At 46.2% G+C, this 253,006-nt stretch overlaps 3 protein-coding genes and 1 non-coding gene across 4 annotated transcripts; 2 read left to right on the forward strand and 2 right to left on the reverse strand.

Moving 5' to 3' along the window:
- The first annotated feature begins 2,447 nt into the window (after nucleotides 1–2,447).
- Slc28a1 (solute carrier family 28 member 1) lies at nucleotides 2,448–52,168 on the forward strand. Its single transcript, XM_036166621.1, has 18 exons — nucleotides 2,448–2,492; nucleotides 2,774–2,885; nucleotides 3,629–3,714; nucleotides 4,790–4,881; nucleotides 8,805–8,988; nucleotides 12,017–12,158; nucleotides 13,377–13,490; nucleotides 15,145–15,222; nucleotides 28,331–28,411; nucleotides 31,381–31,461; nucleotides 35,508–35,633; nucleotides 43,050–43,180; nucleotides 45,993–46,161; nucleotides 46,257–46,454; nucleotides 49,971–50,052; nucleotides 51,123–51,221; nucleotides 51,329–51,440; nucleotides 51,779–52,168. Exons 2-18 carry the CDS (start codon nucleotides 2,790–2,792, stop codon nucleotides 51,849–51,851), a joined length of 1,944 nt encoding a protein of 647 aa, XP_036022514.1. The 5' UTR covers nucleotides 2,448–2,492; nucleotides 2,774–2,789; the 3' UTR covers nucleotides 51,852–52,168.
- Nucleotides 52,169–91,346: 39,178 nt separating this feature from the next.
- On the forward strand, nucleotides 91,347–222,550 carry Pde8a (phosphodiesterase 8A). Its single transcript, XM_036185704.1, has 22 exons — nucleotides 91,347–92,159; nucleotides 168,408–168,464; nucleotides 170,178–170,368; nucleotides 177,126–177,182; nucleotides 177,991–178,045; nucleotides 180,760–180,848; nucleotides 186,049–186,127; nucleotides 187,427–187,564; nucleotides 192,592–192,680; nucleotides 194,515–194,566; nucleotides 194,649–194,691; nucleotides 200,873–200,950; nucleotides 203,475–203,545; nucleotides 203,798–203,959; nucleotides 205,854–205,902; nucleotides 206,089–206,224; nucleotides 207,803–208,001; nucleotides 212,477–212,694; nucleotides 214,292–214,421; nucleotides 215,831–215,998; nucleotides 220,893–221,022; nucleotides 221,460–222,550. Exons 1-22 carry the CDS (start codon nucleotides 91,980–91,982, stop codon nucleotides 221,564–221,566), a joined length of 2,478 nt encoding a protein of 825 aa, XP_036041597.1. The 5' UTR covers nucleotides 91,347–91,979; the 3' UTR covers nucleotides 221,567–222,550.
- On the reverse strand, nucleotides 105,473–105,545 carry Trnak-cuu. Its single transcript has one exon. It is a non-coding gene; the product is annotated as a tRNA-Lys (tRNA).
- Nucleotides 222,551–248,782: 26,232 nt separating the features above from the next.
- Nucleotides 248,783–251,810, reverse strand: Rps17 (ribosomal protein S17). The gene is made up of 5 exons (XM_036185715.1): nucleotides 251,731–251,810; nucleotides 251,351–251,502; nucleotides 250,782–250,887; nucleotides 249,944–250,009; nucleotides 248,783–248,905 (listed from the first exon to the last, which is right to left on the reverse strand). The coding sequence occupies exons 1-5, from the start codon at nucleotides 251,731–251,733 to the stop codon at nucleotides 248,825–248,827; spliced, it is 408 nt and encodes a 135-aa protein (XP_036041608.1). The 5' UTR covers nucleotides 251,734–251,810; the 3' UTR covers nucleotides 248,783–248,824.
- Between the last annotated feature and the right edge of the window lie 1,196 nt (nucleotides 251,811–253,006).

Raw genomic sequence — 253,006 nt, forward strand, 5'->3', positions numbered from 1 at the left:
ACTGCTGCCAGCCTGCCGCTGCCAGCCTGCCGCTGCCAGGCTCCCCGCCAAGCACTTGGTTTAATCCTCAGCCTTAGTTCCCACCCTCAGGAGTTCACAGATGAGGGAATATGTTAATTTAAGAGTCCAAGGTGAATCTAGATCTCTGGGCTCCAAGCTCAAGATTCATCTTGTGATGCGCATCAGGTGAAATAATTGTTTAGAGGCTAGGGCCCCTGGGGCTGCGGGGGAAGGCAGATCTGAAACAGCCTACTCACTGCTGGGTCAGTGCTCCTCTGGCCTGCTTCTGGACTCCAATAAGAAGAAAAGGCAGAGGAAAGGGGTGGGGGCATGACAGGAGCCACTGAAAAGGTCAGAGACACTAAAATGGATAAGATCCTTTTCCTTCATTGAGGCTGAGGCTCCCCGCTTCAGTATCAGCTCTGGCCCCATCCCAGTCTCGCTCAAGGTAAACATTCATTTTGTGACCAAAGGGGTCCAGCGCCCAAACAGTGGGTATTGGATCTCTGTCAGATAAGCAAGCTTTGAAGACCCTAGGGTAGTAAGATTTCCTTTTGAAAGATGAACAAAATGAAACAGTACACAGTTGGGGGGAAATAAGGAAAACCCCTGTTCTCTGTATATTTCTGTACATGCAGTGACCAGTGACTAGGATGACTGAAGGCCAGGTGCGGAGGTGCACATCTGTAATCCCAGTACTTGTGGTATGGAGGCAGGAGGATTGGGCATTTAAGGCCATCCTCAGCTACACACCAGGTTCAAAGCCAGCCTGGGTGAGATGAGACCCTATTCTTCCAACCAAATAGAAAAAGAAATTTTCCAAGAGCAGGGGGTATTCCTGACTCCAATCTCTTCTTTTCCAGATTTCCAAATTTCCAAAATAGCCAGTGTGCGCCTCTGTGTGAGGAGAATCTTTCGTGTATGTCATAAAGGATCATTAATCATTAAAGAGATGTTGCTAATTCTGTCTTGTAGGTTTAATGTTTAGTTTGAGGGCTGAAGACAAAAATGTTGTTCCTCTCCTCAACTCTGCAGGTGCTGCCTGGATGTTTAGAAAGGGGGAAGGGAAGGAGGAAGGGAGGGGGGAGGGAAGGAGGAAGGGAGGGGGGGAGGGAAGGAGGAAGGGAGGGGGGAGGGAAGGAGGAAGGGAGGGGGGAGGGAAGGAGGAGGGAAGGAGGAAGGGAAGGAGGAAGGGAGAGGGGAGGGAAAGAGGAAGGGAGGGAAGGAAGAAGGGAGGGGGAGGGAAGGAGGAAGGGAGAGGGGAGGGAAAGAGGAAGGGAGGGAGAGGGAAGGAGGAAGGGAGGGGGAGGGAAGGAGGAAGGGAGGGGGAGGGAAGGAGGAAGGGAGGGGGGAGGGAGGAAATGGTGTGATTTTGTTTGCTTTTGTGACTGTATGATGCTTAGACCTGAGCCGCCCCCATTTGTGACAGTGACATTGCTTTCTGAACCTTCCAGTTTCAGAAGATGAGTGCTCACTCATCCCTTGAGGAGAGCAGGCTGAGACACAGTGTGAAAACAAATCACCAGCTGCCTGACAGAGAGAGGAGCAGAGAGGGCGGGGACAACCAAGGTGGCTTCCTAGAGGAGGCGGCCAGAAGCTAGGCCGAGAAAAGGTCGGTGTGGGAAAGGGCAGGCGCCAACGGGACTGGCCTTGAGTGGACCTGGATCCCCCACCTCCTTTTCCCAAAACCGAGCTGGCATCCCTACCTCAGCTGTGGCCCTGAGCTCTGAGGAAGCCCAACCTACTCCAGCTCTGGACTCTGCCCAGGAATTTCCACAGAAGTGAACCGGCCAAAGCCCAAGCAGGTTGGACCCAGCCCTCCCCACAGCAACCTGTCCTTCTGTCAGTCCTGCCTGACATTGCCTGCCCACTACAAATACGTGAGTAGCACAGGGTCCTCTCCCTCTCTGCAGCTGTGCGCCGGTGTGTGGCCGGGCCGCAGGCAGGTCCCAGGCCCTTGAGGCATGCTGTGTGCCTGTGTGTGCCCCGGGCAGCAGGCAGTCCCAGAGGCCCTCGAGGCATGCTCCACAAGCTTTACTCCTTGAGTGATGTGCTTCCTGGGAGATCCACTTAGCCAGCTGCTGTGGACAACGCAGGATGCCCTTAAGGCTTAGAAAAGAGAGGGAAGCCCAGTAAGAAAGAGGGGACTTGGGAGTTCTTATTTTCAGACGAGCTAAAATCTGAAAGTAGCTTTGACTGAAAGGAAGTATGCTGGGCTTTGAATGGAAAAGTCCAGGGGGAGGGCTGGGGTCGGCTGCGTTTGGATCTAGGGGCTGGAGCCCTGTGTTCAAGATGGACGGCGTGAGCACTTCATTCACTGGCCATGATTTTCACCTGTTGTAGGAAGCGATGGACAGTGGTCTTTTCTGAACAGTGGCCATACCAAGTGCAGACATCACTCCTGCTTTTCCTTCCTGGTGACAAAGGGACAACTCACTACTTCTCCAGGAACACTCAGAGCTTGCAAGGACTTGCCTCTCAGAGGATCTGAAGTGAGGGCAGGAAGGGGTCTCTCTCTCTCTCTCTCTCTCTGGATCCTCTTGTTCTCACCTAGCCTTCCCTTCAGCTTTGGAGCCTTCCTGACCTTTTGTTTGTTTATTTGTTTTCCAAGACGACGTTTCTCTATGTAGCCCTAGCTGTCCTGGAACTCACTTTGTAGACCAGGCTGGCCTCGAACTCACAGAGATCCGCCTGCCTCTGCCTCCCAATTGCTGGGATTAAAGGCGTGTGCCATCACCGATGCTCAGCCCTTCCTGACTTCTTTGTCTTTCAGCTGAAAAGCCTGGCACATGGCAGACGACACACGGAGGCAAAGAGAGTCCGTCTCTCTCACACCTGTGGCCCACGGCCTGGAGAACCTGGGGGCTGAGTTCTTGGAAAGCATGGTCTGTCGGCTTCCCCCCCTAGCACCACAGCTCATGGGTGGGAGGGGCCTCGGTCTGCCTGCTTCCCCCATGCCGTCCTGCTCACCTCTGCTCACAGAGCGCCCCTCCCCCCCAAGCACAAAAAACATATCCTTTATTTCACCCCTTTAAAAGTGGGTCCTGAGTACCTACTGTGTGCTGCCTTGCCTGTCCTCACCTGAAAGGCCAGCAAAGGTCCCAGGAGGGAAGAACATTTGATCCACAAGAAGAGGAGAGAGGCAGATGATGGGGTGGGGTGTCCGAGGAAGCATCAGCATTCAAAGAACTTGCAATCTTGTCTTGGCTCCCCAAAGGCCAAGCTGAGGACCACATCTCCAACTGTGAAGCCTAATCTGACACCCTCCATTACCTGCCTTTCCTAACAAGGCTACCTCTCCTTTACTAATAACACATGGACAGTGAGGAAGAGGTGCCCTGGAGTCACATGGTGTGTGTGTGTGTGGATCTGCTGGAACCTTCCTTAGGTACTTCCATCTGGTCTCCAGGAAGCCACCGTATGTCTGTACATAGTAGGTGCCCAGTGCATGCTTTGCAGAATTTAATTAAGTAGCCCCCTATTTCCCATTCAGGAATCCAGTCTCTATCTCCACTCATGAGGTGCCTGTGTGTGCACAAGGCAGCCAGTGGCTTTCCTATCTCCTGCCCTTTAGCCACAGCTGTCTCTGGCGGGAAGACTGGCCCTGACTGCTCCCCGCTGGTTTTAGGAGGAAGGCAGGCTCCCATGCGGTACCTCAAGCCAGTCATCGGAGGGCAGAGGCAGCTGGAACAAAGCAGAGTCGAAGCCCAGATGGTAGGTGATCTTTGTGAGGGACTCGGGTCACAGGGAGAGGACGAAAGTCTGTCCAAAGGAAGTCCAGGGAAGGGAGTTCTGTAGACCTCTGCCTCAGGGGCGAGCCAGGCCTCGGCACCTGCTTGTAAACAGTCAGAATGTCATCCCAGTAGGAAGCCAATGTGTGCACGGGCTTCTCAGGCCCCCAACTGGCCAGGCCTCTCTGCCACCTCCCTCATTTGCCATTTAGTTGCTGAGCCACCTTGGGGGACTCCAAGGCTAGGTTTGTAACACTCCTGGCCTGGGCCAGACTTCCCACTTTATACGGACAGGAAGGGACCAATCTACAGGGTCTGGTGTGAGCCAAGAGGGTCCTGGCTGGCCAAATCCAGCTCTGGGCAGAGCAGGAAGGACATCCCAAGGACAGGGTGTGGCAGTGGGGAGATCCTCTAGCTTCTTGTGGGGGACTGGAGAAGATGCTTTGTTCCCCCAGGTGGGGAACTCTTGCAACAGCAGCAGAGGTTTGAATGTTATGAAGCAGCGAGGCGCTTGGCCAATGGGGCCCTAGGGGAGATTTGGGTAGCAGTCCTTCCTCCAGGGACAGGCAAGTGACCAGCTGACCAGAGGACTAGTGTCTATTCTGGACACCCGAGGCAGTGGGGTGGCCGACTGCATACTTTTGCATGTCTTGTCTCTTGAATTGTCAATAAATGTTCCTGTCCCAGGGGAACCAATTCAGAGCTGGGAAGCTCTCCATCTTGCTCACTGGGCAGGTGGAAGCAAGGAGGAGGTCGGACAGTCATGGTCGTGCTTTTCTGAATGCCTGTAAGCCTCTAGCTATGGGTTAGTTCCCTGTCACCCAAGAGCAGGGGTGGCCTTGCAGAGTGGTCTTGTAAATCTCAGCATGTGCAGAACCATTGGCTTGTGTCCTTTGACTGTGGCTGCTATTGAGCTTTGTGAGGTAGCAAGGCCAGCCTGGGCTTATCCCATCACTGCACTGGGAACATACCTGAGTAGCTTCTACCTGCGGGTTTGGGGCTCTCCAGTGGGGTAGAAGTTGGGGGCCACTTACGAACACTAGTGGTCCTCTCCTCAGGAGGAGCCTGCAGCTGACTGTGCGGGTGAGAAGCTTCTACAAGGAGCACAAGCAGCTGTCTGAGTGGGTCCTCACAGGCCTGCTCTGTACGGGTAAGTGGGGACCCACCCTGCCCCATTCCAGAGACAGCCACTGTCCCTCTAGTCTCCCCATCACAAAGCAGGCTCATTCACTCACCCCATCAGCCAATCAGGTTTGTTGAAGCACCAACTCGGCCAGCTCAAGAGAAGAGCTCAGGTCTCCATCAAACCTAACTGGATCCCATTCCCAACGAGCAACAGAGATGCCCAAATATGCTTACACAGCACAGTAAGCCACCTGGGAGGATGGTAACCTTCAGAGCTATGGTCTTGGACCAGCTAGGTACAGGGGAGGACAATGAGAGTTGAGACCCTCCCATACCCCACCCCTCAAAGTACAAAGGTCAGGGAGCAAAGGTGAAAACCGGCAGGGTGTGGGCTTTGATAGTCTAGTGCGGCTGAAGGGGGAAGTTTCTGAAGGCTGCCCAGCCCAAGTCTCCTGAGGCTGGAGGACTCTGAAGGGCCTGGTAATCGGGAGCGAGGGGGGCAGTTGATCTATTCAGGAACTTGGATTTGACCCTGAATCCAGAGATAGGCACGGCAGGATTTACACTGAGAATTGTCCAGATTGACATCATGCCCTGAGACAAAAATGGTTGCAGGACAGCCAGGGGATCCGAGGATCAAGGCAGTGATTGGTGCTTGCTGAACCTGGGAAGCGAGAGTGCGGGATGGAGGAGCTTCCTGCTTGGAGGACGGGGGTTGGGATAGAAATGGGACACACGATGGTTCCTTCCACAGAGCACAGGTGAAGGAGGTGGTCTCCACTGGGAGGGGGAAATCAAAACCATTTTCTAGGGGTAGAATTTCTAAGCCATGGGCAGATGAAGTCATTTCCAAAGGGCCTTTGCAGAGTGATTTGAGAAATGAGTTAGGGACGGAAAGTCTGCAACCAGCTACGTATAAGAGCTTGCAGAAGCCACGGGCTTCAAAGAGGGAAAGCCAACAGTATGTCTATAGAGGGTCAGGGATAAGGGCTGAGCAGTGTCCACTGATTTAGGGACAGGGATGTAAAGGTGGCTGTAGGGTAGTGGTGCATACCTCTAATTCTAACACTCGGAAAGCAGAAGCAGGCAGATCTCTGTGAGTTCGAGGCCAGCCTGGCCTACTCAGAGAGTTCTAAGTCAGTCAGAGTTACAGAGGTGAGACCCTGTAATAAAAAAACGGGGATGGATGAGGGGTCCAGTAGGGAAGAGAGTGAGTGCACATGACTAACTCTTTGCAGAAATATTTTTGTTTGTTTTTGAGACAAGAGTCTCACTTTGTAGCTTAGGCTGGCCTAAAGTTCACTGTATAGTGCAGGCTAGCCTTGAACTCATGGGATTCCTCCTGCCTTAGACTCCTGATTCCTGAAATCATAGGCATGAGACACCATTCCCTGCCAAGAGCAAGAAGGAAGTGTTAGGGGTCAGGGTGTGACCAAAGGTTGAAGACAGCTGTGTGTGTTCTTCTTCTTCTTCTTCTTCTTCTTCTTCTTCTTCTTCTTCTTCTTCTTCTTCTTCTTCTTCTTTTTTAAGACAGGGTTTCTCTGTGTAGCTTTTTTGCTCTGTGTAGCCCTGGCTGTCCTGGAACTCTCTCTGTAGACCAGGCTGGCCTTGATTAACTTCAAGTTTGTCATCTCTGGAGTGACCGGAGCTTGATTTCTGTGACTCCGGACTGTCCTTCAGAACCCTTTCTCCAGCAGGCCCTCACCACGACCATTCCTCAGTGTCCACTGACCTGTCCTCTACTTCTGCAACTGTCCTAGCTTCTCTCAGGGCAGGTGACTCTGGTGTCTCCTTTCTCCAGGGTGCACCCACCCTGGGCTCCCACCTGCCCACCTCACTGCACCACTGCAGGGCTTTTCTAGAGCGTCTGTGCTTGCTGTGGTGTGCAGCACTCCCGAGTTCTGCTACCCACAGGCCATACACAGCATTCCTCTCTGAAGGCCTGTGCTCTGTTGGGACTCCTCTCAGGAAGTAAGGCCTAGGGTCCCTCAGCTTGTCATGCCACAAACACCCTGAGCTTAGGCCAGTGTGTGAGGTCTATACCTCAATCTTCCGGCCCCGGCCCCAGGACCCTTGCTATGTCCTGCTGTAAGTAATGTGAGAGCCGGTGGCAGGGTAAGGTGAGACTCATATTTCCTTGAACTGCTTCACCTCACATTCTCCATTGGTGGCCAAGTCCTTTCTACTCTTCAAGAACCTTAGATTTTGAACCTCAAAAGCCAGGGAGAAGCATTTCCCCTCGGCTGTCTTCATGTTCCTTTTCTAAGGCAAACGCTCAGACTGGCTCAGTGGCCCACAGGAGAGCCAGGCCAGGGAACAGGAAACTGGAGGGGTAAACTGTTGTTGGTGAGGCTGGGGGATGGCTCCACCAGTACAGTGCTTGACACACAGCACAGGTCCCCAACATCCATGTGAAAACTCCATTATGAGTGTCCTCTTAGGTAGGAGATGTATTAGTAGTGTTGTGGGGTGTCCATCAGAGAAGACTGCTGAGACATGGGTTCAAGCCAATAGAACATTTTATTAGCCAGCCAGCGACTACCCGGGGTGTTCAAGATCCCAGTGTAGTCCCCAGCCTTTCTCAGGGTGAGCTTTTAAATGCAAAAACCATGTCCTGGGTCAGCACACTTCAGTTAACAAGAACAATGAGCCAGAAGCGAAACTACAGAAGCCAAAAAGCAAGGTTAGTACGTTCAGAGACTTTCCCAGAACTGTGGGCTTTGATAGATTAGATCTTTGTTTTCGTTTTGACAGGTGGTGCTGTCTATATGCTGAGTTTTATGGCCTGACATCATGGTGTCATTCCATCGTGAAGTCAGTTGTGCTAAGGTCTGGGGCCCTGTTACAGTGGAGTTCTTAATACTAAGGGCAGGCAGCATGGCAGGACTGGATGAGTGCAGGCCCAGGAGACAGAGTGGGGTTCCTTCTCTTAGAGCAGTGGTTCTCAACCTTCCCAATGCTGCGACCCTTTAATACAGTTCCTCATGTCGTGGTGACCCCCCCCACCATAAAATTATTTTCATTGCTACTTCATAACTGTAATTTTGCTACTGTCATGAATCATAACATAAATATCTGATATCTAGGATATTTATGACCCACAGGTTGAGAACCACAGTCTTAAAGGTTTCAAAGAGAGGAGGACAGTCATGTGCCAAGTAGTTAATGAGTAGTCAATAATATGTGCTTGTAGTCAGGTTGCCTGGGCAGCAGGGGAAGGTGGAAGCGATCCTCCTTAGTTACTGCAGGGTCACAGCAGGGGACTTATCAGGTTCCCAGAGTCAAGTAACCTGAGCCTGCTGAACTCTTAGAAATGAGGATTACAGACCCACAGACCTAGTAGGGTGCCTGCCATTTCTGTGAGAGCAGAGAGAGAAGGGGGCTGTGATGAGTGTGGCCTAAACCAGACCTAACAACCCTAGGCACAAGCAGGCACCCACACATACATAAACGCGCGCGCGTGCACACACACACACACACACACACACACACACACAAACGGGAGGGAGGGAGGGACGGGAGGGAGTGAAGGAGGAGAGAGAGAGATCATTGATTAACAGTGTAGGGTGGAGGCATGATCTGGAGTCTTAGAGTCACTGACTCACCCAGCCTGGTCCTCTAGACCTAGCATGGCTCAGCCAGGTGCACTGTTGAGGCCCATTATGTCGTTTCAGTTTCTCAGTCTCTGCCATCACTTTTATAACATGCAAAGGCCTTTTTTACACATTTTACCAGGGCCTCGGGCATGCTGGGCAAGCCTTCACCACTGAGCTGTGCCCCCAGTGCCCTAATAACCTTCTGACACAGTAGGGACAAGTGTTTTCACTTCTGGATGAGGAAAGCCAGGAGGAACTGGGTGACTTTCCTACCCCTAATGCTCCCTGGGCAGAGCCAGGGTTTAGAGCAGTGGTCTTCCCATGCTGAGCCGGCCAATGCCTTCTCCTGCAGCTTACATCGCCTTCCTGATCACCGCCTGCCTCCTGGACTTCCAGAGGGCCCTGGCGCTGCTGGTCATCACCTGTGTGGTTCTTGTCTTTCTGACCTACGATCTGCTGAAGAGGCTGCTGGGGCCCAGGCTCAGGAGGTGTGGGACGTTTCAAGGCCATTCTCGCCTGAGCCTCTGGCTGAAAAGGTGAGTGAGCCCTAGGCCTCTGGCCTCCTAGAGGAATGTGTCTCACCCTGCTTGTCCCCTGGAGCCCTCCCTGGGCAGAGGTGCTTGTTAGCTTCAAAAAGCATAGGCCAGCTCTGGCATTTTGCCAGTTTTTTGTGAGGGCTAAAGCCAGGCTGGTGAGAGTTTTCTATATTCAAGAACCTGGCCACTAAGCACAGAGGCCTTTCCATGATGTCTTATTAGGTGGATCACCTGGGGCTAGCTTATCAGCCAGCTGCAGAGATCACAGATGCCTGGGGACATCCCTGGAGCTCACTTCAACAGTTTAGGGCGGGCCATGTGCCAACACTTTAAATGAGCCCCCAGGGGATTCTGATATAATTAGCCATGTCTCTGAATAATAGTTTGGTGTTTGATCCCTGGAGTCCAAGGTAGAAGGAGAGAACTAACTCCCAAAAGCTGTCCTTTGACTTCCACATGCACGCACACACTTACACACACACACACACACACATACAAACACACACACACTTACACACACTCACACACACATATACAAACATACACACACTTACACACACATACACACACACATACAAACACACACACACATACAAACACACACACACATACAAACACACACACATACTCACATACACACACATACAAACACACACACTTACACATACACACACACATACTCACACATACACACACACCAATAATAAATAATTTTTAATAAAACATTATTTCAATAGTCCTAGAGCGTAAGAAGTGGCTCAGTGGTAGAAAACATTACCATTCTTGCAGAGGACCCTTGTTGAGTTCCCAGCACCCACACTGGATGTAACTCCAGCTCCAGGGGATCCACTACTCTGGCCTCAGCAGACACCTATATATTCATATGCCCCCACATAGATACACAATTAAAAATAAAACAAATCTTTTAAAAAGTTGGTTTTGGAAACCACAGAGATACCATCAAGAGGAGAGGGAAGTTAGGAAAAAGCGTATCAGATACCCTGCCACTCTTTTCTGTGGCTGTGACGAAATACTACAGACAGAGATATTTATAAAGAAGAAGGGTTGAGCCGGGCGGTGGTGGCGCATGCCTTTAATCCCAGCACTCGGGAGGCAGAGGCAGGCGGATCTTTGTGAGTTCGAGGCCAGCCTGGGCTACAGAGTGAGTTCCAGGAAAAGGTGCAAAGCTACACAGAGAAACCATGTCTCGAAAAACCAAAAGAGAGAGAGAGAGAGAGAGAGAGAGAGAGAGAGAGAGAGAAAAAAGAAAGGTTTACCTTGGCTCACAGTTCTGGAGTCTGAGCATTCCAAGAGGTTGGCACTGACATTTGTGTGGCCTTAGGCTTCAGCTCACAGCAGCAGAAGGATAAGCAAGAGCCCCTGGGAGAGCAGAAATAGCAGAGGCCAACCTTGATTCATACTAGCTGCCTGCTACCCACAGTAACTAATCCACAGCCGTGGAGGACAATTCACTCGTGTCCCCTACAACTAACCTGTCTCTGCAGGAGAGGACCTGATTATTTCTCAAAGGACTCTCCTTCCAGCACAGTGACCCTTAATTTCACCATGAAAAGCCAAACACGGTGGTGAGCACCCATAACCCCAGCACTTTGGAGCTGGAAGTGGGAGGATGGCAAGTGTGAGGCCAGCTTAGTCTATACATGACTCTGTCTCAAAACAAAACAGATTCAACATGGGTTTTGATGGGAAAAAACCACACCCAAACCATAGCATCCCTGCCTGGCCCACCCCAAACCCCATGCTTCTCACACACACAACGTGGCTTCCTGCCTCAACCGTTCAGAGTCTTTACTTGGTCTGACATGGACTGGAGAGGCCAGAGTCCAAAGTCTCACCCGAGGGTCAGGGCAGACTCCTTTTAGCTGTGAGCCTGTACATCAAAACAGTTTTGGTGCCTGCCCTGGATGTCACTCTGTAGAGCAGGCTGGCCTCGAACTCACAGAGACCCACCTGGCTCTGTCTCCTGAGTGCTGGGATTAAAGATGTGTTCTACCACCGCCCGGCAGGGCTTTAATTAAAAAAAAAACACAAAACAACAACAACAACAAAACCTATCTTATTATATTTGTTATTGTGTGCATGCGCATGATAGTTGTGGGTGGGCGTGGATGTATGTGGAGGTCAGAAGACAACTATCAGGAGTTGGTTTTCTCTTTCCACCATGGGGGGTGGAATTCAGGTCATCAGGATGGTATGGCAAGCGATTTTATCCACTGAACCATCTTGCCAGCTCAAGACCTTAAATCTTCAGATTCCAGAATTATTTTAACTCCTCCATGTGCTGCTTCCTGGGCAGCCTGGGGTGGTTGGACAACTCAGCCCCATGGCTTTGCTGGGCTCAGTCTACAGTGCTGTTCCCATGGGTTGGGATTGTACATCAATGCCTGTGCCTTTCCGAGGCTGACGTTGGATGTTGCTCATACATCCACTGTTCTGGGGCTGTCCAGGGTGGTCTTATTTCTGCCACAGGCCTCTACCCCCACATCCCCTAGACTGCTCCCAGCCTTCTTCGCAGTCTACTGGAAGAAGTCAGGTCCTATAGTTCTTGCATCCTGCGCATCTGCAGGAGCAGCACCATGTGGACCGCTGGAATTCAGCCAAAGATTGTTGTTTGTGCCTTCTACAGTGATGGCATATTAAACTGGAAATAGAGCAGTTGCCCAGAAAGAAAGCTCCAGAGAGCCACAGTGTTTCTCTGGCACATCTAGCTGAGTTCTGATTAGTGAATGCCTCTGATGAAACTATCCCAAAGACCCACCCAAAAGGATGGGAGGCAAATGGGTCTGGAATTGCTGAGAGCCAAGGAGAGGGTCTGTTCCCAACCATCAGAGTAAAGAACCTGTAACTCACAGGGCATTGTGTAGAGTACTAGGAAGAGTCACTCTTTCCCTGGGTCCCTAAGGGTGTGTGTGTATGTATGTATGTGTGTGTGTGTGTGTGTGTGTGTGTGTGTGTGTGTGTGTGAGATGCTAAGGCTGATGGCTTCTTACCTATCTCTCTCCTGTAGAGGTCTAGCCCTTGCTGCTGCCCTAGGCCTGATCTTGTGGCTATCTCTGGACACCTCCCAGCGGCCCGAGCAGCTGGTGTCCTTTGCAGGGATCTGTGTGTTCCTCACGCTCCTCTTCGCTGGCTCCAAGCATCACCGTGCCGTGAGTGTTCAGCTGGCTACCCAGGCTGGAAGCCAGTGGATGCTCTCTGTGGGCTGGGGCTGGGGCTGGGGGGAGATGGATGCTCCTGTTGGGAGAACACCTGAGGTTCAGCTGGGGAAGAGCAATGTGCACTGGGACAAGTTCCCTGTGCAGCTGCTGAGGGACATACTGGGCCTGGAGACCCTAAGTGGAAAGGTATCTAAGAAGTCCTTGAGTTCCCCAGGGAACAGGGGGCTTTCTGGGGAGGACTCCTGTTATATCTCCAAACTCACAGACCACTGGGGTTGTTTATTTCCTTAGTGACATGTTCCTTAGGTCTGTGAGCTCTGGAACCACCCCACCCCAGAAAATAGGGGACCTGAGAGCTTCCGGTTCTGTGGAAGAATCCCAGAGTATCCTGAAATCATTAGCTTACAATAGGGAATCCTGAGGTCTGCTTCCCAGACCCACAGCATCTCCTTGAAACATATTAGAAATGCTAAATCTTAGGCCTGACTTACCTATTGAGCTAGAAGCACTGGAGTGAGGCTGGCCCTCCAGGTGACTGATACACAGAGTGTCCTGTGCACGAGGGAAGTCCCTGCTGTACTGGGTGGATGGGCTCTTCTCTCACTGTCTCCATAGCTAAGCAACCATGCCCCAGAATCAGGACCCCTGTGCGCTTCAGAGCATGGCTGCACACGTGTCCGAGGGAGGGGTCTCAAGGAGTCATTCCGTGCTGAGTGGGAAAAGCAGCCCTAGGGCCTGGGCTCTCCTCTGTCACATGGTCCATCAAGAGACCTGAGATCAGGGGGCTGAGAGCCCATGGAGGGTAGATGGTGAGGGTCCAGGCAGACAGGAGTCATACACTGAGCTGGAGAGGAGCTGGGCCTGGGCAGGCTTATGTCTATATCCTAAGGCCATCATGGTCTGAGAATCGAATGCTGTGTCATGCTCGAGACCAGGCAAACAGCACAACAGTCTGCAGAAAACTGTACTATCCCTGTCTCCCAGCTGCCAAGAGCCTGGCCTAGTCTGAATCCGTCCGTGTGACTGTCAGCAGCAGGTCCAGGTCCAGTGCTGGGCTGGACCCAGGCAGCTGCAGGCAGGACAAAGCTCGCTCGTGGTGTCCTCCCCCTTTGACCCCCCCACTCTCCCCCCCTCCCCCCCCCCCCCCGCTGTGGACCTGTGAATCCCCCAAGCATCTCAGCTCACTAGGACCTTTCTCTTGGCTGGCAGGTGTCATGGCGGACTGTGTCCTGGGGCCTTGGGCTGCAGTTTGTGCTGGGTCTCTTTGTCATCAGAACAGAACCAGGATTTGTTGCTTTCCAGTGGCTGGGTGATCAGATCCAGGTGTGTATGTTGGACCCTGCTTCCGAAGAGTTGGGGAGAGGCCACTTGATTTAGGAGAACATAAGTGTGGAGGTTGCAGAGTTGGTTTGGGACCAGCAAAACTAGGGCCCCATAGCTGGGGTGAGGACCAGGGTGGGGGTGGGGTGGGATGGGCTGGCCAGGAGCTCACAGGAGCCACCAGCAAGGAACCCAGCCATTCTCATCCTTTCAGAGGCTGGGTCTGGTGTCCATGGATTCCCAGATGGTGAGGTTCTCAGGGTGTGCAGATGCCAGGTCATGTGACGTGCAGTGCTTTTCAGTGGCTTAGGATGTATATGAGTTCAAATTACTAACAACAAAAATTACCCACTTAGCACTTGGATTTAGAAAGAATGTTTATTGAAGTCATACTTGGTTTTGTTTTCTTTTTTTCAGTTGCCTTTATTTATTTATTTTTTTTTAGACAGGGTCTCATTATGTAGCCTTTGATGGTCTGGATCTCAGTCTGTAGACCAGGCTGGCTTCAAATTCACAAAGACCTGCCTACCTCTGCCTCCCAAGTGCTGGGATTAAAAGCATGCACCGCCATGCCAGGCTGATATCATCTGGTTTTTATTATTAAGAGTTGTTGCATGTAAAAACTCTTGGAGCTAACCTGGCTTAGTGTGTGTGTGTGTGTGTGTGTGTGTGTGTGTGTGTGTGTGTGTCTTCACGTGTATAGCTATAAGTGTACATGTATGTAAAGGTTGGAAGACAGTCTTAGGTGTTGTTCCGCAGGCAACATCTCTTTCTTTAGAGACAGGGTCTCCCACTGCCCTGGAGCTTGCCAAGTAGGAAGGCTGTGCAGAGATCCTGAGGGTCCCTGTGTCCACTTTCCCAGCACTGGAGTTCTAAGCACCCAGTCCCACACCTTGTTTTTTAAAACTATGGATTCTGGGGATCCAAACTTAGGTCTTTGTTCCATTGAGGCAGGCAGTGTCCCAACTGAGCTATCCCCTCAAATTTCAGGGCTTGATGTTTGCTTATTTTGCTTTTTGAGACAGTCTCACTGAATAGCCCAGGCTGGCCTTGAACACCTGGCAATCCCCCTGCCTCCATTTCCCCAGTGAGATTACAGGCATGAACTAGCTCTTGAAGTTATATATCTGTTTTGTTTTGACAGTGTCTCAGTGTAGTCAGGTCAATGTCAAACTCACCATGATAAACTACATGTAACAACGTTTACAGCTTTGACTCTCCCCCCCACTTTTTTTTGTTTTTTTGAGACAGGGTTTCTCTGTGTAGCTTTGCGCCTTTCCTGGAACTCACTCTGTAGCCCAGGCTGGCCTCGAACTCACTCTGTAGCCCAGGCTGGCCTCGAACTCACTCTGTAGCCCAGGCTGGCCTCGAACTCACAGAGATCCACCTGCTTCTACCTCCAGAGTGCTGAGATTAAAGGCATGAGCCACCACCTCTTGGCCAGCTTTGACTCTTGTAGGTCTTATTAAATTAAACACTGCTGTTGGAGGCTGTGCACAGGGACTGTGTCCCAGAGCTGGTACATCTTGAGGCAGGAAGGCCTGTGGCCATGGCGCCCTTCTTTCATCCGGGCTGGACCTACTCACTCCAGCCGGGCTTTCTGGCTGTGGCTGCCCCTCCTCCCTTCCGAGTCCCACTGTCTTTGTGTCTCCTCTAGGTCTTCCTGAGCTACACCGTGGCCGGCTCCAGCTTTGTCTTCGGGGAGGCTCTGGTCAAGGACGTCTTTGCCTTTCAGGTAAGTTGAGTCTTGCTCCAGCAGGGGTCTGAGCTCAGGTCCCAGCCGTGGGAGCCAGCTGAGCTCAGAGGAGTTGACCCCAGGCCCATGAGGGTTCCAGTGAACACAGGCTGGTCCCTAGGGTGCTAATGAAGCTGGAGCTCAGGGTGGGGAAGGACCCAGCAACCTGTTTGATGATATTTGTGCTGTATTTTGTTAAATGTGGGCAAGTCTGCTATTTCTGCATTATTTTTTGTAAACGCTAATCACAGAACTGCTAGAAAGCTGAGGTCAAGAAGTGGCCACTGAGAAACAGCTCCCAACTTGCTGCAGGGACACTGGTTCTGTAAATGCAGTTTCCTGTGAGACCCTCCTTCACAGCCAGCCTCCTCCTCAGAGGCCTCCCGGCTCTTATTCCAGTCATAGGCTGCAGCTCCCTCCCTCTCTCCTCCCTCTTCCTTCCCCCTCTTCTCTCTCTCTTCTGCTCTCTCAACATTTTATTGTACATCTACAGTCATGCAAAATATTACAGGAGAAATTAAAATTAAAGTTACCCTTCTGTTTTACAAACCCCATTGTCTCATGGCAGAGCCCAGGCCTGGTTCAAAACAGCTCAGGCCGGAGACACTGCTGTTCTGGATGGAGTTGTGATTATGTTTCTCTTCTTAACCTGGCCAAGCCTCTGAAATGCCTCGGTTAGTGAGTACTTGAGCACAGCCTCCCTTTAGTATAGTCTGCTTTACAGCCAAACTGTCTAGAGACCCTGAAGCTCACTCCAAACTTACACCGCATTTCCAAAAGCCAGGCAGAGTGAGTGACAGGCTGGCCCCAGTTTTCTGCCTCTGATGCCATAGTAACAGGGAGATGAAGCACTGTTGCCTGTCCAGCCACTAAACCCATGGAGGGGTTGCACAGACCATGTAGGCAGGTTCTGAAGCTTCGGCCTTTAATTCTTACCAGTTTTCCTTGGAGCTCAGTGGCCCTTTGAGAAAGATCCAGCCTGTCCAGAGTGTGAATGATGCCAGTACCACCAGGAAAGGTGTGCCAGGTTCCTAGAGACTGCCCAACCCTGGGCAGATTTGCCCTGGAGGGATCCATTGTGTGAGATATTGGGAAGGGTAGCCTTGGCCATGCCACAAGCTCACCTGAGTACCGCTCCCACAGGGTGTGAGGCCTGTTCTTCTCACATCTGCAAAACTGAGTAGGGGCACCCAAAGTTCCAGGGGAAGGAGGTGAAGATCCGCTGCAGGTCACTTCTCAAAGGCATCTCATGGTAGAGCCCTGACAGCTTCTTGGCTTCAAACAATATACAACAGCCCTACCTCCAGTGTGCGGGCTTCCGGTGCCGGAGGCAGATGCAGAGCCTGTGGGAGAGAACTTGTCACTAGGGACGCTGAGGGACACTGAGTGAGACCCCTAAAATGTGGAAGAGTTCCAGGACAAAGGGTTGGGAGGTCCTGGAGCCGGAAGCAGGAAGATGAAATAGTGTGGGCAAAGGCTTGAGGGGAAGCTTGGGGGGGGGGAACTGGGAGGAAGCTAGGGAGGAGCTGGGGGGAGCTGAGGGGAGCTGGGGGAAGCTGGGAGGAAGCTGAGGGGAAGCTGGGGGAACTGGGAGGAAGCTAGGGAGGAGCTGGGGGAACTGAGGGAAGCTGAGGGGAAGCTGGGAGGAAGCTGAGGGGAAACTGAGGGGAAGCTGGGGGAAGCTGGGGGAAACTGGGGGGAACTGGGAGGAGCTGAGGGGAGCTGAGGGGAGCTGAGGGGAAGCTGGGGGGAAGCTGGGAGGAAGCTGGGAGGAAGCTGGGAGGAAGCTGGGGGGAAGCTGGGGGGAAGCTGAGGGGAAGCTGAGGGGAAGCTGAGGGGAAGCTGGGGGGAAGCTGAGGGGAAGCTGAGGGGAAGCTGGGGGGGAAGCTGAGGGGAAGCTGGGAGGAAGCTGGGAGGAAGCTGGGAGGAAGCTGGGGGGAAGCTGGGAGGAAGCTGGGGGGAAGCTGGGGGGAAGCTGGGGGGAAGCTGGGGGGAAGCTGGGGGGAAGCTGGGGGGAAGCTGGGGGGAAGCTTCGGGAGAGCTGGGGGGAAGCTGAGAGGAAGATGGGGGAAGCTGGGGGGAAGCTGGGAGGAAGATGGGGGAAGCTGGGAGGAAGATGGGGGAAGCTGGGAAGAAGCTGGGGGAAGCTGGGAGGGGAACTGGGAGAAGCTGGGGGGAAGCTGGGAGGAAGTTGGGGGAAGCTGGGAGGAAGTTGGGGGGAAGCTGAAGGGAAGCTGGGAGGAAGTTGGGGGAAGCTGAAGGGAAGCTGGGGGGAAGCTGGGGGAAGCTGGGAGGAAGTTGGGGGGAAGCTGGGGGAAGCTGGGGGGAGCTGGGGGGAAGCACAGAGCCAGCCCCAGTTTGAGGCATGAAAAACGTCTCGAAGGGGACTAGAGATGGTCTGTGAGTTCAGTGGGACTCTGGCTTGAAGGGTCTTAATGCCAAGCTGAGGCATCTGGGATCTTCTGTTGAGACAGAGCCTGGATATAGTCCAAATTGGCCTCAAACTTGTGATCCTCCTGAGTTCTGGGATTACAGGCATGTGTTACCATGTGTGCCCGGCATCTGGGTTTTCTCCACGAGTTGAGGAACCGCTGAAGAGTTTTGAGCAATCCCGACTCCATCAATGGTTGGTTAACATGTCAACAGCAGATAGGAAAGACGGTAGGCACTATGCTAGTGTGTGTGCTGGGAAGAGGCCCAGCAAAGAAAATGTGTTATAGCCATGGGAAGCCAGGGTAGGGACAACAGACAGCTGTGTATCATTTATCTCTCGATTCCACGTTGCTGTCCCAAGAGTATTTACCATTTGAGGACAAGGCTTGTCTCACTTTGTATCCTCCATTCAGTCTTAAGCCTCACAAAGCCAAGCCCAGGGACTCCGTTGTTTGCTGAATGAATGAAGTAAATGAGTGATGAATCTGGAATGGTCCTGGGAAGTCCCTTTGTGCTCGCTAGGAATCCACGTCCCTGTGACTGTATGGCCCTGGAGTCATTTCCCTGTGGTCTAACACAAGGGCTGAACTACCTTTGTTTCTTTTTCCAGACAGGGTTTCCTATGTAGCTCTGGCTGTCCTGGAACTCTCTGAGGACCAGACTGGCCTTAAACTCACAAAGATCTGCCTGCCTTTGCCTCCTGAGTGCTGGGATAGGGTCTCACGTAGCCCAGGTTGGCCTTGACCTCATCACAGAGCTGAGTATGAACTTAAATTCATGATCCTTCTACTGTCCCTGGGAAGTGCTGGGCTTACAGGCATGCAACACCATGCCAGATTCAAGGACCCTTCTCTCCAGCTCCCACAGCAAGGCCCAAGGCCTCTAATCCCTCAAGGGCTGACCGCAGACTATGAAGCAATTCAGGGTCATTACAAACCACTTTGTCCCACTCAGTGCCGGATGTTCTAGTGGAAGAGAAGGAGAAAAGCTTGGGGGTTGGGGCAAGGGGAGAAAGTCCTAATAACTGCTACAACTTAGAGAAGATGTGGCCAGACTATTTAATTTCAGTCTCACGCTAATGCTTCAGAGAAAATACCATTATCCCCTTTATAGATGAGGGGCCTGAGGCTTAGACTGGCTGTCGCTTGTGCCAAGTCACTGGCCTGCTAGTTAAGAAAAGAGCCTCAGCCCAATGTGCTTGCTTTTTAGTTTCTGTGCCCTGGCATTAGAGCTCTTTTCTTTTATCTATTTATCTATCTATCTATTTAATTTTAAAGTTTTATTATTAAGAGAGTTTCTATTCATTTTACATACCAACCACAAATCCCTTCTCCTCCCTCTTCCCTCCCCCCAGCCTTCCTCCCCAAACCACCCCCCATTCCCACCTCCTCCAAGGCAAGGTCTCCCATGGGGAGTCAGCAGAGCCTGGAACATTCAGTTGAGGCAGGTCCAAGCCCCTCCCCCCTGCACCAAGTCTGCACAAAGGTGTCCCACCATAGGCACTGGGCTCCAAAGAGCCAGTTTATGCACCAGGGATGGATCCCCATCCCACTGCCTGGGGTCCCCCTAAACAGTTCAAGCTAAACAACTGTCTTGCCTATCAGAGGGCCTAGTCCAGTCCCACAGGGGTAGAGCCCTTTCCTTAGGTGGAAGGGGATCTGGGTCTCAGAACATCTGTTCTCCTCCTGGCTTATAAGAGATAGCATTCTTTGAGGTTGCTGGTTGAGCAGGACAAAACCCCCGCTCACACCTAGCTGGGGGGGGGGGCAGGGCTGCTTCTTGGCTCACGAACTAGAAGGGCAGGTGGACCAGGCAGAGGCCAGAACCAGGCCTCAAAACAGCTACGGTCTCACAGTCTCTTTTAGCCTCCAGGGTCAGCCTCATCTCTCACACTGTGTTTACCCCATCAACACCAGATGTTCGGTCTTCCAGCTAGCATGGACCCTGTCTTCCCTGCCAGCTGGATAGGTCCTGTGGCAAGGTTCTGATTGGGCTTGAACCAGTTACCCTGCATCCAGCATCTGGAGGAGCTGAGCTCTTGTGTTCTGAAGCTGGAGCCATGGGGCTAAAGCATTGATTGAATGGAAGTAACCCTTAGAAATGCATCCTCTAGCCGGCCAGTGGTGGCACACACCTTTGATCCCAGCACCCAGAAGCAGAGGCAGGTGGATCTCTGAGTTCAAGGCCAGCCTGGTCTAGGGAGTGAGTTCTAGGGCAGCCAGGGCTACATAGAGAAACCTTGTCTCAAAACACAAAACCAAAGGAGAAAAGTATCCTTTGGAGTATCTCCCAGGAGAGGCGGGCACTGGTAACCAAGGCAGCCAGCTAGCTCCCTGGAGGACCTATGATCGATTATATTTTCAGGGCCCCCTAGAGTCCCAAGCTTCTGTTAGGGGTCTAATACAGGATAAGAGCAATGAAGGCAGACGGCATCCCTGCCTGGGAAAAACAGCGATGGGCATGGAGCCTTTGCCTGGTTTTCCTCTGTAGTGTCTCACGGCTAACCTGGGACTGTATCTGGGAGTCTGGGCTGTACTTCCTGTTCAATGTTTAACTCTTTTGTTAATGAGTTGTATATGCAGAAAGGCAAGCTCCAACAGGCCTTAGGACACAGAAAAGATTAAATTTTATGATTGGAAAGTACAGGGACTTCAGGTCCTGCTGGATCCAGGTGCTCGGGGATCTATCTGCCTTGGTCCATCCTGGTTCTGATTTCCAGTTTTAACTATGAGGAGGCTACCTTGAGGTGGTGGCAAATATTTACCAGGCTGGTATCCAACAAGCTTTAGCAACATTAGAAAGGAGAAAGAAGGAAGTTGGGAGAAGGGAGGGAGAGAAGGAGAGAGACAGACAGACAGACAGAGGCTGATGGCACACATGAGACACAGTCAGGACACACCCCTGACCTCCCTTGTCATGCCAGGAGTCCAAGGCTGAGAGTGAAGAAGCTGGCTGTTGATGGACAGGAAAACCTCCTAAGGAAGGAAGGGGCTCCAGGCCAGCCAAGCGGCAGCCGGTTCTCGAAGGCTCCCTAGTCAGACTGTCAGTGTCCCTGGGATGGCTCTGTGTCCTCCCCTCTCTGGAAGAACACGCACACATCTCCCACGTGTCTCTCCTCCAATCACCCTTTAGAACTGTCAGAGCTAGGCAGGAGCCCCGTGGCCTTTGACTTCTCCCCTTTGACTTACAGAGGGTCTAGCCAAGCTCTGGTCCATAATCACTCAGGGAGGCAGGGTTGTCCTGGGCTAGACCTGTCACCGTGCTTCCAGTAACAAGAGTCAGCCCCTTCCTCACACTCTGAGATGACACCAGTAGTGGTGTGTTTTTCTTGTAAACCCAGGAGCACCCTTACTAACACTGGAAATGTGCTCATGCTAACAAAATATTTGAGGACTAGATATTCAGTGAGGGAAGGAGAAACACATGGCTCATCCCTGACCAGCCTCAGCAGTTTGTGGTCCAGTCCAAGAAATTTCCTGGACCCTGGGAGATCAGTCCTGCACATAAATTCCTCATCAGTATGTTAGCCAATGGCAACCTTAGCTAGGCCAGGACACAGGACGCAGATACACACACACACACACACACACACACACACACACACACACACACACACCCCTCCCTCCCTTTCAACATTGAGACTTGCCCTCAAGGTCGGGTCAGGTATTGAGCTCTTCCTGTGAAGAATCTCCCAAATCTAGTCTAAGTTTTTGGCCAGTGTCCACTCCAGAGACGCCTTCCCTGAGCGCCTGCAGATTTTTAGAAGCCAGGCTGTCTCCTGCTGGGACTTGGTCCACATGATCTTTTCTTCAGGAAGTAGAATCACCCTGGGACTTCTTCAGCCTGTAGCTTCTCCTGGGCCCAGAGTTCGGCACAGTCCACATGGTGTCCCGTCCTGGCTGTGTCTGCTAGATTAGTCACCCTCACCCCCCCCCCCCCTGCCCCCACCCCTGCCCCCACCCCTGCCTGGCTCCATCTCCCTTCTAGTAACTTTCCACCCAATCCCCCTGTACCCCCCTCCTCACATCCCCAGTTCCTGCTTTCTTGCTGGGTCTGGCTAACCCAAGATTACACTCCCTCTGCCTTTCACAATGGATGGCTCCAGCCTCTGGCTCAGGCCCCACCTACTCAGCTAAGAATTGTTCTTCAACTGCTCCCCCTGAGGAGCCCCTAAGGTGAAAGAGACTTTTTTTTTTTAATCTCCCCTGAGTTTGAGGGTATCTGCCTGAGGCAGACTCTAATCCCCTCAGGTAAACCGTACTATTTTCAGAGAAGCAGTGGGAAGAGAGCCAGGACTGAGTGGGAAGGGTTGAGAGAAAGACGTGGGATGGCCGAGGAAAGGCAGCCAGTTTGAACAGGTTTGATTTCCAGGCAGGATAAAGTTTGTTCCAAGGGTGTGGTACAGTGGAGACTCTGGAGCAATGGTCCTCAGAGTACGGGATGCTATGGTAGAAGACAGGGGGGAGTGCTCTAGAGCGCTCTTGCATAAGGGGAGCAGACTTCATTCATGAGGGCTATACTCATGACCCAATCTACACTCGTGACCCAATCACCTCCTTGGCCCTTTTCATCCTGAATCCTGGCTTTGGTTTTATCATGTGAATTGGGGAGACTCAGCCTATTGCAGGGACACAGAGAAGCAAACTTTCCCCAGGGCAAATGCCTCAGCCCTGCAGGACTTTGGCAACCTTCCTGGCAGCTAGGTTTCTGCCCATTCTCAATTGTGTGACCTTGGAAGGCAGCCCACACCTCAGAGCCTCGGTGTAGACGTTGGTCAGGTAGAGATGGTCACCACCATCTCAATTGCTTTGAGGGTCAATGAGCCACCATATATCAATGGACAGCTGGCTCATAGTAGAACTTCCCACCAGGACACAGCAGGAGCTATGTCCTTCCTTCATCCTTCCTCAGTACGGGTGTTACCCACTCTGCGCCTGCCATCCTAGGCACTGTTGGTCCAAAGGTGGCTTTGTGAGATCATCCTGGCCACAGGGACATTATTACATATCCTGCCTTAGAAAACTTGTGCCTACCCTCCCTCCCTCCCCTTCCCCTCCCTTCCCTCCCCTCCCCTTCCCCTCCCTTCCCTCCCCTCCCCTCCCTTCCCTTCCCTCCCCTCCCCTCCCTTCCCTCCCCTCCCCTCCCCTCCCCTCCCTTCCCTCCCTTCCCCTTCCCTTCCCTTTGTGCTTTTCTTCTATTATTTCTGGTGCAGGGGTGGGGGGTGGGGTGGGGCTGCTTGGCCTCCAACCAGGGCCTCAAACACTAGGCAAATGCTTCATCACTAAGCTACCCAACAGCCACCCCCTCTCCTCTCCCAATTCCCTCCCTCCATCGCCATTCACCACGTCATCCCAAAACGCAGCTTCCCCGTCACCGACAGTCCTCATCTGCACTTAGAACAAGCCTTCTGACACCCGCTCTGCCAATCCTGGACGTGTTTTCCTGGCTTGAGCCTGGGGCTGTAGCCAGCCGGTTGCCCTGGAGCCCCTCACATGGTCAATCACCCCAGCTGACTAGATAGTACACAGCTCTGGCTTCTGGGAGAGCAGAATGATGTCACCACCCTGGGCCGTGGATAGTTCCAGCTCCTTGCATTGATAAGGAGAAGCCATAGGGCAGGGATAGGGTTTCTGAACCAGTACCTAAGTTACCTGCTGTGTGACATCCCTAGCAGCAGGCATGCCCCAGTGGTAGTGGCGGAATGGAACAAGTCCAGAGAAGGCCAGGGATGTTGGTTGGGGGAGGGGAGGGGAACCTTCAGCCAGACCCTCTCTCATCCCCAGCCGGGCTTCGAGGAGAGCAGATCTTTGCTGCCACCTATGACTATCTGCTTGTTTTGAGAGAGAGTGCAAGACTCTCCCTTTTCAAAACACAAATCACCAGCTCCTGCTCTCCAGCCTTCCCTGCCAGCCTGGCCTCTGGGAAATGCTGTCTGTGCTAGCCATCCCTGAGCCTCTCGTCCCTTCCCAGTGTTACCTGGCTCCTGGTCTGTGTCCACACCCTCTCTCTCTGACACTGCTCACACCTACCTGGGGCTTACTTGCTAGATCCAGTCCATCTCAAGCCGCATCTTGCCAGAGTGCTGGGGCCTCCTTGTAGTGACTGGCCATGCCTGCTTTTGGCCACTCTAACTCAGGTTCCTTCTGGATGCTTTCATTTCCTCTCACCTTAGCGATGCAGACTCCAGGGTCCTGCTCTGCACACTTGAGCAGTTCTGTGAGTGGCTTTTGTTCTGATGCTTCGGCTGGACCTCATCATCCTTTTCTCTTTTAAAATAACTTTTAATTGATTAATTGATTGTGTGGGCAGGGGTGGGGGCACATATGTATGTGTGTGTGTGTGTGTGTGTGTGTGTGTGTGTGTGTGTGTATGCCACATGTGTATATGGAAGTCAGAGGACAACTTACGACGGTCAGTTCACTCCTTCCATGATGTGACTTTCCAGGGTAGATCTCAGGTTATCAGGCTTGATGGCAAGCCTTTGCTTGCTCAGCCATCTTGAAGGCCTCAGCTGCATTTCTTTCAGATCAATTCCCAAATCCAGTCCTGTAGCAGGCTTTTTCTTTTGGACCACCAACCAGCTTCCAAATCATGACACGGAGACTTCTTATTAGTTGTGAATGCTCAGCCTTAGCTTAGCTCATTTCTAGCTAGCTTTTTTTTTTTTAAGCTGAGGATCGAACCCAGGGTCTTGCGCTTGCTAGGCAAGTGCTCTACCACTGAGCTAAATCCCCAACCCCTAGCTAGCTCTTTTAACTTAACCTATTTCTCTCTGTGTTTTGCCTCCTGGCTTTTTACCTTTTCCTTTTGTATATCTTACTTTCCTGCTGGCTCTATGTCTGGCTGGCAGCTGCCTGGCTTCCAGCCCCAGGCATCTCCCTCATTCTCTCCTCTTTTCTTCCTCTTGTTCTTCTTTCTGGAGTCTTCCTCTTATTTATTCTCTGCCCGCCAGCCCTGCCTATCCCTCTCCTGCCTAGCTATTGGCCATTCAGCTCTTTATTAGACCAATCAGGTGCCTTAGGCAGGCAAGGTGAAACAAATGCAACACATCTTTACATAGTTAAATACATCCTTACATCGTTAAACAAATGTAACACATCCTTACATCTTTAAACAAATGTAACACACCTTTCCACAACATAAACAAATGTAACACATCTTTGCCTAGTTAAAGTACTATTCCACAGCACAGTCCCCATCCAGTATTACTGCTAGTGCACTGGATGCTTTTATCTAGTGGGATATTCCACTTGGAGATTCTGTGGACCTCTCAAACCCACCAAGTTCAAAACTAAATTGATGAGCCCCAGCTCTCCTCTGTCTTTGTACCCTCCTTGAAAAATGTCTGCCATTAGAGATGTTACAGGAACTTGGGCCAGGGACTGAGTGTGTGGCAGAGCCTGCATAAAGCCCTGGGCTGGATCCTCAGCACCCATAAAAGAAAAAGGAACAAAAAGAAAATAGAAACAGATGGGAAATTCAGAAATTAAAAAGAAAACAAAATTCCTGATGGCCCTGGCTTTTTTGGGAGTAGTGCCTTTTACTATTTTTTCCCCCTTTTAAAAAGAGGTATTCAGTGTGTGTATGGCTGGGTGGGTAGCTGTGTGGGAGCAGGTACACACATGCCAGAGTACCAGTGTTGAAGTCAGAAAACCATGTGTTGATTCTCCCTTCTACCAGTGGGTCCCAGGGACCCAACTCATGTGGCCAGGCTTTGTGACAAGTCTTGTTAGAGGGCCCAGCCTTAATATTATACATCCCAGGGGCTCAGGAGAGGGAACTACTAACGGCGAGGACTATTTTCAGGAAATAGAATCTCAGCACACTGAGCTCTATAGTCCACTTGCTTTAATTCCTCTGACATAATATCCTGTATACGCAGCTTCACTTCTGTTCTCGTGCCTAGCTCCTTTCTTGCCTGATTTCTCTCTATACTTATCTATTGATCCCTCTAAGTTCTATCTTAATTCTCTTGTCTTGATTCTGCCTCACCTAGGGCCTTTTCACCTTGTTCTTACCCAGCTAGGACTTCCCTATCTGGCCCTTCCTCATCTTTCATCTCGTTCCTCTAGTACTCTCTTCTAGTCCTTCAATCTAGTTCTTCCCCATCTCAGTTTGTTCCTCTCAAGGTCTTACCTATCTAGTTCTTCCATTCTCTTTTCTCTTCTCTGTCCCTTGTGCCCTGGAAGTCCTGGTATATAAAGCCAGGCTTCCAGGGTCAAACAGAGGGGTGATAAGAATCACATTGAGAGGCAATAACTGTTAATTATCATTTGCAAAGGGAAGTGACCAATGGGGAAATGAATTAACTAAAGGTTAAATTTGGGTAATATCTAAGAAGAGGGATCTTATGTGCTCAACTATAGTCTTAAACGTGATTAGTAGAAAATGTTAAGAATCTATAAGTTGCTAGGTCAATGGGAGAAAATAAAACTGTCTTCTTTTTTCCTGTGGCTCCTATCTGTCCAAGCTATCTGCTGTTTTTCTGCAGAGTGGGGGAAAGTGTGCTCAGTCGCTAGGCAACCTGTGTACAGCTAGATGCCTCTGGTGGTAGTTAAAGGGAGATCTGGAACTAGAGGTAAGATTTGGGAAAGGAGGAAGTTAAGCTTAATTGGCACATCCTTCAGGCCTTCTCAAACAGGTAGCCTGGATGCTTAAGTCTGTTCTTAGAGAGTACAGAGGTATCTCTGCTAAGGTACTTTCCTCCGTCTGGGGATGGATCTGGCCGGATGCTGCCAATGATGATAATTACAGGGAGTCTTGAACTGGGGTTCTGGCTGAGCATAGCTGTTAGTGCACAATGTTATCTAAATATTCCTAGAAGTGGTTAGGTAAGGAGTTAGAGGTCTATAAAGTTAGTAAGTCTGTAAGAAAGGAGGGTCCAAGCTGAATTGTGTAAAGCTATTACTTAACATCCACCTGACCTAGGTGGTGTCTCCTTGTGGAATTTACCTTAAATCAGGAGACTTTCATGTGGACTGTTATTACTGCTAGTCCTTGAAAGTGGCTAAGGGAGATATCTGATTTCAGAGGAAGCTTTTCCTGAGGCTGTTCTCCAAATACCTTGAATGTGTATGTCCAGAGAGTCCACACTGTTAGCCCTTCTAGGGGAAAAGTCAATTGGGAAAATTATGAAGGCACACATGATTTTCATAACAGAATACAGCTGATATATAACAAGCCAAGTAACACCAAAAGCTCCTTGGAATTTGGCTTCCTGTGGAGGAATTCCTTGATCCCTCCAGGTAGTGACTTTGCCATAACCAGCTGAGTTCTTATGATGATATATTCCTGTGGCCTGCAGCAGACAAGCACCCTTGCCTGCTGAGCCAGCTTGCTGGCTCCTTTTCATGTTTTAATATTCCACTTTTTGTTTTGTTTCGTTTTTCGAGACAGGGTTTCTTTGTGCAGCCTTGGCTGTCCTGGAACTAGCTCTGTAGACCAGGCTGGCCTCGAACTCAGAGATTTGTCAGCCTCTTCCTCCTGAGTGCTGGGATTAAAGGCATGCACCACCACAGAAACTTTCCCACTTTTTAGTGAGAGAGAATTACCATGTTATTAGCAACTCTGTAGGACTTTTGAACTATTTGAAAATGAAATACATGGATAAGAAATATGCCAATGGGAAGCAGGACCTAAGAGGCACATGTCCCCCCAGCCTGGACCTCAGCCACTTACTTTCAGATGTCCATTGTCACTGGTCACTTGCAAACCCTTTGGATGATGTCCCATGTCCACACAAACTTCTTGCCTTTCCCTCATGTACACATTAGATACCAACTGTAAGCCTCTCCTTTTCTCATTTAAAAGCCTGGTTTTTGTTTTTTAAGACAGGGTTTCTCTGTGCAGCCCTGGCTGTCCTGGAACTTGCTTTGACGACCAAGCTGGCCTTGAACTCACAGTGATCCTCCTGCCCCTACCTCCCAGCACTGGGTTTAAAGGCGTGTGCCACCACAACCAGCTTGGTAGCCTGCCTTGAGAATCCTCTCACCAGTTCCCACAGGGAGCTTTTGCTTACTCCCCTATTCTCTCGTTTTATTTTTAGCAGGAGCGTTGAGGGAGTGAGAAGGGCGTAGGAAAAGGGTATACACTCAAAACATGTGTGTAAGCTTCTCCAGAGGCTCCAGGAGATTTTGTGTTCTCATTTCCTGACATTTAGCTCACTGTATGTGGCCATGCTGTGGGCTACTAAATCAGCCCTCTGTCCAAAGACGTACAAGTTCTGCTACCACAAATGAGCCGGAGTTGGGGCTGGGAGATGGGCTCGGCAGTGAACAGCAGGCACTGTTCTTGCAGAAGACCCTGTGCCAGGCATTTCACAACCATCTCTAGCCCCGGGGCATCTGATGCCCTCTTTGGGCTTCTGCAGGCACCTGCCTGCATGTGCGCATACCATGTCCCTCCATCTATGTATAATTAAAACAATAAAATAAATCTTTAAAGCCACAATGAGGACAGTTCCCTCACTCTAGCCCTGAGTGTAGGGGACCCAATCAAGGCAGAGCCATAGACCAGAATTGAGCTTATGAAGAAGCAGACGAGTGCCAGACCTGAGCCTGCTCCTTTTACCCTTCACGACAATCCTAAGAAACAGGAGGAAAAGGCAGAGCCTCCCCCTACCCCCAGCCCAGCCCTGGCCCGCACTTCTAACCTGAGATCCTCTGTTTCCCGGCAGGTTCTGCCCATCATTGTCTTCTTCAGCTGTGTTATGTCGGTTCTGTACTATCTGGGCCTCATGCAGTGGGTGATCTTGAAGGTGAGTCCTCAGGCCTGTGCTGGGGTCTTCAGAGTCACCAGCTCTCAGGTTCACGCCCTCTAGAGTCCTGTCATCCCAGGATGCCTGGCCTTAGCGTCTAGACTCTCCCAGAATCCCATGACTCAAGGTCTACCTCCCTGCCCTAAAATTCCTTACTTTCTGGATCCATGCCTTCCCAGAATCCTCTGCTCCCAGGGTCCATACCCTCCCAGAGTCTCTTGTTCCTCAAGGCCATGCCTTCCCAGAATCCACTGCTCCCACACTTCACATTCTCTCCGAATCTATTGCTAATCAAACATCCCTTCAGAAGGTCTCCTGTCCCAATACTAGGGGGAAAATGGCATCAAAATTCAATGCAGTCTTTACGGGAGGAGGGTTGGGGTTCTATGAGGCAACACAAGCTTTAGGAGAAAAATTATACCAAAATGATCCTGAGAGATTATAACATCAGGCCACGCTGGCCAGACTTAGCTAATATAAATGTGCTTACTTAAAAAAAAAAAAAAAAAAAAAAATTACATTTATTTATTTGTTTATTGTGTGTGTGCACATGCACACATGTCAGGACGCACATGTGGAGGTCTGAAGACACATTGCAGGAGTTGGTTTTCTCCTTCTGGAATGTGGGACCTGGGGCTCAAACTCAGGTTGGTAGGTTTGGCAGCAAGCACCTTTACCTGCTGAGCCATCCTGGCAGCCCAAATGTGCTTAGGTTTGTGAAATCTTCTGCATAACATTAGGACGTCGGAAATAGCATTGTACAGCACTCAACAGCATCAGACCTGGCAAAAGATTCTGAGGATTTAGCCAGCAGAGTTCAGAATAAATCAGCACCTTTTGATGGCAGCAAGAATAAAAAGTGACCCATGGTTATGTCAAGAGCACACCCGGCAGAGGGAGAGGACTCTCCCTGGATCTGGAGAACCTGTCCAACCATGGCCTTGGACAAGCATAGGCCGCAGATTGCAAGGGCTTGAATCCACAGCCGACATGGCAGGGCTGGAGGGACAGAGAATGATAGGCCTGGACAAGAGGAAGGGAGGAGGGAAGGCTATTTCCAAACGCTTATGAAGAGAGGCTGAACAAGGGCAGGCTGAGAGGCGGCAGCAGTGCAGAAACATTCCAGGGAGGAACTTTCTAGAACAATGTGTCCCAAGCCCTTTCCACTGAACTCTAGACCCTGGCATGCTACCAGATGTTACTTGGAAACGGAAGTCCCCAGTGAAGCAGCTGAGGGGACTAGGCCAGATATTACGGTAAAAAAAAATTAATTTTGGGGGTTGAGGATTTAGCTCAGTGGTAGAGCACTTACTTGCCTAGCAAGTGCAAGGCCCTGGGTTCGATCCTCTGCTCAAAAAAGAAAAAAGAAAAAAATTTAATTTTTTAAAAAAGATTTATTTATTTATTATGTACACAGAAGAGGGCGCCAGATCTCATTACAGATGGTTGTGAGCCACCATGTGGGTACTGGGAATTGAACTCAGGACCTCTGGAAGAGCAGTCAGTGCTCTTAACCTCTGAGCCATCTCTCCAGCCTTTTTTTTTTTTTTTTTTTCTTTTGAGACAGGGTTTCTCTGTGTAGCTTTGCACCTTTCCTGGAGCTCGCTTTGGAGACCAGGCTGGTCTCGAACTCACAGGGATCCGCCTGCCTCTGCCTCTTGAGTGGTGCAATTAAAAATGTGTGCCACCAAGCCCCGCTGACAGTTTGTTTTTAATCACTTATCTGGAACTGGAAAGGTGGCTCAGCAGCTAGGAATACCTACTGTTCTTGCTGAGACTCTCGTTGGGTTTCCCGTAACTCCAGTTACAGGGGATCTGATACCTTTTACTCCAAGCTGCAGGTACCCGTACACACATACACATAAAACAGAAAATCCATATAGATAATATATATACAAACTTTATTTTGTGTGTATGTATGTGTGTTTTGTTTTGAGACAGGGTTTCTCTGTGTAGCTTTACGCCTTTCCTGGAACTCACTTGGTAGACCAGACTGGCCTCGAACTCACAGAGATCCGCCTGGCTCTGCCTCCCGAGTGCTGGGATTAAAGGCGAGCGCCACCACCGCCCGGCTGTATGTATGTATGTATGTATGTATGTATGTATGTATGTATGCCACAGTCTTGTGTAGCAGTCAGAGGACAGCTTGCAGAAGTCGGTTCTCTCTTTCCACTGTGTGGGCCCTGGGGATCAGATTAGGTCACCAGGCTTTGTGGCAAATGCCTTTACCTGATGAGCTAGTTGGCTGACCCTCCACCTGATTTTCTGAGATGAGATCTCTCACTGAACCTGGAGCTCACTGATTTGGCTAGACTGACTGGCCAGCAATTCCCAGGGATCCCCTGTCTCCATTTCACCAGCACTGGGATTACAGGTACATGCTTTTTACACCGGTGCTGGGAGTCTGTACATGACAGAGTGAGCCATCACCTCCGCGGGGGCCCCCCCCCCCCCCCCCGCCCCATCACTTCTTAACACTCCCCCAGTGCTAATGAAATTTCAACGTGAGTCTTGGAGAGGCCGTTCAAACTACAGCAGGGCCCTGGGCTGGAAAGAAGACTTCTAAGGTACCTTCACCCTGTAGTGCGAATTCTAATTGGTCTTAATAATAAAAACCCACAGTCAGATATCAAGGGTGAAAGTTGAAAGAACAGAGAAGCAGAGCAGCCAGCCACTAGAAAGACTGCTTGCCTGTAGGAATCCTCAGACTGCAAGGGGCTGAGCTGTCTCCTCCCACCTTATCACTTCGGCCCAGCCATGTCACTTCCTGTTTCCTCCTCCCAAGTGCTGGGATGAAAGGTGTGTGCCACCACTGCCTGCCCACTAGTGGCTAGCTCCACACTCTGATCTCCAGGCAGCTTTACTTGTGAGAGCACAAACAAAATATCACCACATCACTCCTCAACTCTTTCTGAGTCTGGGCTTGCTAATGCCACTCATGAGCACTTTTTTTTTTTTTTTCCTTCCAGATTGCCTGGCTGATGCAAGTCACCATGGGCACCACAGCCACTGAGACCCTGAGTGTGGCCGGAAACATCTTTGTGAGCCAGGTGGGTACTGCATCTACCCAAAACAGACTGGAATCGGGAGCAGGGATCCAATTTAATTCGAGGGAGAGCCCTGTGAACCTGTCCCCAGGGTCATCGAAGGCGGGCGGCTGCCCAGGGATGCTCAGTTTGGTGGCTGCATGCCAGGCCTGTGTCATGCCAAACCCAGACGTGGCCTGTTTGACACCTCTCCCACTACAGCCTAGGCTGTTGTCATCAGCTTAGAGACTCATAGGTATTAGATAGGGAAACTGAGGCCAGGAAGGTGTGAATGGTTTGGCCAAGACCCTCCAGGGGTAAGTGAAGACAACATTTAGGTTTGTTTGATTTCTAAGCTTCTTTCCACTGTATTATTTGTCTCGGCTTTCTTCTGTCTGAAATGTATTTTTCAAAATAACTATGGCTCTGAAGGCACTGGGCTTCTCGAGTCTCTTCAGGCCTTCCCGAAAAGGAAACTGTGCAAGTCAGGGAGTCCCTAAGAGACGATGCCCTTGTCAAGTGATTTCTTATTTCACTGGGTAGTTTAGAAGTTTTTTAGAAAATATCAGCCTATTTTTTGTTATGGTGCAAGCATGCTAATTTTATAGTTTGTATGCTTGGTGTTCTAGACAGATATGGTTGCAGATAAGTTGTTCCCAAAATAACCCCCCTCTGTCTCTGTCTGTCTGTCTGTCTGTCTGTATTTCACCCCGCTCCCTCTCTCTTGGCTTTTGTTTATTTTGTTTTGTTTTTCCTCTGTGTAGCCTTGGCTGTCTTGGAACTCACTCTGTAGACCAGGCTGGCCTCAAACTCAGAGATCCACCTGTCCCTGCCTCCTGAGTGCTGGGAGTAAAGGCCTTCAGCTACTGATCCTTTTGCCTCTACCTTTTTTTTTTTTTTTTTTTTTTTTTAATTTTAAGTAAAAGCAGTAAGTTTAATTAGTTAAAAACAAGTTTCTGGGTGGAGGTTTAGCATAAGATCACGTCTAGAAGCCAAGAACTGAACATGTGGGAGAAGCACACCAGATGTTCCCTGTACATATCCCAAGGTACCTTCAACTACTGAGCACGGCATCCTCTGTACAGCACCAGGTCAACTTCTAGCCAGTGTTGATACCTTAGAGATCAGCAGGGCGTGGAGTCCCCATCCATTCCTGCCCTAGAGGCACCTCCAGATCAGAGCAACCTGAGGTGCATGCCACACTGGAAGCCCAGGAGTGCCTCTACCTCTTGAGTGTTTGAATCACAGACGTGAACCACCACCTAAATCTCTTTAGGATGTTAAAACTGAGGCCCAAGAAGAGGAGGACCCCAAACTACAGAACGCTTTAGGAAAGCTTAAAGACACAGCCTGTTTCTGCTGAGAAAAGAACAGCAGCAGTGGGCGTAACTGGCTGCCATAAAAAGCTCCCAACGTATGTTAGTGTGTCTACGTTGTTGGTCCAATCTCCCTAGACCCCTGGCTCTTTGCCTCATTTCCATTAAAGCAGGGATGGAGTAAGAGTGTTAAAGGTTTGCTGACACCATTTCAGTCTATAGTCATGGCAGGCCTGGCCCACTACACAGTCCACACTCCCTCCCCAAGGTTTTATGGTAGCCTCGTGGCTGTCAATGCTTTTATGTGTCCTGATCTGGAGCCCCAAGCCCATTCTTCCTCCCTGAACTCTGGACTGGTGGTCTGACAGTTTCTTACCCCTGTGAGTCAATAATAACTCAGAGATGTCTCAAATTCACCAAACCGGACCTAGAGTCCCTCCCTTGGCACAGCTGCATCTTCTTAAGACTCCTAGAAAGCAATAACATCTTCCATGGGTTATTCAGACAACTCAGAGAGCAATCTTGCTTCCTCTGCTTCCCTTACTCTGCTCTACCCCTGCATCCTGCCAGGAGCCAAGTCCTTCAGCTCCGCCCCTGCATCCATCCATCCCTGGTCCTGCCCTTCTTCCTTGCTGGGAGCCATGCTACCAGTCTCCTGGACCACTGCCATCACTACCTGTTCTCCCCACTTCCATCCTCACTCCTACCATCCATCTTTAGACTTACAGCTGAGTGACCTGTCAAAAACATGTACGAGGAGCTGGGGGTGTGACTCAGTGGTAGAATGTGTGCTGAACATGGGCAAAACCCTAGAGGTTCTATCCTAGTCACACACACACACACACACACACACACACACACACACACACATGTAGTATGAATCTTAAAGAGTCTTATTAATAAAATCAAACCCGAGGCCAGTTATTGGGGTGAATGCTGGAAGATCAGAGAAGCAGAACAAGCCACAGCTATCTCACCTTGCTAGTTCCTCAGGTGATTCTGTTTCCTCAGGATGCAAGCTTCTGAATCCTCATCCCAATGGCTCTCAGCTTAACTGTGCTCGAAAGCCTGAATGCTTAACCAGCCGAATGCTTTACTCACTACACGCTTTTTTCTCCTTAGTTCCTGGTCCTCACGCCTTATATACCTTTTTCTTTCTGCCCCCACTCCCTGGGGTTAAAGGCGTGGGTCACCATGCTTAGCTGTTTCTAAAGAGGCCTTGAACTCAAGAGATCTGGCTAGCTCTGTCTCCCAAGTGCTGGGATTAAAGGTGTGTACCACCACCGCCCAACTTCTGTTAGGGCTTACTCTTCCCATTTTCTAGCCACCATCTCTGGCTCTGTTCTAGTGGCTGTCTGTTCTCTGACCCCAGATATGTTTATTTCGGGGAACACACAATATTTTAGGGAACACAATACCCAACACACACACACACACACACACACACACACACACACACACACACACACACACCACCTCATGCCATGCCCTACCCAAACAAGTGAACTTCTTCCCCCAGAGCCCATCTGCCCTCTTCTGCCTCCACATCAAACTAGTCCTCACACACAGCACTCTGACAGACATGTCTTCCTCCTCAGCACTCCTCAAACTTGGCCAAGCTGTTCCTGTCCCGAGGCCTTTGCTCTGCCTGGCTGCTGAGCCACAAGTCTGTAGCAGGCCCATTCCCATCTTGGCTAGCATTAACCCAATGCTACATCCTCAAAGAGGCCTTTGCCAATATTCCCTAACCATGAGGCCTTCTCTTAAATATCTTCATAGATTCTATCACCCTCTAAAACCATAGCATGTATCTCCCTGGCTCCCTATTCTTACCTCTCTCTCCTTCCTCTTGACCTCCCTGCCTCTTCCTGCTCCCAGGAAGAGTTCTTACCCTTCAGTGTGTTGTTTACTTTTCTTGTTCCTGTGATGAAATACCAACAGCAGCACCTTAAGGAGGAAAGGGATGCTTACTTTGGCTCACATTTTAGAGGTGCAGTCTATGTTGGCAGAGACGGCCTGCCAATGGGAGTGGGAGGCAGCCTCATGACGTGTCCGCAGTCAGAAGCTGAGGGAGATGCATGCTGGTGGTGCTCAGCTAACTTTCCACTTTGTATTCACACTGTGGGATGATGCCATCCACATTCAGGGTAGGTGGGTCATCCCTCTCAGTTAGACCTCTCCGAAAGCACCCTTACAGATGCACCAAAGGTGTGTTTCCATAGTGATTCTAAACCCAGTCACCTTGACAATGAAGATCAGCCGTCATCCTCCCATCTCCCTATCCTGCAGAACAGTACCAAGATGCCAGTGAGTCTGCAGCTGCACCAGACAAATGAAGAATGGCCCAGACTTGCCCACAGGTCCCAAAGCAAATGGCCATTGCATACCCAGCTCCTTTCTTGGTGGTACCTCCTGGCCTCATCAACAGTTCAGGCTTGCTTCCCCTTCTCTGCTCCCCTGGAAAGTGAGGATCCTTTCTGTCTCAAGTTGTAGGCAGTGAGGTAACCTGGGTGTGAGGCACATGGTATGTGTCAACACAGGGAGCATTGTGAAACACAGTGTGGTGTGGTGGTCCTTCCACAGAAGTTGCGGGGACATGAGGTCCAGAGAGACCCGGGTGAATAGGAACACACTTTTCCATTTCCTCCTCTGAGATTCTTCGTCACGCACCATGACCTCCGCTTCCAGGGCGAGGTGCGTGAGAACAGTGCCCAGTCACCCCAGCTCATTGTCTGCCATCTGTCTTGTTTGTAGACTGAAGCTCCTCTGCTGATCCGGCCCTACCTGGCAGACATGACACTCTCTGAAGTTCACGTTGTCATGACTGGAGGCTACGCCACGATTGCCGGCAGCCTCCTGGGCGCCTACATCTCCTTTGGGGTAGGTAGAACCTTCCACTGCTCCCCTATGCCAAAGCCCTGAGATTGCCTTTCTGGAAGCTCCGCATAGTCACAGCAGCCATGGGGTATCCCCTCTCTGTCTCAAAGCCCAGCTTTGCCTGAGCAAGGCAGGACTGCTGGGCTGAACCACTTGCTCAGGCTTCTCACATGCTGCTGGGGCAGGTTCCTAGAACTCCCTTCACTAAGCTGTATCAGGCACTAAGCTGGGCATGCTAATATCCCCCATTTTATAGATAAGCAAATTGAGGCTCAGAGAATAAATGAATGAATGGTTAAAGCCAGGATCTGAACCCAGATCTGTCTGACTCTGAAATGTGTGCTCACTTTCATAGTCTCTGGAGATCTGCCCTATCACCCTACACACACACACACACACACACACACACACACACACACACACACGTTTTTTTAAGGGGCGAAAGCCTTAGATATCAGGGAAATAAGAAAGCCACCAGCTAACCTTACCTCACCAGCTCTGTAGCTTCCAATGCAAGCTACTTCCTGTCTACCCATGCCTTGATTGCCTTGCTGTTCTGCCCTCTCATTGGCTCTTAGCTCAGCTACCTTACTTCTTTGTCATTGTCTGTCTGTACAGACCTCCAGGTCTCTATGGTTGGTATTGGGATTAAAGGTATATGTCACCACACTTGGCCCTGTTCCCTAGTATGGCCTTAAACACACAGAGACCCTGCCTGATAAGTGATTGGATTAAGGTCGAACACACATACTTTTTTTTTTTTTTTCCCGAGACAGGGTTTCTCTGTGTAGCTTTGTACCTTTCCTGGAACTTGCTTTGGAGACCAGGCTGGCCTCGAACTCACAGAGATCCACCTGGCTCTGCCTCCCGAGTGCTGGTGTTTGCCTACCATCTGGAAAGCCCTGGGCTCATTATACCAAACTAAAATAAAAAAATAAAAGATAAATCCGTCACCACCTATAACTGCACAATCCAGAAGCCCAGGCAGGAGGACTGAAAGGTCAACACCAGCCATGGCCACATAGTGAAACCCCCTTCAAAAAAGAAAACTTAAGAAGTCTGCTGTGTTGGATGTAATGGGCCTACGCCCAGTAACACATCTGTAAATGCATCGTAAGTTGAAAGTGCGTGGAATTTGTCTAACCAGCTCCACCACAGACTACACCATCAGCACCCAGCCTTCCCCAGCCCGGCCCAATTATAGGAGCAGACCTGGATCTGGGGCTTGGCTGGCTGCTGCTATCAGTACTGCAAGAAAGCATCCCACTGTGTCTGGCTAGCCTAGGAAAGCTCACGATTCAAAATGCCAAGTGCAGTTTCTACAAAACGCTTATCGATTTAAGACCACCTTGATGTAAAAATTATTTGTTTGAGCCATTAAGTCAAAGACATCCACACCATACCGGAAGACCTTTTGTCCCTTTTATACCATCTGGCTTAAAACTCAGCTCCTTCCTTTTCTTTTTAGTCATGAGTCCAGGTCTGGCTCTGGGGACATTTTTACTCCTAGATGACAGCCTGGCTACCCCTCCTCTATAGCCTTACAGATGTGTGGAGGCTGCCACAGGGCTCCCCGGGGAAAGCCCCAGGCTGCGACCATAGTGGGGTCTGGGATAGGACATAACCGGCCTCTCCTCTTCCCTTCCTCCCCTCTCCCCTCTTCCCTTCCTCCCCTCTCCCCTTCCTTCCCTCTTCCCTGCTCTTCTCCTCCCATCCGGGCTGTGGAGAAGCTCTCTTCTGCCCCCACCTGCCCTTGGCCATCACTGCCCCGCCTCTTGCCCTGTCCCAGGGAGACTCCCAGAGTCTTTTTTTTTTTTTTTTGCTCTGTTTTTATGTGGCTGAGTTTCAAACTCAGGATCCTGTATGTGCTAGGCAAGTCATTGACCTACACTCCCAGTTCACAGATTCATTATTTATAAAAAATTTTACTATTATTGTTGGTGTCTGAGTACAGGGGCACACATGTCAAAGGCATGCGTGTGTGGGTAGGGGACACCTTTGGAAGCGGTTCTCTCCTTCTACTGTGGGCTCTGGGGGTTGAACCAAGGCTTGGTATGGCAAGTGCTCTGACCTGCTGAGCCATCTCCCTCAGTCAGTTCACAGATTTCTCTTTGTGGCTCAGCTTCCGACCCTTCGCCCACAACCTTCCTATAGCAGGTATCTGGATAGTGCCAGGACCTGTCTGTCAGAGTAGCGAGGGGCTACTGAGCACTCGCAACATGGCTGGTTTGAAAAGGGGTGTGCGGGAGGCTTTACACAGAAAAAAAAAAATTAAGATATTTTATTAAATTAGTTTATATTATTATGTGGGTGGAAGAAAAGCTTTGACGATTCATTGGGTTAATTAGAACACATTAAAAACGAGCGAGATCTCTCCTCTTTCATTCTCCCCTCAGCGTTAGAGAGCAAGCCCAGGGTCTCTATCCCAAATGCTACAAGTGCTGTACCGCTGAGCTGAGGGCCCAATTTTTTTTAATGGTGTCTCACTAAGTTACTTAGACTGGCCTGAACTGGTGACCTCCTGCCTCAGCCTCCAAACTAGCGTTACCAACTTGCTGCCCCCAGGCCTGGCTTTCTTTGCACTTAAAAAAAAGATGAGGTTCCTGGCCACAGTAAACGTGTTGGTGTTTTTCTGTGTGGTGTCGTATGTCTTACAGGGCCAGCACCTGGGAGGTAGAGGAGAAAGATCACAAGTTTGAGGTTCCCATCAGCTGCCTAGCAACTTTGAGGCTAGCCTGGGCTACTCATGACTGTATATAAAAGAATGTAGCAGGTATAAAATTATAGGTGTGGTCTTGTCAAGGTTGTATTGGACAGTGCCAGCCTTGGTCTTCTCTTTTGTCACACAGCCCCAAATGCCACTTGACTGAATCGTTCTGTAGTGACTGCCACGTACATTTCCAACCATGCTGCTGGTCCAAAGGCTCTAGAACACACACCACTTTTACTGCAAATCCAAACAAACTGGTCTCTTGGTGCAGGGGTCTCTGAATCCAAGCTGGTTCAGGGTAACATTCAGGAGTTGGTCACTCATGTTTCTTACTGAATTGTCCCCAAGTGGAACAGGGTCTGCAAGATCCTGAGTAGGCAAAGTGACTCTGTTGTTCAGTTTCCCCATCTGTAAAATGGGCAGATGTGCTGGCTGCCTAACCGCAGTAGATGGACTGAAGATGGTCAGAAAACACATGGCATGGTGCTGAAAAAGGGGTCATAGTCACATCAGAAATCCGTCCAGTGACTGGCTCCTTTATTTCTTTTCGCACTAAATACCTTCCTGAAAGGTGGTATGCCCTTGTCTTCTGTTTCCATGAGGGACCCCTGGGGAGAAGGAGCCCTGGGTAGCTGATGGAAGGCATTCTTTTTTTTTTCACTTTTTAAAATTTATTTTCTATTATCAGATTGATACAGTATAAACTCTTATCCTAATAGTGAAATGTTTCATTGAGGCTTGCCCAGTAATTGAGCAAAACCAAAACTCACTATAAACCACAGTCATCCTAGGGTCCCCCAGGCTATGTAGCCTCCCTGGGTCTGTGGGTTGCAGTCTGATTGTTCTTTGCTTTATCTCTAGAATCCACTTATGAATGAGTACATACCATGTTTGTCCTTCTGGGTTTGGGTTACCTCACTCAGGATGATATTTTCTAGTTCCATCCATTTGCCTGCAAATTTCATGCTGTCATTGTTTTTCTCTGCTGAGTAGTACTCCATTGTGTATATGTACCACATTTTCTTTTTTCTTTCCATTTTTAAAAAAGATTTATTTATTATGTGTACAATGTTCTGCCTGCATGTGTCCCTGCAGGCCAGAAGAGGGCACCAGATCTCATTACAGATGGTTGTGAGCCACCATGGTACCACATTTTCTTAATCCATTCTTCAGTTGACGGGCATCTAGGTTGTTTCCAGGTTCTGGCTATTACGAATAATGCTGCTATGAACATAGTTGAGCACATGTCCTTGTGGTATGGTTGAGCATTCCTTGGGTATATGCCTAAGAGTGGTATGGCTGGGTCTTGAGATAGATGGATTCCCATTTTTCTGAGAAACCGGATGGAAGGCATTCTTGACTGAGTTCCTGGAGACAGGGCTGGGGAAAGTGTGAAGGGGCCTCAGTAGGCTGGTGTTGGATGAAGGAGTGCCAGCCTCACGGCCTGCATGCAGGTCTCCACCTCTCCACGAAGAGCGGGAACGGCCACTGTGGCATCTGAGGCTGTGCCTGCAATGGTTCTGACACATGTCTTCCCCACTAAGATGGAAGCTTACAAACCGGGTGTTCTCTTCAAGCTGAAGAAGAGGTCAGAATCCAGGCTGGCAGACAGGAAAAGCCCACACTGGAGCTGGGCAGCCAGGGAGGAAACAAGTGAAGCCCTGAAAGTTCAAAGAGGGCACCCATGCAAACTGCCCTTTGTCCAGGAAGGAGCGGGGGGCCTGAGCCTGCCGTCTAGTGCTACTGATGGAGGAATTGGGGGCCACTGCAGATTCATTTTCTTGGTATGCGAGTGACCTTTCTGTTACCAGGACAAAGCACCCCAGAGAAATACTGAAAATGAAGATTTATCTTATTAATTATCACACCGTTGGAGGTTTCCACCCATACTCACTTTGCCCCATCGCTGTGGACTTGTGTCGAGATGGGACAACGTGGCAGAAAGGGTATGGTAGAACAATGCCTACCTCGAGCAGCCAAGGAAGCAGAGAGACAGAGAGGGAGAGTCTGGGTACGTCCCGGTGACCTACTTCTTCGGGCCAGGCTCTTCCTTCTGACTCAGTGTGTTGATGGATTAACCTGTTGGTGAGGCTAGCCCCCTCCCCGCTGTAAGCCAGTGGCCTCTCCACCGGACCAGCTGAGGACCAAGCCTTAACACCCCAGCCTTTGAGAGCAGTACTTCATTTTCACACCCCGAGTGGTTTCTGCTTCTGGATAAGGAGGAACCAGCAAGTTTGGAAAGAGAAGAAGGAATTCAGAGCCTGAAGATCTCCAGACCTGCTTCCGCCTCTGCGCTTCCTGTGTTCCCTGGGAACTTCTGCCCTCTGCTTGTATTATTAGCCCATGTAAACTCACCTTCCTCCTTTCTCTCCTGTCCTCCCTCCCTCTTTTGAGACACGGGGTCACTGTGTAGCTCTGACTAGCCTGGAATTTACTATATAGGCCAGGCTGGTCTTGAACTCACAGAGTTTAGTTGTTGGAACTAAAGGCATATGCCACCAGAAGAGGGCATCTGTTTGGAGCTGTCTGATGGGGGCTGGGAACTGAACTCATGAACTCAGGTTCTCTGCAAGGCAGCGAGCATTCTTAACCGTGGAAGCATCTCTTCAGCCTCACCCCCTTTTAAAAACAGGATCTCATGCAGCCAGGCTGGCTTTAAACTCACTGCAAAACCAAGGATGACGTTGAACTTCTGATTCTTCCATCACCACCTCCAGAGTGCTAGGAATAGAGGACCGCACCACCCTTCCCAGTTTGTGTGATGCCAGGGATGGAACTCAGCACTTCTTGATGTCGACTGACCTGCATCCCAGAAAACTGCTATTGGCTTACTACATAATTGAAGGAGGAAAGATCTAGTTCACGTTCCTGTTTATAAAAATGTTATAGAGTTGTGGACCTATTGGAAGCTATCAAAAGGCAGCAAGGAACCGGGCAGTGGTGGCGCACACCTTTAATCCCAGCACTCAGGAGGCAGAGCCAGGCAGATCTCTGTGAGTTCGAGGCCAGCCTGGTCTACAGAGCAAGATCCAGGAAAGGCTCCAAAGCTGTACAGAGAAACCCTGTCTCGAAAAACCAAAAAAAAAAAAAAAAAAAAAAAAAAGGCAGCAAGGAAGAAAATTACTTCAAACCCAGCTCACCAGGAGCAGCCAGTGTGCCGACATCTTGGGGGACTTGTTTCTGGGGTTCTTTCTGGGCAGTTTGGTGTTTGTTTTCTGCCATCTTTATGGTTCTGCTCTTCGTGCAATGTTGTGGGCATTTTCCCATGTTACCACAGGACCCTGAGAAGCGTCCTTTTCTAGAGACCATTCTCAGAGTGGAGCGATGGCTCTGTAGGTAAGAGCAGTGGTTGCCCTTACAGAGAACCCATGTTCCAGCAGCACCCACATAACAACTCACAATCATCTGTAACTCCAGTTTCAGGAAACCTTCTGCTGGCCTCCACAGGCGCCAGGCGCCTATGATGTACCACAATGCACCACCGTGTAGGCAATACACCCATTCACGCGGCCATTTGCTTGTTGTTAGATGGTTGAGCTGGTTCTGATTCCACCAGCCGGTGGAGGGGAAGGCTGTCGTATTTGCCTCTGGAGCAGTGAGGGTATGTGTCTGGGAAGCACCCCCCCTCCCCCCTCAGAGTCGGTGCTGTTTGTCATCCTGCTGGAGCACCTGTCCAGTGTGATTCCCGGAGACAGACCCAGTGTTTCCAGGACAATGGAGGTTGACTCCTGAAACGTTTCTAGTATGGGAGTGTGACCGGATGCTTTGAAGCAGTGTGTTTCCTGTCAAGTACTCAGAGATCGAATATAGGGGTTGGGCTCATAGACCGGCACATAAGCTATGCCAGGGGTGGGGAGTGGGGGGGGGGGTGGGGTGATGGGCTACCTCTCGCACCTATCCCATCTCTCAGTTCTGGAGTGTTGTCTGAATCTGTCACAAACTCCTCAGCCAGTGGGGATTAGTGGTCAAAGAAAGACAGCCTAGCTGAGGAGGAGGACCCGTGAAATTGGAGCCAAAGGCCATGTTGGATTTTAACTCTTCCTCTTCCTTTATTTTGAGCACATCATACTTACTCCTCTAGGGCCTCGGCTCCCTTGCATATAAATGGGGTAACAATACTTGCGCTGCCTACCTTGCAGAAGTACTTTTGCAGGGAAGCGGTGATCACTCTTTTTTGTTACTTTTTTACACACATCTTGTTTGTGTGTGTGTCTGTACCTGGGTGGAAGGCAGCGACAACTTTCAGCAGTCACTTCTCTCCTACCACGTCAGTTCCAGGGACTGAACTCGGGTCTTCAGGCTTAACAACAAGCGCCTTTACCTGCTCAGCCGTCTCATGGGCCCTTACAGAAGTACTGGGAGATCCTCTGAACATAAGGGGATTATTAATGCCAGCAGTAACACAGCGAAGTCATACCAACCGGCTGAAGAACGTGTCCCTCTGCCACCACATTTCTTCTACCTGTCACTTCCACCTCCCTGCCATTTATTTTATTTATTTATATATTTGAGACAGGGTCTCAGGCCGACCTTGAACTCACTATGTAGCCGAGGATGACCTTGACTTCCTGATGCTCCTGTTCCAACTTCCTGAGGGCACCTCCGTGCCTGGTTCTGTGGTTCTGGAGCTGAAGTCTAGGCCTTCATGCATGCTAGACAGGCACTCTGCCCTCACCACCCCTGCCCACCCCCCTTGGTTGTTCTTACAGATTGACGCTGCCTCCTTAATTGCTGCCTCCGTCATGGCGGCCCCGTGCGCTTTGGCCCTCTCCAAGCTGGTCTACCCGGAGGTGGAGGAGTCCAAGTTCCGGAGTGAGGAAGGAATAAAGCTGAGTTATGGGTGAGTGTGGCAGGGGCCTTTGCAGAGGGCACTGGTGAGGGAGCTGAGGTGGGGAGGAACAGGGCTGTCTTCGACTCGTTTCCGTCTCCATGGAGCTTTCTCTCCCATCACTACCATGGTGTGGCTTCATAGGCAAAAACACACTCTTTAAAAAAAAAAAAAAAAAAAAAGAACTAATTTATTTCTTGAGTATGTGTGAGTATTTGCCTGCATGTATGTATCTGCACCAGGAGCTTAAGGAGGCCAGAGGAGGGTAATTGGAGTTACAGAGCCTCCATATGGGTTAGGTGATGAGCCTCCATTTGGAGGCTGGGAATCGAACTTGGGTCCTCTGGAAGTGCAGCCAGTGACCCTTAACCTGTGAGCCACCTCCCCAACCCGAACATAGACTTGCTGAAGTGGTTGATGGAGGAAAATGGAGTGGTCCAGGCCAGCCTAGCTACATAGCAAGGCCCAGGCCAACGTGGGCTGCATAATGAGACTCATATCAAGAGAAACAAACAAAGAAAACGAACCCAGCAACAAGGGTTGATTTCACTTTTCAAGTTATAATCTATCTGTTCCTGACTAGCTCTTGGTTGGTGCCAACGTCTCGGCATGTCTGACCTCTGACCACCAGGTGGCAGCCTCACATTGACAAGCGGCATGCCGGGCTCCTACTACACCTTGTCAGGGTTTAATCATCACCATTAACCAGTCCTTTGAAAATACTGACAAGAAGCTGGGTGTGGTGTCGTATGTCAGTAACCCCTGCATCTGGGAGATGGAGGCAGGAAGGTTAGGAATCGGAGGGCATCCATACTATTACTACACAGTAAATTCCGGGCCAGCCTAGGCTCCATGAGGCCATCTCAACACTCAGATGCTGAAAAGACACAAGGGTTAGTTATCCGAACCTCACACCTCCTGAGGGCAGAGCAGCCCTGTGGAAATAGACTGCAAACCACCTCCACCATTCTCTCCCCCCCCCTTTTTTTTAGACAAAGTCTCAAGTATCCCATCTAGTCTCAAACTGGCTAGGTATCTGAGGATGACCTTGAACTTCGGATCCTCTTGCTTCTACTGCCTGATGCAGGGATTATAGGTGTACTATAACACCCAACTTTTGGGGTGCTGGGGAATCAAACCCAGAGTTTTGCACATGATAGGCAAGCACTCTACCAGTTGAATTACATGCCTAACCTTTATTACATATTTTCTAGTAAACATCTTTTTTTAAAAAAAGATTTATTTATTTATTAGGTATAGTGTTCTGTTTGCATGTATCCCTGCAGGCCAGAAGAGGGCACAAGATCTCATCACAGATGGTTGTGAGGTTGCTGGGAATTGAACTCAGGACCTCTGGCAGAACAGCCAGTGAGTGCTCTTAACCTCTGAGCCATCTCTCCAGCCCCTCTAGTAAACATCTTTACACACACACACACACACACACACACACACACACACACACACGTAAACATCTTTACACACACACACACACACACACACACACACACACACACTTATGACTGGTTTTTCCTGCATGTATATGAGTGTGCTGCATGAATGCCTGGTGTCCTTGAAGATCAGAAGGAAACAGATCCCCGGAACTAGAGTTAGGGACAGTTATAAGCTGCCAAGTGGGGTCTGGGAACTGAACCCGAGTCCTCTGCAAGCAGCAAGATCTCTTAACCACTGAGCCATCTCCCCAGCCCCTAGACATCTTCTTACTGAATTTCATGTATTTACTGTGTGTGTGTATGAGTGGGTTCGCGCATGGGTACCACAGCACGTGTGTGGAGGTTACAGGACATTCAGAGGAACCTCGTTTTCTTTCTGAGACAGAGAAAGCAAAGAACTCCAAGAGGGGAAGGGTGCTGCTGATCACAGCACTGAGAAAGGATCCAGGTTTCTGAAAAGGCTGCAAGATAGGAATTGATAGCTCAGTGTATCGCTGGCCTCTTGAAAGCAGGCTGGTTCCAACCAACTCTCGTGGAAGTTAGTTCTCTGCTTCTACCATGTGGCTCCCAAGCATCAGACCCAGGTCATTAGCCCTGGCAGCAAGCATCTTCTTTTTCTGTCATAGCTGCCTCGGAACTCATTATGTAGACCAGGCTGGCCTCAAACTTCAGGGATCTGCTGAGATTCAAGATGTGTGCCCTCATGGCTGGCTTCTGGTGGCTTTTTAAAAATAAAGAGAAACAGATGCTCTTAACAAAGTCTTTTGCTCAAACCAGTATATCAAAAACATTTTCATCATGTGATTAATAAGGATAGTAATGAATGAAGCCAGATGTGGTGGTGCAAGTCTTTAATCTCAGCACTTGGGAGACAGGTGGAGCTCTGCGAGTTCTAGGCCAGCCTGGTCTATATAATGAGTTCTAGGATAGCCAGGGCTACATAGAGAGACCCTGTCTCAAAAACAAAATAAAAATAAATAAAACAAAAACTAAGATATTTTCCTCTCTTCCTTCCCTCCTTCCTTCCCTCGTCTCAACTCCTCAAAACGTGAGTGGTATCGACAACAGTGGTATTTACTGAATTTACAACACAACTTGGTTGGGGCCGGCTGGCTTTCCAGTAGCCAGAGACACATTGAACTGTCAACTCCTGTCTTACAACCCAGAAACCTGGGTATTTTCTCATTCCTTCATCAGCAGTGCTCCCCACCCCCACCCCCTTGAAGTTCTTTTCTCTCCCTATCTCAGAAAGAAAACAAGCCTCGTTGGTTCTGAAGCCCTCTCTCCAAGGTTCCTCTTTGAACCTACAAGGTAGGGAGCTTTCCTGCTTCTGGGGACATGCTTGTAATGACACCTCTTGATCCCAATGGTAGAGACGCTCAGAACCTCGTGGAAGCAGCCAGCACTGGGGCTGCCATCTCAGTGAAGGTCGTTGCCAACATTGCTGCCAATCTGATCGCCTTCCTGGCTGTCCTGGCCTTCATCAACGCTGCCCTCTCCTGGCTGGGGGACATGGTGGATATCCAGGGTCTCAGCTTCCAGGTGTGGCTGTGGTGGCGGGAATGGTCTCAGGCTAGGGGATGAGAAATGGAGACCCAGAAGAGCCCTCTGTCTGACCCAACTCTCTTCATCTTCAGCTCATCTGCTCCTACATCCTGCGGCCTGTGGCCTTCTTGATGGGCGTGACCTGGGAGGACTGTCCGGTGGTGGCCGAGCTGCTGGGCATCAAGCTGTTTCTGAATGAGTTTGTGGCCTATCAAGAGCTCTCCCAGTACAAGCAGAGACGCCTGGCAGGGGCTGAGGAGTGGCTCGGTGGCAAGAAACAGTGGATCTCCGTGAGTGCCTCATTTCTTCCGGGAGGCATGGGCATGGCGCAGCTTCCCTAAGGGCCCCTGGGAACTGTCTCCCTGGGCCTGCCTGAGCCACACTGAGGTGGTGCTTAACCACCCATATCCTGCTGTCCTGGCAGACCAGACAGATGTCAGGGCCACACTGTGGGCTCCTGAAAGAGATTTGTCTGAGACCAAGTCCCAGATGGGCCGCTGCTTGCTTTGGCGTTGGGTAAGCTACTGTGCCTTGCCTCTCTTTTGGAAAACGGGGGTATAACACCTGCTCCCGCTCCCCAAAGGAGCATGTGGGAGAGTCCAGTGAGCTCCAAGAGTGAGCTAAGAGACCCTCCACCACAGCCCCCGATGATACACACAGTGCGCAGTCTAGGGCTTGGCTTTCTTTGTTGACAGTTTAGTCTAAAAACACCACCTTGAACAAATGATACAAGGGCTATGGGGGTTGGGGATTTAGCTCAGTGGTAGAGTGCTAAGGCCCTGGGTTCGATCCTCGGCTCCAAAAAAACCAAACAAACAAACAAACAAACAAAACAAAAAACAAAAAACAAAAAAAACAAGGGCTATGGCATTAGTCTCTCTAAAGGAATACAAAGTCGGAGCATAATGTTGGGAACAAAAACTGTACATAGAATATATATTATATATAATCTCACTATACTAAGATGACAGCTATTGCTATTCTGGCCATTTTCTTCTTTTTCATGTGTTGTTTGGGGGACAGGGATTCATGTAGCCCAGGCTGGCCAAAGATACAAGGAAGAATGGCCCTGAACTCTTGATCTGTCTCAAGTGCTGGGATTACAGGTGTGAGCCTCCATGAGCAGCTTCTTTTGTTTTGTTTTGTGTTGTTCAGACAGAATCAGTTACTATTGGCAGAACACTGTAGCCAGCTTTCTCCCCTCATCTTTATGTAGCTTGTGGTTTTCAGTGCTGCAGATTGAACCAGGCCTTTGTTGTGCATGCTAAAACTGAGCTACACACCATTTGAAATTTATGTGTGGTTCCCCCCCCCCCCCCCTCCCCCCCCCTTTTTTTTTTTTTTTTTTTTTTTTTTTTGAGACAGGGCTTTTCTGTGTAGCGTTGGCTGTCCTGGAACTCCCTCTGTAGACCAGGCTAGCCTTTGCCTCCTGAGTGCTAGGATTAAAGGTGTTCACCACCATGCTTGGCTCCAAAAATAATGGATCTTTAAAATATTTGATAATAGTTATTTCAGCGTGTGTGTGTGTGTGTGTGTGTGTGTGTGTGTGCATGTGTGTGTGTGTGTGTGTGTGTGTGTGTGTGTGCATGTTGCACATATGGGAGCCAGCGAACAACTTGCAGCAGTCGATTGAACTCAGCTCGTCAGCCTCAACAGCAGACATTTTCCCTGCTGTGAGGGTCTTACGTACTTACCAGCCTTGTGCTGTCAGGTCATTCATTTGAACTCCTTATTTGGCTGTGTGTATGACGATGTTGGAATGAATATCACAGCATGTAGAACGTTCCCTGCCTCCTGGATCATTTCTTCCGGAGCTTCCTCAGATGTGGGCGAGCAGAACCCCATGCAGAGTCCACCTGTAGCAACTTTCCTGACTATCCTGTGGTGGTGAAGTCCCGCCTAGTCACTCTCTGCAGCCACCACCCTAAACAGAGCAGCATCGGAAGTCTGTACTTAAAACCAAGTTTAGGGGCTGAGGGTGTGTAGCTCATTTGGTAGAGTGTTTGAATAGCATGCGCAAAGCCCTGAGTTCGGTCCCCAGCACTGCATAAACTGCAGGTGTGGTGGTACATGCTGGCAATCCCAATACCCAGGTAAGGAGGCAGGAAGATTAGAGGTCCAGGGCCATACTGGGCTACATAGTGTTCCAGGAAAGTTTTCTTACCTTTACAAATGTTCTTGGTTTTGAAACAGGGTCTCATTAAGTTACCCAGGGAAGTCTTTAATGGACAGTCCTCCTGCCTCCTCCTAATTGGATTATAAGGCCTAAGTCTCTAGGCCTGGGTTCTGTTAGGGTTTTCTGTGTTTTCTATTTTTTCTGTTTCATTTTGTTTGAAAGAATTTAATTTTTTAAACATAATTTTTATACCAAATCTTTCTACTTGGTTCCTTTCTCTCTCTCCTCTTTTTTTTCTTTTTTTAAAATTCTTAGGAAGTGATCTGAAGAGATCTGATTAAATTCCTGAAACAATGTGACGAATAGTTAAGACCGCAAGCTGAGTCAGTCAGGACTGAATTCCAATTCTGGCACAGCTGCCTTTTGGATAGACGAACTTCCAGTTACTTAACCCTCTGAGCTCCAGTTTATTTAGTTCCCCCAAATGAGTATACTAATACTACCTACGTGTAACTATAGTCGCTATTGTCATATGTGTCCTAACATTTTATGCTTCAAATTCTTATTTGTCTCAGTGGTCTAAAATTAACTTTATGGTGTGGAGCATGGACAGCAACCAGGTTTTTCTGTTTTGTTTTCCACAGTGTTTCATTTGGGCTCTTGATATTTCTTTCTGGAAAATTAGACAGCTGTTCAGAGCACAATGGGAGAAGAACCACTTTGCTTAATCACCTATTGTATACCTGGTGTTTCCTGTACACTACATGGGCCTAGTGACTGCCTCACCAGGCAAGCACTATTATTTCCACATTCCAGATGTAGAAATTGAACTAAAGAGGCTGTTGACTTGCTCAAGCTGGTCATAGTGGAGACAAGCTGGGATGCCAAGCAGGTTGGGCTCCCAATGCCTGACGGCAGCAGAGCACCTACTCCAGCCTGGTGGTGCCTAGACCGAGGTCTGGGCTTTTAGGTATTTGCAGGGACCAGAGAGAAGCAAGAGACTGCAGAGCTGAGAGAAGGGCTGTCCTCGGACTACCCTAGGTACACTAAAGCTGCCTGAATCAGATCCCCAAAAGCTGGTAATTAGGCTGAGGATGTAGCTCAGTTGGTAGAGTGCTTGCCTAGATACATGAAGCCCTGGGTTCAATCCCCAGCACCCCACAAACTGGGCATGGTAGTGTGTATTACTGTCTGTAACTTCAGAGGTAGAAGCAGGAAGATCAGAAGTTCAAAGTCATCCTCAGTTACATAACAAGCTTGAGGACAGTTTAGGACTATTTGAGGCCCTGTCACCAAAACTAACGGTGGGCATTTAGGCTACAGACTGAAGGAAGGACGGCTGAGAGGGAGGTTGGGTCTTTGAAGTTAGAAGTGCGAGCTGACTTAAAGTGAGAGTATGAGGCTGGCAAAGGAGTATCATGGAGGGTGCCAAGACTAAGGTCTAAAGGAGTTGAGTGAATTAAGACCAGGAAGCATACCTTTAATCCCAGTCCTTGGGAAACAGAGGCAGGAGATCCCTGTGAGTTCGAGGCCAGCCTGGTCTACAGAGCGAGTTCTAGGACAGCTAGGGCTGTTATACAGAGGAACCCTCTCTCGATTAACCAAATAAACAAAAACAAACAACAAACAAACAAAAGCCAAGGAGGCTTTATTGCCTGGGCTGAGGCCTCCTTGTAATCTGTATTTCCAGGTCAGAGCAGAAATCCTGACGACATATGCTCTCTGTGGATTCTCCAACTTCAGCTCCATCGGCATCATGCTGGGAGGCCTGAGTGAGTCCCTGGGCTTTGAAACACCCAGGAAGAGCCAGGAGGGTTCCCAGGGGATGGTTGGGAAGGGGTGATGGAGACACTGGACCGTGTATTAGGAGGGAGGTCATAGGTAAATGAAGGGCTTCCTGCTCCCCCACTTTCTTCCCCTGAAATGTGAGTTTTCTGGCTCATCTCTGCTTCACACGGTGCCCTCGGAGCCAGTGAGAGGAAGGCCCCTCAGGAACGTGGCTCTGCACAGATGGACACAGCAGCCTTCAAGATGCAGTTGGCCTGGTTTAGAGAGAGTAAAACTGTGTGTCGGAGAAGTGAAGTGTTATCCAGGAAATGGCTCGGCCTGTATTTAGTCCTCAATGTACCACACCCCAAACTCATCTTCCTAGCTGGGCATAGTGGCATACATCTGTACTTACAGCACCCAGGAGGCTGAAATAGGAGAATCGTGACTTCAAGCCCAGCCTGGGCTGTATGAGACCTTGTCACAAAACAAATGACAGCATACATACCCCAAGGCTGGGGATGTAGCTCAGTTGCTAGAGTGCTTGTTTCACATGTTGGAGGCTGTGTTTAATCTCCAGTACCACATCAACAGGGCACAGTGGCTCGTGCCTGAAATCTCAACATTCGGGAGGCAGAGGCAGGAAGATCAGCAGTTGAAGATCATTCTTGGCTACATAGGGAGTTCAAGGCCAGCCTGGGCTCATTAAAAAAAAAAAAAAAGAAAGGAAGGAAGGAAGGAAGGAAGGAAGGAGGGAGGGAGGGAAGGAGGGAGGGAGGGAAGGAGGGAGGGAGGAAAGGAAGGAAGGAAGGAAGGAAAGAAAGAAAGAAAGAAAGAAAGAAAGAAAGAAAGAAAGAAAAAGAGAAGCCAATTCCTTTTCCTCCTCCTGCTATAGAGGGTGGGGTGAAGGGGATATCACTGAATGCTTCTCTATAGGCCAGAGGACAATGAGGGGCCACCTCTGCCCTCCTGCCACTCAGCAGAGGAGGGCGGTGCTGGAGTTTCAGGAGATAGGCAGGGGTTGGGTAGGTGATTGGGTGGCCTCCTTGGCTCTAAGCTCTCTTGCCCCTTGCAGCCTCTCTGGTCCCCCATCGGAGGAGTGACTTCTCCCAGACTGTGCTCCGGGCACTGATCACTGGGGCCTTCGTGTCCCTGATGAATGCCTGTGTGGCAGGTGAGTGCTGGTCCAACAGGCTCAGAACTCAGCCACCTGGTTTTCTAAGCCCCTCTTGGGCAGGGTTGGTCCACTAGGCCAAGCCTCCATGCTGCTTCCCTCCACAGGGGTCCTCTACGTGCCCAGGGGCGTCCAGGTGGACTGTGTGTCCCTTCTGAACCAGACCCTCAGCAGCAGCAGCTTTGAGGTGTACCAGTGCTGTGGCCAGGTCTTCCAGAAGTGAGCAAGTGCCCTGGGCTGTGGGTGGTGGCTGACCTGGAGCTGCAAGAGTCAGAGCAGAACACCCTGCTTTTTTCACAGAGCAGTACCCTCCTGCTTTCGGCACTAGGGGGCAGGGTAGGAGGAATGTTATGTCTGCAGCAGCTGTGCCGGGTTAGGGGGTAGGGGGAATAGGGGTGTAGGGTGTGGGGGTGTGGGGGTATATGAAGGCTTAAAGACCAAGGCTGGGGAGAAAAGGTAGACCAGAGAGGTAGAGCAACTTTCCCAGGGCTGCACAGACTGTTAGCTGCTGCAGAAGTGGCCTGGACACCTTACTGTGGCATTTGCTTTCTTTACAGCACCAGCTTGGAGTTCACCCCGGAGGCACTGGACAACTGCTGTCGATTTTACAATCACACAATCTGCACATAACTGGAACTGAACATCTGCCTGCCCTCGGGAGTCATTCACCCCAGAAGGTGTCTATCCTCAAGGAGACCATGGGACTCATCACTGCTTCCATTCTACAATCGGGAAAGGGTGCTACCTACAGTGAATGGAGACATCAGTAAACGAAAACACCTCCCACCCCTGGTCACATCACTGCTTCCCCATGTCCTACCTCTTCAAGTGAGAGTTCCCAGCACCTCCTCTGCTCCCTAGCCCTCTGCAGGCTAATATTCTGGTCCTCTCTACTCCTCTTTCCTTGGGATCCTCATGTGTATCTGCCCAAAACTACTTCCCTGCTCCCTTCCAAGCATCATCAGACTTGCTGGGGTTCTCCCCCAGGAGCTGCCTCTAGAGACACCCACCTTCACTCAGTGCTTTCCAAACTGGTGTCCTGCAGGACAACATCTCAGCAGGCTTGATGTTCTGAGCAGCCCATGACTCACTTAAGTTTGGAACACTGAGCTAAATAAAGTTAGACAAGGTTTGGTTTGGTTTTGAGATGGGGCCTCATGGAGCTCATTCTGGCCTTGAGCTCATTCTGTAGCTGAGGATGACTCCTGATCTTCCTGCATCACTTCCTGAGTGCTTGGAGTACAGGTGTGCCCATCACACCTGGCTCAGAAGAACTTGTTCTTTGGGCTGTCAAGAGATCTCAGCGGGTAAAGGCATCTGCTGCTAGGTTAGATGAACTGACTCTGATGCCTGGGACCCACCCCCCATAGTGAAAGGAGTGAAGGATTTCTGCATGTTATCCTCTGACCTCTACATGTGTGCTATGGCACATGCCTTGCCCCTTCTCAATGAAAAATAATGCAATGCAGCCGGGTAGTGGTGGCACACGCTTTTAATCCCAGCACTAGGAGGCAGAGGCAGGTGGAGCTCTGAGTTTGAGGCCAGCCTGGGCTACAAAGACAGTTCCAGGATAGTCAAGTGTATACAGAAAAACTTTGTCTGGAAAAACCAATAATAATAATAATAATTTAAAACTTTATTGTGTGTGTGTGTGTGTGAGATGTGAGTGTAAGGGTGTGTGAGTGCCACTACTCGCATGTGGAGATCAGAGAATAACTTGAAAGTTGGTTATTTTCTTCCACCTTTACATGGATTTGAGGCTCAAACCTGAGTCTTCAGGCATGCATGGCAAGCTCTTGACCTGAGGAGCCACCGGCCAACCAAGAGGCTTCTTTGTTTTGTTTTTTGGTTTTTTGCTTGTTTGTTTGTGACAGGGTCTTACTACATAGCACTGACTGGCCTGGAACTCACTGTGTAGACCGGGCTGGCCTCAAATTCACAGCGATGCTCCTGCCTCTGTCTCTTGAGTGCTGGGACTAAGGGCATGCATGCACCGCCACTCTCAGCTCCAGGAACTTTTCTTGGTGGGAACTTGGGAAGACAAGAATGTTGAGAGAAGTGCAGATGATGGAGACCTGGCTTATGAAGTTTCAGAGTCTCTCAAAGACTATCAAGGCCATTTGATATTTTGAACTAAGGGTCCCTGGAAGTGAAACATTTAGTTTACTGGGACAATCAGTGCTGTTGAGTTGGCATAACAAATTGGCTGTGATTAACATGAAACCAGAATTCCTGAGGCAAGCTGTTCTGGGAAGTATCTCCTCAAGATCAGCAGACAGAAACTGTGGCCTATGGAGTGTTACGGCAGTACATCGAGCAGGCAGCAGAATGTGACAATGTGACAGTCTCACACATGGTTTTGAAGGCGTGAAGGGGTCATGGAGAGCAACAAGGAGCCCATGAGGCCTTGGAACTGTGTGTAACTAGAAGGGACCATTGGTGAAGGTGCAGCCTCAGTTCCAGTGGAGACCCTAGGACTGAAGGGCTCATGGAGAGAAACTGAGGCACAGCACCATGTGTGAATCAGAGTTCCTGAAGTGAGCCCTTTGGAGCCCAGAAGATCATGAATGTCTCAAATGTCAGAGACTAAGCTTTGTACACTGTTGGACTTTGGGTTTACTTTGATCTGATTATAATTGTGCCTTGGTTCTTCCCTTTTGGAATAAGAAAATATGTCATTTATTTTGGATTTTATAGGAGTCCACAGTTAAGACTTTGAATATTTAAATTTATTTATTTATTTTTATTGCATATGTGTGTAAGATGTATGTTTGTGGGCATATATATACTGCAGTGTGTGTGTGTGTGTGTGTGTGTGTGTGTGTGTGTGTCTGTGTGTGTGTATTCATATGTACTATGAATGTGTCTGGTGCCCTCAGAGGTCAGAAGAGGGTGTTGGATCCTCTGGAACTGGAGTTAGAGACAGCTGTGGGTCCTCTGCAAGAGCAGCAAGTATTTTTAACCTCTGAGCCATCTTTCCAGCCCCAACTTTGAGTATTTTAAAGAGATATGGAACTTTTAGGTGACTGAATTTTTGAAGACAGAGGGACTTTTAAAAGTTGGACCATATTTTATGTTTGATCTTAGTATTAGCATGAGATTTTGGGAATAAAAAACCTTGAAGGTTATGCTTTAATAGTGATGTATTTGTGTGTCAGGTTGATAGTGCTCGTTGGTTTTTGACAACTTGACACAAATTAGAGTCACCTGGGAAGAGAGGACCTTAACTGAGCCATTGTCATCCTCAGATTGGCCTGTGGGGACATCTTTAGGGCATTTTCTTGATTGTTGATTGCTATGGAAAGGTCAAGCCCACTGTGGGCAGTGCCAGCCTAGGCAGGTGGTCTTGGGTAGTATAAAAACATGAAATGAACAAGCCTGTAAGCTGTGTTCCTCCATGGCCTTCACTGTAGTTCCTGCCCTGGGTCCTGCCTTGGACCTGTCCACGATGGACTGTGATTGGGACATGTAAACCAAACAAACCCTTTCTTCTGCAAGTTGGTTTTGGCTGGTGTCTTATCACAGCAGGAAAAGCAAAGAGACCTGCCTTTGCTTCTGGAGTTTGTCTCTGGCATACCCTCCCCTGCCCTCCTGCCCAGGCTCCTATCTCAATACTCATCCCAGTAGCTTTGGCTTCGGGGACCTTCAGGCACCTGTTTCTTCGCCCCTACCTGCCACCTCCACCTTCCTTCCCAGTATGGACTGTACTTGCCGGGGGCAGTGGGAATGTGGAGCCCTGTGTGGCAGTTACTGGCTTTACCTCAGCGAGCCGGGTCCTGCCATGGATTTTTGTTCCAAGGGCACCTTCCTTGCCCTGTAGGCCCCATCACTGATTTGAGTGCCAGTCCCTTGGGCCCTTAGCTCTGCGGTGTGGAGACTTGGTTTGACTCCTGTACCCCATGTGGCCCTAGCCTTTTCCACCACAGCCTGAAGCCTAAATCCCCCTCCCACTGCCCTTGAGACGCTGCTGAAGTTGTATGCACAGCTGTCTTCCAAGGTCAAACCTCTACCCCTTCCTTACTTATCTGGTGGGTCCAGCTGTCCTTATCCTGATGTTCTGGAGTCCATGCCTGCTCACTGCATGGCCAGTGATGTTCCTGGGAAAATGGCAACACCTTGGACAGGCTTCACAGTACCTCTGTTTTTCTCCCAAAGTACCTAACACGATGCAGGACTTAGGTTTGTGGAAATGGATCACAACTCTGCTGAGAGCCCCGTGTGGTGACAGTCCTACTGGTCTGGGCTTGAGCAGGATTCAGGCTCTGTAGTCAAACAGAGTGGACTTTTTTTTTTTTTTTTTTTTTTTTTTTTTTTTTGGAGACAGAGTTTCTCTATGGCTTTGGAGCCTGTCGTAGGCTAACTCTGTAGACCAGGCTGGCCTCGAACTCACAGAGATTCACCTGCCTCTGCCTCCCGAGTGCTGGGATTACAGGCGTGTGCCACCACCGCCCGGCTAGCAGTGGACTTTTGTCTCCTCTCTCTCTCTCTCTCTCTCTCTCTCTCTCTCTCTCTCTCTCTCTCTCTTTTAAGATTTATTTATTTATTATGTACAGTATTCTGCCTGCATGTATGCCTGCAGGCCAGAAGAGGGCACCAGATCTCATTACAGATGGTTGTGAGCCACCATGTGGTTGCTGGGAATTGAACTCAGGATCTCTGGAAGAGCAGTCAGTGCTCTTAACCACTGAGCCATCTCTCCAGCCCCCTTTTGTCGTCTCTTAACTCCCATCATTCTCTTCATCCACACCCACAGAAGCTGGTGTCCCTTGAGGAGGGGGCCACAAGTATGTATTGTGTAGAGTCACGGTTGCTGGCAGCCCGTGTCCATGTTTAACTGCACTCTAGGCAAAAACTTCTAGGCTGAAATACCAGCATTTGGGAGGGGGAGGCAGGAGGATCAGGAATTCTAGAATATTCAGGAATTCAGGTATATAATTCAGGTATATAAATGCCAGCCTGAGCTACACAAGTTCCTGTCTCAAAAACCCAGAACAGCAACAACAAAGCCAAAAGAAAAACAGATAACATCTTTTAAGCCAGGTTGGCACAGGTACCTCCACTTGTCCCTCCAACAGCCATGACAGGCTTTGCCAATCGATCTCAGCCTTCTCTCACCATATCCAGAAGGCTCACTGCTACAAGAGACCACCACCAAGTAGATCAAGGTTCCTTTTCAGGAGAAAAAATGTTTTACCTCAGTGCAAAACAAAAGAAGACAAAACAAAACACCAACTAACACTTGCCACCAAGGATGTGGGATTTGGACAAAGGATCCAGAAATTACAGGCAGTATAAAGAGAGGGTTTCCTGAAAAAGATGGGCTCCATGTAGTGATCTGTCTATGCCACATCAATGAAAGGTGTGTCCTATAAGATTTATATGTTGACACTATAACCTCTGAGGTGACATTAGGAGATGGGGCCTTAGGAGGCGATAAGGTCGTCAGGGTGGAGCCCTTATGCAAGAGACTCCCTAGTGTTGTGAGGTTAGGTCAGAAGTTAGCATTCAGTGAGCCAGAATGCGGTCCTCATGAGAGTCCAGCCATGCTGGCACCTTCTGGCCTCCAAGCCTGTGAGAAATGAATTCCTGTTTATAAGCCACCCTGTTCATAGTATTTTGTAATGGAGACTGATGTAAGATAGAGCCCCACCCTCGTGACCTCATCTGAACCTAATGACCATATCCACAAGCCCAGCCTCCAAATCCATCACATGGGGAGCCAGGGCTTCATAACAGGAACTAATGAGACAGAACTCTGTCCACACCTATTATGTACCAGACCCTGAGCAGAGCTTAAGGGAACAGCAGACACTAGGAAGGCAAAGGATTGGATTCTTCCTTAGAGAGGAGGGAGTTGCCTCCACCTCCCTCCCAGGTGCTGGGATTACAGATGTGTGCCACTATGCCTTGAGCCAATGCTATGGTTTTTTGCTGTCGTTGTTGATTTAAGACAAGGTTTCTCTCTGTACCGCTGTCCATACTGGATGGAGATCAGCCTGCCCCTGCCTCCCGAGTGCTGGGATTAAAGGCGTGTGTGCACCGCTGCTACCACCCAGCTCATACTTTGTTTTTGTTTTTACTTAATTTATGTGTACGGTGTCTGCATGTGTGTCTGTGCCTCACTTGAGTGCCTGGTACCTGCAGGGTCTGGAACCGGAGTTACAGACAATTGCAAGCCACCATGTGCTCTTAACCACGAAGGTATCTCTCCAGCCCCTGAATGCTTTTTTTGAGACTGTTTTTATATTACAAAGTGAAAACCATGTCAAATGAATTGTTCAAATTCATTTTATCAAGGGCTATTTATTTTTGTTGTTGTTTCGAGATAGGGTTTCTCTGTGTAACAGCTCTGACTGTCCTGGAACTCTCATTGTACACCAGCCTGGCCTTAGGCTCACAGAGACCCACCTGCCTCTGCTTCCTGAGTGCTATGATTAAAGGCACGTGCTACCACCTCCCGGCAAGGGTTATCTATTTAAAGACACAATGTGCTGCAATATTTGGTTTTGTTACTGGCTAATAACAATATTTGTTAACAAATTTTTGCCCAAAGCCCAATTTAACAATTCAAAAACTGTTATTACTTATATCAAATATGTGATTGTGATTGCATATTTCCCGTAAGGGTGCAGACTCTGTGTTCTTCTGTAGCCGGTATAGTAATAATCAATATATTCATTATTTTAAATTAATTCCCGGTGATATGACTGGTAATTAACTCCTTTTAGTCCCCACAACCATATGAATGAATAGCTTGCTTTGGAGCTTAGCAAAACTCTACATTGGCAGCCCTTCATGGATGCCAAGCTCCGGTCCCCTTGCTATCCCCAGCATGGCAGAGCACTAGCGATACTTAGGGCACCTTAAGCTTAGTGTGGGCAAGAACCCTCCCAGGCAGACCTGTCAGTGGCCATACATCGAGCTGATTGAAGCAGGCCAGAGCGGGTCTGGTTTGCTTAGAAGGTGGGACAGGTCCTGCAACGGATGGTAGTGGTGGGAAAAGCCCACTCTGGGGAGAAAAGTCACAGGCGAGAGCTTGGCATGTTGCTGGGTCCTGGCCTCTCTACCACATCTAGAGAACAAGGGGACATGTTGGTGCGGTGGCAACCCAGAATACCAAAATCTGCATGAGGCATACTTGGCCTGGTGCACGTAGCTGCCTGCAGTCTGCCTTGGTCCTGGATGACGCTTCTGGGAAGACAGTAGAACAAATAACTAGAAAATAATAACATGGACAGTTGTCTCTCAGAGCTTGTCAGGAATTGGTTCCCGGCTCCCATGCAGATGTCCAAATTACAGATGCTCAAGCCCCTTGTATAAAATGTTGCTGGCTATGTGGGAATCATTCCTGAATCCTCTGTACCCAGCAAGTTTGAGGCCAGCCTGGGTGACATGAGGCCCTATCTCAAAAACAAAAATACACCAAACTAAAAAAGCCAAATGCTGTTCATTTGCATACAGCCTAAATATGTCCTACTCTAGGTCAGTTATAATACAAATTTAGGTGTGTGTTAACAGATGTGATACTGGGTTGTTAAGGTACTTATGACAAGAGAAAGAGAAATATGCATGCTCACTACACATGCAATACCCCCCACCCCCCACCCCTTGCACCCTTGTATTTTAGAATATTTTCAATCTTCAGTTGTTTGATTTCACGGGCATAGAAACCACAGATGCAGAGGATGAACTGTATATGACTCAATTATTTTTCTTTTTCGTGTGTGTGTGTGTGTGTGTGTGTGTGTGTGGTTTTTGTTTTTTTTTTTTTTCTCAACACAGGGTTTCATGTATACTATGCTGACCTCAAGCTTACTATAGCCAAGGATGAAGTTGAGCTTCTGATCCTCCTGCCTTCACCCCCTGAGTAATGAGATTATACCGGCAGACCCAGTTTCTGGGGTTCTGGGCCTCAGTGGCTCTGTGGCTGTGAGTCAAGCACTCCTACTGAGCTACAGTCCCTTTCGTGTGAGAGAACAGAGCAAAATTTCAAAGACAATGGAAGGCGTCTGAATAATTCATAAATACATCTCTTGGGGACAAGTAGCATGATTCCCATCTCTTTAAGTGTGGGCGGCACTTAGAGATGTGGTTCCAAAAAGCACAGCATGGCAACAGAGGAAGTAAGAAAGGAAGTCTGTAGGGGAGAGGCCTCCTAGGTATGGTTAACACCAGCAGGGAGGGAGGTGGGTGTCCGCACGCTCTCTGGAAGCAGTGCTGAAAATGGCCCCTCCCCTCCGTGGTCCTGTTCTCTCCACCTAGAACCTCAGTCTAAACACAAGGAAAACATTGAACAAACTCAAACCATGACATAGTCTACAAAATATTTAACCACGATGCCACAGAACTGTCAGAGCCTTCGCCCACAAGTAAAACCTGCCCAATGGAACCTAATGAGACATCGTGACTAAGTGTGATATTGTAGTGGTTAAATTGTGTCGGTCACCCCCCCCCCCCACCATGAGCTCAAGCCCTAATCCCCAGCATCTGTGCATCCTTATTTGGAAGCAGAATGCTATAGTTTGGATCTAGAGTATCCCCCAAAGGCAATGTGTTGATCCCCAGCCTGAGAGATGGTGAGAATAGGCTGGAAGAAGGTAGTTCCCTGGGGAGAGACTTCACTGGAGAAGATATCAGAACCCTATTTCCTTCCTATTTCTTTTTCTTTGCTTCCTGACCACCTTGCAGTGACCCTGAACAACGGAGCCAAATGACCACAGACCAAAACCTCTGCAACCATGATCCAAAGTAAGTCTTGTTCCTAGTAAGTGAGTTATCCCAGACAGCTTTGTCACAGTGATGGAAGCTGACTGGCACACAGGTCCTACAGATGTCAATTAAGGACCCAGGATGAAGTCATCCTGATTTTGGTACAACAGGGAATGGCAGGTAGAAGGAGGACAGGGACGTCTGACACTCTCAGACCCAGAGGTGCCCACAGAAGAAAGCCATGTGAAAATTGGGGGAGATTAGAGCCCTGCTCCTACCAGCTGGGGAGGATTTGTGCCTGCAGGAGCTGGGAAGGGCAGAGTTGGAGCCTCCCTTCTCTATGGAGCTTAGCCGGGCCTGACCAACAGACTGCCGACTTCTGCCCTCCAGACTCCTGAGAATAAACTGAGTGCCAACAAGGTAGCCCTAGCAGACTGGTGTAGGCATCCTGGATGGGATCCTGGAAAGAAAAAGGACATCAGTGTGGAGGTCTCTGCGACCACCACGGCCGGACAAGAAATGATCAGCAGGAGGCGCAACTAAGCCAGTGTTGGTTCAAACTTCGGGAGTCTGACCCCAAGGAGTTTATTTTAGGCATATTTAAGTAGAACACAATTTGGTGAAAGATTTCCTGGTGATAAGTAACTCAGTCCTATGTGCACAATTAAAGCTTAAGATATAGCTGGGTGGTGGTGGTGCATGCCTTTAATCCCAGCACGGGAGGCAGAGGCAAACAGGTGAGTTTGAGGCCAGCCCGGTCTACAGAGCAAGTTCCAGGGCAGCCAGGGCTATGCAAAGCAACCCTGTCTTGAAAACAAACAAACAAGCAACCCTCCCCCCAAAAAAACAACTTAAGATGTGACTACATTGAAACTCTTTGTAAAGTGCGTGTGACATGTTCCATAAAGATGGGTTCTATAGATTGACTACATGTGGCACCTTTCATAAATATAGGTTCTATAGCTTGACAAGCTCACAAGTGTCTGAGGGAGGATATGGTGTAGTCTCAGTCACACAGATAGTGCAAAGGTCACCAGGCTATTAACCACATCTGTTTTGGCTTGGATAACAGGTTATGCACCCTTCCTTTTGAAAAGACAACCCTGTATGTTTAACATTCCTGTTTCCTCCAGTGCTTATCTGTGAGCACAAGGACCTTTGTGCCTCCGGCACACCAGGGAAAGACCAATGAAGCCCAAATCAAACATGGTGATCAGCTCCCATCACATATTGGCAGAGCTTCATCAGTGATAACGATGGACCACAGTGTCTCTTCTACTTGGAACGCTATAACAAAGCAAATGCATTTGGCATTGCTTACAAACAACAGAAAACTGTCTCTCCCCATTTTGAAGGTTTTAAAATCCAAGATCAGATCCAGCATCCGGTGAGGGTCAGTGTCCCAAAGATGGCCATCTTGCTGTGTCCTCGCTTGGTAGGCAAAGCCAGTGAGCTAACTCAAGCCTCTTGTAAGGATGTCCAGCCCATTATGTCTGCTTTCACGACATAACCGCCTCCCAAAGGCCCCACTCCCCGATATGATCACCTTGGAGGCATAAAATTCAGTCTAGCACCTAGTAAAGCCTGGCATGAGCCTTGAGGGAAAACTAGGTGGAGGGCGTATGGGAACTCTGGATTATTTGCAAAACCTTTCTGTAAATCTAAATTTCTAAAATGTAAAACCTTACGTTATTGAATCTTTCACATTTTGTTTTGTGTGTACACATGCATGGTTGCACACATGCCGTGTCAGGTGCATGAAGGAAGGTCAGAGGGCATCTTGCAGGAGTTGGTTCTCTCCTACCGTGTAGGTCCTATGGATCAAACTCAGGTCCTCAGGCATGGTGGCAGGGGCTTTGACCTGCCTTGCCATCTTGCTGGCCTCTGTTTTATAGTCCTGAGAGAATCTCACTGCGCAGTGTAGACCAGCTTCAAACTCAATCCTTTCGTCTTAGCTTCCTGAGTGCTGCATTGCAGCAGTGTGCTGACCTCCCAGCTCCTAAAAGTCTAATGAAAAAAAAAAAGTCATGGAGGGGAACCCCTGCGTGGACGACTGGTAATTTAGCCTGGAGTATCTCTGCCCTTGACAGTGACCCGGGGTCAGCACTGAGTCTTTCTGCCCTTCTTCCTATGACCCCATTCTCACCTTTGCCTCCCCTCACTAAGTCAAGCGCATGCCTTCAGCTCAATCTGAATGAGATCTGACCTCTTTCCAACCATGTGGTAAACATCATCGACATGAAATTACCTCTGAGTCACAACTAGCGAGCCCCAAGTTTTCAGACAGGACCTTAAACATCATTTTGAGGGTAACACCCCACTCCCCCCCCCCCCCCACCCCGCACCCCACGTGCCTCCCAGTATTTCTGAGAAATTTTACAGCCATGACATGGATGGTGTCTGTCACCACATTTTGTTTGGGCTTTTGTTTTGTATGTTAATTGAGACTCCACTCCTAAGAGTGAATCACTGATTGAACAGGACGGAATGCCTGACCCAGGGAGAGCCAAGTCCGTATTTTTGCCAATGGCCTTTCAGATTTGTGAAAAAGAATATGAATTATAAAAGCCAGAGGCAGAGAGCTGGGAGCTGAGTCACCACCACGGGCTGTCTGTGAGCTGAGCTCACTCCCAGCCTTCCTGCTGCTCTCGCTCAGTCCTCTTTGAGGGTGATGAGAGAACCGTTGCCTAGGTTTGCTTTTTGATCCGGGTTCCCCCGCTCTATCCAGGCTGAAAGGCCGAGTTTTTTACAGAAACTTCTTTTACCGGGTAAATGAAAGACGACTTCCCTTTGTAATGGAAGGACACTGCTCAGAGCAGTCCCTTCACCAGCCTGCCCTTGGGCTGCTTGGAGTCATGGCTGTTCAGTCTTCTCTTAAATCCCGTCAAAGACAAGACCCTCTCAACATAGCCTATTCCACACTGGAGGACTCTCCGTCTTAGACCTCTGGGCTTTTGATCTCACATCAAGAAATGTTCTGTTTTGATCTGTCTTGCTGTTCTGGTTTGTTCAAGAGGCAGCCTCATCTCCTGGCTGGAATCTCGTTCTTTTCCTCTAGTTACCAAAGTAATATTTTGTTCATTAATCTGATACCTCTTACTTTATTTTTATTTTTGATGTTTTGAGACAGGGTTTCATTATGGCCTGGTACTTACTAGGTGAAACAAGCTGGCCTCAAGTCACAGAGAGCCTCCTGTCTCAGCCTGCTGAGTACTTGGATTCTGGACCTCTGCCACTGTGCCTGACTCTTCTAGACATATTATAGGGATAGTCTAGTTTTTTCTCTCCACATGATAGTTCAACAATTTTTTTGTACAATTTTTAAGTTTTAGTTTTAAAAATTTCTTTGTCTATCTGTGTGTGAGGGTGTATGTAAGGACACATGTGGAGGTCAGAGGTCAACTTAGAGGAGACAGTTGTCTCCTTCTACCTCGTGGATCCCGTGGATCAAGCTCAAGCAAAACTTAGCCATCTCATCAACAAGTCCTCGTCAACCATTTAAAGATGGTGAGCGTCCAGGTTTCCCTTCTCTGAGGCAGGGGCCTTTAGTTCTTTCACTTGTCCCTCAAGTAACACATAGAAGATGGGATTTTAGCTGTGCTGCATTCTGATACAGGCAGCCTATGAGCAAGTCCGAGATGAAGCCAGTGAACAGTGTGGAAAGATGACCTCATGGGTATAACCAAGATGATGTGACGGAGCTAAAAACTGGACATGGCCTTAGCAGGGTTCGCAAAAGAGCAGACTTCTTAGGAAGGAATCTTGTTGAGAGGCTGTGATTGCTTCTGAAGTCCTCAACCCTTGGGGCTTGCATGCTGCAGGAGAAAGTCAGGAGGGATTGTCATTGTGGGATAAAGTTCTGGCTTAGTTTACACTGGAGATATGATGGTGCAGGAGTGCAGTGGATAGAACCTTATATATTAGGATATCCTGCTGGCTTGGATGCTATTACGATCAAGGCACATGAGTCTATTAAATGGATAACAGAATTTATTGAGATATAAGTTGAGGAAAAATACAATTACAGAATGGAATAGACAGCAGAAGTCATCCTCTGATCTGACAGGAGCGAATCCACCTCGCAGGCAGAAGCAGGGAGAAGGGTCACGTGACCCTTCTCCAACTCTTTATAAGAAGTCACATACAACAGCAGGAAGTACCACCTCCTTTGGGAATAGACCAAGGTCATGGGCAGAGCCAATACCACTACAGCTGCCATTCAAGATCATAACCAATTTCTAATTTACCTGGTAGTCACTTTATATTCCCAGAGGTAGAAGGTGATTGACACTTTGGACAAGTTCCAACAATGACGTGGAATAGTGAGCAGGAGTAAGTGGGCTAACTGAATCTTATTTAGGGACTTTATTTTTCATTACATGTACTTATGTATGTGTGTCTGTGTATGGTTATGTGAACATGAGTGCAGGTGCCTACAAAGGCCACAAGAGGGCTTTGAATCCCTTGGTGCTGGAGTTATGGGCAATTTGAGTCACTGGATATGGTTTCTGGGAATTGAACTCAAGTCCTCTGCAAGAGCCATGAATGAACTGCTGAGCCATCTCTCCAGCCCCCAAGGGAAACTTTATGTAGTAGAATATTTTAAGGTGTATTACTTTTCTGTTGCATTTGTTTAACTCTGTGAAGCTGTGTTACTGTGCCTGTAAAACACCTGATTGTCTAATAAAGAACTGGCCAATAGCAAGGCAGGAGAAAGGATAGGTGGGGTTGGCAGGCAGAGAGAATATATAGAGGGAGAAATCTGAACAGGGAGATGAAGGAGCCAGAGAAAGGGAGGATATCAGGGCTTGCCACCCAGCTACACAACCAGCAAGGCATGGAGTAAGAGTAAGATTTACAGAAGTAAGAGAACGGAAAAAGCCTAGAGGCAAAAGAGAGATGGGATAATTTAAGATAAGAAGGAAACAAGCCAAGCTAAGGCCAGGCAGTTATAATTAAGTATAAGCCTCTGTGTGTGAATTTACTTAGGAGCTGGGTGTCAGGTCCCCGCCCCCCAAAAAAGAGCAAAAACAAACAACACTTTATGACTGGAAAAAAGGGGGAAGAGTGTAGATGTAATTTTAAATAGTCTTATTAAATAAGAAACACAGAGCCAAATAAAGAGTTAAAAGCCCAAGAGGTCAGAGCAGTAGCAAATAGACTTTAGCTTACCTGTCGCTGCCGTCCTTCCCCTCAGAGAGAGACCTTCTCCTGTGTGGCTTGTCTTTTTATTGCCTTTCTGTTCTGCCTTCTCATTGATTCTAAACCCAACCACATGACTTCCTCATCACTGCCTGTCTATACAGACCTCCAGGTCTCTGTGGTTGGTACTGGGAATAAAGGCACGTGTCTCCATGCTGGCTGTGTCCTTGAACACACAGAGACTTTGACTGCCATGTGATCAGATTAAGGATGTGTGCCACCACTGCTAGACTTCTGCTAAATGGCTTGCTATTAGCTCTGACCCCCAGGCAACTTTATTTATTAACATACAAATAAAAATCACATTTCAGCACAAATCAAATATCACCATAGAGGCCAGCATGGGTAGGTACTTATTCCACACTTGAGGACACAGCTGTCAGGAAGGACACTGGAAGATAAGCCAGATGTTGAACAGAATCCTGCTCTGCCAGGGCAACACAGCTGAATGAGGAAGGAGAGGCAGCGGTGATAGGAGGAATCAATGCAGCTGCAAGTGAGTATCAAGGACCTTGCTGATAGCTAAGAATCTTAATTAGCAGGTGCACACTTGTTCACATGCGCCACATTGTAAGTATGGCGTTCAGAGAGCAGTTTGAAAGGCCCAGGATAGAACTCATGTTGCTAGACTTGGCAACAAGCACACCCTACCCCCATTCCCTGCCCCTCCTCCCTTGCATGTCCCTGGCCCAGATAATTGTAAAGTTTTAGGCACCAGAGTCTGTCTAAAGGACAATGATAAACTATAGAAAAGATAGCAAGTGGTCATCCAGTGGTCACTGTCCCTCTTTCCCCCTTTGGTAACAGCTGGGTTCATGGTCACTGTCCTGGTTGGTTGGTTGGTTTTTGTTGTTTATTTTTGTTGTTGTTGTTTTGTCAATTTGACAAGCAAGCCAGCATTATCTGGGAAGAGGAACATCAGCTGAGACAGTGCCTCCATCAGATTATCCTGGAGGCAAGTCTTTGGGTTATTTCTTAATTAATGATTGATGTGAAAGGGCACAATCCACCGTGAGCAGTGCTATCTCTGAGCTGATGGCCCTGAGCTGCATAAGAAAGCAGGCTGAGCAAGCCATGAGGAGCAAGCCAGTGAGCAGCACCCCTCCATGGCCTCTGTATCAACCCCTACCTCTAGTTTTGTCTTGTTTTTCAATCACAGCAATAGAAACTCTAACTAGAACAGTCGCTGTTATGGGGAGCTTTTTCTCTTCTTTATTATTAGCTTGGCTTCTTTCTTGCCAGCTTTCCTTAACTTATTCCATCTACCTTTTGCCTCTGGGCTTTTCCCTTTCTCTTACTTCTGTAAATCTTACTCTTACTCTGCAGCTTGCTATGTAGCTGGGTGGCTGGCCCCTAGAGTCCTCCTCCTTCTCTGGCTGCTAGATCCTCTTTCTTCCCAGATTTCTCCCTCTATATATCCCCTCTGCCTGCCAGCCCCACCTATCCTTTCTCCTGCCTTGCTATTGACTGTTCAGTTCTTTATTAGACCATCTGGTGTTTCAGACAGGCTCAGTAACACAGCTTCACAGAGTTCAACAAATGCAACATAAACAAAAGTAACACACCTTCAAATAATACTCTACAACATTCACTTAGGAGACAGATGACATTTCCCAACCTCCTTGTAGCTAGGTGGCCAGATAACTCATGTCTGGCCAACAATAGGGTGAACAGGAGCCAACCAGGCTGATTCTGTATCAAACCTTTAGAGGAAAGGTGAGCAGGGTTTTCATTAATGGATGTGATAGGTCATCTTCATCATTAACTTGCCCAGACTTGGAATCACCTAGAAGATGCACCTCTGGATGTGTCTGTGGGCATGTTTGCAGAGAGGCTCAAATGAGGACAGACCCTGAATGTGAACTGCACTGTCCTCTGGTCTGGGATCCTGAACTGTATAAAAAGGGAGAGTAAACTGAGCAGGGTTCCCTGCTCCCCGCTTCCCAGGCTGCCCAGATGCTAAGAACTCCCAGCGCATACTGCCACCCAGCACCTCCACAGCTTTGCTGCCATGATGGACTGCATTTTGCCAAACTGTGAACTAGAGTAAATCCTTCATCCTGCAGGTTGCAACAACCAAAAAAGTAATGGAACGGGTCAGAGAGTAAATAGTTTAGTTTTTATTATCTCTGTGGCAGATACCCATTACAGTTTGAAAGCAGCCAGGCACTCTAAGTACTTACATAAATGAGAGTATAAATTTTTTTTTTTTTTTTGAGCTGAGGATCGAACCCAGGGCCTTGCGCTTGCTAGGCGAGCGCTCTACCACTGAGCTAAATCCCCAACCTGACAGTATACAATTTTAATAAATTAACTAATAATTAAATGAAATAAAATAAAACTGTTTGCAAAGTTAGGTTCTGGGCTGAAGAGATAGTACAGGTGATTAAAGTGCTTGCTGCACAAACATGATGACACTGGTTTGAATCCTCAGAACCCATGTAAAAAGCTGGGCATGATGCCATGCACCTATAGAGGGGAAGTATGGAGACAGGAGTATATCTGGGGCTGGCTGGGCTGCCTTCCAAATCGAACTGGATGGATCCAGGTTGAGTGAGAACAAGATGGAGATGCAACTGAGGAGGACACTCGATGCTGACCTCTGGTCTTCATACGCATGTGCACACATATGTACCCACCCCCTCCCTTCACAAAACACAAAAGTAGGTCCTACTTTATAACTCCTGCCTTAGACGAGGGGGCTCATTATTCATGTTCCTGCTCCATTTTGCATATTTGTTTCACATATTTGTTAGAGTGCAGTAGGAAGGTGAGCCATCTTGTACCATGGGAACACAGACAACAGGCTAGGGTGGAGGCAGGCTCAAGGTTAGATCCTGGAGGCTGCCACAAGAATGTGTTCCTGTGCTTTCCCTCACTATTCTGCACAGTACCTGAGCTGAACAACCTACAGAGGGGAAGGACTTGTTTTGGAAGAAGGCTTCGGAGGTTTCTGTCTGAGATTGCTTGGTCTAATGGTCGTGGGTTTGTGATGAGGCAGACAGCATGCCCCAAAGAAAGCTTGGTGGGGCACAGCTGCTCACCTTGTGGCCAGAAAGCACAGAGACAGGAAGCCATCCGGGACAAGGTGTATCCTTCAAAGGTTCATCCCTTGTTCTCTCTAAGGTGACTCACTTACTCCAATCAGATCCTACCTCCTAGTATCCACCACCTTCCAATAATGGCATGGAATTGGAATCCAACAATGGATTGATCCGTTGGTGAGGTTGGAGGCCTCAGGATTCACTTACAACTTAGTGATTGGTTCTGTCTAAAGGGACCAAGCCTTCAACACGTGAGCCTTTGGAAGGAGACTTCCCCTACAGACCCTGATAGACAATTTATTCAGTCTGACAGTCTAGACTAGCACCTCTCAAGCCTTTCACAGGGGTCGCATAGCAGATGTTTACATTACGATTCATAACAATAGCAAAATTACAGTTATGAAGTAGCAATGAAATGATTTTATGGTTGGGGGTCACCATAGCATGAGGAGCTGTATTAAAGGGTCACAACATTAGGAAGGTTGAGAACCACTGCTCTAGACTGAGAAACTGTCTAAACTAAGAGGCCATCCAGACTTCCCGTGAGAGGAATACATGTCTGACTTGTTATTTGGAATCTCTGCTACATGTCCCCTGCCAGGGGACAAGAAGGACGAGGTGGGATGACAATGCATGCAGTGAACAAAGGGGGAACAGAATATTATTAACTCAGCGTTGTTGGTTTATTCTTTTTTACTCTTTACTCTTTGGAGGCCCACCACCCAGCTCCCAATAAATACTCAGACTCTTATTCTTTCCTATACATGCCCGGCCTTTGCATGGCTTGCTTCTAGCTAGCTTTTCCTAAATTATCCCATCTATCTTTTGCCTTTGGGCTTTTACCTTTCTCGGTTTCTGTATACCTTTCTTTACTTCTTACTCCGTGGCTTGCTGTGTAGCTGGGTGGCTGGCCCCTGGAGTCCTCCTCTCCTCCTTTTCTCACTCCTGGATCTTCTCTTACATGTCTCCTTCTATTTATTCTCTTTGCCTTCCAGCCATACCTATCCTTTCTCCTGCCTTGCTATTGGCCATTCAGCTCTTTATTAGACCAATCAGGTGTTTTAGACAGGTACAGCAACACAACTTCACAGAGTTAAACAAATGCAACATAAAAGAATGCAACACATCTATGCATCATTAAAACAAATGTTCCACCACATAAACAAATGTATCCCATCTTCAACTGATAGTCTACAACAACCCAGTGCCCATCTCCCATGCACTGCTGGTTTCATGGTAACACGGGGCTGACGTGATTAATGGAGGTCTTATATAGGACCACACCCTCTAGCAAAGTCCAGATGTGGAATATATCCACTGGCCACAGATCCATAGGGGAGGGGAAGTGGGGGGAAAGCCAGATGGACCATCGTGGCAGCTTTAAGTCTCAGACTCCTGGAGCAAGAAGTGGGAAAAAGGCAGGTCTACTGTGTGGAAGCTTTTTGCGTACGGTGACAGTTGTGATGGTTAAGGTCACTAGCAACTGGCCACAAATTAGAATTGCCTAAATGGGAAGCATTACCTGAGGACTTGTCCCTATTGCCTTAATTGATGTAAGAAGACCCGCTTCCAATGTGGGCAGTACCTTCTGATAGCAGCCCTGATAAAACAGGGCACAGTAGACGCAAGAACCCTTCACTTGGCTGGCCTCTCTTGCCTCCGAGTTGATTTGTCCTGATGCTGTTATTGTTGCTGCTTGGAGGCTCTCCAAGAAGCCTCCAGGTATCCTGAGCCTGACTGGGACCGCTGAGCAAGCCAGTCAGCAGCGATTTCCTGCCTCCAGGTTCCCGGCCTGACTTCCCTCAAAGGTGGGCTGTGAATTGGAAGTGTAAGGTGAAATAAACGCTTTCCTCCCCAAGTTGGTTTTCGTTAGATGAATCTGTCAGAGCAGCAGAGAAGCTGGCCTGGTACAGGTCTACCGGGAAGCTTGGTCCGCTCTCACCAATCTGTCATCTCTTGGTGGGGATCAGCAAGATGCCACCAGAAAAGAGACTCAGTTCCCTCCCACCTGCCAATCCTGGCAAATTATGTTCAGAGCCACAAGAACAAGGAAGAGAAAGACAGGTCCCCGAGAACTGTTTGGAACAGGGTTCAAATCCCCACACAGTCATGTTGTCACCTGACTCGACACAAACACCTTTCGGATCTTTGCAAGGTAGGACTCATTTCTCCTCTGTGCATAAAGCAGGTGCTGCCCCACAGCTCAGGGCTGCTCACTGCTACAGGCAAAGATGCAGACTCCAAACTACATGCAATGACTCGGCCGGTCCAAATGGCTGAGTGTGGTGACGGTCTCTAGGTCACAAAGCTTCCCTCAGATTATTCTGGCTACTCAGCTCCGACTGCGGCCAAGACGGTTTCCCCTGCACAGTTTCTTTCTCATTCCTGGAAGGACAGAAGTGCTTTAGGAATGGGAAACCAGTGCCTGGTGTGGCAGCTCATGCCTGAAATCCCAGCACTCAGGAGGCTGAGTTCCAAGGCCAGCCTGGACTACCTATTATGTGGGCTATGATGTGTGATACTGTCTAAAAACAAGGGAAGGGCTCTCCCCTCCAGGCCTGAACCTGAGTTTGATATTTGGACTCACTTGGTGGAGGAAGGAATCATTCCTGGAGGTAGTCCTTAACTTCCCCTCTAGTGCTATAAATATGGTTTTTATTTCTTGAAACGTGTCTCACCAAGATTCTTTCAGACTTTTAGAGGAAGCATGTGTTTATTTTCTCACCTAACTTTTTTGTTTTGTTTTGTTTGTTTTTCGAGACGAAGTTTCTCTGTGTAACAGCTCTGACTGTCCTGGAACTTGCTCTGTAGACCAGGCTGGCCTTGAATTTACAGAGATCCACCTGCCTCTGCCTCCTGTGTGCTGGGATTAAAGGCGTGTGTTACCACCTCAGGGCTCTCATCCAGCTTTTTCACTTTTTTAAAAAAATTTTTTAATTGATTAATTAATTAAATTTTTGACAGTGGGTTTAATTAGAGAGGAAACAAACTATATCAGAGCATGCTACTTTCAAGGGAACTGTTCTTGGGCAGTGCCTGGAGGGCAGAGAGCTCTGACCTGCTCCGCTCGCGCCTAGACTTTGTCTTTATTTCAGCATCAGCTGCTCTGAGCCGGAGTGGTCCTAGGGTGTGACTAGAAGGCAGAGGCCAGGATTTGTGATGGCCAGGGTGGGAAAAAAAAAAGGCTAGCGAACAGGTTGGCATTCAGCTAAAGCGGGGATGAATTTGCAGAAGCTTGCGTCAGTAGCTTTGACCATGCTAGTGGGTTTCCCTAGCTACAAGGAAGGTCACAGTCATTGTCTTCCTTAGGAGGAGAGCAGGTTGTGCCCTGCCCCGTTACTCCAGGTCATACAGAACAACAGCCTTCGAGTCAAGCCTTTGCCCTGTGCGATTCTGCCTTACAAAGCAAGTTTCCTCCATTTGGAGGGCGAGAGCTGAGGTGCAAGGACTCTGCATGTGGTTTTTGTAAGCAAACAGCCGTCATTTGCCCAGTGCAGTCACAAGGCACAGACTAGGAACTTAGTTATGCAAATGAAAATTGCCAAGTGAAATTAAGGACACGTGTATCATATTCACATGCATGAGGGCTTAGATTCCATCCCAGCTCTGCAAGACAAACAAAAGTGTTTGCTTATAGCCATGTGTGTGTGTGTGTGTGTGTGTGTGTGTGTGTGTGTGTGTGTGTGTGTGTGTATGGGGGGGGCTATAGGCCTGCACTTGGGAGGCAGAGGCAGGCAGATCTCTATGATTTCGAGGCCAGCCAGTCTACAGAGCAAGTTCCAAGACAGCTGAGGCTATACGAAGAGACCCCTGTCTCAAAAAACAAAAACAAAACAAACAAAAAAATGTTTGTTTCCAAAGAGCAATCAATCCCCTAGCCTCGGTCTTCCTGGTGCTGAGATTACAGGCTCTGCCCCTCTGCGGCCTTCCACCCCACCACCCTTTTGTTTAATTCATTTGATTTCATCTACCTGTCCTGCTGGGCACCATCTTCAAATGTATACATACAAAACATTTTGGTTTTGTATATACACAATAATGAGGACCTGGGGGTTGTTGGAGTGCAGCATGGAGAGGTGTAAGGCGACCAGTCACTAGTGAGTATCACCGTCAGGTAACTAGGTTGGGACTACCCTTTTCACCAGAGAGGTGGGTGCCCCAGATGCCAATACCTATAGGTATCTTTTGTAGAGTTCTTTTGTTTCTTCAGTGGAAGAGTTTCCCACCCGAGGGGGATACTTAGGGAGGAGAGATTTCTGACTCTTTAAAATATATATTACATTTATTTGTTTGTTTGTTTGTTTGTTTGTTTATGCACACACACACACACTCATGCAGGTACGGACACGTGCATGGATGGCAGAGGACAACGTTGGAGCTTGGTTTCTTCCTTCTACCATGTGGGCCCTGGGGATTGAATTTAGGGCATCAGGTTTGGCAGCAAGCACCTTTACCTGTGGAGTCATCTCGCTGGCCTCAGGAACTGATTCTTAATCCCTTGCATCTGAAGTGGAAACAACCATCCAAGAGCCCTCTGTCCCCTTCCCGCAGCTTTTTAGGTCTGCAGTCTAGCTGTCACCCTGGCTCTTGAAATGCATCAAAAAGGAGGAGTTAGTGGCCAACAAAGCTCATGAACGCTCCCTCGACTCCTCTTAAGAATGCACAGTCTTCCCCTCCAGGCTCCAGGGCCCTGCATCCCTGCTTCCACCTCTATGGGAAACAATCTCTAGATTCCTGAGTGAGACAGGAAGACAGAGTCAGGCAGTTACCAGGCATCTGGGGGTGCCCCCAACCAAGCTGTTTCCAGCTTTCTATGTGCAGTGACAGTTACCTCCATTTTTGAGCTGTGGCATTCTGCTTTCTCTGCTCTGCCTCCGCACCCCACCCCCCCCCCCATCTTGCAAAGTGTTCCTAGATTACCTGTGTCATCACGCGTCTTCTCTTGCCCTTTATTGGTTTATGAATCTTCTCCCCCTCCTCCGCCCCCGAGACAGGGTTTCTCTGTGTAGCTTTGCACCTTTCCTGGATCCAAACTCACAGAGATCAGCCTGGCTCTGCCTCCTGAGTGCTGGGATTAAAGGCGTGTGCTACCACCGCCCGGCAGTTTATGAATCTTTTATGCATTTAATCTTATTTAAAGTGGGATTTTGAGGGACAATAAGGCTAAATGTATATGGTCGATTCACTGTTTAACTGGTAGGTCCAGAATCTCCCTAGCAGGTGCAGAAGAGAGGCAGAAGGGAGAGGATGGGTTGCAGAGCCAGGCTGTATGAATTGACGATGTGACCGCTTCATGGTGTGGCTAAAGGAAGATTTTTATTGTGGATATGACAGAGAGAACATCCAGAAATATCTGGAAGGGTCCAGAGCCTTTTCCCTCTGGGAAGGTGGAGAGGCAGGGTCAGCTGATCGTGTCTCTGTTGCTCTGTGGATCTATAAGGTTTATACCCCAATATCCAACTCTTGAGTTTTATTTAGTAATAGAACAATAAAAGAAATCCCTTCACGGAGTAGCTGGGGGAGGGAAGTCCATGAGCTGGAGGGAGTTCAGGGTAGAAGAGGAGGTGAGAAGAACCAGGATGCTAGCACAGAGTTTGAAATGTGTACCAGGTACTTGTGATACTGAGGGAGCCGGAGGCCAGCACGTCTTTAGTATGCTAATAGGACCGCCACAGCCTTTTGTCCCTTCTGCCTTTTGGAGTTGGGGGTGGTGGTGGATGGAGTTTCTTTGGGACCTGACACAGGGGAGTTCTTACTTCTTTGGGCGGTGGTGGCGCACACCTTTAATCCCAGCACTCGGGAGGCAGAGGCAGGTGGATCTCTGTGAGTTCGAGGCCAGCCTGGGCTACTGAGTGAGTTTCAGGAAAGGCATAAAGCTACACAGAGAAACCCTGTCTCTAAAAATAAAATTAAAAAAAAAAAAAAAAGAAAAAGAAAATGAACTCAGCCTCCAGTGTCTCATCTCTAAAGTGAGGAGAGTCCCACCCTTTGAAGGGTGCTGAGACACACTCTCTGGTACAGCAGAAGGATTTGCTCAGGTTTATCCGTGCAAGGCCAAGCTCTGCGTTATCAACCTAATCTGCTTGAAAGGTCAGCATGACTCAGAAAGTTGCTACTTTCCTCCTGAATCCTAGGACAAAGGTAATGTGTCCAACACAGCCGCAGTCACCCTGGCTGACTCAGGCCACAAGAAGTGAATCTTGATGGTTGTTCGTGAGATTGCACGGCTTAGTGAAAGTTGACAGATGTAACCACAGCCTACTCCGGGAAGATGTCCGATGTCCAGGTGGGAAAGTCTCAAGGCCACCAGGTGAGGTTGCCAGAGGAGAGAGCCAGGAAGTGTGTGAGATTGACAACAGAACCTGTGACAGTATGGGACACTTCCTTCGTCCCACGGCAGAGGCAAGATGACTTATGGGGACACTAACTTGTTGTCATTGCCAGCCAGTCAATTCCTAGGTATTTCCTTGCCTTGCTTACTTTCCGTGGCCAGAACCCAGAAGCCACGATTGGTGAATCTTTCTGACATTAATCATAACCTTGACTTTTTGTTCTGTGAGGTGTCCTGGAGGGAGAAAGATACAAGTGTGGCCTTTGAGAGCAGCAGGAAGGGGAAGGGTAGAGAGTAACTCCAGCTGGAAACCAAAGGAAAAGCTGCCGTCCCGATTCTAGGCTGTGTTGCAAAGAAAGGTCTGTGTGGTACACCCAGGGAGGCTGGAAGCTTGTGTCCTTCTCTGAAGTTCCCACATCTCTAGGAGGGCTCCAGATCTGTGGAGCCATGTCCTTCTGGAGGGTGACCAACTTGTTCCACTCTGCCTGGGGCTTTGTTGGTTTTAGCACCGGAAGGTCTGAAGACTGGGAAGTTGCTCCTTCCTGGGCAAATCAGCTGACTTGGTCACATTCGTTCCTTCTGGCTAAACCGAGCATGTGCTGGACACTATCTCGGCTCCGTGAAGTGAAAGCCATATGTTACAATCTCTGTGGGTATGGCACACGGAGTATGCACGAGTGCAGTTCATCCTGCTTGTTTCTGTACAGATCTCTAATTACATGTCCAAATAAAAATAAGCCTGTGGAAGCTTCTGTCATTTGGAGTGTCTGTCACAGTTGCTGTCATGGTTCCTGGTTCATGCAGAAGTAGCACTAAAGCCTGGCCAGGTACTGGGGTGCTAGGATGCTTGGGTGCTGGGGTGCTGGGATGCTTGGGTGCTGGGGTGCTGGGGTGCTGGGATGCTTTGGTGCTGGGGTGCTGGGGTGCTCAGGTGCTGGGATGCTCAGGTGCTAGGGTGCTGGGATTTGCTTTGTTACGTTGCCAGTTGGGTATGTTTGGGAGAAGGTGTTAGTCCTGAAATTATATCATTTTTTTTATAGTGTTGCCTCTGGGGACTGCACCCCAGGGGATCTTGAGGCTGACATTATGATTTGCTTTCTGCCCCTACCTGGCCAAAGGCTTAGCTGTTGTGTTGAACACTGGGCAGAATCTTTGCTGTAATGATTCTGGCTACTGGCTCTTAAAGGGATGGCAAGGACTCTGAAGTTTCCTTCCCAGCAAGTCAGTGATTTCTTGATAGTTTGTATATAAACTACACACAATTCTCTCAGATGAGACGAAATGGTGAACATCAAGTCCAAAGAGAAAGAGGAAGTTAAATCCTAGAAGAAGTTGCATAAGCCTAATTCCCTAGAGACCTGGTAGCAGACTGGCTGGTGGAGTCAGGTATAGGACTTGCTGCTATGGGAACCTCTCTCCAGGCTGCTCCAGTAGGGAACCTACAAGACCCAGGGGTGTTAGTTACATCATGCCCCAAAGGACTGTTCCTTCGAACAAAGCATCACTGTTCCTGGAAATACTGGCCCCAGGTGCACCTGGGAAACTCAAGAGTTCTAGGGTTTATGGATGAGTGTATATGTAGGGGGAGGGGAAGAGAGGGCTGCCAGATCTAGGAATGAGTACTTGAGTTGGGGTATGTGCTGAAGGAAGACAGATTTAGTGAGCCTGGGAGGCAGCACTTCCTATTGGCCCTGATGTCATGTGGCTAGAAGGTCCAAATAGCCCATACTTGAGGAAAAGGGAGGGCAGAGGCACCTAGAACCACTAGACCCCCCTTCTCCCCTCCGTCCCCCTCTCTCTACCTCCACCTCCCTCTCTTCCTCTTTCTCTCTCTCTTTCCCCTCCATCTCTGGACAGGGTCTCATGTATCCCAGGCTAGTCTCAAACTCATTATGCTTTGAACTCATGATTGTTCTGATTCCACCTTCTAAGTGCTGAGATTACATGCCCCTGTCTAGTGCTGGGGATCTGAGTTACAGTCCCAGCTTAGTAAAAGGATTTTTGAAGTCCATGAAGGTACGCATATTTTAGCTGTCTCTCCCACCCCAGTCTCTGAAGAGAAGGCTTTGTGTTTCTCCATCTCTGCACTTCTTTTTTTTTGGGGTGGTGGTGGTTTTGAGACAGGGTTTCTCTGTGCAGTTTTGGTGACTGTCCTGAATGTCACTCTGTAGACCAGGCTGGTCTTGAACTCACAGAGATCCGCCTGCCTCTGCCTCCCGAGTGTTGGGATCAAAGGCGTGCGCCGCCACCGCCCGGCTGTACTTCTTGATTATGCCTTGCTTTCCTCTTCTGCTGCATGGAGGAACCACTAAGAACTAGTACAGCCTCCCTGATGGACGTCTTAAAACCTCAGTTCACTGCCCAGCTATGTGTGTCGAGGATTCTCTCACAAAGCGACAGAGGAGCTGTCAGCAGGCCTTCCAGCCTCAAGGGCTTCCGGTTGCAAACCTTGGTTCACTTGCACATCTTGGTAGGGAGCTTCAGTTTCTCTTCCTGTGCCCTCATCGTGTGGTGGCTGCTCCCATCAGAGTGTGGGAGAGGGAGAAGACAGGGTGGAAGCCACAGTCTTCTATACCCTACCCATCTTGTAGGCTGCCACATCTGCTGAACATCTGGGGAGCGGTCTGCACCTGACTGTTAAGTATCCTCAGAAGTCCTTGTGCAGTATCACATGTAGCCCTTGGTATCCTGATACTCCTTCTGGAAAGTTCCTTTTGTTGTTGTTGTTGTTAACATAGCTAGAGATGGGTTTAGTTTGACATAGAAACAAAGTCCCTGACTGTGATCGGTGGGGGAATCCCAGACTGCCTTGTTAAGAGACAAGCCTCCTAGCCTGAACCTCACAAACACAACCCTTTTAGGGTTCAAGAGCAAGCACTCTGAGGAAAAGGAGCGTGTTTATACGTGCTACATAAGTAAACCGTCACAGTTAGGAAGAAAGGAGTTTAAGTCACGATATGACTGCGCGGCTGCTGCCACTCGGGCTGGCTCTGTGGTTGAGTCTCAGCAGAGGCTCACACTCCACACTCGTGTCTCTCCCTTACTAGACTCCCTGCTTAAAACTCTGAGGTTGGGCAAATTCCAGCAGAGCTTCCCTGACCCTGCTGCTGCTTGAATGGCTAGCCACAAAGAAACTCGGTAAGGTTGGGAGCGTGAGCCAGAAGAATGTTGAATGTACACAGGTTTGGTCTCCTACCAAAAGTTAGGCCAGAAAAATCAGGATTCACAGAGCCTCTGTTGCATGTGGGCACTGGCAGCTGTCCACATTTCCACAGGGAGAGAGAGACGCCTTTTGAACGCCTCTTCTGATCTTCCACATCAGCTGCAGCTGGGAGCACAGTTGCTGGGTGGCCGAGAGCAGCAGGCAGCGCCCGTGGCTTGCCAGCATGGTAATTACGTGCTGGGAAGGCAGTGCCCTGCCCCCCTTTCTGAGCTGGGTCCCAAGGGCACACATGGACAGGGCCCGGCTACAGCGTGGAGAACGATGGAGGAGCACGTTAGTTCCATCTCACACTCGCCTGCGGCACAGAGAAGCAGTCGGCGGGGGATGAGAAAAGGACGTGTTTCTTAGAAAAGAGGTCTGTTTAGCACGGCTCTCCAGCATTGTACCAAGGGCTGGGGCAGAGTGGGTGCTGCCATGTTCTCCTCCTGCTGAGCCTCATTTTCCTTCCTGGAAAAGGGAACACATTGAATCACAAGATGGCACATGTGAGGAGGATCCAGAAATCTCCTTGGTGGCTTCATAAGGCAAGTTGAACATTTCTGGGGACAGGTAACAGCCCCAACTACAATTAGTTTGAACCACAAACACGTATTTTACCACACAGCAGGGAGTTCAGAGGTTGGGTGGCTTCACAGTTTGTTGATCTCATAGCTCTGCGATTACACTCGGGGTGGGATGATATAGGTTCATCCCAGCTTCCCATTCGGCCTTCCGCAGGTGTTGGCAGACCGCTATCATCGGGGCCAGATTTCTGAAACAGCTCCAGGTTGCTAAGAAAATAGTTTCCTTCCTTCTTCCTTCCTTCCTTCCTTCCTTCCTTCCTTCCTTCCTTCCTTCCTCCCTCCCTCCCTCCCTCCCTTCCTTCCTTCCTTCTTCTCTCCTTCCCTCCGTCTCTCCTTCCTTCCTTCCTTCCCTCCCTTCCTTTGTATGAGAAAAAAAAATATTCTCAGACACCACTCCTAGGCAAACTCACACACCTCCTTGACTAGAATCGTGTCACATGCACACAATTAAACTAGTCGCTGACATGGGGGCAGGAGTGATGGTATTTAGCTGAAAGCAATCAACCCTCACACCTTGGGTGTAGGAAGGGTCCATAGCCGAAGGAGGACCATGGGAAGATAGTGAGGGGCGGAAGTAACCACCACAGCTCACTTCCTCTTACACACTGGACTGCGGTGGAGAGCCCTTTCTCGGAGCCACATCCCACAAGATTTGGTGGTGACTGTGAATGCAGTTCTGCCGCAGGCAAGCAGCTTCACCACAACCTGTTGCTTTTGGTCTTGATGCCCAGCCTGGAGCTAAACATTTGATTTTCTGTGAAGATCCCTCTCACAATCGCCCTGAGTCATAGCTGGCCCGTGAAGCTTGCGTGTGCCAGCTCAGATCATTAGTAAGGGGAGGCACTGCTCGGTGAGAGGTTTCCAGTGCCCTTCCTGCCTCATTCACCGCCCATTGACCCACCAGAACTCACTCTGGCACATGGCGGTAGTGATGCCCTTGGCTGATAGTGAACCTATATCACCAGTGGCCAGCGAGGAAAGTGGACACCACAGCAGAGATTTCCAGAGAGCAGATTCAAGAAAGGGACTGGTCACAGAAGGGTGGGAAGGCCAGGAGGAGAAAGCAAGAGAAGATGTCGCCCAAAGATCAGGAAGCTCTCTGTCCCAGGCCTACACGCCTCACCGCTGAGCTGCTGGCAGTGTGCTCATCACCAGAATTCTCAGCTCAGGCCACCCCTGCTCTCCTACCGAGCTGGAGCATCTCAGGTAACCTGTGAAAGAGGAGTGATGGATGACATTCGGATCTCAGAGCAGGGTTCTGAAGGCTCAAGAAGGCGGTCACCGCAAAGGACTTTAGCAAGTGTCTAGCAGCTGAGGAGGGGTTTGAAAACAGAATTAGGGTAAGATTCACCAACACTACCACCATCATCATCATCACCTCCCTCATCATCATCATTCCAATATCACCCACCATTACCATCATCATCTCCATCACCACCACCCCACACAATACCATTGTCACCATGGTCACCACTAAAATCATCCTCCCTCCCTCCCTCCCATCAGCACCAGGCATCCCAACACCACAGCTTTTGCAACAAGTTCCTAGGCCCCTGGGCACCAGGGCAAATGGGCCTTCTCCAGGGCTTTTGTTAGGACCCCCTTTGACTCTCTCCAAAGTCCTCACATGAGAATAGCCATGCTTCCCGTCTTATGACTGAGGAAACACGGGATGACAAAAGCCCCCATGAACTCAAGGGCACCTTTGAATGACCTCCTTCATTGTGTTACTTACACACTGACAGATTCCTCAAAGGACTGTCCCCAGCCTGGGGCCACTTCCTTCAGCTGGGGAAAACTTCCTGACTTGGGAGCAGATCCTCACAGTTCTGAGACCAGGCTGACAGGGCCCTGCCCGGTCTGACGCTATCATTGCCCACCGCCATCACCTCACCTTGTCCCTTGATGCTGTGCTTCCTTCCCTCCCTCTCCTGTCCTCCCTCCCTCCTGGTGAGGGTTCACCATGTTTCCCAGGCAGGCCTGGGATCCTACACTGACCTCCCACCTCAGCCTCTGAAGGAGCTGTGACTGCGTCATGGGACACCACACACAGCCCCATGCCTCCTGGGGTAGACATACATCTGGCTCCTTCTCAGGACCTCCCTCCCACTCCACTGTCTTTATGATTTTCCTTCCCTCTTCCTGGAATGGGCTGGAATGGTCTTCCACTCATATACACTCATATATGTCATTACATGACTCACCCACCTAGGACAGATATTTTGGGTTGTAGTAGATCAAAGCCCGGACTCAAAGTGATGTTAGCAAACCAGAGGGGATGGGCTATTGAAGCTGAAAGATCCAAGCGCAGCTCTGACTTCAGGTATGGCTTGATCAGGAACTCAATGACATCGATACTCGGTGACTCTGGATTGGCTCGTGTGTCCATCTCAACCAATTGCTGTGGTCAGGCAAGTGGCGACACTGAAAACTCTATCAAAATAACCAGCTGATGCTAAAGGTGACTGTGGCTTCCCAGAGGAAAACCAGCTGCAATTTTAAGACAGGTGAGGGGTGTGAATGAAAAGTGCTCTTTCTTGTGTCTCGCCTCAGGACAGGGCTTCTGGACGCTCAGTCTCGCCCTCTCCGAGATGAAGTCCTTTCCTCTTGGGGCACACACTTAGAGCTTACCTCATGCCATGGTGCCCATAGCCCTCAAGACGTCAGGTGATACCTGCCCCCCACCACCACCACCACACTCTGCACTCCTGGGAGACTGGGTTTCTTTAGCTGTCCTGTGTTCCCCACATCGTCGGGGCTGGTGCCAACATGGGACAGTCACTCTGCAAGGCATCCTTGTGTGAAGCCATATCTCTAGGACCCTCCTTACTAGGCCCTTCGATGGCTGGACTTCCCAGCTGCGCTGTCGTTAGCTCCCCATGCCTTATAAAGCAGGCTTAGAGATCATACATGGGGCACATGTTCCCAGCGATGGGACAGATTTCCCATGACAGGCCTGAGTCCCAGGAACTGGAGAGGGGAAGAGTTGATAGATCAGGAAAGGAGGCAGGAGGCAAAGGAGATTGCTTTAGATTAGGAGCTTTAAAAAGAGTGATTCATGATCATTGTGGCTGACATTTCTAAAGCCCCACATACTTTTGCTAACCAGCATGCTGCTTTGCATTTATCCTGGGAACAGAGCAGCCCACAGTTGCTCCGGGGTGTATCATATTGCACTTTTTGCCTCTCAAGCCTCAGTGATGTTTGACTCCTTGGTTGCCCATATTTAGCTCATTATTCTAGAGTTTATTTTTATAGAAGCCCTTGTGCTGTACAGGGTAGACACATTAGGCTCTGGTGTCAGATAGATTAGAGCTGGTCACTTGCTTTTGCCATCTGCTGTGTGACTGAGAAGGGGTTACTTAACTTCTCTGAGGCCCTGTTCCCTGTCAGTGATGTGAAGGCAGCATGGCTCACCATCTCATGGAGCACGAGAAGAGATTTACATGGGTGTATTTCTGTGTAGTATGGACACTAGGTTTCTGCCTTAACTCTGATGCAATGGTGGGCAGAAGGAGTAAGAAGAAGCAGGCATCTGGTGTGAGGCCGGAGTGTAGATACCCCTCTCCAACCATGGCATGGGCATGGACCGGGGCCCCCAGAAGGTGAGCAGGCAAAGCTGGGAGGGTTGGTTGTCCAGATGCAAACTTTGTAAAACACAGAGTTTCCTATCCAAGGTAACAACAATGTGGTGTGTGTGTGTGTGTGTGTGTGTGTGTGTGTGTGTGTGTGTGTTAGGGAGAATGGTTGTGAAGGGGGTGCAAGGTGACCAATCAGCTTGGGTTGCCTGGGACTATGGTGTTTCCCATACACAAGTAAGACTTCGGATGTTCCAGCCTGAGTCTCCCTGCGTTTGTCCCAGCCACCCTGTGACCGGGCTTCTCCCTGCTTGTGCCTGGAACCCTGAGGAGCTGCAACCCTCTCCACCCTCAGAACGACAGCTTACCCAGTACCAGGAGCTGGTGCTTAGGGCCTGGCCACCAGCCTGCTGCAGGCCACCAGGGGCAGAGGGGACCAGGTCCCCAAATAACTAGCTGAAGCTTTGCAGAGGAGGGAGGCCTAGTCAATGGGCAGGAGAAGAGCCAGGCAAAAGGGGTGCTGCCTGGGGAGCTCTGGAGAATCCGGGGTCCCATACAAGGGTGCACCCAGTACCTGGCACTCACTGATTTTTATTTATTTATTTTTTGAGACAGCCTCTTGGTCTCCAGCCCAGGCTGGCCTCAACCATGAGATCTTCCCACCTTAGCTTCAAGTGATCAGATTACAGGCATGGATTGCCAGGCCCAGCACTTACTGTGATTTTTACCATTTCATTTTCTAATTTTTTTTATACATAACAATATAATTTTACTTTGAATCTGGCCACACTAGAGAAAGATTTCTTCTTAGTAACAATTGAATTGCTGTTTTAGAATCTTGGATATAAAGCTGTGTCATCTGTTATGATGATAAGCATGGTCTCAGATGCCCATAAATACACCTTAGTGAGTAAAGGCACTGTGGTCGAGCCTGACTACCTGACCTCCTGAGTTTGATTCCCGGGTTACATATGGTAGAAGGAGGAAACAGACTGCTATAAGTTGTCCTCTGATCTTCACATGTGTTGTGGTATGCTCATGCACACCCCCCCCTCTCTCTCTCACACACACACACACACACAGACACACACAGACACACAGACACACACACACACACACACACAGTCAGCGGAGGCAAGGAGGGAGGGAGAGATGTAATTAAGAAAAGAAAGATAGCAGATGCCACTGTTGTCCTGGGTTCATCCTGGGCCGTTTTGGGCACGTGGCTTCTCTTCTCTAAGGTAGGAGACCCACTGCTTCTCTCCTCACAGACGTCTCTGGCCAGCAGAGATCCCACCCAGAAACTAAACCTATTTCAGGAAGCATGTGGCAGAGTCTGGGCAGTTGAGAAGCTAGAAGGCTGAGATGAAGACCCTGGGAGAGTGGGGTCCTGCCTTTATTTCTTGGATGTACCATTTGTGTCTCATTGTATAACTCTAGTGCCACCCTCTGCTGGGGGTGGTTCTGAGGTCCCTCCCACCTGGGGGGCCACTAAGGGAGGCACAGGACTGAGCTTAGGCAGGGGCTGGGTCCAGACAGAGTCAGGGGTGGATTCTCATTATTGATTACAATATGACCTGTCTGATCAGACCTTGGAATGTTCCTTGGGTGACCAGAGGATTCCTCCCATTCCCCCTGCTTCTTTTCTGTGTGCACTTGAGCAGAACACTGAGAGGTGCATGGATACAACTAGCCACATAATTTATGGGGACCAGGGCAAGCCACAATTACCTTGTATCAGCTCAAATTATTTTGGATTATTTTTAGTGTCGCTACTTCCCAGTTGGTTAAGATGGACACATGAGCCAATCCAGAGTCACCGAGTATCGATGTCATTGAGTTCCTGATCAAGCCATACCTGAAGTCAGAGCTGCGCTTGGATCTTTCAGCTTCAATAGCCCATCCCCTCTGGTTTGCTAACATCACTTTGAGTCCGGGCTTTGATCTACTACAACCCAAAATATCTGTCCTAGGTGGGTGAGTCATGTAATGACATATATGAGTGTATATGAGTGGAAGACCATTCCAGCCCATTCCAGGAAGAGGGAAGGAAAATCATAAAGACAGTGGAGTGGGAGGGAGGTCCTGAGAAGGAGCCAGATGTATGTCTACCCCAGGAGGCATGGGGCTGTGTGTGGTGTCACATGATGCAGTCACAGCTCCTTCAGAGGCTGAGGTGGGAGGTCAGTGTAGGATCCCAGGCCTGCCTGGGAAACATGGTGAGCCCTCACCAGGAGGGAGGGAGGACAGGAGAGGGAGGGAAGGAAGCACAGCATCAAGGGACAAGGAGAGGTGATGGCAGTGGGCAATGATAGCGTCAGACCGGGCAGGGCCCTGTCAGCCTGGTCTCAGAACTGTGAGGATCTGCTCCCAAGTCAGGAAGTTTTCCCCAGCTGAAGGAAGTGGCCCCAGGCTGGGGACAGTCCTTTGAGGAATCTGTCAGTGTGTAAGTAACACAATGAAGGAGGTCATTCAAAGGTGCCCTTGAGTTCATGGGGGCTTTTGTCATCCCGTGTTTCCTCAGTCATAAGACGGGAAGCATGGCTATTCTCATGTGAGGACTTTGGAGAGAGTCAAAGGGGGTCCTAACAAAAGCCCTGGAGAAGGCCCATTTGCCCTGGTGCCCAGGGGCCTAGGAACTTGTTGCAAAAGCTGTGGTGTTGGGATGCCTGGTGCTGATGGGAGGGAGGGAGGGAGGATGATTTTAGTGGTGACCATGGTGATGATGGTGACATACTGCTGCTGCTGCTGCTGCTGCTGCTGCTGCTGCTAGGGGGTGGGGTGGCATGGATGGTGATGGAGATGATGATGGTAATGATGTGGTAAAGCTGGTGGTGATGGTGATGTTTATGGTGATAATGGTGGGGTGATGATGGTGGTGGTGGTCAACCTAACCCCTGAGGCCTTTGCTCACTCAATAACTACTGAGAATTTTTAGTGGGGTAAGGAGATGCACACCTCTAATCCCAGCACTCAAGAGGCTGAGGCAGGAACGTTTAAAGTCTCAGCCTACCTTGGGCTGCACAGCCAGATGTCAGAAAAGGACCAAGGAGATGGCTGAGTCATAAAGTGCTTTCCATGTAATTATGAGGACCTGAGCTCCTGTCCCTAAGAGCTCACCATAACCCTAGCGCTGGAGAGGCGGAGACAGGAAGATCTCTGGGGCTTGCTGGTTAGTCTAGCCAATCAGCGAGCTCCTGGTGCAGTGGGAGAACCATCTCAAAAAATATGGTGGGAAGTGATTCAGGAAAACACCTAACATTGACCTCTGACCTCTACATGCATGTTCATCTGCACATATAGCTACACACACACACACACAATTTGTTTTTTAGAAGAGAAAAAGTCTAAGGCAGGATTGTGATGGTTGGTTCTGTCAACTTGAAGAAGTTAGAATCAACCTAGGAGACAACTGGCCCGTCCGTTGGAGTGTCTCCAGAGGGTTACCTGAGGTGGAAAGACCTGTGCTGAATGGGGGGTGGGGGTTCCTCCCACGGGGCTGGAGTCCCGGACCTGATGGAGAGGAGAAGGCTAGCTCTGCGTCTAGCTTTGTTTCCCCTCTGCAGCTAACGTGTGAGCAGCCCTTCTCTACCCGTGTCCCGCAAACTGTGAGCCAGCAGGACCTCCCCTTCCTTTCGGTGGCCTGGGTCAGGGGTTCCTAGTTTGCTTTTCTGTCGCTGTGATGAACACCATGACCGTAAGTGAGCTGTGGGAAAGAGGATTTTTTGTTTTTTAAATCTTACAACTCTCAGGCCTCACCCCTCCACCACTCCTGGCTCAGGAGACTGAGCAGGCACCCTGGGGGAGTGCTGCTCCCCGACTCGCACCCAGACTCATGCGTGACTACTTTCCTTTCTCTTCATTTTTTTTTCCAAAAGATGTATGTGTTTGAGTGTTTTGCCTGCATGTATGTATGTGTTTCATGTGCAAGCCTGATACACCAGGGCTCAGAAGAGGGCATCAAATCCCCTGGGAATGGAGTTACAGATGGTTGTGAGACACCACGTATGTGCTGGGAATTAAACCTGGGTCCTCTGTAAGAACAAGTGCTCTTAACCACTGAGCCTGACTCTCCAGCCCTCAGACTCAGACTCACTTGCTTAAGGACAGTACTGTCTACAGTGGGTTGGGTCTTCCTAGGTCAGCTAGCAATCAATACCCCAGAGACATGTCCACAGGCCAATCTGATGAGGACAATTCTTAACTGAGATGACCTCTTCCCAGGGGGTGTCAAGTTGACAGCCAGGATCAGCTGTCACACAGGTATTTTGCCAGAGCAATGACAAAAGTAACTAATGCAGAGATATATAGGAACATTAATCTAGATGGAGCCCTGCAAATTACCCATGACTACACAGGTCTAGACATAGGGACAGACTCCCCCGGAACACCACAAATTAAGTAAGAATTTGGGGCAAAGAAGTCAGGCTTGGCAGTGCAGGCCTGGAATCTGAGCACTAGGGAGGTAGAAGCAGGGGGATCAGGAATGCAAGGTCACTCTTGACTACGTGTCAAGTTTGAGGCCAGCCTGGGTAACAAGAGGTCCTGTCTCAAACAACAATAAAAAAACCAAACTAAATCGAACTTGGGTCAAGTGCTTCCATGCTGGGGTGGAAATCACTAGGTCCTGGGGCCGAATAGATAAAGGCTGAGGATTTCTGAGGCCTCACTGGAAGTATTTTTTGGGCAATCAAGGTATCAAGAGGGTGAGCAAGTTTTGGTGGCTCCTGGTCTTTGGTGGGTGCACTCTATTCCTGTGTTGAATGTGAGCCCCCTAAGTACTTGTCTCCTTGAACAATGTTATTAAGAATGTTGCTTTTGACACAGTAGATGGAAGAGGGTGGAGTCCCTGGCCTTGCAGGAAGCAGTCGATGGAATCACAGAATAAAGCCTGGGGGGGGGGAGCACTGGGACTCAAACTTCTCAAACCGTGAGACCCAATGAGCCCATTTCAAGAAAGGGAGTCCACACTGAGTTGTTACTCCAGGGCCCCAGGTCAATGACAAGAACCAGTCCAAACTGAGAAGGGACCAGAGCTGCACATAGTCCTGGAGGTAGGGGACCAGGACTTCCTGGGTCTAATGCCTCCGCCGTTCTGGCCTCCAGAGGGCGCTCCCCCCTTCTGTGGCTTCTGTCTGAAGGTGGTCACTCCGTTCCTGTTAACTAAAACAGGTTGGGATAGTCAAAGAATAAAAGACCAGGAGATAACAAAGAAACAAAGATGAGTCTGAAGAGATGGCTCAGAAAGGCCTTGATTCAGGCAGGGGCTGGCGGGGAGGGTGGCCAGCATGTTTCCTGTCTCGGTGGCAGCCAAGGTTGGAGGTCTCTGATCTCATTTCCCTTCACCCCTTCTGAAGCAAAGGAACAGAGCGCAGACTTTTAGATAAATCATTCCTACAAAGCCTTTTAAGTGATGTCCACTCTAGCCTTCTTTCCATATTATATTAGGTATGCTACAAACACACATGCAATGTTCAAGGTTGGAGCGGGTCTAGAAACACATAGTCAAAACTGTTAACAACAGTTATCTTTGGAGAAGGGAAGAGCCCTTCTTTTTCTTTTTGTGAGACAGGCAGATTCTCACAATATAGCCTTGAGGGGCCTAAACACGCCATGTAGCCCAGGCTGGTTTTAAGTTCATAGAGATTCTCTGTCTCTGCCTACATATGAAGTGCTAGGATTGATGGGCACTGTGCCTGGCTTTTTCTTCCTCCTTTTCCTTCTGTACACTATATACTTCTGCTCGGTTCAAATGTTTTCCTATTTTTTCCCCCCCGAATGTATCTGTATATAAATTTATAGGATGTACAATTTGAAAACAATGATAATTTGAGAGACACTATCTCAACAACAAACAAAAAAACAATGTAATTTAAAAAATCATATTATACAAGACCTTGAAAGTTGGGGGAGGTTTGATAAAATAGAAGCTATAGATTTGTTTGGGTAATTCCATTTCTTCCTATAGGGTGTGTGTGTGTGTGTGTGTGTGTGTGTGTGTTTGTGTGTGTGTGTGTGTCTGTTGTGGGCTTTAGGACTGAAGGAAGGTAGTGCTGAGTGGACGTCAGAACTGAAATGGATGTTCAATTCCCAGAGGAAGTTGGATGCTAAGGTTACAGGACACAGTGGTTATTATTGGCATCTAATCTCTGAGAGGTAGACAGCTTTAATCCTAGATTTACAGCAGAGAAAATCAGCTCACAGAGGTAAAGTTGATCATCCAAGGTCTAGGAAAGGGCAAGGCTGGGAGTCAGATCTCAAGCTATCAGAACGCTCTCTCCTCCATCAGCCAAGTTCAGTGGGTGAAGACAGGAGTCATCGGGAAAGCTCTGCCTGCGGTGGTCTTTGAAAATGGCTGGCCCCTGGCTGGTGAAGGAAGAGAGGCGGGTGCTGAGGGAGGAGAACTGGCTGGAGAAAGTGCGGTCAGCTTTAGAAGAAGCACGGAAACAATAGGGTTCGATTTATCCAGCAAAGCAGCTCTGGAGAGCCTCTCTCCCTGCCCCAGGGCCCCTGGGGTCTCCTGAGAATGGTCGATATGTAAACTGCAGCCCTCAGGCAGGAGATTAAGCTGAGATCCTGAGGCTAGCCTCTGCTGAGCCCCACTGAACCTCATGCTTGAGTCCCGGAAATCGGGAATGAGCTGGATGTTCAGTTACAAGTTTGAGCCACTCTGGTCAGAGTTCCTATGTGTGTGTGTGGGGGGTGCCCCCCTATCCCCCAAATGGATGGGGATGCTGATAGAGTCTACTTGTGCTAGTGAGGCTCCTGCTGGCCAGCACTGGTAGGGGCGGGGTGGCCACTCTGTCTAGGACTCAGTTCAGAAGTTCCCTGAGACTCTTGGATTCTTTTTAAATTTTTTATTTTCAGGTTTGTTTTTTTTTTTAAAGTGCGTGTCCTGCCTGTATATATGTACATATATGCACAAGCATGCCTGGTGTCTCTGGAGGTCAGAAGGGGGTATCCAGCCACCTGTACATGGAGTTCCAGACGGTTATGAGCCACCATGGGGTTGTCAGGAACCAAATCCACGTCCTCTGCAAGAGCAGCAAGTGCTTTTAACTACTGAACCATTTCTGTAGCTTTCTCTTTCTTTCTTTCTTTCTTTCTTTCTTTCTTTCTTTCTTTCCTCCCTCCCTCTTTCTTTCTTTCTTTCTTTCTTTCTTTCTTTCTTTTTTGTTTTTTTGAGACAGGGTTTCTCTGTGTAGCTTTGGATCCTCTTTCTTTTTTTAAAAAAAACTTTTATACAGGGACTTGCCACACAGTCCGGCTAGCCTCAAACTCATGGTACCCTTCCGCCTCAGTCTCCTAGATAATGGGCATAGGCCACTACTCCCAGCACTGGTGGGATCCTTTAAACTTTATTTTGCAAGTATTGCATGTGGGTCCATGTGCATGAGAGCAGGGCAGAAGAGGGGGTGGTCATTCCCCTGGAGATGGAGTTACAGCACCTGACATGGGAGCTGGGAATTAAACTTAAGTTCTCTGTATGAGCAGCACTGGCTGGTAATCACTGAGCCATCTCTCCAGGCCATGGCCAGATTCTTCACCGGCCCTGAAAGTCCTGGAAGACATACTGGGTGGCGTACATCAGGAAGGTTTAGGCTGTTTCTGCCAGCATGACCCTTTACAGTCACAGCCCTGGAGGTTTCACAGGTTGTGTTCAAAGACCTGCAGGTGCAGATTCTAGCCAGAGGAGGGATGGGATGGATGGATTACTCACCACAGCTCCAACACTGTGACCCAGGCTAAGGTCTTAAGACCAGGAAAAGTGAGATTCTTCCACTCCACAAGTGAACAGATGGCTCCAATCTGCCTGAGTGTCTTTCTTAGCCTCCTCAGGTTTCCAAATCTGTGGGTCCCTAAATTGCAGGGCGGGAGGTCAGTTTTGAGATTACAGACAGTAAATAAGCAACTCAGGATGGCGGAGGGGGAAGGGGAAGGTACCAGAAGCCTTTGGGCTCCAGAGGAGCCCCCTTTCCTCAGCCCCACCCTGTTATTGACATAAAGCTCAAGGATCCCCAAGACAAAGCAGGGAATCCGAGAGCCAGCCTGTGCAGGGAGGGCTAAGGGGGCTGGGGCTTCCTGGAGCTTCACAAGCAAGGTCAGTGTGAAGTCCTCAAGGCCAGACTTCTGGTGGGCGGGGAGAAGAGCCTTAGACTTGTGTGCGCATCTGCGGCTAAAGGCATTTTCTCCAGGGATCCAGATGCCAGCTGTAAAAACTACCCTCCAAGATTGCTAGTCGAAAACACTACAATTTGGGTGGAATAACGGGTGATATTATTCTTTCCTGTTTTTCAAGACACCTCCACCGAGCCAGCGATACTTTTATTCGACAGCGCGCCTTAACTTGACAAAGGAGCCACGTGCCAATGGCCAGAGCGGCTCCAGCCTTATCCGCTCCCAAAGCCTCCCTGTACCCCCCCTCTTTGCTCCGGAAGATCGATGCTCAAGGACGTCGGAGCTGCCACAGAAATCAAGCACCTGTGTCCTTCTCAGCGTGACAGTGGGGACTTCAGCCCGGAGCCTATCTCCGGGTCTTAACAGTAGCCAGCCCCGCCGGGCGGGCGGGAGCATGGACTTTTCAGGGTCGCTCCCGGGTGCGGGTAGGAAAGGTGTGGACTAAGGAAAGGAAACTACATCCCCGCCGGGGTCCCGGTGGACCTGGAGAGCAAGGAAGGACGGGAGGGTCCCCGAAGTGACTGGCTCCGGGTACCAGATGCACACCCTGGGGCGTCGCCCTCCAGCTTCGGCCACACAGAGGCCAAGAGACTCCTCCGGAGTTACACAGCTAGGCTGTCAGCACGTGAGGGCTGCCGTTCTGACAAGCGGGGTCCTCACAGGCCGGATCCCTGCTGGAAGGGCGCACACCCCTTCCTTCCCTTGGTTCTGACTCGTGGGACTGTTGAACCTGGAACTGTCCTTGGGTTAAGAGGACCGGCCTTCCACGAACTGCAGCTTCCAAGCCTCGCAAGCCGCACCGATCCGGGTGCGTGCACCCAGAGGCGTGACGTGCCAGGTCCTGGAGCAACCTGCTGTCCCTGTTAATACCGTCTGGGACCTGGAGTGTGGTGCCCCCAGGGACTTCTGACCACTTCGGAATGAAGTCCTTCCAACCGGCCTCTTCCCGGATGACATAGCTCCAAGTCTCAAACCCACAGTGATCTGACAAGTGATCGAACCTGGTGTCGTCCCTCCCTCCCTGCCCCCGAAGCAGTATTGCTGGGTATCTTTGAGCCAGTCCCTTCCTTTCTCTGGGCACGCTGGCTGGACGCCCCTGCGGTCGCGGCCCGCGCATGCTCCTGGACGGGCGGCACCGGGTGCGGGCGGCGGGCGCCCCAGCTGCTTTGCATTGACGCCAGCAGCCGCTGGAGGTCACCGCTGGGGGCTGGGCGCGGCGCGTCGGCCGCAAGACGCGGCCCGGAGCCCGGAGCCCGGAGCCCGGAGCCGGGCCGCGCCACAACGCCCCGCTCGCTCGCGCAGCCGCCTGGGCGCTTCTCGACGGCGCGGCCCGAGTGGAGCCGAGGCGCTCGCTCCCCCGCGGCGCGCCGCTTCCGCGCGCCTCGCATCCCGTAGCGCGGGGTGCAGCGGCGGAGGGTTAGGCTTCCCAACCGTCGCCCGCCGGGGGTTGAAGGAGCGGGCGCCGCCACGCGAGCGCCGGTTCCTCGAGAGTCGGACGAGGCGAGGGCGGCGGGGTGCGAAGGCGGCGCGGGCTCGCGGCTCCCGGTGGCGAGAGCGCAAATCTCCTCCCCCGACATTCCCCGGAAGCGCGCGGTGGCCGCGGCGCGCGCGGCGGCGGCGGCGATGTGAGGGAGACGGCGGCGGCTCCGGCCCCAGGAAGGGCATGTTCGGAGGGGCGTCCGCCGCGCGCCTCCCGCCCCAGCGCCCCCTCCCCTCAGCCGCCGCGCCCGCAGCGCGATAAAAGAGGTGGCCGCGCTTCCTGACGCGAGACCCGCGCTCGCTGCCGCCCGCCCGCCCGCCCGCTCGCCAGTTCAGGCCGCGATGACACGGCGCCCGCGGCGGCCCCGAGGCGCCGGGCGGGCCGTTTGCTGACCGGATCGCTGCTGCCCGCCAGCGTGTCCCCGCCGCCGCCGCCGCCGCCGCTGCCAGCATGGGCTGCTCCCCGAGCATCCACAGATCCGACAACCGAGCGGCGAACCACAACGTCGAGGACGAGGACGCCCCGGGCCCCGCGCCGCCCCGGTCTAGACAACGACGGCGGTCAACCGCGCCCGGCTCCGGCCGCGTCAGGCTCGTGGAGCCTCAGCCTCGCAACGGCGGCGCCTCGAAGGTGAGCAGCACCGGGAAGGTGGCGAACGCGGGGCCGCCGGGGCCCTCTAGGCGGCCGTTGACCGACGCCAGCCGCCCGCTCGGCGCACTGTCGCGGGCGGGCCGGGGCTTAACGGGGCTGGGGACGCGCGGTCCAGCCCGAGCCGGGGTGGCGGCGTCCGTCCGTTCCCTGGCCAGATCGGACGCCTAAGAGTCCGTTTCTTCCCAGCGGGGTGGGTGGGGGACCCTGGGTGGGGGATCCCCGAGATAGGCTGGCATGTCCCCCATACGGTAAACCAGGGTGCACTTGGCTCTTGCGGTTCCCAGGGAAGAAGGGGAGGGCTGTCGGCTCTGGGAAGGGTCTTGGACGCGACCCCCCAGCACACACACCCTGCCTAGCTTATCCCAACCCCTGACCCCTCTTGGCACGCGCAGTTTCGCTTTCCCACTCCTTCGGGACTGTAGAAATGTAACCTGGAACATCGGTTTGGCTTCACTGCACATGTTATCTGAAGTTCAGGTTTATTAGCATACGTGTGGTATTTAAAGCCTATGGAATTAGAAAATACTCCCGGAGACGTGAGCCTTGAAGGATTCAGCGGGGCAAAGTTAATCTTTTAGGGAGGCAGTCCGACTGGGACTCAGAGGGTTTTTGTTGTTGGTTTTCACTGCGTGTCTTCCCTAGCGCCTTTTGCCTCAGCTTTTATCCAAAGTTTCGAGGGCTAAGGTTTTCCCAGGGAGAGAGAAAAGTTCACCGAGGCACGCAGCAGCAGCAGCAGCAGCAGCTTTCCACTTAATTTGGGATTGTAGAGTGACACACACCTTAGGCGCTGGCTTGTGCTTCACTAAGGAGTCAGACGAACTCTGAGTGTGCCCTGTTGGAACATCAGCCCCTCGTTACCAGCAGGTTTTGGAAGCATGCTTCTTGCTTACCGAGTACGGCAGAACCTCCCACATTTGAAGGATGTTGTTGATTTGCCTGTCTTAAAAATTTTCAGCTATCATTATAGTACTTTTTCTGTATGAAAGGGAAGATCGTGTTCAGTTTTCCATACTGGAGGGATTGCCCCGCCCTAACCACGACGCTGAGGGAAAATTCAACCTTATTCTGATTATCAGGAGTTGAATTCTTTCCCCTGTAAAGAAACCTGTGACAGTTAAGAGTTTAGATTGTTAGGCCAACTGCGTTTGATGAGGAACTTCTGCATGAAGCCCCGCAGACTGACAGACCAGACACTAGAGATGAGATAGAATGTGGGAGACTTAACCACGGTCACAGTTTACACCCGGATCTAACATTGGGTGTTTGCATTAGCCAATATTAAATTCCAACATCATCCTTTCCGTGAGACACCTTTCTTCCTACAGGCCTTTTTGTGGTGGCCTGGTGGTCTTAAAATTTCCACTGGGCATCTTGTGACCTTCTCCTGTACAGCAATTTGCTCTTCTGCCATCCTGTGTGTTCTGGACTTCAGAGTTCCTGCTCCAAGTATTGTGTGCTGACAGACCTTTGCCTGGGTTATGGCCTAGACAAGCGAGTTCATCCTTACAGTGGTTAGCCTCGTGGCATGCATATAATAGGTGCTAAATAACTATTGTTTGTTTTTTTTATTCTTAACTCACTGATAATTCTATCACTGCAGTTTGTGTCTATAAAACATTTAAGATAGAGGAGGAGACAAATTACAAATTCCAGTAGCACAACCGATAGAGATGAAAGCTCCTCCCATGCTTTACTCCTGGGTTGTCCATACTGACTCCACATCTCAGTTACACATAGTTAGGTTAGGCATATCAGGCAATAGAGCAGAAGTTATTACAGCTTTTCTTTAGTTCAGTATTTCTTTTCTTAAAATTAAGATGTAAATGTACTCTGGAAGTTGAAAAATACACATTAGAGAGGAAAAGCTTTGGCAAGATCAAATTATAAGTAACTTACTTCTTTATTAGTATCTTATGAGCCTATGGTAGTTCATTAAAAATATTCCTGGAGCTGGGAGCTTGGAGATAGCTTAGATGGTAGAGTGCAGTCAGGCGAGAATGCAGACCTGCATGCTGAGGTGCCCAGCACCACACAAAAGCTGGGCATTCACCTTAACCTAGTGCTGCGGCTGGAGTGGGCAGGAGACCGGCAGATCCCCGAGCTGCTGTCCAGGTGACCTAGCCACGGGTCAGCTCTGGGTTCAGCCAGAGACCTTGTCTCAAAAATCATCCATAGAGGCGGACCCTCTGGCCTCCACACGAAGGGATACAGGCACATGGGCACAAACTTGCACACATACGTGTGCTTGTGCATGTATTCATTCTTTATAATGCAGATTCAGGTATATGTGAGTGAATTTAAACAAGAAATTCAGTGGAGAAAGTTTTATATTCCTGTAGCTTACATTAAATAGTTCCTCAGTGTTGCTGAAGGACTGATTAAATACATTTCAGATTGAACAGTTTATAGTTCACACTGTGATAGATTTCATATGTAATTCCATGCAGCAGTCTGTGGACCGTAACAAGTATTACACAAATGAAGCGTTCTGTGATCAAATCAGTTTGAGGAACTCAGTAAGTTCAGAGGAGTTCCTGCCTCCCTCCTGGCCTCTCTTCTGTCCCTGTGCTCTCTCTCCCTTCTGACAGTGTTTTGGTGTGGTGCCCACAGTGGCCTGGGACTTGGGGTCCTGCTGTCTCCGCTTGCTTCCCACCTTCTGGTGCACTGTAGGTGCATGCCCCTGACACTGGTTTCAGCCAAGTTGTTTTTTCTTTTTTCTTTTTTAAATGCAGGACTTGTCAGAGTCAACTTTTTAAAATACCTTGTGATCTTCCAAAGGGTGTTTAGAGTTGCATTTCCTTGACCTCTTTGATTATCCAGCCCATTTCTTAGGCTCTGATTCCTGCCATGAGATTGTAGCATTCAAAGTACAATGAGTATCCCTAACAGCGGGACTCAACAAATATGATTCAGTTCTTAATGACTCCAAAGGTGCTTTAGGATCTGCTAAACATTGGGAGGTGAGTGTATGAATCTATCTAAGTATACCTGAAAATGCTCTGGCTGTTTGTCTATCCAGGAGTTATATAGCCTGTGTGGTTACAGAGAATGAGTGCTGTGTTCAGCTTGCACACTTACACTTTTATTTGTGATAGTGTGAGCTTCACCTGGAACATTTCAATATTGTCTTGTCAGTTTGATTCTGTTTCCCTTTTCCTTAGTGGGGACTTGAGGTACCCTTGGAACATTTGGGCGTGGGGAAAGAAGTGATGGAGATCTATTCACAAACACCAAGTGGACTGCTGATGGTTGGTGCCCTCTGCTCTCAGCCATCCTCATCAGCTTTGTGAGGTGGGCAGACAGACATGCCTCTTTTTGCTCTCCTGTATAGGCCTGGTACACAGTAGACCTCTTCCCATAGACAGTTGTTGAATTGTAGGATTGTGTGAATCCCTGCAAGTATGAAATCTCCCCTGCTCATAGAAAGGAGAAACAGACAAGAGTTTCAACTAGATCGGAGGTTGCAAAGTTCAAGATTGCTTTTGTGGGAGTCCCTGGTTGTTGCTCCCCAGAGAGTTGTACCCAGGGGATAAGAGATATCCATTCTAGTGGGCCTTGTTGTTTGTGGTTATTTTTTTGTTTGTTTTGTGAGGCCAGGTCTCACTATATAGCTCTAGCTGTCCTAGACTGGCCTTGAACTCAGGGGCCTGCCTATGCCTACTGAGTGCTGGCATTAAAGGTGCAGCGCCATTTCTCCATGTTGGTGTTTTATAACGTTGTGAGGGTTATAACGTTGTGTGTGTAGTACAGCCTGGTGGGCAGTACACAGCAGGACCAAGTGTCACTGTCCCCATCAGAACTCCCTCAGGGTCTGCGGATGCTCCAGTTGGTCTATTTCCGCCTTGCTCCTGGAATTCTCTTTTTTCTCCTTTTGCTTTTCTCTGACCGTTCACTGTCTTCCTCTCCCTCTTCCAGTCTTCCTCCTTGACCTTCCTACCAACCCCCTTTCTTCACAGAACTGGCCAAACTAGCCATTTTTGTCAACCAAAATAAACTGACTTCTTAGTTATAATTATCATCTACATTAGAATAAAATTGGTTGTCTGATGTTAATTTATAAAAAAACAATCACATCTATGTTTGTTAAATTAAGCAATTTTCTCTTGGTGTGTCACCTGATTTTGTTTCTTTACTGAAATACACTGACAGTTTCCCTCTGCAGGTGTAGTTGAGAAAACAAGATCTAACTTTGTGCTCCTATTGTGATATGATACAGTTTATCTCAGGAGGGCGGGATGGTGAGTTTGCACACTACTGTGTTCTTACGACTTTCCGTATATAGAGTCTTTTACCAGGCTTAGCTGTGAGGAATTAAAAAAATATTTTCTTGAAATCCTGTTATATACATAAAATGCTTTGCATTGATAATTGCCTGTATATAATATTTCAAAAATATTTCCCACTCTCAGAAACATTCAGTAACTTGGCAGAGAACAAAATCAGATAACACATGAAGAGAGAATTGCTTTAATTTAGGCAAGCATAAACACATGCAAATTAAGATCAGGAAACAAGCTTTACTCTAAAATATATACACACCAAGCAACTGTAATGTGTGTGTATAAACACAGTACTTTTGTCATTACCTCCATAAATTGAACTGTGATTCGTAAGAATGATATTATGTCAGGATCCCATCACCTGTCCTGGGTCAATCTTGATCTTTTCCATACTGAAGTGAAGCTTTCTGATGGGGCCCGTGGTCCCTTCTGACTTTTATACTCCTTTTGAAGTGACAGTTCCCCCTTACATGGCTTGCTCATTTAGATTGAGTTCTTGAGCAGGGGTAGGTTCATGATGTGAGGGTGACATCTCAGAATCACCTAAAATGTTTTAAAGGACAGATTATTTCAGAAAGTTAAAACAAAAAATAAAATTAAAGAGCAGAGGAAGTGTTAGGAGTAAGCCCCAGTCTGGCCCAAGGCTGGTGGTTCCTCAGTGGTGAGGTAACAGAAAGCAGTGGACTTGTTCTTGGATGCAGACTGTCTCGGTTAGTAACCCTTGCCATCTCTTGGATGCTCTCTACTTTGTCATCCTGCACTTGTACTACATGTGTTACAGATGCTATCGCCTCTGATCTTTGCAACCTCGGGAGATGGCTGACGCCATTTTCTCTTTTGCAGTGAAGGCACCAGTGGTTTGAGACTCACCCAGGGCCATATAATCAAGCTGGAGTCAGAACACATTACTCCTGGCTCTCAACCTACAGACTGTGGCTCTCTTAACTGCCTATTTCATTCCTCCTGCTATGGACTCCCTTCCAATAGGCCAGTGGTTCTCAGCCTTTGGGTCATAACCCTTCTGGGGGTTGAATACCCCTTTCACAAGGGTCACCTCAGACCACTGGAAAACATGGATATTTACATTATGACTCAAAAATAGCAAAATTAGAGCTATGAAGTAGCAACAAAACTAATTGTATTGGTTGGGGGTCAAGACAACACACTATAGTAAAGGGTCACAGCATTGAGGTGTTGAGAACCACTGCAGTATGATATATATATATATACTGTATATATATACTGAGAGAGAGAGAGAGAGAGAGAGAGAGAGAGAGAGAGACCTAGGTTTTTGTTTGTTAAAGATCATTTGTTATTTTTATTCTTAAAATTTTTTTTATGTGCATTGGTGTGAAAATGTCAGACCCCCTGGAACTAGAGTTACAGACAGTTAGGGGCTGCCGTGTGGGTGCTGGGAATTGAACCAGGGTCCCTTGGGAGAGCAGGTGGTACTCTTAACCACTGAGCCATCTTTCCAGCCCCCTCATTTATTTATTTAATGTGCCTGAGTGTATATCTATGCACTGTACACATGCAATGCCCAGGGAGGCCAGAAGATGTTGGATCCCCTGGAACTAGAGTTACACAAGAGTTGTGAGCCACTGATATGCGTGCTGGGAACTGAACCTGGATCCTTTGGAAGAGCAGCCGGTGCACTTGAGCACTGAGCCATCTCTCCAGCCCCAGTCACCTGAGTTTTTATGGGCTGTCCTGAAGTTGTGTTTCTGTGATGTTGTTAGGTCTTCATTTACTGAAGATGCTGGGTATGCCCTGCTTTAAGTTCCTGTGTTTAGAAGTTGTAGCTAGCTCAGTCCTCCCAGTTATCTACAAAATTAGCTATCCATTCTCCAGTCTGTCCTCTTTGCTGTCTGAAACCAACTAAAGAATCCCTAGGGACTCTTGCCTTACCCCTCCTCAGGCTACAGACTGCCTTCCTTAGCTTGGCTCTCCAGGTGCTGTGTGTGACCTTTGCCCTTTGCCCGGTGTGCTTCTCCCCCAAGGCTTGCATGTAGGCACCCTCCCAGGCATACTCCAGGTCCAACAAAGGCTTTCTTGAGCCCCTGACAGGGCTTGCACTTTAAAGGCCTAGAAGTGCTTCTCCCGGGGCCCTTGCCTGGAGTGTAGGCTGCTCGAGGACAAGGACTGTGTCCTAGTTCCATGACAGATCCTACATGCTGGGCACACTCTAAAGTATTTGGATGAATAACCCCAGCTTTGAGTCTGGTAGGGCTTTTTGTTCACATTCCCTAGGTCTGTCTCATCTTATTTAAAGTTAACAAAAATGGCTAGGGTGTGTTGCACGTGTTTTAACAAAAAGCTGAAACACCCTTGAGCCAGTGATTAATCTGTCAGGTTATTAGTAAACTTTGTCTCCAGTTTTGGCCATGTTTAAGCTGAGCAATGCTTCTGGGTCCCCTCCTTCTGTTCTACTTTTGTTCTGCTGTTTGTAGGAAGTGGTGGAATATCATGTTAGAGCACTGTTTTGACAAGTTTTATGCTGCTGTTTCTCAGCTACAAGCATGAACTGCAGTCTGTCCATCCACACAGACAGGAATGATGTTGCAAATTTCCCCTGAACTGGGGTGTGAGTTCAGAGGACTCAGGGGTGCTTTTACTCTGATGGCTTGGAAACATACCTCTTGTTTGCTGAGCTCACTTGCTGTCACTCTCTTTCCTATCCTGCCTGCCTGCCTCAGCTCCTTTCCCAGTGCTAGTGGACAGCCCAGAGCCACCCCCATGCTGTCCTTAGGTGTTTGGAGTTGATGGCGGCTCCCCAGTGAGGGATGTGGAAAGAGTATAGGAGGAGGGGCTAGAGCCGTGGCTGACATCAGGGATTGCTGATATAATTGGCACATCCTGATCTTGTATCTTCTCAACTGTAGGAGACTAGAGAGGGGCAGGGATGTGGCTCTGTGGTTCAGTGGTAGAGCAATTGTCTAGCCTGTGGCAGGGCCTGGGTTCAGTCTCTAGCAATTCCTCTCACACACAAATAAAAGAAAAACAAACAAACAAACAAAAACAAAAGGAGACTAGAATGCCAGACTTATGGTGAGATTACTTATATGTCTTTAACAGTGTTTAATTGTAACATGTGAGGATCGACCATTTTCATTTTCCCCCTCGGTCAGTGCTGGTGAGCAAACCTAGGACTCTGTGAATGCTAGGACAGGTACCTTTCTGTTGTCTTTTTTACTTATTTTAAAACTGACTTTGCTTGTGTGCTTGTTCACACATGTATGCATGTAAAGGTCCGGGGACAGCTTATGGACATTGATGTTCTTCCACCACATGGCTCTCAGGGACTAAGCTCATGTAGTGAGGCTTGGCAGCAAGAGCTTGTACCCACTGAGCCACAGAGGCAGATGAATCCTCCCTCCCCCTTCTCTCTCTCTCTCTCTCTCTCTCTCTCTCTCTCTCCCCCCTCTCCCCTTTTCTTCCCCTCCCTCCCTCTCTTTCAAGATTTATTTAGGCTGAAAGTGGTGATACACACCTTTAATTCCAGCACTTTGGAGGCAGAGGTAGGCATATCTCTGTGAGTTCCAGGACAGCCAGTGCTACATAATGAGACCCTGTTTTAGGAAAAAAAATTGTTTTAATTATGTGTATGTGTGTGTCTCTGTGCACCTGAGTGCAGGTATCAGAAGTGGCCAGAGGCATTGGATCCTCTGGACTTGTTGTTATAGGCACTTGTGAGCCATCTGACATAAACGATGGGAACCGAACTTGGGTCCTTGTAAGGACAGTACTCACTCTTAGTTTCTGATCTATGTCGCCAGCTCAAAGGACATCTTTCTTTCGGACATAGATTTCTTTTTTTTTTAAAAAAAGATTTGTTTTTTATTTTCATTTTTTGTGTGTAGGTGTTTTGCCAGTGTATATATCTGTGCACCATGTATGTGCCGATGCCAGAAGAAGGTGTCAGATCTCCTGGAACTGGAGTTAACAGACAGTTGTTAGCCACCATATGGGTGCTGGGAATTGAACCTGCGTCATATATAGTATGTGTGTCTTCAGGTCTCAGTAAGCAAGTTCCATAAGGTATTTATGATAAAGGGAAAGTTGATAAAATTCAACTAAGTTAAAAAATATAGATCTTATCAAAAGAGAATGAAAATCAGTGCCGCTGACTCAGATATTTGCAGTGTATAGTATCAATAAAGGATCAGTATTCAAAATATGTATGGTTCTTCCCATTAGGTAAGAGAAAGACAGCCATTTGAAAAACATGCTACTAAAAGAGGAAATTAAGCCAGTGGTGGCGGCACATGACTTTGATCCCAACACTTGGGAGGCAGAGGCAGGGGATTTCTGTGAGTTCAAGGCCAGCCTGGTCTACAGAGCTAGTTCCAGGACTGCCAAGGCTACACAAAGACACCCTATCAAAAAAAATCAAATTGCTAATAAATCTACAAAAGGAATTTCAATGTTCTTTGGGAAATGCAACTATAAATACAGTGAAATAAGTTTTAGACATTTTCAGACCCATTAAGTTGGCAAACATTTAAAAATCTGATAGTCTTTGAGGAACTCTGTATAGGGGAGAAGAGGGGGAAAGCCTGAAAATCAGGATAAGGAGTTTGAAATCCATTTTATAAACCTCATACAGCTCCAAAGGCTTTTTCATTTCCAGAGGGTATTAAGTGATAAATATATTTCACAAAGATTGTTTCAGGCAGAAATTTCAGTGGTGGGTGAAAGGAAAGTCAGGTGGGTGCTGTCCAGGTACTGTTGTCCAGGAATAAGATGCAGTTGGGTATAACTAACATTTACATAGTGGCTTGGGAATGGAGGGAATGAACAAAGAAACATCTAACAGTCTAAGGACAGATTGGATTTGGGGAATGAAGGGAAAGGAAGTGGAGGGTGACTCAGAGGTTGGGATTTACCAGCTTAGAGGGATGATGATAACATGCCACAATTTGTCCAGTGCTCTATGGGCTGCCAATGCTATTTCTGCACATCACCTCATTTGATGTTCTCCAGGCCCCTGTGGAGTAGAATGGAGGGATTTTATTTCCCTTGTTTAAGATTGAAAGAAGCAGATATTAAAAGAGCTAGAATGACTTGTTGAGCTTGGTGATGACCAGTTACAGGAGCAGGTTCACTGTAGCAGTATAGGCAGATGTCAGTGAAAGAGAGCTCAGGAAGGAAGCATTTGTTTCCCATAAAAGCCATTCTTGGCTTTTGCTTCTTTGTTCATTTTATAAAACTACACTTCTGCTTTTTCTTGTATAAATTCTGGTTATTGCAGGGAGCTTGAAAAATATACACAATAACAAGGATCATTTAAGTTGCAAAAGCACTTAAACTGCACCCAAGTACTCGACTATAGGTTCTGTGTTCTTTTATTATGGAAGCAATGTTTATGCATTATAGAAAATAGGCAAATGTTACAGTGTAGTTTTCACTGTCTTGAAATTATTTGCTACAACATGTTAGTATGTATATTCATTTTTCAGTGAAATTGGTCATACAACACATGATTGTAGTTCATTTTTGCTAGATATGGGACCTAGGGCCTTGTGTGCTCTAGGAAAGTACTCTGCCACTGAGCTACACTCTACTTATACTTAAAAACTAGTTAGGGGCTGGAGAGATGTCTCAGTGGTTAAGAGCACATACTGCTTGTGTAAAGGACCCAGGTTCTGTTCCTAGCACCCAACCAGGGAGGCTCACAACCACCTGTAACTCCAGCTCTAGAGGATCATCAGATCCTAGGGAATTCTGGCCTTCTTGTACATCTGTACCCCTGCACAATTCTTGCGCACACACACACACACACACACACACACACACACACACCTAATTAAAAATAAAATCTTTTTAAAAATGATGATGAACAAGCTTGTGATTTTAATAGCTTTAGGTATACAGTTCCTTAGTGTTAAGTTCATTGACAGAGTTGTGCAGCTGTTGACACCAGCCAACTCTGGGACTTTTCCATCTTGTAAAACATCCAAAATAATACCTGCTAATCTCCTCTCTGCCCTGGAAAACTCCATTTTACTTTCTGTCTCTATTAATTTGACTACAGATACAGATACAGATTTTGTTTTTTTGGGACTGGCTTATTTCACTTAGCATAATGTTCTCAAGGCTCATTTCTCTTATAGTATATATCAGAAATTATTTCCTTTTTAAGGTTGAATAATATTCTATTGTATGTGTTACCACATTTATCCATTGATGAACACTTTGATTGCCTTTATCTTTTGACAATTTGAATAATGTTGATAGGAATATGAACATACAAATGTCTATTTGAGTCCTTTCTTTCAATTCTTTTGGATATATAACCATAAATGGAATTGCTGGATCATGTGGTAACTCTCCTTAATTTTTAAAGGTACCACTCATTAAATAAATACATATTATTTGGCAGTATAGTTCTTCTCATCTAATAATCTGCACATTTACATTTCATTAATTTATAAAAATAGCATTTAATACCTATTTTATATACCTTACTAGTTTCCTTTATAATTTCATAAATGTCCTGCCTTGCATCTGCTCATGATCATTTACTTTTTTTAAAATCTGGAACATACACATATTCTTCTTAAGGAGACCCTACCAGTCATGCCCAAACTTGCTTCCCTGAGCTATCAATTCTCTCTCATTCTACATTCTGTAATTCTTTTTTTTGAGTGCATGGAATATGTACAAGTCTGTGAGCAGAAGCCAGAGGAGAGTGTCAGGTGTTCTCTGACTACTTTCTGAGTTGTTCCATCAAGGAAAGGTCTCTCCTTGAACCTGGGCTTGTGATTTTTAGCTAGGCTGGCAACCAGCAAGTCCCAGCAATCCTATACCTGTCCCCCATAGTGCTGGTTACAGGCCCATGTGAGACCTCTCTAGATTATAGTAGTCGGTGCTGGGATCTGAATTCAGATCCTCAGAGTGGTACAGCAAGCTCTGCTAACCGCTGAGTCATCTCTTTAGTTCCATACAGACTTCTGCATTTCTTATAAATCAGAAGTTGTATCTAAAATAAATTCAAGTTAAATATTTTGTTTAGACTGTATTGTTGGTGATTCATGAATTGTATCAGAAGACAAAGTCTGACTGAGCCACTGTCACAGACGCTCAGGTTGAATGGGGCAGGATGACTGCCATGTCTCCCTGCTGTTGAGCCTTGCTCCTATTACGCTCTGGATGACTGCCCCTAAAGACACACACATTAAAGACTTGGTCCTTGACCTCTGGAGCTGTTGGGAGCTGATGGGACCCGTAGGAGACAAGGACTTAGTAGGGGAAAGGTTAGGTATGGAGGGCACGCCCTTGAAGGAGATATTGGGACCTCAGCTCTTCCTTTCCTTTTTACCTCTTGGCTGCCGTGATGTACTGCCTTCTTCCTAACCTAGAAGCAGTAGTTCCAACTGGCCATGAATATAAACCTTTCAAACCATAAGCCAAAATAAATCTTTCCACCTTAGGAGTTGTTTATTTCAAGTATTTTGTCACAGTGGCACTTGACACTGTGTGAATGTTCACCATCAGCTATTCAGCTACGGCCTTTTCCTCTTCTTTAAGAAGGAATTGACGATTATTACCTAAAAAATTCTAATTAGAGCTCATAAATGACCTTACTTTTTTTTTTCCCCCCCGAGACAGGGTTTCTCTCTGTAGCTTTGGAGGCTATCCTGGAACCCACTCTGTAGACCAGGCTGGCCTTGAACTCACAGAAATCCGCCTGCCTCTGCCTCCTGAATGCAGGGATTAAAGGCATGCGCCACCACTGCCCAGCTAAATGATGTTTCTTTAACTCAGTTCCTTTTCTACATATAGCTTCTTTCTTTCTTTTTTTTACGTTTATTTGTGTGTGCGTATTGCATATATTATTCATATTAGTAATACTTTTTTCCTACATGTGCATAGACGTTTTTAATGACAATGATGTTGTTGTTGTTTCGGTGCTCGGAGGCTTTAGGCACTCTACCACTAGTATAGCACCAGACCTAGATGTAAACTTGGAGTCAGTACTTCTGCAGGGCTCTGTGTCTGGGCTTTAAAACTTAGCAACACGTTGCAACTGTTTCCTGTATCATTAAGTTTTTTCCCTCAAGGTATAACTTAAGTTACTAATGCTGCTATGGGTGTCATAGCATAAGTCTTTTCACATCTGTGGTCCTTGTCTGGATTTATTCTTAAAAACTTGAATCAGATGGCTTAGTGGTTAAGAGCACTGACTGCTATTCTTCCAGAGGACCCAGGTTCAATTCCCAGCATCCACATGGCAGCTCACAACTGTCTGTAACTCCACTTCTGGGCACCTGATACCTTCCAGTGCACATAAAATAAAGTTAAATAAATTGTTAAAAAAAAAATCAATTCTCTTAGGTCAAATTTGAATATATTTTGGTACAGTCTAATGAAAAACATTACGTTGTGTTTAAAAACTATATTTGTAAACCTGGCTCAGATGAGTTATTTTATTGAATTATTTCATTTTTTATAAGAAATTTATTCCTTTTTCTGTTTGTTTGTGTTTTCAAGACAGGGTTTCTCCGTGTAGCTTTGGCTGTCCTGGAACTCCTCTGTAGAGCAGGCTGGCCTTGAACTCCCAGAGATCTGCCTGCCTCTGCCTCCCAAGTGCTGGGAGTAAAGGCCTGCGCCACCACTGCCCAGCAGAATTGTTTTCCTACCAGAACCTTTGACTTGACCATACTTGAGAGGAAACAAAAACTGCAAGGCGTTTAGACAGCATTGTAGTGGGTAGCCATCCTAGCATTGGCCTGGAAGTTCCAACCCCCACTGAAGCTTTGGTAATGGTCATGCCCACAAGGCGGGGCAGAGGAGGAAGCGGAAGACGAAGGATCGGGAGAGCTCTGTCTCTTGGTTCCCGGACTCTGGACGCTGGAGGTAGACCGAGCAGAGTTCTCCAGAGAACACCGCCGGACTGCGCTATACCCTTGCCAGACCCTGTAACCTACCCCTTCATTTGTAAGTTACCCCACAAAATAAACCTCCCTTTTAACTACGTGGAGTGGCCTTAATAATTTAACCAATATCTGGCGCCCAACGTGGGGCACGAACCCACGACCCTGAGATTAAGAGTCTCATGCTCTACCGACTGAGCTAGCCGGGCTTCGGTAATGGTCACGCCCACAAGGCGGGGCAGAGGAGGAAGCGGAAGACGAAGGATCGGGAGAACTCTGCTCGGTCTACCTCCAGCGTCCAGAGTCCGGGAACCAAGAGACAGAGCTCTCCCGATCCTTCGTCTTCCGCTTCCTCCTCTGCCCCGCCTTGTGGGCGTGACCATTACCGAAGCCTCAGTGGGGGTTGGAACTTCCAGGCCAATGCTGGGATGGCTACCCACTACACAGCATGTCCAGAATCACACTGCATGTAATGTGGAGCCAGGGTGAGAACCTTGTATTAACAGTCTGTCCTGTGCCCCTTGGTGTTTTGTGTGTTTGTGGGAAATACTCATGTTTCTTTTTAGAAATTTCCTTTTCAGCTGTATTAGGGATTGGGGATAATATGTCATGTGCGTGAGACAAGCTCTCTGCACTAAGCCCTATTGGTCAGTTTCCTGAGATACAGAGGCATCAAACTGTCCGCATGCCCATCTCACACAGCTTTTCAAACTGTGCTGTTGTGTAGTGGCTTACATGTGTCAGAAACAATGAAGGAACAGAATTCCCAAAACTCCTAAACTTCAATATTTTCAATTCTTCTTTTCTGAAAAAAAAAAAAAAGTTCTTTTTAAAGATCTGTACATATACCTACTTTTTTAGTTTATACTTCATATATAGAGAATTGGAGTTGGCACACGGTGAAGATTATGTTATTATGTAATCATTCATAGACTGGCTAGTTTTTTAAATTGCCTTAACATTTTTCAATAAAAATGGCAGTTTTATTGCTTTTTCTTCTCTAAGCCTTTGTGCTATGTCTTTTGATATTCTGGGGTTAAGAAACAGGGTCTTGGGGGGCTGGAGAGATGGCTCAGCAGTTAAGAGCACTGGCTGTTCTTCCAGAGGACTCAGGTTCAATTCCCAGCACCCACATGGCAGCTCACACCTGTCTATAATCCAGTTCCAGGGGATCAGAATCCTCACATAGACATAAATGTAGGCAAAACACCAATGCACATAAAATAAAAATAAATAAATTTAAGAAAGAAACAAGGTCTTGAAAGGCCAAAAGGCCCAGACAAGATGAGCTATAGTAAAATTTTGATTGGGAATGAGGAAGGCAGGCCTTGTGGTCTGGCAGGATTCTCACAGACTTGGAAGACCTTTATGTAGGTGTTGATAGCTGACCGAGTGAGTAGCATATAGTCATTTTCAGCAGAGGTGAAAACCAGTAATCTCTAGTTTTTGGAGACTAAGAATTAGAAAGCACTTGAAATCCATTATAGGCTTTCTCTCTTCATTTCACCTCTGGTTTCATAAATTTTTACATAGTAAATTTCTTATTATCTTAATCATTTGGCGTACATTTCCCCCTAATGTTTACTGTGGGCTGGATACTGTCGTAGGGTTTTTTTTCTTCTAGCAGTGTGAAGGTGAATAACATAACAAACTCAGAGGAGGACAGGTTTGTCTCTCCTCTGCCCCCGATTCTGCACTGTGTATTCAGAAATCTGAACATACTGCTGTTAGTGTATGGTTGAAGAAGGCAGATGAAGTGGAGTTGAAGACTTAGGCTTGAATTCTGGCTTTGGCTTATTTAACTGTAGGTTGGACACAATCATGTGGTTCTTTGTGAGCCACAGTATTTTGTATTAAAATGCAGGTATGAGAGAGAGTGTGGGGACAGACCTTGTGATCTGTTATGTACCATTTTAGTGGTGGTCTTTCATCTTTGTGCAGAATCCATAGCTGCTGACCAGAAAGTCAGTGGAGAAAGATGCTGTACTATAATTCTTTTAGTGTTGTTAAATATTCTGATAATGGAACTATAAACAAGGATGTGCTGAGGTTTTGGCCTGTAAATGAAAAATAATTTTCATTACCAACAACTATGCTAACCTTGAGATTCCAAAGCTGTTTGTGCAGTGTAGGACAGCGCCAGGGCCCTAGCAAATCTCTGGGTGATCCATGGATTTGGTTCAGGCTCATGGTTCATGGAGCTGGTTTTGTTACGAACTCCTGGAATGGAGGTGGTCCTTGGTCAGGGCCACTGAATCGAACCTGTTCTTTCAGTGTGCAGACACTCAGAGATCAGGATAACAGTACCTGTCCTACAACCAGGCCCCAGCCAGGCTTCCGAGTGTGACCTGCGAGTTGTGCCTGACTGTGCCCAGCAAGGCTGATTGGAAGTCAGCAGGAATTTTGACTCAATGACAGGAAAACCAACATGGGCACGTCAGCTTCTGCCCCAGTGACAGGGTGTACCACCTTCCTGGCAGATGGATATATTCTGTTTGAAGAACTTGGAACCATGCTTCAAGATGGCTCAATGGATGAAGTGTTTTCTGGGCAAGTCTGGTGGCCTGAGTTCAATCCCTGGAACCCATTTAAAAGTGGAAGGAGAGAGCTGACTCAGAAAAGTTGACCTCTAATCTCTGACCTGTGTGCCAGCACCAAAATACACATACAAAAAAAAAAAAATGCAATAAGGGGCTGTATAGCTGAATAGGTGGTTAAGAGCACTGGCTACTCTTCCAGAGGACCTGAGATTGATTTCCAGTACTGACATGGTAGCTAACCACTGCCAATGGCTCCAGTTCCAGGGGATCCTGGATCCAGGAGCTTCTGATGGCACCAGGTATGCACATGGTGAACACTCAGACACACAGGCATGCAAAATACCCATGCACATAAAAATAAATTCATCTTTTTAAAAGCCAGTTTAAAAAAAGAAAATATCGGGCCTGGAGAGATGGCTGCTCTCCCAGAGGACCCAGGTTCAATTCCTAGCACCCACATGGCAGCTCACAACTATATGTACTTTAGTTCCAGAGGATCTGACACCTTTATACCAATGCACATAAAATAAAGTTAAATAAATCATTAAAAAAAACCACTTAAAAAGTAAAAAAAAAAAAAAGAAAAGAAAAGAAAAGAAAAAGAACCTGGAGGCTCCTTGAACTCATTCTTTTGGATTCTTTTTATTTTTAAATTTTTATTAGTATATATTAATTATATAAAATAATGATTTCATTGTGATGTTTTCATACCTGTGTGTGGTGTATTCTGATCACACTCACATATTACGCATTCTTATCCCCTTTCCACTCCCCCTAGTTAATCCTTTTGGATTTTTACCAAGGCTTTGTTACATAAATACAGTTGGCTAAGTCACTGGCCATTTTTCATAGACTCAACTTTCAGTTTCTCTCTCCTCCCCTCTTTTCCCATTTTGTCTTCCCATCTTAGTCAGTGATCTGTTGCTGTCACGAGACACCATGACTATAGCAACTCTTTTAAAGGAAAGCAGTTAATTGGTGTGGCTCACTTACAGTTTCAGAGGTTCAGTCCGTTATCTTCATGGCATTACACAGGCAGAAATGGTGCTGGAGAAGGAGCTGAGAGTTCTCCATCTGGATCCACAGGCAGCAGGAAGAGCCAGACACTGGGCCTGGCTTGGGCTTCTGAAACCTCAAAGCTCACCCCTAGTCACACACTTCTTCCACCAAGTAGTGCCACTCCCTGATGTCTAAGCATTCAATACGGGAGCCTATGAGGGCCATTTCTATTTAAGCACCACACCCCTCCTCCCCTCCCTTCCCTTCCCGTCCTCTTTAGCCACATGTTTGGTTCCCCAGGCAACTAGCCCCCCTCTTACAGTTATCTAAGGCTTTTCATAAATTATCTTACTAACATAAATTTAGGGGAAAGGGCTTGTTATGAATAATACAGCGTTTCTTATACCTTCATATTTATTTTTATTTTTTTATTTTTTTATTTTTTTGTTTTTCGAGACAGGGTTTCTCTGTAGCTTTGGAGGCTGTCCTGGAACTCGTTTTGTAGACCAGGCTGGCCTCGAACTCACAGAGATTCCCCTGGCTCTGCCTCCCGAGTGCTGGGATTAAAGGCATGCACCACCACCGCCTGGCTCATTTTTAGTTGTATCAAACTGGGACACATACTCTTATATCAGGCTGGTCTTTAATTTAGATCTTCCCACCTCAGCCTCCTAGGTGCTGGGATTATAGGTCCTTGTTGCCACACCTAACTTTTTGCCTTTGCCTTTATTTTCCTGGAGCTTCTCCAGAGCTGTTACAGGACAAAAGACCAAATATTATAACAAAAGATATGCTGTAAGCCAGGGACTGTGTTTATTTCTCATATCACAGCTGCACTTTGCTATGTCTGTATTTTTTACTTGGCTTTTTTGAGCTTTGTGAGACATTACAAATATTTTTTTGTCTCATTTTAGGACTTTTCCTGGACCACAGTCATCCCTCATTATGAAAGGGCTTCCCAGTGCTTGTCAGTTTAAGAATTAATCCCACCTTCCTATGTAATGACCATTATTCCTTATAATGACTCTGAGGCAGTTTGCATGTTTCATTGCTGAAGAAACTTTCCATTTAGTCTATTTGGTAAGAGAAGACTGGATAATAGCACAAGGGGAAATCCCATCTGGGTGTGACATAAAAAGAGTGTGTGTTCCAATTTGACCTTCTTACCTCTTTCTTAGGAGGACCTTGTCCATCTCTTTCTCCCTCTTCCCTGGTAGGGACTGTATCTTCAGCTCTTCATTTTATTTTGAGAAGAACTTACTAAGTTGCCCAGGCTGTCCTTGATCTTACTGTGTAGCCCTGGCAGGTCTTGAACTTGTGATTTTAGAGTCTTAGTGTCTTGAGTATCTAGGATTATAGGTCATTACTTCTCATTTTATCAAGTACTTTCATAGTTACTGACTGTTGGTTTTGCATTCCAGTGGCAGTATCACGGCACGATGTATTCTAATGAATCTGCTAACTGTAATTTGGAGCAAGTTGTCCAATCTTATGGGTCTTAATTTCCTTACCTGGTAGTTTGGGCTTTGCTGTTGTGATAGACCAAACAAAATACAAAAGATTCAACCTCCATAGAAGTTTATCAGTACCATCAAATTTAAAAAGATGTTCTTGATCTGTGGGGCCCTCTTTTTTAAGTAGATGCAGAAGTCATGGCTCCTATCAGTGTGGTTCAGTCAGCTTCAACACACGGGTCCCAGGGACACTTCAAGCCTATTTGCATGTCTGGACACTCACAGAATGGGGAAAACATGGAGGGCCATGGGTGAAAGGTTTTCTAGTGTCGGGTTGGAAGGGGTCTATGTTAGTTTGTTCACATTTTCTTGGTCACAGACACACCTCGCATCACCAGAAGTTGGGAAGTGCAGTGTGCCTAGTACCCAGGAGAAGGGAACTGGGTTTGAAGGGTAGCCAGTCTCTGCCACACTTGTCGGTAGTTAACATCATGTACTTTCCCTTTTCATGAACAGGTCTTGTGCAGTCTGGGAGGGATAGAGGTTTCCCACAGCTCCTGTAAGTCCCGACATTTCCCTTGCCCCTTTTTGACTCAGTAATAGGTATATAAACTAGGCTTAAATCAGACTGGTTATAGAATGCCTCTGATCCTGTGCCATCTGTCCAGCCCCTGGCAATGAGGGCAGAGCAACTCATAGAGAACAGCTTAGAGAATTGCAGCTAGAGAGCAGGAGTGTCTCTGGACCTTGCCGGAAGTTCTGCTATCCAACACTAGACTTTGCAGTAGCATGAGTCATTAAACTCACTTCATCACATGATATTTTGAGGTTAGTTTTCTTTATTTACAAGCTTCTCGACTGACACAAGAATTATACAAAGATTACATAATGGAAAAATATCAGGAAGAGGGGAAGGATAGAGCCTGGATCCCCCAAGTTCCACTTCCTGTCCATACTAACCTTCCTGTGAAGGTTAGAGTTTTAGAGCATGCCCAAGCAGGGTTTGAATTGATGTTCTCTTAGTTTGACTTTCCTGAACCCTGGAATTCCAGGTGGGATTATGACACCCCTTAATACTGTTTTTTCCTCTTCCTTTGAAAAATTTACACACTGATTTCTCTCTGATTTGAATGATACAGAGTTCTTTTTTCCTTTTAATAGGTCTCATGTATCCCAGGCTGACCTCAAATCAAGTGTGTCATTGAGGATGACCTTAAACTTCTAGTCATCCTATCTCCCAGAGTGCTAGCATGACAGGCATGTGCCACATCCATGGCTCCTGGCTTCATGCATGCTAGGCAAGTGATCTACCAATTGAGCTACATCCTCTGCCCAAATATGTACTTCTGTTTACTAAAATGAATGGAATGTAGTTGTATATTCATATGTTTTGTTGTAGCAACTTCTCTGAAGCTTGTCTTTTTTTTTTTTCTTTCTTTAAAGCAGGCTCTTACTTGGTAGCCCAGGCTGCCCTCTGCAGTTGATTCTCCAGCCTCTGCCTCCAAAGTGATAGCCCTTGCTTATCTTTTGATTCAGCAGGCATATAAGATATACACTGCAGAATGTATTGGTATATGATTGTTTATTGTAGACGAGTATAGGTTATATATCTACTACTGAGCCAAAAAAGGGGCAAGGGGAATGTCAGGACTTACAGGAGCTGTGGGAAACCTCTATGCCACCCACTGTTCTAAACTCTTTGGAATAGTTCGTGGTATTTGTTGATTTTTATGGCACATCTAACTTGAGAAAAATGCCACATGACATTTCTGAAAGGATACTGACAGAATTATGTGGCACTCATTAAGGCTGTTGGAAATAAACTGGTAAGTATTTAGGGACTGTTGCTCAAGAAGCTTGTTTGCGCAACCAAAAGCTGTTGGCACACAGACACCTCATCCACCTGTGGTGACAGACGTAAACCATGGAAGTCCAGCCTGACTCACTTCTGTCAGAATGTGGAGAGCAGCAGAGGGGCGACATTCTCAACACAGAACTGCCCTGCCTTACTTGGTTTCAACAAGAATTTGAAGCAACTTAAAGACTATGTAGAGAGACAGAGAAAGGGGATCAGGGCCAAGAGAGCACAAAGGTGGACTGATCAGTTAATTCAGGAGCCGGGGCAGTATGTGGAAATGCATGGCTGCCATAGGGACATGCATGGTTGCCTGGGGCTGGCTCACCCATTTGGCTCTGAGTTTCCATAGCCTCACCAAATAGGAGAACTGGGATTTAACTCAGGAGAAATGCAGTCTCCGGGCTGAGGACTAAAGGAACTGCTCTCCTGAGCTCTTTTGGAGGGCCAGGGTTCTTAGTACTGTTTCCTAATGACTGTGCTGGTGAGTGTATGAGGAGCTGAGGAGCAGTGTCAGGGACGTAGAGGAAGTGGAAGCCCTGTTGTGGGAGGTTGTGCACTGAGGTGCCATTCCACAAACCTGTGCGCTGTCTTTCTTCAGCAGGGCTTGGCCACACTTGTGTTATCTTTGCCTAGTTGGATTTAGATCTAGAGTTTTGCATCTTACGGGATGTTTGCTAGTTAACTGTTGCGATGGCAGATGAGGGAGTGAGAGATGGGTGAGTTCGATTGAAGTGACAGGCATGACGGGGTGGGGGGAGGGGGGAGTAGAAGAGCAGGGAAGGGAAGGGCCACTAAGCGTCATTTAAAGGGAATAGATGGCTATGTACTTAAGCTATACAGTGCCCTGGAAGGTGGGTCTGCACACTATACTGTTAATGGCATGTGTGGTAGTGAAGGCTGCAGAAGTTGGCTAGCCAGTCACAGAAGCCCAGCAACAGGCAACAGTATGCTGGGGTGAGGCAGAATGCACAGGTCTGAATTGCTTCTCCACCTGGGTGCCGGCTTCACAGTAGAGTGTAACAAACTGAAATAGTGTACATTTTGGTTACACAGCACTTGTTTTTAAATCCCAGTTTTACCACTTTATACTTGTGGGACCTTGGACAAATTACATAACCTGTCTATGCCCTAGATTTTAGTTCAGGCAAACAAACAAGTCACCTACAACAGAGGAGTGCTCTGAGGATTGAATACATTGATATTGTAAAGCACGTGAGTGGTGCCTAGTACCTTCTGAATATCCTTGAGTTATTACCTGTTATTAGTTACATTTATTCATTTATTATTAATGAGAATATATATCTATATATACACACACAAATACACACACACACACACACACACACACACACACATACATATATATATATAATGAATTGAGAAATTATAGTCTGGAATTGCTTATAGACATCTTGCTTGGTGATGTCCTTAGTGTGGCTATGCAGTGGGACCTATGTAGGTGGAGTTGGGCTACACACCACATAATTAAAGGGAAGGAACTGCGAGGGAGTGGTGTTGCCATGTGACCTTGAAGTTGTCTGGGTAGAACTTGGGGTGAGGAAGGCAAAACCTGAGGCACTGAGATCTTTAACAATACCGATGACCTAGAGGTCAGAAGAAGGAGGCAAGGGTTAGACCGCTGGGTGATGTGGTCCCAAAAGGCTTGGATAGAGGGGTTGTCTGAAAGGAACACCTCTGCGGAGTAGGGTCTGGAAGGGGCAGCTCTGTAGAGTTCTTTTCCAGAACTCTCCTGTAGCTTATGTATGCAGTAGCCCAGTCACAGTGCTGTGACATTGTAATAGTGGCTAGTTACTGTTCCAGTGCTTTGAGAATTCCAGTCTCAGTCTGCTGGTAGCTGCCGGGGACAGCCTGGTTCTTTGAGCCCTCCTTCCTCCCTAAGCTTTGGCTGGCTCTGCTTCTCTCTTGCAGACACTTTGTCAATTCTCTTCCTCTCCCTCCAACCCCAGTCCATCTGGAGGAGGTTAGAGTCCTTCAGCTCCACACTCTGGGCCTTAGCCTGCTCCTAATAACTACCTTGTGGCTGTGCACGCATTCCCAGCTGAACATCCACAGCCTTACCATTCTGAATGCCCTGTCATCTCTGGTCTCTCAACATCTGAGGTTGTCTTCGTGTGTTTTGCTAACTGATTTTCTGACCCTCAACCCGACGGATGAGATCCTGTCACCTGCCATGGAGTTCTTCCTTTTTCCCCGACTCTCCTGCTTGAATCTTAAACTTTTGCCTTCACCCCACCCCACCCTATTGCCTGCTAAGACACTGGCCTTTGCTGGTTCTTCCTGAAGCCTGTCAGCCTCATTGTGTCCTGGGATCAGGCCTCCCTTTTCTTGCCTGAGTAATTAAGTACCTGCCCAGTTCAGTGAGCCTGTGAGACTTCTTGGGCATGTCCTTCTGTCCAGCCTTCCTTTCCTCTTCAGAATCTGTGTTCTAACAGTGAACACATGGGAGAGACAGCCAGAAAGATGGTTCAGCAGGGAAGGGTGCTCACTGACATATTTGATGATTCGAGTTTGATTCCTAGAACCCACGTGGAAGGAGAGAGCCAACTCCCCCAAGTCATCCTGTGAACTCCACAATGTGCTACGGCAAGCATGCACATGTGCACCCCCCGCACTCCTCAGTATATATTAAAGTTTTTTTTTAAAAGGGGGAAAAAAGAAAATGTTCTTCACACAGCTTCTGTTCTTTTATTCTTCCTGATGTGTTAGTTTTTTGTGAGTATGTGATGTTTAGTTAGTATGTGCTAAGGATATTCAAAGTGAAAAAGGATAGGAGAATTGAAAGCTAATTTTTAGTTCATTTCTTTTTGTTTGTTTGTTTATTTTGTTTTTCGAGACAGAGTTTCTCTGTAGCTTTGGAGCCTGTCCTGGACTAGCTCTGTAGACCAGGCTGGCCTCGAACTCACAGAGCACCACCACTGCCCAGCTTTAGTTCATTTCTAAGGCGAAAGGAATCTACTCTACTTCTCTTTTACCTACTAATATACAAGAAGTAGCATGAAAGCAAGCTCTCTTTCCCTGTGAGAGAGACTGTTAGGAAGTTCCTGGGCTGTGGATGACATAAAATGGTTTATAATCAGACAAAGGCATGCTGCTTCTATGTGCATCCCTGTGATCTGGAAGTATGGCAGTCCAGGCTCTCTCTGTAATGGCACTTGTTGTTGTAATGGCTTTCACCTTGTAAAGTTGAGGAATTGGGGAGGTAACCATGGGATTTATGTAAAGGGTACACATGAGGATCTGAGGCTAGAGAAGGACCATTGGCCAGTTTCCTCAGTGCCTTGTTCTCCAGACTCTGAGAGATTATCTTGTCTGTTATGAGAACCCCGCCTAACCACAGGAGAGATGATGTCTGCTGTTAGTAGGGGTTTGTGTTAGTGAAATTACTAGGGAAAACTGTTGGCACTATTTAATGAACTTCAACACAGTCATTTTTCTCTCACCCACCAATTCTCTTTCTAGGCATGTAGCTAACAGAGATGTGTAAATATGCTCGCTACACAATCACACACTAGAATATTACTGCACTATCATTCACACTAGCTAACGACTAGAAATAAGCACAGGATGAAATGCCTTGTAACAATGGAGATGAAAGAACCTTAGTTATACATGAAGGCATGGATGGATTTCATAAGCAGTGTTGAGAGACGGAGGCTAGCCAACACCTTGTGTATTACATGATTTGGTTTATACATAGTTCAAAACCTGGCAGGTGGTGTCTGGAGCCTGGAGGGTATTGACTCTGGGGAGGAGAAGAGGCAGTGATCTGGAGAAGGCACAAAGGCTTCTGGGTTCTGGTAACGTTCTGTTTCTTGACATGGTGGTAGTTATACACACGAGGTCGCCTAAGCTGTAATTTAGGGCACCTTGTTTGCTGTGTATTACCGTCCAGCACAACTTTCTGTTGAAACCCTGTAGTACATACTACAGCTGAGCAATTGTCATCCAATGTGTCCTCCTCAGTCTTTTTGTGCAGTTCCTACTCTTCCTTGGAGAAACATTCTCCAGTGAGCTCCCCTTCCTGTTTACACTGGGTTCAGTTCCCTGCTGATGTTCTGTACTGATGCACTGGTACCCCGATGGCACCTGCCTGTGTGTAAGTGGTTGGTTGCTGGCTTCCTGATGTGGGAGCTCAGGAGAGCAGAGGCTGGATGGGTTTATGCCAGCCATTGTGTCTCCTGGTGCTGCCAGGGCCCTGTCAGTAGAGGCACAGAATGGACTGCCTTCACAGGGAGCGAGTCTGTCCTCCACCCTTTGGCTTTTAGTGTGGGGGGAACACACGCTTGAAGGAGCATGAGCTTGAAGCCCTATGGAGTTGCCTAAAGTGCTTTGGAGAATATAGTAATTTTAATACCTTTAAAATGTGACCTGTAGGAAGATTCAATTGAAAGCAGGAAACCAGGCTGCATCATCAGTGTTCCTTAACGTAGTTCTGGGTCCACCAGGCGTGTTCCTGTGAAAGAATAATTTATATATGATGACTTCATTTGTTCTGCCTTTTCTCATGACAGTTCTAAGGTCAAGACTATTTTAAGTCTGAGAAATATGTCCTGAAAGTCAGCTCCAGAGTCTTTATTTCCTTTTCACTTAATACTGAAGTCTTGGCTGTCCGTCTCAACTCTTCCCCTGGAAAACTTTAGAAGTATAATACGTATCCTCTATTTGGATTTTTCTTTGAACTTTGGTTTTCTTTTTCAATTAGATCTAGGAAAATAGCACATTCTCATTCATTGTTATCACTTAAGAGAATTAGGCCTAAAGAATGTCCTAGCTAATGTAATAGGAAAAGGAACTTAGGCATTTACATTGATTGCTTTCTTGGGTGGTTTTTATAGGCTTTCCCTTTGGTGTGTGGTTGGGTGTCAGGTTTGGGAGCAGCAGTGCTAGTCCATCTCAGTCCTGCCACTCCCTACTTTGTGACTCTTGGCAAGTCACCTAACTCCAGCTTTCTGATTTGTAAAGTCACCTAACTCCAGCTTTCTGATTTGTGAAGCCAGGTACGTATTAAGATCCAATGAATTAACGTAAGCAGTCCACTCAATGTGTAAAAACTGTAAAACTGTAATAGCAGTTACCTGAGAAGACAGTTCAAACTTTATTGTTGTCTAAACAAGGGATTCAGATGTATAGTATTGGGGCTGGAGAGATGTCTCAGTGGTTAAGAGCATTTACTGTTCTTGCAGAGAACCTGGGTTTGCTTCCCAGAGACTTACAATTTGTCCACAACTCCAGTTCCAGGGCATCCAGTGACCTCTCACAGTTTACCACTGAGACTGAGGAAAGAAGTGTGGAATCATTATATCTAGCAATAATTACCTATGTTAATTCACTGCATCTCCTTTTTGCTCTGGGAACAAAGGATGGGGAAGCTGGGAGATAATTTTGGAGAACCTGATTCACTTTAATAAACATTTCCTGAAGAACAAATTCATCCAGAATTGCAGCCAAATCTTTGGATATTCAGTGGAGCCTTGAATTCTTATCAGTTTTTCGTTTCTTCAGCAATTTCTTACAATTTTGCCTTACTATTAAAGACTACACTAAATAATTGCATTTTTCAGTGAGAAAATGGTAAATAGCATTGTTTTTCTAAGAATATTCACATACAACTCTGATCTTAAGGTGCTTCATAAATAAAGTCCAAAGGGATTTGGGTGTGTGGGAAAGAACGGGGACCCCCTTTTCTGTCTCTACAACTGCACCTTTAACCAAGGCACTGACTTCTTTGAGTCAGCCAGCCAGTCTCCTCCTTCCCTCCTCCCTGCTCTCCACTCGGTAGTCCAGGTGGGCCTTGAACTCCAAGCCCCATGCCCAGCTTAGGTAGGTTGTCTCTGTCTCTGTCTCTGTCTCTGTCTCTGTCTCTCTCTCCCCCTCCCTCCCCCTTCCCCTCTCCTTCCCTCCCTTCCTTTTGCAAAGTGCAAAGTATATTGAGAGGGAGCAGGAGAGGTCTCGAAAATGAATTGTGAGGCATTGCTTTCTTGATAAAATGGAGACGGTAAGTTCTACTTTATATAGCTTTTGAGATAATGTGATGAATTATACTTTCCCTAAGAGACATGAGATTTATAAGTATAAAGGAGTGAGTTTTTACTAACTCCTTCCTCTACTCCTTCAGTTTAACATACTGCATCTTTTGGCAAGAGTGAAGATATTTAAAGAATTGTCTGAAATTAGTTGATTTAGTATTCTGAGATATTTTATTGTGTAGAATTTATAATAGAGTTAATATTTGTAGTGTAACAATTATCCCCAAATTTATTGACTAAAACAATACTAACCATTATTTTTCAGTGTTCATGAGTCAGGAATTTGAGAGTTGGCTAGGCTTGGATTCTAGCTCACAATATCTTATAATGTTGCTATCAATGATACCGAGAACGTAGTCAGCCTTGGACTTGGCTGGGCCGGGCCAGAAGATTCACTTCCAAGATGGTTTAATTGTATGACTGGCCTGTTAGAATAGGGGTCCAGTTTCTGTCCCTGTAGGCCATGTTCGCAGGCTGCTGCATGAATGTTCTCATAGCATGAGCTGCTGCCAGAGGAGTATCTAAGAGACTGAGACATCTGAGAAGTCAGATATCAACTTGAACATACTCTGTTGTTCACGTAGTCAGTGATAGTATCTACTATACAAGATCTTGTGATAGGGCTGGAGAGATGGCCCTGCAGCTAGAGTGCCGGCCGCTCTTCCAGAGGACCCAGTTCTTGTGGTTGACAACCACCTGTGATTCCAGCTGCAGGCATGCAGGTGGTGTACAGACATGCACACAGGTAACACCCATACACACAAAATTAAAAGTAAAGAAATTCATTTAAAAAAGAGCACTTCTGGGGTTGGGGATTTAGCTCAGTGGTAGAGCGCTTGCCTAGCAAGCGCAAGGCCCGGGGTTCCATCCTCAGCTCCAAAAAAAAAGCATTTCTACTTTTCTAGGAGACTTGAGTTTGACTCCCAGCACCCATAACCAGCTGTATTCTATCTCCAGGGGATCTAATATCTCTGGCCTTCAAGGGTACCTGCACTCACATACACATATCCCACATGCAGATACATACCTACACACAAATTATAAATAGTAAAATAAGTTTTTGTTTATTTGCTTTTGGAGACAGGGTCTTGTTGTATAGATAGCCTTGTATTGCTTGAATCTGCTTTGTGGATCGGGCTGGCTTCAGACTCAGAGATCTGCTCATCTGTCTCCCAACTGCTGGGATTAAACATGCTTGCCACCATGCCCAGCAAAATAAACATTTAAAGAAATCTTGTGCTAGTCACATCTTTGATTCATTAGTAATAATCTGGTGACAAATAGTGATCTTCTGTGTCACTTTTTCTTTTTTAATTTAATACTGATTACGCTGTAAGGAGAAATTCATTAACTCTGATAAGGCTTGAATAACGTAGGCCGAATAAATGTCTTTTCTTGACCACAATATATAAGTTTTTGGAAGAGTAATTGGGTTCTTTAGCATCATCCTAAGTATTATTATGGGAGCTGTGGATGTAGCTGAGTTTACTGAGTACTTGCCTAGTGTGCTGACTAGTTTTTATGTCAACGTGATACACGCTAGGGACATTTTGGAAGAAAGAATTTTAGTAGAGAAAGTGCCTTCATAGGATTAGCCTCTATGCAAGTCTGTTGGACATTTTCTTTATTGATGATGGATGTGATAGTGCCACCGTTAGGCAGGTGGTCCTGGATAGTATAAGAAAACAGACTGAGCAAGCTATGAGATGAAAGCCAGGAAGCAGTACTTCCCCATGGCCTCTGCCTTCAGATGCCTGCCTTGAATTCTTGTCCTCACTTCCCTGCACTATGGACTAAAAGTTGTAAGGTGAAATAAACCTTTTTCTCCCCAAGTTACTTTTTGGTCATGGTGTTTATCAGAGTAATATAAATCCTACTAAGCCATCTAGCACACATAAAGTCCTGGATTTAATCCCTGGCACCACATAAAACCAGGTATGGTGTCTCACACCTATAATCTCAATAATTGGGAGATGGAGGCATGAGTATTAGAAACTCAAGGCCATCTTGGGTAACAAAGCAAGTAGGATTTCAGCTTGGGCTACATGTGACTCACCCCATCTTAAAAAGGGAGGAGTTTTGCTGAGCAGTGGTGGTGCACGCCTTTAATCCCAGCACTAGGGAGGCAGAGGCAGGCGGATCTCTGTGAGTTGGAGGCCAGCCTGGGCTACAGAGCAAGATCCAGAACAGCCAGAGCTGTTACACAGAGAAACCCTGTCTCCAAACAAACAAAACAAAACTAAACATGGAGGTCCACTTAGTTATTATGGCCTCAGGATTTTAACATAAATTCAATCTGTCACACTTATCACCTGTACTGATGCTTATTGTCTCATTGTTCTGTTTGACTCATGCTGTCTTCAAACTCACAATCTTCCTGCCACTGCCTCTCCAGTGCTGGGATGGCTGTTCCATCTTGCTTGGCTTATATCCTTTTTGAGAAATGGTAACATTGTATATGTAATATCCTTGTTTTGCTTTTCTAACTCAATTATATATCCTTGAGATCCCTCCATTTGTGCAGGGATTCATTATTTAGGGAAAAAAAACTTCAGAATATAATTCATATAATCCTTTTTTTTTAAAAATTTGAGTTCTGGCAATACAGCTCAAGGCTTTGTACATGCCAGGCAAGTGCTCTGCCACTGAGCTGCATCCCAGCTCTGAGCACTCTCATGATCATAGTTTGGTAGTGTTAGCATATTCAGAGTTGTCCAACCACAGCCCTGACTCAGAGAAACTCTCCTGCTTCCCTACCTACTCTCAGGCCATGGCAACCACTGATCTGCTTTGTCTCTGGATTACATAATGGACATTTAATTTAAATAGATTATCTGATTTCAGGCTTTTATGTCTGGCTTCTTTCACTTAGTGTAATGTTTTCAAGGCTCATTCTTCATGTAGTTAGAAATCAGTTCCTCATTCTTTGTAAATGGGTAACTAGTCCATTGCTGGGTTAATCTATCTACACCCTAGTAAACCAGCCCAAATTGGTGAATATTTGTATTATTTAAGGATCACTTGTATTTCTTTTTTTTGTGACTCTCCTGTTTCTACCTTTAGACTATTTCTCCAAAGAGAATGTTTCTTACATTTTTGGTTTTTTTTAATTTATGTATTTGTTTATTTTGAGATGGTCTCATTCTGTAGCTCAGGATTGCCTGGAACTCACCACCACACCAGCTAAGGAATTTTTAAAAATTATCTTTGAGTGTGGGCTTCCATAGAGGCTGGAAGACTGTCTGATCCCCTGGAGTTCTAGGTGGTTGTAAGCCACCCATGTGGTTGCTAGGATCTGAACTCAGGTCCTCTGCAAGAACAGCAAGTGCTCTTAACTACTGAGCCCTCTCTAGCACTTGCTGGAGACCAGCAAGCCCCAGTGACCCTCCTGTCTCTGCTCCTTACAACACTGGGATTAGAGGAATGTACAACCATGACTGACTTTGTATGTGGGTTCTGGGGAGTTGAACTCAGCTCCTTACGTTTGTGCAGCAAGTGCTCTTAATCACTGAACCATTCTCCCCAGTGCCCCCATCCCATTAATAGATTCAGAGCTGCTCAGGTGGCTGGCCCTTGTTACATGAATTCTTTGCATTTTCAGAGATTTCTATGGTTTGTTTTACAGAGCAGTTTTGGAGATGAAACCTAGGGCCTCACCCCAGCTTGGCAAGTGCTCTACCCCGGAGCTATAGCCTTTCCTATAGCTATGCGCTTTAAATTTTTTTTTTTTTTTAAATTTTGAGTCAGCATCTTACATGGTTGTCTCAACTTGTCCTAGAACTCAGTCTAGACTAGGTTGACCTTGAATTTACCATAATCTTGCCTCAGCTTCCCAGTTAGCTGAATGCATTGTTTCATTCAAACCTTTATATTGGGGGTAGTGTTTTTATATTTTTAGAGGTTCTTTCTAAATTCATGCTTACTTTTTTTTTGCTTTCATAAGTAAGATTTTCTTTCATTGTCTTTCTAACAGAATGTCCTTTTTATATGTAAGTGAAATCTATTTGATATACTTATTGTGTAACTTAATAATCTTCTGACTTGTACCTTTTCTTGTCAGTTCTATTGGCTTTCCCCAAACGTAATTTTTAAAAAGCTTAACGTTCTTATATTTATTATTATAGTAATATATATATTTTAGAGGTTATTAAATTTTTCAAAACATTTATGTGTATGAGTGTTTTTCCTGCATGTATATCTGTGCACCTCTCGTGTGCCTGGTGCCCACGGAGGCCAGAAGAGGGAGGAAAGGCAGGGTAGCAAGAGCTTCTTTTGCAGTCTACGACTCCAGCCTGTGGGTGATACCCTCATGTTCAGGCGGCTGTTCCCTCTTTAGTTAATCCTTCCAGGAAACACATCCGTAGATTTGATAGACGTAAGCAGAGGTGTGTCTCCTAGGTGGTTCTAAACCCAGTCAAGTGACAGTGCCAATAACTGTCATAGTATATGAACATACTTATATGCTAAAGAGACAGAGTCTTAGAGAAGAAATAAATTAATGAAATGCTAGGCAAAGGTGTAGGATTATCTCTGAACAAGAGGAAGGATCTTTGCTTTTTTTTTTTTTTTTTTTAAGACCTTGGAAGGAAGGAAGTGAATACCATTATTTTATAGGTTATGTGTGAGTACAAATTTAAAGAAGTTGCCTCATCTTAATTTTCTTTGTCAAGTAGGAGTGAAATCACACTTTAAGAGTTGAAGTTCAGACTTGAGGCCACTATTGACTAGGGAAAGAGTTATGAGAAATCATTTGTTTGGGGCACTTTAAAGGATTTTCAAGCAGCTGACGGGAGAGACTGTGGATTTTTGGTGGCCCCCCTTTTAAGGCCATATGAGTTTCTCCAGCAGCCCAGGTACAGAAGCAGAGGAAATGCAGGTGATTGGATGATGAGTGTATGGCTTTGGCACACACTGCGTGTGCTGGTTAGTTTTTTTGTCAGGTTGATATAAAGTCATCTGTTGAGAAGGAATCTTAATTGAGAAAATGCCTCCATCAGATTGGTCTGTAGCTGAGTTTGTGGGGGCATTTTCTCGATTAATGATTGGTATGGGGGGTCCCAGCCATTCCTAGGCAGGTAGCCCTAGGTTGTATAAGAAAGTAGGCTGAGTAAGCCATGGAGATCAAGCCCAGTAAGCAGCACCCCTCCATGGCCTCTGCTTCAGTTCTTGCCCACCTTGAGTTACTGTTGTGGCTTTCCACAGTGATGGACTGTAACCCATAAACCAAATAGACACTTTCCTCTCTTGAATTTGGTCATAGTGTTTTATCACAACAGTTAGAAAGCAAGCTAAGACATTGTGTAAAGTCAAGAGAAGGGCAGAAGGTAGAGCAAGAGAGGTTTGAGTAGTGAATCATGGTTCAAGATCCCGTTGTTTATAGAGGATGGGAAAGGGGACAGCAGAGAGTAGATGAGGGAGAGATAGTCAGTCAGATAGTTAATGGAGGAGGAGTAGGGTTCAGGATTAATGGCAGATAGGTATATTGGTCAGAGTAGAGTATGCAACTTTAGTCTTTCCAGCCTGAGGCCCTTTTAGATTATTGAGGTTTGAGGAAACTGTTTGAAGTTGCTGGGGGAGTTGTTCACTTGGTTTTAGAGCATTGTTAGAGGAGCTCCCTGTATTTCAAAAGTATTCAGATCGTAAGTAAGAATGGAGTGCAGACAAACGATATAAACAGCCTTCAGAAGAAGTGGTATTTGGGGCCTCCAGGGGAGCAAGCGTGGTTAGATATTGAGGTTTGCTTAAACCACACGTCATAGCCTTTAGCTAGTGGAGGGTGGAACAAAAGATTATATGATTTCTTCTTGTTGTGGCTCTGCTCTGTTCCGCTCCCCTACCCTCCTCTGCTCTTCTCACTTTCTGTATTTGGCTTACTCTTTCCAGCCCTGCAAGTATGAGCTACAAGATGACCTCTTCTAGAAGTTCTTTTTTGAACCTTGTGATGTGTTTTTCTGTTCCCATTACTCCTTGGGTTTCCTGTTAATTTAGAGGGACGAATACTCCATTGTCACCATCTACTGTCCTTCCTGAGAGACCTGATATTTGTATTCGGTATTATGTTGGTTCAGTTGTATGACATTTCCATGTAGAAAGTGAATTTGTCTCATTTGTTATTAATCTCCCTTAATTGTTGTGACCCTCCTTTGTCAACTCATCTTTAATTTTCTGAAGTCAAAGCCTCTTTTTAGTTTGGCCTTAGTTGTAAGTTCCATGTAGATGAGTGAAGTTCTTTCTTAGATACCAACATATGTCCATGTGGACCACAGCCATCTATTCATCCTGCTCAAGTTTTGCTGAGCTGATGCCTCTTCTACTTTTCTCTACACTTGGTAGAAGAATTCAAAAGAAACTACCTTGTAATTAGTCTTCTCTAGCTGCCAAAAGTTATTCAATCATCTATCTTTTAATGAAAAATTTTTTGAGGATTCATACATGAGTCCTATATTTACATGATTGTCACCCCTCCCCCATGTTAACACATACATATAAATGCTGCTGAGTCCATTTAGTAGTGTGTGTGTGTGTGTGTGTGTGTGTGTGTGTGTGTGTGTGTGTTTAGTGATAACCACTTGGGATTGGATAACTAATTGAAGCTTGTCTCCAGAGAGACTGATTCTCCCGCTCTCAGCAGTCATTAATCGCCTGTAACTCTTCATCTATGAGTGGGACCTTGTATTTCTCCTGTCTGTGTTGTCATTGTGTAGTTCTTATTTAGGCAACTATATTGTTGGTATTTCATGGGTACAGCTTCTGTGTCATCTACAGAAGACGCTATCTCACCAAAGACTTCCTTGTCTTCTGGCTCTTAAAATCTTTGTGCCTTGCTTCCATGATGTTCTCTGAGCCTTAGGTATAGGGGTTGTGTTGTAGACATATCAATTAGGGTTGTGTATACCACAGTCTGTTGTTCTCTGCCTTTTGGCCAGTTGTATATTTCTGTAGTACTTCCCATCTAATGCAAAAAGAAGTTTCTTTGATGAGGAGTGAGAACTGCACCTATCTGTGTGTAGAAGGATAAATATTTAGAATGCAGTTAGAGAGTAGGTTTCTCCCTAGAATCTATGACCTCACCAGCCACATGTAGTTGGCTAGGCTTATAGAACTAGATGTAGGGATACTTTCTGTGTCCTGCTAGCTAGCTCCCAAATCACAACATGGAGACTTATTATTAATTATGAAAACTCAGCCAATAGCTGAGACTTGTTTCTAACTAGCTCTTATAACTTAAATTAACCTATTTCTATTAATTTACTTTCTGCCTTGTGGCTTTATTACCTTTACTCTGTACTGCCCATGCTGCTTTCTTGCTTCCTCCATCCTCCGCTGGTAACTTTCCATGTCTCTGCCCTTCTTCTTCCCAGCGTCCTGTCTGCCCCGAAAATCCTGCCTATGTATTGACCATTCATCTTTTTATTAAACCAATCCAAGTGACAAGTCTTCATGGTGTACAAAAAGATTATTCCATAACATTTTCTTCTTTTTGTCTAAATAAAAAGGAAAGGTTTAACTCTCACATAATAAAACTATAAATGATAAGAACAACTATCAGGTAAGAATTACATTTACAATGCCCAGTCCATTTGTATTTGGTATATTTGGAGAAAATGCTCCATTATTTATTCTATCTTGATGAGTCAAAGCTCTGTACCTAATTTGCCTTCTATCGTAACTAAGGAAAACTAAAACTATGACTGTCTAGTCTTCAACTTCATCAAAGACTCCAGGAGGATATAATATTACCTGAATAAACAGGAAGTGCAGAGCAAGCGACTGCCAAATCTAAAAGAAACAACAGAAACATCTGGCTTCCTGGACAGTCACCCAAGGTAAGGTTGGGGCATTTGTCTTCAGCCTATAGGTCTAGAATATCTGGCAGACTCTTTTATAAAGCAGGAATTGTAACAGACTGTCCCACCTAGTCTTGGCAAAGTTCAGCAGTCACTTTCCTGTGTGTCCTGTAGACTGGCAGACTTTTCTGTGAAGTAGGAATTTTGAAGTACTGTCTTGCCTTGTTTTGGCAAAGTTCAGCAGTCACTTTCCTGTGTGTCCTGCATGTCCAATTTGTACAGCACATTGTCAGCAGTTGAGGCAAGAACAGTTTCTTTGCCCAGTGGCTAACCTTACCACAATGAAAGCAAACTCCATAAGGAATTTCTTAGTTGCCCATCATCTTCTCTGAAGTAAATTAGTGCTGCCAGGAGCAGATGTGCCTCACTGTCATGAAAAATCTCAAGTTACTAAACATTTTCAGTGCCATATTCTGTAGGTCTTTGAAATGTTTGAAGACCATCTGTCTATCTAAATATATCTATTTAACCTTGAAAACATACCTAATTACCTACAAGTTTGATTATTATAAATGACTATCTACTAACCTGCATTTTTTAATTATACATTACATTATAAATGAACTGCATAAGCACAATGCCCAAAACAAAAGTAGAAACATACATTTAATATACAAAAATAACCTTCAGTTTGTATCAATATGCAAAAATCCATACCAATGTAAAATATTTTTACAAAGACTAGTAGTTGCTTTTTAAGTTTAAAAGCAGATTCAGTAATCTATCCTTTTATCCTATTATTTCTATATCCCCCCTTTTCTTTTCAGAATGAGATCCCTGAATATAATCTCCTTTGTTCAGCTTTTTTCTTGCCCATTATTAATAACAACTTGTAACCAACCCCCCCAAACAATTCCTAACCCACAGAATGACCAAAAACCACTCACACTATCTCTTGGGAATGTGGACATTGTGTTCTCTAGACTGCTTCCTGTTGTCTGAGGGCACTGGCATCTTTGGGGGACTCTGAGAAAATTAGGATAATGGCCATATCCTGGCTAGAATAGCCCGTGAGGCTGGACCATCTCAGCTAGCAGCCTTGAAGCTGTTCTGGATGCAGAACTCTGAAGAAACTGCAACAGAGGCATTCTGATAGGCTGGATCATCTGAGCCACTCATTTTCATTGATGCCTGGTTCCCTTGTTCTGAAAACACTTAAATTTTCAAAAGTAACATACATATCTGCATTAATACAACTATGGGCTATACATTGTACACAAGCCAGCCAAAGATGATTTTTTGTTTTTATGTTTGAGCAGATAAAATATATGTCACCTGTCTTGTAGTTTTTCTAGGTTTATTTCTTTTTGTCTGTAGCCAGGATTAGATCTCCCAATCAAACCTAATCCTCTTTAACCTTGAATGAATCCATAGCCTTTCATTTTCAGTGGATACAAAAGCATAACCTCTTCTTCAACACAGCATGATTTTTGACTTCCATTTTGAAGTTGAGACATTTTAAAAATACATAGGTTGGTTTAAGTTAGCAGTTTCTATAATCCAGTGTCTGTCAGCAGCTATGATTTGCTCATCAGCAATCAAAAAATTAAAGACAACACAGTAACATACAGGATCCAGACTCCCTGTGCATTTCCCATCTCCATGCGGCTTCTTTTTTTTTTTTTATTACTTTACTCTTTTTTTAAAGACTTTATTAGTTTTAAACTATTATTATTTTATGACTGTCTATATCCTTTTTGTTTTTTTCTTAAGCCTACCTATATTGTTAAACACACTGAAACCTGTTTAGAGGTTTTTGTTTTTTGTTTTTTCCTATCTGAACCTTTTACTGCATGTCTGTACCCTTTTCTGTCTGCATTAGCAAAACCTTAAACCCACCATACTGCTTAGCTCATGGCACACTGGTGTCTCAAGCCCACAGGCAGCTGATGGGAGACATGTATCTGAACCACATCCAGCATTGGAGACACAAGAGTAGGAAGCCACACTTGGCTTCATTTTCATGTGTTTATAACCCTTTTTAAAGCTTTCCCAGGTCTTCTGTGGCTATATATGGCCCCATGTTGGATACCATTTGTAGGTGGACTTTCTCTGTCCCACCAGCCAGCTCCCAAATCATAACAAAAGACTTATTATTAATTATGAAAGCTTGGCCAATAGCTTAGGCTTGTTGCTTTTACAACTTAAACTAACCCATTTAAAAAAAATCAATCTACATTTTTGTCTTTTGGCTTTATTACCTTTACTCTGCTGCTTTCCTGCTTCCTCTATCTCTAGCTGGCAGCTCTCCATGTTTCAGCCCTTCTTCTTCCCAGAGTCCTGTCTGCCCCCCAAATCCTGCCTATCTGTTGGCCATTCAGCTTTTTATTAAACCAATCCAAGTGACAAATCTTCACAGTATACAAAAAGATTATTCCATAACAACCAGGGATGAATTCCCTCCTATTGAGTCGGCCATAAGTCCAGTTAGACAGCTGTTAGTTATTATCAAGATATAAGTATCATTAGGGATATCTTAGTGGGCTGGTCATTCTTGTGGTTTGTAGGCTTTACAACTAAGAAGAACTGTTGATTTTTTTTCCCTCTAGGCAGCTTGCATAGCACCTTTGGATACAATAAGAGCTAGTTCTCAGAGAGGAGGCTCCTAGATTGGTTCCAGCCCAATTACTCCAAGTCCTGTGTTTGAAGTGTGCAAGAGCAATAGGCTCTTACTTTGAAGTTCTAGGAGACAACCAAGGGTAATGACAGTGGCCTGTATTGTTTGGGGGGAGTCTTTTGGACTCCCCTGAATAGCAACTGGAAGTGGAAGTGATATTTCCCATACTTATCACTGGGGTTTTGTTATTGGGCTCTTGGGGGAATATTATTTATGTAAGTGTTATAATGTCATTTGAAATATATATATATAAAGTATGAAATACATGTTTCCCTATGGCTTTTTCAGACATCTTTAGTATTATTTATCTCTCCTTCCTCTCTCCCTCTGTATTACTCTCCTGTTGTTCCCATGTCCCCCTTCATACCATTTGTGTCCTACTCTACCCATCTCCAAAGCTACTTCTCCCACTCCATGGTCCCTTCTTAATTTCCTGGTTTCTAGGTATTCCATGCTCTAAACTCATATCTAAAGATTCAGAGATAGGATCCACAAGTAAGAGAGGACATGTCGAGGCTGGAGAGACTGCTCAGAGGTTAAGAGCACTGGCTTTTCTTACAGAGGTTCTGAGTTCAATTCCCAGCAACCACATGGTGGCTCACAACCACCTGTAATGAGATCTGGTGCCCTCTTCTGGTGTGCAGGCCTACATGCAGGCAGAACACTGTATATATAATAAATCTTAAGAGAAAGAGAGAACATATGGCATTTGTCTTTCAGGGTCTGGGTTATCTCATTCAGTATGTTATTTTCTTGTTCTACTTATCTGCAAATTTCATGCTTTTATTTTTCTTTACAAATAAATGTAATTCCATTGTGTGTGTATATCACATTTTAATTTTGCATTCATCAGTTCAAGGACATTTAGATTGTTCCCATCTCCTAGTTATTATCAATAGAGTAACAATGGACAAGTTTCTGGGGCGTAGAATGTTGAGTCTTTTGGGCATATGCCAAGGAGTGGTTGGTATACCTGGTTTTATAGTAGATCTGCTCTTAGCTTTTTGAGAATTCTGTATACTGATGTTCATAGTGGCTCTACAGTTTTCTTCATTGACAGTGAATGCGGGCTCCCTTTCCCCAAATCCTCACCAGCTTCTGTTTTCAGTCAGTGGTCTCTGAATTTCATCCTTCTTTTGATCCCCTTTCTTACATCAGTGTTTTTGCTTTGTTTTGTTTTGTTTTGTTTTTCTTGTTTTTGAGGATTGGGTCTCACTATGTAGCCTAGGCTGGCTTGGAATATACCTTCTTTCTTCTCTCTCCTTGCTCTCTCCAGGGTCTCATGTAGCCTAGGCTGGCCTTGAACTCACTGTGTAGCTGAGGGTAACGTTGAACTTCTGACCCTCCCACCTTCAGCTCTCAAGTATTTGGGGTTTCTGTGATGCTGGAAGTCAAATCCAGGCTTTCACACATACTTGTCTAGCACCGTGTCAACTGACTCCATCCTCTGATCCTAGTTTCTTCCTTCCCAGTGTGTCGCGTGGTGGAATCTGTTGGCTTAAACGTGGCACTGAAGATACCCTTGCTATTGCTGTCAATAACTCTTTTGGACAATGATTACAGCTTACTCATTGCACAACCTAATGTTTCATGTGTGGATTCCACTATAGAGGACCGTGAGCAACAAACAGCATATCCAGAGTAAAATCAAAGACATCAGACTTAGTTGATGGCATAGTTGACATTTTTTCATGGTTGCTGCTTGGGATTAACATGCCTTGATAAAGTCAGGTTTGTTCATGTCAATTTAGGCTTTTGGAGTGGATTCCCTTTTGCAGTAGATTCCTACTCTCCCCTCCCCATTAGTCTTTCCCCCCCTCATTCTCAAACTCAGAACTAATAGTTTTTACTTTTGTGTTTACCATGTAACATGAATGTGTTCTTCATACCCCAAGTCCACCATATCTCCTAGATGAGACCTCTTCCCTTTGAAGTCACCTGACCCCAGACTTAGGCTTCTTTTTAGCCCTGAGGAGCCTTCCGTTTCAGGGGAAATTTTCCTTCTAGGTCAGTTCCCCTGGATGACCTGCTCTCAGGAGTTGCTTGCATAAAAAACTTCCTCTTCCTTGGAGGGCTTAGTAGTGTCCCCACTCCCAGGCTGCCTTCCTGGGAGTCTAGCCATGAATTTCCTGTTTGTCCTCAGTGCTGGTTCCTTATTTATTAGCTTGACTAGTGACATTTAGAGAAAGAAATTCCAGTGACTCAGTTGCACTTAAGTTCTGGGGCTGGACACTCTGCATCTACCAGAAATGCTGTGTACACTTTCCACTTTCTTTAGATTCTGCTAATCCTTAACAGGTTAATCTGAATTTATATTTAGATGAAAGTTACCAATTAACAGAAAAACCTGATGCTGTAGACAGGGCTGACTGCCTTTAAGTGGCTAGAGGTCAGCCTTCAGACCAAAAAGTCTTTGGCAAGAAACTATACAGGGATGTGGGCCATCCCTAGGAAGGGAGAGGTTCCTTGAAATGCAGGCTATCCATGAGCTTCAGAATTTGATCCCAGTGTGCCCCAGCCATTTTAATGCTGATATATACATGTGACAAAACACCTTTCTGGCCTACTTTACTCCATACCACCTTGTGGTATTGTGTTCCCAACAATATTGTGCACCCTAATAAATTTATCTGGGGTCAGAGAACAGACAGCCACTTAGAACAGAGCCAGAAATGGTGGCTAGAAAATGGGTCAGAGCAAGTCATAGCAGAAGTTGGGTGGTGGTGGCGCACGCCTTTAATCCCAGCACTTGGGTGGCAGAGCTAGCCAGATCTCTGAGTTCAAGGCCACTTTTGGAACAGCTAGGCTTGGTGACACAGCCTTTAATCCCAGAAATCCAGCCTTTAATCCCAGAGAGTGATAGCAGAAAGCAGAAAGGTATATAAGGCCTGAGGACCAGGAACAAAGTTAGTTAAGCATTTGGCTGGCTTAGCATTCAGGCTTTGGAGCAGACAGTTCAGCTGAGAGCCATTGGGATGAGGACTCAGAAGCTTCCAGCGTGAGGAAACAGGATCAGCTGAGGAACTAGCAAGGTGAGATACCTGTGGCTTGTTCTGCTTCTCTGATCTTTCAGCATTCACCCCAATAACTGGCCTCGGGTTTGATTTTATTAATAAGAACCTTTAAGATTCCTACTACACCACCTTTTATTATTTATTCCCATGAAAAACTTTTGACTGTCTGAATATGAAGGCTGTGGGAACTATGGATGTTGAGTACCAGGCTCCAAATACTGAATTAATGTCTTTTAAAACCAATGTTTGTTAAACAGGCCTTTAGTTGGTTCAAACATCAGTTTATCAGGTTATATCTAGCACTGTTGTTTTGGTTACTATACCAATAAAATAAACCACATTAAACTTAGTGATATTAAACAATTGCCATTAGCCAGGTGGTGCTGGTGCAAGCCTTTAATCCCAACACTCAGGAGGCAGAGGCAGGCAGATCTCCATGAGTTCAAGACCAGCTGGGTCTGCAAAACGAGTTCCTAGACAGCCAGGGCTGTTACACAGAGAAACCCTGTCTCAAAAAACACATAAAACAAACAACAAAACGAACAAAAAATCACCACCACCACCAACAACAAAAAACAATTACCATTTATTAATCTCACAGATGTTGTGGGTCAGAAATATGGACAGGTCCTGGGAGGGGATGGCTTATCTCTGCTCTGTGAGCGCTTGATGGTTGGAATTGTTTGAAGTCTCTTTCACATATCTTGGGGCTGGGGCTACCCGTAGGTTGGTTTTATCAGCTAGTACTGATGACTACAGTGTGTATAGTCTATCCATGTGGTTGGAACTTCTAATAGTGTGGTTGAGTTCCAAGAGAGAGTGTCCTAGAGGAAACATTCAGAGAGCCAGTGTTCTAAGAACAGAAGGTAGATATTTGCATACCACTTAACAGCTTTAGCATCATTTCTGCTGTTCTTGACAGGAATGGTTGTAGAGGAAGGTACACAGTCTTCTGCTTTCATGGTAGGGATCAAAAACATTTGCAACTCCTTGAAAAACTGCTCCGACTTTGTTTAGAAGAACATAGAATAGAAAGTAACATTGGATGTGGGAGGACTGAGTATTGTGAAATGTGTTTCAGTTGTAATGCATATTCCGGTGTTTTTCTTCCTGTAGACTACAAAAAAATTGTAAACATTGCTTAACTATAGCTAATTTGGTTTATTAATACCAAATTTTATCTATTAATACTTAATTAGTAGATTTCTACTATGTGGTCCCCAGTTGTAAAGATGAAAACTGAAGGAACTGATTATCATTGCCTATAAAAAGACAAAAGGAAAGTCTTTCCTTTTTAAACTAATTTTTTCACCTACCAGAAAGGTCTCCAAGGCCCTGTTTAACTGTCAGGTAAACTTGGATAGTCCCTGCATTGGAGGGTGTGGTCTAGACCAGTAGTCAAAACTTCACTACAAAATAAGTCTAATCTTTGCCAGTTTCCCAAAAGAGTAAGAAGATGGGACATGAAGAGGACATACTACTTTTTGTTTTGGCTTTTTGAGATGGAATATCACAATATAGGCCTGGGACTTGCCTTGTAGACCAGGCTGGCCTCCACCTCAGAGCTCCACCTGCCTCTGCTGCCCAAGTGTTGGGATTAAAGGTGTGTGTTTCCATGCCTTGCCATAACTTCATTCTTTATTGTTGAAAAAAACATCCCATTGTATAAATATGCCATAGTTTCTTTATCCATCCCCTGTTGAAGAACACAGCTTGTTCTCATCCCTTAGCTATTATGAGCAGTGCTGGAATCAACACTGATGTGAAAGTTATCTCTGTGGTATGTTGATTGAGGAATGGTTAATCTGAGTCACATGACAGATCTATTTTTAGTTAGGTTTTTTTTTTTTTGTTTGTTTATTTTTGTTTTTGTTTTTTTGTGGTTTTTTGTGGTGAGGAACTTCCACACTGCTGCTGCAGTGGCTAGGTTAGTTTACATCCCGGATAGCAGTATCCCAGGGTTCTTTTTTGTCTACAATCCAGCCAACACTTACTGGTTTCTTGATGACTGCCATTCTGACTGAGATGAGATGGAATCTCAGTGTAGTTCAGTTGAAGTTTTTCTGTCAGCTGGTGAGGTTGAACATTTTCATGTGTTTATTGGCCATTTGAGTGAAGCTTGCTTTTAATGTAGCTGAGCACATTCCATGCCAATTAGTATACTCCATAATTATACACACTTTGTAGTTTTTACATTCTATAGAACAGTTATTTAGACACTTAGTATTACTAATAACACTTAACTGTTATAAATAGTGCTGTGGTAAACATCCATAGAGCTCTTCAGTGCATACTATAATTATTCTTAAATATTTTGTTTTTTAAATATATGATATGTACATGGCACAAAATTAGACCTTTTTAGGAGTTGTTTATGTAACTTGAACTGCTAAACCAGAGCAAACATTTATAAAGGTTTGTGTGTACAGTGCGAAATTATCCTTTACAAATGTTCCACTTTATACTGCCCAAAGTGTTATTTGTTCCTAGTGTTTCCCAGTTGAATAGAGGAAAGGAAACCCACTCTCTGCTGGCTGACTGTCATTTATTTGGCTGTAAGCTCCTCTTTGACACCGTCCCTCCAGAGTCCTGCCTGCCCTTCAGGCCCTGTCTGAAACACCACCTCCTTCCGAACACTTGCCAGTGCACAGCGAAGACTTCCCTCTGCCCTGCCTGTGTTCTGTCTTGTTTTTCTCCTCCTCTGCAAGTTAACTGCGGTTTACTAAATATACTAAGCAAATCTCAGCCAGTGATGGTGGCTCAAATCTGTAGTCCAAGCAGATACTGAGGAGCCTCTTAAATTCAAGGTCAGCCTACCTGGGCTACTACCAGCAAGACCCTGTCTCAAGCAAACAAAACAAACAAAAAACGTTGTAAGGCAGATTTCTTTTTCTTTGTCTTCTTTGGTATGTAGGAACTTTGATACATTTAAACTCAGTAAACACTGAGGTAAATTGGAGTTTGCCAAATTCATGACAGCAGAAAATTGCTTGTTTGGGGGATGTAAAGAATAAAAATGTTTATCAAATCGAGTACAGCATATATAAAGCTGTTATGGAGAAGACATAATTCTGGACTTTCATTTAGGCAGCCTAGCCTGGAAATTCTTCTTAAAAGATAGCTGACATTTTGTCAATGTTGTTTTTAAAACTAAAAATAAATTCTCTGTCTGTGTGTCTGTCTCTGTGTGTGTGTCCATGTGTTTACTCATATGTGTATGAGCCCAGAGTTTTACTTGGAATTCTTATCCTTTTGGCTTCTGTAACAAGCGCTCTATGGATTGAGCCATCTTTTGCCAATATTCTTACTTTAACTGTGTGTAGAAGGAATTACCTCCAAACCAGAATTTCTTTTTTTCTTTTTGTTTGTTTGTTTTTTTACTTTATTTTATTTTACTTTTTTGTTTTTTGAGACAGGGTTTCTCTGTGTAGCTCTGGCTATCCTGGAACTCACTCTGTATACCAGGCTGGCCCCAAACTCACAGTGCTAGGATCAAAGGCATGCACCATCCTGCGCGGCTAAAAGTCTTCATATTGCAAGACTATGACTATCAGTGAATTAGTCTGGGCTATCAACAGGTACTTAGGCTTCTTATTCCTATTGTCTTTCTATTTCCTTTCCCCACACCATATTCACTTCAGACTCTTCCGATATCTTGTCCTCATGAGCCTTGCCTCTTCCTCCTTCCCCTTCTTTTCCTCCTTCAGCCCCCCTATTTCTCTCTACCTGTCTTCCATGTTCCTCCCCTCTACTATGTAGGCTAGGTTGGCCTTGAACCATGGCCCTCTCCAGTGTTGGGATCATGTGTGTATGCCACTGTGCTATTCATAACTTATATTTTAAAATGTTATTCACACATTTACAGAGATAATGGCTCTTTTATTTTGTTATTTTTTAACCAAAGGCTCTTCTGCATTTATAATACAGCTTATGTTCATTCACCTCTTTTACAAATATACATCATTTTAATTCCATTTATTCATTTTCCCCATTGGATGTGTGATGTGTGTGTGATAGTGTGTGTGTGTGTGTGTGTGTGTGTGTGTGTGTGTGTGTTAGTGAAATTGTGAGGTTCATTAGTAGCACAAGCCCTTGAAACTTCAGACATTTTCTGGCGCCTGATTCCACTGTACATTCCACTTGCCTAGCTTGTACCAGAGACTTTGAAGCTACACATTTTGTCATTGTTCAGCCCCAAGAGCTAGACAGTCAGGGCTCCGGTTGCAAGAACATTCACTATTAAAAACGATTTAGTTTCCCTACCTAGTAAGCAATCTTGAGGAAAGACTAAGATGTGAGTTTCCCCAGCCCTAGAATGACTTCTCTTTCTGTGGCTGGGGCAGCAGCTCACGGACTCACATGACAGTGTCTGGCAGGCAGGAAAGGACACATTTCATTTAGCAGGAAGGAAGAAATTGCCTTTTAACCCCTCTCCCTGAATAACTATGCTCTGTTTCAGGGGAGGAATGAGCAGGTACATCTGCTAGTGTCTTGCCATCAAAGGAGGGCACAGGGCAAGAAAGCCTGCTGGTAATGGGAGCCGTGGAAGGTGTTAGAGGTGAATTCTCTCATGGCTCCCTTGGTTCTGTGGCCTCATGGAGATGTTTGAAAATAGCTCTGGCTCCCGAGTGTGTCTCCTGCTTGGAATGGCTTCAGCTCCTTGACTCCGTGGTGTGTGTGGTTTTACCTTGCCTCCATTGACTCAGCCCCCTGCCTCCCTGTCTCCAGCCCTCTTGTTTCCTTTCGGGAGGGTGAGAACTGTCGCTCTACCCTCTGGTTAGATGATGGCGGTGGAGCAGCTTTGCTTGTGAGCAGCGGGGGCTGGGTTATGCTGTCGTGTGGTTAGCTTGGTGTTTGTAGCTGACTGGAGGCTCCTGCTGAGCTGGGCCCTCTGCCACCTGCCCTTCTGTTAGCCTCATCAAGCACACTTCCCCATTTGCTGTTCTGAACATGCCTGGTGGATTCATCCTCTCATGCCCTAGGAAGAGAATGCTCTGAACCCTTTCCTGTGCTCCCCACCTCCCCCCTCTCAACTTAGGCAGAGTTAATCAGTCACTTTCAGTCATACTCTGTACAAGTTCTTGTGGTTAAACATTTACAAAATGTTGTAATTGTCTGTATTTGTCTAGCCTTCTGTGTTTAGCTTCTGGAAGCTAGGATCCATATCCTTAATTCTGTATTAGTACCTGAAGGTCTAGCACATAAAAGGTGCTCTATAAATGTTAGGTGAAGTGAGTGAGTGAGTGGTAACTCATAGTTGACCCCGCTAAGGACACTTATCGTCCTTATCAAAGCAAGAGTATTTATTAAAGATTAGACCTTGTATAATATATAAGATACCGTGTTATCTAAAACTGATCCCGACAGCCTACATTTCTTACTTGGGGGTAATACAACCCGTCTTCTAGATTTTTGTCTGCCATTTTCTGTAACACTTTGCAGTTAACCTCACCGGTGTGGCTGGCAGGGCTCCTTTGCTCCTCTGCTGCATGCTTTTGCACATGTGAACTTTTCTCTACCTTGATACTTGCCCAGAATCTTGTCTACCATTCTAGACTCACTCACCATGATTGTTGCCTTTTCTGACTATTCCAGCCCAAATCCCACCCTCTTCTGAGTTTCTATCTGTTTTAGCATAGGAGGCAATACAGTATAGTAACCGAGTTTCCATCTTGGAAGACATAGGCTTAGGTCCAGTTCCACACCCTACTTAGGAGCGGTGTTCCCAAGTCTGTAGCTTGGAGTGGTAACAACAGTTCTTTCTAGGGTTGATTAAGGTGGTTAGGATTAAGGTGCACTGAGAGATGTAACAAATACTCAGGTGTTACAGGCTGTTAATAGTGGTGGTGGTGGCAGTTGGGTAGGTCATGGTGGCTGTTTCCTGGCCTTGCTGGAGTTTGTCTGACTTCTTTGCTGGAAGAAGCTATAGTTTTGTAAGGGGCACATTTTAAGCCTACAGGCTCTCCTCAAATGCTCGTTGGAATACTTTTGTAAATAGCATTAATTGACAGTTTGTGTTCCTTGGCATATGCCAGTGCTTTGCCGTCTGGAGGTTTGTTCTTTTGTACAGAGGATGTCTCTTAGGAAAAGTGTTCCTGAGATCTGCTTTGAGCAAGGACAGGATGTTTCCTCTCTGCTTCATAGCTACAGCTTTGAGCTTCAGTGTTTGTACAGCTCCAAGACTCTGCTAATTAAAGAAATGGGTTAGATAAGACAGTTTAATGAAAACTGTAAGCGGCTTGCACATACTCTCTTGCTTGACACCCTAGTATCAGCTCATCTGTTATGTAAAAGAGCAGCCCAAGTCTTCACTGTCTTCCTGATCGGTAGCACATGGAGATTGTACATACATGATAAAACACTTGGGTCATTTTGCTGCTTGAATTTTATCCATTTTGTAAATGAGAAACCAGGAAAATACAGTGTGATTATTATACAGGGAACAAAGGTCACAGAAACTAACTTTAAAAAAGAACCCATTGTCACCTGGATTTTAAAAACCCATGCGTGTTTTATTTCTAAATGCTTCTGGAATAAACACCTCATTTCGTCTGATTTGCAAGGAAACTAAAATGTGGAAAATTTGATCTTTAAGGAGTGTGGTTTGGTATTTTTACTTTTAAGTTTAAGCATTTTAGTGTTTCATGATATACTTGGTTAAAAGGCAGTTCTCTTGAATGTCATGTAGCTATAAAATGTATAATTTAGATCTATATTTGCAAAGAAGGACTTGCTTTACTTGAAAGATTTTATTTCATTTTATTTTTAATCATGTGTATGTGTGTGTGCCTGTGTATGGGTAAGTGTGCATGAGTGCAGCTGCCCATTGGGGCCAGAAGGTGTGGGATCCCCTGGAGCTGGAGTTACAGGAGGCTTCAGGATACCTGATGTGGGTGCTAAGAACCAAATTTGGGTCCTTTGTAAGAACAGCCAGTGCTCTTAACTTCTGAGACAGCTCTTCAATCCAGGAGTCACTTTAAAAGTAGGGGGACAGGGCAGGGGGAGAGGTGGCTTTCTGTGCACTGGGAAGAAAACAAACGACATGGATTTTAACACCACCAGGGAGTGCTTTAGACTGCAGTGAAATTCAGATAGTAGCTTTTCCTTGTATTTTCTCCTGCTTTACTGTCTAGGTTTTTAATGAGTGTATATTGATTTATATTCAGAATATTTTAAGGCATTTGGTTTTGGAGTTGAAAACAGTAGAAAAACATCTGAAAAGGTTAAGTTGTCCTTTCTTCGCTCTCCAGGGACACTACCCTGAGTGGTGGGGATGGAGGCAAGCGAGAGCTGCCTTTGAAGAAGTGAGCAGCGTCTGAAAACCTAGAGAATGGGCAGTTTATGAAAGGTTGACTCAGGAGTGGGAAGGAAGTAGACAAGACACTTACGGCTGCAGAATTCAGGAAAAGAAAGACAATAAAACAAAACAAGATGCCATCTGGCTAAAAGCGTTTTCCATAGTGAGAGGTGTACCCTGGGACTGAAAACCAAAGCTTTCTATTTGTAATAGTGGAAATGAGCACATGAGCCAGTGGCCTGCATCTCAGAACCCACCTTGATCCCAAAACGCTTCAGCTTGGGAGAGAGAACAGCTCAAGAATACTCCCACCTGTGTGTATACACACCATGCTGCCCGAACCGTGGCTGGAGCTCAGGCAGTAGAGGCACCTGCTGCCAAACCTGATGACCTGATTTTGATCCCTAGGACCATATGGTAAAAGGAGAGGATTAACTTCCAAAAGTTGTCATCTGCCCTCCACACATGTGCTGAGTAAACTTTTGGTAATTGGTAGAACTAAGGCCAGGACCTGTCATACCCACAAATATAAGTGTGTGTGTGTGTGTGGGGGGGTGTCACAAGATGGTACCTACCAATATATTGGTTTTCATTGCTGTGATCAAAATACCTGACAGACAACTTAAAGGAGGAAAGATTGGTTTCAGCTCACAATTTTGGAGGGTTTAGTTCAAGGTTTCTTGGTCCCATGTGCTTGGGTAGGACATGGTGGCAAGATCGTGTAGCAGAGGACAGAGTTCACGTCTTGGCTGAGACAGGAAGTGGCCAGGGATACACCAACTTCTAAGACACCCCCTCCACAGTGACCTCCTTTCTCTAGCTCAGCCTCATCCCATTTCTACAATCTCTCAAAAATGGTGCTACTTCCTGGGGAGCAGGCATTCAAGACGTGAGGGCAGTACATACTCAAACTGTAACAACATTGATCACCATGTGACATCATATACTCCACTAATACAGTTCCCTAGTGGAAAGAGCAACTCGAAGTGTAGTGTCTAAGAAGCCAGAGTGCGGGAATACCACCTTACCTCTGGGTATTCTTGTTAAACATCTGTACTCAGCCAACTACAGCATACATGCTTAGTGTTTGGCTTTGCTTCAAAGAAGTTAAAAACTCAAAACTAATAAATGAATGCAACAACAACCACAAAAGGCTGAATTGTAATATATTTTGAATAGTTATGTTGGAAGTTTTGGTGAAATTCTTTTCTCAGAAATATCACTAGGGGACAAGAGAACATAGTATTTTAATTTTGGAAGCTCTTGGAAAATATTTCCTTAATTGTGGTGGTGGTGTGGTGTGGGTGTGAGCTCACCACAGCATACATAGCTGGGCAGAGGATAACTGCAGGAGTAAATTCTCTCCTCTTACCATGTGGGGCCTGGGGATCAAACTTAAGTTTCTCAGACTTGGTAGCAAGCCACTGAACACTGAGCCATCTGGTTGGCCCCATAGATCTTGGAATATAAAGAGGCCATCTTCTTGAAGTGTCAAGGAATATTTGGTCTGGAATTGTATACATTTAACAACATTTTTTGTTTTATCCTCAGAACATTATTTCATCTTTGGTTTCCTGGAAAAGGCACACTTGCATGCACATGTGCCTTAAGCATTCAAGCATGGACGCGTGTGTGCCCTAGGGATTCTGGTTTAAATGACATAGACCAATTGCTAAAGCCACCTTGGCAAAGTATTGACTTGATTGAAGTCGAAAACTCAAAATAATAAAACATAGGCCCATAGGGCGTTCGTTAACTGATGTTAGAACTGGGTTGAAAAACATTTTAAACCAGGCAATGGTGGCACATGCTTTAATCCCAGAGGCAGAGGCCGGTGGATCTTTATGAGTTTCAAGACAGCTGGGTCCACACAGAAACCCTGTTTTGAAAACCAGAAAAAAAAACAAAAAAACAAAAAAAACCACAGCAGACCATCACCCTGACCACACAAAAGGAAATAAGGAGATTGTTGTCCTGTTGCCTCTTGTGTTCTAGACCCTTATCACCCTGGTAGCCATTCAGGTTCCTTTGCTCATGTGAGTGGCACTTTTAACAGCAGTCAGCTATGCACTTGTCTTCCCTCTTCTTATAGCCTGTTGCTTCTTCATAGTACTTCCATTCAGATTCTCTAGCTGAAGCAGTGAGTGGAGCTGCTGTCTTAGCTGTCCCCCATGAAGGTGGGAATAAACAGGAAGCAGCCAGTTAGTTGACTGTCAGACATTGAAGAGCAAAGACATTACCCTAAAGCCTTGTGGACTGGAACCTGTATTTGATGCACACACACACACACACACACACACACACACACACACACACACACACACTTGGCTCTAGACACGTGTGCTGGATCTAGACAGACTGTTAATCTGGGGCTATTGGGAAAGAGTCTGCCTGGGATGTTAGCCTACAAAGTGGAGATCCCAGCACTAAAGGTGTGTGGTCTGTACACTTTGGTAGGAAATGGAGAGTAAGTTGGGAATGCCAGATAAAAGAGAGGCATTGTTTATCTGACTGGCGTCGTAGTAGAAAAGACACAGTAGAGAGTCTCCAGAGAAACCCAAAAATGTATCCCATAAGACAAAGTTTTAAACATGTCAGGCTCTAAGAATGCATATCTACCTGGGCTGAAGACCTTCCCTTGGCCCTTCCTTGTCCTCCCTGCTCCAGAAACAGCAGTAGGTAGAAGTGAGGAAGGAGGGCTCTACCTCCACCCCTTTTCCCCAAGGGCGGGCTACCCCTGGGGCCCTGCCTGAAGGGAGAAAAGTCTTTTCTACCGGTGAAAACTGAAGGGCAGCCAAACTTGAACTGATTCGTTTTTTTTTTTTTTTTGTTTTTTGTTTTTTGCTTAAAGGTGAACTTTGAAAGTTTAACTTGTAACAACTGCTGTATAACTCATTAATTAGTACAAATTAATGAATTATCAAAATGTAGCTATTGTCAGGTCAAGAAATAGAGCATTCTGGGCCTTCCTACTCCCACAGAATCATTTGTAATTAGCTTTTCTGATTTGAACCGATCACTTTTGGCTATTGAATTGGGCTGCGTTTGTGAACTAATACGTATACTGAGTATCTCCCTTCAGGATCATTTCTACTAAAACTTCAGAGTGTGCTCTTACTCAGAAAATTGGGCCTTTGCAAATGGTTGAGTTGGATTCGGGCAGGCCCTGAATGGGAGGACTAGTGGAGGACACTGTGATGAGAGAGGCAGAGCTGGAGTGACGCAGCCACAAGCCAAGGAGACCTGAAGCTAGGGCAGATGCATGAAACAGGTCCATCTCAGGGCCTCCAGAAGCCACCAACCCTGCCTAGGTTTTGATTTTTTTTTTTTTGGACACATGCAACAGGCATTTATCTGTTCACACCTGGAAACACCATGACTGCTTAGCCAGTACCAAAGGTCCATACAAGTCATGCCACCATAAAAACCACTTTGTGCTATCCATTATGGTTCATGACATATGGACTTTGTCTGTGCCGCCATCACGATAACTGCGATCCCCTTGCCTTTGGCAGTTGAGTGCTGCCGCCCACTTCCCGCTGCTTTAAGGCCCAGTTAAACTCGTCGCCTTGAATTCATCCAACTGAGCAGCAGCATCTCCAACCCTAAGGTTGGCACAAAGAAAAGAATAACGGGAGCTGGAAAGATGGCTCAAAGGTTAAGAGCACTGGCTGCTCTTCCAGAGGTCCTGAGTTCAATTCCCAGCAACCACATGGTGGCTCACAACCATCTGTAATGAGATCTGGCGCCCTCTCCTGTGTACATAATAAATAAATAAAATCTTTAAAAAAAAAAAAGAAAGAAAGAAAAGAGTAAGGACAAAGCCCTTCAGCTGTGCTGGTGCCTCTCACCATTTGCTGTCTTACAGGACTTGTGAAGGGTGTGTCTTCTGGGCCTTCCCACTGTGGAGGATTAGGATTTACACAGCGTACCCACTCTAGCATTGTTATTTTCTTGAACCTTAAAATCCCTTTATCGGGGTTGGGGATTTAGCTCAGTGGTAGAGCACTTGCCTAGCAAGCACAAGGCCCAGGGTTTGATCCTCAGCTCAAAAAAAAAAAAAAAAGAAAATCCCTTCATCAACATTAAGTGAAGGGAGATCAGACATCCCCAGCTCCTTTTCAGCAGGCCATCTTTTGACAAATGCTTCAGCCAAACATTCAAACAAATTTTTGGCACCTTTTTAATTGTATGGGCTTCCATATTAAACCTAGAATCTCCACTCGGTGGGCCCATAATAATACATTCAGCTGGATTAAGTTTCCTGTTCCATCTGCCATTATCCCACACCCTTAAAATCCACTCCTACACATATTCCCCAGACTTCTCGAGTGAACTAGCAAACTCATTAAGCTCTTTGGTGGTACAGTGAACCTCCTCATGGACTATGCTGTCTATCTCCTGTCTTGGAGCCTGTTTAGCCATAAAACAAGGTCTTATGTATCCCTGGCTGGCCTGAAATTCTACTGACTTGAACACCAGGATGGCCTTGAACTCACAGAGATTCTCCTGCCTCTGCCTCTCAGATACTGGGATTAAAGGCGTGTAGTATCCCCCACACCCAGTTTGACTTTGATTTTTGGACATTTCGGTCTCTTGATCTGTGTGTGAGAAAATACCTTCCTCTTATTTTAACTTGTTAAGGCCGTCCTGGGAAATGAATAGAGTACCATTTCTAGTGAGGTGCTGTGTAGTAGCTCATACCTATAGTCTGTCTCAGCACTCAAAGGCAGAAGCAGGAGAGTCTCAAGTTCTAGGCTAGCCCGAGCTCATAGCCAGACGCTGTTTCTTTAATCAAGGAATGGACATGCAACCCAGTGGCGGAGCTCGCCCTGACTTCTACCCCCACCACAGAAAAGTAAGGAGGCTTTAAAAGTAGAGGGAGCGCTACTGCCACTGAACAGGATGGGCTTGTTTCACTAATTTTAAGACGTATTGTTTTTATTTTATGTGAATGGATGTTTTGCCTGCATTTATGTCTATGTACCACATGCTTGAAGTACCCAAGAAGGACAGAAGAGAGTATAGGATACTCCAGAACTGGAGTTACAGACAGCTGTGAGCTGCCATGTGGTTGCTGGCAATCAAACCCAGGTCCTCTGGAAGAGCAGCCAGTGTTGTTAAGTGCTGAGTCATCTCTCCAGCCCCTGGACAGGTTTAAAGTAGTAAAATCACTTAAAATTAATGTTTTTCCTGGAGCTGAGGGACAAACCCAGGGCCTTGCACTTGCTAGGCAAGCGCTCTACCACTGAGCTAAATCCCCAACCCCTTAAAATTAATTTTTTAAACCCTCCAAAGACTTCGTTTATCCAGTCCACCAGTTACAGAGGCAAACTGTTGGCTGTCTTGAATATCGGATCCTGAATGTTCACTCTCCAGAGGGCAAAGGGCATAAAACCTTCTCCAGATTGATTTTGTCTGTTGCTGCTGACTGCTTAGCTCTCTTTCCTCAGTGAGTCAAAGTGCATTCACCCCTGCAGTGGGGAAGTTCTCTGCCTTTCCACCCACTGACATCCAAATGCTGCCAAGTGATTGCTCTGCCTTGGAGCAGTAGGGCAAGTCAGTGTTAAAGGTTATAAAAAGCACACGCATCCAAACCTCCTCTCTTCAAATAACAGTCTTGTTTCAGATCTCCTCTGGTAAGGGGAGAAAGTCAGCCTGGTGCTTGGCTTTCTTCAGTGTCCTGTGGAGAAGAGCAGGGAATCCAGTACTTCCTCATTTCCTCTAGCGCCCTTTATAGAAAACTACTTAGCAAAAAGTAACTTGTAGTAAGTAAAAGCAGCTCCTCACAGGCAGTCTGCCCTAATCTCACCTTCTGAGGACAATTATAACTTCGTGTTTTAGGTTTATTACTCATTTCTACCTGGTATATTCAGTCCTCTACTTCTAATAATTCCTAAGTGGGAACATTTCTGATGGCTACTAAATCAGCGTCATGAAATTAAAATTAACAATAACTTTTTTAAAAAAAGTGTGGGGCTGGAGAGATGGCTCAGAGGTTAAGAGCACTGACTGCTCTTCCAGAGGTCCTGAGTTCAATTCCCAGCACCCACATGGTGGCTCACAACCATCTGTAATGAGATCTGGTGCCCTCTTCTGGTGTGCAGACATACAGGCTGTCTACATAATAGATACATAAATAAATTTTTTTTTAAAAAAAGTGTGTGTGTGTGCGCGCGCGCGTGCGCGTGTGTGCGCGTGTGTGTGCATGAATGTGAGTGTGGGTACACTTGTGCCAGGGTGTGCATTTGGCAGAGGAAAACTTTCAGGAGTTTGTTCTTGCCTTCTGCTTTGTTGAAGCACAGTCTCTCTTGTTGCTTCTCCTGCTGCACTGTGTATTTCAAACTAGCTGGCTGGGGAGCTCTGGGTAATGCCCCTGCCTCTGCCTTCTGTGCCACCACCGCAGGAGTGCTGGAGTACAGATGTGCACCATGCCCCTGCCTTCTGCAGAGCCCAGGGATTGAACTCTGCTGTCAGGCTTGTGCAGCTAGCACTTTTCCCCACAGAGACACCTTCCCAGCCCCAGGGCCTGTCTCTTAAAGATATCGTAAGTATGTATAGATACACATTCATACCTTATTACTAATCCCTTAAGTATTTTTCTTTACTTTGTTATTGATCTTAAACTTTTTCCTACAAAATTGTGATATTATCTTAAATATGATAAGAAACTCTTGCCTTTTATTGAACTGGAGGGCTAACTTTTTTGTATTTTTTTTCTTTTCATTCATGTATGTTCCAACTAGCACTGTCTTTCATGTATAGGTTATAATTTAAATGGAAAACAGCCTCAAAAAGGAATTCAAGCCAGGCAGTGGTGGTGCATGCCTTTAATCCCAGCACTTGGGAGGCAGAAGCAGGTGGATCTCTGTGAGTTTGAGTCCAGCCTGGTCTATAGAGTGAGTTCCAGGACAGCCAGGGATACACAGAGAAACCCTGTCTTGGGAAAAAATAAAAACAAAAAGGAATTCAAGCACTTTCTGATCTCTGCATAAAACTCAGTTGAAAACACCAATTGATACAGAAAGCTAAAATGCCCAAAGTTTCAACAAGATAAAAAAAATCTAATGAAGTAAACCTTGAATATTTGTTTAAGTCAAAGAAATGCTCAAGGGCTGGAGAGATGGCTCAGAGGTGAAGAGCACCGACTGCTCTTCCAGAGGTCCTGAGTTCAATTCCCAGCACCAATGTGGTGGTACACAACCATCTGTAATGAGATCTGGCACCCTCTTCTGTGTACATAATAAATAAATAAATCTTTAAAAAAAAGAATACTTTAAAAAAAGAAATACTCAACTGAAACAAAAATAAAGATTATGTCATTTCCTTATAGATTTTTGAGAATGAGAGAATATCCATTCAACTAGAAGTATTTCATAATGAAATTAGAACTTGACTAGAATGATTTATAATATACAAACCTACCTGGGATTACTTGTCTTAAAAACCTATTACTGTGTGTAAGTGTTAGTGCAGCGCTGGCATGCTGAGGTGTGTACCGGCTGGATGACTTGTGGGGGTTGGGTCTGCGTCCCACCGGCCCACAGCTCTACTGCAGAGCCACCTTGCTGGCACTGCTTTCCCTCTTCGGAGTCACTTTAAAGGGCAGGCGAGGTCAGCAGGTAAAGGCACTTGCTGCCAAGCCTGATGATCTGATAATTTGATCCCCAGGACCCACATTTGGAAGGAGAGAATTGACTTCAAGTTGTCCTCTGATCTACACACATGTTTGTTCTCTCTCTCTCTCTCTCTCTCTCTCTCTCTCTCTCTCTGTCAAGTAAATGAATGTAATAAAAAGTGGATTTACTTTAGAAACATTTTCAAAGCATGGGAAAATGTTAAGGGACTTCATTTATTCAAGCTTTCATTCATTCTGTCAGTAGCAGGGAGTCAGGGACACAACTCCAAGCTCGTGGCTGTAGCAATCTGAACTGTTCTTTTCAGAAATGTCTTATAGGAGAGCCAGGAAGGAACTTTAGGATATGAACCAGAGTTAGAATTTATTAAGAGGAGATTTGAACATAGATTTATGTGGAGAGTTAACAGAAAAAGGACAAGGAGAGTGTGTAAGTGTGAGAGAGCCAGGTGTGATTTTAATGGCTGTTGACGGACGTTACAAAGGGTTGCTAAGGAACTTTCTCAGTAAATGAGATCATAGGGTGTTTCCTGATGTATGTGAGGTAGAATTACAGCTGAGAAGGTAAAACCATAAATTAAGAGGCTGTGGGAATTTAAGTTTTTGTTTTTTTTTTAAACTGTAAACGAAAGTTTACTTTAAAAATGTTCTTTGCGATGCAGTATCAAATATTCAACCAAGATTTACTTCATCTAAAAGTAAACAGGCACATGCATCTTAGAAAAACAGACAAAAACCATGTTTGTTGGATTCCCAGACAATTTCAGGTTTGCATCTAGGAAAGGAGCAAGGCCAGGAATGCTTAGACTCCAAGGATGGTTCACTGCTGTTTAAACATTGTTATTTGAAATACCTCGGTATCACTTCTAGAATTTCTGACTCTCAGCTGGCAAGAAACTTACATGAGACTCCCACAGAGAGTCTCCTTTCCTTCTCATGCCCCCGAGTTTCCCCTGGCTTTTTTATTAAGAAATGTTTTATTCATTCCACATCCATCACAGATCCCTCTCTCCTCCCGCCTCCCCCTCCCCCAGCCTCCCCTCCCCAGCCTACTCCCCTCCCTTGGCTTTCTGCCCTGCCTTAGTTCAACAGAGTTAGTGAGTATGGTCCTTCGAGTTCTGGTCTGTGCAAGAGAATCAAACTCAGAAGCTTCGTTTGGGGAGAAAGAGGCAATCTGATCAGAATTCCACAACAGTGGAGAGTAACCTGGAGAAGACAGAGGAACAGCGGCTCACGCGGGGGTGGGGTGGGGGCTAGGTGTAGGTGCCTCTCCTATATGTGAGACCTGAAGGTTGAGGAGGAAGTAGGGGAGAAGAGAAGAAAACAGGAGTCTGCCAGGCCTGTGGTACTGCGAGGGCAGTATGGAGTCGATGACGGCTCCTACCCACATTGCACTTAGAATCATAACATTCTGGTGTGTTAGGCTTTGTCTTAGTAACTTGCTAAGTTCTCCCTGGTCCTCCATTGAATTCAGGTGACAGCGATAGGGAAAACAGGGATGACTTGTCTTGCTTTCACATGCTGAGAGAATGCGCAAATGTCACATAGGTGAACTCAAAAGAGAGGCCACTGTCTCGTCTGCTCCTTTGGTCAGTGTTTTGTACATCCTATAGAAATACGTCACTCACTCCCTGTATTTTCAGGCACTTGTGAGGTTGGGGTATAAATTTCTATTTAGAACTCGTGTAGCTGTATTATTACTAATTATCACTGAAGTAAAGAGGAAATGGAATCAGCAGATGTACAGAGCTTTCATTCACACTGAATACACTCACTATTCATTTAAACAGAAAGATCACTTCTCAATTCAAACCGGAATATTCTAATTTAAGGCCTAAGTCAGTTGTGTCATAATCTTTATGGAGACAAAGCTTTCTACTGTGTAGTAGTTGCATAAGTAACTCATTTCCCCTTGTAGATACACAAATTGTCAACGCAAATTCTTTTTCCATTTTTCTCTTAAGAACTCTCTTTAAAATAGAGACTTTTTCGCCAGTGACATTTGCTTATTTTTTATGAAATTTAAGATTTCCTGCTTACAGACAATTTTTAAAACTTCCTTTTTTAATGTATTCTTTGTATCTTTCACATTATGCATCACGAGCCCACCCACCTCCCGTCCCCTGGCATCCGTCTTCTGCCCCTGTAACTCGCCCCCCCCAATAAAACAAAATAAAATTTAAGACAAAAAAGGGGATGGAGGAAGAAATGGAAAATCTCGTCATGGAGGCTGCAGTGTGACACAGTGAGTCACCCAGTAGACCCCTTTATCCATACATCTTTACATGCAGGTGTTCATTGCCAACAGTCATTGGTCTGGTTTGGGGCTCCTGGTCTCTGCTACACTATCAACACTGGGCCCTCCCTGGGACTCCTCTGGACATCCTATTGCTGCCCTGTGCCATGGAGATCCTGTAGTCCTGGGTCTGCAGGACCATCCCCCTCCCTCCAAGGCTCTAGCAGATCACAGATAGGGTGGATATTGGGGTGGGCCAACACTTAACCCTGGTTCTGGGCCTGAGTAGTTGCAGGGCTGGTCAGCCTGCCAGCTTTCCCCTGTCTTCACCATAGGGTGAGCTCTCAGCATTGCCCTGGCTAGTTCACCCCTTGCAGCCATGACAAGGGCTGGGGTCAAGGTCAGTTCTGCTTCTATATCCTCAGGGTCGGCTCTCCCACACCTGGACCATCAGGGCCAGCTCTACTGTGTTGCCTGGTCGAGGTGTAGGGCCACTCTCCGAGTGCTGCAGCTGATGAGGCAGGATCAGCTCTCCTGCTCTTAGGACCTCAGGGCCAGCTCTGGGGTGAGGGTGAGAGGGATAGGGGTGAGGAGTCTCTCCTCTGCCCATGCCAACACATGACAGATTAGTGCTGGGGTCAGCTCTGCTGTGCTGCCCACACAGGGTTCAAGGCCCTGCTTTCCTGAGTGTTGCAGCTGGTAAAGGGGTCAGCTCCCTTACAGCTAGATTAGAGGTGGTAGGGAAGGGGTAAGGACATCTTTCCCTTACCCCTACCACCTCATACGGATGAGGGAGGCAGTACCGGGTATGCCCTCTCATGCCCTCAGGGCTGGCTCACCCACATCCCTGTCTATAGGGTCAACACTATTATGCTGCCCAGGAGGGGCACAGGGCCCATTCTCCTGAGTGCTACTACAGCTGGTGAGGGGTTGGGTCAGGTCCCCATCTACTGCAGGTGTCGAGGGCTGAAGGGAGGAGAGCATCTTTACCTCACTCATGCCACCACATGGCAGTGGAGGAGGTGTGACCTGCGCTTCCGTTCTCACAGCCCTAGGGCCAGCTCACTGCGCTGTCCAGGTGCGGTGTAGGACCCTCTCCTGAGTACTTCAGCCAGTGAGGGGCAGGACCGGTTCTTCCTAGGGCTGAGCCTGGGGTGAAGGGTTTGCCGCTGCTTGTTCAGAGAAGAATTGCCAGGGCCATCGTGTTACAAGAGAGGATTCTGGCTCTGTGTGGAGAGTAGGCAGGAAAGAGGAGACTTGGGCAAAGTCTCAGTTGACAGTGAATAGGTAGACTACTGAATCTCTTATGAAAAGAAAAAAGAGAGAATATGGATATGATAAGATAAAAAGGAGATATTGAATCCACTTTTAAAAAGGAACCACTTGTTTTAAATAGGATAAGTAATGAAATTTTTTGTCTGAGTTTATCAAATGTTACTGGACTGGACATTGTTAATATATGTAATGAAATTTTTTTGTCTGAATCTGTCAAATGTTAGTGGACTAGGCATTGTTAATATAATTCTTGACTGTATATATTGTATATTCTTACTGGATAGTTTTTCTTGTATTAGTTATAAGCTTTTAAAAATTATACAAAAAAAGAGGGAAATGTGGTGGTATTGTGTTCCCCAATATATTGTGCACCCTAATAAACTTATCTGGGGTCAGAGAACAGAACAGCTACTAGATATAGGGGCCAGAAAATAGTGACACACACACCTTTAATCCTAGCATTCCAGAGACAGAGATCTGCCTGGATCTCTGTGAGTTCAAGGCCACACGGGGGAAACAGCCAGGCATGGTAACTCACTCCTTTAATCCCAGGAGGTGATGGCAGAAAGCAGAAAGTTATTTAAGGCGTGAGGATGAGGAGCTAGATGCTGGTTAAGCTTTTAGGCTTTGAGCAGCACAGTTCAGCTGAGACCCATTCTGGATGAGGACTCAGAGGCTTCCAGTCTGAGGAAACAGGATCAGCTGAGGAACTGGCAAGGTGAGGTGGCTGTGGCTTGTTCTGCTTCTCTGATCTTTCAGCGTTCACCCCAAAACCTGGCTCCAGGTTTGTTTTATTAATAAGAACTTTTAAGATTCCTGCTGCATCTGGTGCCCAACGTTCGTGGTACGAATTCAAGAAAAAACTATTTGCCTGTGGCCTGCGGGCCCCAGCTCAGACCCAGGCTACATGTTGCCGGTTGTGGTGGCACACTGGTTGGATTTACTGAAGGAGGCAGAGGCAGGAGGATCCCGAGTTTGAGACCAGTCTAGGAGGCTTGCTAAGGAGAAGCTTCGGCTGGGGCCCAGCCACAAACGGTGGTGGGACCATGGAGGCAGAGGCTGCTGCTCCGACCTGCCGGCTGCTTCTCATCATGTTGGTGACTTCGGTGATGCTGCAGCCTGGGACAAAGAATTTACTACTGCTTGTTCAGAGAAGAATTGCCAGGACCAGCATGCTACAAGAAAGCATCGGCAAAGGTCAGTTTGGAAAAGTTTGACAAGACAAATGGTGGGGAGAAATTGCTGTGAAGATATTCTCTTCTAGGGAGGAACGTTCATGGTTCCAAGAGACAGGCTGTGATTGCTCCAAACCACAGAGGAGGCAACAACAACAACAACAACAACAAAAAAACCCCAAACAGTCTTCAGGGAACCATGACCACACCTAACAGCAACTTTAAAATCTTTAAAAGGATGATGGGACCCCACAATGATGATTCCACATGGACTATGGTAAAACCATTAAGCTGATTAACACCACGGAAAGATCAGCTTTTGGACTACAAACTGTTTAGGACAATTTCAAGATGGCTAGCTGAGATGATCCAGAGTCATAGACTACTCGAACAAAGACTTGAGGCAGCCCTGCACCTTCCCATTATGCAGAGACTGGACAAGTGATACAGCTAACTCTCTCAGGACTTGACAATTAACCCAAAATTTTTCTTTTCAGACTCCCCTAAAGATATCTTTGCCCCCAGAAAGCAGGAAGTAATTTTAAGAAAATGATGCCCACATTCCCAAGAACTTTTAAGATTGGTGCTACATGGATGTGTTTCGCCCTGCCTTGTCAGCCTGACACAGACCAGGGTCATGTGAGAAAAGGGAGCCTCAACTGAGAAAATAGCTCCATAAGGCATTTTCTTGATTGGTGATTGATGTGGCAGGCCTGGCCCTCTATGGCTAGTACTGTCCCTGGGTGGGTGGTTCTGAGGTCTGTAAGAGAGCAAGTTGAGCAAACCATGAGGCACAAACCAGTAAGCAGTGTTTCTCCGTGGCTTCTGCTTCAGTTCCTGCCTCCAGGTTCCTGCACTGAGTTCCTGCCCTGGCTTTCCTCAGTGATGGAGTGTAACCTGAGAATCATAGGATAAAATAAACCCTTCTCTCCTCAGGTTGCTGTGGTCATGGTGTTCATCACAGCAGGAGAACCTGAGACATGGCATAACTAGCTAGTTTAAGCTCCTGCCACTTGGCCTCCCCACCATGCTGGACTGATACTTTGAACTGTGAGCCAGAATAAGCTTCTTTCCCCTGAAACTGCCTTTGTCTGGTATTTTACTATAGCAACAAGGGAAAAACCAACAAAATGAAGCTAAGACACCTCCACTGCTCAAGGATTTCTTTACTCTTCTAGAGCCAAAGTGGGGCTGTTTGTACCCCCTCCTCTACTAATGACTGCACACAAAAGAGCACTGTGTGCTGTTGATCAGCAAGTGATCAGAAAATCTGCTAGCTCACTTCGTCTTCAAACACTGAGCCGCTGAGTAAAGAAGTGATTGCCTAGAAGTAATACAGTTTATGGGGGGGGCGGGTAGGGGCAGAACAGCCTTCACAGTACTGCTTGTGAAAGCTGCTGGGTGAGTAGAGAGGACCCTGTTGTGTGGACTGTCAGCTTCAGTGTAATCTGCTTCAACTCTCATTGAGGCTTAACAGCGAGCCTAGAAAAACCCAGGGTTCCCTTTGCAGTCAGGATGCTGGTAGGGGTCAGGTAGGCAGACAGCACTGTAGAGCCCTGTGAACAAGGCTCTCTGCTGTCTGCGCAGTGTGTTTCTTACACATGACTGGCAAGTGTAAATATGCCTGAAACAGATTCATTCCGGAGACAGAAAGGATGCTTATTGTTTTTATTCTGTTTTCACTGTTCTCATTCTTTCTGTTGTTCTGAGACAAGATCCCTAAAACACTGTGTATCTCAGATTCACCTTGAATTCAGTTATTTTTTGCACGAATCCTAATTGGTCTTAATAAAAATCTGGAATCAGATATCAGGGTGAAGCTGAAAGATTGGAGAAGCAGAGCAAGCCACAGCCACAGCCACCGCCTCTCACCTCACCAACTCCTCAGCCTGAAAGAGCCGGAGTTCCTGCCTCCTCCCGCCTTATATTCCTTTCTCTGTCCAGCATATCACTTCCTGTCTCAACCTTCCTAGTGCTGGGATTAAAGGTGTGTGCCACCACTGCCTGGCTCTGTTTCTCTTTTAGACTGGATCAGTCTCGAGTAGCCCAGTGTGGCCTTGAACTCACAGAAATCCAGATGGATCTCTGCCTCCAGAGTGCTAGGATTAAAGTGTGTGCCACCACTGCCTGACCTCTATGGCTAACTCTGTGGCTAGCTCTGTCCTCTGATCTTCAGGCAAGCTTTATTTCCTAGATTACAATTTATCACCAGGTATTCTCCTGCCTCAGCTTTACAAATGCTGGGATTACAAACTTGCACCATCACATCTGGTGCTGATTTGTTAACTGATGATTGGGAGTATGCTTTTTCAATATCCAGACCATCCATTGCAAATCAGAAATTGATCTTAACTGCTAATGCCATCTCTCCAGCCCTGTTCCTATTTTTTAATAGGTTAATTCTTACTAGAAAAATTTATTCCCAAAGCTAATTTTATTTCTGGAAAGCCTTTAGTTGTCCCTTATAACAAATGCATTAACATATATCTAAGAACGAGATTCCATTTTGTATAGTATTTCACATTATGAAACTTAATGGCTTTTATTAGAAGGTATGGCCTTAGTGCTATAAAGGAACTATCTCTCTTGGGAAAGACAGTTTTTTTAAAAATGCCTTATAATATGTGTGCATATAGAATTAATTATAGTGCATAGCCAAAATTCCTTAGAAAGTCTTTACTGTAGATATTTGGTTACTCATTAACAAGCCCTGGTTTTAGTACCAGAAATAACTCATTTAATACAGACCCTAGTGTTTTCCCAACACTGTGAGTTTTGGGGAAAGCCCTAAATGGCTTCACTCTGGCATGAAGTTCTTTAGGAATTCAAATGGAGTGACATAAGTAAATATTTGCTATTTAAATTGATTGAAAGGGAAAGTAACAACAGGTAAATGGAGGGGAAAAGAAATTAGCATAATGAGTATGGCTGTCAAGTGTGGGAGAAGGTCCTGAGAAAGCCTCTTAGGAGCTTTGCCTCAGGGTCATTCTTGTGCCATCTTGTGGGTGGATCTGCCAAGGACCAAGGAAACTCATCTGGAGTCTTAGCAGAGCCTCAGGTCTCTGCACTTCATTGATATCAAACTGCAAGCTAGATGTCAGAACTTTGGTCTAGGAACCAGTGGTTTCAGATCATGTGTGTTCATCATCAAGTCTCCAAAACACACCTCAAACCCATGTGCTCTTCTCCATGGTGGCTGTTAGGCAGGCCTCCACTCCCTCTCACTGGGAGTTAAGGCACACCCTTCCTTTCTTGTCTCTTCTCTGTTCTTACCTCCCCATGGCCTGTTCTCCACAGACAATCAAAAGGGCTTTTATTTTATTCTGTTTGTCAGACTATACCAGGAAAGAGCAAGGAATATTATCAAAATATATTGTAAGAAAGAATTCTAGTAAATAGATTTGACTATGTCACTGCTTTATATAACTCCTGTAGCTTTTCATGAAATTTAGAATAACATCCAAATTTCTTGGCTTACAAAGCTCTGTATGACAATGGCCCCTGCTTACCCATGACCTCATCTCATGACCCCTTCCCCTGTTTTCTACTAGTGCCCCATCTGGTTCCCATGAGTCCTATCCCTGGTACTCCTTGCTGGCTGGCTCTTTCCTGTTCAGGTCTCACTCCCATGTTGCTCTCCCAAGAGAGGCCTCCCTCAGCCTCTCATTCAAACTAGCAGCCAAGTACCTCTCAGTCCAGTTCTCCCTCCTAAGTAGAAGTGTTGTTCGCCATGTTCTTTGTTTACCTCCAGAACCTCGGAAAACCACTTTGGACAACATGGATACTCAGTTAAGATTTGTCAAATGGGTAAGGACTGGTTGCCAATTATTTGACCTGATTTCATCTGGATATAGATTAGAGCAGGTGATTTAGATTTTGCCCAGTAGAACACAAAAGAGCTACAGAAATTCAATGCTGTTCCCAGTTACTTGATTGTTCTGTTCTGAGCTTCAGTCCTCCGTTGCTAAATGGAGTTAATGAATTTAACCTACAGAGGAAGAATTTGGGGCATGGGTTGTCTTGCCTAACAGTTCTGTCTCCAGCATTGGTAATCCTTGCACTTGAGATGTTGCAGGAGAACCAGACGCTCAGGGTTATCTTTGGCTGTGTTCTACGCATAGTAAATACACGTTTTCCCAGTGGTGATTGGAAGCTAAGAAGGAAAAATAATAGTAGGCAAGGGATGGGAGGGAAAATTGCAGGAGTATGATTTTAGATAGACTGGCTATAATGTCCTCTTTCCTCCCTCTCCCTGCCGTCTCCAGGATCTTGAAGTGTCGCTCAGCCTGGCCTCAGACTTTGGGCAATCCTCTGGAAGCCTCCCAAGTGTTGGGATTACAGGTGTATGCCACCACCTCTAGCTAATAGCTTTCTTTTCCTACCTCAGGTCCTCAACTCATAGCAGACTAATTTTGCCCTCTCGTGCTACATGTAACCAATATCCAGTCAATCAGATAATCAAAAAACATTTGACATGATTAATCAGAACTGATCATTTTTGTCATTTCTAATCAGTCATATTTGTCAAAATATTTTGTTGCTATAATACAAATATACATCTTTATTTTCTGACTCCAGTGTTAACAATCTTCATTCATTCATTCATTTATTTGGAAACAGTCTCATTATGTAGCCTTGGCTATCCTGGAACATGCAGGGATCTGCCTGCTGCTCCCTAAGTGCTGAGGTGAAAGGCATGTGACACCACATATTCTTAAAATTTAATTATGTGTATTTGTTTATGTGCCATGGCATCCATGTGGAGGTCAAAGTACAAATTTGTTGATCCATTCCTCTCTTTCAGTCCACCCCTGGGTAGGAGGTCCTGGTTGTCGAAGCAAGCAAGCTGAGCTAGCCATAGAGAGAAAGTCAGTAGGCAGCACCCCACCCCAGTCTCTGCTTTAGTTCCTGCCCTGACTTCCCTTCATGGTGAACTGAAATTGTGAGAAAGTTGGTTTTGGTCATAGTTTTTATCAGAGTACTGAAACAAAAATTAGGACCCAGCTCTATTTTATTGCTGTTGTATTTTGTTATTGTTGTTGTTTGGTTGGTTTGGTTGGTTGATTTTTGTTTTTGTTTTGTTTTGTGAAACAGGGTTTCTCTGTAGACCAGGCTGGCCTCAAACTCAGAGATTGGCCTGCCCCTGCCTCCCAAGTGCTGGGACACAACTCTTGAGCATACTGTTGTTTCTCTGTTATCTAAAAACAATCTAAAAATGTTGGCTACATTTGAAGCTGAGAGTTAAATGAAAGCTACGTTATTAAAATTGATTTGAAAATGACTATTTTATTATAAATAATAATGTAAAAACTAAATTAAAGGGGCTGTGGCCTGAAGTACTAGGTCAGTTTGATTTTGTTTATGAAGCATGAGACAAGGATGGATGCAGGAATCCCAGTGGTCCCCTCCCCTTACCTAGAGCGGATGGGAAGCTGTTTACTCCAAGGACCTGTTGCTTACGTCCATTTTCTGAGTGGTAGCGCCAGATTTCCTGGTGGTGGTTATGTTTTTGCAGGGGTGGTGGGGGGGGGGTGGGCGTAGTGGTGGGTGGTTGATTGTCCAGCTGGACAGATACTCTGTTCATAGAGCTCCTAAGACCCGGATATTCCCTGTAGACAGGATGTACAGCTAAATGCTGTCTAGCTAAGTAAATAAAGCATTGAGTGGTCTATTTGACCACTTGCTGAAACATGAACCTTTTAAAATGATATTGCTAAAACGTTACAGTGTCTGAAGTTTGGTCTTAAATCTTTTAAAGGATGAACATATAGTTTCTTCTGTTTTTCAAAACTAATCTAGTAGTTGGGTTGTTTTTATAAGTTGAAGTTATAAAGTTAAGCTGTCTTTCCTAAAAGTTATCTCACCAACTTTTTAAAAGATTTAAAAAATAAATTGTGTGTGTATGTGTGTGTGTGTGTGTGTGTGTGTGTGTGTATGTGTGTGGTGTGTGCGCGCGTGCGCCACATTTTATGCATGCCACATTTATGTAGGAGTCCACAGAGGCCGAAGACAGTGTCAGATCCTCTGAAACTGGAATTAAAGGCAATTGTGAGTCACAATGTGCTAGGAAACAAATCTAGGTCTTCAGCAGGAGCAGTAAGCACTCTTAACCACTGAGCCAACCTCTCTCCAGCTCTCTATCTCGCCAACTTTTTGTTTGTTTGTGTGCTTGTTTTGAGACAATTTCTCTGTGTAGCCCTGGTTGTCCTGGAACTTGCTCCATAGACCAGGCTGGCCTTGAACTCAGAGACCTTCTGCTTCTGCCTCCTAAGTGCTAGTCATGAACATTTGAGGTAGATCATATACTCGGTGCTATTCATCTCCATAATACTTCTATCTTGTCTCACAGTTTGACTTAACACTGTAAATTTTATTTTATTTTATTTTGTGTATTTTTTTGAGGCAGGATCTTAACTATGTAGGCTGGTGTGGCTTAAACTCAGAATCCTATCTCAGCTTCCTAGGTACTAAGATTATAGGCATGTCATCAGATCTAGCTGTGTGCTTTATTTATGCATTTTTCTCTAGGCATTAGCACTTGAAAATGTTAAAATAATTAACATTTTGTTAATTATTAACTTTGATTTTCTTCTTAGAGTTTCCTTAACCAATCTATGTACCACCCCTCCCTAACCCTCCTCTCTCTTCCCTTCATCTCCCCTCTCTTCCTCTTCTCTTTTTTGTTTTGAGATGCTGAGGATTGAACCCAGAGCCTCAAGTATACTAGGAAGCCTAATTCCTTAACTTTTTACTTTTATTTATTTTTGAGATAAGGTTTCACTATATAGCCCTGGATGGCCTGGAACTAGCTATGTAAACCAGGCTGGCTTCAAACTCATAGAGATCTGCCTGAATCTGCCCCTCCAAGTACTGGAATAAAGGTGTATGCCCACACACCTGCAATTTTTTACTTGCTGGGCGGTGTGGCCCACGCCTTTAATCCCAGCACTCGGGAGACAGAGGCAGGCGGATCTCTGTGAGTTTGAGGCCAACCTGGTCTCCAAAGTGAGTTCCAGGAAAGGCGCAAAGCTACACAGAGAAACCCTGTCTCAACCGCCCCCCCCCCCCTGCCTCAATACATTTATTCATTTATTTTCTGTAAGCATATGCATGCCACAGCACACATGGAGTTCAAAGAACAACTTTTGGGAGTTGGTTCTCTCCTTCCACCATGTTTCCCAGGGACTGATCTCGGGTATCAGGCTTGGTATTAATTGCCTCTACTGCCTGACCCATCATTGTGCTGGTCCTAATGATCTAACAGCTTATTAATTATTTTTCATAGTTTGTTTATATACATATACACATACTTATATGTGATCAAGTTTATGTAGTCGTAGTTGGCCTCAAACTCACAACTTCCTATCTGAGCCTCCCTAGTAGTACTATAGGTACTATATATATGCACCTCCATACCAAGCTAGCTTTGTAAAATTCAACACTAGGATTATTGCTTCTAAATGTAACCTGCCTATAAGTTTTATTGCATGATAGTCCCTTTAATTTTTTTCAAGGATTTCCTCTCTATATATAGTTCCCATTTCTTTCTGATTTGGGAATTGTGCACATCAATATTTTTAAATGTTTATGGGATAGGGGTTGGAGCTCAGTAGTTAAGAGTACTTACTATTACAGAAGACAAGTTTGGATCCCAGCAGCCCCACCACATACTATATAGCGCACAGCCACTTGTAATTACAGCAGCTCCGGAGGACCCATGTCCTCTACTGACCTCCATCGGCACTCGTGTGTTTGTGCACAGACACATAAATATGTAGTAAAAGAAATAGGTTTTTAAGTTTTAAAGCTTTAAAATTTTTATATGTATGGGTGTTTTGCCTGCATGTATGTCTGTGTACCATGTGTTTTCAGTGCCCATGGAGGTTAGAAGAGGGGCATGGGATCCTTTAGGAGTTACACAGAGTTGTAAACCACCATGTGGATGCTGGGAACCAAACCAGGGCCCCCTGCAAGAGCAGTAAGTGCTTTTAACTCCTGAGCCATCTCTCTAACTCCAGTAAGAGAAATCTTAAAATAAAATAAAATAAAAAATAAAAAATAAGCAGGGAGAAGAAAGAGAGCAGTGGTACACATCTGGATTTCAACATTCTGGAGTCTGAAGCAAGAAGACTGTGAGCGGAGGGTTCCAGGGTAGCATGGACTATCTAATCTGGCTCAAAAACAAAGCAAATTCCTTGTCGGTATAGCAGTAAGCATAGTTGTCTTCTAAAACAAAACCAAGCTTTTCTAGGGATGGAAGTTTTGCTGTTTTTACTTAAACTTAGATTTTTGTATACTACTTTTGGAACTAGGTTTGAACTAGGCCTTATGTTCTATCACTGAGTTATAGCTCCAAATCCTAAACCTTTACTCTTGGTTTCTGGTTCATTCCATTGAGATTGAAAAATAACAACAAGTTTTTAGTTTGAGGACTGTGTTTCAAGGTTTTCTATCATCTGCTTTTATAATCATTGTTTTGTTTTGTTTTTCTTTCCACTCAAACGGTTTTTCTTTACTTGACCGTTGAGAGCAGAATCCACTAGTATTGTCTGTCGGGCTGACAGCTGATGGACAGGACACAGAGCTCCATGATGCCTGTGCAGTGACAGCGTCTTTGCTGTTGGTGCTTCTGTACTTTATTAGGAAGCTACCCCACCCTGTGAAAACCAGGATGCACCCCCCCACTCCTGCTGGGTAGTTCCACTACATTCTCCAGCTTGTCTCTTTTTTCATCTTTCACTCATTTCTCACTTTAAATTTTGCTCGTAAAAAGCAAGGAACAAAAGCCCATCATTCACACTCACTCTCCTTCTGACCGTGTGAAGAGGGCAATTGCCGCCCTCCCTGGGTTTTAAAATGCCATAAAACATCCATAAAATATGTTACTTTAATTTTTCCCCCGAAACCGGGTTTCTTTGTGTAGCCCTGGTTATCCCAGAACTTGCTTTGTAGACCAGGCTGGCCTTGAACTCACAGAGATCTGCCTCAGCCTTCTGAGTGCTAGGATTAAAGGCATGTGCCACCACCGCCTGGTGACTTTAATTATTTTTAAATGCACAGTTCAGTGACATTAAACAAAATTCATAAGGTGCACTCATCATTGCCACCCATCTTGAGAATTAAAAAACCCAAGAGTGCCACCGGTTGTGGTGGCGCACGCCGATAGGATTTGCTGAAAGAGGCTGAGGCAGGGGGATCACGAGTTTGAGGCCACCCTGGGCTACACATTTAAGCCGGGCAGTGGTGGCACACGTCTTTAATCCCAGCACTCAGGAGGCAGAGCCAGGCGGATCTCTGTGAACCTGATCTACAGAGCGAGATCCAGGACAGGAACCAAAACTACATGGAGAAACAAAACAAAGACAAAAAAGAAAAAGAAGAAAAAAACCCGAGAGTGCCTATCCATCTAGCATTAATGTCCCAACATCCCCCCACCCCGCCCCAGGCAACTGCGCTTGTACCTGCGTTCTATGGTTTGATGACTCCAAAAATGTATGTAAGTGTAACCTAGAAGAATGATCCTCTCATGGCTCCTATTTCACTTCCCATAATATTCACAATGTTCTTCCGTGTTATAGCATATGTCAGGATTCCTTTCCTTGCTGTGTTTGAACATTCTGTTGTATTTATGTGCTCTGTTTGCTTATCCATTCAGCTGATGGATATTTAGGTTGCTTTTATGTTTCTGCTATTCTGAATGATTCTGCTATGAACAGTTCAGATATCTGTTTGAATTACTGCTTTCAATTCTTTTGAGCATAAAACCAGAAGTGGAGGGTTGGGGATTTAGCTCAGTGGTAGAGCGCTTGCCTAGCAAGTGCAAGGCCCTGGGTTCGGTCCTCAGTTCAAAAAAAAAAAAAAAAAAACCAAAAACAAAACCAACAAAAAACACCAGAAGTGGAATTGATGGATCACACGATGATCCTATTTTTAACTTTTGTGGAATTGCCATGCTATTTTCCACTGTAGCTGTGCCATTTTATATTTCTACCAACAGTGCTCAAATTTTCCATATTCTCTTCACCCTCATGGACACTTATTCTTTGCTTTAGAAAATAGTAGCCATATTAATAGGAGTGAGGTGATATCTTATACTTTTAATTTGTATCTTTTACTTTAAGTCAATTTTAAGATTTATTTTTATGTTATGTATGTGAGTGTTTGTTTTCACATATATATGTGAACCACATGTATGCCTGGTTCCTGCAGAAACCCAAAGAGGGTGCTGGATTCCCTGGAACTAGAGTTACAGATGGTTGTAAGCCACCATGTAGATTCTGGGTACCAAACCTGGGTTTTCTGGAAGAGCAGTATGTGCTCTTAACCACTAAGCAATCTCTCTTTTAAAAATTTACATCTTAGCCAGGTGGTGGTAGTGTACACCTTTAATCCTAGCTCTCTGGGAGGCAGAGGCAGGTAGATCTCTATGAATTTGAGGTTAGCCTGGTCTACAGAGTAAATTCCAGGACAGCCAGGGCTACACAGAGAAACCCTGTCTCAAAAAACAAAAATAAACAAAAAAAATTACATTTTAAAAATGATTGTTAATATTGAACATCTTTACATGTGTTTCTTATTTATATATCTTCTTTGAGAAATGTCTATGCAAGTCCTTTGCCCTTTTTTAAACAAAATTTTTATTAAATTTATTCATTTTATTTTATGTGTGTGTATTTTTCCTACATATGTATACATGTCTGATGCCTGCTTAGGCCAGAAGAGGGTATTTTAATCAGGTTGTCTGTTGAATTGTTGTGTTCCATATGCTCTGGGTCTCAATTTCTTATCAAATACATGATCTGTAAACATTTCTCTCTGTATGTTATTTGCCTTTTTACTCTGTTAACACTGTCTTTTGATATACAACATTTCTATGAATTTTTTCTGCTGCCTGGGTCATTAGTGGAATTATTTAAGGAATTATTGCTAAATCCAATATTGAGTGTTTTCATTCTGTTTTCTTCTATGAGTTTTATATTTTATATCTTATACATAGGTCCTTCTTTAATTTTGTCAGTTTTTGACTGTGGCACTAGATAAGCATCCAACTTCATTATTTATGTCTGAGTGTCTAGTTTTCCCCTCCTCATTTCTTGAAAGGACTGTCGTTGTTCCCATTCAGTCATCTTGGCATCTTTGTTAAAAATTATTTGAGGATAGCTGGGTGGTGGTGGTGGCGGCGGCAGCGGCGGCGGCGCACACCTTTAATCCCAGCACTTGGGAAGCAGAGCCAGGCAGATCTCTGTGAGTTCGAGGCCAGCCTGGTCTGCAGAGGGAGATCCAGGACAGGCACCAAAACTACACAGAGAAACCCTGTCTTGGGAAAAAAAAATTATTTGAGGATATGTGCAAGAATCACACTCTAGCCTCTCTGTTCATTTTGATCTCTCTGTCTATACCAGCAGCACATTGCTTTGATTGCTGTAGTCTTGTGTAAGTTGAAATTAAGAAATATGAGTCTTGCAGGTCATTCCTTTTCAAGATTGTTTTGGCTATTAGAGATCCCCTGAGTTTCCATATGAGTTCTAAAATGTACATTTCTGTTTCTGCCAAAAAGCAAAGGAAAGCACTGGGATTTTATAAGGACCCAACGAATGTGTAGAGTGCTTTAGTTTACATCGACATCTTAGTGAGTCTTCTACTCCATAAACATGAGACGGGCTTCCATTCAGTTACAAAGTTTTGGTGTGTACATGGCATATGTGCTGGTGTATGTGTGTGCATGCATGTGTGAAGGCCTGAGGTCCCAGCTGCTTCTGCCTCTGTCATGCTTGCTTTCTCTTTTCTCTTCCTCCTCCTCCTCATTGTTGTCATCATTATTGTGTTTTTGTTTTGTTTTGTTTTTTGTTTTGAGACATAGTCTCACTGTGTTGCCCTGGCTGGCCTTATACTCACTGTGTAGACCAGGCTGGCCTTCACCTAAAGATTCAAACTCATAAGCTCATAAAGATTTGGCTGCCTCTGACTCCTGAGTGCTGTGGATTAAGGTGTGTGCCACTACACCCAGCCTTTCTACCTTTTTTTTTTTTTTTTAAAGACACGCTCTCGATGAACCTGGAGCTCACTATTTCAGTTAAACTGGCCGGCCGATGAGCCTCTAGAATATACTTGTCTCTCTGTCCCCATCCAGTACTTGGGTTATCAACAGGCACATTACTGTGTCCCACTTTCCGTTGGTGCCGTTCAGACCCCCATTCCTGTGCAGAGAGCGCTTTCCTGACGGAGCCATCTCCCCAGCAGAATCCTTAGTTTTTGCTACTCCATCCAGTGCCTTCTTTTCAGTTCCTTTCCGATTACTAAGTGTGGTAATACATTGTATCCTGCTGAATCCACCCATTAGTCCTAGCAGTTTTCTTGTGGGATCCTCTGGCTTTTCTTTTTAAGGTTGTATTGTATTCTCTTTGAATAAAGATGGCCTTACTCCTCCTTTAGTTTGGATGCCTCATTGATTTCCCTTGCCTAACTGTTTTGTCTAGCACTTCCAGTGACTGTGTTGAACACCCGCCGTGAAGCAGGAGGCTCCCCGTCCTCCCTTTAGAGGACCATTTTTATTCTCTCTTTAACGCGTGTGTTTGCTGTGGGTTTGTTATGTCTAGGCGGTTCTCTCTACTCCTACTTAACCACTTTTTGTCACAAAAAGGATGTTTATTTAGAATTCTGTCAAATGTTTTTCCTGCATCGGTTGAGATTATCATGCAATGTCTTTCCTCCGCTCTGTTAGTAGTGCCTTATGTTTGCTGATTTTCATACATTGAATCACCCCATATCCCAGGAATTACTCACTTGGCCAAGGGTAGATCATCATTGGTGTGTGCACATGTACACGTGTGGGCACTCATGTAGAGGTCAGCCTCACTCTCTCTCTCCAGAGCTTTCCACCTGGTTTTTTCTTTTCATCGGCTGTGTGTGTGGCCATGGGCACATGGGTGGTGGCGGGCGTTCAGCTGTCTGAGAACTACTTGGCGGAGTAGTTAAGCAGACCTCACCTTTTCCTTCCACCTTTGTTTGAGTTCTGAGGCTCAGACCCCGGTCACCAGACTTGTGTGCTAAGTGTCTTGACCTACTGACGTCTTACCTTATGGAATAGGCTCTGTCACTGGCCTAGAGTGCACCAGGGGAGTCACCTGTCTGCCTCCACATGGTGGCTCTTTTTTTTTTTTTTTTAAGGAGGATGCTTAGGGTCAGACTCAGGTCCTCACACTTGTACAGATATCACTTTACCCACTGAGTCTCCCCAGCCCAGATATAACCATTTTAATATGCTATCGGGTTGAGTTTGCTGGTGTTCGTTGAGGATGTTTCTAACCAGTTCTTGAGCGACATTGGTGTATATTTTCTGTGTGTGACTAGTCTGGTGTCAGGGTGGTACTACTTTTGTAGTTAGTTGGGGAGACTTTGAAGAAGATCGGTACTCTGTAAATGATAGAATTCATTCATCTGTTCATATTTTCTGTGTGGGTATGATTTAATCTCAGTAGGTTTTATGTTTCTAGAAATGTGTCCGTTAGATCCAGATTACCCAATTTATTAGGTGCATAATTGTTCATTGTATCTTCATAATCCTTTTTATTGTCATAGAATTAGAAATGATATCTCCACTTTAGTTTGTGATTTAGGAATTTGAGCCTTTTCTCTTTTTTTGATTTGTCCATTTAAGTAAAGGTTCATCAACCCCCCCCCCCCCACCCCCAGAATCACAGTTTGGCTTTATTGATTTCCTCTGTTGTCTGTTCTTTATTTCACTTTACTCCTACTCTTTATTATTTTCTCTCTCCTGGAAGCTCTGGTTTAGTCCGTTATTTTTCTAGTTTCTTAAGTTATAAAGTTAGTTTGATAATTTGAGATCTATTGTGATTCTTAATTTTTAAAAATGTGTGTATATGTACATGTGTGCACAAGTGCAGGTACCTGTGGAGGTCAGAGGCAGCAGGTCCCCAGGAGCTGGAGTCACAGGCAGCTGTGAGCTGCTTGATGTGGGTGCTGGGAACCAAACTCTAGTCCTCTGCCAGAGCAGCATATGCTCTCAACCGCTGTGCTGTCTCTCCAGCCCCCACTGTGATTCTTTAATGTAAACATGTATGTCGTCTATAGATTTCCCCTGAACACTGTTTTTACTGCTACCTGCTTCTTGACCAGAAGTCAAGAACAACAGTTGTGATTGGAACACCAGTTTCTGAGATTTGGAGGGAGGAAGGCTGTATGACCATGCTCTTTCCTGATATTTATGTCAGATTGGTCTGGGAATTTGTGCACACTACCTGTATGGAGCTAAGTCTGGTGGGCTGGCACCAAGAGTGGGAATTGACTGAAACTAGCCACATTTACTGTGTATCACAATAGTTATTGCAGACTCATTTGCCAGTGCAGTATTGCTTAGGTAGGAAGCTCCCACTGCTCCTCACACTACCACCTTCCCCTAGGTCTGTCATTTAGTTGTCCTGGACCATATTCTCTTAATTCCATTTCTTTAAGGGATTTTTTTTTTTCATTTCCTCTTTAAGGGCCTCTATCATCTTCTTAAAGTCATTTTTAGGATTGATTTCTTCTGCTTCTTCTGCGTTGGTGTGTTCAGGTCTTGCAGGTGTAGAATCACTAGGTTCTGATGGTGTCATATAGGTCTTCATGTTGTTGCCTGTGTTTTTGCACTGGTGTCTACTCATCTCTTCTTCCTCTCAGTGCAGGTGGTATCTGTGTCTGAGGGTGCCTCTTTTGTTCCAATTGATAGTCTTGGTCCACTGGGAGTACTTGGTTGAATCGGTGCTGTTGGGCTCTGTTTCTCCGGGAGCAGCTTAATACGATAGGTGTTAGTGGGTTCTGTCTCAGGGAACAGCCTTTTCCAGTTGGTGCAGGGTGGGCTTATGGCTCAGATGTTTGTTGGGTTCACAGGGGCTGGTTTTTTTGGTGAGGGAGCAGGGAAAGGCAGCTGTCTGGTCGCTAGGGCTCCAATGGCTATGAGGAGGGGCAATTGCCCCTGGGGCCTAGTGGTCTGCCGGTCCAGAGATGGGGCCTTACCTGTTCCCTGTTGGTATATAGTGGGTTTATGACTCTGGTGATCTGGTTCGGTGGCTGGATGGCTCCTCCTTTTGCGTTCAGGTCATGCTCTGCTTGCTTGCCAACACCTCAGCTGATCTTGTTTCCTCAGACTGCAGGCTGCAGGCTTCTGAAACCTCTCCCATATGGATCTTAGCTGAACAGGTTGATCAGTAGGGCAATCTTACCAATGCCTCCAAGTTGTTGGGCTTTTCACAGTCGATGGGCAGCTGGGTCTGGGATTAGCCTCGGGCAGGATGCTCGGGCACATTCTGGTTGCATCCCACGGCAATGGTTCCTTCCCTGAGTGCTGGGATTAAAGGCCAACTATATTCTCTTAAAAAAAAAAAATCCTGGCTTTAGCATCCATTTATGCGCACCCTTACCATAATGTCCCACAGTAACATTTCCCAGGAGTGTAGGTGGCTCCTTGGGTACCTGTTCTCCTCACCATTCACTTTTCTAAAGAAACTCCCTTCAATATTAGGTTTAAAATTGTGACATTCATTCCTCTAATTACTTTAGAGAAACAAAATTATCACAAAGCAAATCAGAAGCTTAACCAGTGGTTCATGGTTGAATATTGGTATCCTAGTCAGGTCTCTACTGCTGTGATAAGACACCATGACCAAAAGTAACTCAGGAAGAAACAGCTTATAACTCTGTCATCCATGGAAGTCTAGGCAGGAACTGAGGCAGGAGGTGATGCCAGAAGCTGTGGAAGAGTACTGTTGACTGGCTTGCTTCCTCATGAATTGCTTGGCCTGCTTTCTTATAGCACCAAGGACCACAATGGGCTGGGCCTTCTCACATCAATCACTAATTTAGACTTGCCTGGAGGAGGCATTTTCTCAACTGGGAATCCCTCTTCCCAAATGACCTGGCTTGTATGAGATTGACATAAAACTAACCAATCAGCTTTTCATAGTTAAAATTATAGGTGGATTACCTAAGCATATTTTGTTACACTTTTTTGTACTTAGTGAATGGCTTGAGAAGAAAGGTGAGCAGGAGACACTTTATAGGAAGTATCTAGTTCTAGGGTTGTTGTTCTAGATATGGATCACACTGTCACCCAGAGGCTTAGGGCAGGAATCTTTTCAGCACATGGGATCTAAGATTCCAAAATCTATCTCTTTTGCTAGGCTGAGCCTTGTCTCTTTTTCAGAACAGGAGTCAAGTATAGAATATACATATTCTTCTAGAAGATTAGTACTGTGTGTGTGTGGGGTGTGTGTGTGTGTGTGTGTGTGTGTGTGTGTGTGTGTGTGTGTGTACATAGATATACATCTATATCCTTTTGGGAGGGGTATATAGTGCATGTATGTCCATGTGGTGGGGATGTACTTGAGTGCACATGTGTGTAGAGGCCACAGGTTAACTTTAGGTATCTTCCTCCATGACTTTGTACCTAACTCTTTGATTATTGTATACATGTTGAGCAGTTCTCTTAAAGTTAAAACAATCTAGCAAAAGACAGCACCACTGAGATCAGCTACATTTTCTTTCTCTTTCCTATCTTTTTAGAATCTACAACTTAAAAATGTCCTCAGCTGGAGTTGGGGATTTAGCTCAATGGTAGAGTGCTTACCTAGCAAGCACAAGGCCCTGGGTTCGGTCCTCAGCTCTGGAAAAAAAAAATGTCCCTCAGCTGGGCACACCTTTAATCCCAGCACTCAGGAGGCAGAGGCAGGCAGATCTCTGAGTTCAAAGCCAGCTTGGTCTACATTGTGAGTTCCAGGACAGCCAGGGCTACACAGAGAAACCCTGTCTCAAAAAACAAAACAAAACAACAAAACAAAACAAAAAAGCAACAACAAAAAAACCAAGAAACCCAGAAAGTCAGTTATACAGAACTAGTAACAGTCACCCTGAGATCGACACATTTTCATTCTTTTCTACTTTTCATTTCTCCTGGGGGTTTAAAGTGTGTGGTTGCAATTCCTCTTACTTACCTAATATTTATGTAATTTTTAGTAGATATTTTTTACTTTCATCTGTGACACTAAGTGGAGAGAAAAATATAAGCAAATCTCTTTCTTACAGGTATCAGTAACCGATGTGCAATTTGGCCCAATGAGATTTCATCAAGACCAACTTCAGGTACTATGCTGAAATGATCACATTTCAAATTTCTTTAATGAGGAGGATGCTTAAAACTATACATTTAAGATATATGTTCTATTTAGATACTAGCACTAGGTCACAATTACATTTCTTGGACTTGGTAACAATGTTGTAACCCTTTCTTTAGGAATACACACTGAGATTAAAATTTAGAGTTGCAATAAAAGGGGGGAATGTATAATTGTGTATATACGTTGAGAGGAGGCAAAACCAAGGAGGCAAAGGGCTGATTAGTTGAGAGGAAGAAGTTTTAAGGCATTGTCATTCACAACGTATCTGTAAGTCTGAACTTTTCCAAAGTGAGAGTTACAAACATAGCCTTTCCATTACTCCCAGTTTGTTTTCATTTTGAAGACGATGCCTCATCTAGCCCATGTTGGCATCAGGGCTAGAGAGAGATGGCTTAGTGGTTAAGAGCACCTGTTGCTCTTGTAGGTGACCTGGGTTCAGTTCCAAGTGCTCACATGATAGCTTACAACTGTCTGTAACGCCAGTGCCAAGGGATCTGACACTCTTTTCTGGGACTTTGGGGACATTTTACACATGTAGTGCACATATATACATGCAGGCAAAACACCTGTACCCATAAAATAAAAGTAAATAAATCTTTAAAAAGTGATAAAAATGGGTTGGGGATTTAGCTCAATGGTAGAGCACTTGCCTAGCAAGTGCAAGGCCCTGGATTAGATCCTCAGCTCAAAAAAAAAAAAAAAAAAAAAAGTGATAAAAATGTAGTCAAGTTATTTGAAGCTTCCTGCACATGAACTATGTTTGCTATTACATTTTAACCTTGTGACCGAGGCAGACAGAGATGTGTATTCGTGGTTCTTTGCATTTGCGGTATTTGAGCAGCTGGGCAGGCTTTCAAGGAGGTGAAGGATTTCTTTCAGTTTTGTAGTCAACCTCTGCCTACCTACCAGGCTGCTTGTTACCACACAACCTCTGTAGCCTCTTGAGTCTCCGCTCTGAACAGGTGAAGTGGAGACACTTTGGACTTGATTTATTGGGAGACTGGGTTGACTAGGGAGGAGGCAGCAGATTCAGGGTTCATGTGGTGCAGGCCAGGCACGAAGACAGCCAGTTATTGGTCTGGCCTTGACACAGATGCTGCCTATGTTGTCTGGCTGTGTGCTCCTGTCACTGTGCCAGCAGGCTTTAAAATGTAACATTGTGTCTTCCAGTCTTCTCCCTCATATTCAGGATGACTTTTGAACTTGGAGGCATTACATAAAGTTTGAGTCAAAGCATGTCAAGTGCATCGTTCAAGGATTATGTGTCTCTGCCGTTTCACTAAATGCTAGCGTTTGCCATCTGAGGCATGTCACTAGCATACCAGCATTGCTGTGCTGGGTTAACTTTCTGTCGGCTACATCAATATTTGTGTGTTTTAATTCTATTTTAAAATACAATGTTCTGTCAAGTCTATATTGAGTCCTATCAGTGGGGTAATCAGCAAAAGAAGTAAGTGTATCCCAAGCACTTGGACTTCCAGATTAGAAAGTAGCATTGACTTTTTGGACAGTGAATGCTAATATCCCTGAGTTATATATAAGAAAAGAGTGTGTATTTACAGATGTTACATTCACATCTTATGCCTTCACCTAAATGTTTGAGAATTTTCTGTGGTTTATTTGAAAATGACAATTACAACAAGATTTTAAAAAATGTGTTTGTCCTCTTTTGATCTAGGTACTTTTAGTGTTTACCAAAGAAGATAACCAGTGTAATGGATTCTTCAGGGCGTGTGAAAAGGCTGGGTTTAAGTGCGCGGTCACCAGGGAGGTGCAGGCTACCCTTACCTGTTTCCTGGAAAAAATCCATGACATTGTCATCATAGACCATAGAAGTCCCCAAAAGCTGGATGCAGAGGCACTGTGCAGGTAAGCCAGAGACCCAGCCTACAGAGTCCCATTGGCCTTTGTGATAACAAATGCAGCCTGTAAACACATTAAGTTAAATTCAATCTCAATTTCCTTCTATACAAAATAAACAAGGCACTATAAGCCCATTGTTTCTAGGACTAATCTTTATTTCTTGTTTGTCTTGCTTGCTTTATTTAACAGTAAGAAATTGTCTAGCATACACAAAGCCCCAAGCTAGCTCTCAAACACCACAAAAAAATAAATAAAAAAAAATAGTAAGGAAATGTAAATATAATCATTAGGATTAACAATCATTAACATTTAATTAATCTCAACTATCATTTGCATATTACTGAAACAAGAAAGGTTATAATTTCCTATATTTAAAAAAAAATCCTTTTGTATCTTCATGTGGATGTGTGCCCACATGTAGAATCCAGAGTTCAACATAGGTGTCCTCTTCAATCATTCTCCAGGGTTTTTGTTTGTTTGTTTGTTTGTTTTGAGACAGGATCTCTCATTGGACCTGAAGCTCATCTTTTCAGCTAGGCTGGCAGGCCAATAAGTTCTAGGGATCTGCCTGTTTGCATTTTCCCCAAGCCCTGGGCTTATCAATGCATGCTGCTGTGCCAGGATTTTACTGGGCAGTGGGGATTCAAACTTGTATGACAAGGCCTCTAAGAACTGACTCTTCCTAACTGGTAGCTCTTGTGTGACTGCAGAATTGAACAGTACACAGGAGGCTTGGCTGGCCAGTAAAGAGCAGACAGACCTTTACAAATGTGGTTCCTGATATTCTTTTCCTGATAGACCCTGGCCAAGAATCTCCAGTCTTCCTCTGTTGACTCTTTCCTACCACTTCATCTTCGTCTTGTGGGGTGAGAGTTTGGGGCAGGGTGGGTCTTTGTTTTTCAGGCCAGCTTCATCTTGCTCTCAGCCTTTATCTGGTTTGTCTCTTAAGATCATCTCTACAAAGGCATCTGCCCAGTGTAAACTGTTTCATCAAAAAATGTCTCCAGAATCTCATTCCTTGACCGACTTGACTTGCTCTTGGTCAACCTGTGCAGCTCATGAGGCCTTAGCCCTGACAGAGCACTATTCTTTCTTCCCTTTATCCTCTTTTTAGGGGCGCCAAAGCAATACCAGCCCGTGGAATGCTTTTCATCTGTTGCTGACCTGTCCAAATTATTTGGCTGTAACTCTTTATTGGGCATTTGGAACTCCTTGTACTCCTGTGAAATACCTTCTTGAAGGCCAAGTACTTTGTTGCATTTCCAAACACTCCTGTTTCAGAGCCTTGTTTTGCAAGTCTCAGTTCTAGACCCCGCGTGTGGTACTATAGTTGAATGAATGAGCAAAACCTGCATCCTGCCTCTAGGGAACACGATGATCTAGTGCAGAGTGTGGTGGCTAACTTCCGCTTGTCAGCCAGACCGGATTAAGACATGCTGAAGGCATTAGTGAGGTTCCATGCTATAGGTTGGGGTCCTGGACTAGAGAAAATGGGAAAAAGGAAAGAGCCACCGATCTCCAGAGCTCCTCCTCCTCCCTCTACTCCTGCTCTGCTATGAGTAAGTTCCCTTTACCAGGCTGTGAGCTGCTCCTGTGCCAGCCTTCCCCACCGTGATGGACTGTATCTTCTAAACTGTGAGCAAAAACAGACTTGTCAGCAACTACTTAAGTTGCTGATCCGTTATAGCACAAGAAAAGTAACTAATACATAAAACATCTCTGTTTCATATGGCTGTTACATAAAGCTTGAGTCTAGGTAATTTATCAAGAACAGAAATTAAGGGGCCGGAAAGATGGCTCAGTGGCTAAGAGTACTTGTTGCTCTTCCAGTGTCCAAATCCAATTCTCAGTACCCATGTCAGGTGACTCACAACTGCCTGTAACTTTTTCTTTTTCTTTTTCTTTTTTTTTTTTTTTTTTTGAGACTGTGTCTCATTGTGTAGCTCTGGCTGTCCTGGAACTTGCTATGTAGACCATAGTGAGTTCAAACTCACATAGTGGCCTTGAGCTCACATTGATGTGCCTGTCTCAGCCTCCCAAGTGCTGGAATTGTAACTTTAGCTGGGGATGGGGTTAAGGATCCGAATCCCTCTCCGGGCCTCTGCTCTCACCCACATATACATGCCACACACTCACAAGACATATACATGTATATATAAACAAATATTAACAACAAAGAACAAAGATTAATTTTCTCATAGTTCTTGAGACTGAGAGCACCAAGCTGAAGGTGCTGGCGGGGTCGGTGGTCTGGCTGCATCCTCTGTAATGACAGACGGCTATGTGACATCTCCTTTATAAGTGCCTTACTCTCATTCACTAGAGAGCAGTCCACGTGGCCTAAGTTCTTAAGGCCCTACTTGATGCTGTCACATTGGCAACACACAAACTGTGGAGAGCACATAGCCAGGCCATGCAGAGACAGGTAGGTTCACTCAGAAGAAGAGATTTATAAGGAAAAGGGCACTTCAGAGAAGACATTTGAGTTGAAGAGTGAGGGATGGGCAGAAGTTTGGAAAGGAATAAAGGAGAGAGAGGGTGGCGTAAGTAGGAGCAGCAGCGTGTGCAGGCTCCTCTGCTCAGTGTTCATGGCTGTTGGTCAGACAGCTGAGTGTGTGGCCCAAGGGAGGCCGGGACAGCAGATGAGCCAGATACAAAGGCCTAGTGTACTGCGCCAGTCTTTCGACTCCTCTGGGTAGTTAAGACACTGATACTCTGGCCGTGGCGGCACATGCCTCTAATCCTCCATTTAAGAGATAGAGGCAGACAATCAGAATTTTGAGGCCAGTCTAAGTAAACCACACAGTGAGCCTCTGTCTCTGCTGCATGGCAGGGACTACTCAAGAGCTCTTCCTGCTGTGCCCAGCACACAGTAGTCTCTGCAGCTAAAGTACCAGTGAAGAAGATGGGGAGAAGACTCTGGCTCTGTCCCATTCCTTTCTGCTAATCCTGGGATGCTGAGTTGTACTTACCATAAAAACAGACAGACCGCTTTGCCCTGGTGAGCAGCAAGGCTTCTGTGAGCTTGCCAGGGACTTGTGTTCTAGCTTCTGATGCCCTTTTGGTCTTTACATTCTACATCTGCTTAGGAACCCAAGGCAGTCTGGTCGGCTGTGTTTTTTCCCATCATGTAGCAAGAAGGGACCAAAGGAATCCGAGAATATAAGCAGACTGAAAGCAGCGCTTCACATTGTGCTGCTGAGGGACAGCACACCGTGATCCTCGGGTGTGAGAGCTAGAAAGAGCAGACCAGGCGCCCTGGGCAACAGACACACACTGCTGCTGATGGTGCTTCCCAGCCTCATTTGTACCTGTTGTGGCCTGACTTACAACTCAGACCTGAGAGCAAGATGGCTCTGACACCTGGGGTTCAGTGACGCTAAGAAAACTGATAGCGCCGGGCGGTGGTGGCGCACACCTTTAATCCCAGCACTCGGGAGGCAGAGGCAGGCAGATCTCTGTGAGTTCGAGGCCAGCCTGGGCTACAGAGTGAGTTCCAGGACAGGCTCCAAAGCTACACAGAGAAACCCTGTCTCAAAAAACCAAAAAAAAAAAAAAAAAAAAAAAAAAAGAAAAGAAAGAAAGAAAAAGAAAACCGATGGCCGTGTGTCAGCCGCCTGGCAGAAGTCACTTTGGTTCAAGGGTGAGTGACAGGGTAAAGAAAGGTGTGTGTGTGTCAGGGTGGGGGGTGAGAGCTGCCTAAACATAGTGACAGGGAGACAATAGCACTAATGACTGAGAAAGTGTGTGTGTGTGTGTGTGTGTGTGTGTGTGTGGAACTTGCTATGTAGACCAGGCTGGCTTTGAACTCACAGAGGTCCACCTACCTCTGCCCCTCTGCCCCTCTGCCTCTGCTTCATGCTTGGATTAAAGATATGAGCCATCATGCCTAGTAGGAACCTATATATATTTAGACCACTGTTTTGGTGGGGTTTGTATCATGTGTAGTCTAAGGCAGTGCACTTCTGAGAGCCCAGTTTGCTTGGTCTTTAGAGTCATAGGACTGAAATCTGTCTTCCTAATGTCCATATGTACATTTTGACTGTACCAAGTCATTTCTTTCCTCGTTCCATGAATTCTAAAGCAAGGACATTAGTAGTTTTGTTTTGTTTTGGTATGGTTTGGTTTTTCGAGACAGGGTTTCTCTGTGTAGCTTTGTGCCTTCCCTGGAACTTATTCTGTAGCCCAGGCTGGCCTCGAACTCACAGAGATCCACCTGCCTCTGCCTCCACAGTGCTGGGATTACAGGTGTGCGCCACCGCTGCCCAGCCAGGACATTAGTTTTTAAGGCTATTGTGTCTCATGCTAGGCTCTGTTTCTGGCACTCCTGTTTCTAGCCGTTGGTCCCTTTCCACTAGAGAAAGACAGGTGTGTACTTCTGTCTGTCTTTAGTAGACTTTAGTGCTGCTTTGATCTCTGTTCTGCCTCTTCCTTGACACAGTGCCCTTGTTTGTTTCCTCGGCAGGGGTCAGGTCATCCAGAGCCCCTCCCTGATAACCATTTGCATGGTAGCCTACTTGCCACTCTATTACTGCTAAAATACTAAGAACTTATTTGAAGTGGCTGGCTGGAAACTTGAGTCCCCCTTCCTTCATTCTCCATTCCTTTTACAATGAAGGGCGTGATGGAAACACATAAGAACGGATGCAGTGTTCTGAAAGTCACGGGAACAGCATTCACGAGTCCGTGTTCCTTCTTCAGCACTGGTATTATTACCAGGAGCATACTGGCTTTGTGCAGATGAGGGTCTGCTGTACCAATGACCCTTCTAGGCCTGAGTGACCCTCCCCTGGCCTTTCTCTCTGGAAACTGAGTCTGGTCTTCTCTGGGCAGGAAGATCAGAGTTGGACACCTAGCCAGCATGCCGCACTATAGTGCAGACCTGTTTGGGAAGTCTTTTCCAGTAGAGCTCTGCAGTGCCTTTAGGTTGGCTCCTGTTGGGAAGGAGGCAAGTGAAAGCTACAGTCCAGTGGCCACTGGTTGAGGGGTGAGCTGTGTGCCCAGGAGAGAGATTAGCTGGACCCCAGAGCTGCTTCTCATTCCTGAGCAGCTCTCCTTGAGGATCACTCTCTGTCTGTCTTTAGACTCTAATTCTTCCTCAGCCCCAGACCCACAGAACCTGCAGTCTGCATGCCCCAAGGTAAGGGTGAGGAGAGGGTAACGGTTGTGCCCAGTCCGGTCACAGTGATGGTGTGTTAGTTTCATTTCTGTTACTGTGGTAAGATAACCTGAAGAAGGTTTATTTTAGTTCACAACCCCATGTTATGGCCTGCCATGTGGGGAAGTCGAGGTGACAGGAACTTGAGACAGCTAGATACAGTGCACATGCAGTCAGAAGCAGAGAGAATTAGTGCATGCATGCATGCTCGTTTGTTTGCCTTGTGCTTAGCACAGTTTCCCCACTCTTAACACAGTTGAGGACCTCCTGCCTAGGGAATGGTGCTACTCACAGTGGGCTGGGTCTTCCACATCAGCTAACTTACAAAGACAACCCCACAGACATGTCTGTAGGCCAACATGGTGTAAACAGTCCCTCATTGAGACTCTCTTTCCAGGACATTATGGGTTGTGTCAAGCTGACAAAGTGAATCATCAGCAGTAGGTAATTGGGACAGAATCCACATGGACACTTAAGTATCTTAAAGTAGTTACTCTCTGGCTTTTTACAGAAAAGTCTGCCAGGACCAGGGCACCCCCTCTATATGATAATTCTGTCATACACATCTAGAGTAGTTGTGTTATGTACCATCTCTGGGGGAATTGGGAAGTAGCTACCCAAATCATTTTTGTGTTCTGTGATTCAGAAGTAGCTCTCTCTCTCTCTCTCTCTTTTTTTAAACGAATAGAGCTGAAGTAATGTAGTCCGCCCTGGCTGGCTTCTGTCCCGTCCTGAACACGTCCTCCAAGAGGCCAGCATAGTTCTCCCTGTCTACTTCTTCCTCCAGTGGCTGGTTCTCTTTGGACAGCTCTACCTTCTTCTGGTGGAAGATGAGTCAGAGCTGTTGTGTGCCTCCTTCCCTTTCTCCTCTGCATCTCCTGGCTGTCTTCCCTAGGATCTCTAGGCTGTATTGTCATCACTCATGGTCCGTATAGCTGTCCCCTAAGGGATGTGTTCCTGGTTGGGTGGAGACCCTCCCACTCCTTGGGTGACGTCAGTGGGGCAGTGTCTACTACTGTGTCCCCCAAACCACTGTCTTAATCTTTGGTCACAGGTGCTGATTCTCTTCATTGTAACTGACAACACTATCTTGTATTTCCTAGTCTTAGTTTTGTGGTGGTGTGATTTTTGCCTCCACTTTATCTCAGAATTCTTTATTCTTTGTGCTGCTTAAAATACAAGCTGGCTCCTGGTCATCCTGACCCCACTGTTTGCATAGGCAGGAGCCTGTGGGGATGCATGGATGCTTGCATTTCCTTCCGCAGGAAGTGATTGTGGCCCCTTTCACACAAGCACAGTGTAGGGGAGACTGCTCCCCGCTAACCTGGTAAATGTATACAGTGCAGCACCTTAGCTGTTTCATTTGCACGTGTCATGGTTATCCCAGTCCACTAAGGAGGAGTTTATCACCAGGGAAGATCAAGTAGCCAAGGAGGTGGATCCGGAGTGTGACGGGAATTCTTCCCTCTCGTTTCCCTCCCCAATTGTAACTGTACAACTAAAACTATGAAAGCATATCAGTTTTAAAGAAATGTTTATATTTAAAAGTATTTTATAAATTATAAAATATTTTATATTTATTATTTAAATTTTTGTTTTTTTAAGGTCTATCAGATCATCAAAACTCTCAGAAAACACAGTTATTGTTGGTGTAGTACGCAGGTAAACTTTTTTTTTATATTGAAATTCAGATGTCAATGTAACGTTATTATCAGATGGTAGAATAAAGGCTTGCCTGTGACAGACCCCTCTGAAGTCTGGCCTTCTTTACTCCTTAGCATTTTGTTTTCCTTCTTTGATTGAAGAAGGGAGGGAGCTCTGCTCCTGGGTTTAGTTTTCTAATTTTGAACTGCCCTTTACAAGCAAACTATAAGAATTCCATTCTCTTAAGGGTGAAGGTTTTTCAGATGTGTCTTCCTAGGGCCTTTAATTTAGGGATTTGTAAGGATCTGGGTGACGTATAAATGCAGGGCATCTTCTTCTCGAGTTAGAGCAAGGAGAAGAGCAAGTCCTTAAATACAGACTATTTATAATCAATAGAGACAGATGCTTCTGTGCCCTTTCATCCTCTAGAAGTGGAAAATACATAATAGTTTAAGTGTATATACTTTTATATATTAAGTAGATTCCTGGGCACTGTTCAGTTGTTAATATAACCTTTGTATTTAAAGTATCAAAATACCTGGTGTAGTGCCAAGTGCCTGTAGTCCAGTGTTCAGGAGGTCCAGGAAAAAGGATTTATAGCTTGAGTCTAGGAGTTTGAGGCCAGCCTGAGTAATACAGCAAGCCCCTATCCTCCCAAAGGAATTATAATAATGTCTGTCCAGAAGACTGAAGATGGAATTGAAGCAGCAAAGGCTTTTCAGTTCCATACACAGTGTCTGGTTCACATGGAGGCACTTGTTGTGTGACTGTTGAAGACTGTATAAACTAGTGAACACTACCTAACCCTTACCATCTTCCTTTGAAGGAGGGACAAAGAGGAGGTGTCTTTGATGCCTTTCATTGCTGCTGGCTTCACAAGGGTATGTACCTACTTCTCAGTTGTACAGGAATACTTCAGTCAGGGAAACTTTTACCTCAGTTTGGTGTCCAGCAAAATTTTAAATTATTTTGAAGAAGAAAAAAATGTTCCTGTTCTGTGCTGGTTTGTTTTGGCTTTGTAATCTGCTAATCTGCAACTCTTCACATCCTTAGTCTCAAAACTATGCCTTGCCCAAAGCCATCCAAATAGAATAAAGTGCCATATACTGGCATGCTCATTTACAAGTTCTGTTAAGAATGTGTTTTTACAGTGCTTTTGTGTGTTCTTGAAATTTCTGAAGTTAGTTCAGTGATTCTGGAAATGGGGAAACCCACGCACTGGCTCCTCTTCCTCTGCTTCCACCTTTAATCTGTAGGTTTCTCTTAAACCAAAAGGCTTCTTGGAATTTTAGTCAGCTGATTGTAGGTGAGGCCCCAGGACACCGTTGAGTGGAAGACCCTGGGTTTGATTTCCAGCACCAAAACAGAGACAAAATCAAAAGGCATTTGAGGGAATAGATAGGTGTAGAAGTGCAGACTATAACCCCGGCACATTGAAGGCAAAAATAATGTTTATCTAGTGGAAAACCTGGCTACTGGAGGCTGTTTATTGGCGTGGGTAAACAAACATGATTCCTTATCCCGAGACCCGAGTTGCAGAGCAGTCAGTAATCCTTGTCTATCTCAGGGCCTCCCCCTCTTCTGATGGAGTGCACCCAGAGATCTCTCCTTGCTGTCCCTGGCAACTCAGCAGTAGGCACCTGTATGTGCAGCCATCTTGAGTGACCCCGGAGTCCTGGCTGCTCTGGGCAGATGGTCCAGTGCCCTACATCCCTGTCAGGAGGTGAGAGCTAGAAAGTCATCTCTGACCTCTGGGTGAGACAGGCTTGGCCTATAAGCATGCAGACCCATCATGCCCCTGGCCTCAGTCCTTGCCTCTTCCCTGCCAGGGTTGTACCAGCTTTGCTTTGCTTTTTTAATGTGTTTTTTAAATCTATGTGTTATGGGTGTTTTGTCTGCATGTGTGTCTGTGCACATCATATGCATACTTGGTGCCAGCAGAACAGAAAGAGGTGCCAGACTCCCTTGGAACTAGACTTAGAGATGGTTATTAGCCACCATATAGTAGTTGGGAATCAAAATTGGGTCTTCTGGAAGCTCAGCCAGTGCTTTCTTTCTTTCTTTCTTTCTTTCTTTTTTTTTTCTTTTTTGGTTTTTTGAGAAAGGGTTTCTCTGTAGCTTTGGAGCCTGTCCTGGACTAGCTCCGTAGACCAGGCTGGCCTCGAACTCACAGAGATCTGCCTGCCTCTTCCTCCCGAGAGCTGGGATTACAGGCATGCGCCACCACCGCCCGGCATCAGCCAGTGCTCTTAAACATGGAGCCAATTCCATAGCCCCAATACCTGGCCTTTTCATTCCTACAATTTGCTTCCTCCTGCCATTTCTGTCCTTGTGGAGGTCTGTAGTGGGTAGGAACAGCATTTCTTCTCTTGTTTATAAGCGAGGAGGCAAGCTCAGAAAGTGGCTGGTTAGGATCATACAGCTTTTAAAGCTTGAGCCTGGCATGTCCACATAAACCTAGATTGTTTGTTTTTCAGACAAGACACTGATCATGAACATCTGCTATCACCTTGGTAGTTGAGGAGAATCCTCAAACAGCCCGAGTCCCATGTTGATCTGGCTGGGTTTGGTAGATAGTGCTTTGCTGAGGCTCTGCCTCCGAAGCCTCAGTTTCTTCCTCAGTCAGAGTTACTATATATTTATTGTGCAGATAAGAGCAAAGAACTCTCTTCAGAAACAGGAGTGAGTCAATGTTCATAAGTGTTTCTGTCAGAATGAAGCTACAGTTGGACCTCTAGCAATGAGTCTTCCATTAGCCAGTTCTGTATCAGTAGACTCTTTCTATTGCAGTGTTCAGGAAAGAACACTCCACATGTGAACGTATGTAGGCCCTTTCTTGTTATTGCTCCCAATACAGTATAACAGCTGTTTATACAGCATTTACCTGTGTTCGGCAATGTAAGTATTGTGGAGGTCATTAAAATATACAGGGAGATAGCATCATTTATATGTAAACACCGTGCCATTTTATATAAGGGAGTTATGCATCTCTGAGGATACCCTGAGACGACTAAATGTGACAACATAGTGACTTCTAAGATACCATCATGAAATGTATTCTTTGATGGTAGAATTGGTCCATTTTCTTGTAACTATGCACTTTGCTTTGCTGTGGGCATTTCCATGATGTAAAGGTTGTCATACAGAATGCTTGGTGTCCACAGCAGTAGGAAGCACTGAGCAGATCCATGCCTTCTGGTGGTTTGCAGAATGATCACCAGTCAGCCTCTTTGGCAGTTAGTGAAAATGTTTCCCAAGTAGGCATTCCCTCTTTGCACCACAGCTGTGAGAAAGCTGTGTGCTTTGTGCAGGGAGCTTATCTGACTTTGAACACAAAATATTATTTCAGAAACTACTTGGAAACCCAATATAAAATTTCTACACGGTCTCACTTTATAAGTGACTAGGAGATAAGCAGGGAACTGTAGTGTTTCTTTTTTTTAAGTTAATTTGGTACATTTAAATTTTGTTTCTCATCTTCTGTTGTACATTAATGATTACAAAGTAGTTTTAAAGTTTCAATAGTCAAATTGAAAGGTTTTTTTTTTAGAATTTCTTTTGTGGCATGCATCAAAGGTTCTTTTTCTGTTTATAGAGGTATATAGAGAACCCCAACATCATGGCCTGTTACAATGAACTGCTCCAGTTGGCATTTGGAGAGGTGCGGTCACAAATGAAACTCAGGTAATTCTGTCCCTGCTAAAACGCCCTCTAGACTCCAGGGAGAACATGCAAGCAAAGATCTTTTGGCTATATCTGACACCAGTTAAAGCAGGATAGGTGTGAGCTGGCTGTCAGGAAAGTGCTTGCCATGTGCAGAGAGCCCCAGCAGCCACATGAAAGAACATGGTTCAAAAAAAAAAAACCTTAAAATTATTTTCTACAAAGAGTGGCTGGGTCTTGAGGGAACTACAACCTTCTAGTCCCTGACAGAACATTCCTGGGAAAGTACATTAATGGTGATGGTTATACAGGAACCAGCTCTCCTGATAGATGGCTCAATTTTCTCTGTTCTGTGAAATGTGGGCATGGGGCGAAGGAAACCAGTATTTGTCACGAGGCATATTTTCCTTTGAAATGAAGCACAGTCAAGAAAACACATTTGTGAATATTTGCAGCACATAGCATTCAGACACTGGGAACTGAGTCTGAGGCTTTTTTTTTATAAAGTGGGTGACAGGATTTATGGGTACCAGTTTTAAAAAAACGAGAACAAGGTCTCCCTTGAGCACCATAAAATGAAACAAAATTTAAAACCCCTCACATAGCTTGACTTTGGCTTCTGTTCTGTTTTACTTCTTCAAGAACTACAGACCACACCCCCACTTTCTGTTTAGGAACAAGGGTACTCACTCAGGTGCATGGTCTTTCTGTAAGTGTGTGTGTCTTTCTGCTGGGTGTGCCTGTAATCCCAGCACTAAAGAGACAGAGGGTGCCCTGAGGCTTGCTGACTAGAAGTCTAGCCACGTCAGTGAGTTCCAGGTTCAGTGAGAGCCCCTGACTCAAAATACAACATGGAAAATGGTCAAGGAAGTACCAATGTGGACTCTGGCCTCTAGGCATACAATTTATTTTAAAGATGTGATGGATGCGAGGCTGCCAGTGCTTCTCAGGCTTATTGTAGCTAGTCTTTCTCTGTCCTGCCAGCCAGCTCCCAAATAAACGACACACAGACTTATTAATTATGAAACCTCGGGCAGTAGCTTAGGTTTCTTCCTAACTAGCTCTTATAACTTAAATTAACCCATATTTTTATTGATGTATGTTCTACCACATGGCTTTTACTTCTATCTCATTTTGTGTGTCTGACTTGTTCCGTGTCTGTCTGGCTTCTCCGCCCTTCTTTTTCCCAGCATTCTCTCTGCTCCCCCCTCCCTCAATCCTGCCTAGCTGTTGGCTGTTTAGCTTATTATTAAACCAGTCACTGTGACCTACCTTCACACAGTGTAAAGGAGTACTCCACAACAGCAGACTAATGACTCCTGTTTAGACATGAGGCCTCAAAGCAGTAGTAAGTGAGAAAACAGTAAGACACAAAATCACACATACTGAATTTTCTGTTTTGTGTTCTAAGGGGGAAATACTCTAAATAAATATGCTATATCCCAAATATTGCCATTTTTCTCTGGCAACTGATACTTTTTCCTACTCTACAATGCCAATTTTGTCATTAATTCTCTTTTTGTTTGAGACAGGATCTCATGTAGCATGGGAACTTGCTGTGTATCTGAGGTTGACCTTGAACTCCTGATCTTCCTGCCTCTGTCTCCCAACTGCTGGGATTGCAATCATGAGCCACCATGCTTGGCTAGAATTTGTTTTTGATGAAGAATTTCTTTTGTTTTGAGACGGGATCTTACTCTGTTCCCCAGGGTAGCTTGAACTTAGAATCCTCATTACTTAGCGTCCTGAGTGCCTGGATTATATGCTATGCCACCATGTGAAGCTGAGGTTTTCTTTTCCTTTTCTTTTCTTTTCTTTTCTTTTCTTTTCTTTTCTTTTCTTTTCTTTTCTTTTCAGAAATGAGTAGAAGACTAGATATTTGTAGAACAAGTAAGAAAAAGTTTTAAAATACTACCAGGTTCACAGATGGAAAATAAAACCAGCCATCCTCTTTACTCTGGATCCCTGTGTCTAACTATTTAACATTTTCTTTATTGAGGATCAAAGAGAGAGGCTGTTGTTCTGTATGTATATGCCTGAGGTGGGTAAAAAGCATTACAATTTGTGTTATAATTTGTAGGAACCAGTACAAGGCTCCGTATGCAGGAAAGAGAAGCGCTTTATAGGCAGAATGATGTTTAAAGGCTGGGTGTGGAAAGTGAGCTCAGAGAAGTTACCTAACTCAGCTAGGAGCTCACAAGGAGCTGACAGCATTCATTTATTCGTCACTCACATGTATTGGTGTATTTATCTATTTAGAGGGTCTTAGTGTGTATCACAGACTGTTCCTGAACTCACCAAGATCCGCCTGCCTCTGTCTCCTGGGTGCTGGGATCCAAGGTGCCGCCGCACTTGGCTGTAATTTACATTTCTGATGCCATAGTTGTTTTCTTTCCCCGTCTCCTGAAATTGAACTTCAACTTTCTCCTTCGGTGCCCTAGCATAGTGGACACAGTAGTGTCAGCGATAACCCTGCGCTGACACCCCTGGGGCTCCTTGCCCACTCCTGAGTCTTGTTCCTCACTGCCTCCCATCACTCCTGCTTCATGGCTTCTTTTCACTTCCTCTTAGAGGAAGGTCACTGTCTTTGTGCCTGGATTGTTAAATCCATGAGTCAGGCTCCTACGGCTAGCCCTGACTTCCTCCCTTCTGTTTTCACACTGCAATAACATGTAACTCCTACTAATCTCTCTGTCCAGACTCCAGATGTGGCTCCTAAGACTGTCCCGCATCTGTCTAAGCTCTACTCCCTTTCTCATCTCCCATCATGCCCTGTTGTAGCTGACAGCCACCGGAGATGTGCATTACAGAGGGAAAGAGAAAAACTATGACAGGAAAGGGGACTGTGGGACTAGAGGTGGTGGAGTAGAGGGAGGGACCGGCGTGTTCTGCCAGGCTAGAGAGCTGTGAGCAGCGGCCTTGCCGCTAAGTCACAGACTCATGTAAAGTCTAGAAACAGGCCTGAGTCTATTTAAAGGCTGGGACCTGGTCAACATGGTGTTCAATCAACATGAAAAAAGTGAGTTCTTCGTGGATAGGACTGTGACAACGACTTGTTTAGTTGGAAAAGAAATTAATGTACCCTAGTTTCCCTCCCTACCCCAAATAGCCACCAGTAAACTAAAAGCTTAAATGTGGAGTCATGTAAATGCTCAAAATTAAGCAAAATATTTGATTGGATGGCGGCCTGGACCTACTGTTAGACCAGGCTTGGGCTGGTAGACCTCTGCCTGCTTCTTCTCCCAAGTTCTTTCTGCCAACCGAGCTATCTCACCAGCCACTCTTGTGTTTTCGGGGTTTCATTTTTAATTATTAATTATGTCTATGCAGGGGTGGTGGTGGTGGTGGTGGTGGTGGTGGTGGTGGTGGTGGTGGTGGTATGGTATGGTGTGGTGTGGTGTGGAATGTGTACAGGTGCCTGCAGAAGCCAGAGGCATCAGATTCCCCTGGAGTTGGAGTTACAGGCAGTTATGAGCTATCTGACATGGGTGTTGGGAATTGTGGGTTTGTGGACATGGGTGTGGGCATGCACAGTGTGTGTGTGGAGGTCAGAGGACAACTCAGAGTTGGTTCCCTCTTTCTAATTATATGAGTCCTGGAGATCATACTCAGGTTGTCTGGCTGAACAGCAGGCCTTTTACCCTGGAACCATCTCACAGGCTTCCATTTGTTATTAAATAACAGCTTTATTGAGCAAGAATAATATGAAAGCATAGTAGCTTTTAAAGTTTATAGTTACTGACTGTCTTTGCACCTTGTGCATAAGCAGACAGTTACCTGTCTGTTTAGTCTTGAGAGGCCATAGGGCCTTCTGGTCATGCCGGGGGAGGGGAGCTTATCTAAGACAAAGCCTGGGAGTTTGTTGACTATATCTTGGTGTAACTTTATAATAAAATACTATATGGTGATTAAATGTGCTGATGGAGAACTATAATTACTGATGTATATTCAGTGAGAAAAGGAGATGGTAAAACTATAACAATGACTATGTTTTATAGACATATATGTTGACATATATGTTCATAAAAGAGACTCCTTAGAGTACCTAACATGGATATGTCTAAGCATTGAGTCCAGATGTTCTGATCTCATTTATTTTTGAACAACTTGATTGAGATATACTTCACATATCATATCATTTATCTATTTAAGGTACATAGTGATGTTTATCATGCACTCATCACCACAATTCTAGAACATTTTCATTAACCCCAGGCCCACAGCCTTATTTTACTTTCTATGTCTGGATTTGCCTATTTTAGACATTTCATATAAAAATTGGAATCATACAGTATATGGTCCTCTGTAACTGACTTCTTACATTTAAATATAATGTTTTCGAGGTAGATGTATACCATAGCATATAATCTGGACTCCATTGGTTTTTATGTCTGTGTAATATTCCAGCATATGTTTATATTACATTTTACTTATTCATTCTTCACTGGTGGACATTTGGACTGTTTGTGCTTGCCAACGGTTATGTACAAGTTTTTGTGTCAACAGACATTTTCATTTTTATTAAGTACATAGTGAAGAGTGGGTATAGCTGGATCACATGATGATCCCATGTTTAACCATTTGAAGAATTCCTAGACTGTTTTCCAAAATGGGAGCAGGACCAATTTTACATTCCTACCAATAATGTATGAGGGTATCACTAATGTTTATTAGCCATCTTATTCTTATAGTGGAGCAGTACGTTAGCTTGTCTGTATTTTCTAACTTTTGTCTAAACATTTGTACCTGTATAATTAAGAAAGCATTTCAGACATGTGGGAATATGCTCACAGAGTCAGACTGAGTGCAGAAAGCGGACAACAAAGATGGCCATCCCAGATACCCCAGTATCCTGCAAATAATTTGTTTAATTCCTTCACATGGCTGGCTACCTCCCCTCCGGGCTGTGCAGCAATCTTGAATCTCTCTCTCATTTAGTCCCTGTGAAGGTTCTTTAGTGTTGAGAAAGGACACTCCTGGCAGGGGCTCAGGGTCCCACAGCTCCACCGGTGTGTGACCATCCTGGCCTACCAGTGACAGTCCTGAATACTAGGGCTGTAGAAGTTCTTCTTTATGTTTAAAATATCTCCCCTTCCTCTTTCTGAGCAGCCAGGCACAAGACATTTCAATAAGCTGCTGTAATGCCCCAGGATTGTGTGAGATTTAGTAATCACAATCAATGTAAATACATTTATCAGTCCTTTTGTTTCTATCCATAAAGGGCTTGTAACTCAGTATTCACTGCATTAGAGAAAAGTCAAGAAGCAATTGAAATTACAAGTGAAGACCACATTATACAGGTTTGTTATTTTGGAATTATGCTTATAGCTTCAATTTGTTTCTTCTCATTTTTAGGACTGTAGCCCACAGTTTGATTTTTTTTTTCTTTTTGAAGTACAAGAGGCCAATTTTTCCCCCTGAGATGATTGTAAGAGCAAAATCAGTAAAATATGTTATTTAAAATACACTCTCTAGATAAGAAAAGATAACGATTCCTTATGGTACTTAGAAATGTAGAAATGGCAGGTCTTCTCTCATTCTTCTTCCTGGGGCGGGTGGCAGCCACACACAAGCTTGCTTCACTCCGCTTCCGTCTTTCCTCACTGTTTTTGGAGGCAAGTTAAATTTATAGAAACCTACTAAAAACGTTCAAATGCAGAAAGTAACAGACTAGACTACCACTATTATCAAAGCGGCTTTCTGTAAGAGACAAATAGGTATCTATAAAGATAGCATGGATTTTACTAAAAGGTGCAGCTGTGGGGAAAACATTCCTTTAGTCTGGGAATGAACTCCATTTTGATTTCAGATCACTGAATCTGACTTATTATTTTGCTGTTGGTGGTGACATTGGGAGTTGGTGCTAAGAGGCAACACAGGCCAGGAGTTGAGGGTACAGGCTCTGTCTGCCTCAGCCGAGCCTCTTTGGGCCAGTTACTGAATCTAGCTGAATCTGTTTTCTCGGACAAATGGGAGAGATAGTAACAGCAGCCACGTGCCTTTCATAAGGTTTGAGGATTACCCGAGTGGATGTGTGTGAAGTGCTCACTATCTTGATAACTACTGCCAGTTTCTGCTTTATTATCTCTGTCTCATTGTCGTCACCAACACATGTTCAGTGTTGGAATACATTTTCCCTCGTCTTCATTGTATTTGAAACTTATCATCAAACATTTCATCTGCAAATACTTCCTAGGTTGTAGCCTGCTTTTCACACGTCAGGCATTTGAGTCATACCACAAGGGCGTGTTCTCCTTCTCCCCAGCCAGTGAGCACCTGTGGCTGAAGTGACTTGCAGAGTCCAGGGGGCAGGGCCTGGGTGTTTCACAGCCCAGCCTGGTGCTTTATTTAGTTCTCTGGTGTGGCAGCATGGGTTTGTGCTGAGAATAGGCCTTCCTTTGTCTTCATTGAAGTTGGAGTGAGCCGTAGACACAGCAGGAAGCCCAGCCATGTGCCGTCTAAGCAGAAACTTCGGCTCTAGAACATTGATGATGAAGCCCAGGCTGCTGCGGGCGGGATGGTGCTTATGTGGAAGGCTGTTATTTTTTCAAACCATCTTTTAAATTCACTTATTCTTTTTTCCTTTTGTCTCTTTCCAGTATGCAAACCCTGCATTTGAAACAACAATGGGTTATCAGTCAGGTGAATTGATAGGGAAGGAGTTAGCACAAGTGCCCATAAATGAGAAGAAAGGGGCCTTGCTTGACGCCATAAACTCGTGTATCACCATAGGCAAGGTGAGTGGAATGTTAGGACCATTATCACCTCCAGGTAAGAGGGAAGACTTGGTGTTCATTGACACCTGTGGAGCAGGTGACCTCAGCCCGACCCTTTTCCCAGAAGTCCCTGTTATTCTCACTTTACAGATGCAGAAACTGAATGTGATACGATTAGCCAGTAAGCAGAGTCACTGGACTTGACCTTAAAACCATTGTTTTTATCTGAGTGATGGGTGAATAAGTTGGTGTTTCTAATAATTGATCTTTTAATTGGTAGATGTTGGCACCTGGTTCTGGGTAAGGGTCTCCAGTTAGGCAGCACACCTTCAGTCATTCACTGAGCAATTTTCAAACACCTGCTGTGTGCCAAGCACCATGCCAAATTCTTCCTAGAAGGAGGATCAAAACAAGACTACTTCCCTCAGAGAGCCTGTTTTCAGAGCTGGAAACAGAAGGGATCACTGTTGACCCTGTGAAAGGTTGTATGATCACAGCGCTAAAGGAGCAGCCAGGAGGCAGGTGCAGCCAGCCAGACCTCCTGTGCTGTGGCCTGTCAGCACTGTCCTGGTGCCAGGCGGGCTTGCGGGTGTGATGATAAGAGTCTGATCAGTTACTTTTCATTTCTTGGTGAACTCTCCTTTGTTTTTCACACTTGAGAGAAAGCTGTGACGGTTACTATGGCAATGTGCTGCTGGCTGCAGAGGCCTCAGTAGCGATGCTTCTTCCCAGTGCCAGCAGGCAGGGGACATGCACAGGTTATACCTCTCTTGGCTGGGGGTGGGGGAATGCGGGGGGGGGGGGGGGCACAGGGAATAGCTCCGTTTCCTGTTCTTTCCTGTGGCTGCAAGAACAAGAGATTGCTTTGAATTGGGAACACAGAAGCTGGGCGTGGTGGCACTCACTTTTAATCCCACTTTTAATCCCAACACACTAGAGGCACAGGAAGGCATATCTCTGTGAGTTTGGGGCCAGCCTGGTCTACAGAGTGGGTTCCAGGACAGCCAGGGTTGTGTAGAGGGACCCTGTCTCAAAGTAAGCAAACAAACAAACAAAAAAAAAAAAAAAAAATAGAAGAACGTAGAAAGAGCAGGCAAGGGCCCAGCAGTACACTTAGGACTCAGAGTTAGCTAGGCACTGCCTGAACCCTTCAAGTTTTAAGATCAGGGTGCTGTTTGTCTTACTAGAGTGGAGGGGTTTCTGGGGAGAGAGGGATAAAGACAGATGGACAGAGACCTCTGCTCTGATGCACTGCCTTAGGTGACTGTTCTCTTCAGGGCTTTCCCAGAGCCATTCAGTTCTGTCATTTTGGTCCTTTGGTGATGCTTGGAGCCAGAGGTTTTGTTGTTTGTCTTGAGATAGGGTCTCTCTATGTAGACCAAGCTGCCCTCGACTCCAGAGATCCACCAGCTTCTCCTTCCCCAATACTGGGATTAAAGGTGTGTACCAGCATGCCAGCATGCCTAGCTTTTTTAAAGCCAGTGGTTTTATTGTTGGATATCAGCTAGTCTGAACCCCTGCCAGGCATGCTGGATCCCTCTTACTGAAGGGCCTGTGGAACAGGCCATTCTGTCAGTGTATCAGGCAGTGCACACAGAACCTTGATTCTGCAGGATTGACACTTTAGGGACCCGTGCAGAAAGCCTCAAATCAGAATAGCAGGGACTCCTCTCTAGAGACTTGGCATGATTATGAGCAAAACCCAGAAAGGCGGAGTGTTACTGGCCTATTTGCTACTCTGTTTCCGAAAGGAGTCTGGCCATTTAGGGCATTTCCGAGCTTTTAGGGAGTGTGAAAAGGTGATTTTACCCATTGTCAGTGACCTGTTGGTTCACTGAGGTGAGAGGGTAGACAGTCTGTCTGATCCAGTCTCTGTAGGGGAAGAGCTAGTGGAGGGGTCAGTGGCCTTGTGGAGCCATCATGCTGTGGTCAGCAAGGACAGCTCAAATGTCCACTGGGTACCAGTATGGCAGAGGAGAGAAGATTCAGTAAATGGTCAGATGTCCAGCGCTATAGGCATCAGGAAACCCTGGGTCAGAGGAGAAATCCCCATGATATTGATCAGGCCACAAACCTTTCTATCTCTTGCTCTCTTTGGGGTAGATAGAGAGGCTAACTTGATTTTTTAGATTCACATTGATTTTTTTTCTTCTTCCACATAACTCCCCTGTTGGGGCTTTATAATCTCCATCTTTCAGGTAGCTAAGCTTTACATGGCCTTTCCCTGTCCAGACATCTTCACTTTCCCCTTTTGTTACCCCACCCCTGGGACACACGCACGAACGCACATGCACACACACATCCATCCATCCATCCATCCATCCATCCATCCATCCATCCATCCATCTATCTATCTATCTATCATCTATCTACCCCTTTCTCTCAATGCAGGATAAATGTTGGCTATCCAGATGCCTGTCAGTGCTGATGTGTGGCCTCAGGACCCTTTGACCTTTCTTATTTCCTGTGGTCCTTCCCCCTTCCTTGCTGACAAATCCCACTTCCCTACCCCACTTCCCTTCTGTTTCCTCCACAAATCACCTGGACTCTGATCTTTGCCCCCTTGCTCTCGCCCCTCAATCTCCTGCTGACACTTGAAATTAAATTGTCAGACAGTGATCTCCCTCTCACCCTCCATGAACAAAAACCCAGCATGTCTTCTAGTCGGTCCCTGTCCATAGGCTGTCCTCACAGTTACCTTGTCCTAGATCCCTGGAGTAAACTGAGTCCCACTGTCCATCACCGATCCCTCTGGCTGCTACCTCCCTGGCTTTGAGTGTGTGCTGTTTGCCCTGGTCTGCTCCAGGACTTCCTCACACTCCCGCAATTATGAAGGCCAAATCCCTCCACTGTGTAGTGTGCATGGCTGGTCTTAGTAAGATTGCCTTCTATCATGTTGCCCCCTTAGTATAGTGTTCAGATTGCTTAGCCTGGTGACGAAGATTCTGTAGTTGACCTCAGTCACTGTAAACAAAAGCCTCATGTGTTCTTTGATTGTTTACCACGGGTAAGCATTGTGCCAGCCCTGGGGACAGCACAGCTGGATGACAATGACTTAATTTTATGACAGTGATTGCCAAAGGAGACTACATCAATAGCCAAAGCAGCCCAGCCTGGTATGTAGCTTGTGCCACATAGCAGCAGGGAAGCCTGGGTCTCACTGTGTGCAGTGGGGTGCTCATGTGGGGACAGGACTGTGCAAAAGCACCTGTACCCCAAACAGACTGGCCACTGAACTCACCAGGTGTCGGCGGCCTTACCAGCTATAAATCTCTATGACTATGTTCTAAGGTAGTACATTTCTTCCCAGGAATTCAAACTCACAATGATACATAACTAAATGTTTTTCTATTTGTGATCAGTAAACATGGTTCATTTGTTTTGTTTACATCGGTGACTGGAGAACTTAGATTTATCATTGTTCCACCACAATACCACCACAGGCTTGGGTCTGTCAGTTGTCTGAGTTGATTCAGAAAGAGCTAGAGAAGAATATACTAAGTCTAGTTTTCAATGTGTTAGTGTCTTGATCCTATTGACCTGCTGTTTCTTTTTTTTTCATATAATGTAACAGTTCTATTGAGATGTAATTCTCACACAATACAATTCATTCATTTAAAGTGTACAGTGCATAGCACTTGGGAGCCAAGACAAGAGGGTCACTGCAAGTTTGAGACCAGCCTAGTCTGTGCAGCCAGTCCCAGGCCAGCCAGAGCTGCCAGTACAAACCCAACTACATATCCAGTGATTAAGTATATTCACGTAGTTGTGCAAACATCCAGACAGTGTCCCACATTGCCATTGGTAGTGCTTATAGAGCTGTCTCTTTTCAGGGTGACCCCATGGGCTGTGGAGATGAACACTGCCTTCTTGCTTGGGGATCCCTGCTTAGTCTCTGCTGGTTCGGGGCACAGCCTGTCTCTGGTCTGGCTGCACTCACAACTGAGCTGTTTATGACCTGTTCTTCTGTTGAAGCACTCAACAGACAGAACGAGCTGTTTTGACATGGTCTTAAAAAATGATTGTTTTCAGAATTATGTCATCCAGTAATCAATATCTACCTGAGTATCTTAGAGCTCTGGGTCCTGGGAGTTCTGAAGGGCCAAGAACATTTGGACTCATCTAGATGTTGTCCCAATAAGGGGTTTTAGGGTTTTATAGCTTAACACCAGAGTGACTTGTCAGATGATAATGACAAATCCCTAGCTGCCCCATCACCCCAGAGGAAGGTGTACCCTGTTTACTCCATAGCCATGCCCTTTCCTGTTGAAAACATCCATGGCTGTACATGTGAACTCTTTTTTCTGTTTTTTTTTTTTTGTTTTTTTTTTTTTTTTTTTTTTTGGTTTTTCAAGACAGGGTTTCTCTGTAGCTTTGGAGCCTGTCCTGGACTAGCTCTGTAGACCAGGCTGGCCTCAAACTCACAGAGATCCACCTGCCTCTGCCTTCTGAGTGCTGGGATTACAGGTGTGCGCCACCACCGCCCAGCGTGTGAACTCTTAAAATCACAACCCCATGCTTTTCAGCTTCACCTTGTTCTGCTGCTGCCTGAGCTCAAGTCTAGCTGCTGGGTCATCCTGCCCCACAGAGGGACTGAACCCCCCAGTTCCAGAAGGCTAAAGCCATTCAGAGTAACAAACTAGCGGCAGCCACAGTATCACATTACCACAGTAATGGCTACAAACTGCTCTTCTGTGCCCTAGTCCTGAGATTTCCTCTGCACTATGTACCAAGGCAAAGTGCTACTTCCCGTCTTCACTGCTGCCAGCAGGAGTTGAGAGAGGTGGCATTAATGCATTGAGTGAGGGGGTTCTCTCTTGCCAGCAGATGACCATGGAACATGTGACCACGTATACTGAGGTGACTTGACCTCTGTCAAGTGGACTTGAGAGAAAGGGAAGAATATCAGGTTACTTGAATTGGAATTGGAATCATTTTTTATCCTAAGTTCTTACATGGTGATTAAATGAATTGGAACAAAAATGGAAAATGTTCCTGGGTTTATGTTTTAAACCCAAAGTGTAATGATGCTTACATTCTATTTATAGGAATGGCAAGGAGTTTACCATACCCAAAAGAAAAATGGAGATAATATACAACAAAATGTGAAGATAATACCTGTCATTGGGCAGGGAGGGTAAGTGGAAACAGTGGACTTCACTCAGCAGTCCGTGTTTTGAGCTTGCTTTGCATATCTAAGTAAGCTCAGACCTGCTCCCGGAAGTGTAAAAGGCTTAGAGTAGGGCCAGGTTGTCTTAGCATGGCCTTCCAAGGTGGTAGTTCCTTGAAGGCCTGCCCCCTGACCTGAGACGGTCTTCTTTATGCTGTGTAGATTCACAAAAGACTCCAGTGTTTATATTCAAATCACAGTTTACCTCTGTGTTTGTAAGCTTTGTATCTAACTGGAAGTAGTTATTCTTGCAAAGGCCTGTCACATTAGGGAAGAATATTTTGAATACTAACAGATGTGTTAGGGGCTGGAGAGCTGGCTCATTGGGAAAGGTGCTCGCTCTACAAGCATGAGAATCTGAGTTTAGATCCTTAGCAACCCTCCCCCTCAAAGCCCATGTGGCATCATGCCTGAAACCCCATCATTGGTGGGTGGACATCCTGGGGTCTCGCTGGCTAGCCAGTTTAGCTTTGAAATGGTGAGATCCAAGTTCAGTGAGAGATTCTGTCTTAATAATAATTAATGATAATAATAATAATGAGGAGAGGCAATTGAGGAAGAGATCACAATGTCAACCTCTGCCTCCACACATGGCCACATAGGTAAGTATGCATGTGCTCACATACATATATTGTAAACATAAATATATATCAAGAGCCTAAAATTTTTAGATGCCTTGTCTCAGAGCCTATTCAAAATAATAGAGAAAGTTTCTAGAAAATTCTGAGTATGAATTATAGAATACCCAACAGTAAAATATACACTTTTGTAAATGATGATCATGGAAAATTAAGTTGTAAGGAAAAACCTTACTATGCTGTTAAATGCAAAGTGTCAAGTCAGACCCAGTGTATGATGCACTCATGAAAGGAAAGGAGGTAAGAGAGGAAGCGTGGCCACAGTGTCAGGAGCTACCTCTGTTCTCTAGGCACTTCCTTCTCGAGTCAGGCTCCTGGCTAGTGGGAGATGCCATTTCATTTCTTTCTGAATGCAGCTGTTTTGTTAGCACAGCACACAGTGGTGTCTCCACTTTACACTTGTGGAAACTGAGTCTCAGAGAGGTCTGGTTTCTGGCCCCAGCCCCGGCTGCCATGTATGATGGTGCCTGGTGCAGCCAGCCCTCAGTGCTGACCACATAGCTCGCGTGCTGTGTCAGCAGACTTGGCTGCCGGTTGGTGACTGCCTCAGGGAGGCAGATCTGTGTGAGCTCTCTGTTCACACTCTCTGCTCTTGTATGTCCTTTCCAATTTTTTTTTTTTTTGTGATAAGTATATAGGGATTTGATTATGGGGGTGGGGGGAAAATTGAGAGAACAATAAATAAATGGGACAAGTCAGCAGCTTCTGTGCTTAGCCCTTGTTGTTTTGGACGTTAGCTAACTGAAGCTAGCAGAAACCTCAGCCTGTTGTGGCCTGTGGCTGTCTCCATGAGTGACTGTAAGCAGCCTGCTGGAACTCAGAGCATCAGTATTAACACTTGTCAAGACGGCATCGGAGAACCACAGGCTAACGTGCAATGTACTGTCAGAAGCACATGTATCTGTATTGTGGTGTCTGTTGTCGTAACTAGGGAAGTGATGGCTGCAGTCATAAGAGGGTGTTTGTAAGTTCTGTTCATTGGTGGCCTTGGCCACACACACACACACACACACACACACACACACACACACACACAAATTAGAAGAAAAATGCTCTCAAAGCATTTTATATATTGCTAAAGGGAAGTATTCATTTTATAATGAAAAACTATTTATACCAAATTAGAGTCAGGAGAAAACTGACATATTGTTTTCTATTTTCAGAAAAATCAGACACTATGTGTCCATTATCAGAGTGTGCAATGGCAACGATAAGGTAGGCAAGGTGCCCCAGGACCTGCCTTCCAAGCAGGCTGTTGAGGTGATCAAAGCTAATGGCTTGTAAAATTTATTTTTAGGTTGAGACAGTAACTGAGTCTGTGCAGATGAACAGTCAAACAGGTATGAGGCTGTATATTCATTCTTAAGGTTGAGCGTTTGGGGGAAACTCCCAGACCCGTTCTTTGATGGGCCTGCTTTGTACAGTGGTGTTTGTTCAGGACTTTGTTCTAGCACCGAAACTACCCCGGTGTGGTTTGAGGTCAAGGGTTTGAGTCTGTGTGCATGTTGACAAGTGCCTGGGCTGGGTGCCGGCCTGTGTGGGGAGAATGGATAGATGCAGTGCATGACTCGTGTGCATAGATGTTGAATGAAGTATGATCTTGTAACCAGAACTGAGCCTTAAGAGGCAGACAGGGTTGAGTGGCGCCGAAGCACTTTAGCAGGGCCATCCTGCAGGGCGGTGTGTGGGCCTGTCACACTTGCCTCGTCTCCTGTCTTCTAACTCTTCCTCAGACACCATTTGTCCTACTGCGAAGGCCTTTTTCTCTGGCTGGGAGTGCTTATTTCTGTCAAACCTAAGCCATGGTCTGCCAGCTGCTTCCTGCTTTTGCCCTCACAGATAAGGGGATGGGCTACAGGGGCTCTCCATCAGGCATGCAGAAGAGGGAAACATGTATGTGTTCCAGAAGGAGGAGTGTGTATCCTGACAGAGTAGGATAAGGAGTTGGAACTAATCAGAGTCCTAAAGGCCAGGGAGGAAATCAGGCTTTTTATTCACGGGCAGTTGGAGTCTCTGAGAGTGTCGGAGTAGGGGATATTACAGAGACACTTGAGCTCTAAGAAGTTCTTCTATTGTGTGGAAACCATTCACATGGAAGGGTGTGCTGGTCACATTGTGATGGGGAGGAGAGGGAAATAAGATGGCAGTAAGAAGAGGAGTGTGGGAACAGACTGATGGCGAGGACCGGGAAGAAGACCGAAGCCTGGAGATGCGGGGTGTGCTCTGGGGAAGGTAAGTATGGACCACTTTACCTGTGCGGTCCTGCTCATTGCTCTACAGATTTATAGTAAACATCCACCGCTCACTGCCTCGTAGGCTCCTCGAAGAGGTAAGAGCTTGAGATGCAGATGTTTCTGACCAGAAAAGTACCAGCAAGTGATGAAGAGAGAAGAGGAGGAAGTCAGGCAGAGAAAGGAGTCAACGGGGGTGGGGGGAGGCAAGAGTGTAGCACAGCAGCGGAGGGTAGGGAAGTGTGCTGCCTGGTCGGGGCTGGGTGGCACGGATGGTGCGGGACATGGGGCACTTGGGCAGGAATGCCGGGACTCTGGCTTGCATTCGAGAGCTACTGAGAACTGTCCGTGCTCAGGCTCTGTGCAGAGTGAGGCAGAAGCCACACTTGCAGGGACTGTGGAGTGAAAAATAGACGTGGCCGACAGGCTGCCTGCCATGGCGGGAGTTCTGTGCTGCAAGTTCACAGAACACGTTGCTGGGGTTTTGTTAGTGGCATTTTGTTGGTTTTAGTTCTTCAGCATAACCCTGCAAAGTGGACATGACTGTTGTTAACACTCCTTTATTACAGAAGAAAAAACAAGAGTCAAGAAAGTTAAATGACAGCATAGAGCTAGGCAGCTAGGAAATGATAGAGCGGGACTTGGGTGGCCATCAGGGATGGTCAGAGTACAGGGAAGGTAGGAATCACCCCAGTGTCAAGGCGCTGCACCATTTGTACCTGTACTTGATGAATGCTCCCTTAGGAGCTGCTGCTGTCTCCCAGATGAGCCACCCACCTAATCTGTGCATCCCTGGGCAGCAGTTCTGTGCCTGAAGGTCTGGGGGCTGTTTTGCCTCAGTGGGGCTATCAGGCCATGGAGAGCAGAAGTCAGTCTTCAAGCAGAAGTAGGGCTTATTGGAAGGAAATAGAGCACCTTAAGATTGGGCCAGAGCCAGGAGCCAAGGGACGCTGGGAAGCTGTCCCCTCTGATCTGGGCATGCCATGGGAACAGCACAGCTGGGCACCACTGGCTCTGGCAAGATCCAGGTTTGGGGCCTCACTTTTTGTTTCACTTGTTCCAGGGCAGCTCTGAAAAGGTGCTCGCTTGACCTAGGTCACCTGCTACTTAGGTGCAGAGAGAGGGAGTTCCTGGCCTCCTCCCTCTGTAAAGGGAGGTCCTGAAACTCCCCAGTCGAGAGAAAGATGTCTGAGAGCCTAGAAAAATACTAAACTCCTCACACACGTTACATTTTTATTAGCCTAGGTATAATTTTCAGATGATGTTATACCTTACTACAACAAAATGGTTGGCCGGGCGGTGGTGGCTCACACCTTTAATCCCAGCAGCTCTGTGAGTTCAAGGCCAGCCTGGGCTACTGAGTGAGTTCCAGGAAAGGCACAAAACTACACAGAGAAACCCTGTCTCAAAAAAAAAAAAAAAAAAATGGTTGTAGTGATGGAGTATAAACTTTGATTGTTCTGGCTTGCCGTCACATGACAAGCTTTGGTTTAGGCAGAAGAGGGTGGGCCTAAGGCCTCAAGCACTTCACAGGTCTTCTTACGGGCTGCCAGGGCTGGAACTGTTGCTTATTAGATGTCACACCACAGTTCTCTGAAGAGATACAGAGGTTCTTGTATCTCTAGAAACAGAAAGCTTTCTCAGGAAGAGTGGCAAGGACCATAGTCTGAGATTGGAGGTAGCCAGGGAGCTTGGGGCGGGCAGGTCGGCACTTCTCAGGCCTGTCCTGCTGAGTGCCTGAGAGCACACACTGCAGTCTGCCAAGGCCCAGCACAGGCACTTGTGGGCATGTTGGGTAAGATACCTGGCTTCAGCTTTCTCTTATCCAGACTGGAGTTCCTGCTGCCAGGCCAAAGGGTTCCTGCAATTAGGGTGCTGACTGGAGACAGTGTCTTCCATTGCCCAACACTGCCTCTCCAGAATTCCCTGGATTGCCCTGTCAGGCCACAAAAATGCCAATGCCTCTGAAGAAATGAGCAGAGTTTAAGGACCCCATTTTCTAGGACAGGAAACCAAAAGCAGAGTTGTAGATGGTCATTGAGGCCTATTTAGAGTTGTTTCCATGTATAGGCATGATACCTTATCAGAGTGCTGTGTTAACTGTTGAGCACCCACTACTGTGTGAGCCCCTGGGCATGGTGCTTCTTCAGGGCTTGCAGTTTCTCAGGAGTGTGACCCTCATATTTCCTCACCGGTCCCCTGGGTGTGCCCTAAAGGCTGCATCTGGGAGCTGGGCCCAGTCCAGGCCCTGTATGGTCCACCTCTACTGGCTTGGTGAAGACTGTCCCTGAGTCACAGTGGGAGCAGCATTCTGCTGGAGTTGTTGGGAGCAGAGGGACTAGGATTTATGTGGAAATGAAATAACTTGAAAGTCTTGTGGTGGAAATCCCATCTCCTTGCGCTCCGCTCCCTTTCTTTGCCACAGCCCCATCCTGATCTCACAGTGCTTTTCTGCCACCGTCTGCTCTCCCTTCAGTTGAAAATATTAGTATAATTCTGCTCCCCTGCCTTGCTCCGCACTAGACCACCTCCCTTTGAGGAGGTGACTTATCATATCCATTGACATAGCCCTGATGCTGCAAGGGAATATCTGAAATATCTGACTTATAATAAGAGAAGGGCTCATTTATTTTGGCTCACCATTTTGGAGGTTTTGGCCCATGGTCATTTAGTCTTGTTGCTTTAGGCTTATGGTGAGGTAACACATGGCAGGAGCGTGTGGTAAAGTGAGATCACTGCTTCTTGGCCCAGAGCAAAATAAAGAGAAAGGAAAGAGCCTGAGAAGATACCCGAGATGATCTAAGGACCTCTTACTCCTTTCCATCTCTTAAGGCACCCTGCATCCCTTGACCCCGTGCCCCACTGACTAAGCTCTCATAGCCAATCCTCGAGAAACATGTGGGGACAAAGGAGGAAGCGTGACATTCACAGGACCAAAAGCATCATCTGGATTGGGAGGGACAGTGTTTGAACACGTGGGCCTTTGAGGGGTAGTCAGGATCTCAACCACAGCCCCAGTCTTAGGTGTTGTCACAGGGCAAGTGCTCGGGAAATATTTGCAGAGTGGATGAAAGGGAAAAGGAACAGTTCACAGTCCAGCTCACTGGACAGTTGTGTGGCCATGAGTCCTCATGAAGCCCTGAGACAGGAAAGACACTCATCACTACCTATGATTGAGAGGAGGTGCCACTTGAAGGCTTTGTGAGCATCTTGAGCCAGTGTCGTGTGTCACCTCAGATGAGAGGGGCAGGTGCTCCAGAAGTGTGAGTGGAGCAGCTGGGCTGACAAGCTCCAGACCGGAGAGAAATGAGAGGCAGGCTGTTGTGGGCAGGCTGCACCGTTGAAGGCCAGGGAGGTAATATCCTCCTGGAGGATTTCGAATAGCAAAGCGAGGGTCAGAGTGGTTCCACACATCGGTCCTTTAATTTGTACACAGGATTATGCAAGTGTCAAACAAAGCAGGCATGTATTTACTGAGCATCTGCTGTGTGCTTGATATGTTTCTGGCCACCCACAAAAGACTGCCCCTCAGATTGCTCACAATAATAAAGCCAGTTAGTTGCCTACACTTAGAGGATGAGGAGACATATGGGAAGGTTTCCTGAAGTTTAAGGTTCTCAAACCGCATCTTCCTAGAGAAGCAGAGTTAATTAGGAAAAGGAGGCAACATGTGAAAGGGGCATTCTAAAGTAAGTAGTTTGTAGCAAGCAGGGTGTAGAGGTTTGCAGAGGGGGCGGGGCATGAACCGATAAAATATAAAGACGTCTTGGGGGTCTAGAGAGTCAGGACTAGCTAGCTCTCTAGGATTCTAAGTACCACCCTTGGGAGTTGGAAGCTGACCCTGAGGACTGATCAGCCAGGGATGCATTATGATTAGGAAGGATCTGATGAGATGGTGTAGAAGGCTCTGTTGGCTGCCTGTAGGAAATTGGTCAAGTGGGTAGGTGCTATCTAGTGACTGAGAGTTAAGAGCAGAGTTAGAAAGGATGAGTTCATTTTAGACGAGTTAATTTGCAATAGCTGAGAAGTATCCAAACAGAGGTGGCCAATGACCCATCAAGATGTAAGTCTGGGACTCGGGAGAGGATAGGGGCAAAAACGGCTACATGGAAATTAGATAGAACTGCAGGAAGCAATGAGGGGTTTTTGAAGGAGGTTGTGTTTGCTTAAAAGAGAAAGGAGTGAGGCTAGACCCTTTGGAAGCCAGCCGTTGAAGCTGCCAGGGGCTGAGAGAGAGGGAAGCACCAAAGGATGGGAGGAGGAGGAGGTGGGACAGAAAACCAGGGAGTGTGGTCTACAAACAGAAGTGGCCAGGAAGAGGGCTCCCTTGTGTCTAGCAAGATGCTAGCAACAAGGAGGTCATCCTTGTTACACATGTGCACATAGAGAAGATTCTGGCCGTGTTGGGTCAGGAAGCTAAGAGCAGAGCTGTGAACGTAACTCAGTGGTAGAGTGCTCACCTAGCTTACTCAAGGCCATGAGTTCCATTCCCTGCACCACAAAACAAAACTGGGTGAAGAACCTCCCCCATGGTGTAGAGGAGCACGTGGGGCCAGCACTAGGACCATGCCTTGGGCTGAGGAGAAGAATCAGGTGAGAGGAGCAAGCAAGGCAGAGTCGCTGGACTGACCACCTCCTGGGAGGAGTGGACTCCACTCGGGCCTGCTCTGCCATGCCTCCTTTGCTTTTGTGTGAGATGGGGACATGAATTGTTGTGCACCAAATCATCAGCAGCATACTAGGCACCCCAGGAAGGTTAGGCTTGCTTTGTCAGTGAACGGATGGAGCAAGGACTGGAGTCATAGAACTGTTGTTTGGAGCCTAGAGTAGCAGTGGCAGCTTTCACTGAAAAGAGGAATTGGGGAGAAAGGCAAATTATCCTCATATTGTGCCCCAAACTTGCTCCACATATGGCCTTAGGAAAGAAAAGAACGTTCTCCTAGGATGTTGCAAAGAAAATACCTTTTGTTGTGGTTATTTTCTCTTTGAGACAGGGTAAATGAGGATAAAATCCCTGTTTCACTTAACTACAATGGAGAACCTCTGCTGGGGTCGTTTCTTCTGGTTGTTTTCTCTTTTTTGAACTTTGTAAAGCTCTGAGAAAATGAAGCCCCTCAAACCAAGGTGTGTGTGTGGTTTGTTTCTGTGCACAGTGCGGGGTTCTGTGGTGTCTCAAATGGTGTTCAAGTTCTTTTACTTGGGGACTCCTGAGATTTCACTTGATGTCTTTCGCTGGTAGGTCACTAACATCTCTGTAAAGAAATGATTTACAGTTTAATTGTTTCCACAGATAACCAGGCAGGCAAACATAAAGACAGGAGGAAAATTTCGATAGATGCCAAAGCAATTTCCTCTAAAGGAAGTGAAGGTGAGTGGCAGAGTGGACTGCGTGGCCTTGAGCACTCCTGAGCCTGCAGTTCCGTGTCCGGTTACTATGCACGGTGTCCTTCTGGGAGATGGTGTCTCTGCCACCTTCCCACAGGTAGACGCCATTGTGAGCCTTTGAAATGAGTCACTAATAGGGAAAAACCAAAGAAAGAGGTACTAGCTGTTCTATATGATTTCCAACTCTTACCAGTAGATGTGTCTGTTAATCTGCTGTCATGATATGAGTCACACACACATTTGGTAATTCTGAAGGATAGATTAGTTTGCAGTTTACTATGGAAACTTACCCTTTGGAAGTGGCAAGCTTAATTTGGAGATTGTAAAACTCTAACTAAGAACATATTAAGTTTAGATTGAAATATAATTTTTGTTTGTTTTTGTTTTTGAGACAGCCCTAGTAGTCCTGGACTTCACTATGTAAACCAAACTGGCCTCTTCCTCAGTGCTGGGATTAAAGGCATGTGTCACCATGCCCGACACGCCTGAAATATAATTATTTTTAAACAGGGTTTCATATAGCCCAGGCTGGCTTCAAACACCCTGTATAGTCCAGGATGACCCTTGACCTCCTGATGCTTCTGCCTCCATCTCCCAGTGCTAGGATCCCAGGTGTGTGCCAACTTGCTCAGCTGAAATAAACATTTAAGACCGTGTAGAAGCATGCTGACCAACATGGTTTTTTTTTTTTTCTTTTTTTTAATGCAGTCACCATGCCCCTTCCCCAACTTCATGTCCTCCTTTCTAAAAAGGTTAACTCTTTCTAAAAAGAGTTAACCCACCGTGAGTACTGCCTGTACCTACATGGGCACTGGGCTATCACTGAAGCATAGGCTCCCTACCGGGGCCACATTCCTGAAGAAAACAATTTGCCCTCGAGAAGTCATTAACAGGCAGTAGCTCCTCTGCTGCCCCCTGCACGGAGAACTCTTTTTTTTTTTTTTAAGATTTTTTTTATTTATTATGTATACAGTGTTCTGCCTGCGTGCCAGACAGTTGTGAGCCACCATGTGGGTGCTAGGAATTGAACTCAGGACCTCTGGAAGAGCAGCCAGTGCTCTTAACCGCTGAGCCATCTCTCCAGCCCATGGAGAACTCTGTGGTATTTAAACAGTGTGTTTGCCTCCCCTTCTAATTATGCAGCATTAGTACAGAGAAATGCAGTGGGGTTAGTATGTTGACTTTTTATTCAGAAACTGAGGTAGACTTACCTATTGAGCTTAAGAGTAGATAGTGAATGTATTTGCAGATCTTCAGTCACTCTGTAACACATGGAAATGTTTGCATCTTATTGCATTTATGCTATTTGATTTTCTCAAATTATTTTTAAAATAATTTTTTTAGTTGACAAATTTTAGAATTGCATATATTTATCATAGACAGCGTGCTATTTTAGAATATGTATACATTGTGAAATGACAAAATTGAGCAAATTAACAAATGTTTTACTTCACATCCTTAAAAACCTTCCTTCAACATTTTCAAGAGTACAGTGTGCGCTGCCCAGCAGCTCTCTGTTCTGGTTTGGATAAGTACTTTCATTCTTTCCCTAAACAAGAGTAAATCCTTTTCTAACTCTGATGAGATAGTGGTGATGTTGCTTAGTGACTTTACTGTATAAAGTGTAAAGTTGGCAGCCATGTGCTAAGCACTAAAATTAGATTTGAGTTTCGTTGGTCCCCTGAACTGAGGACGCTTGAGGCTTCCTGGCCTGGTTAACCCTAAACAGTATCTCTCCTTAGGCCTTAGTTCCTTTGATAGTAAGTTGAGGCTGAGGCATCATCTTGGTGGACAGTCTCTCACCCTTTCTGGCCTTTGGTAATCCTAATGGTGGGGTGTTCACGGAGACACAGGACTCTGGACACATTCTTTCCTGCCTGTGCATTGTCCAGGCTTCCATCATCCCAGAAGAGCCATGTCTGGACACGAACAATGAAAACCTTGTTGTAATGTTGCCTGATTAGCCTAGATTAAACACACTAGAGGACATCACTAGAGAGAACCTTGGAAATTTGAACCAGAAATTGATTTAATTCATTTAAATGGTAAGTGGTAAAGCTCAAGCCATTGCTCCCTCCTTATATGGAACAATGGGTGTATGGAGCTGTTTTCTAGAACACCCCAAACCCTGGAGAGCAGCAAGAGGTGTAACTAAAGCCTTATTGTTGTAGACACAAGAAAAGGTTGTTTGGCTGTGACTTGCTAAATTGCTCCTCTGTCTTCTCTGTGAACTATGACATCAGAAGTTCAGGCCACGGGATCATATGTACATCCTAAGGTCATATATACATCCTAGTACCTAGAACTGAAGGACGCGGAGCTGGTAATGCAGAGCCCAGGTTTGTCTTATGAGGAAAAGAGGAAAGCTCAGTCAGTGTGCAGTCATACCAGTGCCTTTTGTATGCCGCTGAACACACTGATGCCGGGGAAGGGAGGGCACAAAGCCCTTGGTGTCTAGACAGATGTCCAAGGTCAGCACACCTGATTGCTCACCCTTTTCTCCACAGTTTCCAATCAGAGAAGACATTCCTCTCTGGCCCGGATACATTCTATGATGATTGAAGCACCCATCACCAAGGTTGGTCTTCACTGAGTGTGCCAGCCTCTGATGCTCCCAGTGAATTGCTTCCCTGGCCAACAACGGGGACCCGCAGGAAATAAGGGTGCTCTTCAGCTGTATGATGTTGTCTCCTCTGAAGAAGGATGGGTTAGAGACACTGTAACTGACATTAACACAGTGGCATAATGGCAGACTGTTAGCAGCTTGACTCTTGACTGCTCCCTGGTGTTTGTAAGGTTACACACTCATGTCTTTATTTCCATGCTGTAGATAATCAATATTATCAACACTGCCCAGGAAAACAGTCCTGTGCCTGTGACAGAAGCGTTGAACCGTGTGCTGGAGATTCTGAGAACCACTGAGTTATATTCACCACAGTTTAATGCTGAGGATGACCCTCACGCCACCGACCTCGTTGGGGGCTTAATGTCTGTAAGTTTATTTGCCCAGGCTTGTGCTGTCTGTTCCTATTTGGTTTCTCAGAGCTTATTTGAACAGGACTCTAGAAGTCAAGCAGGGCATCTGTGTAGGGCACAGCAGAGGCCATGACTCCTTCATGGTTTCTCTTCAGCTACGCTTGGCCTAAGCAGTACCTGCTGCTTACCTCCCAGGGAACCCTCAGCTTGGAGCAGAAGAGAGATGATGTTGATTCTATTTTCCAGTATCACTTAGGGTTTTACAAGTCGTTTATTTAAAGAAGACATTTTCAGTTGTATTAAAGGTATTAAAGGGTTTTTTGTTTGTTTGTTTGTTTGTTATGGTTTTGTTTTATTTTGAGGCAAAGTCTCACTATATAGTCCTTGCTGGCCTGGAATTTGCTAGGTAGACTAGGCTGTCCTTGAACTCATGGAAAGCTGCCTGTTTCTGTTTCTGTAGTGTTGAGATTAAGGGTATTGTTGGACTTTCTTTTGGGACTGCCAGCCCCCAAATAATGACATGGAGACTTACTATTAAGTATGAAAGTTTGGCCTTAGCTTAAGCTTGTTCCCAACCAGCCCTTATAACTTAACCCATTTTTATTAATCTACTTTCTGCCACATGGCTGTTACCTCTCCTCCATTTGTAACTCTGGCTTCCTCCATGTCTCTCTGGCTTCTCTAGCACACCTAGATTTATTCTGAGTTCTCTCTCTCTCTCCCTGGAAGTCCCACCTACTCTCTCCCGCCTAGCTATTGACCATTCAGCTCTTTATTAAACCAATCAGAAGACGCCTTGGCAAAGACACATCTTCACAGTGTACAAAAAGATTGTCCCACAACAACACCCAGCTTATCTTAAAGATTTTAAAAGCTGAGAAAAGCCATCAAAGTTTCACAGTAATGGTAGAGTGCTTGAGTTCCATCCCCAGCACCAAAAAGAAAACAACAAAACAAACAGAACATCACACCTTAAACCAAAAGCTACATGACAGATTGCAAAACAAAACTTTCTCCTGCTTATATGTTTAAAAAAGTGCCAGGGTGCAGGGCATGGTGTCACCTCCAAAGCATCCTACCAGCCTTTGGATAACTTTGTAGGAAAGAAGGCCTTGAGGGTGTGTCTCTCAGACTCTTGAGGAGCCCTGGACACCAACCACTGCAGCCTGTCCAGAGCAGAGTCCACAAGGAAGACAAACTATACTGGTGTTCTGCCCACTGTCTTAGTCAGAAACAAGATTACTCCCTCCCAATTCCCACTGGATTTCAAAAAAGCAAGTTTTGGACAGTAAATTCTAGAAGGTAGGGTGATTCCCAGTGGTGACCTCTAACTGTGGTCTGTAGGTTGGGTGAGCATGTGGAGGGTGGGATGGGAGCATCAAGAGTGCTGAATGATTGGTCTGGTACTCAGTGAACAAAGGGAGGAACCCACTTAGAAGATGCCAAAGGCCAGGGTGGTAGTGGCACACGCCTTTGATTCCAGCAGAGGCAGAGGCGGATCTCTGTGTGTTTGAGGTCACCCTGGTCTACAGAGCGAGTTCCAGGACAGCCAGGACTGTTACACAAAGAGACTGTGGTCCCCCCCACCAAAAAAAAAAAAAAGGTGCAAAAGAAATGTTCTAGAGACTGCAGAGTCTGGAGAGGGCGGAAAGAGATCGTCACCAGAGCATCAGTTGGTCTTGGAGTGGGGCAGGCAGGCGGGTCACTTCATTGGTATCAACCCTGCCGGAGCCTAGGTTCCAGGAGAAGAGCCCAACACCCAGGAAGTGATTGAATTTGGGGCTGGCCAGTGTTGAGCCTGCTGGAATGGGCAGCTTTGTAATGGGCTGGATTACCCTGTGGGGCTGACCACCCAGCTCATCTAAGGGGAAAGAAGAACTATAACCACACTTTCTCTTGGTTTTCACCAGGATGGCTTACGAAGGTTTTCAGGAAATGAGTATGTTCTTGCAACCAAAAGTAAGTTCTGTTTTTAACCTCTTAGGTCACTGTAACACTGCAATCCAGGTTAAAAGATGGGACCGCTTGTTCTGGGTTTTCCCTTAAAGGAACTAAGCGGCCATTTCCAGTATAGCCTGTCCCCACCCCAAACATCAGATGCCAGGAACCCACTAATGTTGTTTTCCACATTATGTCACCTTGCAGACCTTCAGACATCCTCAAGCAGTATTCCCAACCCCGTCTCTCTGAATGACATCCCACCGCGGATTGCCGTGGCCATAGAAAATGAAGAACAGTGGGACTTTGACATTTTTGAGCTGGAAGCGGCTACTCAAAAAAGGTGCGTGGAGCAGGTTTCTCAGGGCCTGGCCAGGGAGCCACAGGAGCAGCACTGGTGTGTGCAGAGCTGTTCCTTGGGTGAGGATGGAGTTGCCCTGAGTCTTGGGGCCACAGGCAGTTTGCCTCGCTGTGAGCAACAGCACAACATTATTCATTAAGCGTCACTGTGCAAGGAACCCACTCTCAGAGTTTATTAGGGAGGGACGGGATGTGCTTTAGGCCTATGGGAGGTGTGCATGGAGAGAGAGGAAGAAGGAGAAGGGGGAAGAAGAAGTGGGGAGAAGTCTGTGACCCTGTGGCCTGCTTTTTTATGGATTCTCCCACACCTGGGCTCACATAGCTATGCCACACATGCGCATAGATCACAGGATCAGGCTGCACGCAAATTATGTGATCATGCAGCGCATACGTAAGGGATGACTAGGCCTCTTGCTTGGCTACTGGACAGTGCATGTGCAGTCATGTAGCAGTAGTGGTGGCTTCGCAGATAGCAGTTTTTCCTGTGACATGGTTCCTAATTTCTCTAGTGTGTGGCATTATATTAGGTTCCTAATTTCTCCAGTATGTGGTACTATATGAGGTAACAACCAAGAGTCCCCTGCCCCAGAGCCTAGAACAAATATTGTTAGTTACACATTTGATAAAACCAACCTCAGCTCTTGGTTGCCATGTTGGTGGCCCACACATGGACACTCCACCCTAGTTATATTCGTTGGCTTATGGTTACAGAGTGGGAGCTTGGGTTTTGCTGAGTAAAAGCTGTTAACCACAGGGGTCTTGGCACATAGGACTGGACATCCACTGCCAATGCCAGCCACGGGTGTGGTCTGGTTTTGGGAGAGACGGCTCTGCTGAGATGTGGGATGACTGACCAGGTCTCATCCCACTGGGTGTCTATATGGAGACTCCCACTTCACACAGCCAAGCAGAGTGGACAGGTGTATCCCCGTGACAAGTGAGCCTCAGAGCTCCTAGTGTATACGCCAGAACCATTACAACTCTGAAAACTGTAGAAGGATGGCCAGGTTGAGTCCTGTAATGACCTCTGAGATGGCTTCCGTGGGACGGATTTCTTAACCTTCCAAGCCAAGCCAGTAAATCAAAGTGCCATCTAAGTAAGGGCTTTACTTTCTGGTAGCTGGTCAACTTCTCAGGGTAAACTCCATTAGACTATAAAGCACCTACCTCCAGATGGTTAAGGCGACCAGTCACCTGACCTTGGCTGTGTCCAGTGTATAGGTCCAGTGGTTATTTTTCTCTAGACAGGCCTCAGTAGTAACACGTGAGAATAGGATTACAGGCAGCGTGTTGAGTCTGGAAAAGAGAAGGTTCTGAGGATTCCACTGATGTAAGCAATGTGGAAAACTTCACCCCAGTAAGTGAGGATTTCTGCAGAATCTGGCTAAGGCAGAAACTGTCATGGTGCCCTCCACCCACATGGAAAGCTGCCGTGCAGTGCCGACTGGCTGCCCTGGGTACTCTGCAGTTGGCTGGATTTGCTTGTTGGTCCTGAATCTCTCCCAAGGTCAGGACACTGCTTCTTTGCTCTGTTTTATATCATGGATATTTTTCTTTGTAGGCCTTTGATTTATCTAGGTCTCAAAACATTTGCTCGTTTTGGAATCTGTGAATTCTTACAATGCTCTGAGGCAACGCTGAGATCGTGGTTTCAAATTATTGAAGCCAATTATCATTCTTCTAACCCCTACCATAACTCCACACATTCTGCGGATGTGCTCCACGCCACTGCCTATTTCCTGTCCAGAAACAAAATAAAGGTGAGCTAACGGCTGCATTCTGCCTTTAACAGCAGCGTAGGGAGAGTCTAGCGCCTGCTCCTGTTCTCACCATGTGGTAATAGAAACACTTAGTTTTCACCTGTGTGCCGCTTGGTCACAAAGGAAGCCAGTTGTTAGATTAATCTGCAGGCTCAGCATGCGCTGGGCATGGTGGCGCACAACTTTAATCCCAGTAGTTGGGAGGCAGAGGCAGGCGGATCTCTGTGAGTTCGAGGCCAGCCTGGACTACAGAGTGAGTTCTAGGATGGGCTCCAAAGCTACACAGAGAAACCCTGTCTTGAGAAACCATTGGGAAAAAACAACAGCAACAACAACAACAACAACAACAAAAAACCAAGCATCTGCAGTCCCTGAAGAGAAAGCCAACAGAGACAGGATAGGCCTGTCCTTTTGGGGGAGAGGAGGTTTCACAGTGGGCCATTGAGCCTCTTGAGGATGCTCACCTGTGCCGTGAGCCCGAGTCCATTACTGCCCATTCCTCAGCTCTCCTGTCTGATCATCTGACCTCAGATAGAGCTCCTTCTCCTTTTCCCACCCAGTGAGGCCCGGGCACCACGCTCTTGGCCCCCTGGAGCTCTCTCAATGCTTCCATCTCGTTCTTTCCAAGGCAGCATGTCTGACTGTGACCACCATGATCAGCTTCCTTCCTTCTCCCACAGAAACACACACACAAGACGTACAGGCCAACTGTCGAGGCCACAGCAAACCCAGGGCTGCGTGCTGCGAAGTGCACGAGCTAACGTCTAGCCCTATTCGTATATTTGAAAGCTTGAGACGGAGTCTGTAGATGGGGAAGAATCCAGAGAGTGGACTGTTTGCTCAGAGAGACAGGTGGCTAGGGAGAGTCTGGGCTAAAGTGACTTAGCCTCTAAGGAGCAGTCTCTGCTGGGGTGTGCTGCTTTTGAATAAATCTATTCAGAGCCAGCCTAGAACAATGTATATGGTTCTGAGACAGGGTCTTGTGTAGCTGAGGCTGGCCTGAATTCATTGTGTTGTCTTGAATACCTTATCCTCCTGCCTCTAGCTTCTAAATGCTGGGGTTGCTGGTACACACAAAGCCAGACCCTGCTTAAAATGATAGTCAAAATATTTATCAAATTCATACCATAGAGTGTCCCTAGCCAAAGTGAAAATTTACAGTATTTTAAATGAAATTAATTTATAAGACAAGTTTATTAGATATATACCTATTTTCACATGTTTGTAGAATACTTCCAAATATGATCTTCAGATGCACACATGAGAACATGCATGCCCACCATAGCAAGCACATGGAAGTCAGAGGACAAGTTGTGAAAGTTCTCTCTCTCCACCACTGGGTCTCTGGGATCAGCTCAGGTTGTCAGACCTGATGGCAAGCTCTTTTAAGTACTGAGCCGTCCCTGCCCTTCAATATCTTTTTTAAATGCATTTATTTTATGAATGCTCTGTCTACATGTATGCCTGCATGCCAGAAGAGGGCATCAGCTCTCATTATTAGATGGTTGTGAGCTACGGTGTAGTGCTGGGAATTAACTGCTGAGCCATCTCTCCAGCCCCACCCCTGCATATCTTACACTAGGCACACTGTTTTGAAGCTTGGTTTATAGGCACTGGATGCTGAGTCACAACAGGGCTAGATTAACAGTGAGTGGCTGTCAATCACTTCACATGCAAAACAGCTGAAAGAACTCGGATCCACGGAGAAATAAAACCAAAACGACAGATGCTTTGAAGAGTTTTCCTTTTCTTATTTATTTTTATTTTATGTGCATTGGTGTTTTGCTTGCATGTCTGTCTGACTGTGTGAGAATGTCAGATCTTGGAGTGATAGACAGTTGTGAGCTGCCATGTGGGTGCTGGGAATTGAACCTGGATCCTCTGGAAGAGCAGTCAGTGTTCTCAACCTCTGAGGCATCTCTCCAGCCCAATTTTTTATTAATTATTTGTTTGTTTATTTATTTATTTAATATGTGTACACTACACACACACACACACACACACACACACACACACACACACACATATATATAAATTTTTTATTTTATTTTTTGTTTTTCGAGACAGGGTTTCTCTGTGTATCTTTGCGCTTTTCCTGGAACTCGCTTTGTAGCCCAGGCTGGCCTTGAACTCACAGAGATCCGCCTGCCTCTGCCTCCCGAGTGCTGGGATTAAAGGCGTGCGCCACCACTGCCCGGCAATAATTTTTTTTTTTTTAGACACAGTCTCATTACGTAGATCAGGCTGGTCTGGAACTCAGATTTACCTGCCTCTGCCTCTCAAGTGCACCACCATGCCTGGCTCCAGCTTTTTTTTTTTTTTTTTTGAGATTACAATCACAACATTGCTCCCTTCCCTTATACCCCTCCTTGCTCTCCTTCAAATTCATGGCCTCTTTTCCCATCAGTTTATGCATGCATATGTGTTTGTATAAACATATTATTTCTAAATATGACCTGTTGAGAGTCCACACACGCGTCACTTGTATGTATGTTTTCAGGGCTGACTATTGGCGGTGAACAACTGGTAAGTGTGTCTTCCCTGGGGCAGAGCATTTCTCTCACCCCCAGCTTTCCTCTGCTGCCTTAGCTCTTCCCCCTAGAGTGAGTTAAACTTAACCACAACCATATACATATACTGCTTTACAGTTTTAAAAACATTTTGTACATTATCAACATTTATATGCTCCTTCATCTAAAAATCTGTCTTCCAAGATACATTTGCTATTATCCAGGGTAATTCCTATATCCGTAAATTCTCTCTCTCTCTCTCTCTCTCTCTCTCTCTCTCTCTCTCTCTCTTTGGTTTTTTGAGACAGGATTTTGCTCTGTAGCTTTGGAGGCTGTCCTGGACTAGCTCTGTAGACCAGGCTGGCCTCGAACTCACAGAGATCCGCCTGCCTCTGCATCCCGAGTGCTGGGATTACAGGCATGCGCCCACCACCACCTGTCCTCTTTTTTTAATTAAGAAATTTTGTATTCACTTTACATACCAACCACAGACCCCCCTCTCCTCTCCCCCCACCTTACTTCTTATGTAGGGTTGAGGCCTCATGGCTTGTCCCCATTCAGTTTGTTCTCTTCATTGGTCATCTTGTTCAGCTCACATTCAGGCGATCGTACTTGAGTAAATTTTGAAGTGAAATGAAAAACCTGCCTATCAAAACCTATAGAATGACTTGGGCTAGGGAGATAGCTTAGCCAGGAAAGCACGTGGCGCCCACACTAAAAGCTGGCGTGGTAGTGTGGGCTGTGCACTGGGGAGGGAGGCATGTACAGATTCCTGGGGCTAAGTGCCAGCCAGCCTAGCCACCTAGCCCCAGGTCCAGAGAAAAAACAGGTAAATAGCTCTTCCCTACCCCTACCCCCCAACCCAGGGCCTTGCTCTTGCTAGGCAAGCACTCTACCGATGAGCTAAATCCCCAACCCCTCTTTTTTTTTTTTTTTTAAGGTTTATTTATTTTATGTGCAGTGGTGTTTTTTCTCCATGCATGCATGTCTGTGTGAGGGTGTCAGATCCCCTGGAACTGGAGTTTCAGACAGTTGTGAGCTGCCATGTGGGTGCTGGGGATTGAACCCGGGTCCTCTGGAAGAATAGTCAGTGTTCCTAACCACTGAGCCATCTCTCCATCCCTGGTAAATAACCTCTGGCCTTCACATGCATGTGCACATTCATGTGTTCATTCTCAGTCACATATATGTGCACGGTGCAAGTGTGAGCGAGAGGCGCGCACACGCACACACACACACACACACACACACACACACACACTACAGCTGGGCATGGTGGTATATTCCTGTAATCCCAGTACTTGAGAAGAACCACCAGATGTTTAAAGGCTAGCTTTGGCTACACTGTGAGGGAGTGGGAAGCCAATAATAATCCACAACGGCTTTTGGAATTAAGACAATCTAGTATCAAAACTGAGAAATAAGGAAAACAGAAATACATAAATTTGAAAAATAAATGCTAGAAAAAAGTACCTCACACATCTATATTAACTCAAAAATGTAAAAGCTGATGGTTTCTTTTTTAAAAAATGATATAAATTGATAAAAAGTAAAAGAAAACTAGCTGGGCTAGTGATACACACTTGCAATCCGAGCCTCAGGAAGCTGAGGTTAGACCAAGGGCTCAAGGGTAGCCTTAATTACAAGACCCTTATGTCAGTTTAAAAGAGCACCAAAAAGAAGCGGAAAAGTAGGTTAGCTCCCAATTAATATAAGTAGTGTTCATTTTTAAAGTTATTTTTTATTTTGATTTACATAATATTGCTAAGTCAAAAATCCCAGGCTCTGGGCTTGTATTGCAGTGGTCTGGGGAAAGACTGGCCGTGCGTGCATACGCCCTTGCTGTGTGTGTGTGTGTGTGTGTGTGTGTGCCTGCAGATATGGGAGTGTTCTCCAGCAGCCGGGCATGCTCAGAGAAGCCTCTGTTGAAGGCACACTGGTTTGCAAAGGAGTTCTTGTTTTCAGGAAACTTTAGATCCAATTGACAAGGTTGCTGCCCTCATCGCTGCGGCCATTCACGACGTGGACCACCCTGGGAGAAACAACTCATTCCTCTGCAACTCGGGAAACGAGCTGGCCGTGCTGTACAATGACACAGCCGTGCTGGAGAGCCACCATGCAGCGCTGGCCTTCCAGCTGACCCTTGAGAATGACAAATGCAACATCTTTAAAAACATGGAGAGGTGAGAACAGATGCTGCTGAGATGTAGGTCACATGACTGCAGATGGAGCCGCTGCCCCCAACCTCAGTGCTGAAACAAGTGTATTTGGAGGCAGGGTCTTGCTGAGTTGCTCAGGTTGAGCTGCCAGGCACACTCCTCTTCACCTTCTGTGCATAGCACACTTCTGGTGGGTGTCCCCCGAGGGAGCGTTTTCCCTGGTCCTCATGCTAAGTGAAAGTCGTGATTGCTCTGTCACTAGTTCGTTAGCACTTGTCACATTTCATTTATAGAAACAGATTGGAAGCAGTGGCACACACTCGCCTAGCATGTACAATAAGGCTTTGGGCTCTGTTTCCAGCCAACAAAAACCAGGTGTTTAACATCCAGCAATGTCTAGCTAAACGACGTTTGGAGACGGGGTCTCACTACTCGGACTGGTGTGGCCTTAAACTTGAAATCCTCCTGCCTCAGCCCTACAAGTGCTAGGATTATAGGCCTGCCTGTGCCACCTCATCCAGCTCATGTTAGACCCACACTGCAGTCTCAGTGTCATGGGTTTGTGTCTAGGCTGGTGCCCAGTACACAGGAAAGCTCAACTGAAGAGGAAAAAAAGTGTCATGAGAAATATTTTCATTTGGATTTTTAAGGAAAATTTTATATAGGGTTTTTTAAAAAAAGTATCCTAAGCTGGGCAGTGGTGGCGCATACCTTTAATCCCAGCACTTGGGAGGCAGAGGCAGGCGGATCTCTGTGAGTTCAAGGCCAGCCTAAACTACACAGAAAAATACTGTCTCGAAAAACAAAAAAATAAAAAAATAAAATTAAAAAGAGTATCCTGATTTCTCAAAACTCCATTGTACCATGTCTTAAAATTTCAGAAGTGGGCTTACTATAAGTCTTACTCACATATACTTGTAAGTACATAATCTACAGAGAACACATAAGACCTAGGGTTTCTAGTGCTATGATTAAAAACCTGGGACCAAAAGCAGCTTGAGGAGGAAAGGTTTTATTTCATCTTACACTTCTGGGTAACAGTCCATCACTGAGGGAAGTCAGGGCAAGAACCTGGAGGAAGGAACTGAAGCAGCCGCCATGGAGGAACAGTGCTCATGGCTTGCAAACTAGGGTTAAAAGAAGGGCTAGCAAGTTCTCTGGGCCTCCAGGTACCTCCATGCAAGGCACATTGTTAATGAATATGGAGATTGTGGGCACAAAGAGAATAGTTTTGCTTGGCCTAGTGGCACAGGTCTATAATCCCAGCCTTAAAAGGCTGATACAAGAAAGTCATGGGTTTGAGGCCATCCTGGACTACACAATGAGACTGTCTTTAGAGAGGAAGAGGGAGAGGTCTCTGCTCATCCCTGCTAGAACCTGTCTCATCCTGAGAACTATGTGCAGTGTATGTATACATAGTTATGGATATGACACACAGCTCTAGCATCCTGCCTGTCAGCTGATGTCTAATGTCTTTTTGGTGATGGAGGCAAGTGTATCTTCCAGTGCTAGGGGACCGTTAGCCACAGGGCATACATCCCAGGAAACAGATGGTTGCACAGATCATAGCCCACTAGCCTGAGTCAGTAACCTGCAGCAGTCTCTCTGTCGTTGGAAACAGGAATGACTACCGGACACTCCGCCAAGGCATTATCGACATGGTCCTGGCCACGGAAATGACAAAGCACTTTGAGCATGTCAACAAATTTGTCAACAGCATCACCAAGCCCTTGACAACACAAACGAGTGAGGTGAGAGGAACTTATCCTGAGACCCTCATTGGGGTTCACACTCACCAGGCACATGGAGAACTCAGACCTGCAGGTCCCAAGTGGTAGCAGGGCCTTGGGTGGGCATGTTGAATTTGGTTTTCCATTTTTCTTTCTTTCTTTCATTTAATTTGTCTATCTATCTAGAGGCAAGCCTTCACTCTGTAGCCCAGACTGGCCTAGAACTCAGTGACCCTCATACATCCGCCTCAGGTGCTAGGGTTACAGGAGTGAGCCATGGTACCTGGTTCAATTTTGTTTTTCATTGGTTAAAAAAAAAAAAAAAAATCACTTAACATGCAAGTGTCTAGCAGGATAACATGCAATAGAACATGCAAATAGATGTGTAAACAAGTTTTCACACTGGCCATTCCTGTGCCCTGTCTCAAAATGTTTTCTTTTCTCCCCTTTTGAACATTCTAGGGTCATTTGAAGCCCTAGAAGGCTCCTTAAAAAAAAAAAAAAAAAGGCTCTAACTGTGTAGTCCTGGCTGGCCTAGAATTCAATAGTTAGACCAGGCTGGGCTCAGTCTCACAGAGATCTGCCTATCTCTGCCTCCCAAATGCTGGGATTCAAGGTGTGCGCCTCCTCACCTGGCTCCTACAGGCTCTTAGCAGCCACTCTCGAGTGTGTGTGTTCCACGGTTGCACAGAGGAAAAAGCTAGAAGGATCCTCTGCTGTGACCATTGACTTGGCCAGGCAGGAGCTGCCTGGTGTAGATTCCCACCACTTCCTCGTCTGTAGAAAGGCAAGGGTAGACCTCCCAACAGAGGGGCTCTGCTGGGATGAATCACCTCACCTTGTTTGTAATTACAATGTAATGATACTTTCCACAGTTCCCACAGATTCTTTTAGTGACTACAGATCAAAAGAAAAGGACTTTGTGCCCTCTGTATAATCATAGAAACTAAGGAAGTATGAGGGATTGTCACTCAACGTGATCTGGGGTCAGTGAAGGCTGATTGTCAAAATCCCTGTTGAAATGCTGGTGAAGACCTAGCTGCGGGGAGGAGGGTGCTGCTGGGCCACAGAGCTCTGTCATCGTGAGAAGAGAGAACTCATTTTGGTTTTTGTAAATATCTTAAAAAGATAAAAACCAGCCTTTGAGTTCTCACCAATACGAAAAGAAAAGGCCACCAGAGAGACTGAGAGAAGAGAAAGGGACAGATTTGCCAGCCTCAGTGCTGCTGGGGTCCTGATGAACTCACTGGGCCATGCTTCTCCATGTAGAATGAAAGGCTGCTCAGTGCTCAGAGCACACAGGGCTCTGCTGTACGACGCCTTCAACTTTGTAGATCCCCGCTACAAGCTTCCTGGCTCCCAGAACCCTAGGTAAGGTAGCTGGACATGAAGGGCCCATTTTGATTACTTTGATTTCACTCATGCTTCAGAAAACTGTCAAAAATCAAGAAGCCCTAAGCACTATGTTCAGGACTCCAGAGAACCGGGTCCTCATCAAACGCATGATGATTAAGTGTGCCGACGTGTCCAACCCCTGCCGGCGTCTAGAACACTGCATTGAGTGGGCTGCACGCATTTCAGAAGAATATTTTTCTCAGGTAAAATGCTATGTCTTAAGTCCTTTTACACGCACATGCACACATGCATGCGAGCACTCGTGCTGCAAATGGGGGAACACCATGAGGCTATGGACTTAAAACTAGGAAAGAAAACTCTAAAAGAAATTCTGTCTTGGAAGAGCATTTTTGATAACAAATTGTTTTCTTTATCTGGAAATGTGTTACTTTTTTGTCTTCATTCTTTGAACATCTTTGCTGGATTTGGAACCCTGGGTTGGCAGGTTTTTCCTGAAATCAGTGCCCTTCACATCTTCCTGGGACAGAAGGAAAATAAATTGCTGAAGTGTTTGCAGATTTAGAGCAGAGATGAGCACACAGATTAAAGAAGCCCAGGGAGTGGCCAGGGCTGAGGAGCATATTAGTAGTAGAGCTTTGCTTGGCACATAACAAGGGCATGAATTGTGGTGCACGCTTTTGCTCTTAGGAGGCAGAGGTAGGCAGATCTCTATGAGTTCCAAGCCAGCCTGGTCTACGTTAGAGAGTTCTGGGCTAGCCAGGGCTACATCTGAGGCCAGAAGACACAGAAACATCATATTTAAGCTGCTGTTAGAAGAAAACTGTGAACCCAGTACTCTATCTAGTGAAATAGCCTTCAAAGATCAGGGCAAGATTAAAGCCTTCTCAGATAAGGGGAAGTTCATCATCAGTAAATCTGCAATGTAAGAAATGCTAAGAGAAGTTCTTAAAGTGATGACTGCAGACTTGACTATTGAAGATGAAGGAAAAGTATCGAAAAGATTGGTTATTCCTGGGTAGCCATCCAAGACTTTTCTATTCTCTAAATTTCTCTGTATTAAGACACAGAGTTATTGGAAGCAAAGGTTCTCACATTGCATTGCTGGGTCTCTACTGTAGGTGATGTGATAGGAAAAGGGTCTAGCGGGAAATAATTACACACGGTAGTGCTTCCTAATCCTGACAGTATTATTTAAATTGAACTCCACTGAATATCAATAAGCTAAGCACTCCCATAAAAAGAGCATTCATCAGAACAGACGAGGTGGGGTGTGGTGATACATGCCAGGACTCTCAGCACGTGGAAGGGAAGCTGTGAGCTCAGGGACGGCTACATAATGGCATCCTGCTACATAATGACATCCTGCCTCCAAAACCAAGCAAAACAAAGAAGCTCAACTACAGGCGGACTGGAACGGATGTTTTAAATAAAGAACAGAAAGGTGGTGAACCCATGCAAGCAGAGTGTGCAAATTATAAACATAAGTCTCAACAGCCCTATCAATTTCAGACAAAAGACAGATAGGGCACTGCCAGAAAGAGCAGGACATTTCCTAACGAGGAATGGACCCGTAACCATAGTGTGTGTGCACTTAATACAGCAGAGCCAGCCAGGTGGTAGTGGTGCACGCCTTTAATCCCAGCACTCAGGAGGCAGAGGCAGGTGGATCTCTGTGAGTTCGAGGCCAGCCTGATCTACAGAGTGAGTTCGGGGACAGGCTCCAAAGCTATACAGAGAAACCCTGTCTCAAACCCCCATCCCAAAATAAAAATCGGCAGAATCAAAAGTCACCTACAGCCAGCAGCTTAAACTATTGTTGAAGACAGATGATTTGAACATGTACAGCAGAAGTAATGCCAGCCTTACAAATTGTATGAGGCAGGGAAGGAGGGAGGAGCACTGGCTCATTCTGAGACTATTTTAACCCATTGTCAATACCCGACAGAGGCCATGCCACCACAGGACATGGCAGTCTGTTTCTCAAGACCCTGAAAGTGGAGGAGCTGAGTCCAACTGCATAAAGAGGGTGTGCAGCACCACTAGGCCTGTTCACACAAGTGCAAGGCTGGCCGCTTATTTAGTAATTCACTGTAGTCCTGGAGTAATAGAAGAAAATCTTACATCTATTGCTCTAGTTACAGAAAGGCGTGACAGAACTCGGCCTCCATTCGTCACAGGAACACTTATAGCACACCGGGAATAGAAGGAAAGTACCTTGTTGGAGACGGGGTCTCTGTGTATGCAGCCCTGGCTGTTCAGTCTGCTGGTGGATCATGCCGGCCTTCGGCTCTGGCGTGCTGGCATTAAAAACATAGCTTATGTTGTATCTAGCCACATGATATTGCCCTAATAATGGAAACAAAGCTGGAGGCCTGTTGTTACCACACTGCTCAACACTGCTGGTCTTTCCAGATACTGCACTATGCAAGGGAGGACACAGTACATAAAAACAGAAAATAACACATCTTAAAACACATCTTAAAAATTCCCAAGGCACACAACATTACACTAATAATTAGATTTGATCAGTGAGATCATATGGGACAGTAAGCTCCATATATAAAAGTCAAGTTGTATTTTATATACTAACAACCAAAAAAAAAAAAAAAAAAGAAACTTAAAACAGTGCTTGTTGAAATAGCAATAAAAAGCAAAAATTTCTTAGAAATAAATTTACTGATAGATGGCCAGACCTCATAAACCATTGCTAGAAACTTAAAGAACATTCCATGTTTACATATTAGAAAAGGGGTGATGTGTGATCCTAATTAGTCTTAACAATTAAAAACCCAGAGTCAGATATCAAAGGTAAAAGCTGAAAGATCAGAGAAGCAGAGCAGCCACTAGAGACTTCTTACCTCTACGAAATCACTGACCAAACTGGGGAGGGAAGGGCGAGATCGTCCACCTCCCTAGTGCTGGGATCAAAGGTATGTGCCACCACCGCCTGGCTGTTTCTCTTTTAGACTGGTTCAATCTCCTTTAGCCCAGGGTGGCCTTGAACTCCTGATCTTCCTGTTTCTTCCTCCCAAGTGCTGGATTAAAGGTGTGTGTCACCACTGCCTGGCCTCTGTGGTTAACTAGTGGCTAGCTCTGCATTCTGATCTTCAGGCAAGCTTTATTTCTCAGAACACAAACAATACATACAACAAGGGGCTCTCCCAAGATTTTCCCAATTGGTTTTAGAAAGAGAGCACAGATACATCAGTTCACAAGTAAGCTGTCAGCCTGCCTAGAAAAAGCCAGACCATGATGCTTTTAGAGAATATCCCCAGTGACTTCGAAATGGACAAAGACTTTTAGGTACAGAAAGCAAACAGCCATGGAAAAAAAGAAGATATACATTGGACTTCATTAAAGTTTTAAAAATTGTGCTAAAAAATGAGTAACAGGACGTGTCGAGAAAAAAATACAAGTCATTTCTGACAAAGGACTGCACGTACCCAGGTTACGTTACAATAGTAAGGCAAGCCACCCAGTTAAAAATAATATTTCAATAGCTATTTCATAAACGATAGTATGAGGGGCTGGGGATTTAGCTCAGTGGTAGAGCACTTGCCTAGCAAGCATAAGGCCCTGGGTTCGATGCTCAGCTCAAAAAAAAAAAAAAAGATAGTATGAATTGCTGATAATTACATGGGAAAAAAAGATGGTACATCATCAGGGAGATTAAAATGAAAGTCTAGCACATACCAATAGAAAGGTTTAAATGGAAAATACATGGTCAGGTGTGGTCATGTATACACGGAATCCCAGCACTTGGGCTTGGAGGCAGGGTTAGGAGTCCCGCAGCTGTTTACTGTAGAGTTCCGTGGTAACCTGAGTGGTCTATGAGATTCCATCTCAAAACAGCAGCAGCACATGCCAGAACACTTGACAACATCGAATGTAGGTGACAGTGTGGAGCAGATATTAGCAGACTGCAGAAAGCGTTACTGCCACTGTGGTAACCAGAGGGGACCGCGTTGTGCCAGTTGTAACAAGATTTACCCTGGCACTATTAACATTGTAGGCTGGCATCAAACTCAGTCCTCCTGCTTTCTGAGTGATCAAACTACACACGTGTGCCACCCCAGCCTGGTGCTGACCTCCCTGTCACCTGAGGCTGACCCTCCTGCCCTCTGCTGCTTGAGTCTGGCTTACAGACCCCACCATGTTTGGTTTGTTTGGTCCTGGGGACTGAACCCAGAGTCGCATGCATGCAGGCAAGCACTCTGCCATCTGAACTACAAATCCCAAGACCCGCCTCCGGTTATTCTTTTTAATAGTATCTTACTCTGTAGCTCAGGCTATCCTAGAACTATGTAGCCAAAGCTGATGGCCTTGAACTCAGAGTAATCCTCCTGCCTCAGCCACCTGAGTACTATAGCTTTAACCCCACCACACCCTGCTTCCTTACTTTGTTAACACAGCAATTGATTTTCATGTAGTGAAGTGTGCCTCAGGAAATCCTGTCATGTAGAATTCCTCTGACATGCTAATTTGACCAATATCTTGTTTGGGATCTTTAATCACTATCCACAAGGATATTAGTCTGCAGGGTTTGTTTGCAGTGTCTGTGTCTATTATGGTATGCTGGCTTTCTAGGATGAACTAGAAATGTTCTCTGGATTTTTTTTTTTTTTAATTTTGAAGAGTTTGAGAAAGATTGTTGTTGATTTTCTAAACTTTTGTTAGAATTTATGAGTACAGCATTTGGTCCTGTCTTTTCTCTGCTGGGAGGTTTTTAGGATTGATGCCTCCTTCTTACTGGTTAATAGGTTTATTATTCATAGTCTTCCCACAAGACAACAGAGCCCCTAGCTGAGCAATAACCACCAAGCCCTTCCTGGGACGGGGCCGTGTTTCTTGCTCACTTCTTATGGTTCCAGTGTGGGCAGAAAGATGGTGAATGGTGACAGGGCCAGCGGAGGTAGGTGCCAGATCCACCCTGGACTCTGACCTGAGGGGCCTTAGCCGGGAGACTTCCAGCTCTTAGAGATGCTTGGGTTGGTTTGGGATGTCCTCACTCTGGGAACAGTGTGGTGTCTGGCAGGTCTCCTTTGCTTGGTAGTGCCACATGGGCTCTCAAAGCAGCCTGTGGGGCTGCTCGGTGGCAGGCGGGATTCTGAGGTCCTGGGGTGTTCTGCTTTGCAGACTGATGAAGAGAAGCAGCTGGACTTGCCTGTGGTGATGCCAGTTTTTGACAGAAACACCTGCAGCATTCCCAAGTCTCAGATCTCTTTCATTGACTACTTCATCACGGACATGTTTGATGCCTGGGACGGTAAGAACCTAGCACCTTCCCTAAGGAGGGACTGGCTAGTTAGATGGTAAGTAGATGCGTGGCTTAGACTTCCAAGGTGGAGTGGAGAGAAAGAAGCCATTCTGGAAGGCAAAGAGCCTGTCAAATAAGAGGTACCCAGAAGAGGACCCCAAGGATGTCCCTGGCTCCCTGTGCCCTGAGGGCAGCACTCCGGGGGTGGGAGGTGTGCAGAGCTGATACCTGTGGGTCGGGGGCTGAGACAGGTTTCCCTCCGGTCCACTCGCCCCAGAATTTGGCGTTACATTACGGCCGACTCCCTTAGTCGTTCTTAAAATGCTGGGGCCAGGGCATAGCTGTGTGGTGGGAGGCCCGAGTTCCACTCCTGGAAGGAAATAAGGAAGCCCAAGCCCGTAAAGAAAGGCTGTGTGAAGACGCTGCATCCCTGTCTCTCTCTCCAGCCTTTGTTGACCTGCCTGACCTTATGCAGCATCTAGATGACAACTTCAGGTACTGGAAAGGACTGGATGAAAAGAAGCTGTGCAGCCTCCGGCCCCCTCCAGAGTAGTGGGGACATCCTGTCTGAGGCTCTGCCCTTCCTGGCTTCTGCAGTTTCTTAGGCCTTTCGATGTTAGGCAGAACTATCCCCTCATCTGCAGAGGCTGTGACAGGACAAGGGGGCATCAACCTTCTGTGGCCACCATCTGATGCTGTAGCATGCGCTTTGTGTTACCATAGGCCTGGGAGCCCTGCAGAGGTGACCATGGCTGTCCTGGCAGCCACACACCGTTTCTCCATGCTCCTTCAGCCTGCAGAGCAGCCATGGCGACTTGTCTCGGCTCTCAGGAGGTGAGCCGCTCCTTTTGGAATACTACTGGAGTGACTTGTCTCTTTAATCAACTAGCAAATGAGATAAAGAAGCTTAAAGTTGATCATCCCAACTATTAAATGTTTTATTTATTTTATTAGAAGTTTGACATTTTCTATGAATTTAAAAATACTTCAAAGCCAAAGCCACCTTCAAATGCCACAACCAAATTCACGAGTCACAGTGCGTAGACTTATTTTCGTAATGCAGATTTAAAATATAAAATGATACATTTTATTACACTATAGAAATGTTACTCTTCTCGTCGGTTGGTGTTGGTGGGGAAGGCACTTTGCTGGTGGGGCCCACTCTAGTGCGCAACCAAGGCCACATCTGCAGACCCGGTTCTGAGCAGCAGCTGTGATCCCAGGAGTTTTGCAGGTGTCTTGTCAGAAAAACTTGGATGTGACCATTTTATAATTGAATTTCCAAGAGCCTGCCTTATTTTATACCGTTTCTATAAAATATGCCCTATAAAACAAAGCAAACCAGAATACTTAGTGGTTGACATTTTATAACTAACATGGGATATTTGATTCTAGAAATGTATAAAGGCCATATCTGTTCGTGGTTTTAATGAGCATTTAATACTACACAGATGACACGTAATGACATGCCAGAGGGTTGGTTTCATCTTAAACTTGTATTTTTTCTGGATGAAATTAAACTGTTTTTAAGAAGTCATTTGTTGCCATTTCTTTGGTATTGTCTAATAATAATCTTTCTAAATTAGGAAGAGACATGTATTTCATAGAACAAATGAGCACCTGAACAACTCGCTAGGGTCTTGGAGACAGGGTTTCAGTTTGAACAGACCCTTTACCTGGCGTGAGGATCACTACCTGTGGGCCCACCTCAGAAGAGGCAGCAGATCTTCCCGCCTGGTGCCAGGAGAGAAAACGAGCCTCACCAGCAACCTCAGCCGCCATGGGCTGAGAGGCTGCAGGGCAGCTAAGGATTTTCACCACAAAAGCTGCTACCAGAGCAGTGGGGATGCTAAAAGCGGCAGTAAGAATTGCAAAGTAAACACGATGTTTTTCAAAAGAATAGATCTGAAAAGACCCACATGAGACAAGCAAGCCCAGTGGTTCTCAACCTTCCCAATGCTGTGACCCTTCAATACAGCTCTTCATGTTGTGCTGACCCCAACCATACAATTATTTTTGTTGCTACTTCATAACTGTAATTTTGCTCCTGTTATGAATGGTAATGTAAGTGTCTGATATGCAGGATATATGGTATGTGACCCCAAAGGGGTCGAGACCTACAGGTTGAGAACCACTGTTCTAGGGTCTGGGAAACAAGAAAAGCCTGTGTATGGGTCTCACAGAAGACTGGACATAATGGAAGAAAAGAAAAGAAAAGAGAGAGAGACTATGAAAACAGAAGCGAAGGCATCACAGAGCCAAGTGCATCCCGCAAACACAGAGGCGGGGTGCAGTGAGATCCAGGATGGAGAGCAAAGCGGGAGGTACTAGGCCAGGCTTGAACTTGGTCCCGTTTGACAACTGCAGCCCTCTGAATTGAAGGGCACCCGAATCCCAAGAATCCCAAGTAGAGCACGGGTTGTCGGCCCTCCGTCACCGTAACAAGCGTCTGAAGCGAGGAGACTTGTTGTTACTGTTAGCTTTCATCCACACTGACTGGGCACGTGGTGCACATCGGGTGGGGGGCTGAAGGAGGACGAGGATAGAGTCCGGGCATGCTCTTTTGGAACATGCCCCTCCAAGCCAGAGGACCCCACTCTGGAGTCTCTGCCACCTCTCAACAGTCCCAGACTGGGAACTAAGCCTTTAAGACATGGCTTCTTAGGAGACCCCAAGGTGCAGCAGTGCATAAGACAGATCCACACGGGGTCAGCTGCAGAGCATGGAGCTCAAGGAACTAGAGCCTGCCACTGAGGGACAGGAGACATAAGGCTTTCAGTTCCAAAACATCCAAGGGAGCTCCCAACCCAGACCCACTTCCTTAGCTACACTGGTATCCAAAAGTGAGCAGAGGTAACTTCAGACATGCAGACACAGCTCATTAGAGCCCCTGTGAAAATACAAAAGATGCCCTGTAGAGGCCAGATCCAGTAAGGGGGCAAGTATCTGGACAAAAGTAGCCATAGTGAGTGTGTGTGTGTGTGTGTGTGTGTGTGTGTGTGTGTGTGTGTGTGTGTGTGAGAGAGAGAGAGAGAGAGAGAGAGAGAGAGAGAGAGAGAAAGTGTGTGTGTGTGTGTGTGTGTGTGTGTGTGTGTGTGTAGGGCATGTAGCAGTGACAGCCAGAGACAGGAAAACAGGCATGCAGAAGATAAGCTAAATATTAAAGAAGTCAGGATAGACCATTGTCCTTGACATTCACCGAGAAAGCCTGGGGAAGTTGTCAAAGGACTTAGGACAGAACTCAGAATGACTGAGGAGAGAAAGGATAAGCCATGACTAACAACCATTAGAAGCCACGGGGTAGGGTGGAGACACAAACTGGAAAAGGTAATAGGAGAAGCATGTCTCTAAATAATGTGTGCAGAACTCTGGAGATGTGTGCAAAGACGCGTTCTAACATTAAAATGTAGAAGTCTTAAAATTATACCAAAATCTTGAGAAATTACAAAAGAAATAGCCATAAAAGTTATAAATTCGGGGTTAGGGATTTAGCTCAGTGGTAGAGTGCTTGCCTAGCAAGTACAAGGCCCTGGGTTTGGTCCTCAGCTCCGGAAAATAAAAATTAAAAAAAAAAAGAAAAAAGAAAAAAAAGTTATAAATTCTAGGAAAAATGTAAACAAGGCCGAAGAAGTAGCCCTGATTTGGAGATGACCCACAGAAGTCACAGAGTAGTCACACCTCGAATATTATGGAAATGGCTACATATCACCAAGGCTCTTTGGATTAGCATGTGAACTGACCACAGCAAACGGAAGGATAGGAAAAAATAAGGTTTGCTCATATCAGTAGTAGAAACTGGGTTGTTACCACCACTTTGGAGAGCAGTCTGGAAAAAATATGAATCCACAGCAACTTTATTTTCATATCTTAGACTTGCAAAAGTTCATTAGAAGATATGCTCAAAGGATATTCTGCCTGCCTTCCTGTCATAAAAAGCTAGAAGCAGTCTAGATGTCCTTGGGAGAATAAGGAAATGATGGTGTTGTGTACAGATGATGGTAGTTTGGCTCCTAAGGTTCCCGGTGATGACCCTGCCTCCCCATGTTCACAGCTCTGGTTTGGACCTGCTGATTTCTTCTAACCATGAGAATATGGCAAAAGTCATCGGGTGCTGCTTCTGGGATTTGGCTGCAACTAGTTTCCAAGGCTGTTGTGGGCTCTTCAGGGCAAGCATCCGGCTTAAGCCTTTGGAGACTGCCAGCAATCCTGATGTCCCTTGACTGGTCAAGCTCAGTCTCCACATCCATCATTATATTACTTTGTATGTGTGTCTCTGTTCCCTCATCTCACAAGGACACCATCACTGTATTCAAGGACCACCTCACAGTTCTTAAATGCGGTTGCATTTTGAGGGCACTGCCCATTGGTTCCTTTCCTAATCTAACAAAGCAGCTACCATGTCTCCAGCTGCTCTAAGGAGAGGCCCCTGGGGAAGGAACAGCAGTCCGTAGTTGACAGCCAGCAAGAACTGAATCCTGCTGTCACCCAGGATTCAGTTCACCCAAGAGGAGTCAGCTCTTTAGTACAGCTGCCCCAGAAACAACTTGTTACATACAGCCTAGAGAGGATCACAGCTCCATTCCTCACCCAAGTAAACCAAAGCAGTTAAAGGTGGTTGTTTTGGTTTGGTTTTGTATTTTGGCTTGGATTTTTCAAGACAGGGTTTCCTCTGTAGACCAGGCTGGCCTTGGACTCACACATCTGCTTTGTTTCCCGAGTGCTGGGACTAAAGGCGTGCACCGCCACCACCACACAGCTGGCAGTTAAGCCAGTAAGTTTTGCGTTTTCTGTTTTGTTTTGCCCACAGCAATATAGTCAATATATCAACTATATTAGCCATTCAGAATAATGAGTTAGGACTCTGGTGTCATCTGGGAGAAAGTTCAAGGATAATATAGAATGAAGAGTCAAAGAAACACTGTGACACCTTTTGCAGAAATGTTTCCTAATTTTCCAAAACAATGCACAATTGTTGGTATGAAAATTAGTATGAGTTTGAAATATAAAGGAAGTTTACAGATCCTATAACTTGCCTTGTGTACTAGTGGCCTCCTGACACACAGTAGTATAGTTTTAAGACGTTTTACATTTTAATGTTAGAACATGTCTTTGCACACATCTCCAGAGTTCTGCATACATTATTTATAGACATGCTTCTATTACCAGAATGGTTCAACATACAAAAATTTGTCAATGTAATCCACCATATAAATGCTGAAAAGGCCTTTGACAAAGTCCAATATCCCCTTCAGATAAAAGTCTTGGAGAGATCATGGATACAAGGGACACACCTAAACATAATAAAAGTAATATACAGCAAGTCGATAGCCAACATCAAATTAAATGGAGATAAACTCAAAGCAATAACCACTAAACTAAGCAACAAAACAAGGCTGTCTCCATACCTATTCAGTACAGTACTGAAGTCTTAGCTAGAGCAATGAGGCACAAGGTGGAGAGGAGGAAGACAGAGTATCATTATTCACAGATAATATGATAGCATACATAAATGACCCCCAGAATTCTACCAGGGAACTCCTACAGCTGATAAACAAGCGAAGTGGTTGGATACAAGATTAACTAAAAACAAACAAACAAAAAAACAAACAAAAAAACAGTAGCCCTCCTATACACAAATGATAAATGGGCAGAGAAAGAACTCATAAGAACAACACCTTTCACAATAGCCACAAATTATATAAATTATCTTGGAGAAACCAAGCAAGTGAAAGACCTGTATGACAAGATCTTCCAGTCTTTGAAGATATCAGAAGATGGAAAGATCTCTCATGCTCATGGATTGGTAGTATTAACATAATAAAAATGGCCATCTTATCAAAAGCAATCTACAGATTCAGTGCAATCTCCATCAAAATTCTAATACAGTTCTTTATAGCCATGAAAGAACAACACTCAACTTCATATGGAAAAACAAAAATCCAGGATAGCCAAAACAATCCTATTTAATAAAAGAACTGCTGGAGGTATCACCATCCTGATTTCAAGCTCTACTACAGAGCTGTAGTAACAAAAACCATATGATACTGACATAAAAACAGACAGATGGATCAACAATCAAACTGAAGACCCAGACACAAATCCACACACCTAGACAAAGAAGCCGTAATTATACAATAGAAAAAAAGAAAGCATCTTCAACAAATGGTGCTGATCCAACTGTATTTCATCATGTAGAGGAATGCAAATAGATCCATATCTATCATCCTGCATAAAACTCAAGTCCAAATGGATCAGAACTTCAACATAAATCCAGACACACTGATCCTGACAGAAGAGAAAGTGGGGAACAGCCTTGAACACATGGCACAGGAGACCACTTCCTGAACAGAACACCAATAGCACAGGCACTAAGATTGACAATAAATGGGACCTCATGAGATAGGAATTTTCTGTAAGGTAAAGGACACCATCAATAGGACAAAATGGCAGCCTGCAGAATGGGAAAAGGTCTTCACCAACCTGACATCTGACAGAGGGCTGATTTCCAAATATATAAAGAACTCAAGAAACTAAACATCAGCCGGGCGGTGGTGGCACACGCCTTTGATCCCAGCCCTCGGGAGGCAGAGGCAGATGGATCTTTGTGAGTTTGAGGCCAGCCTGGGCTACCAAGTGAGTTCCAGGAAAGCGCAAAGCTACACAGAGAAACCCTGTCTCGAAAAACCAAAAAAAAAAAAAAAAAAAAAAAGAAAAGAAACTAAACATCAAAAAACCTCCAAATAATCCAATTAGAAAATGGAGTACAGAAGTCTGGGCCACCACCTGGGACCACATTGGTGTCTGAGGGCCACACTGCCACTGGGGCCATGGTGGCCTGGGTGGCCTGCACCACCACCTGGAGCCATGGTAACATCCAGACCTGGGCTGCTACTGAGGACCATGTCTGGGTCCGTGGTCCTACTGCAGCTGGGGTCTGTGTTGAAGTCTGTGGCCCATGGTGCTACTGAAGGCCATATGGATGGCTGGAGTCAGGTCAGCCACCTGCTGCAGCCAGGGCCATGCAGATCTGAGTGGCCTGCACTGCTACTTGATGCCATGGAGACATCTGGGCCAGGGCTGCAGCTGAGGGCCATGTCTGGGTCTGCGGCCCTACCACAGCCAGGGTCTGTGTTTGCGGCCCTACCACAGCCAGGGTCTGTGTTGATGGCCAAAGTTCCTGTTACTATGGAAGGCCACGTGAATGCCTGAGATTGGGGCCTTGTTAGTTGTCTAAGGGCCATGCTGATGCTGGGACCATGATGGATCTGAGTGGCCTGAACCTGGGGCAATGGTGACACCATACCCAGCTGCTGCTGAGGACCATGTTTGCGTTCATGGTCCCGCTGCAGCTAGGTTCTGTGTTGCCACCAAAAGTTACATGGAGACCCGGGGTTGGTGTCTGGGGCCATGCTGCCACCAGAGCCATCCTGACCTGAGTGGCCTGTGCTTCTACCCAGAGCCAGGAAGTCGTCTGGGCCCGAGCTGCTGCTGATGTCTGAGGCCCCTGTCACCTCAGGGAGACGTGGGAACTATGCATGATGGCATCAGAGGGCCATGCTGAGCAGGCCCTGCCATTTGCTGGCCCCAACCCTCATGGGAGAGCTGCCTCCGCCCACTTGGAAGAGATGGCCCCACTCCTCCCATGGGTCGGGGAGAGCTGAGAGCTGACCCTGATGGCATGGGCATAGAGGAGCTGGCTCCGCCCCTCACCTGGCCTGGATTGACCAACTCAGCTACCACCCAGGCCCTCAGCTGGGCCTGGGGTTGGCCCACCCTAACGTCTACCCCATCTAGGACCTGCTGGAGCTTATGAAGGATCTGGTCCTGTGAAATGATAGCCACAAGATCTCCATGACTGGGGCAGCCTTGGGATAGCCCAGAGGAGTTTCGGTGAGGATCCAGTGATGATGGTATACCAGAAATCAGGGGCCTTGAACCTCGGCTGTCAGTGCCACAGGACGAATGAAGAGGGTGTTGGAGAGGCTGGAAAGATGGAGGAGCAAAGTGTTTAGTTTTGTTCTGTTATTTTGTTGTTCTTTTGGTTTGTTTACTTGTTTTGTTTTTTAATTTTCATTTGGAGAGGCCGCTGCAGGGGTAGAGAGGGGGAGTCAGAGGGACTGGGAGGTGAGTGGAACTGGGGTGCATGGTGTGAAATTCCCAAAGATTCAATAAGGAAGTTACGTTAAATATATATAAAAGCAGAAGATACAGGGCTGGCACTGTTGCAGAGGATGTAGAGCCTGGTTTGCATCACCCATGTCAGGAGGCTCACAGCTGCCTTGTAACTATAACTCTAGGGGATCTGATGCACTCTTTGGAATCCATGAGCACCTACACACATGCGCGCGCACACACACACACACACACACATCCATAAAAATAAAAATAAAATCTGTTTAAAACGATAAAAATGGGATACAGATCTTAATAGAAGAATCTCAAATGACTGAGAGACAATTGAAGAATTGCTCAACATCCTTAGTCATCAGGGAATTGCAAATCAAAATGATGGAGATACCATCTTTTTTCCCCATTTTAATTAATTAATTAATTAATTTTTCTATTATCAGCTTGATACAGGATAAATTATTATCCTAATAGTGAAATGTTTCACTGATGCTTGCCAGGTAATTGAGTAAAACCAAAACTTATTATAAGCCACAGTCATCCTAGGGTCCCCCCTGCTATATAGCCTCCCTGGTTCTGTGGGTTGCAGTCTGATTGTTCTTTGCTTTATTATATCTAGAATCCACTTATGAGTGAGTACATACCATGTTTGTCCTTCTGGGTTTGGGTTACCTCACTCAGGATGATATTTTCTAGTTCCATTCATTTGCCTGCAAATTTCATGCTGTCGTTGTTTTTCTCTGCTGAGTAGTACTCCATTGTGTAGATGTACCACATTTTCTTAATCCATTCTTCAGTTGATGGGCATCTAGGTTGTTTCCAGGTTCTGGCTATTACAAATAATGATGCTATGAACATAGTTGAGATGTATCTTTGTGGTATGATTGAGCATTCCTTGGGTATATGCCCTAGAGTGGTATGGCTGGGTCTTGAGGCAGATTGAGTCCCAATTTTCTGAGAAACCGCCATACTGACTTCCACAGTTGTTGTACAAGTTTGCATTCCCACCAGCAGTGGAGGAGTGTTCCCTTTACTCTGCATCCTCTCCAACATAGACTGTCATTGGTGTTTTTGATCATAGCCATTCTGACAGGTGTAAGGTGGTATCTCAGAGTCATTTTGATTTGCATTTCTCTGATGATTAAGGATGTTGAGCATTTCTTTAAATGTCTTTCAGCCATTTTTTATTCTTCTTTTGAGAATTCTGTTTAGCTCTTTAGCCCATTTTGTAATTGGATTGTTCAGTATTTTGATGCCTAGTTTCTTGAGTTCTTTATATACTTTGGAGATCAGTTCTCTGTCAGATGTGGGGTTGGTGAAAGTCTTTTCCCATTCTGTAGGCTGTCTTTTTGTCTTATTGACCATGTCTTTTGCCCTACAAAAGCTTCTCAGTTTCAAGAGGTCCCATTTATTAGTTGTTGTGCTCAGTGTCTGTGCTACTGGTGTTATATTTAGGAAGTGATCTCCTATGCCAATGCGTTCAAGAGTACTCCTACTTTCTCTTCTATCAAGTTTCATGTAACTGGATTTATGTTGAGGTCTTTGATCCATTGCACTTGAGTTTTGTGCATTGCAATAGATATGTATCTATTTGCAGTCTTCTACATGTTGACATCCAGTTATGCCAGCACCATTTGTTGAAGATGCTTTTCTTTTTTCCATTGTATAGTTTTGTCCTTTTTGTCATAAATCAGGTGTTCATATGTGTGTGGGTTAATGTCAGGGTCTTCAGTTCAATTCCATTGGTCTGTATGTCAGTTTTAATGCCAGTACCAAGCTGTTTTTAATTACTGTAGCTCTATAGTAGAGCTTGAGGTCAGGGATTGTGATGCCTCCAGAGGTTGCTTTATTATACAGGATTCTTTTAGCTATCCTGGGTCTTTTGTTTTTCCATATGAAATTGAGTATTTTTCTTTCCAAGTCTGTGAAGAATTGTGTTGGTATTTTGATGGGGATTGCATTGAATCTGTAGATTGCTCTTGGTAAGATTGCCATTTTTACTAAGTTAATCTTACCTATCCATGAGCATGGGATATCCTTCCATTTTCTTATATCTTCAATTTCTTTCTTTAGAGATTTAAAGTTTTTACCAAAAAGGTCCTTCATTTGTTTAGTTAGTGATATCCCAAGGTATTTTATATTATTTGTGGCTATTGTAAAGGGTGATGTTTCTCTGACATTTCTCATCCCTTTTATCATTTGTGTATAAGAGGGCTACTGATTTTTTTTAGTTAATCTTGTGTCCTGCCACTTTACTAAAGGATTTTATCAGCTGTAGGAGTTCCCTGGTAGAATTTTTGGGGTCACTTATGTATACTATCATATCATCTGCAAATAGTGAAAGTTTGACTTCTTCCTTTCCGATTTGTATCCCTTTAATGTCTTTTTGCTGTCTTATAGCTCTAGCTAGAACTTCTAGCACTATATTGAATAAATATGGGGAGAGAGGACAGCCTTGTCTTGTTCCTGATTTTAGTGGAATCTCTTTGAGTTTCTCTCTGTTTAATTTGATGTTGGCTGTTGGCTTGCTGTAAATTACCTTTATTATGTTTAGGAATGTTCCTTGTATTCCTGATCTTTCTAAGACCTTTATCATGAAGGGGTGTTGGATTTTATCAAAGGCTTTTTCAACATCTAATGAGATGATCATGTGGTTTTTTTCTTTCAGTTTGTTTATATGGTGTATTACATTGACAGATTTTTGTATGTTGAACCATACTTGCATCCCTGGGATGAAACCTACTTGGTCATGGTGGATAATTTTTTTGATGTGTTCTTGGAATCTGTTTGCCAGTATTTTGTTGAGTATTTTTGCATGAATGTTCATGAGGGAGATTGGTCTATAATTCTCTTTCTTTGTTGCATCTTTGTGTGGTTTGGGTATTAGGGTAATTGTAGCCTCATAAAAAGAGTTTTGGTAATGTTCTTTCTGTTTCTATTGTGTGGAACAATTTGAAGAGTATTGGAATTAGTTCTTTGAAAATCTGGTAGAATTCTGCCCTGAAACCATCTGGTCTTGGGCTTTTTTTGATTGGGAGACTTTTGATGACTGTTTCTATTTCTTTGGGAGTTATTGGTCTATTTAAATAGTTGATTTAATTTCCTACACACATGTGCACACACAGACATATCCATAAAAATAAAATCTGTTTAAAAAATAAAAATGGGATACAGATCTTAACACAAGAATCTCAAATGACTGAGAGACAATTGAAGAATTGCTCAACATCCTTAGTCATCAGGGAATTGCAAATCAAAATGACAGAGATGCCATCTTACACCTGTCAGAATGGCTAAGATCAAAATCACAAAGACAGCTTATGCTGGAGAGGATGTGGAGTAAGAGGAACACTCCTCCACTGCTGGTGGGAATGCAAACTTGTACAGCCACTTTAGAAATCAATATGGTGGTTTCTCAGAAAATTGGGAATCCATCTACCTCAAGACCCAGCTATACCACTCCAGGGCATATACCCAAGGTACGCTCTACCATACACATGCTCAACTATGTTCATAGTAGCTTTATTCTTAATAGCCAGAAAAAGGAAACAACCTAGATGTCCCTCAGCTGAAGAATGGATAAAGAAAATGTACATTTACTTAATGGAGTATCACTTAGCTGTTAAAAACAATGACATCATGAAATTTGCAGGCAAATGGATAGAACTAGAAAAAAATTGAGTGAGGTAAGCCAGACCCAGAAAGACAAACATGGTATGCACTCACTCACAAGTGGATATTAGCTGTAAAGTAAAGGACAACCAGGCTACAACCCACAGTCCCAGAGAGGCTAGTTGACAAGGAGGGCCCAAGGGGGAATGCTTGGATCTTCCTGGGAAGGGGAAATAGAATCGATTTTGTGGGTGGACTGGGGGGGAGGTAGGGATGGGAACAAGAGGGATCAGGTGGGGTGGGGATGGAGAGGGAGAGACAACTGGAAAGGGGGGCATTTGGATCTACAAGGACACCCCAGCTAAGACTCCTAGCAATAGGGGATATGTAGCCTGAGTTGGCCATTTCCTGTGACCAGGCAAGACTTCCAGTGGAGGGACTGGGACAGCCACCCAGTCACATAACCTTCGACCTACAGTCTGTCCTGCCTCTGGGATGTGCAGGGAAAAGGTGGTACAGAAACTGTGGGAGTGGTCCAGCCTGAGACCCATGCTGGGAGAGGGAGCCCACCTCTAAAACAAAACGTCAATGTATATTCTGCTATTCTCCGATTAGTAGAATCTAACCCCATGGTCATCAGAGAGGCTTCATCCAGCAAGGGGTAGGACTCCTAACAGTGGGAGCAGGGGCTGTCTCTGACGGTTTTGGCAGCTTTGGGGACCCCATTCCTCATGCTAGGTTCCCTCATCCAGCCTCCATACGAGGGGAGGTGCCTAGTCTCACTGCAACTTGATGTGCCATGTTTGGTTGATATCCACGAAGGCCTGCCCTTTTCTGAACAGAAATGGAGGAGTGGATGGGGGAGGGACAGAGGGGAGCTTGGGGGTGGGGACTTTGAGGAGAGGAGGGAGGGGAAACTGGTGGAAAAGGAAAAAATAACAATTAAAAAATCATTAACAAATAATAAAACGAAAACTAACACTACTTCAATACTAGGCTCAGACCATAATATCCACTATAAAAATTAACTCAAAATTCATCACAGGTGTAAATTCAGAATGTGAAACTATTAAACTCCTGGGAGAAAACCTCAAAACATAAAGGAAAAATCCAGACTGAGGACTTTTTATATGGAAGACCAAAGGAAGGCTGGGGGACGGCTCAGAGGGTCAAGTGCTTGCTGACCGATCAACACGGGGTACGGTGCTTTTGTCAATAGCCCAAGCCCTGGAGGACGGGGTCAGGAAGATCAATGAAGCTTGCTGTCCGGCCAGTCCACCAAAATAGTAAACTCGGGGTTCAGTAGAGACCGTGTCTCAACAAAAATTAATAATAAATACATATAAATAATATATACACATATGTAAACAGTGATGGAGAAGACACCTGACCTTGACCTCTGGCCTTTGCACTTTTATCCGAATACACACACACTGCAGCATACCTTCATATACAAAGTTTTTAAGAAAAAGATCAGTGTCAGGTGGTGGCGGCGCACACCTTTAATCCCAGCACTCCGGAGGCAGAGTCAGGTGGATCTCTGTGAGTTCGAGGCCAGCCTGGTCTACAGAGTGAGATCCAGGACAGCCAGAGCTACACAGAGAAACCCTGTCTCCAAAAAACCAAACAAAAGAGCAGTGGCAACCCATGATAATAATTGATGAGCTGGACTTTCTGCTCTGAAATACAACATCAAGAGGGTTTCCTGGGAAGAAAATAACATTGCAAAATACACATCCGGCAAAGGACCATATTGTTTTAAAATGGGTCGAAGACCTCAACTAAGACATACAGTTGACAAGCATACAACAGTGATACCACATGTGCAGAAAAAAGCCAATGAAAACCATGACATGGTGGACTAGTATAGTCTGCACCAGCCAATACAAATGCTGACAGGGATATAGGGCATCACACTACTGGTGGGATTACAAAATGGCATGGCCATATCAAAAGATAACTTGGTCATTTAAAAACAAACTATTTTCTTTGTGTGTGTGTGTGTGTGTGTGTGTGTGTGTGTGTGTGTGTGTGTGTGTATAGGAGCCCAAGGAGACTAGAAGAGGGCTCTGGCCCCCTGGAACTAGAGTCAGATCCTTTCCAAGGCCCTTAACTGCTGAGTCATCTCTCTAACCCCAGAAAATAACACTATTATCACAAGATCTGGCAAGCACAATCCTTGATATTTACCCACATAAAATCCCCTGGGTGTTGAGGCTGATCCACTCATGACTGCCAAGCTTGGAAGTAGCCAAGATGATGCCAATGGGTGAAGGATCCACAGTTAATGCCAGACAGTGAAGTTCTTTAGTTAGTGCTAAAAAACGAGCCATCAATCCATACATGTTGGGAACTCTCAGGGCACACGCTGTGTAAAGGAAGCCACACTGGAAGGGTTGTGCGGTGTGTGTCTCCATCAAAGCAGTAGAGAGTGTACAGCGGCCTGCAACAGGAGTGGGTGGGTGTCATCTTACACCTTTGTTGGCACAGTTGGAGTGTTGGGGCGTGTGGTCTCCCCCTTGGTATGGAGACTCAGACAGGGCCTTAGCTGGTGCCTCGGATTCTAGTCTGGAGTTCTCAGCTTCCTGTCTGCTAAGATGTGTGGCACCCCATCTTACAGTTCCTCACACACCGCCAAGCCCCTCCCCCTGAAACCATTAACCAAAACAAACCGCCCCTTAAGCTGCTTCTGCCGCACAACACAAAAGCTCACATGGGATGACCAGGGGATGCAGGTGTTCACCGCCTATGCTGGGGATCTGAATTCCGGTCCTCATGCTTGAGCAGAAAATGACTTACCCACTGAGCCATCTCCCTAGTCCCTTTCTCTCACCTTGTTATGGACCACAAAACAAAACAAAATCCAAGATGGTACAGATCAAAGGCAACCAGATTACAGACACACAGGAGGAAGGCAAAATGCACATCCCTGCAAGTACCTGTTTAAATGCTAAACACACTTGGTTTAGCGAGGGATACTATTGCTGTGATGAAACACCAAGACCAGAACACAAGTTGGGGAGGAAAGGGTTTGTTTGGCTTACACTTGCATCATCAGGAAGTCAGGACAGGATCCTGGAGGCAGGAGCTGATGCAGAGGCCATGGAGGGGTGCTGCTTACTGGCTTGCTCCTCATGGCTTGACCAGCCTGCTTTCTTACAGAACCCAGGACCACCAGCCCAGGGAAGACACCACCCCCAGTGGGCTGGGCCTCCTCCACTGATCACTAAGAAAATGCTTTACAGGCAGATCTTGTAGAGGCATTTTCTCAGTTGAGGTTCCTTCCTTTCAAATGACTCTATGTCGAGTTGATGTAAAGCATGATGCTTAAATCCTCCAGCTGGAAGAGGTGATTCCAGTTGCCCACAGGAGAGCAATGGTGACTGGGGAACACAAAAGGAAGGGCTTTTTCTGCACTTTTTGTGGGCCACTTTGGAATTCTGACCACCACTCCTGAGAGAAAAAGTAAATAGATGTGAACGCATTTATCTTATTTTCAGGACGGGTTAGTTTTACACAGATGGGTTTTGGGAGACGGCTCAGTGGGTAAGAACACCTGCTAACAGCGCAAGGATATAAGTTCAAATTCCAGAAGCCTCATAAAAAGCTGGGTGTGACTTATACACACTTCTCACTTTAGCACTTTGGATGGGGGGTGGAGACAAGGGAGACACAGGGTCCCTGGGGCTCACTGGCTTCTAGATTAGCTCCAGGTTCAGTGAGAGACCCAGCTGAACAGGACACTCATTGTCCTTCTCTGGCCTCCACACATGCCCTGGGGCACGTGCTCCTGCACCCATGTGCACATCCACTGGCACACTCATGCATACACAAATTTAGCACAAATGTCATTGTCACTTACATTATTCCAAGACTTTGGCATGATTCAAAACTGAACTTCCTGCGAAGTCCTTACAGGACACGAGCGCAGACACAATTAGAAAATGAGTATTTTTGATCTTTGTCCCTAGTTCCTAGGATCTCCTAAATCCTGTGGTGTTTTCTAGACAACAGACACATCTTCTCTCATGAGGCTCTGGAGTAAGGCACCGATGGGTGGCAGACAGCTTTGGGAGGCGGCTGGGAATCAAGGATGTCCGGCCATGGTTACCTTTACCCCTGAGCTGGGGGGAAGAGGAGTTAGAGATTGAATTAGTTCCTAATGGCCCAGTGGCTTAGTCCATAGCACCTCAGTGAGAAAACACACAGGAAGCACTCTGAGCCACAGCTGGGGAAGGGTGGAGCCCCACTACCTTCCATTGGTGGTGCTCTGGGAGCTCCTACTGGGCTTGGCTAATTAGTAGACCTGATGAGTGGGATGTGGGAGCCCCGATCCACATTGGAGTCACATCAGGCTCACATGGGCGGTCTAGGGTCACGGGCTAGGTTCTCAAAAGCAACCTGCAGTGCTCTTGAAGTGGAGGAGTTAGTGTGAGGAAAAACAGCACAATTTGCTGTCAGAAGTAAAAACAACAGCTCAGAGAAGTAGTCAAGGAAATTCTGAAAATGAAAAGGAATGGTTAGACCAAGATAAGAAAACAGAGTCCCATGATTAATTAGTGAAGCGCTGTCCCTTGCTCCAGTGACTCAATGGAGCTGACCAGACCCTGGGAATATAGTAACACAGGTCCACCCTGGAATTCCTACTTGGGAGGCTGAGCGGCAAGAAGGCATGTCTGGGCTACAGAGTGAGTTCGTAGCCAGCCTGGACAAGTTAAGAGATCCCATCTCAAGATAAAAAGAATAGGATACAGCTCAGAGGCAGAGAACCTGCCTGGTGTGCATGAAGCCCTGGTTCAACCTTGTGCTGCAAAACAGAATCATGCATGCACACATGGCAATTCAGCATGGAATGCAAACTACTCTTTTGAATCACTGGAGGTGGGCTCTCACCATTTATGTAGACTGGCCTAATAACTTCTCCTGCCTTGCCCCCAGCCCTCCGGGTTCACAGGTATGTGCAATAAATCTGCCCCCCTCCCGCCTCAAGTGCTCTACCACTGAGCTAAGTCCCCAAACCCAATACATTTTTGTTGTTGTTTGAAGTCGGGTCTTACTGGGTAGACCATGCTGGTCTTGAACTTGATCCTCCTGTCTCACAGTTCTGTGACCACAGGCCACCACATTCAGCCCCCCCCTCCATAATTTTTTCTTCCCTGTTTTTTTGTTTGTTTGTTGTTTTTTGTTATATTTTTTTTTTTTTTTGAGCAGGGTTTCTCTCTGTAACAGCTCTAGTGTCCTACAACTTGCTTTGTAGACCGGGCTGGCCTCAAACTCAAGAGATCCATCTGCCTCTGCTTCCTGAGTGCAGGGATTAAAGGCGTGCAACATCACCAGGCTCCAATAAATTATAAGTGAAAAAACAGACATAGGAGACATGCCATCAGCCCTAGATTTATTAGAGAAAGACTGGCGATGTCACTGCCATGTCACCTGTTTAAAGGGAAGCGGGGGTCAATGGTTGTCCTCAAAGTCCCACCGCCTGGCTGTGCTCCTCCCAAGGGGGTGCTGAGCTCCCCTGGAGCAGGCTCTGCAATGTCCCGCACCGAAAGGCAGTGAAATTTCAGACAGAGGGAGGAGAGGGATGGAGAGACCGGCCAGAGACAGAGAAGAAACGGAAGGAAAGGCTTGCTCCTCGCTTTCGTCAAAGAGACAGCTGCTGGGAGAAGGTGGAGTGACTCACAAGGAAGTCTTTTCCCTAGTGGGAGCAAACACAATGGGCCGGAGCAGGGCGCCAGCAGCTCACACCAGCCAGGAAGAGGCTGAATCAACCTAACAATGGTCTCATCTTGCTGTGGCCAGAGGAAACTGCAGGCCACTGTCACGCTTGTGGCTATGCAGCCTGTAAGATGGTCTTGAGTCTGGAAGGAAGGGCTCCAAGGAAACAAAGTCCTCCAGCCAGGAAAGTCGGCACCTGCAGCCTTGGCACCCCAGGGAAGGAGCATCCCTGCCTCTCGGCTCCCGGCCTGCCCTCTTTGCAGAAGGAACAGCGCCAGCCAGGACCTGTTTCCACAGGCCACCCTTCCCCGTTTCCTCCAGCCCCACTGCTCCATAGCCTCCAACCCCACCTGCAAGGCCGGGTTCCGGGTTCCTGGCCAGTGGAGCGAGCCCTGTTTAATCTAGAGGGAGGATGTACATACACCCAGCCGCCAGGAAGCAATAGCATTCACTCAGCGGCCAAGAACAGCATTGTGGGCAGAACAATGCGGGAGGGTCCAGGGTAGATCAGGGCTGTTGTCCAGGAGAAAGAAAGGGAACCCGAGTGGAAATTACACGGATGGAGGCAGGATGGACAGGCTTTCTAAAAATAGAGCTAGGGGTTGGAAAATGGCTTGGTGGTCAAGGGTACATTTCCAGGGACCAGGACTAAGTTGGCAGCACTCACAACCACCAGTGACTCCAGTTCTCATGCCCTCTTCTGGACTCCACCAACACCTACACTCATGTGAACACACCCTTCCACACGCACACATAAATGAAAACGGTAACTTTATCATATCCATGGATGGGAAGACAAAAACAATTTGGTGGGGGAGCAGGGAGATGGCTCTTGGCAATGAAAATTGAAAAGCAGCTGTGTCTGCAGAGACTGATGGACTGATTCATATTTATCTTGCGGGGAGACTGGAATGTTGCAGGTTCAGAGGCTAATGACCTATTTCCAGCTAGTTCTAGCCTTACAATAGCCATCCCTTGGCCACCTGGGTCAGAACTAACATCTTCTGACTAATAGAAATCTTTCAGAAAGTTGGGTGATGGTGGTGCTCGCCTTTAATCCCAACACTCAGGAGGCAGAGGCAGGAGGATCTCCAAGTTCAAGGCCAGCCTGGGCTACTACGGTACGGAACAGGTTCCAGGACAGCCAGGGCTGCACAGAGAAACCCTGTCTCAAAACAAACACAAAACAAAGGAGCCTTTCAGATTCCATCAATTTAGCAGGCCACCAGCTTCCATCAACCCAAGCTCAGTACCAGCAGCATCTTGGGCCTATAGGAAAGTTCCCCCATCTCACTGTACCTGTCTCTGATATACCTCAATGTATTTTAAACTTGCCTTGATTACTTTTTTTTTGTTCTGTACAACTACAAAAGCCTTCATGAAACCTCCATGTTCAAACATGGGATTTGGGGTAACCTAAATCTGTGTTCCCAGGCCATGGTCACTCAAAAGGGCTCCAGAACAAACTACCTCTTGCTCCCTTTTAATATGAGAGTGGTGATAGTTGTGTGTGTGTGTGTGTGTGTGTGCGCGTCTATGCTTTGCAGGTAAAGGCACTTGCAGAAGTGTAAGCATGGAGTTCAGGTCCCTAGACCCTATGGAAATGCAGAGCAAGACGTTAGCCAGACTAGCCTAGATAGTGCTAGGAAAAATTGTCTCAATATACAATGTTGAGAGCAATGGAGGAAGACACCTATTCACCCTGAGCCTCCGCTCACTTGTGCATCAGCACACACACACAGGTATCTACAAACTTTCTAAAGATGCTCTGTCTTCATGCACACCAGAGGAGGGCATCAGATCCCACTATAGATGGTTATGAACTACCATGTGGGTGCTGGGAATTGGACTCAGGACCTCTGGCAGCCAGTGCTCTTAACCACTGAGCCATCCCCCCAGCCCTCCACATACCTTCTAACACACTTACATGTATTTTTTTCTTTATGACAGAGAAATTGACATTGCATAAAGCATCAGTTTCTGACCTCACTGTTCACCCTGGGTCATTCCCAAATACTTGTGTTTTGGTTTTTTGTTTTTGTTTTTGTTTTGCTGTTGATCTGTGTTTTGCTTTGGAGACAGGGTCTCTAGCTCAGGCTGGCCCCTAACTTCCTATGTAGCCTTGAACTTACTTTTTCCTCTTTTCTAGAGATGGAGTCTCACTATATAGTCCTGGCTGGCCTGGAATTCTCAGTGTAAAACCAGACTGTCCCTGAGTTGACAGGGATCCAGGGTAAACGATGTATTATCAAGGCCAGCTCTGGGACCGGGCTTACAGATCTGAACTATCATGCTGGGTTTATGTGATACCTCTGACACATAGGCAAGCACTCTATGAACTAAGCCACAGCCCCAGAACCTTTTGTATTTTTGTTTTGTCTAATACAGCTGAGGCTCCCTTGAACTCTTGACCTCCAGCTCACAAGGGCTGGGGTCTCAGGCTTGTGCCACCACACCCAGCTTTTGAACATGGTTTAAGGTCACTGCCTATAGATAGGGTTGCACCTTCAACAGGAAAAGGCTTTAGAAACTAAATTCTCCTTCCTGTTGACTTCATGAGGAGTGCAGACTTGGGTGTTCCTTAAAGAACATTAACATCAGGAACATTGCTTTTAACATACATGTCCCCGTTCCCTCCCCCCACCCCCCCAGACAGTAGTGGTGCATGCCTTTAATCCCAACACTCAGAAGGCAGAGGGAGGTGAATCTCTGTGCATTCAAGGCCAGCCTGGTCTGCAGAGCTAGTTCCAAGATAGCCAGGACTGTACAGAGAAATCCTGTTTAAAAAAACAACAAAAAAAATTCAATACACTACCTTCAACATTGTAGAATTTCTTTGGACTGCCTTATGACAGTCCTTATATGACATAGGCGCTTATTACTTATGAAAGCTCAGCCTTAGCTTAGGCTTATTCCCAACTAGCTCTTATAAATTAAATTAATCCACTTCTATTCATCTACACTCTGCCACATGGCACTTTACCTCCCTCCATGTCTCACTGGAGAAGTTCACATACCTGGATTCATCCAGAGTTCCTCTCTCTGCCCTGAAGTCCCACCTAGTCTCTCCTGCCCAGCTATTGGCCATTCAGTGTTTTATTAAACCAATCACAACACCACATCTTTATACAGTGTAAAATGTCCCACAACACAACATAGTTCACAGAATTACATATAAAATTAGAGCAGACACGATTAGGCAAGGATAAACCTTGCTACAATGTACCACAGTTACAGGACAAGCTTCCTAGCTGCCGAAGTGAAAACCAAGTTGAACCAGTTGGTAGTGACAAAGCCAGCTGTCCCCTACTTTGATCTTGATGGGGATTTGAGACAATTTCTCCTATGGAAACTGTAACATCAATTATATTTTAACTGTCCTGTGCTGTTGGACTTGTTGAGAACAAGAAAGGTTCAAGCATGTGTCTAATCCAAGAGGAGGAGAAGAAACATCAGAAGGTATTGAAAACACTGAACCCTTGAGAACAGCTAGAAGGTAAACATTTGGAGCAGAGGCCACTCCGCTTCATCCCATGGCATCAAAGCGCTTATGGTGGAGCAGCCACCAGCAGCTCATCCACAGAGGGCCCCCAGTGCCACTGTGGGGGCAGTTTCCCCAGCCGTAAAGGGCCCCCAGTGCCACCATGGGGGCAGTTTCCCCAGCCACAGAGGGCCCCCAGTGCCACCGTGGGGGTGGCTTCCCCAGCCATCACTGTTGGGTGAATGAGGCACCAGAATTAATGCTTTCTCTGTTGCTTGCTACTTGTTTGCATAGAAGCCCCTCCTGAAGTTCTGGAAACCCTCTGCCTGCCTGCCAGGGACTCTCTCAGCTGGAAACTCCAGCTGGCTGCTTTCATGGAGCTTAAAAGTGCCTGGCTTCAGGATGTCATGCATCTGTGGCTTGCTGTTTGTTCCTTTATTTTTGCTTGCTTAATAAACTTAATCATTCTCTGGCTAAAACCAAGACTCTAAGGTGGCCTTGAAACACAACCAAATTCTGTACTTGCACAGACACCAGGTCCCTTAGAACACATTTGATGTGACACTGTCCCACGGACCTCACAAAGCCACCTCTATACTCCACTGACTTTGCCATTTACAGTTCTCGAGGAAAACTATTCCTGATTGATAGAAACTAGAATTTTAAACTAGTGGTTTAAAATATGTTCAAAGAACTGAAGAACATGGTACCTAAACCATGCATGATAATAATACAAAAGAAAGAGGAGATGTATATAGGAGCAGTTTTCTATACTATTGAAAAGAGAATTGTTAGCCGGGTACGGTGGCACATGACTTTAATCCCAGCACTTGGGAGGCAGAGGCAGGCAGATCTCTGTAAGTTTGAGGCCAGCCTGGTCTATAGAGCAAGTTCCAGGACAGCCAGGGATACACAGTAAGACTGTCTCAAAAAAAAAAAGGGGGGGGAGGGTCTTGTGTTAACATAATTGTTATAAGGCATTAATTATCATATCTAGACCAGTCTTTAAGAAAATAACTCAGGGGCTAGACCACTCAGCAGTTAAAGAGCACTGTCTGCTTTTGCAGAAATCCTGGGTTAAGTTCCTGAACCCACATGGCAGATCAAAACCACCTGTAATTCCAGTTCAAGAGGATCTGGTGCCCTCTTCTGGCTTCTGCAGGCACTGCACCTACACTCATAGCCGAAACACGCATGTACATTAAAGGTGTGTGTGTGTGTGTGTGTGTGTGTGTGTGTGTGTGTGTGTGTGTGTGTGTGTGTGTACGTAAAAGACAACTCAAAGGGGAGATAGCAGTGGAAATAGCAAGGTAAATGTTAGGGACGCTGCACACTAGGGGTGTAATAAAACAGCAGTAGAGAGACAACTTATGTCAAGTTTGGGGCCAGCCTGGGCTACAAAACTGCAAACACTGGGAAATAAGCAGCTTAATAGTCTACTGGATCAGGAATTATCTATCTCAAGCATAAATGGATTAGGAATAGGTTAAGCATCCATTTGCAGGTAGAGAGGATCAGAATGCCATTTACAACCTACAGCAATGCTTTCTACAAGAGATATTTTTGATTCAGACAAACACAGAAGTTGAAACTAAAAGGCTTGAAACCCCCTCCCCCCACCATCACCATTTGGGCAGTGACAGAGGCAACAGATATGACATGAACCAGCATTTTTTACAAAAATTGATAGGTTTGGTGGTAATCCCAGCATTCAGGAGATGGAAGTTAAAGGGTCAGGAATTCAAGACTATCCGTGACCCCAAGATGGTTCCAGGCCAGTTAGGCTACCCAAGGCCCTGACAAGGAACCAACAAAAACTGAACTAAAATTGCTAACACTTGAAGGAGACGAATCAAACACTGATTAACACTGCTGTGCAGTGGGCACACTCCACGACAGATCACATCTTGTGCTCACAATTCTCAAAGTGAACTCATTCATACGAGTGTGTTCTCTGACCAAAACAGGAATGGAGTTAGAAGTCAACAACCAGGAGATAATTTGGACATGCACAACATAGAATGTAAATCACAACCCAAAACAGTAGCCTCAAGAATATGGCGAAGGGATTCTTGGCCATACTAAAACCAAAACTGACCAACGATCACAAAACAGTGAGAGCCTTGCTCGGGAAGGAACTCAGCTGGAGATCACACACTGAAAGAGAAAACTCTCAGATCAATAACCCAAGCTCCACTGGAGTAAACAAAACCCATGGCCACCGAAACAGGGAGCGAGCCAAGGCTCTGGGCTGGGCTGAGACTTAGAGCAGGGCGATCACCTACTACAAGGCCCTGGGTTTGGTTCTCAGTAACAGAAAGTTATAGCAGAAATATATAAAATGGGTAAAACCAAATAAAACTAAAAATTTAAATAGATGAATAAATTATCAAAATTATCCGTGAGAGGGAACCATTACCAGCCATCTAGACACATCAAGGGCTCTTGGGCAATGCTGGGAATCAGACAGCTCAGGTGACTGTAGGGAGTCCTAAGGAAGATGAAAATGAATGAAATTGAGTAAGAAATGCAAAACTTGCTGGGCATGGCGGCAGCACACACCTTTAATCCCAGCACTCGGGAGGCTAAGGCAGGTGGAGATCTGAGTTTGAGGCCAGTCTGGGCTACAGAGAGTTCCAGGACAGTCGGAACTACATAGAGAAACCCTGTCTTGCGAACAAAACAACAAAAAAGGAATGTAAAACTCTTCCCTAGAAGAAAACATCTCTCAATTCATTTGGTGAGGTCAGCATCACCCTTATGGCAAACAGACAAAAGTATCTATCATAAAAGGGTGGGTAGGATAGCTCAGTGGGTAAAGGCACTTGCTGCTAACCAAGACTACCTGAGCTGGATTCCTGGGACAGAGGAAGAACCAATGACTCCCAACAAGTTGTCCTCTGAGCTCCATATGTGTGCCTGCCACACCCACACACACACATCACAAGAAAACCACAGACCAGTGTGTCTTATGGACGTCAAAGTCCTCCTATACTAGCAACTGAGTACAGCAACAAGTGATCAGTCACCATAGGTACACTTCATTTATCTCAGCCACATAAGGTTGGTGCTACATACCAAAGTCCATGTGTCATTGTTTTAGTTTAGACCTTACTTATTTTGAGATGGGGTCTTGTGTCTCAGGCTGACTTTGAACTTCTGCTCCTTCTGCCCCTATATGCAGAGTGGTGGGATTACAGCATGTGAAACCAAGCCTGGTTTATGAAGTGCTGGGGGAACACCTAGGCCTATGCATGTCAGATCAGCCATCTACCACTGAGTTACACTCCCATCCTAGATTGGATCTTCGATGGCCCCTAAAGCTCGTGTTAATGAACTCTATCATGTAATAATTATCTCAGGTATTGCTGCCAATACAGCAAGCTAAGAACCATACTGTAAACAACACCCCCCCCCCCCAAAGACAATAAAGAACAGACTGAAAAAGCATTTGACAAAATCAAACACTGAGGCCAGGAAATATTCATGAGACAATCAAAACTACAACAGGTGATGTCTCCAACTCCACAGCTAACACACTTGACAGTGAAGAGCACACAGCACGTCTTCCTTTTATTTACTTATTTATTGTCAGCTTGATACAGCACAAATTCTTACCCTGATGGTGAAATGTTTCACTGAGGCTTCCCCAGTGATTAGTAAAACCAAAACTTACCATAAGCCAGTCATCCTAGGGTCCCCTTGCTATGTAGCCTCCCTGGTTCACACAGCAGGTTTTCTAGGCTCAGGCTGACTCCACCCACTAAGGCTGCTGTTCCTGGCGGTCGTCCCATGGTCCTTTGCAGCAACTGGGCTGCACTTTCACCAACAGCCTCCTGGGCTCTCTTCAGGGACTTGGACTCCAGCCCTGTCATGCAGTTCCAAGACTCAGCTGCTCTCCATAAGCCCTTCTTCATGCCTTCCAAACCAGGACCACCTGGATGATGCTTCCATTACCAAGTCGGGCTGCTTCTGGAACACACCTTCTATGCTCCCACATCACAGACTCTTCACACAAAAGGCCTGGTGGTCTTTGCTTCCCTCTGAGACTTCACAATCCAGGTCCCCATCATCTCCCAAGCTCCCATGTAACAGCTCACTGAGCAACTCAGTGGCTTTTCAGGCCTGAAGTTCCACAACCTTCCATAACCCTCTCCAAAACAAGTCAGGCCTGTCATAGCAGATAGCCCGCTATCCTGGCACCAGCTTGTCTAAAGTTAGTATTGCTGTGAGCAAACTCCATGACCAAAAGTAAGGGAGGAAAGTTTTATTTGGCTTACACGTTCCTACCACAGTTCAAAGGAATTCAGATCAAGATTATCAAAAGCAGGAACCTGGAGGCCAGGGCTGATATAGAGGCTATGGAGGGGTGCTGCTTACTGGCTTGCTCAGTCTGCTTTCTTAGAGAATCCAGGACCTCCAGCCCAGGAATAGCACCACCCACAATGGGCTGAGCCCTCCCCCAATCGCTAAATAAGAAATGTCCTATTGGCAGATCTTATGAAGGCATTTACTCAATTGAGGTTCCCTCTTCTCTGATTGACTCTAGCTCAGTGGCTCTCAACCCCTCATGGGGAGGTTGTTGAAGGACCTTTTTTTGTTTTTTGTTTTTTCAAGACAGGGTTTCTCTGTGTAGCTTTTGTGCTTTTCCTGCAACTCACTTAGTAGCCCAGGCTGGCCTGGTACTCACAGAGATTCACCTGCCTCTGCCTACCAAGTGCTGGGATTAAAGGCGTGCACCACCATTGCCCGGCAAAGGACCTTTTAACAGGGTAATGTATCAGATATCCTACATATCATTTATATTATACAGTTCACAACAGTATCAAAATTAGTTAAGCAATGAGAATAACTATGGCTAGAGGGTCACCACAACACGAGGAACTGTATTAAAGGGCCACAGCACTGGGAAGGCTGAGAACCACTCACTGCCCTACCCTGTACTCACTAGCACAATCCAGAATACCTTTAATGCCAGATAGATTGCACAGTTGTATAAAACAGAATAAGCCAGGTGTGGCAGCACATAACTTTAGTCCCAGCACTTGGGAAGCAGACAGGGCTGTGAGTATGAAGCCAGCCAGGGATAGCTACACAATGAGATCCTGTCTACAGCCACCCACCTATCCCAGAAATAAGTGTAATAGAATATCTGAGGCACCGATTCATTAAATTTACCACATGAAGCTACGTTAAAGGCAAATCCTGAGTGACAATGGGTACTCATCGTATTTGTTAAAGGTCAGTTCTGTCTTGTTTTTAAGTATCAATGTATGGGTGTTCTGCCTCCATGTGTGTCTATGTAGCAAGTGTGTGCAGCCTGTGGAAGCCTAGAATCTCCTGGAACTGGAGTTAGATGGCTGTGAGCCACAGATGAGTGTTAGGATTTGTGTTAAAAATTGTTAAACATATCAAGAAATCAAAAGTAATACATTGTAAGTTGGCAAAGGAGCCTCAACTGAGAAAAGGCCTTCCTAATATCAGGCTGCAGACAGGAGGTCATTTTCTTAGTGATCAGTGGAGGAAGCCCCAGCTCATGGCGGACGGCCCCATCCCTGGGCTTAAGAAAGCAGGCTGAGCAAGACAGGGGGAGCAAACCAGTCAACAGCTTCCTCCACAGCCTCTGCATTTGTCTCCAGGCAGCTGAGTTTGGTCCTGACTTCCTTCAGTGAAGGACTATAGTATCAAGTCAAAGAAACCCTTTTTTCCTCTTCTTGATTTTGGTCATGGTGTTGCATCACAGCACCAGAAACCCTAAGGGAGGCCAAGTTTGCCCTAACACAACCCACTCATAACACTCATTCCAGCAGTAATAGAAGTAGTCCCCAGGCAGATCTCTGTGAGTTCGAGGCCAGCCTGGGCTACCAAGTGAGTTCCAGGAAAAAGGTGCATGCAAAGCTACACAGAGAAACCCTGTCTCAAAACAAACAAAAAACAAAACAATCAAGTAGCTCCTTAAGCACCTCTTTAAAAGCCCCAGGTCTCAGCATGGGGGCAGAAGGGGTTAAATTTCCAGTTTTTCTCTGTAGCTTTGGAGCCTGTCCTGGACTAGCTCTATAGACTAGGTTGGCCTCGAACTCAGAGATCCATCTGCCTCTGCCTCCCGAGTGCTGGGATTACAGGCGTGCACCACCACTGCCTGGCAAACATAGTATTTTTGAGGCATTTACCTTCTTTACTCTCCAACTTACTTCTTTGAGTCTGGATCTCATCAAACCCAGGGCCTCCAGGGTTCCCCAAGTCTCTCTCCAGTCCTGGATTACAAGTGCCCAGCCCATCACTGTTTAGAGGGGTGGGGGTTGTTTTGTAGCCCTGGCTGGCCTCATCCAGCTGGTGAACCGGAGGGCCAAAGTCCTTGTAGAACATTCTAGTAAAAGGAGTTCTCAACAGATGCCAAATGGGCAAAACGTTAATGAGGGACAGGTGAGCCTCAAATACTTGAAACCTACTAATTATAAAAGGGAATTGTTTTCAGGTTGAATTAACCCAACAGATTGAAATTCTGTGTCAAACAGCACCACCTGTGGTATTCATGTAGGAAGTGTCAACACCCACAGAACAACAACAGGCACACCTACCTTCCCCGTTGGAAACCACTGTCCTCCAATTGGGCATGCTGGTTCCAACTCTGTGTTTCCAAGAGATTGAGGGGAGCTGACAGCTAAGCAGCTTTCTGCCACGTCCTGAGAGCACACTAGAGCTTTCCAAATCCTAGGCTAGGTTTGCACACACAGGCCTGTTAGTGTTCAGCACCTGGCTGCTCTATTGCAGACTGTGGCCAGGCTAGTTAGTCCTGAGATCTCCTCCATGAACAGCAGCAGACAACACAGGCAGAGTTGTTTTCAGGTTTATTGAAAATATGACAGAACAGATTCAAACGGCTCCACGTGGTGTTTTGAAATTCATCCCAACCGTAGGCTGAGTGACCTGTAGGTTAGAGAGGCTGCCGAAGTCCTGCAACAAAACACAAGACTCGCAGTGAGTGGGGCAGGGGTCATCTGTGGTTAGCACCAGCCGCCGCCAGATTGGGGTCAGCCAAAGGGCTATTCACTCCCAGGAGCAATCATTCAACACACAACACATCCCTGTTAACCTGACTGTCTAGACGAAATTTTACCCAACCCGCCAGGCTTCTTCAGCCAGGCACTCCCTAGCCAGGACACACTGAACAGACCTACAGACGGCAAAACATGAGTAACAGACAAAACCCAGACATGCCTTCCACATCTAAGGATTCAACACACACTCTTGCCACTATTTCCTTACCTAAAGCTTAACTGCCCGTCAGTAATCCCTATCACAGCCCGTGTATCTAAGGCTGTAAGAACATTACTGCTTACACCACCATGGTCGGAGGGATTTAGAGACAGAGTCCCTAAGACAACCCCCACCCCAAGTCAAGAAGCATCGTTCAACATCCCAGAGGGAAGCAGATGGACAAGGCACCAAGGAGTGGATTAGTTCCCATCAGGCCAAGCACACTCAGCACCCAGGGCAGAATGCTCGGAGCTAAATGGTTTCAGGAGAAATTAAGGCTGCCTCAGATCCACGGCAAGCTCCTCCAGCTGCCACACTTCTGGTCTCCCCAAAGCCAGGTAGAGGGTCGATGGGGGAGAGAGTATTTTGTTAGTGACTCAAACTGCTCAAAATCACTAACAGCAGCTGGACTCTGAAGCCCACATCACCACTTGAAAGGGCTAAAAGAAGCCGTACCAAAGACACCTGTCAACTGTCTTAAGCAGGGCCTGACTATTCTGAAAAAGAGAAGAGATCATTTCTGAAGTTGGAATCAAGATTTTCTAAGGACAGCAGGTAACAGAGCCAGAGTGGAATCAAAGACAACTTAGGAGCCAGCCCCAGAACAAAGAAAAGTGCAAAGAACTTACAGAGTAATGCCCCACAGTCTTGAAATTATCTTGTAAAAGCCATTCCAATATATGCAGAACAAGCAGTCACCACCATTTTAAAACCAGGTGACAGGAAGCCACTCACCAGAAGCTTCAGCATTTCCTTGGTGTCAGGATCTACCTCAATGATCTCCTGATCCAGGGCTGAGACCTAGGAAGGAGAAGTCCAAATTATGAATGAGTTATTTTCCATCTCCTCTGCTCCCATTCAAGGCACGCACCCACCACAGACAGGTCTCTCTGGAACTCTATATGTAGCCCAGGCTGGCCTCAAGCTCAGAGATCCCTCTGGCCCTGCCTTCTGTGTGCTAGGATTAAAGGGATGCACCACAGAGCCTGGACTGCTTCATTCTTTTCTTTTTCTCTGTGTAACAGTCTTGGCTCTCCTGGAATTCTCTTTGTAGACCAGGCTGGCCTTCAACTCACAGAGATCCACCTGCTTCTGCCTCCCAAGTGCTGGAATTAAAGGAGTGTACCACCACGCCTGGCTTTATTCTGATGTCAGAATTATCTAGTGGGTATTCAGAAAGCCTTAAGATAGAAGCTCACACTTGAGAGCTAATCAAGCCAGGAGACATGCTCACTAGGCTCCCATGTGGAAAAAAGAGCAGACAACTTGACGGGGCAGAAAGAATAACAAATGGTAGGCAGATTACAGACACAGCCAGCTAAGTCTAGCTAGGTACGGTAGCTCACGCCTCTTAACCCCAGCACTCTGGAGGCAGAGGCAGGCGGATCTTCAGTAATTAGAAGTGATCCTGTTCTACACTATGAGACCCTGTATCAAAACACCGAGGAGCCGGATGACTAAGACCTCTCACTGAGCTGAGTTCTCACTGCCAATGAGCCCCCCACCCTCTCAAGATGCTCCATTATCACTCTGAAAAGAGATACAGGTCCAGAGAAAGACCCACAAAGTTTACCTCAGGAACATAATTATCTCTCCTCTCTCTCTCTTCTTCCTGCAACTTGATAGAGATACCTCTCACAGGACCTCTCTGAATCCTCTTCATCAGATGCGTGACGTAGCTACAAGCACACAAGCCAGGAAGGAACAGTGACCACACCAGCTTCGCGCTGGTGCCCAGAGCGTCTGCATACAAAACCCACTTGGTCTCTCCATTAAGAACAGACCACCGGAGTCTCCATTACACACAGAGCACTGTAAGGTACACCCACGCCTCACGGACGATCAGCTCTCCGGCAAGGACCACCGTTTAGCACCCGAACCTTGACTGGACTTAGTAGAGACCCAGCAAGGTTAACTTTTGGTGCAGTGTGGCCACAGTGATAAAGACTACAAGCAGAGGCCGAGCAACCAGGCTTTGAGTCCGGCACTCTGACTTGTCACGTCCCGGCAGCAAGCACTGTGAAACCCACACCTCCAGCTCTTCCCCGGACCTTTTGGGAGACCCCGAGCCAAGGAAAGGGCCAGCGCAGGCTCCTCCGACCGCGACAGCTCCCCCAGGCGGCCGGCCGGGCGCCCACTCACCCGGCTATCTTGTTGCGGAGTTTCTTGCTGGGGATAATGGCGATCTCCTCGCACACGCGCTTGTTGGTGTGGAAGTCATTACCCAGGCGCGTGTAGTACTTCTCGATGATGACCCGGGCCGCCTTCTTCACGGTCTTGGTGCGAACGCGGCCCTGAGGGTGGAGGGCGAAAATCACTGGCGAGCCCGCGCCTCCCGTGGGGGAAGCAAGCGCGGGGCTCGCAGAGGGGCCGGAGCGCGCACAACTCCATGCGGAAGCGCGCCAGGCCGACAGGCACCGCGCACGCCCGGCCTACTGCTCCCCGCTGCGGGACGGGGGCCGCGACAAGCGGAGGATGGACGCGGATTGAAAAGGACTGAGGCCTCGGAGCCAAACACCTACCATGTTGACGGGTCCCGGTAAAAGAGGAAACAGGAAGCACAAGAGAGCCCTATAAAGCGCAGGCCAGAAAGCCGCTTCCGCCCGGCTGGGGCGGCGCGCGGGTGTATCACAGCGCCCCCTGGCGGAGGGGAGTGTCAGTGCCTGGCGGTGGGCGGGGCGAGCGTCTGCGTGTGTACGCAGGTAGCCGGGCCGTCTGAATTTCCGCTCGGCGTAGTTCCCTGCTTGATAGGCCTCTCTTTGACTTTGATGGTGCTTTAGTCTATGAGGGGCTTCCAGGCCTTGAGAAGATGAGGCAGACAGGAAGCCTGCACTTTGGAAAGGTGAAGTTGTAGAGGGAGTCATTCCTGACTTCCACCGTGCGCGTGGCTCTAGTCAGAGCTTTTAGGGTCTAGCCTGATTAGAGAGGCTCTTCTCACTTCCCGGTGTTACTGCAAATACCGCTTCACCAGCAGGGCTTTTCTTCATAACCCAGCACAGTATTGCATTGGAGCTGGTTTTTAATGTCTTAGCACATCATACGACTTTCTATTAAGATCTCAATTTGCTGTCCCTAACCAGTTAAAGACACTGTCTCCAACCTTTAGCTTCTTCTGGCTGTTCTGCCATACTCAGGCCCAAACCAGGCTCTTGCCCTCATCAGCCTAGGGAGGGCCTTTCGTCTAGCTGTTCCTTGGGGCGAGGTCCTAGGCTCAAACCTAACATGAGATTGTGCCAGCCATGTTGGATGTATCAAGGGGCCACGGCTGTGCCGCAACCTTCAACTCATCTACACCACTCTGGTCAGATGGTGAAGCGTAGAAAGCCCATATCCTGAAAGCAGCTCGTGGAGGGAGGAAGAGAGATGTCATGACCTAAGGAGCAGGAAGAGACTGAGGAGATCAAAGGTCAGGATGCCCAAGCTTACTCTTACCAGTGAAATACCAATGAAGTAGCTGCCAGGCTTCAGATGGAGACTAGAGCTTACAGTCTGGCAGGAAGGGAACTCTGGGATCCTGACCAGTAGTGAGTTTCTGCACCTTACAGGAGGGATGCTTTAGTACATAGGAGCCCCTCTACCTCAGACTAGTTTCCCAAAGGATCAGTTCAGCAGGCTGGTTCAACATTTCTCCACCCGAAAACCATGGCACCTGTCATAAAACCTCAGAGCCTGTAGTGAGTGTAAGGGCTGTAGGCCTGGAGTGTCAAAGGTCTAGTGTAAGGGCTGTAGGCCTGGAGTGTCAAAGGTCTAGTGTAAGGGCTGTCAAGGAAATCCAAGCACTGCTAGGTATAGTGGTAC

This window comes from Onychomys torridus, chromosome 1 (genome assembly GCF_903995425.1).
Source record: "Onychomys torridus chromosome 1, mOncTor1.1, whole genome shotgun sequence".
Classification (NCBI taxonomy): domain Eukaryota; kingdom Metazoa; phylum Chordata; class Mammalia; order Rodentia; family Cricetidae; genus Onychomys; species Onychomys torridus.

Coding starts and splice junctions, on each gene's coding strand:
- Slc28a1 (XM_036166621.1), top strand. CDS start 2,790: ATGGCAGACGACACACGGAGGCAAAGAGAGTCCGTCTCTCTCACACCT. Junction 13,491..15,144: donor GGCTGGGTGATCAGATCCAG/GTGTGTATGTTG, acceptor TGTCTCCTCTAG/GTCTTCCTGAGCTACACCGT. Junction 28,412..31,380: donor TGCAGTGGGTGATCTTGAAG/GTGAGTCCTCAG, acceptor TTTTCCTTCCAG/ATTGCCTGGCTGATGCAAGT.
- Pde8a (XM_036185704.1), top strand. CDS start 91,980: ATGGGCTGCTCCCCGAGCATCCACAGATCCGACAACCGAGCGGCGAAC. Junction 192,681..194,514: donor CCTGTCATTGGGCAGGGAGG/GTAAGTGGAAAC, acceptor TTCTATTTTCAG/AAAAATCAGACACTATGTGT. Junction 214,422..215,830: donor TGACAACACAAACGAGTGAG/GTGAGAGGAACT, acceptor CTCATGCTTCAG/AAAACTGTCAAAAATCAAGA.
- Rps17 (XM_036185715.1), bottom strand. Junction 250,010..250,781: donor GAGATAATTATGTTCCTGAG/GTAAACTTTGTG, acceptor TCTCCTTCCTAG/GTCTCAGCCCTGGATCAGGA. Junction 248,906..249,943: donor AGGAAATGCTGAAGCTTCTG/GTGAGTGGCTTC, acceptor GTTTTGTTGCAG/GACTTCGGCAGCCTCTCTAA.